At 45.1% G+C, this 244,696-nt stretch overlaps 5 protein-coding genes across 11 annotated transcripts; 2 read left to right on the top strand and 3 right to left on the bottom strand.

The window, feature by feature from the left end:
- The first annotated feature begins 1,901 nt into the window (after window positions 1-1,901).
- On the top strand, window positions 1,902-5,419 carry WNT8A (Wnt family member 8A). Its single transcript, XM_036391718.2, has 6 exons — window positions 1,902-1,972; window positions 2,061-2,094; window positions 2,308-2,446; window positions 3,350-3,475; window positions 3,577-3,719; window positions 4,859-5,419. The coding sequence occupies exons 1-6, from the start codon at window positions 1,902-1,904 to the stop codon at window positions 5,417-5,419; spliced, it is 1,074 nt and encodes a 357-aa protein (XP_036247611.1).
- A 15,922-nt stretch (window positions 5,420-21,341) lies between these two features.
- Window positions 21,342-30,363, bottom strand: NME5 (NME/NM23 family member 5). Of its 4 annotated transcripts, none has more exons than XM_054516481.1 (7): window positions 30,349-30,363; window positions 28,830-28,870; window positions 28,564-28,730; window positions 26,904-27,109; window positions 26,443-26,543; window positions 25,312-25,430; window positions 21,342-22,989 (listed from the first exon to the last, which is right to left on the bottom strand). In XM_054516481.1, the coding sequence occupies exons 3-7, from the start codon at window positions 28,690-28,692 to the stop codon at window positions 22,918-22,920; spliced, it is 627 nt and encodes a 208-aa protein (XP_054372456.1). In that variant the 5' UTR covers window positions 28,693-28,730; window positions 28,830-28,870; window positions 30,349-30,363; the 3' UTR covers window positions 21,342-22,917. The 4 variants fall into 4 exon arrangements, with proteins under 4 accessions (XP_054372456.1, XP_036247828.1, XP_036247827.1 ...); XM_036391935.2 differs by lacking the exon at window positions 30,349-30,363 and adding an exon at window positions 29,863-30,101; XM_036391934.2 differs by lacking the exon at window positions 30,349-30,363 and having other exon boundaries at window positions 28,830-29,298.
- Window positions 30,364-37,166: 6,803 nt separating this feature from the next.
- Window positions 37,167-66,085, top strand: HNRNPAB (heterogeneous nuclear ribonucleoprotein A/B). Of its 4 annotated transcripts, none has more exons than XM_036391471.2 (9): window positions 37,167-37,300; window positions 37,414-37,698; window positions 40,536-40,704; window positions 40,790-40,948; window positions 41,363-41,494; window positions 43,089-43,197; window positions 43,291-43,443; window positions 43,522-43,606; window positions 61,363-66,085. In XM_036391471.2, exons 2-8 carry the CDS (start codon window positions 37,451-37,453, stop codon window positions 43,590-43,592), a joined length of 1,041 nt encoding a protein of 346 aa, XP_036247364.1. In that variant the 5' UTR covers window positions 37,167-37,300; window positions 37,414-37,450; the 3' UTR covers window positions 43,593-43,606; window positions 61,363-66,085. The 4 variants fall into 4 exon arrangements, with proteins under 4 accessions (XP_036247364.1, XP_036247365.1, XP_036247366.1 ...); XM_036391472.2 differs by lacking the exon at window positions 61,363-66,085 and adding an exon at window positions 43,862-44,186; XM_036391473.2 differs by lacking the exon at window positions 43,291-43,443 and having other exon boundaries at window positions 37,168-37,300.
- PHYKPL (5-phosphohydroxy-L-lysine phospho-lyase) lies at window positions 46,236-54,650 on the bottom strand. The gene is made up of 13 exons (XM_036391469.2): window positions 54,570-54,650; window positions 52,928-53,046; window positions 52,001-52,160; window positions 51,318-51,392; window positions 50,403-50,490; window positions 50,192-50,308; window positions 49,909-49,991; window positions 49,393-49,618; window positions 48,979-49,133; window positions 48,357-48,446; window positions 48,018-48,148; window positions 47,550-47,606; window positions 46,236-46,415 (listed from the first exon to the last, which is right to left on the bottom strand). The coding sequence occupies exons 1-12, from the start codon at window positions 54,629-54,631 to the stop codon at window positions 47,578-47,580; spliced, it is 1,335 nt and encodes a 444-aa protein (XP_036247362.1). The 5' UTR covers window positions 54,632-54,650; the 3' UTR covers window positions 46,236-46,415; window positions 47,550-47,577.
- A 1,005-nt stretch (window positions 66,086-67,090) lies between the features above and the next one.
- On the bottom strand, window positions 67,091-241,847 carry COL23A1 (collagen type XXIII alpha 1 chain). The gene is given in 30 exon segments (XM_054516396.1): window positions 67,091-67,116; window positions 67,119-67,160; window positions 67,201-67,346; window positions 67,348-67,529; window positions 68,932-69,018; window positions 69,615-69,668; window positions 70,121-70,147; window positions 70,409-70,462; window positions 70,555-70,626; window positions 71,016-71,042; window positions 71,893-71,934; window positions 72,246-72,317; window positions 72,641-72,730; window positions 73,206-73,250; window positions 73,966-74,019; window positions 75,267-75,344; window positions 75,810-75,854; window positions 77,092-77,154; window positions 77,727-77,771; window positions 78,926-78,952; window positions 79,357-79,383; window positions 79,890-79,925; window positions 86,357-86,383; window positions 87,030-87,056; window positions 88,839-88,865; window positions 102,479-102,505; window positions 105,651-105,658; window positions 113,814-113,858; window positions 237,789-237,858; window positions 241,626-241,847. Coding segments are annotated over 30 exon segments (1,794 nt in total).
- Window positions 241,848-244,696: the final 2,849 nt, after the last annotated feature.

The raw sequence follows: 244,696 nt of genomic DNA on the forward strand, positions 1-244,696 counted from the left end.
GAAGGTATTTTGCATCCCTGCTTTTTAACCAATCTGCAATTTTAATCCTCTGGTTACAAAGGGGTTGTTTGTGGCTTTGCCCAGCTGACTCCAGGTTTCCCTTGTGCAGAGTCTGGAGGGAGAGGGCTCTCTCCTCGCTCACTGAGGGGCAGCAGGGCAGGGAGAATCCCTGTGCTTGCTGCAGCCAGGAGCAGAGAGGAGCTGTTCTGTCTAAGGCAGGAGAGAGAGGAGTGACAGGTCTCCAGCAGCAGGGGCTGAGCCCACAGACCTGCACTTCAGACACCAGCTGGGAGGTGTCAAACCCCAGGGCAGGTTGCTGGCTCTGCAGAGCTCCTGAGCATTTCATGGCAGGACAGAAAACTACTTCTCAAAGGTACTGAGGTGCATCCCCCTGCCTGGCTATTGTGCTGCTGGCTGTGGCCACTTGCCTGCATGTGAAGATGGGGTTTGTCCCTGTGTGTCCCCTTCTGCTCGTGGGACAGCTCCCCAAGGGCCATGTCCAGTGCAGTCCTGCTCCCTTGAACCTCACTTTGCTGCCCTTTCATCAGTCCCCTTGCAGCAGCAGTGATTAACTCAGCGAGGTGTGTGCACCCCAGGGTCAGTCAGGGAGCTGAGAGCAGGAGGAAAAAGGCAGCACCTCTGCCTGCCATGGGGCCAGAGAGTCATCGTGGGCAGATGCTGTGCCTGTGTGCCATGGGACAGCGACAGGCAGAGCCAGGGGGCTGTTTGTCACTGCTGGCACAGCACTGCTTTGGGGCCAAGCACCACACTGCCCCATGGAGCAGCCAGGATCCCTGCCCAGAGTGAGCCAGCCCCCAGTGGCACCATTCACCCACAGCAAAACAAGAAAACCAAGAAAGTTCCATAAACACCATCTCCCCATTCCTCCATCAGCTGCATCATAGCTCCTCACAACCCTTAACCATACTGGCTGTAACTACCAAAAGGCTTTTTTGGTTTCCTCTGATAAGGATTTTCCTTTCCCAAGCCCAGATGATGGCTCAGCTGCAGCAGAGGCCCCTCGTTCTGCTCAGGCTATGGGCAGCTCCAGCCTGGAGCAGCAGCAGCAGCTGTGCCTGTGCTGCAGCAGCCTTCACCGAAAGGAAATTGCCAGCCCCAGAAAACTGCTCCCCTAATTACAGCCTTGGATCATGGAGAAAACCACATAAATGATTCACACAGTGTTCCCAAGCTGCAGCCCTGTAAATGAGAGAGATTTCCAAATGCTACTGAGCCACGCTCGCTGGTATCAGGATGGAGATGCAGAAACTTTCATCACAAAGAGGAGAGAAGGAAAATTCCTGCCCTTAAACGCATCTCTGCAAGGAGACCTGGGAGGTCTATCCCCTATAGATCTTTACAGAAGGGTTGTTAAAACTCCTCGGGGAATTCTCATAGGAGGGAGCAGGCAGATAGCAGGGGAACTATAGAAATGCATCTGTTTGTTATTTCAGAGGGACGTGGGGATGGAGCCTCTGCTGGCAAGCAGAGGATGAAAAGGAGAAGGCAAGAGGACTTGGGGCCAGCAGAAAGGGATGGTTGGTGGCAGGGAAGAGAGTTAAAAGTGTCCCATTGTTAGGGAAGTTTGCTCTCCTTCAGACCATCCCTCTCCCAGGGACACCCGCCGCCTTTTGAAGTGCAACCTGAGGCGGTTCCTCGCCACCCATTGGAGCGGGAGCTTTTTTATCACATTAAGTCATTGGGTAGCAAATGAATGGGGGGTTTTGACTATTCACAACTTCACCTTATAAATATCAGGTTGGAGGTTCCTGCAGCTTTGCTCCATCCCCATAGCTCACCTTGGGAAGGAGTGGAGGGAGGTGGCCCTGCTTGTGCAGAGACCTGTGGTGTGGAGAGCTACGGAGCAGCAAAGGGATCCAACCCCACTCCTTGTGACAGCCATGAAGAGAAGCACCCTCTTCATCCTCTCCATCACAGGGGTCTACAGTGCCATTCTCCACTCAGCAGCATGGTAGGGTACAACTTGGTGGAAAGGGCATTTTTTTAGAGATGCTCTTCAGCCTGTGGTAAGGTGATTTATTTTATTTTCTCTTTTTCAGGTCTGTGAATAACTTTCTGATGACAGGACCTAAGGTAATTAACACATGGACCTGTCAGGAATTTAAATGGAGTGATTTTGTATTGCAAATGGGAAATAGTGCTTTCCAAGGAACCAGACTTCTCAGAGCATATCGGCTCCAAGTCCTGCCAAGTACAGAGGGAAAGGACTCACAACCTGTTTATGTCTGTTTTCACTGGTAAAGGCTAAAACAGGGCGGATTTTAACCCCGCTGTTTCCCGTGCCAGGCTTACCTGACCTTCTCCAGCAGCGTGGCGGCCGGGGCACACAGCGGCATGGAGGAGTGCAAGTTCCAGTTCGGCTGGGAGCGCTGGAACTGCCCCGAGAGCGCCCTGCAGCTCTCCACCCACAACCGGCTCCGCAGGGGTGAGTGCGCACCTGCGGCCCCGCTCCGGCCCGGGCGGGCGGGATGTGCTCCGGAGGGAGCCGCTGCTGCCGAGAGACTGGCTGGGGGAAAAGGGCCGTCCTGCCCAAAAATCACCGCTGTTTTCCTTTATGTGTATTAACTGGGGTCATAAATAGCACTGACATTATCCTAGGGATCCCAGGCTCAGTGTTTCCCTGCTCCATGGGTCTGCTCCTACCCCTTTGCGTGCAGCATCCCGGGGAGTGCAGTGCCAGAGACATCCGAGTTTCCAGTGGGGAGAAGTGCAGGAGAGGCAAAGGGAGAAAACGGAGATGTGCACTAGGAAACTGCCTTCATAAGAAAGTCGTGGGTATATTTCAATATTATCTATTTCAATGGGCAGAAGTCTGCTGTCACCTAGAGCAGCATGTCTATTTGAATGTCTTCAGAAAGCCAAAAGGACTGCACTAGGAGTGTGAGCGCAGACAGCTGTTAGCACAGGTTCAAAGGATCAATGACCATTTTCTCTGGCAGGCAAGATCAAAGCACAACATACCCCCAGGCAGGGAAGGACAGAGATGAACCGAGTGCCAGGTGAAAGGAGAATTAACTCACCTTGGCCAGAGCAGGACCATGGCATTTCCTTAAAATCCTACCCCTGGCAAGAAGTTTCAACCCCTGTATGGATACCTGAATAATATAATAGTAAATTGCTGTAGCCTGTGATGCTGAAGTCTGAAAAGATCTAGTCATGAGCATTTCATTTCTGTAGCACCTTTCCTTTTGCACAGAGTGTGTGGGTATTTTCTCCTTGCACTTTTGCAGCACAGGAGATCTTCATTCCTGATAATCCGGGATTGATGTCTATATTTGCATGTGACAGCTTTTGCATGTCACAGCTTTCTTTCCCTCCTCTCCCCCAGCTACCCGGGAAACCTCCTTTGTGCACGCCATCAGCTCGGCCGGGGTCATGTACACCCTGACCAGGAACTGCAGCCTGGGAGACTTCGACAGCTGCGGCTGTGACGACTCCAGGAACGGCCGCGTGGGTGAGTGACCATCCCAGGACAGACTGACCCGTCCCTCTGTCCCACACACAGCCCTCAGACTGCAGGGCAGGTCAGTGCATAGTCCTGTGTCTGTGCTGCAGGTGGCCGAGGCTGGGTCTGGGGAGGATGCAGTGACAACGTGGAGTTTGGGGAGAAGGTTTCCAAGCTCTTTGTGGATGCCTTGGAAACGGGACACGACACCCGCGCCCTGATTAACCTGCACAACAATGAGGTTGGGAGACTTGTAAGTAATAATAATAATAATAATAATAATAATAATAATAATATCTATATTGAAACAAGATCTAGGCTGTTCAGGTGCCCATTTTCAGGCCCCTGTGAAAATCCAGGCCTGGTAGTGGTTGCATGGGGGAAAAAACACAGCCAGAATCTGGCCTTGAACCTCAACACAGGGAGTCACAGTAAGAGTTGTTCCCCCTTCCAGCTCCTGCAGCTGTGTAATGCAGTTAACTGCTGGCACACACCACTTATTCAGAAATGCATGGGATTTGTACTTACCTCTAGGCTTGTCTGGTCTGTTAAACAAAGCCAGAACCACCTTCTTTACTTTCTTGCAATATGCATTTCCAAGCTCTTTGGCGGGGAAGCCAGGTGTGAGCTGGCCCTGCTCACAAGCCAGCCAGACTTGCCCCCACTCCTGCCTGGGCCATGGAAGCTCTCAGCATCTTGCCAAACCTCCTTGTCTGTAAAAACAAGGATGACAACACTTAACATACCTATCTCATAGGGTGTGTCAAGGCTTAATCTCACATAGATACCAGCGATTGGGACCTTATAAATACCAGAGGGAGATAGGCAGATAATATCTGTGAAGTGCTTGGCCTGGAGGAGATGCAGAGAGGTTGGGTACGATTATTCCAAAGGAGTTTCACACATTTTGAATGAAACCTCTGAAAGGGACATGGGTTGATGCTGGTGAGTGGCTGAGAAGGGCATGACCTGATAAAGGCACTTTTCTCCTGGCCTGGATTCTCCTGGAAGGGCTGGGGACAATAGTTGGTGCCCACTTAGCTCTGGGACAGATGTCTTCCTGGAACTAAGAGTGAAAGGTACAAGGGTTGATCTTTGCTGTTTATAGCTTAGTTTTCATTATTATTTCATCTTTCCCTTACGGTACGTAGTCTCTATCGCGCCAATGGTGTCTTTTCTATCGCCTATACTGGTACTAGTAAATGCTTTAGTTGGGTGTGGGGAGTAGCTTTATTATTCCAGGTCATGGAATTCCAGGTCAGCTCTTGGAAGGATCTGAAGTCATGCCAAGAACCAGACACTTTAGCTGCAGTGTGCAGCTATACAGCACATTATAAGTGCTGTAGAGCCTGATTTTGAGATTCCCTAATTTCTTCACCTCGTCCCACCAAGGCAGTGAAAGACACGATGAAGAGAGCCTGCAAGTGCCACGGGGTGTCGGGCAGCTGCAGCATCCAGACCTGCTGGCTGCAGCTGGCCGAGTTCCGCGAGGTGGGCAACCTCCTGAAGCTCAAGTACGACCAAGCGCAGAAGCTGGAGATGGACAAGAGGCGCCTGAGAGCCGGCAACAGCGCCGAGAGCCGCGGGGCCACGGCCGAGACCTTCCACCGCATCCACGCCACCGAGCTCGTCTTCCTGGAGGACTCCCCCGACTACTGCACCAGGAACGCCAGCCTGGGCCACCAGGGCACCGAGGGCCGCGAGTGCCTGCAGAGCGGCAGGAACCTGTCGCAGTGGGAGAAGCGGAGCTGCCGGCGGCTCTGCACCGAGTGCGGGCTGCGCGTGGAGGAGCGCAGGACCGAGGTGGTGGCCAGCTGCAACTGCAGGTTCCACTGGTGCTGCACCGTGCGCTGCGAGCAGTGCCGGACGCTGGTGGCCAAGCACTTCTGCACCCGCCGTGACTCCGCCGCGCCCAACCACAGCAGGCAGAGGAGCAGGGCCCACAGGAGATAGGGAAGGCTCTTTGCTGTCCTCATGTTGGGGTCCAGAGGGTTGGGCGTGCACCGTGTGAGGTGCTGGGGTCTCCTGTGGATGGAGGAAGCACAAGGCGCGGGCGCTGGGGGACCGCGGTCCATCTTGCTTCCATGGCTTTTCCTCAATGTTTACCAGTAGCTTCTTTCTTCTCGGGAGTCACTTTATCTGTGTGTTGGACAGAGGGAGGAATTTCATGGTTTATGTGGGCTGGACCCCTCGTGCCCTTGCCGGTGGCTCTGCCAATGGCAGCAGTGGGGCTCCAGCCCCCAGCCAGAGGTGGGAACGGGTGCTGTGGCAGGTCCAGCCAGGTGATCCCATCCCTGCAGCCTCAGGTCCCTGCAGCTGCTTGGCAGCATCTCTGGAGGAAAACTTATGCACTTTGTGATGTGAGAGGAGGTTTGACAGTGTCGTGGTGTGTATTACCACAGCTGCAGCCTTTTGAGGGCTTTGGAAAGTTTACAGTCAGTGTTTACATATTTCCCTCCCCACCTTTTTTTTCTCCTGCTTTTTGAATTTTGTATTCTGGCACAAGAAGCCTTGTCCCAAATAGACAATAGCTTTATGTATTTGTACTGGATAAAATTAAGCATTTTACACTTACTATTTTTTTTTAATTAGCAGATAAGAATTCAGAATTCTTTATGCCTAATGCTGTTTATTAATAAATTGTATTATTGCTTAGCACAATCTGTTTTCACTGTATATTTTGAAGGTATCCTTTAAGAGTTAGATTTTGGACTGTATTTTGCAATAAACCACAATGAAAATAATTGGCTTTTTCTTTTCTGGCTTCCTAGCAGTATGATTTTAGGTGCAAAACTGTCCCTTTCTGTGTAAAACCCAGCACTTCCAGGAATTTCCTCATCATTAATCCAAAAGCCACTGAGGGCAATGAGTTCAGTAGCTGGATCTCAGTAAGTTGGCTCCAGCCTCCAGTCCCCGGAGGGTTGGCTTTAGTACCTATCGCCGTAATCTCGCCCTTTCCAAGCGCTGAGCATGCAGACACAGCCCGGCTAAAGCCGACTCTGAAGCTCCCAAAGTCTCTTTAATTTGCCTCGCCCCGACATCCCCCAGACAATGCGAGGCTGCCCCGCTTTGATGTGGAAAGCGTCAGCACCGGCGCTCACTGCGGATTTCTTGGAGGCACGAGAGGAACCCTTTGAACTGGAGCAGGAGAGAAACCTCGGGGACACTTGTGAATGTGTCTGCTGCTTCCCTGCTGCTTCCCTGCTGCTCCGGGTGCCAGCAGCCCGGGGGGACAGGAGGGGACAGCGCTGGCTGCTCTGTCCCAGGGCAGCTCCAGCCCCTGGGATCCGAGCTGCTCCGGAGGGAGCTGGGCTGTGCCATCACCCACACCCACCACGCAGGGCAGGGATGCTCGGCCAAGTTTGCTCTCCAGCCAGGGGAGGAGGAGGAGGAGGAGGAGGAGGAGAGACAAGTGTAAAAATCCCCCCACAGCTCTGCCAGCACGTTGCACCCACGCTGCAAATGCTCCGGCGCTATTTTATCCAGGTCTCCCTATGGCTCCCTGTGCAAACACAGCCTCGGCACACACGAGAGCCAGAGCAGGGAGCTCAGCTTGCAAAACACACATTTGGGAAGCACAACTGACTTCCATGCAGTTATTTTATAGAGAGTGGGTTTTATTAAAGCCCCCGTCAGTTAGTGGGGCTATGCTGCCTACAGGGTGGCTATTTCTAGTAAATTACCCTGCCAAATCTAAATACCCCAAGATTTTTGCACAGTGTTGCCACAACAGCAGTTGCAACCCCCAAAAATTTAGGGTGAACTGGGAGTGATAAAAACAGACAAGCAAAGCTGCTTTCCTGCATCTCGAGCACTGGTTGACTTGTCTGCACAAATATTACCCCCAGGGTCTCTTTTTGTATTGATTTGGACTGTGCTCCAGAGCCCCAGCAGCTGCAGGCACAGGGTACCACCAAAATCCCACAAAATGAGGATATACAGAGCACACGACAGCCCCTGGTGATGTGCTCTCAGAGGAGGGAAACTATTTCACCAGAATAACTCCCAAGCACACCAAAACCCTCCTGCTGTATGCCAGCAGCAGGTTAATAAAGCACACAGGAAAATCCTGGGAGATGTGGGCACCCAGAGAGCAAGAATGGGCAGGACATGCTGTGTGTCACCTTACCCATTTCTCTGCAAGACCTTTTCAAACTGACATTAACACAGAAAATAAGAAGGAACAGGTTTGTAGGTGGCAACAGCACCAGACCAGACCTCTGTCCCACAAAGGCTCCATCCCAGGGAGATGGGGCTGGAGAGACAAGCAGAGATACCACTGCTGAGACCAATCCTTTCCCACTGAGCCCTCCCATTCCCACCAACTCGGCATTCATATCCACCTCATTGTACTTAAATGCTGGAGATGAACTGTCCTTCCTTAAATTTGTCATCAAAGCCATTTACATTTCTGGTTCCCAGGCTCTCTAAGGTAATGAGCAAATCACCCCAAAAGCCAGAGACCAAATGCAAACTGAAGCAAACTCAAGGGAAAGTTACACACCATCCCATGGCACAGATCTCCTCTCTTTTTGTACCTTGCAGAGACAATACCAAGACTGAACAAATACAAAAATCAACTCTATGGCTTAGAGTGGCACCTTGCCAGAGATATTACAGTCCTGGAGAAGCTGAAGCTTCCTTATCCTCCCCCTTGTTGCTTGGATACAACAGTCATCAATTCTCACTACATTCACTACAAAACAATAGAAATTCAGGATCATCTTAATCCATCACAGCACTGTCAGGGAGTCCTGACACCCCTGCCTGCTGCTGTGGTTTCTGTAATAACCCTCACAAATGCCATGGGGCACAGGGTAACAAACTGAGGATGCCACAGGACTGAGCTCATCATTTCAGCTGTGGTTTTACCTGGGCAGATTTTTCACCCCTGCAGAGCAGCTTCCAAAGCAAACAGCAGCACACACAGCAGAGCACAGTCCTGTCACTGCTGCTCTGTGAAGGCTCCTTCTCCCACCACAGCCAAAGAGCTTTTGCAGGGCCTGGTGATGCCTTCAAACCTGCACAGGTTTGCTTATGATCACACTAAGTCAGCTCCAGTCTGGGGCGCTGGTCCAAATCCCTGTAACTCACTGCACACCTGGAGGAAGGGATGGGCTGGGTCCCCAAGGGCTTGAGGAGGAACCTGACACTGTCCCCCAGTAACAGGATTGAAACAGTGTTGATCCTAATTACAATGAAAAGCCAAAAGTCTTTATCTGGGCCGGGTGCTGCATGAACTCAATGGAAGATCTTGCTGCCTGTCCCTCAGGAGTGACAGCACTGCTTCTCCCCTGGAGCAGGGACACTTTAGGCAGGGCTCTGGGGCCACTTGGATGGTTCTGGAGCAGCATCTTCATGTTTGACCAGCCACTGACATGGACAGAGCATCCTCTGTGATAAGAAATCTATGGAATCAGTTCAGCATCACCACTGCCTTTCTGGAGGTTTGACACCAGTGTCCCCCCAGTGTATTTGTGCCTTCACTGTGGGAGGGGATGCTTTAAAATCCATTTCTAGTGAGAAAGGGAAACATACTCCAAATGATCAAAAAATATATTCCAGCTATAGCATCAGCACAGACCAGGGCAGGTTTATGTCAGAGGTGCCTGCTCAACTAACACAGGGTCAGTTTTGGGGGGCTCATGCCATGATAACAGCCCAGGCTAAGCCCACAGGCATTCCCAGCCCTTCCCATCTCTCCCAGGACTATCCCTGTCCCTGTTTCACCAGCTGCCCTTGGCCACGCTGTGCTGCTGTCCAGGTGTCCATCCCAGCACCCTCACCAGGGACAGCCACCCCCAGGTTTCTTCTGGTTTCTTCTTCCCTGCAGCTGGGAATGCCTGCCCAGCCTCACTCCCCTTCAGGCAGGAGCAGGAACATGACCCAGGCGGCCCTGGCTGGGGTCACTCCAGCAGTGCCTGCAGGAAGGTGAAGGTTGGGGTGCAGGTGCCAGCCTGTACCAATGGAGACAGACAGCCCATCCCAGGGCTGCCCAGCACCCAGAGCCAGCCTGAGGCTGTGCCTGTGTGGGGGCCCAGGGTGGCACCTGGCACAGCCGCTGGATCTGCGCTGTTTCCTTTGCTCCCTCTCCCAGAAGAGAGAGCAGGGATGGCTCCGGCAGGGAATTCACACATCACTGCCCCCTGTGCCCCCACAGCCCCTCCCAGCAGGCTGGCAGGGACACTTGTGCTCAGGGATTGAGGCACCTGCCCCAGGCTCTGCCCTCAGCAGGTCACACTGCTGCACTGACATCAGCAAGCAGAGAGTCTAATTTATCAATGCACAAAGTGCAGGTTCTGCAGGTTATTTTGCCAAGCAGTGTGGAGGGGGGTGGATTTTGGCCTGGCACTGCTCCCTCCCCCAAAACCCCACCACAGCCCCCCTGCATCCCAGCAGCATCCCTCCTTTCCCCCAGCCTGCTTCCCTTCAGCTGTTAAACTCCTTGCCTGCTGGATTACCTTTAAATTATGCCCCCAGTGCCCTTTCATGGATTATAATTCTGCATGAGATGTTTGTGCTGTATCCTCCCCCAGTATTAAAGTGTCAGGAGTGTATCTCCAGGCCATCCATCTTCAACACTTCCGTGAGGGCTTGGCAATTCCTGACATGAATATTATGGCTCTCCATGCAGAGCCTCCATCACTCAAGCTGACAAGTGTTAGAATCTCCTCTCTTGAGCAGGGTAAGTGACCTTTTCATATGCAGTGTAGATTCCTGGTCACGCTGCATCTGCTGCAGGGAAACCAGCGAGTGCCAGCAATTCCCTCAAGCCTTAACAAACAAGTCACAGGTCCTTTTCCACTTGCAAAACCAACCCTTGGCAGGAAAAAGTTAAAGGGCCTGAATCAGCCCCTGGTTAGCTGCTGCTAGTGCCAGTCCCAGAGAGGAGGATGAAAAAGCATCCATTTATGGGATTAAATCCATGGGATTTATCAGCAGGAATTTTCAGGGAAAGATGGTAGGATTTGGGTGTCTGGCTTGTTGGAGTATACAGGAAAGATTTTTGTGACCAGTTAGTGACTTTAGTGACTTGGAAACCTCAACAATACATTTTTAAGTGAGATACCTAAAGTTAGATCCCTAAACCAGCCTGATTTTCAAAGCTGCTGAACTCCTGGGCTTCCCACAGTTGTGTGCAGGAGCTCCCCTCTACCTGTGCCTAGGGAGAAGCTGAGGCAGAAAACAGCCTTTAAAGCTCTTTTCCAGCTCTGACTTCCCAGCTGTGCTGCCCTGGGGACACTCCAGTCCATGTTACCGACAGAAGTGAATCCCCTGGAGCTGAGCTGTGTGGGGATCCAAGTTAAATCCCTCCTACAAAATTCACACGTTACCCCAAGTCTTTGGCTGAAGGGGTGCCTTATTCTTTTTTTTTTTTTTTTTTTCCTCTAGAGGGCAAAGGGACTTTCAGAGGAACTTTGCCACCTTCCCCTGACAGAGGGACTGGTGCTGGCTCACTGCCAGCACCGAGCAACAAAAACTTGTTAACACCTTTTCGGCTCCCTGTTAATAAAGTCAGGGCAATTAACAGCTTCACTATTTACAAAACAAATCCTCTTTGCAACACCTGAGAAAAAGAGTTACAAGTGTTTCCCAACCATTTCTCAGTCGGGGAGGACACCTACAGTAACTGTCTGCTGGGATGAGCTGCATCTGCTTTCCCTGGCTGCAGAGAATATGGAATTCTGCATATTCAATATGAATTCATGCTGTGCTTCCAGCCAGGAGTCCTGATCAAGCACAGGTCTATTGGGAAAGGTTCCAAAGGAGAGATTGGGAAAGGTTCCAAAGGTTTCTCCAAGGAGAAAGAGGTGTACAGGGAGCCAGGGTGTCAGTTTATTGCCCACTTATTGCTGGTCCATATTTCTGCTATGAAATGGTACAGGAGATGGACACAGAGCAGGTTGGTCCCCTCCAAAAACACCCCCTTTTGGGGTGGCTGGGAGTTGGTAATGTACAGTGTATTTACACCTCTGCTGGGGGATGCACAAGCTCCCCCACCTCTTTTTCTGGTTCCCTGCTCTCTCCTAGGATACAATCCACTTTGCAAATCACTGCTGGCTTACAGTGCAGTAAATTCCCCCTTTTCAAACAAGCCCCAAGGAGTTCAGCCATATAACAGAAGATTGACAGATTACAGAAAATCAGATAAATGAAACTTGCAATGTACTTTCAAAACGAATTCCTTCCTTCCTTCTCTTTTGCTGTCCCATCCCATTCCCCCTTCACCAAACACACAGAGTGGCTCATATTTTATGAACAATAAGGATGAGGTGCTCCCTAACTAATCAATTATTTATCTGTAGAGATGGCTGCTGGGACAGCTTCACACAAGAGCTCTCCCAGACAAAGTGGACTTGGTCCAAACACTCCTGGAGATAGGAAAAGACCCTTTTAAAATGTGCACCAGGACCCACACTCAGTGGACACTTGGACCCACACTCATTCCTCCCAGGGGGTCTGAAATGCAGAGAGGAAAGGAGAGGGAGTTGGTGGTAACTAGAAGTGAAGAGCAGAGATTGATGGCCAAAGCTAAGAAATGTTCACCAAATGCAGTCAGGATGCAAAGATGAGTTGCAATCACGTGGGACAGAGTGAGTTAGAGAATGAAAGAGTCAAAAAATGAAAGACTAACCCTAAATCTGTCATAAATGGGATAGCAGAGCTGTACAAGCAGTAGGACATGATGGGAAATAGACAGGGAGATCTCTAATAGTATTTTAGCTGTTCTTTCTCTTTCTCTCCCTATTCTTTCCTCAGTGTCCCATGCACATTAATTGAAGCCCCTTGTGGCACAGCCAGGAGAGAATAGCTCGTCAGGGGACATGTGAGCACAGAGCCTGGACAGTAAAGGGCCCTTCATTTCCTCCTCTGATGCTTTCAACAGCACATTTGATGCCATAAAAGATGGTAATGACGAGCTCAGTGCAAAGACTGTAAAACAGTGGGGAGAGGCACAGGGGTTACCTCACATGGGCTCAAACTCAGGCCATGCATGGGCTGAGTTTGCTGGTTGTAAGCTCTGCTGGGACCATGGCTGCACTGCCTGTCCCACCTGGCCTGGCTGCCAGCACCCAAACTGGGCTCTCATGAGGTGCCTGGTCTGAAATGTTGGGTTGTGATGTCAGTGGGACTGTCTTTATTGACTCAGATCAAGCCTGGACACATTTCTTCTCACATCTCTTCTCAATTCCACAGGCTTCTCTAACTCACAGAGCTGTGGCTCCTGGCCTGACATTTCCAGGGGATCATCCATCAAGAGCAGAGTTGGCAGTTTTAAAGGCAGTAACTTCTATTTCTCTCCCTTTTGCCCAGTGCCTTGAAGCTAAACCTACTCTGGCCCAGCTCTTCATTCCCACTCCTGCCAGGCAGATTTCTGCTGGCCAGCTGCCATCAGTTGTGATAGGGACAAGGCACCTCCTCCCTAAGTGGATTTTGAAGCCAATGAGCAGGAGAATAATTAAATTAACTCAGCCCTGAAAACCTCCCGAGGTGCCAAGCACTCCCAGCATCACAGCTGCACCACAGGTGTCTGGAGAGCAGGTAATTCCAGTCAGGGCCAGGCTGCAGATGTGGCTCCAGGGACATCTCTGCTGGCACAGGAGCACCAGCCAGTCCTGGACAGGAGCACTGGGAAGAGATTCTCAGGATGGCTTTGCTCAAGCCAGCTCGAGTCCAGGAGTAAGGCAATACATTTATGCTTTGATGTGCTTAAGTTAATAAGATTTATCCCAGGGCAAACACAGTTGTGCTTCCCAGCCTGGACTGCTTCACTCTCCTATTTCTTGTTTGTCCCATGGGTTTTCTCCCACAGGCTGTGAGTGCTGTCATCTCAGGTCTCAGCCTCTCTTTTACCAACCAACCTGCTATTGGAATTCCCTGAGAAACATCTGCATGCTTTTGGCTGCAGCACATTGATTTCTTTCTCTCATCTAGCACAGGCCATGAGAGCTGAGTGTGGAATTCAGGAATGATCAGGAATGATCAGGAATGATCAAGCCTGCACCCAGCCCCAGCTCCAAGGTGTGCATGGGGAGCTGGCCCAGCTCTGGCCAGGGTGGAGGCAGGGCAGAGGACATCCCTTTATCTCACCCATCACCAGAGAGCTCACAAATCACTGCCCAGTCCCTTTCAAGCAGCTGGGAGCACTAAATTGTACCTCTTGCATCCAGACACCATCCAATCTCCCAGGACCAGGCCAGGTACATTGATAAGGAGATTGTGTAAATGGTCAAACAGGATGGAGCCAACATTCACAATTTCCTGTGCTTTAACTCTGCAAGTGCCATATCAACAGGGAAGGCTCTTGGATTATCTCCCATTCCAAAGGGGGCTGTTGTGGCCAAGACCTGCCACTGTACAGCTTCAGTGCAGAGGGTCTCTGGCTTCACATTACACTAAGTACAGAGGGCTCTGTACAGTTTCAGCACAAATTTAATTACAACTATGATCCAATAAATATTTGAGAAGAGTAACAAACAGTGCTACAAAGAGAACAGAGTGGCAGTCAGCTCCTTCCAGCTCCACAGAGTTTTAAACCCCAGATGGTCTCAGGGGCACTTCTACCTCTCTGTCCTGTGCAGAAGATAAAATTAATTTCCACATCACCCTGATTAGTTCAGTATCATATAAACTGTCCTGCCTCCTAACCAAGCTAACCACTGACAAGCCCCTTCAACTCATTCTCTTGGCTGTAGGCAGACACTGACCTCACCCCAGGGAACTGTTTTCCTGGAGATGACTTTGAGCACTAAATATGCAGCCACATCTTGGTGGGTTATTAAATCCACATGTGAAAATAAACTCATCTATCATCTCATGCATGTGGTTTAGCTTCCTTTTAAGAAGATATAAATGTACTAGAGCACCCCATTAAAGCAATTTATATGTCTTGCTTTATTTTCCCAGACAGGACATGCCTTCCTTGGAGATTACTGGCTTTTAGGAAAACATATCAATTAAGGAGTCACGGAATAACAGAACTGACCTTCAGGTGCTGCTCCTTGAACAAACAGCACCCTGACCTGCATTTTGAAGGATGGGTGACTGATTTCTTTTCAAAGCCACACGGTGACATCAAGGCCCAGAGGTGGAGAAAGGAAAGCAGAAAGCAGCAAAGCTCTGCTGAGATGAGCTCCACAAGCACTGAGTGCCAGAGACAGGCAGAGAGCAAGGGCACATTCCCTGCCCACCCATGGCACCAGTGTGCAGCTCCCTCTGTCAGGCACCAAACACAAAACCTCATTTTCTGAGACACCAGGGCAGAAACTTCTCTGCTGCCTGAAAGATATGAACTCTTGAGACAGCTAAATAAATGAAACCAGAAAAGAGCATTAGAGAAAAAACAACCAAAATCCTTTAAAGAAAGGTTTGGATGTGCTAGTCATCCTTCTTAATTCCAGCTGTGTCCCTGTCACCATGGACATATTGGCTTTCACCCTGCTCCTCAAAGGTTTGACTGCTCATCCACCCCCAGCTCCTGAGGAATACAGCCCCTGGAGACATCACCTGGGTTAGAACAGTCCTCACTTCCCAGCAAGCACTTTATGGCCCTGGCTGCCTCTGCTGTGGCCTGTTTTCCATTGCAAGTCTCACTGTGACAAATTACAAACTACTTAAAAACACTCCTTCCACATTAATCATGGGAGAGGAACAAAATACTTTGTGCCAACATTCTGACACTTGCCCTGGAGAGCCCTTCTGTCCCTGGAGAGTGGAGCCCATTGGTTTGCCAGAGCAAGATAATCAAAGCACAATCATCACATCAGGCTTGGACATCTCAAGGAGGGATGTAAGAGAAGGTTGTAAGGAAAGAAGCAAATTTATGCTGCCTGCAGTGATGAAGACAAATGTGTTGATTGGACCTGAAGGGATGTAAGAGATTTATTTTCTGTAGAGCAAACCATTAGAACTAAGAACATCCCATTTCTTCTCTCATCCCCCAGAGCCTTACTAACTTAGCTGAATGGGTTAATTGTGACTCATCTTATTATTTCTTCCAAAGAAAAGATCCAAAAAGTTACTGCATTCCCCTTGGATATCTGCACCTCCTGCTGTGGCCTGAACTTAAGACACCAGAGAGCTGCAATGTTAGCTGCACTGGAATGTTTTGGTTTTCCCTTGCAAAACAGCCCCATCTCTCCAAGTGTGAATGTGCTTCAGTTACCTAAATATACTTGAGAGGGGCAAAAGAAAAAGGAAATTTCCATATTTTTATACTTAACTGAAGAATCCCATTGTTGTTGAAAGGAAACAGAAAAGGGCCTGCCTCAACATGTTCCCCTGGCACTATGGACCAAGGGAAGCCAAAACTTTCAGAGATAATTTTTTCTATTAAAAATAACCAAATTCTCATCAGTAATGTGTCACCTCTGGACCAGTGTGGAAATCCCACAGCCTCCATGAGCAGAAACCCTTTAATGGTACACATGTGGGCACATAAAAGACATACTGCATATTTGGAAAACTCCCCTGGCACCAAATGCAGCTATTTCACATCCAGGGGTGGGTTGGCACACACAAATGAAAATTATTCTGTATTTAGACTTTCTCAACCTTAAAAGAAAACCTGTAGCAGAATTGTAAAATAATACTAGGTGACAATGAAACTATTAATTTTCATTGGAACTGGATAGATAGATAAATAAAGATCCAATTTCTTGTCAGTTCAAGGGAATGGAAATCAAAAGCTGCCAGTTTATACTGTCAGGATGTTACAATCTCAGGTCATACCCAAATTATTATAATCTGTCAGTAGAATTATACCAGATAATACGATCCAAGGACATGACCAAACATCATCTTCTGCAGCAAATCTCTAAAAGCACACATAAAATAGTCCCACTTAAAAATATACTTTACCTTACATCTTTTCTCTCATGTCAGGTGATGAAAGTCATCAACTCTTTGTACCAAGAAAGAAACCCGCCAGCTGGAGCAGAATTAAAATGGCTACAAATTTTAATTTTCTGTCAGAAAATAGAATAAATTTTTAAAATAGAATAAATTTTTATTCTGGAGCAGAATAAAAATGGCTACAAATTTTAATTTTCTGTCAGCCTTTGCTCTCTGTGCCCAGGCCAGTCCTCCTGGAGCTGTGATCATGGCTGAGCTGAGAGGAGCTCAGCCAGAGCTCTGAAGGGTGGATGCCCTGGTTTAGGGAAACATTTCACTTGTGTGTTGTTGGAGCAGAGGAAGCCAGCAGAGGATCACACATGTCCTCATTTGGCCTTTTCTCTACCTGTTCTGTTCACAGCTCTAAACACAGTGTCAGGAAATACCCCTTGGATCATCACCTTTGGTGGCTGTAGACAGCAACACAGAACAGAAGACAAAAGAAAACAGTTGGAGGTGCAGCTGGGGCAGAGGAGCACAGATCCTCCCAGCCACAGACCCATCTCTACCCTGGGGAGGAATTACTCCCACCTAGGAGCTGTGCACAAACCTGCTCATTCCACCCACAGCTTCACAGCTGTGCCAGCTCTGCCTGATTCCACTCCCAGAGATGAAAGAAAACTGACCACTAATTTTTGATGACTGCTTTGTGGAGTCCAGACGTGATTAACAGACTTGCAACAGCATTACTGTAGTGATAGAGTTATCTTCATTAAAGCCTGATACCACAGAGAGAAACCCTCTACCCATATTCAGGTAGAAAAGATTCCAAAGAAATGATTCAAGATGTAAGATGCCAAGTGATCCAAGCACCAAAGCACTGGCAGACCTTGAGAACACAGGTGTCAAACTCCCCATCTCTTCCTCCAAGCAGGCACTTCCACAGAGCACATTCAGTAACCATCTGCTTGTGCATTTGCCCCTATTTTCCATGATTCTGTGATTCTAGATCCTCCTGCTGCTCCAAGGGAGGACACAAGGAGGCTTTTCACATCTCCATTCTTTACCTTCACACTTGTACCACCTGTGTACTGCCAGTTCCTCTGTACATCATTGCCCATCCACTGAGGAGAGATATTATAAAGAAACCAGGTATCATTATTAAAACCAGGTTTATGGATGACTTGAAGTTGTTCATTTCAGGAATCCCAAATAATCTTAAAAAGGAACATTTTGCAGAGAGACAGAATAACTGGTTAGGATATATCATGGCTGCTCTGTGCTGTGATGGGTAATGACTAATTAATACCAATAATAATGCTAAGTTTGGAGAATGCCTCAGCACTGGGTCAGCACCCTGGCAAGGCAATGCTTTATTGCAGCTCATTAAAGGAGAAAAAAAAGCAATAAAAGCCTTAAGAACCATCACAGATCCTGACTATATGAAGCTAATAAACAGTATGATGAACTATCACTTACATGAATAAGAAAAGGAATGGACATTTCATTTCCTATGCCTTTGTTGCTCCCATTCAGTTGCACTGATGGGGCTATTTGGGGAAGCCCCACAGAGCCTGTTTACAAGAGAACTTTGCAAAACAAAGACAGTCACGGTCAAAACTTTGCTGGCCAATTCAGTATATTTACATGGAAGAGCTGGGAAGAAAACAAGTATTCTGAAATAGCCTCGTGGGATAGTTCAGTTGGGAACTAGCAACAAGGATCTCATGGCTATCTAGATGTGCGTTGGCCACAGAAAAAGCATCTGGTTTTCAAACAGAGGCTTGATCAAACTTTCTTCATCCAGGCAAAAATAGCATTGCACAACTCCCTGAGCAAAATGGCAACTGCCAAAGTGTTCTGCATGCAGGGAACAGCACTGTCCAAGTCTGGCTCCTGAGAAATCAGGCACAAGCTCTTTGCTTTCCATAAATGTGGAAAATGTGCCATGCCAACACTTGACAATACATTTCAGATGCACATACACCATCTGAGCAGCTCCCAGAAACGATCCCATTTTCCCTCTCTCTTTTAACTAACAGAATTGCTCTGGATTTACAGCGAAGGCACCTAAAAGCACAGCTGAAACCACTGTTTTTAAGAAGACCTTGCTATGCCATAACTTTTCACAGTTCAGTTGCTAAATTACACATTATAAAAATAAGTAAGTGCAATTGAGAGACTGTGTTAATCTCAGAAGTTTAAACACTGCTCTGTAATGAGTGCTTTATGGTGGCCCATGGTTAAAGTGCTTTATGGGGCGTGCAGGAGATTTGTCCGCACGCGTCCGTTAAACACTGCTGGGAATTTTCTCACACAGAGACCAGGCCTGGCACAAAACTAAACATGGACAAAACACTGCCTCATTCACACAGCACCAGGAATGCCACCCAGTAAGAAAACACTTTACAACACCTAAGAGAGATAAGAACCACCAGCCAGCATAGCAGTAAGATGTTGCTTTTGACAAAGCAGAATTTCCTAACCTGACAATCTGTGCAGATTCTGGAAGGATGACAAAAACACAACTGTCCCCTAGCAAGGAAATAAGAGCTTAAGCGTTGATTATAAAGAGATGATAAAGAAGCATGGGTGGTTTTCAGAGTAGTTTACTAAAGCCAGGAGAATTTAGAGCCAAATTAGGTTCTTGCACATAAAAATTCCCCGGAACTTAGGCTGAGTTCACGCGTGATTGCTCGCTCAGGCAGTCTGCAGCCGACACACTGCACCCAGCTGCCTTTTCTCTCTGGCCACACAGGATCCATCCAGGTTGACTCCAATCCCAGGTGAAAAGACTTTTCAATAAATTAAATATGATGGTAACAAAGTTGCAGACATGATATCAGAGCTGTGTTTTGGTTTTATTTGTTTAATAATCATGCTTCAGAATAGCACCACAGCTAAGCAAGATGGGGTTCTCAGGAGATCTCAAGGGACAACTTGATGCTACACTAGACAAGTATAAGCACACTCAGCAAGGCACTGCATGAAGATCTTTGTGAGAAAGCATTGCCTCCCTCAGCCCTAAAACACTCACAAGCACTGAACTGAATTCCCAATCCTTCAGTGTTACCATTATTAGAGTATCATTCACCCACTTGTCTGCAAGCTGCCTTCTTCTCCCACCAACTGCTCCGTCTCACAATACCTCATTTCTGGCTCAGAAGACCAACAAAAACCTCTCCCCTGAGCTTTGGCAGTGTCCCCATGATCACTTGGCAGGAGGCAGCATGACAATGACGTGACAGGCATCCCCCCAAGGAGACTGCACACATCAGTCACTGCTGCTGACACACTCCACACCCAGAGGAGCTCCTCCACACCAGGGGAGGTTTCTGGGTGCAGGCAGCTGCTCTTGATGGACCATCCTAAAGCAGGAGGTTTTCCTGTTTCACTAACAGCAGAACCAGGAAGCTCTTTGCTGTGATGGTGCTGGTGACACTGCCACGCTGGCTTGTGCCAAGTCTGCTTGAGTAAAGCAAAACAGCTTTGCTTTTAGTAGAGAGGACTGAAGTTCTATTTCTAGTCCAATGACAAATCTACTAAAAGGAAATAGCACTGCAAAAACAATTGCAAGTTATCTCTTTATGATGATCTTTATATGATGTGCAAAAAGTCTTTCCAACAACAAAAAAATATTTATCCTCTGATTTTGTTTTTTTAAAGGAAACTGAAGAACCACTCTCACATTTTCAGAGGATGAGCTGTTGTTGGGTACCACCAAAAATAGCCAACATTTACTGCGCAGAACACAAATCATCTTGATCTGAATACTCTGACTGAATGACTGAACACTGACCCTCATCAACTGTTCAAAGGATGGTCAGGATTAATAGCTTAAATGAAGGAATAAACACAAATCTTCTCTTCTTTTCCTACATGACAAAAGCAGGAGTTTGCAAATCTCCATGAAACAATCTTAAATCTCCTGAATGACAGTCCCAAGCTCTGGCCAGGGACTCATTTCTGAAGCTTGGCACGTTGGAATGCTCTGATAGATGCAGGCAATGGGAAACTGCCTTTGGCTGAGGCTTCTGCCATCTTTAAAGTATGTCCAAGGTTCCTGGCAGTTTAACTCTTCCTGAAGATAATAAGTCTCTTGTGAGACAGGAAGGCTGAACAATCACATACTTCAAGACTAGCTCAATCTGTATAGTTCCAAGAACAACTTCCAGTGCAGGTGATAGCAAGCATATGATAAGCAAAGTTCCAGGAGGAGCTCTGTTGAAAAAACAGAATTATGGGAAACAGACTGAACTGCTCATTTTATGGACATAGCTCCCCATTCCAGCACTCAGGCAGTAAAACTAAAATGAACTCCCTCAAAGTTAAAAATGCCCAACAGAACTCAAAAGGCAAGGTAATTATTTTGGCTTGACAGAGGGAGAGGACAGGTCACTTGTTCCCACAGAGACTATCTCACCTTGCTGACATCAAATGGAAACACATCTTTCAGTTAATCTGGGTTTTTTTCCCAAAGCTATATTTTCTATGCAACAGATTTATAACCCTGGCCAAGCCTGTACCACTCTGGGCTAAATAAAAAGCCCGAAGTCCATAAGAAATGTAGCAGCACATGCCCCACCAGCCTCTCCTGTGGTGTCACAGCTCCCCCCACGGGATCAGGCTGCTCAGCCACCTGACATTCCCGGCACTGACCCTCTGCCCACATCCCTGATAATGCAGCTCCTCAGGATCTCAGCTGTGACATCTGCTGATCAATACTTGTCCTGTGTGCAGGGACACAGGGAGGCAGGATGGCACCCATGGGATAAAGGCAGCTTCTCTCTTTCCACCTTTTTCTTAGGAAAATGGAAGCAAACACCAGCCAGCAATTGAAGGTGTTAGCTCCCACATGAGAGAATAATTCCATGATAGATGAACACCTGAACGACAGAGTCTGTACTGTGTGGGTGACAAAGGGGACATTTGCAACACCAGCTGCCTTTGTCCTGGCTCCTACCCCCGGGTAAGGACCCACCCACTCTCATCCAACACAACACAGCTCTGGCATAAAAACAAAACTGAAAACTCCAGCAAGAACATTAAAGATGTATTTATTGTCAAACAGTAGCACATCAAAATAAGCAGGCAAATGTCATAGTAACTAACCAAATACAGGGGAATGCCTTGTGAATTTACCGGATTTTCGTTTCTGACATCTTTAGAAAATGTATTTTTTTATTTGGCTGACAGGAAACCACAAAGCACAAATGTAATTGGAGCAATCAGACACATATGGGGACAATAATTATAGGTAAAATAAACTGGTTGAAAACAGATCTGTTTACTGTATTTCTAACCACCTCATACTTTTATTCTTCATTATTTGAGGGTTTGAGCTTTCTTTTTTTTCCTTATCTTGGCAGTCCCAAGATTTTTAGGTTTTGGTACTGTAGGGAGCAGTTTCTAAATGTTTATTATCTGGGCTGGCAATAGTGGCTTATTCCACTGAGAGGATAAACAATTCACTTCAACAAAGTTTGATGTTATAGAAAAATGACTTCTGTTTCTCATAATTACTCAAACTGGGGAAGCAAGTTTTTTCATTAAACAAATTATGAAATTGCTTGTTTCTTTAGTATTAGTCAAGCATACTCTTATTTCAGAGTTATGAAAATTACAGTTTTCTTCATTATAGCCAGTCAAACCATAAGATACAAAGCTTGAAGTTAACAGCATAAGTACAGCTCTTTGAAGAAAATGAAAAAGGCCCACATCCCCAAAAAACAGTTTAGTTACTTCATAAGGGCAATAGCATGAGATTAACCCATTGCCTGTGGAAGAGCAGTCTTGTGAAATTCTTCAACAGAACACATGAAAGTTTGAGGAAAACAACAGAAATTTGTGTACATTTAGGAGCAGGAGAACACAGAAAACACTTTTAAGGTGAGCTGTTCCAATTAAGCACTTTTATTGCAAACAAATGTTGGAAGACAACCTTAGTCCTTGACAAAAATACATCTTGTTATTTATAGTCCCTGAGCCCTTTGCCACCAAGTTGGGAAAGGTGCATTGAATGTACCTTCAAATAAGTCCTTCAAATTACATTCTGACAAAATACATCAGACTAGTGAATCATCTTCAAGGACAACCTTAGCTGGGTGATGTCATCAGCAATTAAAATTCCAAAGTTGATAACATGCCTCCAGTAATTGTTTTCTACATTATGTCCAAGTACCTCCCTTCATAACTGGATTTATGCTAAAAAATTGCTGAAACACAACCCTTGGCTTCACAAAGCACAGGCCAGGTGGATTTCATTTGGGAATCCACACTGCTGTAAATGATTTTGTTCTCCCACACAGCCTAAGAAAAATGTGGACAACAGCAGTAAGTCACACCCACTGAGAACATTGTCTTTTTCTAATCACCCAATGCCATAAATTTATTGTGTAATTCTACATTCCCTTTGTCAGTAGAGAAGGTATTAGAACCACTACATCCTGGTTAAGTGTAGTGTTATTTATCCCATGAGGACACAAGCAGTTATGACAAATGCATTTACTTTAGACAGTGCTGGTTATACAGTCAAAGGACACACCAAAAATGACAATACACATCTGTAACTTGGAATGTGTGAGATGCTTTCCACCAGGCTCTCACTGCTGATGTTCTTACTGAGAGATGTGATATTGTAGCTTAGGTTTATTAGGATTGTGTTCAATCAGCCAGTCAGCAAGCCAAATCTGTGAACAAAAACCACAAAACCCAAATGCTTTCAGCTTTCTCTTGCTTTCTATTAAGTTCATAGCAGAATATTATAACAGCATTATTATACATAAAAGCATTATTTGAAAGCTCTGCTACAGATACTCTCCTACTGTGCTGCAAAATTCAGCCCTTTAAGAAGGAAATGGACATGCAGATGACCTGTTTTTAAAAAATGTTCTGTTAAATCTTCCCAGCCTATACTGCTTATGCACCATGACCTTTAGAAGACAACTTGTCCTGGCAATGTTTATCTTTGTGAGAGTATAAGACCATTTGAGCCATAGTTCAAATAATTCAGCCAGCTCTGTTTTGGAATGCTGCTGCAGAATATGTATGAAACTGCTTAATGAAATGTTACTGCTGACAACACAGAGATACTTCATCCAGTAATCATTCATTAAGAGTGCCAGCCTTCTGCACTGAACCACCTTACAGTACCTAAAACCTAAAACCCAAACATGGTTGCGTTTTGAAATTCATCTTTTAAGTTTTCCAGCATTGTACTTAAATGAGAATGTGGGAGTCAGGAATGCCTTGGGTCCTAACTCCATCTGCCAGTCTGGGGCTGGCCTTAGGTAAATTAACCTTTTGCCTCGATTTCTCCACTTGTAAAGCAAAGTTTTTAACACATCCTTATTTACTTCACCAGGCTGTTGATGAGTGGTTTCTGGAATGCTGAGAACAACAAACTTCATACCACACTGTGAAGAGCTGACAGAACGGCAGACAGGCAAGGTAAGCAACGCTCTGCTTTTACTACCACGAGTAAAAGGTTTGCAAAGGGAGAGCCAAGCAGAGCACTAGGACAGGTAAAGCAACAACAGCTCAGTACTAAGAACCCAAGACAGAAATGGAAAACAAACAAAATAGCCCAAAACACAAAACCTCCTAGGAAAACTACTTTGGAAAAAAAAATCCTCAAATCATTTGAACCAAATAAATTTATCCTGTTTTGCTTAAGGAACTGGTTGAGAAAACCTCTGCTGACAGCAAGTATTTCTGAGTGCACAGACACTTTCTGATGCCATCTGCAAAAGGAGAGGAAAGAAGAAAAGGATACTGGAAAAAAAGCATTCCAACAGTCTCCCTGTAAGCCAACTAGCAGAAAACAAACTGAAAAGCAATAGGCAATTTCTATTTCTGAAGCTGTATCAAATCAACACTATTTTCCTTCTGTTACAAGGTCACAGACATTATGGACAACAAAGAAGGTGCAAATAAAATGTTTTTAGCAAAGCTGCTGACACTGCTTCATACAGCTTCCTTACAAGCAAGGAAGGAAAGCACTGTCTCGATGAAGTTACTGTTAGATACCTCATAATTGACTAGAAAATTATGCTAAGAATGCAGATTAACTGGAAGCCAAAATAATGAGTTAGAAAGATGCGACATGCAACAAAAAAAAAAAAAAAAATCAGTATTTAATACAGTAAAGAGAAGACTGAAGGGAAAGAAAATGAGAATACTCTTCAAATATCCAATAGGTTGCTTAAAAAAAAAGATATTACATTGTCTCCAATGTCTTTTGGGGATAGTAAAAGGAAAAAAAGGTAATGGGCTTAAAATTGGAGCCAGGAGATTTAGGCTATCTTTTACTGAAAGCTTTTAACAAGTATAATTAAGCACTGAAACAGATTGCCTGGGGAGACTGTAGATTCTCCATCATTTGGAGTGCTAAACCACAGGCCAGACACACATTTGTTAGGTTAGGAATAGATAGAATTGGTTTGGCCTTTGGGCAAAGGAATGGACTTCATCTCTGTTTTCTAGATTTCTATGGTAACAGTGCCAGACATACAGATAAAGTAAACAGGTTATAAAGCTGGAACAATCAAAGTACATTAAACATGGCCTTATGTATATCACATAGTTCATAGGAACATCCCAAGTGATTTTTAAGGCTTTTTTCTGAAAATATCCTTTAGAAAATGCAGTGTTGACTATAAATGTGATAATGATGTAAAATCATTACATCGGTTGCTGTACAACTGCCAGCAACTTGCACAGATTAATTATCTGCATGCTTAAATAACTACTGGTGTTAATGACTGGAGCTTTAACAAAAATACATTAATCACGTTTTTCCAGATGTAAGAAAACTGTTTTTGTTTAGGGACTTAAAACACACTCTTGTGTCATCTCTAACAAACAAACCAACTTACTGAAACCAAATATTAGAGTATCTCATCAGCTGAGAGCTAAAACAGCACAGCTCTTCACCAGCAGAGCGGCTCTGCTATGAACAGGGAGTTACTAAGAGCAAGTGAGTGCACCCCAGGGCTGGACACTGCACGTACCATGGGGTCTGCTGGCTTCTCTCTGCACAGGGCAGTGAGCCCTGCCAGCAGCGTGGGCTTCACATACAGGTTCAGGTAATCCCGAGCCCTCTGTCCGGTGGGAAGTGGCTCCAAGATTGCTGCAGGGAGCAAGCACAGGTGTTAGAAAGCAGCCTCTGGAGTGATGAAACACAACATCCTTTCAAAGGCTGTTTATATGTCAGCTGCTCTTTTCCTTAGTAAGGTAATAATACATCATGGGTGTTATAGCTTCTCCCACAACAAACTGCAAGGAAACTCCCTAAACTTCTTTACTATGTCCCTGAGGTAACTGTACTAATTATAGTCTATTATGAAAAGGGAGGAAGTCAGATCATCTGGGGAAAACCTGAATCCTTGAAGATGCATTTGGGGCAGAAGACAAACTGTGTATCCCATGTTTAGAACTTTCTTCTTCTAGTGTGAAGCTGGTTTCTGAAGACCCTAAAAATGTCACCTTTAGTCTTGCTCTGTTTGTCAGGGTGAGAAGAGACATGGTTTACACAATGGGTAAGGTTTGTAAGGAACTGCAACATATCTTATTAAATTCACTGATACAGCTGACAAAAAGTATCAGTAGACACCTTTTTCTAGCAGTTTCACCGTGCATCTTTCTGTCAAAGAGCAAATCCCGTCACAGTACAAACCAGAGATCCTCTTGCAGCCTTTCCAGGTTCTAAAGCCCTTTTCTCTGGCACTTCACTTTGGAATTGCACTGTCATGTGAGCATGCAGCTGCTTTTGAATAGTAATTACTCAGCCTGAATCCAAGAAAAGAGTCAGTTTTCTCAAGTCAACCAAGGCTGACTGTGCCAGAAACACTTGCTGGAGTGCAATAGCTTCCCATTTCTTCTCATTTACCAGCTTTGACTGCTCCAGTTCCCAGAGCAGAGTTTGAAAAGTGGAAGCAATCTCTGTAAATACACTGGCTCTTCAGACAGATTTTTGGTAAGCCTTTCATAGCAGAAAATGTCAGTTTATACATAAAGAGACCCACAATCCTGTAAAGCAAACAAACCCAGCCTCTCCTAAATCAGTTGTATCTGGAGTCAGGGCAGGGCAGGGAAGAGCTCCATCCCCCCGGACTGGCAGTGAACCAACTGCACCATTTTACCTTCTGGAAATATGAACCGAATTTCCTTCTCTGCTGAGGAGATGCTGACACTGCCGTGGAGCCCATTCCTCAGCTCGTCAGTGCCATAGAGTGCTCTTAAGCTGAAAACAAGGGAGATAACTGCTTGGAGGGCAACTGCAATCCCTTCCAAGCCTCTGCAGCCTGAGAGCACAGAAAAGCAAGAGTTATGGACTAATTAACAAGACATTGGCTTGCTTTTGTTTTAAACATAAGAAGTAGCTACCTAAAATTTAATATTCATACACTCAGAATCCCCCATAAAATAGGTGAAATTTGCATACTGAAAAACAACAGTGAAAAGCTGTTGCAGAAAACTGAACAGATAGAAGCCTGTCTCTGTACTGTACAAACAAATACATTTTAAAAAATGAATTCTGGTCTCAATGCAAAGAATGACAAAATAATCCTACTGACTTGCCCAAGGCCAGTCAGTGAGTTACCTGTGAGGGTGAGTTATCCTAGCTCTTAGGCTGTTGGATGGTCCAAGCAATTCCTTCCAGTATGAGACTGCACAATTTCTAGCAAGAACCATAGCAACTATAGGACCAGAACTCATATAAGCTGTTAAATTAGGAAAAAACATTTTTCCAAATTGTTCTGCATAGAAGTTGCTACATTGCTCTGGGCTTAACTGGAGCCTCCGTTTCTATAAAGTGTAGAAGAAAAAAAAAAAGAATTAAAATTGCTTGCTACATTGAAACAGGTTAGAGCATTAAAGGCAGCATAGAGTCCTCTCCTGCAGTCATATCTTCAAGTGCAGAACACAGAGTAACTTCTGAAATTCCTCTGATTAACCAGATATGATCCTCTTCTAGATAGAGAGTAACAAAGAGCAGAAGTTTTCCAAGTTAATTAAGGAAAGAGCCCATTTGAGTAAGATGTGATTTTAGCCCAGGCAAACTACAGCCATTGTAGCTGCCAGATGACAGAGCACTGTACAGAAAAAGTGAAGAGCATTACAAGGGCAGGATTTTATTACTCAGCTGCTACAGCATAATGTTCTACTTTTAAAGAAGTTTCTCTCCAGCCCACACTGTTAATTATGCAATTGTTCTATTTTTCATTCAGTGCTCTGTGACTCTCCCAATAGCTGCCTAGCCTGCAGGTGGCCAGGATCAGGACAACTCTGGGAACTTATCAGAAACCACAGTCAACAAAAAAAATTTAAAGTGGGTTCTTTGAGCTCAAACTTGTACAACACAAGAGTTCCATATACTCAGAGTCCTAATAATTTTGGTGTCAAAAGTCACTGCAAACATCAGAAGACTCTACTAACATATTGCAATTAAATAAATAAATAAAAAATCTATTTTGTTTCATTTTCTGATGAGCAGGGGGCTGCAGACCAGGGAGAATCCTCATTAACTCTTCTGGAGTAGCTCCAAGAGATCCATAAATAAATAAATAAATAAATAAATAAATAAATAAATAAATAAATAAATAAATAAATAAATAAATAAATAAATCAATACAAATAATAAGTGCACATAAATAAAACAGCCAGAGAGGTTAGCGAGGAAGTGAAAGAAACAAAACCAAACCAAACCAAACCAAGACTTTGCGGGGAGGAGGAGGAGGGGCCCCTGCCGCCCACAGGTGCGAGGGAGCAGCGCCCCCCAGCGGCCGCCCGGCCAGGCATATTTAAATATTCATAAGCTCATTTCAATATTCATAAAGTCTATTTACCGTAAAAAACAATGGAAACAAAAAATTAGCTAGGCTGCAACTGGCCAGCTATCGAATCAATTAATTATCTAATATCCACTTGCACACTGCACAAAATCTTGCAAGACCTGAATTATATACTCTCCAAAGAGCTGCATTGGAAAGCTCACACATCTGTTCCATATGATTGCTAAATCTGAGTTTATTAATAAAGTCTGTGTATCCTGTGGTCAGCAATATAGATGGTCTTCTCTGTTCCATCCCATGCACCAAAAAGCATCTCCTTACAGAATCTGGCAGCAATGTTTAATGACATGAACAACATGAATCGATTTTTGGACACACAAGCTTTTAGTTACTGGCTTGATTGCTAGAAGTTAAATATTTTCCTGACTTATAAACTACAGCTATTTTCTTTGGAGCACAGACTGTTACCTGAAGGATGTGGAATCCTGATCGGAGAATGACATCCTCTATTTCTTCTTCTTTATCAATGATATCTGGTTTGATGATAGCCAGAGTTCTTTCCACATAAATCTGAGGATCAGGCATTAAGACCTCCATCCTGGCTTCTAAGTTAGAATTCACTTGCCCCTTTTGTACTGCAATGATACCAGCACATGACATTTGGAATTTGTCTACTGCAGTCACCTATGGTGACACTCACCATGTACTCCAGGAACAGAAAGGGTCACACCCACCTCACAAAATCCATGAGATGTTCTCTGGACAAGTTAGCACTCTGTAGTTCACATTCCCATTTTCAGTGCAGTGGCATTGAAGTGGAAAAGAAGGCCAAAATTTAATTTTGTTATTCACTAAGTTGGACAATGCATGAGGATTGTATATCACACACCCTGATGTGGGCTCCCTGTGCTCCCACACCCTCCATCCACCATGGGCTCCTTCAAACCCCAAATCTGTATCCTCACACATGAGGTCTGTGGGTGGGACTAATGACTTGGAGCTGGTTCACCGTAAGCCTCAGGGTAACTTCTCAATGGTTATTTAATTCCTGTATTTGTGGGCTCCAAAGTGCTGGTTTTCTGACTGAGCAGATGCACTGGCAAGCTGAGAGCACAGAATTGTGTTGTGAGTGGTGGAACCAGTGAGGGGGCTTCTGACAGACCTGTGTGTCCATTTGCAACCCTTTCATCACAGGACCCCAAAGACCATCCAGTTCCACCCTGCACCTGGCAGGGACAGACACCTTCCACCATCCCAGGCTGCTCCAAGCCCCATCCAACCTGGCCTTGAACACCTCCACGGATGCAGCAGCCACAGCTTCACTGGACAACGCTGTGTCAGGGCCTCATCACCCTTAAAGAACTGCTCCCCAGAATCCCATCTAACCCTGCCCTCTGTTAGTGGGAAGCCATTCCCCCTTTTCCTGCCTCTCCGTCTCCTGGTCCCAAGTCCCTCTCCATCTCTTTTGGAGCCCCTTTAGGCACTGGGACAGGGTCGAAGGCCTCCATAGAACCTTCTCTTCTCCAGGCTAAACACCCTCAGCTCTCTTAACCTTTTAGTGAGAATTGGGAGCGGAGGTTCTGCGGGGGATCCTGACAGAGCCTCAGAGAACTGTACACAATGGCACCTGCAGCCCTTCCCTCGCCCGCTGCCCGCCGTGTCCCCACGCTCCCGGGCTCTCTCCATCCGCCCTGCACCAGACCCAGGCACGCAGACCCTGCCTGGCTACTCCCTGCTGCAAAGTCCGCTTGTAACCCCCAAATCCACCTGCCTTAGGGCCCGGCCCGGCTTTGCTATCCCGGTTGTTATCCCGGCCTCCGGGACTCCGCCGGACCCGCCGCCGTTGCCGGGCGATGACGGGGCCGGCCTCGGGCACAAGATGGCGCCCGCGGGCCTCGGCGGGACGGGACGAAGATGGCGGCCGGGAGCGGCGCGGTGATGGCGGCGGAGGCGGAGCGCGCCTCAGGGCCCGGGATCGCCGCGGGCTCGGCGCGCACAACGGGAGACCGTGGCTGCCCTGGGATGGGCTCCGCGTGTGCTGCGGGAATAAAGGGAGGAGTGCCGTGATCTGCGGGGCTCATCTCAAAAACCTCATTCCTCCCTGACAATAACAGCTTTATGTCGGTTTCACCTCACGCTCAGAACTGCTGAGGGAGCCACGCGCTCACAGCAAACGCTCGTGAAGCGCCGTAGCGCGATTTATTGGCGGGGAAAGAATAAAGGAAAAGCCAGCAGCCGTTCCAGGTCATTTACCAGCGCTTGTGGGGAGGGCTCCTGCGGACGCGCCTCAGCAGTGGCGGCGGGCGGGAGCTCCCTCACAGCCCGAGCGCTGCCCCGAGCCACAGCTCTAATGGTGGCTCTCGGCACTGCGAGCCAATTACAGCGGCTCCCCGCGCCACTTCACGGTTAAGGGGCAAAAAAGGTGCAACGAATAGGAAACCTTTACTGTTTTGTGCATTAAACCATCGTGAGCTGGGCATTAAGCAGAGCTGGGGAGTCGCATTCTCTGGGGATTTTCCTCAAATTTTACCGCGCCGTGGTGCCAATGCGTTCGCTGCCTACACATTCCCAATTTCCCTGGCCCTCTGGGGCTGTCCACGGGCAGGAATTGCCTGTGCAGCATCCACTGTCCACCCACCATGACCCGTAGTGCCCCGGTGTCACCTCCCGTGCTTGTTTACCGGCGCTCCCGGTGGAGCCGGGCCAGCTGGCCCCGCGCTATCGGGGCGTGGGTGGGGAACGGCCCCGATAACTGCGGGCGCTGCCAGCGCCGCCCTGCTCCTCGCTCTCCCCGAGCCTCGTCCCCTCTCCTCACCGTGCGCTCACTAAACTCTGCCATCCCAGGTGCTGGAACACCCGGGGCTCGCGGCTGAGTTCAGCCAAAACTGCACTCAGACCCTTGAGGTGACACTGACAAAAGGACAGAGAGAAAACACATGTGTGCAGGCGTTAAATTTTAATGGTATCAGACTCAAAAAGGCAAAGGAGGAAAGACAAAGAATCCCCTAGGATTTGGAGCCAGAGGTGCTGACACTATGTGCCCTGGTTAGGTGAGGAAATAGAGAATTTACAGCAAAACTGGTTTTAGCGTAAGAAAAACCCATTTGCCTTGATCTTTTTCATGAGTAATGTGAATAATATAAATATAGAAGCAAGAAATAAAAATATGCAGGTATTTCCTTGAAATATATTTAAAACCCAAAGACTGACATTGTTATTATAACCTTAAAAAATAAGGGCTCCAAGTGCACAAGACAAATTCAGATACAGGCTTTCCTTCACCAACACGGCATTTATTTCTTTAACCCTATCCAATATTTCATTTGAAGACATTGTAAACACTGCAACTTCACAGAGATAACAGATAAACATGTTTTATTTTTTAACAAATCCTGATAGAAAGAGTCCACCAGTTTTTTAGTTCAGAGTTAATTCACCAACTCATTTCTTTTCAAAGTCAATGAGCACAAGTCTGACAGCCCTTGCTTAAATTTAGCAGTTCAAAGGCTTCCTCTGCCCGCATGAACACTTCAGAATTATTATTACATAAGAAATATTGAATTTAATATCTGTGTTTCACTGTGAAGGTGAATCTCTTGCAGTTTCTTTATTGTGTAATTTTTTTTCCAGGCACCCAGGACACGAATCCCAGAGCACCTCACAGGGCAGCCCGAGGCTCGGTTTGGGAGCAGGGCCCGCGCAGCTCCTGCCCACCCCGGCTCCCCAGGCTGTGTCACAATTCCTCCCCTCGCTGTTTCCAGAAGCATTTCTGGAGGGCGGGGATGGTCTAATTTTAGTTCGGGAGAATCCTCCTCTCTCCAATGAGCGAGCGGCTGCATCTGGAGCTGCAGCCAATTACCCGTGTTTCCTCCTGCTGCACTTCCCACGATGGTTTAATAATGCAGAAGCACAAATTTAAAGTGGCCCCACACGTTAAGAGAAAATGACATTATGTGCTCCCTAACAAAGCTGCTCAACAGTAGTAGAATCTCCAAGGTTTCTCTAAAGCCTTGGATTCCATAAACCTGACCTTAAAACAATGTGTTAATATAATTCTGTTTATTGTCTTTACAGAGCTTGAAATAATATTTCTGATAACTAAAAGGCTGGTCTGAAGCACCTTCCATGACCTCTGTAGGCCAGAGATATGCTTTTAGGAAAAGAAACAAAACAAAAATTATAATTACAGTGCAGTGAACCACTGTGGTTCTGAACACTTCTCAGGGCACAGCCTGGCTGCTGTATCTTATCTGTTAAGCGGTTTAACAAGCCTTAGTTGCCTCACTTATTTTTAGCTGGCATGGGATATACCACCAAAAGATTGTGGCTGCAGGTGCATTTACATACCAGCAACACCAGATAAGTAACAGTTTAAGGAAAAATATTATTTCAGAGCTTTGCCCTCTGATAGTGCAAGAAGGTGCAAAAACTAATGTCTTGCAGACTGTTCAAAAGGAAGGAAAGAAACAATGGAAATAAGAGAAGAAAAGCTAAAGGAGTAATACCAACTAGTAAAACTGATTAAAAATGAAGCTTGCTTGCATTTTGTTGTTAAGTAGAGAAAAATGTGTTTGCTCCAGCAGCAATGTTCTAACTATACACTTGCCACACATAAAACTTTCATCCACTATGGGCTCTCTTTATTTCTTTTCATGATGAACTGTCATATCTACCCACAGCACCAGCTTACCTTCACTGCTTGCTCCACCCATGCATGCTCTTGCAGTGCAGGAAATCCTGTGATCAAGGCAACTTCCTCTCCCACATGCCTGCTCTCCTCCATTTCTGCCTCCTCACAACTAAACAATTCTCCCTCTGCTGCTCATCTGCACGCTTGTAATCCCAGGGAGCTTTTCATTGCTGCTGCTTAACCCTTGTCAAGCCTTCCTGTCTGTTTTCCTCTACTTGTTATCTCGCCATTTTCTGTAAAGATAAAAGTGATAAAATATTCTCTTCATGCTTCCTCTGTCTACAAGTCTCTAAGTGGCAGTAACAAAAAGCTTATCAACATGTCTTCTGTAACTCCATCACTTGCCCTGATAACTTCACCCCATTTCATTTCCTGATCTTCCCAACACTCATTCCTTCATTTGTTCACAGCTTTAGTCATTCAGTCTGCTCTGATTCCTGGCACCCACAGAGATATGCTTGTCTCCTTTATCATTAAAAAAAAGAAGGGAAAAAATGTGCCTTTGGTGTAAGTGCCTCTTGTCACCTGACAGGTTCTTCCAATCACGTATCTGTCTCTTGTTGGGTTCTACCCTAAATCCCCATCAAACTTGGTTTTGCTTCCTCTTATCTGAAAGCTTCTCAATCCATCTTAAAACCAATCTCTTGTTTGCCCTTCAGTCACATTTAGCATCTCTAGCTCATGTCTCAGCTTAGTTTTTGCAGTTTTTCTCACTTTTCTCCAGTCACTGTTTCAGCTTGGCTTGTCAGTCCCTTCTTCCCTTGTGTTTCCTTTTTCTGCAGGAGCATTGGTGAGCACTGTCCTTGACTCCCCTCCCTTCCCTCAAGCTCAAAGCTCAACACCCCAATGTACCTTTTGTAAAGACATTTCCTGTTTCCTGCAGCCCTACAACTGAATCCCACTACTGCCCTTTCAGATAAACACCTTCCTGCTTTATCCCACCTTGTGGCTCAGGATGAGCTCCTGTTGAACACCTGTAGAGGTTGGGGATGACAACTTATTTCCTATAAAGCTCCTCCTCATCTGTATACAGACATTCTGTATAAATACTGCATCTAGGTATCAGGCTTTCACCTAAAGTTTAGAGCAGAAACACTTGTGTGTTTGCTGCTTCATTGTTCTACACAATGTTTAAAATAATGCTTGCTTGGATTGTCCCTGAGGCCACCAAGCTAAGAGACAAGTAGTCACTGTGATCCTACCACAATGAAGAAATGGATGTATTAATAAAACAATAAAAATCTTTTATCTAAGAAATTAAGAGGCAATTGGTTAAATAATGCTTTTTAAAAGATATATTGTCAATTCCTACTTAAAGACATCTTCTATTAATCTTAATTCCATGTAGCATAAGGAATCCTTTTTGCCATCCTAATTTTGACCCATTACATTCAGTCCCATCATTAAAATATATGGGAATACTTGCATAGTTGTTATTATTATTAATAAAATGCATTTACTTATGATATGCATAAAGACTAACTCAGAAGTTTCCTATAACATGGTGTTTGGTGTAGAGTAGGCAGTGTGTGACCTGAGATACAATCAACTTAGATAAGACAGGCATAGGATGTGGGAAACAGAGAAATTAAACCAAGTTTTAAGGCAGTGGATGATGTGTTGTTTCTCTTTCTTTTTTCTTTTTTTTTCTTTTTTAGAAGAGAAGCTAGAAAAATCAACAGAAGGGAAATAATGAGGAAGTGGAGAGGATGACCAAGAAAAAGGAGGTAATGAAGATAGGTATGGGACAAAACTTGTATGAACAGACAGCAAGGGCAGGGCTTGGCATAAACTGCAAGTCTGATAGAACAGCAGAATTAGACCCAAGATCAGAAGGCCCATATGCAAGTAAAATTCAGTAGAATTTCAGTTAACACCATGAGTAAACACAGCAATTACAGGATTAAAAAATGGCAAACAATGATAGTTTTTTTTTTTTCTCAGCAGTAAATGTGTCATATAGGGAGAATTACCACCCAAGAAGGTATGTGTGTACTTTTCTTTGATTAACCACAGGCTTTGAGTGGGGAGTGAAAAGCAAGACCAAAACCCAAATCACAGCCCAGAGGAATTCTTTAAAATTACCTGTGGCATGATGGGGCCTGGTGAGACAAAAAATAATCACAATGACCCATATTCTCAAATTTCTCAGTCCTTGGAGTCTAGATGCATAAAGAATGACTGTTGGTTGGGCCTGTCTCAGTTCTCAAACCACGCTGCTTAGGCAGTCTACAACCACATGGTTATCCTGCTCTTGGATATGGGACTCCAAAGGTTTAATCAAACAGCCATTAACATGGGACAACTGGGAATCACAGAGAGCCCTGCCAGCTGGGGCCTGCTGGAATTGGAATTGCCAGGGTGGGAGACTGAGAGGGACCTGACCAGGAGAAACGGGGATTTGGAAATGAGCAAGGCTTTGAAGAAAGCACTGTCAGAAACAGAAAAACACTTAACTAAGTGCCAGTGGTAGGGAAGGATGAGACAGGTTCAGCAAAGCAAAAAAGAGAACTGGAGAAATAAAAAGAGAAGAGAAAGCAAAGGGAAATGTATGTAGAAGTCCTAATGAGATGACAGTCATTCACGTTCTTAGCAAGACTGGGTGAAATACAAAGCAGATGTTATGGGCAGTGAATCTTGCAAGAAAATTACGTTATAAATCTGTAATCCAGAGCACTCAGGTTATGTCCATCAGCTGACCCTCTCAGACCCATGCCAAGTGCCACAAGTTTCATTTTACTCTCAGGTTCTGGTCTGTAAACTTGTAACTTCAGCACAGATGCATTTCTGCAGTCATCTGGCACAGCTGCATGCATAAAAGCTGCAAAAAGAAGGTGGGCAGGGAACCAGGGCAGTGGCATTCACCACTTCAGCCCTGCAGCCTCAGCGTGGCCTTGGCTCCCTGTGCCTGAAACAAAGGTGTGGTATTTCCCCGCTAGGCAGGCTATCAGCACAGGCTGAGGGAATGCACGGAGCTGACAGACAGATGGTTCTAATCACAAACCACATCTCTTTGGTACAGACCTGAGGGGTTTAAAATCTAAGCCAAAACTGCTTGAAAAATCACAAGAAGCCCCCTCACTGGATGTGGGGTAAGCTCCTCTGACATGGTACAAATTATGGTATCTTATAAAAAAATATTTGCTTCTAACATTCTATTTGAAGTTCAATAGAAGGAAACTATATAAAAATATGTTCTCATAAAGATGAGGATCTCTATCAGGCAACATCTACAACCTGTCCTGAGGACATTACAACTTTCAAGTGTACTGGCCCTGCTCTACTATCTTTACTACCCTGACTTAATAGAACATTTTTTTATGTTCAGCCTAAAGTTGTGGTTGAGAGTTTGTGTATAGCATATCCTACCCTGTCAGTAGCCTATGCTGAGACAGGCATCCCTGAAGATGATTCTGATCTACTGTTTTAGGATAAAAACTGTTCTAAAAGCAGCTCAGCTGAAGAACAGTTCGTGAGCCAGACCAGATCACTTAAAATGTTTCTCCACTGTTTCAATTCACAAGTGGCTGTGGGCACTCCGGAGTTTTAAGAGCAGATTAAATTGAGCCACAAGCCATACTTGACAGAGGGTGGAGCATTAACGTGTGCACTCATTACTGCACTAAGTTAGGTAATAATTGTTACTTTTTGCCCACAAGCAAAGGGCTTAACTTTCAGTTTTATTTAAAGATGTGTAAGCTTTACCTGTGTATCTAGAAGGCAAAATCTGCCCCTTTGGCATGGACAAACAGGACTTTATGAACTGTATACCATAAAATAATGTCTGGTTACAGGGAGCAGTTGTCTTCTGGACTCCTCACCCACAGCTCAGCCAATAAGGCTGACATATCCTTGGGCAAAAGGAATTAAGGCCCGGGCACGTGCTCAGCGCTCCAGCCCCGAGTTATGTAATATCCAAAGCTAAGTTTAAAAACAACAAACTCTGGCCCCGCTCGGTTGCAAAACCAGCGGAGCTGGAATCATTAAGCAAACCTCTGGTCCTGGAGTAACTGACTCAGTGCCCGTAACACACCTTGGGCTGGAGCAGGGCGGCACTCGGAGCACAGCACAGCCCAGCGCTCCGGCCGTAGCCGGACCCTCCATGCGGAACCGCGGGGCCGCTCCGCCGCGGCCCAACCCGCAGCGTGCTGGGAGCGCGGCCCCAACCCCGATCGCTGGGCCCGATCCCCGGCCCCGCCGGCAACTCCCGGTCGCGCCTCGCCCGCGTGGCCCCACCCACCGCGGCAGGGCAGCCAGCAGCGAGAGCAAAATCCTCTGAGTGACAGGCGGCCGTGTCCAATCAGGACGCGCCTTGTTGCGGTGTGGCGCAGGCTCCGGCGGTATAAAGGCGGCCACGCGTCGCGGGCGCGGGCCTGAGTACGTGTCTGAGGGGGAGGCGGCGGTGGCGCCGGTGCGGAGCAGCCGCGGGGAGCGGGATCGGCTCCAGCGCTAGTGCCGGGGCGGTTTTAATTAGACTTTGGTCAGCCCGGGTTTTATCGGGAGCGGATTTTAAAAGTAAGTACGAGCGGAATGGCGGCGGCGGGAAGGGGGAGGGGTGTGAGCGGACCGGATCAGACCGGCCCGGCCGGGGAGGAGCCGCCGCGCTGACCCGCGCTCGTCTCTCGCAGGCGTCTCTCGTCCCTCTGCCTCTGCGGACGGGGCACCATGTCGGAAGCGGAGCAGCAGCTGGCGGCCGGCGCCACCCAGAACGGGCACGAAGCGGCCGAGAGCGCCGGGGAGCAGCAGGCCGAGACCGGCGCGGCCGCTGCGGCGGCGGGAGCGGCAGGAGCAGCGGGAGCGGCGGCGGCGGCGGCGGGAGCCGGCCCAGCGGCGGGAACAGCGGGCACGGCCGCCAGCCAGAATGGGGCCGAGGGCGATCAGATCAACGCCAGCAAGAACGAGGAGGATGCGGGGTAAGCGCGGGCGCCATGTGCGGAGCGCCGGGCCCAGCGCGGCCCTGCGGCGGCAGCGCCCCCAGCCCCGCTCGGGCCGGCGGGAAGGGCGGCGGGAGCGGCCCCGCCGAGCCGGGGCCCTGCAGCACCAGCGCTTCCTTTGTTCTGGCGCTGCCTTTTGTTGGCGCCATGTGGCGGCTGGGGGAGGGGCGCCGAGCGGGGCTGTTGCCGTCTCACGCTGTAAAATGGAAGGGGATTTACCTCTCCCGCGTTTTCTTCATCCTTTCCCTCTTAAGCGAAAGGGGCGGATGGAAGGAGTTGCTTTCTGTTGGGGGAGGGGGGCTGGCTCAAACTTTGCGGGGATCGCGTGGTCCATCGCCGTTGGCGTCGATGTGATTGTGAATGTTTTGTGTAAAGCACATAAAAAATAATCCTGGCCTTGGAAGGCGGCGTTGATAACTTAAGTATTTTTTAAGGGAAGTAAAAGGAAAACCAGCACGATTGCGATAATGCGCGGTGTGTTTAAATCGGTAAGAGCTATTTTGGTGTGCTACTTTGCAGCATTGTCAGAAAATGCCTTAAGTCTTGGAAGGGATTTCTGGAGGGGTCAGTGTAGTTTCGCTGTGCTTTGGTGGTGGAATCCTTGTGTATACGAGAGGAATTTCTTTCCTATCATAGTTGGTCTGTTCATAAACACGCATAAATGACACGAACGTTACCTGGCTATTTCTCAAGTAGTTCTTTGTTATTCAGGCTACCCCGTGTATTTAATTGGAACTCCCTTTGTTACCGCTGAGCTCTGAACCAGAGGGTCAGATCCCTTAGGTTAAACAGAGCTCTGAAGCCAGTGTTATAGATTTTTGACTATAAAGGAACCAATAACACTTGCACAAGCTTCCCACGAGCTGGGGCCGGATGTACTCTTTGCAGACACTAGAAGGATTGCGAACCAGGCCTTTTAGCTCTGTACGAATTTTTCTTTAATGTTTCTAGTATTTCGTGCTGAAAAAAGGGTGATGTATTTTCCTTTCATGAACAGGAGGTGACAAGCTTCAGACCCAAATCGGTATGAAATGAAACTTCTTAGAAAATCACTTATTCAGAGGGATTGACGTACGTGAAAAATGTAGTGCTGCCCAAGGCACTGATTTTACAGTGTTTTGTTATGTACTAAAATAAGCTTCAGTTTAGCTGCACAAATACACTCAAGAGGGTAAAATGACTGCGTGTTAAGGGTGCAGTTGTCTAGTCTGTGACCTCTAAAGGAAAAGCCAAATACCGGGTTTTTGGTCCCAGTTTCAAAGGTTCAAAAGTTTTAACTACTGTGTTATTTAAATTAGGTATCGGTTTTTCCAGTTACAAAACAAAGCACTGCAAATTGCAAAGTGTAACACATAGTGCTGTGGTGAGAGGTGAGTTTAGCATGTGGCAATGCCATAAAGCAGCCAAAGCTGCCTCCAGACAAATTCCTGTCATCTCCTATCTTTCGATTGTTCTGTGTGGTCAGCGATGACAGGGTGTGCTGTCAGTCCGTACAGGTTAGAGCAGCCACGGGCAGCTGTTGGGGTGGGAAGGAGTCCCCCAAGCCCCTTTCTTTGCCCCAGTATTGAAAGGCTGAATAAAGTTCGCTTGGCCGTTCCTCCAGGGCTCTGCTGTAATGGCTGCAGGAAGCACACGCTGTATTTGGGCCCGGTGCTTCCTGCTGCACTCATCGAGAGTGCACAGCTTGCTCTGCTGAAAAGACTTGACTTCAGCAGATAAAGGTTTCAGCCAGCTTAAGAAAAAAGGGAAAACCCCCATAAGGTTCCCCCCTCCCCATTGCCTCTTGTGCATAAATAGATGCTGATTATTAAAGTTACACATAAACACCAAAAGCCAATTTTATTTAAGCGTAGTTTCATTTCTGAAGTGCTGCTACCTTCCAATGTCAATCTAGGTTGCCTCCAAACAAGAGTAATGACAACTTGAACTGCTTCAGTCTATAGTTAGATAAAAAGGCTCGAATGCTTTTAAAAGCTTAGTTTGTTACCTTGGAAACTATGAAAATAGAAAATGCAGCCATGTTATTAATGTTTTCATTTGAAGTGAAGCATTCGAAAAATTCCTTATTGCCTGCTATCACTGTTTTGTTTGTTAGCTTCACTTCTCTATTGTGCCCTGAATTTAGTTCTTTGAGCTAGATATCCTCCTTCAGAGGGTATTTTGTATGGGAAAGTGGGCAGGGAAGAACTGTATCCACCTACTTGGAATTAAAACTGAGGATGGAGAGACTCCTGTAGTACTGATGAAGACAGACCTAGAGTCAGTAACTAAGCAGGAAGAACTGCACAACTAACACAGTAGTTAAGGCAGGTCCAAAGTCCCATCTGTTGTATGTGACTGTTATTGGAAGTCACAGATACCTGGACTAAAATTTTTACAGCTGTTTAACCAAACCTAAGAGAGCTCAAATACTTTGTTTTGGATACCTTATTCTTTGCTGAATGCTTTCAGAGCAGTAGGGAATGATCCTAAGTTCTTTGTAAAAACTGAGTTGGCAGTACTTGATAATCAGTACTGCTTTCTTGCAAATTATAGAATACATTTGTTAAAGCAAAAGTTACTAGCAAGGAATATTTCAGGCTATTCTTATTAATTGGCAGGGTGCATTGTGGCATTCCCTCAAAAAGAGGGGGAGAAGCCCACCCTTGTGCACTCTGTAGTATCAGCAGCTTTTGACAAGGTGCAGTTGTTGCACTGGGAACAGACAGTCCTGTTCTGACAATGCTGCTGAGGTGTGTACCACTGAGCATCTTACTGCATGGCCTTTTCTCAGTGCTTCCTGAATCTGAATAGCTCTTCTCTCCTTGAAATTTCAGGAAGATGTTTGTTGGTGGCCTCAGTTGGGATACAAGCAAAAAAGACTTGAAAGATTATTTCACCAAATTTGGTGAGGTAACCGACTGTACGATAAAGATGGACCCTAACACAGGAAGATCCAGAGGCTTTGGATTTATTCTCTTCAAAGAACCTGGCAGTGTTGAAAAGGTGAATTTAAGCTAAATATTTTAGATCTTTTAACTTCTAGGGGAAACTTTTCAGCTTGAGTTAATCATACCAAACTGTCTTTTAGGTTCTGGAACAGAAAGAACACAGACTAGATGGACGACTAATTGATCCCAAGAAGGCCATGGCAATGAAAAAGGATCCAGTGAAGAAAATATTTGTTGGTGGGCTAAATCCAGAAGCTACAGAAGAGAAAATCAGGGAATACTTTGGAGAGTTTGGAGAGGTGTGTAATGATATCTTAGTAAACTCTGAAAGTATAGTCTCCAGTTGCTGTTTAGTTTTTTAATAATTGGCAAGTTTCAAAGTGAGTTAGCTTGAGATGTATCAAGCCTTCTGTAACATCCAGAAGTTTCCCAACTTGAGAGCAAAGGTGGCACTTACTGCACTAGGTGCTTCCATTGCTAGTTAGAGACCCTTGTCTTTAACTCAAAGCATTTTAGCTGATGTTAACACCAGTCTGAAGAGTTGTAAAATGGAAATCTTGGATCTGAAAGCCACTGTTAGCATAGAAAGGCCTGCAACTTTGGTGCTGCATAATATGCATAAAGAAGAAATTTACAGTTTTGCTGTCCCAGTTTCTGTGCATTTAACTGTTCATCTAAAACATGAGTCTGAAAATAGTATTTCAAATCTTCAGATTGAAGCAATTGAACTGCCAATGGATCCAAAGACCAACAAAAGGAGGGGGTTTGTGTTCATCACTTTCAAGGAAGAGGATCCAGTGAAGAAGGTTTTGGAGAAAAAATTCCATAACGTCAGTGGAAGCAAGGTAGAAACTCTGACTTGTAACTCTTTGCTCAAGGGTTATACTTCTACATCTAGAACCTGAAAAGGCTTTTGTAGACCTCTTGTGTCAAAGTGCCAAATTTGCAATAAGGACAGCTTGAAGTTTACCATAGTGGTGTTATGCCCCAAGTTCTGTCACAGAGGCTACCAAAGCTCTTTGACAATACTTGTGGCTTTCATTGCTGGATTTTAGGGCCTTTGGTATATTAAGTATCTAACTGCATTCATTAATTAGATGTGGAGAAATTGGCTTGTGTAGCAGTGGAAGCCAATCCAGCAGGTAGATGCCCATTTTCAGCATAGAGCACTTGCATAATGAAAGCCTTGCAGATGCCTAATTTTGCAAGCACCTGGCTGAAAGTGGCTCTGTCTGATGGGGGACAGCTTCTGCTTTCTTCTCTCTGGGGCTCCTTTCTGCAGCCCCCCTGCTACCAAAACCTTGTCATGGAAACCCACTACAAGGATCCAAGGAGTGAATGTGCACTTAGGGAAGCTTGTGCTGGGTCAACTGGTTATGGGAGCTGCTGTAAGGGTGGTGTGGGGTGCTCTGACCAGCTGACTGCTCATCTGAGGGAATAGCTAATGGAGAGAGGCTCATGGACCAACAAATGCAGAGAGACTGGAGGCAAATGATGTGTACTTGCTCAAGGTGTCCCTGTTCCCTTGCTCTGAGGCCAGTGCTGACCACATAATCTCAGGTTTACTACACTGGGTCCTACTGTCTGACACGGACTTGGATTTGGTTTAAAACTGGTTTTGACACAATATAAATTTTGGCAAACCTAATGCAGTGGAAAAGTCACTGGTTAGCAGTGAAGTTTGTTTTCAGGAGAGATGAATGCCTAAATGCCAAGAGAGCTGAGAAATTCCTGTATCATATCTCTGACTTGTTTTTGTGTTATAGCCATAGATAATAAAAAGCAGATTACCTTAAAGGTCCTGTGGTAAAGAACTCCAAGCCAGGCTTGCTCAGGAGCTGTTCCTTTTGCAGCACAGTAGCTTTAATCTTGGACTGTGCACAGATCCAGGAACCTGGCAATGGGCTGACAGCTTGAACTGCAGCCTGGGAACCTGTCTTGGAAAGGCCAGTCTGTTAGTATTTGATAAATGGTGATTTCAGGTGTTGGTAGGGGTGTAGTACAGTCCATCCACATACACAGGGTGTACAATAGCTGCCAGGAAAACTCCTTTTTGTGCATTTCTCAGAATCCTGTTCATTCAGTGCAGGTCAGGTGAAGCAGTCTGATAGCAAGAGCCTTGTCCTGGAGCTTGTGCCAGGTGAGAGGGCAACCTTGTGGCTCCTCAGCACCTCTTCATGGTGAAACTGATGGTAGGGAATAGGCAGGATAAAATGCCCTGACAGCAGTGGCCTCTTGGAAAGGCTGACAGGGACTTACCTTTGGCCAGGTGGCACAGTAAATCAGATGTCCCTGCATTAGTGCTGCTCACCTGACCAGGAGCACAGCACGTACACCTCCTTTGCCTCCAGAGGAACCTCTGGCTTCTCCAGGTGCTCAGGTGGGGGGCAATGCTGCTCTGAGACACTTTACAGACTCTTCCTTGTTTTCTATTTGCAGTGTGAGATTAAGGTAGCACAGCCAAAAGAAGTGTACCAGCAGCAACAGTTCAGTAGTGGAGGAGGAAGAGGTAGCTATGGAGGAAGAGGCAGAGGTGGAAGAGGCGGCGGTAAGTACCACACACACTACTTTAGTATGGACACATTCTAAATAAGTTGTGTGTACTAAAATGGGATTTTGTGGATGGTTTTCCCTTCTATAGCTCAAAGTCAAAATTGGAATCAAGGTTATGGCAATTACTGGAACCAGGGTTATGGGAATCAAGGATACGGCTATCAGCAAGGTTATGGTGGCTATGGAGGCTATGATTATTCAGGATATGGGTATTATGGATATGGACCAGGCTATGATTACAGTAAGTAAAGAGAACTGTATTGGGTATAAGCAAGCATAACTAATTAGCAGTTTAATGCATTTGTTCTCTTGTTCATAGGTCAAGGCAGTGCAAATTATGGGAAGACACCAAGACGTGGTGGTCATCAGAATAACTACAAGCCATATTGATCAAACTTATTCAGGTATGCAGTGGCATGGTCTCTTTTGGAAAATGACTGCATAGGTTTTGTATACAATGCTGTAGATGGATACTTCAGTTCTGTACCAAATTTAACTTTACAATAAATTTCTATGGCCTGTTAAATGTGCATCTTACTTGGAAGAGCTCCCTGGAAATGTTTTACATGTTTAATACTTACCAATAACTAGTTGTCTAGACAGTGTGGTGTGTCATTTTCAGCATTGCTGAAGATATTAATTAATGATTTTATTAATAGGTTAAACTGAAACTGATTTTGAGGGTCTGCTTAAAGCTGCAGCTCTGCATCTAGGGACTGCCTCTTGGAGTTAACTATGGACTCTGCATTACTCCAGTTGTACAGAATGAGATGCATCTTAGGGAACCAGTGTCACTTTCCACCTTTTTATTTTGTATTGTTTTTGTGTCATACATTTCCTGTAATGGAAGTGTTAATTTTACTGTACTTTTTGGTACCTTTTTGGAATCTAATGTATTGTAAGGTATTTTACATGTGTTCTGATTCACCATGACATGGATATTGAAGCTATCCTAGCTTTTGAAATAAAAAAGGCGTAATCTAGTGTCTTGTGCCATTCTTCAGCTCATGTGTTAGTAAAACACCAGTATCCTGTTCCCAGAACTTAGTTCATGGCAGTACCTTGATAGATTAAGAGTTGTGCTTAAATGTTTTTAATCTTAAAACTAGAAGGCTGTGTTGGTAGTTGTGCTCACTTGCAGTTTGAGTGGCAGCTAAAACCTGCTGTCACTTGTGCCTGGAGGTTGTGAAGGAGAGCTCAGGTGAGAAGCCCCAGCTTGGTGGGGCTGTGCTGGTGAGGTGGTGGCTCTGCTCTAGGCAAGCACAGAGGCTCAGAGTGACTGGAGTGGTGTCTGCTTTGGGCTCTGCTAGGAGGAGCCAGAGCTGTAGGTGTCAGGTAGGGCTTGGGAGTCTGGACAGCACTGCAGGAGGGAGCTGAGAGGTGTGCAAGAAGCTGGCTGCACTTCCTCCATGTTTCACTGTCTTGAGTCTGAGACTTGTCTGCAAGTTGTTAATAGGCTGTATATACCTGCCTTGAAAGGCAGGTTGGACAGACATTCAATTACCAAATGCAAAGTCTGAATTTTTGCAGCCTTTTTGTATAGTGGAAAAGGCTAAAAGAACTTCCACTGCAGTTGTGGGTGGAAAAAACATCTCTTTCTCTAGAGATGAGTGACCAGCTAGAAATACTCTCCTTTTTTGACTTTACTCTTAGTTTACTGCTATTTTAAGGCAATAAGTGTCATGTGATTTGCCTGTCTTGTTGCAGACTCTTAAGTAGCAAGCTCTACTGCACAAAGTAAATTTCTAATCTTTGTTGCAGTGATCAATTTGATATTAATCTCCTTTTAAAGCTAAAATCTGGCAATATTTTTTCTTGTAACAAATTCTCTTTGAACAAGTAACACCTGCAAGTGGAATCAAATCAAGTAACTAAGACAAGAAACAAACACATGTTACTAGTGACCTTTCCAGGTTTTTTTAACAAGGGATGCAGCTATTTCTGCATGAACTATAATCTGCTGCTCCCTGCTGGTTGTCCTTGAAAAGAAAAACTTGCTTGTAAGTTTAGAAGTCTGTAAGACTCTTCTGGTGTTAGGTGGAAGTCTTTTGAGTATTGGAAAAAAAAAAATCAGATTTTAAATCTTATAGTTGACAACTTTACAGCTGGACCATGGAACCTGCAGCCCAACTTAATTGCAAATAAAAAAACAGCAGATCACTGAAACAAATGAGTACAGTATTTAGAAGTCTTGCTGTCTCAAGATTTAAAATTTAAATACTTTATTACATACTTTTAATATTTTTTTTCTGTGAAATAAGGGGTAGCAGAATATTTTTCTAGCAAGCACTTGGCCCTCCAGTGGGAAAACTGCATGGTACCAGGCCCATAGTGCTGCAGTCCTTCTGGCTAGTAGTGTCCTAGCAAGAGTTTGTCAGCTGCTGTTGTGGTGGTGGTTTTTGTCAGTAGGTGCTCAGGTAATGCTTCCTTAACAGGTGATGTGGCCTTAGGCAGGAACTGAGGATACTGGTACTTAAATGCAGAGCTGGCTTTTCCCTTTCTTCTTTGCATGAAAAGTTTGTGATACAAAGAACTGCCTGGTGAAAGTAAAGGCTTGTACACAAGGTTGTTGCTTATGGCTGTAAACTCCTCTTAATTTACTAATCCTACTTGGATATTTCTTGAGGACAGACTGTTTGTAAGAAGTGGTTTGGGAGCCATAGCCCTCAGCTGTCTGTCCCTCATGTGTTTGATGTCAGGAATTTGGAACTGAAGTTTTTGACTTAACCTGGTGGCTTGAGAGTGTTTGTTGAATATAGTGCTACTTAGGGACCTTTTTCTGACACTGGCTGCTGAAACTCATCAGAGTCCTGGGAAGGACTGGGTGTACTGGCACCTGGAATGGTGTTTGCAAAGATAGCTGAAGACTTGAAAATATCAGAACCCATTGGCTCATCCTAATTTGAAAAAGTCATAACCTGAAAGTACATAAATTTAGCAAATGTATTTTGTAGTGGCCATTAGAAAAATCCTCCTTTAGAATCAGTTTTAGATATGCAGTTTTAAATAAAAGCCAATTCCACACTGCCAGAGTTGAGACAAGCTCTTGTAAAATTTATTTCTCCTAGAGCTTTTACTAAAAACAAGATAAAGGAAAACAGAAAAATCAGAGGTGACTTATCTGGCCTAAGACATACTAGGATGAAGATTAAATGTGCATTATTATAGTAGAATAATGTTTCTTAGTAGTAGATCTTGAACATTGTTTGAAACCTATGGAAAGAAAATAATGTTACGGTTTTTTTTGTAAAAGTATCATTAAAAGAAATTACTTCATTGCCTCACTTTCGCTTACATTATATGTAAGTGTCTTACTAGTACTGTACTTAGTAAGAGGCTTTTTGCATTCTTGGTTTCCTGTAGAAAATAAAGGCATTTTTCTTGCTTAGTTTAGATCACAGATAAGTACATTAAGTCATTAGGGCTCTAATTTGCACTGGCACTGTTCAGTAATCTTTCTGTTCCTAAGAATAAGTAGTATAAACAGCTGTATGTCTTTCCATTAACTTGCTAAATAAAATATTAACACATTTCTCTTGTGCCTGCTATACTAATATACACTGACCTAAAAACATATTTCTCCTTAGCTCAGGGCCATAGCACTGTGAATGTCACTGTGGTTGAGGCCACCAATGGTTACACTGCTCACAATGACCACATTAGGTGCACTCCTGCCCAGCTATCCAGAGTTCTACCAAACATTGTGGGTGTCTTTCAGTCAGAGTAGTTTGGAGAAGTACTAAGTGTACAAAGGGTGTTGTTACCAAGGTGTTAACTGTGAGTTACACTCTGCTCACGAGTGTGCAGCAAACTGAGTTGCAGCTAGATGTTCTCTTGGCAACCTACTGAGGGACCTCACAGATGAAGACATAACAAGGCTTTGAAGACTTAACAAGACCAATCTTACTCTGATTTCCACAAACTTTTGAGTCTAGGGGTAAATGGACCCTGAAGGATGAGATGCCAACTGTGAACCTGAAATGACACTTAAGGGGAGATCTGCTGAGAAGTGGTTATGCAGCTGGAGCCTGAAGGCACTGAGCAGGAAGCAGAAAAGCTCTGTTTGTGTGGATGTGCAGTCATTTGCATGCTCTAGAGACAGTCATGTCTGGGACATGTTGGCCCTTAAAACAAGTGATGCACACAGTGTTGCTGGGAGGGTCAGAGCGATAGAGGGCAGTTGTGAATGCTGGATGTACACAAGTGTGGTCCATGCCTGGAGATTCCCAGAAATTCCTGCAAAATTTGAGTAACAGCATCTCTGTGGAAGCTTTATTCTGACAGTGCTTGTGAAGTTATGTTTAGAAGTTGGATTTTAAATCCTACTGGGTGGCTATAGGTAAATACCTGCTCAGGTGGAACAAACACGTGTTTTCTATTGGTTCAGACGTTCCTTTTCCATATCTGAAGACAGAATAAGAAACAACTTAGAAAAGCCATGACTTTGTGACATTATTTACACATAACTTTCTTAATGATAAGTCTGTAGAAGTTGTATAAAAAGCTAAGTGGCAAAAGCACATAGATTACAGCTTTCAGGAACAGGACATATTTTACAAATTGTGCTTGTTTGGATAAGGTAAACACTCAAACCTCAGCCAGAGCACAGCTATTTTAAAAAGCACATGCATCTGCAGAGGAAGTAGTTTTGTTGGAAAACTTAACAGAATAACTGAGAAGGGAAGGCTATGTGCTCAGCATTTACCATCTTTGCTCCATTTTAGCATTTGTGAAAATCTGGCTCAGTAGCTCAACATTGTCTTCAAGAAAGTTCAGAAACCACCCACTATTTTTGAAGTTTTGATCATTTTTTACCTGTTAGTATTTTGTCAATTGTCTCCACAACAAATTTTGCATCCTCCATATTAAAACACATCGGGGGCTTGAATTTCAGCACATTTCTTCCTGGCCCATCTGTACTCAGTAGAATATATTTTTCCTTAAGTCTGGAAAGAGCAATAACAAAGAATTACATTTTGCTCTGTATGTAGCTCAGTGTCATGGTTTGACAGACCACAGCATCCCAGAAAACTCACTTTCTCTCAAACCATGACACTCAGGAAAACTTGCAACACCAGCCTGCAGGATGTCACACTTTCTACACTGACTGGTTTCAGTTTTGGCCAGCTGGTTGTGTTTTAGCAACTCCTGTACCTTGTTATTAGGTCCTCTGCTTCTGCTGTGGCTGGAGTCCTTTCTGCCTGGTCCTTGATTAAGTCCACTCCAATGAATAAACCACAACCTCTGAAAAAGAAATAAAAACAGTCTGTCAGAGTCAGTGTCAGAGAAAGGAACTACAAGTGAACTAAAAAAATGAGGCTTTTTTTAACACCAGACCTTTACTGCATGAGAATTACCTGATGTTTGGCTACTGTTAGAAATAAGTTTTGCTGCTCTGAAGAAATGGGGTAATACAGACTATTGTCTGCTCACCCTGGCAAAGCAAGACAGGATGTTAAGTATGTTTCCATCTAGCTCATCACTTCTGTACCCTGTGCACTTGAACTTTGACTTCAGACAGCAGTTTGAACAGTAGCAGTTGAAGCAGTTCAACAGTCTTAGCAGCTAATAAATAGATAAAACAGTAGTGGCCCAGAGTGGCAAAGTATATGAGACTTCAGATAAGCTCAAGTTTGTTTTACTTCATTGTACAGGAGGCTATTTTTGCTGAAAACAAGGTTTTATTAATTTCTCAAAACACAATCTGTTGGATTGAGTTGTTGGACTGAGTGAACCAAAGAGAAAGCAGCCAAAAATGTAAATAAGACACTGGTACCTGACATCACCAATGATGGGATGCTTGATTTGCTGCTCCTTGAGTGTCTTCATCAAGAAGTTGCCTACCTCTGTGGCATGAGCCTGAAGGTGTTCCTTCTCAATTACATCCAACACAGCTAATCCAATGGCACATGAAACAGGGTTCCCACCAAACTGAGCCCAGGTAGGGACACACACCCATGGAAAGGGAAAAAAGATGAAATCATGTCACTGAAAGTGTAGCCTCAATGATACAAGGAGCACATTATTTTATTAGATGGAGCCAATACATAGTCACAGGCTAGAAACATAGAAAAGTACAGTGAGACAGTTCCTCTTTAGTTACTGTGTGGCAAATACTCATAAAAACACACCATGAGTATCTGATTTAATCCTTAGGCTCCTTTACAGAAGTGGGCAGCTGTTTACTTACTGTATTAAAATACTCCACTCCTGTGGCCGCAAAAGCTTCTGCAATTTCTTTTGTTGTTGCTACACAAGCAAGTGGGTGCCCATTTCCTATTGGCTTCCCCATAGTGACAATATCAGGTATAAAATCTTCTCCCTGAAGCTGGAATGCCCAGAAGTGCTTGCCAACCCTGCCAAAGCCAACTTGAATTTCATCAGCAATAAATACACCTCCTGCCTCGTGCACATGCCTGTAACAAAACAGATTTGATTGTCTCTTAAAAGGAAGGAGAACATAGCATTTATTGTTTAGCAACATGCAGAAAGTGTTACTTTGCAAACTTTGAGGAAACAAACACATACAAGGCTATGTTGCATACTGTTGTGTGTTTATAAGCAGATCTTTGCCATATACAAAGTTGACATTCCAACACGAAGGCTTGGGTAATTTCCTACCTATCAAGCTCTGTGATACAGCAGGCAGAGAATTATCTATTTACCAAATATGTTAAGTTAAAAAAGATAATGAATGACCACTTACTCTGCAACCTTCTGAAAATATCCTGCTGGGGGAATGATTTGACCACCAACACTTGGTAGAGATTCAACAAAAAATGCAGCAATCTAAAACACAGCATATAATGTTTGAACACAATACAGAAAGTTGTGGAGCAAGCTCTTTGTCCTTAGATGGTTTTTGATTATTAGTGTGATCTTACTTTTCACAAGTCCATACCACTTAATTTAGTAACTCTGAATTGCACTTACAGTCAGGCACATTAATTTCTAAGACAAGACAAACAGTTATGGAAATGATATCTTACCTTTCTGCCTCTCTTCTGTGCATGCTCAATAATATTTTTTACTTCATCAGCATAGGCTGTTACTGGATCTTCATGGTCTTCTCTATAAAGTCCTCTGTATGTGTCTGGAACAGGAGCCTATGCAAAGGAATAATATCCTACATTCAATATATCATAAAAACAACTTCACTCAATTGACAAGTAATTGATAAGTATAGGCTGAAGTACATACCACGTGGACCCATTCCTTTTGTCCTTCTAGATTTCTGAATTTATATGGGCTTATGTCAATCAAAGATGTCAGATGTCCATGGTAAGCACTTAAAAAACAATTGGCAGAGCTAAACAGTAATTTCCTCAGTATCAAGAGTTCTTGAGTATTAGCATTCCAAATAGTACAAAGTAGCCAGCTGCTATCACCTGGTAGGAAATTCAGTAACTTAAGCTGAGAACAGCTCTTATCAGAACAGCAATTTCTTATTATCAATAAGCTTAGTACTTACACAACAACAAACAACAAACTTGGGTTTGTTTTTTTTTATATAAAGGATGCAGAGGGACAGGACTTACCACTGGTGACTGGAATCACAGCAGGGGACACATCAGCAGTATCACAAGATTGCAGAATGAGAAAGGCCTATTTCTGAATATCCTCCAGCAATGGAGTTTCCAGTGACTGTAGGCATCCTGTTCTAGTATCTGACTCCCTTCATGGCAAAAGATTTTTTTCTATGTCTCATCAAAATCCATCAGGTTTGAACTTACATCTGAGGTATTTTTTCCTGTCACCATCCATCTTCACACCTGGCTCCCATCCTTTTGCTCCTTCCATGAGACAGCTGTAGTTGCAGTGAGATCTATCTGGCTGTCTCTTGCAGCTGAACAAACCCAGCCCCTCTCACTGCTGTGGCTCCTTCCCCATCGTGGCAGGTTACTGATGGCCCCTCCTTCCAGTGTGTCAGCAGCTGGCAAGTACTGGAGAGCCCAACCACAGCTCTCAGGGCTGGGCTGGCAAATACTCAACAGGGGGAAAAATTACTTCCCTCAGCTTCCTGGTTACAGTCTTTCTACTACAGGAGGATTTCAGAAATGCTCTGACCATGGGCCAAAACTGAGCCTTGTACCCCCAAATTGCCCATGTACTCACTGGTCTAAAACAATCACATCCTCGTGTTTTGTGTACTGCCGTGCCAGTCTCAGGGCAAGGTCGTTGGCTTCAGACCTACAATGGTAAAATTCAGCAATTGTTTCATTGTGGATATCCTGAGTTTTGAAATCTAACCTCCCTTGCACTGCTCTTTGTGTCTGCAGAGAACAGACAAAACTTGAAGCATGTTATGCACAAATTCCTCAGTAATCAGCACTCTCTAGGTAGGGTAGGACTGTTCACCAGAACAGAATCCGTCTTGAAAAGCCAGAGCACAGGAACTACTGAGTACAGGAGCTACTTTCTGAGAAACAATTTGGCTTTTTTTTTTTTTCTTCCAGATGAAGTTTGCTTAAGAATGTGTGCCCCCCTCCCCAACAGAGGCAATGCATTGGTACATTTAATTTTGAAATGTCTGTCAAGTCAGAAGACAAATCAGACAATAAACTAACACAGCAAATATGTACATTACTGTTTTGAGGTCCAAGGTCTTACAAATAGAATAAAACCCTTCTTAAATAAAGCACAAGTTTAGTTCCAGGTCGAGAGCTTGTAGAACCAGAGCCATGTTTTTGTCAGTATCTAGTCATCCACACCAGAAATTGGTTGTTGATAAGAAAGTGTGTACTTGTCTGTATACACCTAGTAAAGCCCCTGTATCAATTCTAATGTACCCGACTTACCCAGAATTCAAAAAATAGAAGATGCATAATTTCTCAGGTAGTGTTTTTGAAAGTCTCTCTGCATAATCAACCAAGTTGTCATGAAGATAACGAGAATTTGTATTTAACAATTGATTCTGTTCATGGGCTGCCTTTACTATATCAGGGTGACAGTGTCCAACTGCAAGAGAATGTGGAGAGTGGTTTGAGAGCTCTTCATATTACCCAAGATGTTCATTCACATGCCAGATTAACACTGACATTTCTCTAATAGTACAGAGATATTATCAGTAGGGCCTTAACAATGGTAAATCTTGTAAAAACATTTTTGTGCTCCTCAGAAGGTTTGACGTTGCCTCCCACTGTATTTAAGGTTTGTAGTTAATCCTGGAAATTGATATGCTAAAACAAATAGTGTCTGATTTGATGCTTGGATTTAGGCATTGCCACAGTTCAGGAGTTTGGGAAGGTGCAGATAAGCTTTACTTTCAAAGAATTACTAGTCCTGATAGGGGTTAGGTTAGAGAGATTTCAAATCCTGTAAGAAAGCAGCAGTCACTTAATTATACACAATTAAGGCATCACACTGAGCAGTGGCTCTGTGACTTTACACTTAACAGTAACTTCCTCAAAACCAACAAAATGTCACTTGTTCATTTTACAGTAAGGTGCTTTACTTGAGTTTCCATGGGAAAAAAATCTGTATGTTTTAGACATATTTCTAGGAAGACAAGACAGGAAGCAAGTCTGGAAAGCACATTAACACACCCCAATTCAAGAACACTGTAATTCCCCAAACTACAGGCTCAAGAAAGTTTCCTTCCACTTTTCCAATTAAACACCCCCTCCCCCAGCACAGTGCAACCACAGTAAAAGTACTGGTTGTTCTTTGTTCTGCTTAAAGAAACACAGCATCAAATAACATACAGTGCCATGACTTGAGCTTACCATGAGCCACATTGTTTATGCAGTCAAGGTACTGTCTCCCATTCTCATCATACATATACTGGCCTTTGGCCTTCGTGATCTTCACTGGATCAGTAGGGAAAAACAGCTTGCAAGAAGAGCTATGACAAGCATCAGAAAGCAAAATATCTTAGTGAGTTTAGTTTATCCTACTGGTAAGAAACATTTCTTCTGTTTGCTGGCACTGTCATCCTGCTTTTGGCCCCTAAATCAAAGGCCTTGTACTCAGATTTTCTCAGATTAACAGGAAAAAGCACACTCCAAACCTGAAAATCCTCCTCTAGGGTCTGGCCAAAGCAGTAGGACTCACCTGTACAGCTTCATCCTGTCTTAACTGCAATTCCTGTCTGTGCTGTCTGCCCCTTTTGTTTCTTTTGTGTCTCTTACCTTGTGCTATGTTCTTTTTATTATTCTCATTATGTTCTTGCTGTTCCTGCCAACATCCTGATTTTCCAGATAGTTTGCTGCAGGTGACTGTTTCAGCTTCACTAACCATAGCTAGAACACGGAGTGATTTTATAAGGCTGGGTTTACTTAAGTGCATTTGTTTCACTTTTTAAATGGATTGCCAAACAAGTAAAATGGAAACACATCTGCCTAAGTAGGAATTGCAGAGATTTGAGACTGAAGGGCAATGCCAAACTTCCATACTTCACTTAGTAAAAGATGTCTTATACAGAAATGATTTGACGATAAATACAGAGCCATTGTCAAATGGATGACAAAGGACAATGGTGAACTAAGAAAGTACTTCATTATCTTATCCCTCCCAGCAGGTATCTTGATACTTTCTCTGTGAGCTGGCAAAACAGTTAGGGGTTTTTGTAAGCTTCTCCTAACTTCAAAAGATGCTAAGAAAGTGCTTGCAGAGGCTGGGTCTCTGTTGCCAGTGGAAGGGCAAATAATTTAGAAAAAGATTTGATGCCCAGTGTAATATTTTTCAGGCGCATGTAACTGGCATAATTCTAATTTCAGCGTTTACTTTCAGCCCAACTTTTGTATTTATACAGCACATAAAAGTAGCCTTGGATTTGAATATATATGGTACAAAAATATTCTCACAGTTAAATAAAGGGGTGTGTTGCCATACTTGGTGATGGTTTATAGAACTAAGATTTTCTTCAGGCTGGTTGAAACACCACCGGTAATGGGAAGTTTAGAACTGAGTCTTGTCCCTCATTCTGTCAAAGAGAGCAGACGTTTGTTGTTAATTCCGTCACGGGTTTGGTATAATTAGTTTCCTGAAAGACGGGCTATAATAGTGGCTGAGCCAGAACCTCGCCTGGCCCAGCACGGCCCCAGCCCCAGCCGTGCCTCCGCCGGGCTCGCAGAAAACGCTTTCTAAGCACTTTAGTCTCTAAACAGGCGCCCTCGGTATCATACGGGTTTACAGCGCAGTTTCATAATCCCCCTCCTTAAGAAAGGCTAATTCCTGTTAATTACAGCAGCGCACCGGGCTGTGCGGGCGCGGCGCTCCGGCGCTGCCGCCGCTTCCAGCCCGGGCGCGATGGCGCTGCCGCCGGGCGGGGCCCGCGGCTCGGCCCCGCTCCCGGCCACGTCCGGCGGCAGCGCCCCCCGGCCCCGGCCCCGGCCCCGGCCCCGGCCCCGCTCCCACAGCACTCACCCGACGAGCTGCCGCCGCAGGGCCAGGGTCTGCTGCCGGGAGCGCGGCTCTACCGCCCGCATGGCCGCCGAGCCGCCCGCGGGCCGGCAGCGGAGCGAGGGAAGGGAGGGAGGGAGGGAAGGAGCGGCCGCCTCCCGCGGGGGCCGGGCCGGAGGGGAGGGAGGGGAGGGGAGGGGAGGGGCGGCAGCGGCGGAGCAGGGACACGGGCACAGCCCGGCCGGAGCGCCCGGCGCAGCCCCGGCTGTACCCGGAGCGGGGACACGGGCACAGCCCGGCCGGAGCGCCCGGCGCAGCCCCGGCTGTACCCGGAGCGGGGACACGGGCACGGCCCGGCCGGAGCGCCCGGCGCAGCCCCGGCTGTACCCGTAGCATGGAGCGGGTTCTGCATGCGCCCAGAGCGGGGCAGGAGCTCAGCCAGGGACCCGGCGGGCAGCGCAGCGCTTCCCTGACAGGAGTGGGGAGAGAGAGGGACAGGCTGCGGCCCCTGGGGCCCTGCAGGGCTGCTGGCAGCTCACCCTTACCGCGCACCCAAGGGCTTTACACTGCTCGGGTTCGTCCAGCTCCGCACCCCACTCACCTCGGGCTCTTCAGGATCATCAGTACTGCTAGAGCACTCTTTGTTTGAAATACACATTGAGGAAGTTTGTTTTCTAGTTGAAAATATTCAAGCGGGTAGCTAAGGGGTAGAACTGAGATAATTCTTCCACATCACTGTTAAAGCAGAAGTAGACCCAGCCTTTTACATGTTGTAGCCCTGTGTTTGGTTGGTGGCAGATAGGGAAACACCTGACTGACTCCTTCAGAGCCAATCCTAAAGCAGGTAATAGTTAGGATTAAGAGAGGAAATGCTGTCAATCAGATTAGAATGATCTTTCTTCCATTCCTGTTTGACTGGAATTACCTAAAGAAAAATAGGATAAAGAACCAGAAAGGAGGTTCTTTGATGGATTGAGTTCTGCTACCGCAGGTGTATCCCATAACCAAGTTCATCAGCTTTTCCAGCTTGATTCTAGAAGATGACACTTTTTTTTCCTTTCAAATACATGTTCACATTCTTTTGGTTTAAATTGACAAATAGCTTTTAAAAACTCCAGAAAAACATAACTGATAATTTTAAAGCTACACTTGGCAGACTTTGCTCACTAGATATAGCCACCAATAATTATCTCTAGCTGCAATTACTTGATGAACACAGGAGCAGTTTAAATTTTGTGCAATATGGAGAATGCAAAACCAAATTGCTGTGTACTTAAAGTTAGATTGAACTTAGTCTAACTACATTGTTTCATAAGGGTCAGGTTTTAAGTAACAAAAGACAGTAGAGAAAAAGTTAATAATGGCTGTTAATCTTTATTTGAACTCTTGTCTGGTTAGGATATTTACTAGCTATTTATAATAACAACCTGAACATTTACAATTTGGAAAGTTTACTCTTGGTTACAAATGCAGAGTTCATTATACATATTCACACAATTGTAAAAGTAATCTGTACAGAGAGACCATTTTTTAAAATCTAGTCTTTGCTTTTATTAAAAAAAGCACAAGAAAAAAAAGTTTTTTTAGGTCTCAAGGTAATGTATTGTCCATTACAGCTTTAAACTAGAAATACATGATGCAGTACTAATTAATACCATTTTAACATGTTAAAGCAATGGATAAGAAATACTGTTATTAATGCCTTCATTTTTAAAGTAGTTGTTCCCCAAAGAAGAGTAAATAGAATACTTTTCGTGGCACATACATGATCAAAAGTCACAAAAAGTTTGCAAATGGAGATGTTAAGTACATTTTCTCTAATTTTCATATCTATATATTTCTTTTCAAAGGTCATATACAGAGATTTAGCCAGTTTTGTATAAAATACCATGTAAATACATTCAAAACTCATTTTTGGCAAGCTGCAAACACACAAACAGCCCTTTCTCCTCTGAACAGCCTCCCTGGAGTGATGCAACCACTCAAGTAAATAAGGGGCACTTGCATAACGTGGTGGAGGATTAAGCTCTATTGACATAATTTCAAAACAAATATGGACAGATAAGGCACACGTTGGATTATTTTCTAAACTGAATACAGATTTGAGATACCAGCAGGTACAGTTTCTCAAATGCTGTTGTACACATCAGTTTTGTATCATTTCTATGTCCAAAGTCATGTAATGCAGCAAAGCAGGGGACTTTCAGTTTTGACTGTGGTATTTGTGCTGAACATTCTTCATATTCAGTATTTTTTATTGTTTTTAAGATAGCAGAAAAAGAAACCCAAACTGAAACTCAAAAAGCTGTTATGGAACTCTATAAAATTGCAGTCTATGAAACAAACCAGCAAACACAACAGGCTCCAGCTCTCATTTGCACTGATGGCAGCTTAGGACCTTTCTGCTAAATTTAGAAGTTCAGTGGATATCATGGGTGCTTTTGCTTTGCAAAACCAGACCTTAATTTTTTAATGTAGTTTTCAAGAAATACAAGTTTCTTAAAAATAAGCACTCACCTACACTTAAAAAGTTCCTGTAAAATGAACTTTTTAAATACAGTGTTTAACATTATAATCAAAAGCAGCAGATGGGGTCAGTGTCATTTACAGATACTTGGGTCAACTCCTTTTAAAGTTTCTGTTCATTAATATCTAAGTTATGTAAGAAACCACACAAGTGAGCTGACACAGAAGTGAGCTAATTGTTCCATGAAATCACACTTGAAGGCAACTTGTAGAACTTAACAAAACAGGAATTCATTATTTGTCCTAAGTCATAGGAAAACCACAAATGTTACTAATGCATTTCTTACTCCACTCTCTTGTCAATAATTCAACTTCTTGTGCATGGAAAACTCGTGTTTCCCAGCCTTGCTGTGGTTTCCTCCAGGCTCTCTATGGTAGTATACAATAATATCATCTATTAAGTCCCTCCTCCATTCATATCTAAGTGACAGATTTTCAGCACTTGCTTTAGCTGCAGGTTACACAAGGCACACATCCCTTGTGTTGTGCCATCTGATGGGACACAAGCACATGGCAAAGTTGCAGTAGTTCACCTGGGCATGTGAAAGTACTAAAAGCAATTTTTAGCTTACAAATATAAATTATCACCAGGGAAAACAAAGTTTAGGATTTTTTTTTTACTCGCTGGTTTGCTTCAGTCTGTCATAGATTCGCCCAGGTGGAGCTCTGGAGTATTTCAAACTGAAATAATTATGCTCAGGTCCAGTGCAGTGCCAGAGACACGGTTAAAAGGCAGGTGACTGCAGTAAGTGACACTGAGACTGGGCTAACTAGAGTGAGCAGTTTCTCTCTGCCCTTTCCTTTTCTTTAAAAAAAAACCAAACAAACCAACCAACTATTGCAAAGGGTCAAGAAGTGTGCTTACATAAATGCTGTCCTGAAAGTTGCCAGGTTCAGTGTGTGCCACAGTGCTTGCCTGGGCAAGTTAGAGTGCCACAGGCCTTCTGAAACGATCCATATGTGTAAATTTTCACTTGAAAATCTCCTGGTTAAACCTCTGCAAGGCTGGCTGAGCTGCTCAGCATGTCAGCCTGTCCTGAACAGGTATTCAAGCAGGAATTTCAAATTAAACAAAGCAATACTGAGGTTCTTTCCACCTCTGGACACTCCTTCCTCTGCCAGAGCACATTGGAACCAAACTCACTGATCTGAATTCAGCCACACACCCGCACTATTTGTCCAGGATGAGTGGTTTGGGGACATTTAAGTTTTTATATCTTAATCATTTACAGTTATTCATATTTTGCATATCTTAGAGAGAAATCTGTTGCCTACAAAGAAAATAATTCAGAACTTCCATGCTCAAAATTTTAAAAATAGAAATGTGTCAGGAAACCTACTATATGTAGATTTTATGTGCATAATGCTGTAAATTATCTGGGCAACTGAGAATTTACAGATATGTGTCCCAACAGATATCTGGGACTGAAAAAACATGAGAATACTGTTGTATTTCCCAAGAAAGAAATAGCAGATTTGGAAAAAAAGAAATTCTATCCATGCACTCCTGGTTTTACAAGTATCTATTCAAGCTGTAGAGTTACACAAAAGCCAGGTGTGCTGTAAATTAAGAGACACTGTCACAGCACAAAATTTGCATAAAATTTGCTTCTATTTTAAAAAAGTCTCCTCTAGAGGGCAGCATTGAACCAGCATTCACCTTTATAATGCACAAATTGCATTGACAGGCCAGGGGAGTTATTCACCATTATGAGGAAGCTGGAAACTTCATGGCATCTTAATAGTTTAATTAATTTTTATTACTTGTTTTAATCAGTTGTGCATTTCAATATGTGAGTTCTTGCATTCTTGCCTAAGACCTTCTGTATTTGGCTGAGTACAAAACCAAAACTTTACCCTGGGTAGTGGTTACTATAACAATTTTAAAATCACAGGTATCACTTCCATGGATTACTTTGCATCATTGCATGGCATGTCTTAAACTGCTGAAACCTCCCACATGTTTTGCTGGTTTGCTTAAGGATTTCAAATGCTGAATTTATGAAATTACAGAAGACAAAAGCTCATCTAAATATTTTATCTATTGGTTTCCTAAAAAGAAAACACATCAGAAAGTCGCTTACTATTAAAAGAAACATTCTTATTTTTAAATACACAGGAGAAAAATCCATACAGAAATAAATTCATCACCATTATATATACAGGAAGTGTCATAAGCAGTGCATGCAGGAGAGGCGACTCCCCATGGGAATAAAACAAAGCATGTGGCAATGTCTTAATTATGATGTTTTTAAACTAAAATATTGATGAACTGACACTTGGGAACAGTTCCAGTTTGGGGTCAGTTGAGGATTTCTCTGCCACCTGTTTTGTAATCCAAAAAAATTCCTGAATTCACTGGCCAAGCCGTGACTGAGCTGCAAAACTCTTAATTAATCACATTTGTCCCCATGAGAACAGGCCAAATTATTGGGTTCATGCTCTGGCAAGGTTCCTCTCAAGCTGTGCAGTTACACACATGGGGTTTTTTTTGCCTTATTCCCTTCTTCCCCAAATCCATCCTCCCCAGAAGCTTCGGGGAACACTCCCGTACTCAGATGGGTGCAGCATCAGCACTGACACAGCCACAGCCAGCAGCAGCTCCTCAGTCACAGAATGCACATCCTGTGTGTCACAGCAAGGCAGCCCTGCCTGCAGAGCCTTGGGGCTGAAAAACCTTTTAGGGGTCTCAAGAGAGTTCTTGTGCCCTTAAGGTTCAGTTTGGGAACGTTGCTTCCAAAACCCACTGGGCTACATTGTGTTAAGAGAGAGGATTTTGGTGGTGACTGGAAAGATGTCACTAGCTACAGTTTGAAATGGAAGAGCCTTACAGAAAACTGTGTCCTCTGCTCCTGGGCAGCAGCAGACATGGTTGCCTTAACCTCATGGAAAGCACCATGCAGTTAAATTAGAGGCAGGAATTTTGTTTTGTCAACTAAAAACCAAAAATATTCTGGTTTGAGTTTCAGGTTCCCCCAATATCAGAAACTTCAGTGTGTTACCCAGAATGTCTATTGATGAATCTATGAAGTTGCACCAAATATTTTAGTCAAGAAAAATCAGTGGCTCAGTCTCAGCCTGACCCACATTTCATAAGCATTAGCAGCCTCTCTGTCACTCATATTCATTGCTGCTGACATATAGTGGTAACATTCAGCTGCTTTTTGGAATTGCTGTAAAGCAGTCTCAGATTCTTTCAAACCAGAGGGGAAAACAAAAGAAGAGCGATTTCCTGGGGGAGAAACTCCCTAAGCTTTGTGAAAGGCTGAGATCATGACTGAGTTTTAGAGCAAGGCTGCCAAGCACTACCTAGAAGTAAAATTTGTCTTCGTGAGCTATTCACAAAGTATTCAGAAAGACCCACATAAACATTTTCATATAGAAGGAGAAAATAATCAACTGATCTGGCATGAATTTGCAGAGCAAAGCACATCTTTTCAACTCACTGCAGTAAGATCATGACTGCTCTGTATTAAACAACTGCTCTTCTAAGTATGTTTGTGTGTAAGGCACATGGAAGTCTAAACAGATTTCCTCTTAGACTCTGTGTAATCAGTACAAAACCCAGCAGTTTCTCTGATAAAGTCTGTTGATCTTGAGGATATGATTGATAATCTCAGAATGGCTGGCTTGGAACGGTCTTTAAAGGTGATTGAGGTCCAGCTCTGTGCCATGGGCAGGTAACCAGGGACTCTGTTCAGAATCTAAAGGCCAAATGCACCAATCTGAGCTGAGGAGCAGGCAGGACTTCAGGTGCCCTGCTGGGGGATCCACTCCCTGCTCTCACAGGGCTCTGCTCCTTTGGTGATGAGGGGATGGCAGAGTGCATGTACCACCCCCAAGGAGTGGGGAGAGACCCAGGAGACCTGCTGGCTCCTCAGATGAGTTCCTCATAGCCCAAGTGGCAGCAGTGTGCAGCAGGATCTGTACCTGCCACCATTCCTGATGGAGTGGCAGCAACAGGAGTCCAGAGGAGCCACTGCACCTGAGCAGTGAGTCCAATGTCCTGAACATTCCTGAGTGGCTGCACGTGCACAGATGATCTTTGTACATGCAGATCTTTGCCTGGGAACTTCCAAAGAGGATCACAAAAAGGTTTGGTAGCTGGGCTGCAGCACTGGTGGGGGTGGATACAGCTGTGCTAGAGTGGTAATTGCAGCCTTCCTCCAATACAAATAAACGGCTTGGGTGCTGTGGCAGCAGAGGCTCCGTGCTGGGAGGGGGATGGTGGCCTTGCAGAGCTGTGAGAGGGTAAAGCACTATTCTGGTATTCTGTATCAATGTTTTGCAGGCCTGGCAGTGGTCACAGTTGATGCCTACAAGCACTGGATATTCCACAAGTTGAAGACGGAATACTGACTTGTTTACCTGAAGATAATAGGACTTCGGGGTATTTCCTCAGAGAAAATATAAATTTTAATATAATTTCATAAGCTTTGGAGGTTAGCTTGTCTTGTAGCTTCAGTGATATCAAACTTCTTCAAGTAGGAGCTAGATAGAAAGCTGTTTAGTTTTTGCCAGCGTATGTAAAACAAGACTTTTCTATCTGCATTGTAGATTGTTTGTGGACACTTCCAGATTCTTGTGCTTTCTGCAGTCATTCTGGGGACTGAACTCTCATTGATATTGAAAGAAGTTCCATGAACACGCTATGTGCAGGAATTTGAGTGTAGAAGCCCACAGTGTGGTTTGGAATAGTGAACTGCTTTTAGTTTGGAGACGACTGGGGGAGATGGGAAGAGCAACTGTACATTAAGGGAACAATTACAGATCTTCCTGGTAACATCAATGAGAGATTTGCCTTCAACCTTTCACAGAAAATTTTTTAGCTTTACTTTGGGATATTAAAGGGGTTTTTCAAAAGCACTAAAGGCCAGTGGAAGCTTCTTAGCTGCTCCTTATGCCTTTAAAAACCCCTACACCAAAAGTGATAGCCGAGAACATGAAATGGAAGTAAATAAAATGCATTTTCATTGCTGTTTTGAGTTACATAATTGTTGTTTCTTGATTTGTTAGTTGATCTGAATTTAACATGGATTTAATCTGTATGGTGACCAAGGAAACGGTGAGTAACTGCCAGAGATGCCAAGTACAGCCACAAAGGCAGTGATGTGTAGGTGAGCCCCTGAGCAGCCACCCAGGTACCAAAGCACTGCCCACAGCCCTGGGGCTGTGTCACCTCTGCTGAGCTTGGTGGCCATTCCAGCATTGACCAGCACAGAGCACAGGCTCACCCTGACTCCTGGGATAAACCCCAGGACACCCAGAGCCAGCTGAGAACTCAGACACCAGACATCACCCTACCTGTGTGGAGCACAGAGCACATCCCCACGTTGTTCACAATACCCAGCACTAGGTCAGCTTGGGCAGGGCAGGGAGCACCTGGACAGTCCCATCCCTCTCTCAAGCCCTCTCTGGCAGTAGCTGCAGTGAGAGTGGCAATGAAGCAACAATCTTAGCAGAGGTTTTGGGTCTACTCAGTGCACCAAAACTGCCTCCCTTCTGCATTCTCTAAGATCAAGGCCACAAAGGGCCATAATACCATGTTTGATATTACAGTCGGGCTCCCAGTTTCACCTAAAACTCCCACTCAGAACCCAGCAACTTGTATTGAGCAAAGCATTTCCTCCAGACATGATCTGTTAAATCAAAAGAGCATAAGGGTGATAGCAATTATATCACTGATCTGGTTAGGATTAGCCAGTTTTACCAATAAAAATCCACAGCTTACTGTTTTGAATTTGTGTGGCTTCAACTTCTACCCATTGGACAAGTATTTGTATATCTTTCTCTGTGCAGTTTAAAAACTCATTAATACAAAGTATCTCCTCCCTGTAAAGGAATCTGCTTGCTTCTTGATCTTCATTGTAAGCTGAACAGACTCGGCTGTAAGCCATCTTCTTCCTCTTTGAAATGTTTTTTTATGGCTCTCTGCTGCACAATTGCTGTTTTTTCAACAATCTCAAAAATGTTGAACTGTGGAATAGTTTGCAATTTTAATTGATCCCACAGTGGCATATGCAGATATCAAAATAATAATGATTTTTATCCATACCCTGCTCTGCATGGGATGTGCCTGAGAAGAGATAATTTAACAAAATATATTGAAAAGGTGAAGAAAAATAAGACACAAGAGGAGAGTGCAGAGTTAGTTTACAGTTAAAACCATGTAAACCAAGAAGAAATAAAAAGCAAATGAACCCCACAAACCAAGTCAATTAAATACTCCAAACTCCCAATTTCTGGGAGCCCCAAGAGCAACATTATGTGCTCTGTTGTTTAAGAAGGGACTTGAGCAGAGCCTTCCCTGTCCTGCAGCTCCCTGCACTGAAAGCATTGCCAGGTTTTTCTGGTTTGAAATTCTGCAGCAGAGGCTTCTGGGGAATTTGTGTTCCACAGTAACAAAATGCTGGCACATCTTCAGGCTCAGACCCCAGAACAGGACCCAGAGGTGCTTCCTCTTGAGGAAAAAGGTTTCTCTTGATTGTAGAGGAATTAACCACAGGCAGTCATGGTTGTTCAGTTTAGCCCCAGAATTGCTGTTTCCATCACACCCACAGCAGGTAGTAATGGATGGAGCTTGGCTTTGTTTCCTCTGCAGGTTGCAAATCCTTCTCCTGCTTGACCAGACAGTAAACAGCAGCTTCTTTCATTTTTAGGGCTGCATCCTTCTTTTCTTTGTTTTCAGCCAGGTTTTTTCACCCTTTTAATGTGCATGTACAATGCAAATATGAAGTGGAGAGCCAAATGAGGGCAGGGATTTTCCCTCCTTCATGCAGTAAGGCACACGAGGCTGGCTCAGTACTGTTAGTTCACACTGCAGCATGAGCAGGGAACACTTCATCCTCAGCTTTAGTACCTTTAGCAAATCCTGGTGTTACCATGCAGTGGTATGGGTTTAGGAGCTTTACATTATTTTCCAAGTCCATAAATGTCAGAATCCAGTATAAAAAAAGGTCAATATATTACTGTCAAAAGTTTTTTTTTTTCCTTTTTTTATACAAAAATTAAAAAGGTCAAAATATATCACATTATTTACATATTGTGCTTCATGCTTAGAGATCACTGAAAAAGAACACACAAACAAACATTTTAATCAGAGAAATGCTCCATTCATTACACTTATTAACTTTACTGTTACTATAAAGATTGGCATTCAGATTTCTTTATTATTAACAGTTTATCCAAACAAATTACAAACAGTTAAAACCTTTGATATACCAAGAGTGTGCTCGCATTCTAACTGAGGGTTTGCAATCAGTTAGTGACATGCTGTTAACTCCAGCTGTGTCCACACACCACATGTTACAGCTGGGTTTGTAATTCCACTCAGCTTCAGTGTCATACTCTTGCTGGAGAATGAGGATTCTCCTCCAAGTCTGGATCAAATCCTCATTTTACAGGAGGACACATCTCTCCTCATTCTCCCAGGCTGCCAGCAGCACTTCAGCCCTTGGCTGCTCTGGGTGCAGGAGATGCTGCAGATTACCTGAGCACTCACCCAGGGTGCTGATCAGAGCACTGAGGCAGTGCTTGTGAGTTACAATTACAATGGCAGAAGAGTCTTTGTTAGAAAATAAATGTTTGGAACTGTGCCACAAAGAGACTGTTAACTTCTCAGCTGGGAGGGTATGGACTGAGAAAGGCACAGGAGCACCTGGTGCAGCCTTTCCATGGGTGGTTCCTGGGCCTCCTTGGCCATGATAAAAGCCTGAGCAAGGCTGTAAAAAGGCATTCTAGTGACAGAGTTAATGATTTGTCATGCTTAGCAAGTTTTTGGTGTTCCCAGCACCAGTCTAGAGCTGGGGGGAACAAGACCTGAAGCTGCTGGAATTCTGCTCTCCCAAGGCATAATGCCATGTCTGCCAGGCCTGTGAGCACGTGCAGCAGTGCAAACAATCACCATGCAGGGAGCAAAATCACTCAGGACCTGTTCAAGAATAAACAATTATTAATGTTACTGTACCTTATGCCAACATCCTGCTACTGGCAGTCCGTCTGGTCCCTGCAAAATTCAATTTACAGATTCAGTTTTCCTGACAGTGACTCAGGTGTCAGACCCAAAAACCTGAAGCTCATTGGTGACAATGAAAGGCTCAGCAGCACTGTTAATTACCATGCAAAACCCATTTATTGAATATGCACAAAAATGAATATGCAGGCAATGTAATCCATATGTCACGCACAACACAAAATTAAATACACCTCAGGGGGAAAAAAATAAAAATTGGAAATCTACACTTTTTTTCCTTTAAACAAAGAAAACGTGTACAAATAGAAAGATTTGAAATCACAGTTCATTAACTTCATAATCTGCTTTATAAGGTAGTGTATTTTGCAATCAGACATATATATGGAAAGCATGATGTGGGAATGTATTTTTTGTTAAAATGTGCTTTTCTGTTTGGGGGAGGTGATGTAGGTATTTTTTTCCTAGATGGTATCCTAATTGTGTTAAATTTGATCCTGCAGTACTTAGTTTCTTTAAGGAATCTTGAGTTGCTGAACTGAGAATAGGATGAGTTGTGGACTATGCAAAGGAAGTGAAAATATTTGTCTTGTTCCACTGGAGATACAAGAAACATACAAAAACCAGAAAGCCAGAAGAGCTCTGACTCCAGGAGGAGAACACTGGAAAGGAAGGAGCCCTTAGAAGAGGAATGAGCTATGTGTGACCAGCTCTCTCCAGACACCTCAGAAGAAATAGCTGACTTCAGCTGCCTTTCCTGATGCTGGATTTGTTTAAGGCTCTTGGATCTCCAATTACATGAATTTCTGCATGTAGAGCCACAGAGAGCACCCAGGCACTGCCCCTTCCCTCAGAGCCACCTCCAGACTCACTGGGGCTGGGAGGATGTGGATGCAGCAGAGACCTGCTAGTGCAAATACAGGTCACAATGCAATTTTACATTTTTTACTGTAAATGTTAGTCATCACATTTTTTTGTATTCTGTATTGATTTTATATGTAAAATAGCCTATGCCCAATAAAACAGATGCAGTGAAGTAAGGTAACCCTCTCCAGCTACTCAGAGTGTAAGCAGTCATGCTTTCCTTAGTTAGGAAACACACACTTTTTCTGCAGACACAGTCAATATTTTGGTCAAAAGCTATTAAAAAAAAGGGTTAAACCTGTACATTTGCCAGAGTTGTATGGTGTGATGGGTACAGGAGACAAGGTGCAGGGTGCTTGTTTGACCTAAAACATGCTGACCTACTGTTAAGGTGCACCCTAACACTGATGGTCAGGGGGTTTATCTCTGCCCTGAGCTATTTCTCCTTCTTGTGCACTCAGAATACTTATTTTGGCCATCATAAAACTCCACAACTTTCTACCACCTTTCACTTGAGTGTCCCCAAAATGACTCTTCATGGCTGTGTGTGGGGCTCATGCTGAAGCTCCTGGGCTGAAAGCCCAGCAAGCCTCCTCTGCACCCTGGGCTGCAGAACAAAATCAACATTTCAACCAACCTGCAACTAAGCAGGAAGATGCACAAGTGCTTTACTGACTGGGCATGTTGTAGTTAATTGGAGGGATCACCTACTGCAGTTTACAATGCCTTCAGCAGAGATGGGTCCTGTGTTTTCTGTGTAGTTAAGATGGGAGATGCTTGGGAAATAGAACATCTCTGGGGAGTAAGTAAGAAGTTAGAGCAGGCCTGCTGTTAGGAATTGGTTTCTTGGACACATCTGAAAGTAATTTAACTTTTTGAAAGAGAAACAGCTTACTGCCCTTTTGTTTCTCCGAGGACAACTGCAAATCATCTAACACGCAGCATTTTCTATGGTTGAAAAAATGAAAATAAAACAATGACCTCTCTTAGCTAGTGGTGCAGAGCCCTTCTGGGGAGCAGAGCACAAACCTTCCTGCATAAGCACTGGAGCCAACCTGAGCTCTGGGCAGAGCTCTGTGCTGGCACAGCAAAACCCTTCTGGTGCCCAGAGTGCCCGTGGCCCCGCTCTGCAGGACAGGCTGCTGCTGTTTGAGCAAAGCTTTTCAAACCCAGCTGGGGATGGGACTCAGGGCTGCAGCAGCACAGGCATGAGGGAACCAAACTGGGCCACAGGTACTGAGAGAAACTTTGAGCATCTGTTACCAGAGTTTGAGCATCTAAAAAAAGCTTGAAAGCATCTAACTTTGAGCATCTGTTACCATAAAGGGACTGGCATCCCCTGTGTGATCTCCCATGATTTACACTCCTTATGTAAAGTCATTTTAACTGGGGAGAAGAAGGCACCACACATTGGCATCCTTCCCCAAATGCCAGAGTGAAACATTCCAGCTTTGGTGCCCTGTGTCCTTCCTCTCCCTGGAGGGGTTTGCTCCTGGGGACTCAGCAGGAACACACACAAACCATGCAAGACACAGCAGATACTGTACCAAAGGGCAGGGCAGGCTCAGCCCATCCAGGCCTGGCAAACCTGGGTCCCTTTTGCTGCCTGCAATGCTATGATCTCCCTGTTTGGAAAAATAACTGCTTGTTGAGAATGATAAAGGACACAGGAGTTACACAGACAGACAGCCATGTTTCAGCACAGGGGGAGGAGGATGGGTCTAGAGCTTCACAGCTCCATTTCTGATGACACAGCAAGACAGCAGAGTGGTTTCATGGTAGGGAATTCACATGACATGCAGAGTCTGTCACCTGGGAAAGATCCTCTGTACACAAACCAGAGATTCACATTTGTAAAAGTGCAGTTAAAGAGATAAAGGGTAAGTCACCCAACATGTCGAGAGAGGAAAAAATTAATTGCAGTTCACATTCCATCTCCAGGCAAAATAAAGCATATTGACTAAAGGAGCTTATTGCTGGTGTAGTGGAGCTACACAACAGCCTTGGCTGCCATGGCTGTGCTCAGAGAGTGAGGAGAAATCACACTTTCAGAGAAGAAATGAGTTTTTGAATTGTCATGGAGCAAGCAGCTATCACTCTTAATAAGGTGCTTCTGGACTAAGTTCTAAACAGCTACATTTAAGCAGTTTCAGTTCCATATTGGACACTTCTCATCCTGCAGTTTCAAAGCACTTCAGGGAGAGGACCTCTCCCTGAAATTTAGTAATTATATGAGAAACAGTAGTGAAAAGGAGGTAAATTTTACCAGGGTCAAATAACTTCTTATAAACCATTCTAGATTTTTTTTTTTTTGTGGGCTCTATCTAATGAATGAGAGGTTCTGGAAGTGGACCTGGGAGATGCAGCTTCCCCAGGCTCAAAGAGCCAGGAGGTTTCCTGGAAAGCCCAGTGGCTGCGTGCTGCAGGGTGGTGGCCCAGGGTGTGTCTGGGAAGGGACAGCTCTGAGCCACAGGCACACAAACCAGGGGATGTTTCTTCTCCCAGAGGCACCTCCTGGCAGCCCTGGGGAGCTCCAGCCCATGCATCACTTGTGCTTGGCAGAGCTGTGATGCTATCAACCCCCACGTGCTTCCCCTGGCTCATCCCTCACTGGGTTTGCAGGGATGAAGGATGGAGCTGGCCTTGTGTTCAGATCAGCTCCCATCCCCTGCACCCAGTTACTCCCTGATTTCAAACATGCTCAGAAGCCAAGCCAGCAGCATCACACTATCTCCTGAAGAGCCCTACTGAGGTCCATTGTTCCTGACTACAATAAGAAGGTCTTCACACAAAGATGCTTTATTTTTACTGCTGTGGCTTGCTCCCATCTGGCCAGTGAGGAGCCCTTACAGTGAGCAGTGAACTTCCAGCAGTGCAGATAAACCATTAAGAAAAGTGAGAAAACAATAACCATCTGCTCTGATTTACTGCAAAAGAGAGAACTCCCAAATCCTCCCTGGCTGCAAAGCTGTGTCTCCTTTTCAGCCCCTCAGCCTGTGCTTAGGATGAGTGAAATGAAAGACTTACCACAGGACAAGGCTGGTCCAGGCCAGGGGGGCCTGGCTCCCCCTTCTGTCCTTTGGCCCCTTTTCTCCCTGGTATTCCTCGTTCACCCTGTCAGCACAACAGGAAGAAATCAGGAGGAAGAAACACCTTTGGTTCATGTCTCACAGCACTCACAGAGTCCCAGTCCTCACCCAGAGTAAGGACACAGCCCTGGTGTGAGTGCAGCTGAGCAGTGAAATCACTGTGAAAATCTTCAGTTAAAGCTGGGTGGGAATATTGCAATAGATAATTTTATAACAGATTGACTAAATGAGCAGTTTCTGCTGGAGCCCAGGTTGGAATCTGACAGCAAATGGGAGCAGCAGCTTCCAGCTCAGCTGGGCTCCTGGCTCCACCTGGGTAGCCCTTTGTTTAAAGGTCCCTTTTGTAACAAAACCTTTGACTTGGATCCATTTTCAAGGTCTATAAACCAAGACCAGTGATTCTGTGCAGCCTGGAGCTGCCAGGCTGCTCCATTTCCCCACAATGGTCAGGCTGGGCTGGGGTGGGGGCAGGCTTGAAAAATCCCTTCCAAGTGGGTAGGAATTAACTGCCTGTCCTGCCCTGTGCTGGGAAATTGCAATTCTTTGGGCTGCAGTGGCTCCCAGGGCAAGAAGAGCAGCCTGTCCTGCCCCACAGCATCAGCACAGCCATAGCCCACTCACCTTCTCGCCTCTTTCACTTCTCTCTCCTTTCTCTCCTCTGAGACCAGGGAAACCCTGTCACCACAATTTTTAGGTGGGAAAAAGAAAAAAAAAATTAAGTTTAGGGTGTGAATGTGTGAATGGCTCAGTTCAACATGAGCCAACTCCAGCCAAGAGCCTGTCCTGCCATGGTGAAGAATGACATTTTCTCCCTGTTGATTTGTATGTCAGCAATTTCTCAGAAAAATGGAGTGCTTCACCACACTCCAGTAACATTACAGCTATTAGAAATTTTCATGTCACTGAATCCCATACAAATATTCTCAGTTGGAAAGGGAAGCCCTGGCAGCACCTTTAGGTGAGCAGTTCCACTGTGCAGTGGAAGCAGCCCAGCAATGGGCCAAATTCAGCCCTTTCTATAGCCATCATTCCATGGCCATTGTGTATACATATTTTCCCAACAATCTCAAGTTAGGTGTGTGTTACTTGTGTTACTACCACAAATAATTAATGGTTTTCATACTCACATCCAATCCTGGCTCCCCTGGCTTTCCCTGCAGATGTAAAAATGACAATTAGGATGTGCTGTGTTGATCTTGGTGCTGCAGACAAACTTAGATTCGGTTGGTTTAACATGGTAGTGAGGGCAGGGCTCACCCAGGAGCTCTGGGACTGGAGGCTGCTCCTTTGCCACCCACCAGGGCAGGGCTGCTCCAGCTCTGCAGCTCTGGCTGGACTCCCCACAGCAGGATTTTACACCCCTATTTCAGGATTGCAGCCCAATGTCCCTGCTCCTCTCCCACACCTGTAATTACCTTTTCTCCTTTGGTACCAGGTAAACCAATGAGCCCTGGAGCACCAGGGAGACCCTTAAATTAAAAAGAAACAAAGCATTGGGATTGTTTCCTGTGAGACAGGTTTCTGTCAACAGCCAGAAATGAGATTTGGGAGAACAACTCACAGCAGGTCCGGTGTCACCTTGGTCCCCCTTCTCCCCACTGTCACCTTTCTCTCCCTTGGCACCATCCAGACCCTGCAGGAATGAAATGGATCAGCCAAGGATGAGCCCCCATCTCCTGCCCCTTCCCTGGCGTCTCACACCCACACTGCTGCTGATGTTTTGCTCTTGAACACATCATCTAAGAAAATAGCTGAAAATACAGGTTTTAAGCCTTATGGTTTGGAAACCCTGGCTCTCACCAGCCCTCAGGACTCTGTGCTGGAGGAGGGGTTTGGATTGTAAATGCTTGGAAGGAAAAGTGGCTTGTTTTCCAAAATGCCAACTGCTGAACAGTAACCAAGGGATGTGTTGTGACAACAGGGACAAAAAAGCTCAGTCTCCAGAGCTGACAGGCCTTTGTGAGCCTGTAAATAATGCACTAGCAGCTGGGAAACTGGGTGACATTTAATTTATTGACTTACTTTAGGCCCCTGGATTCCTGGAGGACCCTGTGGGAAAGACAGTGGTGCATTTGAAAAAACCCAGAATTTAAAAACATACTCTAAACTTTCCTTCCCAAACCATTTCTTGCTCAAATTACAGGCTGACAATGGCCAAATACTTATTTCAAGACAGGTGGCAGTTTATTTTGTTCTCCAGTATCAGATCAGAGGGCAGGGGAATTGAGAAGGAGCATTTTGTGTAACATAGGACAATAAAGCTCTGCAACACAAGCTCTGGGGAGTGGGAGCCCCCAGAAGCTTTGCTGAAGGAAGTGACAGGAAGCTCTGGGGGTGTCGTGGTGCCACCACAGCCCTCCACACCTGGGCAGGGCTGGGATACCTCCCAGGCTGTGAATGCCACCTGAAATGCCACTGCTTTTGAAGCATGGTCTCTCAAGGTGAATCTTGCACCCAGCAAAGACATCCCAGCCTTCCCAATGTCCTTGACAGCTCCTCTCGGAGCACTGTAGGCACCAAACCCCTTTGATGTCTCCCTCAAAAATGCTCTGTGCGTTCATCACCACCTGTATCCTCTCCCAGTGCAGCTGATGGCAGAAAACTTCATGACTTGGGTGAATTTAGGGGAATATAGACACTGTCATGGTGGGAAACAGATTTTCCATCCCACAAGATTTTATCTTTTCTCCCAAGGAACAACTTGGATTTTTGCAAAATGAGCCATAAACTCTGATGGACTCTCCTAAATTGGGTGCTTTAGTTTCTCCAAAGACAGATCAGCACTTCCCTGATTTTTTTCCCAGATTTAAGACAGGCCACAATGATTAAACAGAACAAACCACCCTTGTCCTTTATCATATACAATAATAAACCTGCAGGAAGCACTTCAGAGTCCTACCATAGGGCCAGGTAATCCAGGGGGTCCAGGCTCAGGGATGATCTGCAGAAGGGAATTAAACAGCACATTAACAAGGCTGTCATGAGTGGAAACCTCACAAAGCCCAGAATCATCATTTAATGCCCAATTAATTGCAACAGCAGCATCCAATATCTCAGCCACCAATACAAAATCTAAATAACTTTGCAGTGCTAAGTGTGTGAACAGCTCTTCCCTAAGGAATAAACCCCATTTAGACACTTGTAGAAAACTTGGGTTTTGCTGATGGATATGGGACTGGTGGATGTGTCCTGAACCCCCAACTTTGCCTGGTCCTGTGTCATAGAAGAGACTTTATGTTGCCAAGATCTTACATGATTATTCTGCAGACATGGTGACCCAGTGTCTCCTTTTTCTCCTTTGTCTCCTTTTGGCCCTTCTGCTCCCTGAAAGATAAAAATGTGACACTGATGTGGTGCATCTTCCAGGAAAGCAGAAATGAGAGACAAATAGGTTTGTCTCCCTCTGAACACCAGCCTTGGCTCAAGCAAAGCTCATGGTCATCTCTGGGGGACGTTGAAGAAATATTTTCTCTTCCTTGATACATTCTGAATAGGCTGATTAGAAATGGGAATTCAAAGCTCCACAGTAAGGTGGTGTGGAGAGGTCATTGCTTAACTCAGCCAGCCCAGCCCCATTCTGGGCATTTGCAGAAATGAGTGCAACAAAGAACCGAGGGCAGAGGGGCAGGGACACCAAAGGGACCTACCGGGGGACCTGCCGAGCCCATTTCTCCTGTCTCTCCTTTCTGCCCCGTGGCCCCCATGCTGCCCTGGTCACCCTTTGCTCCTTTGGGACCCTGCAAGTTGAGAAAATACAACATGTTTAGGAGAAAACTCTTAAAATAACCCCTCACAGCAGCCACTTCTGCCTCTCTGCTGTTTCCCTCCGCATCGCGAGCTCACTAGAACATGTTTTAACATTCAACCTTACAGATGCCAGTTTTGAGGGTGCAGCAGAATTTGGCTGGGCTGCAGGAGGGATTCCAGCCATTTGGGGTTGGGAAGGTTTACAAAAAGATTTGAGACAGCATCTGATGAGCTGCTTGTGAAAGGAGCCCCTTTAGATCAGCAGACATGGCCACAGCAGCATCAGCACGCTCAGAGCAGAGCAGGGGCTGCAGGCACAGGGCCATCAATTCAGGGGGCCACAGCTGCCCCTCTCCAGCAGAGCTCACTCCTGGCACGCTGGATTTGCTTTTCAGACACACAGGAAACTTCCTTTTCATTTGGCTCCTGGCAAGGCCTCGCTCGGTCCAGCCGTGCCTCACTCACCTTTTCACCATCCATTCCAGGTGGACCTGGCAAGCCCAACTCTCCCTGGAGGGAGACAAAGAAAGGGGAGTCCATGGTAAATTAAATTAAGGATTCATCCTGGGAAAGCATTGTGCAAGGAAATGAGTTATTCACATATAACTGTTGTGGTTATGGGTTTGCCATTCCAGGCTTAGGACCAAGGAGGTGCCAGTGACCCAGCAGCATGATCTGGATATTGGCACAGAGATCTCAAAAGGCACCAAAATCCTGTCCCACCCTATTCTTTCAAGAGATACTTTTCTACAAATTACATTCTTCTTTTGAAGAAGCAGCTGGCTGCAGGTTACAGACTCTTGCTTGTGAAGCAGGAGGAGAGCAGGGCCTGGGACACAGCCCTGGGACAGCAAGGAGCACACGGGGAGGGTGGCTCAGCACAGCCATGGGACTGCCAGCCCCTCTCACAACTGCTTCTCCCACTTCTGCCTCCTGCCACAGACAAATGAGGCAGTCTCAGGGGAGCTGGGATTTTGTATGTCAGGTGTGGAACTGGGAGTGGACTTGTTTCTGGGACACCATCCTCTGGAAGAAGGACAGAGACAGGTCAACAAAATTTTGGCTTTTGTGTGAAAGCCACTGCTTTTTCAGCCAGAGAAAGGGATAAATAGCACACACAGCCTCAAACTCCTCTGCAGGCAGCTTCAACTGCCTGATTTTGGCTTGGGAGACTCCTCATGGAGAGCTACTAAGGACTGTGTAGCTTGGTAGAGGTCAGGCTCACCTTGGGACCTGGAGTGCCTTGGGGGCCCGGTGGCCCTGGGGGACCTGGAGGACCCTGAAACACAAACAAAAGAGGTTTGGTGATGACTGGCATGGACATGGCATGTTGTCCTCATGCTGTGGGGATGAGCACTCCCAGCCATGATCTGCCAGAGACACTCAGGTGAGTGGGATGGCCTGAGCACTGAGATGAGCTCAGCTGCCACAGAGTGCCCAAGGTTCCTCTGCCATGGGGCTGTTCATGCAGAACACAACACAGTGGGAGCCAGCCAGGTGTACAGCTGCAAAGACATGGGCTAAGAGGCAAAATGCCTTTAGCTGGAGGTGGGACCCCAATTTGATGGTCTGTTTTTGCATCCTGCCCACTCCAGTCAGCCAGCCTGGGAAGCAGCCTCATGCTGAAAACAGTGTCAGCCAGCCAGGGAGGTGCAATTAAAGAGGGGAAAAAAGGAGTTTGTGTGAGCACTAACAACAGGAAAACCTTTCACACTTAAAGAAGTTATTTTTCCTGGGCACTGCTGGATGCAAAGACCACAAACCACCTTGAGATGAACAAATATTTTCCAGCTTGCAAATTATTTCAAGCAGCAAAATTTGTGGTCTTGCTCAGATGGAAGCCAAACCAGTATCATATCCTGGAGCACCTTTCTCCATGGCTGCACACTCAAATGCTGTTACACTTAGTCACACTGGAAGCCTTTCCAGAGCCTTGTCCTTGAGACAGGTCAGTGCACAAACACTGCAAACAGCGAGTAAGCAGGAAAACAGCAAAGTTAGTGAGGTTCAGTGATGTGCCCCTCAGCAGTCTCTGCATGCAGAACAAGGGACAGGGTCTGGGTCCAGCAGATGAAGCCTCCAGACATTTGATGGAGCCTCTCCAAGCACTGCACTCCACTCCCAAAGCTGCGTGCCACGCGGACATCTGGCAAACGGAAATTACCAGCACTTTGTGTATCCCTGCAGCCTGTTATAAAACAATTAGGATGCTTCTCAAATATGCCTGTAATTAAGTATTTATTCTATTCAGCCTATTTCTTTCTAATGAAAAGGTCAGGGTACTACAGGTTAAGGCTTGGGTGTCCTCCCCCTTCCTCCCACATCCCAACTGCTGCCTTCAAGCTCCACCACCGCTTTTGCTGCTGCATCCTAAATATCCTCAGCCCCCAGAGGCAATCAGCTCTTTCTTCCCTCCCAGCCAGCTGTGTGGCAAGACAGAGACCTCAGGAGGAGACACAGGACAAGGGTGGACACATTGTCCCCATGGATGTCAGTCCTTTCCCATGAGCTTTGGCACAGGCTCACCTTGAGCGCGTCCAGGATTCGGCCGTCGTAGTCGATCACGACGGTGTCTCCCTGCTCCCCTTTCAGCCCAGGGGGACCCTGCAGGCAGGGATGAATCCTGATTAATCCCACAGCATGCAGAGGTGGCTGCTAGGAAAGCAAAGACCTGACATGCAGCGTTTGGGGGTTATCACCTTACAAACACCATGGATTTAACCAGTCCTTAGTCTGGCAGCTGGAAATGTCAAACCTCAAAAGGCCATCAGTTTGTGTAATGGAGAAGAGCATAAAAATCCTCATTTGATTAACCCCATTCCCAGCTTCCCTCTTGCAGAAAAAAGGGTCACAGAATGGTCATGAGTGTAAGAAAATTGGACTTGACTGATTTCCCATGCCAGCATTTAGTACCTGTGCAATCATTTGTTTAAATATGCACCATCTCTATTTTCTGACACTGAATAGATCCTGAAGCAATTCATCCACATTCTAAGCAGAAAGAGGTGATGGGGCACAGCTAAGGTTGAGAAAAGTATTGTTCCAAAATGAAATCCTGAACATCCATACCCGAGGTCCAATGGAGCCAATTCCTCCCTTCTCACCAGGTTCACCCTGAAAATCAAAAATCATTTTTCAATGAGACCAAGTAAAATATAAAATATTTATCCTAAAAATACTGTACCCACCCATAAAGATATGCTTTAGATTAAGAAAAATTATGACACCAACAAGGGACTGCTTCTCCTAGAAGAAAATAGATTTGACCTGAGAATGAATATATTTAGCAAAAAACAATGTTGGTGTAACAACAAGAAGAGTAAGAGGAGGTCTCGTTGCAGGGGCAGGGGAGTGGCCAGCTCGGGACTGTGCTGCTCTCCCTGCTCCCTGTGCTGAGCTCCATCTCTCTGTGCTGCTTCCACATGGCTCCCTTTGCTTCAGGCTGAATTTTGCATGTGGAAAGTTTCAGCAGAGATGTTTAAACCATTTTCAAGGGGAAGTTTAAGGAAAAGTTCTGTGCCAAATTGTTCCTTTTTTCTTCCTCTTTTTTATTTTTTCCCCTTACCCTCATTTTCATAATTTTTTGGTTTGTTTTAATTGGAGGGTTAAAAAGTTATACCACTCTTACAGTAATGACCTGAAATTCTGTTCATGATTCAAAAGATGTCCCATTTGTCACACCCATGTTGATCCCTTTGCCAACCAAGTTAAAGCTCTCCAAAAAGTAAAAAATGGTAAAAATGTATAGAAAAAAACTCAATTCAATCAGCACTGCTAGTGTGGTTCTAGAAAAAAGTTTACTAAAGTTCACCAGAGCCCACTTTCTTCCTCACACACACTGTCTTGCCCAGTAAGGGATCAGAACTCTTTAATACAGAAAATATTAGTGCATCCAGATCCTACTAAATCCAAAGCAGCTGAGGGGGTAAATAGCAGCCCACAGATGCTATCTGGGGCTTCTCAGCACCACCCCACAAACCCAGATAATTTTATCTCTCAGCAGCTTTGGAGGTCAGGAGGACAGGACAGCTCACAAGTGCTTGGGGCTCTGAAGCAATTCCACAGCCATCAATAACATGGGATCAAATTGTGATCAGAATTCTACAGTTTTTGAGGAAAAAGACAATTCAGTGGAAAATGTGCAAGTAGATGACTTACAAGCTCTTATACTGATCTGTGCTTGAACCCAGCTTTCATCAAATCACCAGGAAAAGTTCGAACACTCCTAATCTCACTTTTTTATGTCAGTTTTGGCACTTTATGAGGCTTTTAGAAGGCAAAGGTCCAAAACACCTCAGCTGGAATCCTCTGTCTGAGCAGTGCTGTGCCCAGAGTTGCAGCTTTTCCTTACCTTCAGTCCTGGGAAGCCATCTGTGCCATTCTCTCCCTTGGGACCCACGCTTCCTTTTTCTCCCTGAAAACAAAACCCTTTAGACCAATGCTATACAGGGAGGATGGAGAAAAGATTTCTTTAGGTTATCATTTCCTTGATTTATCTTCACTTTACATACACAAGGGAGCAGAGCTCTGCTTTCAGCTGTCAAACACATCACCTTGCCCAGGTGCAAATGGGGAGTTTTTGAGATAAAAGTGAAACTTTCAGATTCAGCAATTTGGCTGCAGGTGGTGTGTTCAGCCATGGCCCCAAAACCACAGCACAGAACAATAAATTCACAATGTTTTGTGTTGGAAGGGGTCATGAAGATCATTCAGTCTCACCCCTGCCATGGGCAGGGACACCTTCCACTGTCCCAGATTGTTCCAAGCCCTGTCCAGCCTGACCTTGGACACTTCCAGGGATGAGGCAGCCACAGCTGCTCTGGGCACCCTGTGCCGTGGTCTCACCACCCTCACACTTTTTTGATCTTTTTCCACACCACAGGAAAAATGTTTCTCATCCTGCCCCAGCTGTGATATGGTGCAAAAACCAGACAGCAAAAGGTGCTGCCCAGCACATGAATTAGAGGGACACAGAGCAGAACATACCTTAGGGCCCACCAGTCCTGGTTCCCCAGGGATCCCATCATCACCCTGATGGAACAAAACACAAAAAGTGAAATACACAGGCCTTGTACACACTTAGTAGGTTCCAACACATCATTTGACCTCACTGAGTGTTGCACAGACCCAAAACCCACTCAGGTTTGCAGGGGAGAGCAGCAGCAAGGAGCACAGGAGGCTCCAGGGTGCTGCCCTGCTCCCACCCAGCCCTGCCTCCCCTGCTCCTGGGAGGATGGATGGGCATCTTCCAGAATTTGCTCACGGCAGGTTCTGGCAAAGATCTTCTCCCACCTTCAACAGAAACTAAACATTAACTTCCTCAAGGCCCTTTGGGTCACAAAGACCTCCTGTAGCTGTTTCATGGACTGCATCACAAGCCACCCACACCCTCTGCCAGGAGGAGGTTTTCTGGTTTTGCTTGTGTTTGTGGTTCTCCTGGAGTTAAGCCACTTCATGGATGCTGACAAGATTAGTTTTACCAGCCAGTTATGAAATGTTAAAAACAAATTCTGGCCTGAAAAACACCCATGGCCACCCCTGGTTTGGGCCAAATCAGTAAAAGAGGAAAGGCTGGGCCCTGTCAGTGCTTTGACTTCTCTTAAAGGCAGTGATTTATCCACTTCTCCACTGGGGTGGAGAGCTTGGACATGTGAATCTCTCACAATCTTCAATGCCACACCCCAGCAGCATTCCTGGCCTCCAGGGGACATTTCCCATGGGACTGCAGTGCTGCTGGGTGATGGCCATCCCAGGAATTCCAGACCCCTTCCCTGGGCAGAGAACATCCTCCAGGCTCATTGAATTATTGGAGAGAAAGGGCTGAGACCTACTGCTTTGCTTGGCATTTGCTCTTTTATTCTTTGTCTCTTGGGCAGATGTGGCTGCAGCTCCTGGCTTCTGGTGGAAATGAAAGCCAGGCTGCAGGCACAGCCATGCCCAGCCCCAGGATGGTGTGGGAGGGAAACTGAGGGAACACAGGGAAGGGCTGGTGGGGACAGCCATGACCACAGCCTCTACACCAGTCTCTGGCAATGGTTTTCCAAGCCAAGCAGAGACAGAGCAAAGCAAAGGGGAAACAAATAAATATAAATATAAATATAAATATAAATATAAATATAAATATAAATATAAATATAAATATAAATATAAATATATAAATATAATCTTTTAAATCACCATTTTACCTTTTTCCCCTGGACACCAGGCTCACCCTTCAACAGCAACATCAACAGAAGAGAAAAAAATTTAGGGACATGACAGAAAATAAGGCAAATTATGTGGATAATCAAAATTGATTGTAAAATTAAAATACTTGGCTTGTGCTGATCATATTCATCCTCCCCAAATGCAAGAAAGCACATTCCCACAGCACAGCAGATTGCAGCCCCCTGCAGCTCCCTCCAGCCCCATTTCCAGTTTTGAGCATGGGCAGTGGATGTGATATTGAGGAAGTGACACATTCAAACATTTACACCCCAGTCAATGCCTTGGAATTTTATATCTGATATATATCAATGGGCTCAAGTCCATTGCAAAATGCTTATTTTCATCCCCACCCCTCTTATGAAGCATTATTTCAAGAATTCATGTTAAAAATAGGCAGATAATTACCCACCTTTGGTCCTGGAGGGCCTCTGGCACCCTGTTGAATAGAAGAGTGATAGATACACTTGTTTGACAACAGAATAAAAATATTTCTAAGAGCATTTTAATTCCAAGAAAAAAAATGACATAGATGTCAACTTCTCATCTTCCCTTACAAGTAGAGCTGTATTTTTTTCTTTGTTCTCCCAGTAAATAATATCCTTTTATGGCTCATGTATTTTATGTATAATAAACACCTTTTTATCCAATGTAAACATTAGCAATTTGGAGTTACAATGCCAGGTGGCTTCAGAGGGTCAGGAGTCAGCATACAGGAGCACCGCATCCCTCCAGAAGAGCCCAGGGGATACAAAAACTGGCCTCTTTTCTCCCTAGGACACAGGTAGCCCTGGAAAAACATCCATTTTAGGGCACCTATAATTCCATAAGGGGTTTTTTGTCCTCCATAAGGAACAACACAAACCCCCTTGCTGCAGTGAGCAGGAGGGTGATGTTCAGTGGGAGTGAGGGGCAAACACAGAGATGCTTCTGGGCAATACTGACCATGACCCCATCCTCTCCTGGCTCGCCTTTGAAACCCTGCAAAAAAATAAAAATACCAACATTGAAACTATTACCTCTCATTCTCTGAGATGCTCAGCAATAATTAGAATGTTCCACTGTGTTATGCTTTAGCCTATTTTTTACTGAATAAATTGCCAGTGGCCTTCAGATTTGCAACAGGAATGAGCTGGGTATGATTTGGGGAAGAGATCTCCTGGCTGTGTGAGTTACAACCAGCACCTGCAATCACACACCCCAGGCCCAGCTCTTTGCTCCAAAACTGAGACACAAGGTTCCCTCCTGCTCCCCTGCCCCACGCCCCAAGGCTTTGCTCTGTGAGCAGCCTCTGGAGCCCAGCTGTGGCTCAGGCTGGACTCAGTGGCTGTGGTGGCAAAGGGGACACCCTTCACCCTGCTGTCCCTCGTGGGGCAGAGCTGCCTGGCACCAGCTGGCTGCGCATCTCCCGTCCTTACAGGGGAGCCTGGGGGTCCTCTTGGGCCATCCTTTCCCGTGTCACCAGGAGGCCCCCGGGCACCTGGGGGTCCTGGAGGACCAGGAGGCCCCATGGCTCCATCTCGACCTTGATCACCCTGGAAGAAGTTCACACAGACATGGTGAGATGAAGCAGTGTTGCCAAGGGGGGCTCTCAGGGTGTCCACAACACATGCACTGCATCCCTGGGCCCCCAGCGCCCTGGCCTCTCCCGTCCCAGAGAAATTTAACTGCAGCTTCCAGATGTTTAACTTTCAGCTTTCCCAACTGCAGCTGGGAAAGATGAAAGTGAGCTCACCAATTTATGCCATTTGGGTCTGGTTCCTCAAGCAGGATTGTGCTCGACAGCAAGATTTAATCTGCTGAATCCCTACCCAGTGACTGTCTGCATGGAATCCACCAACCCAGCAGCACCCAGAGCAGCCCAGGCTCACACCATGCTGGCAGGGAGCATGCACACACTGCCATGGCTCAGTGCACCACTCCAGAAAACCACACAAAAAAAAGGTGGCAGTGCTTAATGTCTTCCTCCACAGGCAGCCACAGCCACACACGAACCTCCCGAGCCGCTCGCACCCTGCGGATTTTGGGTGCCCAGAACTCGCTGTGTCCCCGTGGGTCTGTGGGTGCCATTCCCAAGGGCAGCACCCCGTGGGGCTGGTTCCAGGCTGGGAATCATCTCCTGGCCCCCCAGCAGCCAGCCCAGCCCAGCCCAGCCCCGGGGCCCGGCCTGGCCCATCCATGGACTGCACAATGGGAAGGGCAGGCTTGTAAATCTTTTAGCAACATCTGGGAGAGTCACCACCGAGGGCTGGGTTTAATATGCGGTCCACCCTCAAATCAGGGACAAGTGTGGGATTTTTCAGAAGTCCTTAAGTGACTTAGCAGCACAAGTCCCATGGCCTTTCAACAAGATCTGGGCTCCTAAATCACTTGCATCCTTTTTTAAAAAACCCAATTGTAAATGCTGAACACTGCAACCAATTATGTCAAGTTGAGTCTCCCACTGAATTTTTCCTAATTACAATGTCCCATTTAGAGTTCAAGGATTTAGATTACTCTAGTTTTAATGCATTTTATTTTACAATACCAACACTGTTTATATCAAATTTACAGGATTTTGCTGCTTGATTCTCAAATCTCACAAAGAACCAAATGCTAAACCCCATTAGCTTTATGTCCCTTTACTCTGACACTGCCAGCCTCCTAATCCTAATTCTAATGGGATTTCAGTTAAACGTGCTCCCAACAAGCATCTCTAAACACAGCCATGGTTGTGGCAATTTAAAATAGCAACAGTCAGCCAGAAAGAGAAAGCAAAAGCAGCTCAATCACAGCAAAGCAGTGGCAGCAGATTTGGAGTCTACCTTGAGCACTCGCCGGCTAAAGACAAGCTGATCATTAGCCAGAAATCCATGACTGAGGTGGGGAAAAACCATCTATATCCAGGGAAAGTGGGAGGCAGAAGAAGAAAGAGCAGCAGTTAAGATGAAAGCACAGCAGAAGAGCGAGTTTTAAAGGCTGTAGCAATATATAACATTTATTTTTAATAACTAGTTGGTACATTAGAAAGTAATAGTCTAGGTAGCCAACACTGGGGTTTAAGGTTCTGGGTACACTGGATCTTTGTAACAGGACACAGACTGAGGGAAACAAGTATTTTTTCACTAGTTTACTGCACAATAGGACATTCAAAGCAGCTGGAGCAAGGATTCCCCTACTGCAGAATAAAGAGTATTATTCCAGTAAACCCCATAGGGGATGATATATCCCAGCATTTCCCTGAGACCAAATACTGTATTTGTTTTCGGAGGCTCAAATGAATACTGATGTATTCCCAGCCTGCAAATTGCAGATAAATCTCCCAGATTTATATGATGCAAAAACAATGTATTTAGGCTGTATCAGTAGTCATTGCTATTGTGTTTTAGCCTTTCCACTCATCTGTCTGGGGAGAAGCAGGAAGACATTTCCTTTCTCAGGGCACCACGTGCATCTCCCTTTCCCCCATCCACCCACCCAGAGGGGAGTCAAGAGGGTGGAGTGAAGCCACAAGAAGCCCTGTGGGAACACACAGCAAAGCCTCCATGAGGGTTTTTGGAGGTTTCTGGGGAACAAACCTGTTTTCCAAATTGCCAAAGAGCTTTTAAACCTTGCACACCAAGAACAGATAACCCCAAACCTCAGTTTTGGGAGGAATAGTGCACTGGCAAAGCCACCTCCTGCCCAGCCTCCCAGTACAGATGTTTTAACACCATCATGACAAGGAGAGAGGGAAAAAGTAAAGTCAGAAAAACCTATTAAACCCCAGAAAATAAATCAGTCCCTACCAAGAATTTTTTTCAAGATGGAGAGAGGGGCTTTAAGCTCAACACTCAGTTAAACACAGCTACTTTTGGGAAGAACAGCACTGAAATACTGAGAAATTAAAATTAATGAGGAAACAGAACACTTGCACGTGGCCAGGTCCTCCAAGTACTACAGAAACCACCAAAAAGACTCTACCGAGAGTAAAAGGTTTTGTGGTACTCAGAAGGGACAAAGTTCTGTGGCTCATTATGTGCATAAAGTACAAAAAGCATAAAGTGGGATTTTTATAAAACCCCACAGAGCAAAACAGGAACTGAATTTTTTTTCTTGTCCCTCAGACTGGTGGGCATCATCCAAATAAGCACATTACAAGCCCAGCCCTATCTGTTTGAATGGAAAATAACAATTTGCATTTGCTCTGAGGCCAAACACACCATATCCCACTAAATCCAGCCATCACACTTTTAATTTTAAACAGCTTCTGTTACAGATGGGCCCATGAGAGGTGAACACCCCTGAGGGATATTAAATAGAGAGACACCATCCCTGGTTCAGGACACATCCAGGCTCCAGGAGAGGGGTTAAGTGTGATGGAGTAACACATTCCTGCTCCACAGTTCCCAGAGCAGTGGGTTGGAAGGCACTGGGCTAACAGGCTGTTGGATCTGACCCCATCTAGCAATGGAATATTGGAGCACAGAAACCTTGAACACTGGTAATTTCCACCTTTGGAGTCCTCAATGCAGCCATTTCAACATAACACTCCAAAGTCAGCAAATAATAAAATAAAAGTATCCATAGGTGGCTGTGGACTGTCACAGAGAGCTCTGCAGGATGCTTCCTGTGCTGAGGTTTTATCTGCAGTGTGAGTTTGGCCAGCAGTTATAATTTTGCAGAAAATAAGGGAGAAAAAGCTCCTTTAGTGTCTGCACTGAGCTGCAGAGCTGCTTCAGCCACGCCAGTGCTTGGCTCCCAGCAGCTCTGGGTACAGGAGGTGCTGGAGCCACCTCCACCAGCACTGGCCAGGGGCAGGCAGCGCCCCTGGGCCATGCAGACAGAGCAGTTCTCCCACTGAGAAGCTCATTTCCCCCTCTGGAGAGCAAAGCTGGGGCTGCTGCCACAGGCACTGTGCATCCTCTGGCCCAGATGTGCAGGGATCCCTCAGCCCCACCGTTTGTCTGAACATCTCATCTGTCAGTAGGAACAAGATCACCCAGCTGAGGTCATAAATCCAGAGCAGCTGGCCCAGTGCCAGCTCAGGCAGCAAGTCAGCCTCATAAATCCAGTCTTTTCCAGGGGTGCAGCAATGTATTTGATTGGGAGAGAAGCACAGGCATGAACTCTGAGATTCTGTGATTCTGAATATCAGGGCACAGCTGTCCCAACCCCAGCAGCATCCTGCTTCAACTCTCTCTATCCTCCCAAGAGCAGAGGGGACCTCTTAGTGATTTCTCCCTGTAAATACACTTTCATGCATTCTGTCAGTACATTTGTGCACATTTATTCCCCATCCTGAGCAGGTGAGGCTGCACAGCATCCTCCCTCACGCTGCTTACAACAAGGAGCAGTCAGTGATGAAGCCAAGCCAAGGTGATCTCCTTCCTCAGCTTTCCAAAATCACCCTCCAGCATCTCCCACCAGGCACATTCCAACATGCAATAATCTCTGGTTTTGTCCATGCTGCTGGCAGGTGTTTATTACACAAAGAGAAGCAGTGCAGACATGAGCAGATTCAGTAGCTTATCCCTAATTGCCATCACCTCACTCCCACCACACTGTCCCTCCAAAGCCACCCCAAGGACTATTCTCTTTTAGTCCATCATTGCTAATGATAGTGTTCCAGTGCTCACTGACACACTCTGTCCTCATTCCACAGCCCATGGACATGATCATTTACAAGGAAGAGGGCACTGGATACAGTTCTAGGTATTTATCTTCCCGTTGATGCAGTGAGTTGCATTGACACATCTTTCAAAATCAAAATCAGCTAAACAAAGCTACCACTGAAACTTGAGGAGTAAGATAGATTAAATTCAGAAATAAGAAGTAATCTAGACCAGATGGTATTAAGAAGTGCTCCTATTCACAACCCTGAGTGTCTGGAGACATAAAGGGAGCTATTTTCAAAGTCAGGCACCTGTTTTTAGGGTGACTTGTGCATGGTTCTGCCAGGCTTTTCTCTCTCACTTTTCCCACAAATTGTTTTTGAGCCTTTTTCTCACTGTTCTGCAAAAAGTCATAAATAAATCAAAAACTGAAGCAAAATCTGGACAAATGCAGATCAGGACAAAATCTGCCCCCAAAACCCAGCACATTTTTCATGGTAGGTGAAAGCAAAGGACAAGTGTTACCTTGAGAGCTGGTACCGGCCCAGACAGAGCCTGTCCCAGAGCATCTCCTGCAGCAGGAGGTGACTTCCCCAGCACCTGGCAGCACAGAGCCTCTGGAGCCTGAGCAGCACCTCCTCCAGCATTCCCGAGCTGCCAGCCCCAGAGTCACCCACAGCCCTGGCCAAGGAGTGAAACTCAGGTCCCTGTGCTGCTCAATCACCTCTTAAAGGCTGTTCTGAGCCCGTGGGTGGGCACAAAGTGAGGCCTTAGCCGAGCCCCTCCTTCACCACACAGGCTGTAAATCCATCTGAGAAATTTTAGGGGCTCTCTGAGCCCCGGGGTGACATTTCCAAACACACCCAAGGCAGTTGGGAGCTGCTTCAGAATATGACACCAACTTCATGGAGTGATTTTACAACCTCCAGGGGAAAAAAGAAAAATGTGTCTGAAGCATCTCTACTCAACATTAACCACTGAGGTCCAGGTTATGTTTCCAGCAATGAAATCTAACCCAGGTCAGCCAACTCTTGAGTGCCAGCTCCAAATCCAGCCTCCTACAGTGACAGGCACAGCAGGATTCCAGCACATCCCCACAATGGGGTTTGCAGCAGGTGCCCATAATCCACAGTCAGCCACACCTCAGAAATACAGAAATACCTCTGTAACAGAGCCCACACCTCATGGTGAAGCCTCCCATCTCATCCCCAACATGGGCCACATCCCCTTGTGCCTCTGGAGACGTGTCCTGATTTACCTCAGTAAATCTCAATTTCATGCATCTCCATGAGAGGAAATTTCATGAAATTTCATTAATTTCTGTATGCTATAGTCCAAAGAGTTTTCCCTCATCATACAGTTACTTTAACCCCTTTATTTTCAAAGGCAGCCTGGATATCACCTGGATGCCATCCTGCTCCCAGGTGGGGAGCTCAGCAAGGGAGGAGGAACATTCCATCCTGCACAGCTCTGTGCTGGACCTCTCCTTGGGACACCAGATCCTACCCCCACACACTGGTGCTCTAATGCCAGCAAATAAGGAGCACAGCCTCAAGAGAAACTTCAAGAGAAACATGGAGTCTGTCTCTGACACTGGAAGAGGAAATCAGGGATGAGAAGGTTCAGAAGGAGCAAAACCCTCCATGAGGTACCCAAAGATCTTCCACTCCTTTTTCCTCATGGCCAAAGTTAGGAAAACCGTCTCCACAAAGAGCTCCAGAGGCAAAATTAAACATTTCCACAACTGTTACCATACTGTTTGCAGCAAGGCTTCGTTTTGTGCAGTGACTAAACCCAACCAGATTTTAGAATAAATCAGTGTGCTGTGTCACCACTTACCCTTGGGCCAATGTCTCCTGCTTCCCCCTGCAAATCAGGAAAAACAGCAAAGGGTCAGAGTTCAAATCTCAGCCCTGAAGGACTGAGCACAGGGTCAGCCTGACACGGGTACAGCACACAAGGGAAGGGGCAAGAGTCCTTCCTATTGTTTAATGTATTTAAAATGAGGGAGGAGAAGGTTTTGAGACAACACAATAGGGAAAGATTCTGCCCTGGCAGGCAGTGAAACAGATAATAAATCAGAAATAGCAGTTTGTTTCCAACTCTAAGGCTCTCCTAGCAACTGCTTATGTCCTTCACATGTGAAAATTAACTTCACTTTCAGTAATGACCTTCTTTGGCTCCTCTCATTGCATGGGTGTCATGCAAACACGATGGAGCCCAGATCCCTTGGAGGAATGAAGAGTTTTATGCTCTCATCACCCTCAGTGGCTTACTAGAGCCCTATAGCATAGATGAGCTTTAAGACCACACTTGTCCCCCCACTTTTTTTGCAAATTCTTCCTACCTTCCCCTTTGTGGGGCTTTTCCAAGAGCAATCTGAGAACCCACTCTAACAGCTCCAACAAAACCAGCTGGGTTATTGGGGCAACCTGAACTTGAAAGAATTACAGAAACAGGAGTATATACAGGAACTGCTTCCTCCAAATCCACATGTTAATGCAGCCTTTACCTTTTCCCCTTTTGGTCCTGGAGGTCCCTGGAAACACATAAGAAGAATCCAAATTAAGGAGCAGAAGAATCACCAATGCATGTGACATTAAAACCAAGGAAATCACATTCACCAATTCACAAACCTGAGCCACATTATCTATTATTTTAAGGAATACATGCTACTATTTTAAGTTGTGCAGTGCTTGACATGAGCAACACTTTACCAAAAAGCACCCACGAGGTCCTGCCTGCTCCTGCTGGAACAGAGTACAGAGGACCAGAGCAGGGCAGTGTGGCAGCAGCTCACCACCACAGGACTCTAAATAGATGCAAAAGATACCTGGAGGTATTAAATCACTTCTAGAAAAAGCACATGCTCAGTGTATCATTACAACAATTATACATCTGTTTGAAATAAACAAGGAGGATGGGCTGCTTTCCTTGGCCTGTTTGCTGAAGGCATCATTCATCTTCCCTCTGAGCAGCTGTCTGTAGGACAGGCAGGGCCACTGCAGCCCCAGAGAGAGCCCCAGAGCAGCACTTTGATGTGTCTGCTCTGCATTTGCCTTCCAGCACAGAGAGGCACCAAACCTTGGTGCCAGTGCACAGTGTGAGCTGAAGTGGGACCAGTGGGGAAGGTCAGCAGCATCTGCATTCCCATGCAGCCTCCCTCCCACTGCCAGCAAGGCTGCTGGCCCCTTTCTGTCGTGGAAGAGATCATCAGCAGTCTGGTTTGAGTCTGGCTGTGTGATAAGTTTGCTGTGTCACTGAGATTTCCCCTGCCTCTCCCTTGGGGTCTCACTCCTGCCCTGCAATGACACCCCAGCCTGAGGGGGCAGGGCTCTGGGGTCTGACTGCACTTCCAGCATGAGGTTTTGCTAATGAAAGCCAAGCCCTTCCTTCTTTTCTTGTCTAATGCTTTATTTCTAGATTTTATTCACATTTGCTATCCTCAGGGTTAGGATGAAAACCAACCACAGCAATGTATGGCTATAACAACACACTCCCTCACTGGATGGAAATAAGTGTCTGGAGCAGCTTTTCAATTGCAAAGACTGAATGGCTTTTACCCACTTTGAAATCCCACTTGGTTTAAGACCAGAATTTAAAAAGATTTCATATGGGGCCCTGTAGTGAAGGTGGTGGAAGAGAATGGGGTTTGGAAACAAAATATGGAACTGTGACCTTCTGTAGGAACCATTCAGTGGAAGGAATCAGAGCTGGCTAGGGTTCAATTAGCATAAAAATAAGAAAGTCTGCATTTCTGTAAAATAAAAAAGAAAAGAATGAAGCACCTGAATATCCAAAGGGCTTCCAAGCAAAAATGAAATCAAAAAACAGCTCATAAATTAATCCAGTCTGTTCCAAAAAGTGTTTCATGGACACTGGGCACCCTCAAGCAGTTCCCAGCTCAGGTCCTTTGGAGGAAAATGGAACCTGCTTTGGGATCAATTATTTTTATGGTATCACTCTGTAGTGCCAGAAGCACACAACCAAGATCATTGACTTTGCTCTTTGAATGTGCTACTGGAGTTTATTCCCCAAATTTGGCCTGATGCCCATCTGCAGTCTGTGCTCCCTGAGCTGGGGCAGGAGGGGAAGAGGCAGCTGAGATGAACTGACAGGTAAAGAAAAGTTCACCTCCAGCTCTGCTGGCCAGCCCTGGCTCAGAATTCAAACTTGCATGGAATAATCTTCCCAAGTACAATTGTTCCTCCTAAACAGTTATATATGTAACACTAAATGAGTAATAGTTGAGATAGTGCCTATTTATTGTGGAGCAGCACTGAACAAAGACATGTTATATTTGGCACTTAGTACTACTTACTGGTTTGCCATCCAAGCCAAGAGGCCCCTGAAAAAGTAAGTAAAATTGAGTATTATTAAAAAAAAAAAGAAAAAGTTTCATACATAGCATTATTAGGCATGTTCTGAAAGAGACTCTACTTACTTAATCTTTGGCTATGATTCTATGATTTACCTACTCCTCCATCCATGCAATCCAGCAGGAAGGTTTCACAGAGGCACAGTAAGAGGCATCAAACAATTTGCAGAGTGTGAAGGAGGGTGAAAGGAAGCGACAGGATTAGTGACAGGGGTAAGGTGACACTGCTCTGGCACTTGGCCTGGGGCTCCCTGAGGTTTTGAAAGTCAAAACCAGCAGCAGTAAAACATGCCTGATTTGGTTAAACTGAGCAGATCCATGAGTGATTCACATCAGCCTTGGATCTGAACCATTTCTCCTAAAGCACTCAGTTATCCCAGCTCTTCCTCAGGTCTCCTGTTCCTAGGGTTGCTGCATCAATATGGAAAATGGTGAATTCCCCAGCATTTCTGGCACGTAGGCCTTAATTAACACCAAACCACTGAATGTGTTGGGCCGAAGGAAATATTGCTTTTGATAAGGGATGTGAGGAGGGAGGAAGAACAGATGCCCTAAGGCCAAAGCTGCCCCTGTCATCAGCTGGAGCTGGCACTTTTGGGGACAAAGTGACGCCCACCAGTTACTGTAAATCCACTGCCTGTGGCAAATGCAAGGGTTCCCCCTGCAAAGCTGCACCTTGGATCAGCTCCAGCCCCTTCCTAGCCCTGCCCTGCACAGCCACACCTGTGGAATATGCACATCCTCCTCCCAGCCTGCTAGGATGAAACATCTCCCACGTTACAGCCCTGAGAACCGTGAGGATCCACCAAAGCAAAAGGGGTCTGGACTGTGGTACAGTGCTAAAGCACCAAAGGTCTCTCTATTTCTTAGGGAACTGATTGGGGTGGGTCTTTTTTAGTTTATCTTATTTCTGTCATAAGGAAATTGAGCAAAAGAGGCAAAGGTGGGTAAGAGGAGGCCAATGGCTGCATTGAAAAGAGCATCCTTGCAGCTCACAGCCATTGACAGGCACAGGAATAAATGGCCATCAATAAGGAAAAAATCTGTCTGCAATGGTTATGCTGATGGGGCCTGGGGAACACAGCTCTGTTAGGAAAAAGAGGTGAATCCAGATGACCTGGGCAGATCATCAGTAGCTGGGTTACAAGGGCTGGGGGACTTGTGCAAGAGAAGTTTACTTGAAAATAAATGAGGATGTCTTTACACACATGAGATTTCTGAAGTCATCAAGCACAGGTTACATTCCTTATGTGATGTGTACTTTTTCTTCCAAGGAACCATCAGTACTCAACAGCTACATAGTGGTCATTAAAAATGTACACAAAGCAGTTGTGTCTGTTAATGCAAAGGCTTGCAGGTCACAACCAAGCTGCCCTGACACCTCCTCCACACTTTATCTCACCTCAATTCCTTAGATTCTAAAAGCTGGAAATGGCATCAGGTTCATAGAACTTCTTTCCTGAAACTATGATTGTTTGAGGTCATTCAACTGAAGCTCCTGATGCAACTCCCTGACTTTCAGAGGATCAGACATGGGATATGAGCACAGAACTGGCAGCACATTCAACTTCTCAGAGGAGTAGAAGTCCCAGAATTATTATTTTTTAAATATAAAATGCCAGTTCTTCAGCTTTTAGCTATTCTTGTATCAGTCCACAAAGAGACATCCAGAAGCAAAAACAATGGCCTATTCAGAATATGTTTGAGGGAAAACATTTAATGCTTGAGAGAAACAATATCCATCAGGGTTCCAAAGGGGCTCTTGGCCAGCCACAGCACTGAATGGACAAGACTAACACAGAATTTTAAACATCTTGTTAGTCTGGGCTGGAGATTGAATTGACTCTGCTCTACCTGCCCAGCCAAATGTCTGTGTGAGCAAGGCAGGGTCCCAAGAGCAGCCAGGAGATTTCATCTGAAATCTGGGCTGCCTGACTTGACTGCTTGCAAATCTCAGGAGTGCCCATGTGTTGAGATTGTTATTGTCTTTTATTTGAATTCTCCTCCATGTCATTTTAATTAAAGATTAAGCAATCTCTAATTTATTTGATAAATAAGGAACGGGGGAAACAATGAGTAACCCTCTATTCCCCCACTTAAAAGCAATCTCTGTAGAAGTTTTCACTTTCAAAGGACAAAAAATACTTCTGCTAAACCAACCAGGAAAAGTGTATGAAAAGGGGGAGTTTCTTCTTGGACTCCTTGGCAATAGAAAGCATCACAGTGGCTTTTGGCTCTGCCTTTTGCCCAGGGAGCAATTTCACTTGTTCCTTCACTCACTCTTGATCACAGTCCTCTGCTCTAAATCACACTTAGTGATCACAATTCAGATAATTAATTATTCTCCACATCCAGAGGGGATGAACTTTCTGCCTAGGACAAACCCAATGCTTTAAAACAAGGTAGAGGGAAAATTCAACCAATTTCCTCCAAAACATAGTTCTGACCAAAACCATCACTGCATTGGCTAAGTGGGACAAAATGCTTCAAGGAAGAGCACACTGTTGGGGTCCCAGATGACCCTAGAGGCCCCTTCCAGCTGGCAACCAACTCACATCTCATTTTCTGACCACACACCAGATGTGTTCAGGGCCTGGTCAAACCAGCTCTGTGAGACACCCTCCCCATTAGAAAAGAAAAATTGTTGCTGTCAGTTTTGCAAAGAAAATGCATCTGCAACATCTGTCTGGAGCCCTCAGGTTGCTGGAGCAAGAGGAGCTGGATTAGTGGGGACAGCTGGTGACACAGAGCTGGTGACACAGAGCTCAATCAGTCACTCACAGAGGTGAGTGATAATTGCAATTACACACCCTGGTTTCACCCCTCACAAAGAGTGACATGGGCACAGGTGTTCCTGCAGGAATAATGATCCATGGTGATCCCATGGTGCATCCCTTTTGCCATCACCAGGGTGAGGACATTATTTATAAATCTAATATGGTACACATTGATGATCTATTATTTAATGATATATAATTACACCTTGATGCTGAGAATGCAGACAGGGGTCAGATAAGATGTTGAATCTTTAGGAGAGCTTGTTACTATATCACATAATCTTCATGCATGCCTTGGTTTTGACACACAACATTTCAACTTCAGAGTAAGAGGCTGCATTCAGATGCATTTTAAAACAAATTCTGATGTATTTTTCATTTTGTTTCACAGTAGAAACTCACAAGTCTTGAGATAGAACATCAAAATGCCACCTCTCATTGCAAAAATGAGATTCACCCATTGCTGAGGTCAGCTGAAGGCTTGAGAAGGTTTTGAGCTCACTCAAAAGGGAAGATGTGGAGCTTGCAAGCTCTGGTTCACATGCAAAAGCTGCTCCATAAATAACAGGCACTTCCCACGTTCATCACTCACCTCTGGCTCAGACAAGCCCAGGTGCCAGCCTGGCTCCCTGGCCCTCTGCCATCCCCCTCCATCCTCACTGCTGCTGGCAGGGATGGACTTGCTCTTAAAATGTTACAGGAATTTTAAGGGGGAAAAATATATAGTGAAAGCAAAGCCAGAGATTTTTAAGAGGACAATCCTTCTGAGTTGGGAAATCTTCTCTCATGGTTATTTTTAATGTTTCCTGCTCTGCTAAAAATTAGCACAGGGGTCGGAAGGAACCCTGCAGTCAAATTTTGACAAATTCAAAGGGCTGCCTTTCCATCCCTGGCTCTGTGGTTTCAAAAAAGGGTAGAATCTTATATTCCAAGGAATGAACAAAAGAGCATGACAACATTTTAGTATCCCTGCAAAGGGCCCTGGGTCATCTGCAGCACAGGCAGGGAGCAGGGACAATCCCTTCCTATAGGCCATGCTGTAAATCCTCACAGGCAGGACAGTGTCTGCTGGCCATGTGGTTCCTCAGCACATTTTTGTGTGAGAAGAAAGCTCTGGCAAAAGCTGCGGCCAAGCGTGCCCTGCCAGGCCTGTCACAAGGAAAGTGGAGGAAGACAGCCAGGTTGCTGTGGCTGCTCCCAGCTTCCCAGCTGAAGAGAAAGGGAAGAAAAGGGACTGAGAAACAAAAAATGAGCTGTGAGTCCTCTAAATAGCAGCTGAGAACCACTGGCACTAACTGTGAATAAACTGAGTCCAAGAGACTTGCTCTGGGATGTCACCTCATCCCCAGTTACTGCTGCTCCTCCTCCCTCCCCAAGGTCCTCAGTGCAGAAGGATCAGAAACACTTACAAAATAACAAATTCCTACTCCATACAATACCCCTGCTGCTGCACTAATCATTTGTCCTTTCAAATGCATTTAAATTATATTTTATTGTTTATTTTTTTTATCATTATCTATAATGCTAAATAAATTTATTATGACATTCAAAAACTTGTGAAGAGTATGCAATTGGTCATACAAGGGATTACCCCAAGCACACACCAATCACTGCTGTGAGTCCTGGGCAGGACATTCCTCCTTCATCAGCCCTGACCTTCTGGATCCCTGGTGTGAGATCCCAAAATCATATCAGTCTGCAGCATGACAAAACATTGGAAACATTCATACCAGGAGCTGCCATGTTAAGCATTAAGATCATTTATATCACAACAGTTTCATGTTTAGCTTTATATATAGCATGGAAAGCCTCACTGCAATGGGATGGGATTGCTACACACTTAAAAATAAATATTATTTTCTAAGCAATGAACATGATTATAGACTATTATTTTCTAAGCAATGAACATGATTATAAACTAACCTTTATTAATAATTTTAAAAATTTTCTTTTTCTTTGTTTCAAAAAAGTTATTTGTCCAACAAAATGTATTATCCAATACACATTCCCCATGTAGCCAAATTTCCTCCATGCAGTCATGGAGCAAACCATGACTACATGCAAACTGGAAATCCATTTTCCATTACTAGATGAAAACTTTTTACATAGTTTAAAAAAAATTCCCAAACCAAACAGCTTCTACGATTTTCTTACAAGCACTAAACAGCAACGTTGATGAGACATTATTTTTTAATCCTTGCAAGACTAATTGTTTCCATTTGGAAACAATTTACACATGCAGGCTGCATCCTGCGTGGCCTTGGAGCCAGGCTGTCCTTGCTCAGATAGGAAACCCCATTTCTTTTTATGAGAAAGGGCATTTAGGGGTTCCCCAAAATCTAATCTTCCTGCACGTAACACCAATCCCAGTCCTGTGGGAGATCCCAAAGGATGGGGCTGTCTCGGGTTTCTGTGGTTGAGATGACCCCGAGGTGTTAGAAAATCTTTTTTCCCAGCCCCGCGACCAAAGAAGAAGTCGAAATTCGTTGGTTCTGCTTTTCAAGGTTGTTTATTTTCTCTTATCTATTACATTCTTTCTCTGACCTGCTGAGATCTGTCCAGCAGGTTGGGTTGTGACACACTGTCCACCCTTGGGGTGGTGTTAACTTTTTATACTAAGAACTATGTGTGCTTTATTTACAATAATTTTCCAATACCTATCATCTATGTTAGACAGTCTGTCTCTACTCTAAACCAACCAAAAAGTGTCACCATCCCAGCAGAAGATGGAGGACAAGAAGGAGGAGAAGAAGGACAGGACACGCCCAGATTCCTCCATCTTGCTTCTTGAACCCGCATTCTAAAACCTCAAAATTCTACTTTTTCACCCTGTGACAAATTAACTATCATTCTACTCAAACCCTTGTGGCTTGTAAATCTTCACAGAAAGTTGGTAATTTTTTCCATCGACTAAAATGGAAAGCACAGGTGTTTTTGACTCCAAGATCTTGCCATGGTCTCAACTCATCCAGGGCAGCCAGAGGAATGTCCTGAGTCCAACAGGGCTGCAGGATGAGCTGAGCCCTCCTTACCCTCAGGTTGCTGCAGCAACCCTCATCCCTCTCCCTCATTTCTTTCCAAAAAGGCCACCTGAGCATTGCCCACAGAGTCTGGCAGGGCTCAGCATCACCAAACCCTCAAAGGCTCTGAAATATTTCCTCAGAGGGAGCCGTGTCCCTCAGCCCAGGCTGCCAGCCATAGGTGCCAGGTAAACCATGCAGAGCAGCCTGATAAGGGCCAAGCGTGCATTAACAAGGCAACAAAACCCCCCCCAGATCTGTGCTCTGCTCCAGAAAATCTGCCCACAGACTGCTGGGAGGCCTCTGCCCATTCTTTGATGGAAACAGAGCAGAAAGGAGCAGTAATTTGCTAAAAACTTCACCCTTAATGCAAACCAGATGGCTCTGCAAGGGAGCCGCCGCCTCGGAGGCCGGGCCGGGCCCGGCGGGCATCCGGGGCCTCTGCAGGGACAGCCCCTCTCCCTTCCACGGGGCACCAACGCCCCCAGCACTCCTGAAAGCCTTGGGAAAGAAACAAACAAACAGACAAAACCAGAAAAAAAAAACCCAACTCTATCCTCAGGAAGTTTCTGGGGCAGAACTGGACTCTGCCCACTGTTCAGCCCCTCCTTTGCATCGCTAGCCTGAGCTCACCAGAGTACTTCAATTCCCAGCTGTCTTCCAGACATTTCAGCCACATTCTGCAGGGTTTCAAATGAGATAAGGGACCCTTTTCCCTGCAGGAGCTGCCTTGTCCTTAACCACAAGATGTGCTGCCTTCTGTCTGTGCACAGAGCTTCCTCTTTGTTCTGGATGTCTTCTCAAAGATGCTCAAGAAAAACGCCTGGAATCAAATCTAACACTGACTGGTCCAAAGGGGTGGGAAACAAACCCTGGGCTGGAGCTGCACAGGGCACTGCTAGGGTTTTTGAGGAAGGTCACTTGGAGATGCCAGAACAGAGCCAGTTTGGTCACTTCTCCCAGCACAGCCTGCTGTGGCCCCTGGGCAGACATGCCAGATCACCATTTCAGAGGGAAGAACTCACTCTGTGCATCACATTGCACCAGTTCTCTTCCAAAACAGCAAAGTACTCTTATGGAAGAAAGAGCTCCCCAACTTCACCAAATTTCTGAGGCTTAAATGAGTCCCATGTGTTCCGCACAACTGCTTTTTTCAAGCATTTGATGCCCAGTTGGGCTTTGGATATATTTTTTTAATATCCACCTATGAGAGAGGTGATGGCCTCTGAGCTGGGAATGCAATTTTTAAGTAGGTAAGTAATTCTGGAAGAATGTTGGTGTTTCAAGCAAACACTTCAGTGCTTACTGCCTTTATAATCTTTCCAGACCATTGTCATTGACAGCTTCTGTTTGGATTACCTCTCTTTGGTGGTTAATGAGAAAACTTCTTGGTTTTCTCAGTTTTGCTCTGCCTAGACACCAAGCCTCTGCATCACAGGGCTGGACCCAAACACACTGGAAACAGAGATGCAGATCCACCAGCTGCACTCCACACTCAAAACAGGAAACCAGAGGAAAAGCTGCCTGAGAAGCCAGAAACCAAACCTCTGCCCTGCCAGTGCAATTTGGGCTGCACAGTTCTCCTTGCCATTGCTGTCAGCACCTTCACCAGGCCCTCTCCTCTCCCCATCCAGAACCATTGGAACCACACAGGATAAACAAATGCATCTGCAGTTCCTCCACCGGGTAGGATGGAAGACAACTTTTTATTATCCCTGTGGAAGAATTACCTTTAAATCAAAAGGAAAATAAACTGCTGCCATTAAGAACTGGTCTTCACAAAATCATTGTTGCTTCCACATCAGAGAGCCAGTAAATGGATGTAGCAGGAAAACATGCTGGATCTGCTTCCCCTGTTTAAAGAGGGTTTTCCCTCTAGGCAAATAATTACGTGAATTGGCCACAAAACTGATATTAAAATAAAATGAAAAAGACTGGAACTACAAAGTTTGCCTTGTAAAATGAATGTTTGTTACTTCTGTCTTTTGGGCTCTTACTGGGAGAGGTATGTGTGCAAATGACTTCACACACAGGAGACACTCCTTGAAGTCTGGATATTTACAAGTGAAACATGGGAACAAACACAGGACTGAAACCTAAATTACAGTTATGACCTTGATTAGCCTGGCTAAGAAATCTAAATACCTCACCAACAGAAGCCTTCATCAATGTTTAAAAGTACCCAAGTCTAGTAATGCACAACCAGCCAAAAGACCCATGCAATGTGTTTTGGACACCAAGGAGCTGTGTCCATGCACGAGCTGCCACCCAAGGTCTGCAATCAGCTGCCCACTGTAAAACACCAGGAAAATTTGGTGTCCACACAGCCCATGAGGTCTGGCCATATAGTATGGTCTCCCATACCTCACATGGGATTTCTGGCAGCCCTCCTGAAGAGCTAAAATGCTGCTGCTGCTCTGGTTTGCACAAAGAGCAATCCCAGAACTACACTGGGCTCCTCCAGCCGCTCTCACAGGCTGCACCTCGACAGCACTTTGAGATAATTGCATAGGTGGAGGCAACTCATGAAGACATCAGGCAGTTCAATTTTAGCCTACTCCCACAGTTCTCTTGTAAAAGGAGTTTGTTATTAATGCCACATGTGGTTTTCTGGTGCTGCCATTTCCAAAATGCCTGGTTAAGTGCATGCCTTGGAGCTTTCTGGTAAGAAAGGAACCACAATGGCACAGAGGAGCTGCCACCAGGAAGAGGCTAAGGCATGTGTTCCTCATTTCCCACACATCATCCTGTCTGCATTCATATTATATTTATGGGTCACACACGAAAAGCTTGCACAGACTTTCCCTAAGTTGTGTACTAACTGAAATTCTTAATTGCTGAGGAGAGAAAACCCCAGACTCCACTGTTTATGGTCAAGGTCTAGACCTGTAACCAAAGTGGCTGTTCCAGTGCTTCACTGTGCTGGGTTTTTATGTCAGGGAACCATCTTCCCTTCTACACATGCTTCTTCAACCCCACTCACAGACATCAGCCTAGAAAAACACATTTGGCTTCACTTTATGTCTTGAAAATTAATTAAAACCAGAGTTTTACCATCCTTACCAGTTGATTTCTGGCTTATACATTACAGCTGACTTCAGTGGATAGGCCTGGATTTACAGCACTGCAGCCAAAGGAGGATATTAGCTCACTGTCCAAGGCTCCCAAAATAAAAGTTTCTGAAGATGCTGACCTGCTTAGCTCCAATAGCTCCCTAGCCTGAGGTGGACTATAAATATGTGAGAATGGCCTGCACACGAGTATTTCAATGCTGACAGAGCAATTGTTCCCCAAAATGAAAAGCCAGCATGGAGCAATGTCTGTGTCATTATTCTTTTTTACCTAAAGTCTATTAATTGATTATATTGGTGCAGTTACCTGTCTGTTAGTCACAGAATCATGGAATGGTTTGGGTGGGAAAGAGCCTTAAAGACTATTTACACCCAGCTCCTCTGCCACGGGCAGGGACACCTTCCCCTATCCCAGGTTGCTCCAAGCTCCATCCAACCTGGCCTTGGACACTTCCAAGGATGGGGCAGACACAGCTTCTCTGGGCAACCTGTGCCAGAGCCTCAGCACCCTCCCAATAGAGAATTTCTTCCCAATATCCTGTCTAACCCCACCCTCTGTCAGTATGAAGCCATCCCCTTGTCCTGTCACTCCAGGCCCTTGTCAGTAGTCCCTCTCCAGCTCCTCTGTATCTCCTTCACGGACTGTACAGCTGCAATTAGGATATCCCAAAGCCTTCTCTTTTCAGCTGAAAAATCCCAGTTCTCTCAGCCTTTCCTCATAGCAGAGGTTCTCCATTCCCCTATTTACCCTGGTGGCCTCCTCTAGATTCATTCCAACAGATCAATATCCTTCCTGTGCTGGGGACCACAGAGCTGGTACTTAATGCTGAATTATTTTCAGTAGCCAGCTGCATTATTCTAAGCAGACAGATCATGGTGCCTTTTCTCCCTGCCTTCTCAAAAGGCTCCCACTGCTGCAAGAGATGGGCAGGATGATGTCTGAGGTCTTCCAGGCAATACACAAGTGATTTACAAAATTCAGAAGGCAAACATTATACACTGGAGGGACAAAATGGGTAACGCACCTCTCAACTAAAAATAAATCCTAGTATTCTAAAGGAAATGCATAAAATAGGACAATCCTGTTTCATATCATACTTTTCTTCTGCAAAGCCTCTTCCCTGCTCTGCTTTCTATTAATGAAGACATGCACATGAAGTAATTCCCCTCATTAATCAACTTCATTCTTTTGGTTTCTTCCCACTTGAAGTGACAGCCCTGCATTTGGGATGTCACGTAGTGGTGGAGCTGAGACTGATTTTAGGGATGAGTAGTGAAGGCAGATGAAACTCTCAAGAAGCAGAGACCTTGGCTTCAAAAGGCTTCTCCAGTAAGTGGAGAAGAGAAGGGAATGGGTTCTGGTGAACCACAAAGGCAGCATCTCACTGGGAAAGAGGAGGAATACGTAGGAGAACAACTGAGTAGGTTGAGGGCAAATAGAACCATCCCTGCATGAGGCAGAGAAAGAGATGGGGGCAGGACTGCTAAGAGCACTGCACAGCCATTGCTTAGAACCACAGAATCATTCAGGCTGGAAATGACCTCTAAGACCATCAAGTCCAACCATTAACCCAGCACTGCCAAGCACACCACTAAATCAAGAGCCACATCTTTTAAATCCTACCAGGAACACTTCCCTGGGCAGTCCAGACCAATGCTTCACAACCCTTTTGGTGAAGAAGTGTTTCCTAACATCCAATTAAACAGCTGTGCAATGCAGAGATCCTCCTGCTCTCAAAGGTCAGCCCTAAGCCTACTCACAGTTCAGCTCTCCCATCTGCTCCTCATTTTCTCCTTTTCCTCCTGCCCAGATGCAGCTGCCTGCCCTGCTCAGGAAAGCAGCACAGCCCCCCTGCCCCCTCCCAGCTCCCAGGACAAATGGCCCAACATGCTGAGAGCACCCCAGGTCAGGGGCAGTCACTCTGCAGCAGGGATGCTCCTGGCCTTGGGAAGCACAGCCTGGGACACCTCCCAGGGGATCCCAGCCCCAGGGCCTGGTCCTGCCCAGCAAGAAACACATTTCCATCGTTGTGGTGGCTGCACATCTGCTTTTCCTGCTTTTCTGCTGCCCCCATGCAAAGCTGAGCTCAAGGCAGCTCTGTGGCAGCCTGGCTCCTGCCTCACCCTGGGCACCAGTAAGGCTTTTTCCCCTAGCCTGCCCCTAGTATCAACAGTTGAACTATTCTCCACAAAGTCTTTGTCCTCCTGCAAATCTGGCTGAAATTGGCCAAGTTCAAATGTTACTGGGGAAGGAGAAGACAGACCCATACAGCCCTTACACAGAAATTCAGGCTGAGGTGTGTGCTGTGATGCATGATCACTGGGGTGTCAAAACCAAATCAAACAAGAGTAGAAGAGCAACAAATCCCAGCATCCTTCATAGCTGTTACAACAATGTCAGTAGGATATGCCATAGGGTTAAAAATGGAAACTAAAATCCTCTATGGGATTTCAAAAATAACAATAAACCTACAGAACTTCATAAAGAAAAAAACTGTTTCTGCTGTAAAGTTTTATTGCAAGGCCCAAACCTCTCCTCTTAAGATGTTAAGTATAAAAATATTGAAATCATCTTATGGAAGCTGTTTTCTCCCTCAGTCCCATTTCCAGAGCTCTGGATCACTTCATCCCTTTAAAGCTTCCTTTGCTTGCAGCTCAGTTATAAACTAGCAGCTCAAAGCACTGCTGGCTTGTGGATGCAAGTGTCACCACACACCACTTAATATCCACCTTCTACCTCTGCATTTTCACCACCCTGAAACAGCTCAGAGTTTATTTGATCACCCTGAAGGGAACTAAATAAGTAAATTCATTTGAATATGCAACTGGATTTAATAAAAGCTGTCCATATGCTTCTGCTGAATAATACTCCCAAGCCTGCTTTCTGTTTGTTTCCTCCTTCTTCAGGGATACATCTTGCTTTGGAAATACAATTATCCTCACCTCCTTATTAGATACAGTTAATCAGTGCAGCCACAGCCATGTGGATGTAGTAATTCAGTGTTTGCTGGTTCCAAAGTCAGGGTAAGACCAGCCTGGACCAGGACTGCAGGTCCTGGGGGTAAGAGAGAGGAGGAAAAGCCTTGTGGTGATGTTAACGCCATTTTCCCAGTGCAGATGTGGCAGCAGAGTTGAGGTCATTCCCAGTCCCCTGACACCATCCAGAAGTGCTGGAGCATCACCAAAATCCCTCTCCACCAGGAGCTGGGACAGGCAAGGAGCCAGGCTGCCCAGGGGACAGTGCTGGTGCTCTCTCCCAGGGAACAGTCCCTGTTTCCTCCCAGAGTTTCTGGTTCTCAGAGTTCTGCCACTAAACCACATGACTGATACAGGAGAAGGGACAAACCTGCCAAGGGCACTGCTGATCCAGCAGGGTTTGCCACACCCTACAAGGGCAAAAAGCCACCCTAAAAATGACAATCAACAGCCCATTAGAGTGAAATTTCACATCTTAACTTCTAATAAATTAAACTCCTAATTTCCAACAGACCCCTGAGGCATCTGTACAACCTCCTGGCTCCAGCATCTCGGGGCTGCTGCGGGCAGGTGCCACCTGAGGGAGACAAAGCCCTTCCCTGGACACAGAGCCCTCCCTGCTGGCCACAGCCTCCCCTCCCAGCAAAATTCTGTCCTCATCCTTTGGTGGAGTCCCCAGCGCTTTCCTGGCAGGGATGCAAGGGCCACACAGGCTGGTTCTGCAAAATTAACCCCATCTCCCACCTCTCCACTTCTGGGGAAATGCTGCTGCCTTCCCCAGGGAGGATCACAGGGGTCCAGGGGAAGTGAAAACTGCAAATATCCCTGGAATTCCCTTCCAATCCTCCTCTCTTGAGCTCCATGGAACACATAAAACTCAATAGGTGTTTCTGTAATTTCTGGGTGCTCAAGGGGAACCAGGCCAGGACATGAGGTGGCAAAGACAAGCAGGGAGTTTTCCTAACACACCCATTCAGGAAAAAAAAGAAGGGAAAAAAAAAAAAAAAGGAAAAAAGGGCATCAACCACAGGAAGGAGAAGGCTAAGGAAAGCCAATACACCCCTTCCAGAGCAACAGGCAGTGCAGGGCTCACTGCATCAATTCAAAAAGTAGGAGCAGAGCTGGAAGATCTCTCTCCATGCCATGGAGAATTTACAGTGCTTTTTAGCAACCCCTTACACCAAGTTCTTGCTTGGGAGTGGCTGCCTGATGAGCTGCTGAGCCCCTCAGAGCTGGAGCACTGTGGCCATCCATTGATGAGGGGCAGGGCAGCCAGCCAGGAGGCTGAGGTTTGGGGTCTGGCCAGAACAAGGGCTCCCTCCTCCTGCACATCCAGCAGGACAGCTCTGCACCCATGGAAACATTTTTGGATATGGGCAAATGAGGATCTATCTCAACACCTGAGGCTCTTTCACCTGTGTCCCCTCTTAGAGTTCTAAGTGGGACAAACCCCAAAGCCTTCACTCACTTTGCAGTCCAGTGAACTCTTAAATAAGAGCATGAATACAACCATGAAAGGGCTCAAGTGTTTCATCCCTATAAACATTAAGGGAGATTATTGCTCAGGCTTTTAAGTTTTAGGGCTGAATCCCTCAAAAGCTATTACTAATGAAGAAAGAGAGGAGGGAAAAAGTGAAAAAAAGCAGCTTAAAACAGGCAAGGAAAATCACAGAAAATGCTGGAGAGGACCACAGAGCACAGATTAGAAAAGAACAAAAATCAAGGAGCAGTGGAGTTACCGGGTACCCATCGCGTCCTGACTGCCCCTGTGGGGGGAACAAGGGACATGAGTCAGTCAGTGCACCTGGAGCAGCTTGACATCACAGAGCATGGCAGGACACGGGGCCATCAGCTCTCCAGCCAGCCCTAAACTAAACTCTGGGGTAACTTTCCTATCAGAGGGCTCACACCTACAGTGAATTTTCCCTGATTTCCCTGGATTGTGATCCCCTGCCCCCCTTTGGCTACTTACCAGGGTTTTGCCAACATCCCTGCTGCCAGTGCCCAGCCCCTGCTGGCCCTGGAGCCACAGACATGCATGGCACACACTGGGTCCTGGCCATAAAGCTGCCCTGGGATGGGGGTGCCAGGAGGAAAGAAAACACCCCAGTGCTGGGGGGAGGTCGTAGAGGCTGAGGCAGCAGCCAGGACAGCAATCACTGAGCTCAAGCTCCTGCTCCAGCACTTGATTCTGTGAAGATTTACCCCTCTAAATCCATTGACTTCCTTGCAGGATGCACTCTCCCAGCTCACATCTAAACTTTGCATTATTTGCAGTGAAGCAGAAAGCACAGCTGATGCTGTGGGGAATGACCCCACTGCAGGGCCTAGCAGCAGCTGCAGGATCAGCAGAACAAAACACAGCCCAGTCAGGGTATTTCACCTTCCTTGCTCTGCTCAGGGGATTCCCAGAGGTGTTTACAGCCTGAGGGGCTGCTGACCATGCCCTGAGCTACAGCAGACCCAGGGCAAGACCCAGGAAGGAGCTAGTGGGAATCAGCTGGCACACCAACAGGCAATGAGGGGACTGCCTGTGCAGCAATGTCACCTGCTGCACAAACACAGGTGATCTCAGTGTGCTGTGGGTGCAGAACTGGAGTCAGGCTTTGCTCATGGCATGGGACAGCTCCAGCAGCCCCTCCACACCACGCACAGGGGTTCTCCCTTCCCCTAAGCACCCCTGCAGCTGTAATGCCTCCTGCAGCACTCCTGGTTCATCCAGAACCAACACTGACTCCAGCAACTGCCTGTTTAACCACTTACAGCTTGGGATAAAGGGTACAGGGAGCTTTATGGAGAGGTAAGGCAGGGAGCACACACAGATAAATAGGAAACACTTGGAACACCCTGCCCTCGCTTGCTGGTGAGTTCCCCAGCCAGCACATTAGCACATAAAGTGTTTGCTAATATCTGTGACTGTAAATGCTCAATTACAGTCTATGGTAAGCCTATATTTCAATTGCAGAAATTTCCTACCCAGCATGTGATTTTAATACTCTCCAAAACAGAGGTTTTATAGTATATCTGAGCAGAATACCCCTTACTCACAGACAGGACAATCAATCATCCATGAGCCACAAATCCTGTACCACAAATTCTAATAATTTTATATGCATAACTAACTTATGACAGCCAAAAGAATAAAATACCAGAACAACTGCTACTAGGGAACAACAGAATTGGGGATACAGTTAGAGCAGTGTAATGCTGTACATGTAAGAAGTAATCAATTCCTTCTGGCCTAAATCAAGAAACAGAAGAAACTAATAAATGCAGTACTGTTAAAATAAAATAATATTGTGGTTCTGTGGGTTCTAGGACTTATTTTATATTATGCTTAAAGAAGTCTCTGGCAAAGGCCATTTATGCTAAAAAGCAGGATTAAAAAAACCAAAACCAACCGACCAACCCCACCCAACCCAAAAATTAACTAACCCAGGAGTTGTCTTTCAAAGAAGGGCAAGGGGAGAGGAAAGGAAAAAAAGGTCTTGTTTGTGTTAAATATCCCCTGTGCTCCATTTGCAATTCAATAGTGCCGTGGGAACCAGGAAATGAAACCAACTAGAGACAAAGAAAAATTAATAGTGCACCATATGTTGCCTGTGCTGGATGGCCATAATAAACGTGAGCAGACAGCACACGTGAGGCAGCACCAGCCCTGGCTGCCTGTGGGCTCAGAGGAGCCAGGCACCAAACAGCCACACAAACCCATTCCCAACTGGCCAAAGTTCTTCAGTCAATGGAGACTGTGCCTTAAAGGTGTATTTGGGGAGTTTTAAACAGGCAGTATCCCACTATCGTCTTTATTTGAAATCCCAAATAATTGTTTTGCTCAACCCCCTCTTAAGTATTTAGGTTAAAAAATTATCTTGAAATAGAAGCAGAAATTCAAAGGGCTGAAAACTCTTCACTAAACCCACAGGCAGTGCTGCCAGTCCCAGGAGAACCAAAGCCATGGTGCTGGGACAGCCCCCAGTCCTTGTCACCAAAACAGAACTGGGAATTTATTAGCCCAGGAATAGTTGCCAAATTTATTTTCCCTAAAATAAGCCCTTTCAACCCAGTGAGGCTCTACAGGAAGAGAACAACAAGAAACGCCTCTGCTAGTGCAAGGACAGACAAGGAAATGTGGCTGCAAACAGCCTGAACCCCTCCTCCTCCTCCTCCTCCTCCTCCTTTGGGGGAAGAAAGGTAGAAAATCAGGAGCACCTAATACCCATAATTTATTTTTTAAAGCAACCCTCAGCAACTGGGAGGGCACAAATAAAACATAAATTCTCACTCCAAAACCAGCAGGAGAACAACAGATTTGGATGTGGTGGCACAGCCAAAGGCACGTCTAAACATTTGAAAGGAGGAGTTGACACATTTTCAACTATTACCCCTTCAAACAACTATTTCCCCATAAATTTTCTGGTTGCATTGGTAGGAATGCTCATTATTCTACCCAAGACTTCAAAGAAAGAAGCAAGCAAGCTATGGTTTTCCCTCTAGCCCCCCTTGTGAGGAAACCAAACCCATATTAAATGCTGGAAACACAATAGATAAGAAAAGCAAGACAGAGCTTTAGAATCAATAAACCCAGTAACATGTTAAATATTAGTACAGCACTCTTTCTGTTAAATAGAGGCAGACTAAAGAGCTCTTTAAAGGGAAAACTCCTTTTTACTGAATATTTTCTGAGTTTAAAATTAGTGGAAGTCCCTTGGAGCAGCAAGTTAAACATTTAAAATTCCCCCCACAATTTGTCTACAATCAGGAAAATAAAAAAAATCCAGCAGCATCTGGTACTGATTTTGTTCCCAGACACACCTCCACCAAAAAATGCTGTGCTTTTGCAAGGACACTGAAAGGCAGGGGAAGGGGAAGCCTTAACTTTGTTGATCCAACAGTAAAGTCCACGATACTTACTGCAGGTCCTGGAAAACAAAAGAAAAACAAAGAAACAAAAAAGTCAATTACAAAGAAAAAGTGCAATCTGATAAAGCAACAGAAAGCAGGAACCAACACCAGAATGATTTAGGACTCTTCAGTCCAATTCCATGTGATGACTTTGCAGATACACTCAGCACCATCCACACCCTCCTGTTACAGCCCCATCTCACCCGTGCTGCTGGCACAGCAGTACTGACAGGGGTGTAAAACCACTTTTTTCCCCATTTTTTCACAGTATGACTCTGTTTCTTCTCCCCCCACAAGGCCCTGGGCATGTCACAGGGCAGGACCCTTATGCAGGGCATCATGGCCCTGGGCACCACCTGTGGCCAGCAGGAAGGAGACAGACGTGGCCAGAAAAATGTGCAAATTTTTATCAATAAAATCTATATTTTCACCATGGACCTTATTTATCCTTTGGGTAATGCAGGAGGAGCAAGATATAAGCTCACAAAAGCCAGAGGAGCAGTGTGGTAGGGACCTGACAAGGGCAGTGCTGCTGCTTCCACAGACCTCAAATGTTTCTATCGGATGTGCCCCCCTCTCCCTGACCTCCAAACATGTCACAAAACCCCAGAGCCCTGTGCCACCCTCATGTCCCTCTGCTCCTGTTCCCTGTGCCACCCCCATGTGCCCCTGCTCCTGTTCCCTGTGCCACCCTCATGTCCCTCTGCTCCTGTTCCCTGTGCCACCCCCGTGTGCCCCTGCTCCTGTTCCCTGTGCCACCCCCGTGTGCCCCTGCTCCTGTTCCCTGTGCCACCCTCCTGTGCCCCTGCTCCTGTTCCCTGTGCCACCCCCATGTGCCCCTGCTCCTGTTCCCTGTGCCACCCCCATGTGCCCCTGCTCCTGTTCCCTGTGCCACCCCCGTGTGCCCCTGCTCCTGTTCCCTGTGCCACCCTCATGTCCCCCTGCTCCTGTTCCCTGTGCCACCCCCGTGTGCCCCTGCTCCTGTTCCCTGTGCCACCCTCCTGTGTCCCTGCTCCTGTTCCCTGTGTCCCTGCTCAGTGCCTCAGCTCCAGGGAAATTCCCATCTCACCCATGTCAGGCTTTGGGGGCCAGGGGCACAGTCTGAGGCTGCCTCTAACAGCAGTAGGAAAAGGAACATTCCCCCAAATCCCCCAGCAGGGCAGGGTGCTCACCACAGCCACAGCAATTTCTGCAGTTTTCCCACTGCTTGCTCAAGCTGGTGCTGCGCTGATGTGAGCACTGAGCCCTAATCCAAAGCAATCCATGTTGCACTCCTGTTCATGAGGCAGCCTATAGCTCTGTCTGGGATTTATTCATGCTCTGACTCTTGCCTGATCAAAACCAGAAACTAGAAACACAATTAGAAAAGGAAAAAAAAAGTGGAAAAGCTTAAAATGGAGGCAAAAAAAAAAAAAGCTTTGTTCATCTATGTTATTCAATAATATTATTCAAGAAACATATTTCAAGTCAATGCCTTTTCAAGGATTTTAAAATTAATTTTAAAATTAAAAACATCGCTGAGTTGAATTAAATAAAAACCAAACAAGCCTAAGAATGAGGGGTAGCAAGAAGCGATGGCTGGCAGTGCACCAAGAACCATCCCACTGACCTGTGTCTGTCACCTGGAGGGGGTCAGGGCCACACAGCCACACCTGGGGCAGGGACAGCCTCCAGCACAGGGGCTCAACTTGCTCTCCTTGGTTTAATTTCTTCTGAATACAGAAGCCAGTGGCTCTATGCCAATTTATTAACTGAGAATCATAAACCTGATTTATTAACTCACTTACACCAGGCTACCCACAAGCGCCCTTTTGTGGAAAAGTCAAGACTTAAGTCTCAAAGAAGTGTGCAGGAAATTATTTTAATATGGGATTTCAATCATGTACCAATTATAATCTCTTCGGAATTTGTTGCCTACTTTCCTTTTCTCAGCTACTGGTTTTTTCTCCCCAACATGTGCAGGCAAGTGCTCTTTTAAAGTGCTTCCTCCTCCCAAATTCAGGAATCAGTCAAATGGGAGGGTCTGTAAATGCACCTCTGGATGTTCTCCAGCCTCACCAGAGGAGCTACACCAATCTTTCACTCTGCTGTTGGCCAATTGAGGCTAAATAAATCTTCATTAAGGCATAAAGTTAAACCTATTGAACTGATCTTCTCTCCTCCTAAGAACAATATAACTTTCTGGTTTGCTGAATGTGTTTTTCAACAGCCCAGCCACCATGCACTTGTTTCTTATGGAAAAAAAGTCAAATATTTTTGCAATTCAACAATAAATAAAGAAGCTGATCTTGTACCCAGGGGCTGCCCCTCATCCAGCCATCTCATCATTGTGGGCACATTGCACAAGATTTACGCCCTTTTCAAAGAAATTTGCCAGAATTTACTGCTAATAATTTTGATTGGCGATAATCAGTTTGAGAGGCTGCAAGGGAGAATGAAACAACTTGGAAATTCTTCTTACAATAAATAAAAGTTAGAAACAGCCTTTGTGTATTGAAAACTACATGACAAATTAACTTGGGGGCTGATTCCCAAAGGAAGAGGAGAAAGACAAAAATATCCTGCAAATGCAGAGACTTTGGTCTATGATTGATTCACCTGAACAGGGAGGATGCTGCTGTAACCAGGAGTGAACACCTTGTGCTCAAGCATGCAAGGGCATTCAGATATTTGGAAACACAAAAAGATTCCTTAAGAACATGCACAGCTGTGCTAGCAGGAGGTGAAAATCAAACTCATTAAAAATTAATGACCCAGATTTCCTGATTGACCAACATGGATGTTATTTTGTATATCCTAAGCCCGAGTGGGTCACAGCAGCATCATCCCCAGCAGTACACAAACATATGGGAAATGACAGGTCACAGTCATTTATTTCCAAGTATTTTTTCAGCTTGGAAATTTTGGGATAAGATGATATTTCTGTTAAATCTGCAAGTCATTTATCATGCAAGCTCTCCTGCCATGAGAGGAGAGAGCCAGGCAGGGGAAACAAAACCACACAGACATTTCCAACAGCTCAGGAAGAGTCAGAGGGAACTTTGCTGCAACCCTAAAGGGCAAATAGCCCATCCCCAAGAGAGCAAACATGCATTTGTGGCCACCTGAAGATGTAAAAAAAATATAGTAAAAAAAAAAATCTATATTGATACATGGCTATGTGTATTTAAACACAAGCACAATGTATATACATACACATAGAGCTATTAATTTGGGATGCTGTAAGGCGAGTAACTGAGCCATGGGTAACAACAGGTAACAACTGCTACAGCCATAAGAAGCCACAGAATCTGGGAAAAACTTCATTTGTCACTGTGTGCTGACCTCTAACTCCCATCTGTGCCTCAGTGCTGGGGCACACAGGGAATATGCTCTCCTAGGAAGGGCTCATTACTGAGAGCCAGATTAGATTTTTCCTGAAGCTCAGCAGAAGTCCTTGAGTATGAGGTTGTCACAGGCAGTTCATAGTGAGAAATAGGGGGAGCAATAGAAATCCCCAAATAAATACAGTTTTCTGTGTGATTTACCCACATGCAGCCCCATGTGTACTTACTGAATAACAACAACTGTATATTTGCAATTGCCTATTCAATCACAAGGCTAATGGGTTTGAAAGCATAAATCTTGATATGTAAAATATGGGATTATAAGTATATATAGGGCTGGGAGAGAAATAAGCCTTCCCTGCATAGAAATCACATTGGTTTTTTTCCTTTTAAAAAAGCTTTAGATTCCTTCTTGTTCCAAATCATGATATTTGCACAAACAGAATAGCTTTAAGAAAAAAGCTCTCCCAAACAAACAAAAAACTCCTTTGAGTTAAATCTTTGTTAGAAGTTCAAATTAAGGCAATATCTGCAGCATAATGTAAAGAAAAAGAAAAAATCATGGGTGGTGGGCAGAAGACTTCTATCTCATTGCAAAATTTCAACACATTTTCCCAAAAACTGCTTTTGAGATGAAAACATTTTGTAAACAAAACCTTTTCTGCCAGAGACAGAAATTATGCCAAGTCAGGATTTTCCAATTAAATAACACTTCAAAAAAAATGCCCTCTCAGGCTCACCTGTAAAGGGAATTTTGTGCTTAAACCAGCCAATATTTATCCCCCCAGGCTGTAGCTGTGCACAGCTGATGCAAACAGCTGCTGCACAGCACCCCAGCCATCAGCTTTGGGTGTCTGTGTCCTGGGGCAGCTCTTGCTTCATGTGAGGAGAGCAGAGCCTAACTCAGAGACTTGCCAAGCTGAACATTTCATGTGGATTGTCTCCTGGTTTATTTTGAGAGATTTTGAGCTTCAGATCAGTTTTTGGATCAATTGTGAAGCCAGGGGAAGAAAGCAGAATGATATTCCAAGAGACAGGAACATCATCTCCCACCATCTAGTCGTGCAAAGCCTTTGAACCAATACTCCAACTAAGCTCCCAAATCCTGGATCCTGCTCCTCCATCCTTCAGGAACACCCCAGCATGGCTCAGTCTTTAAAACAATAAACACAGAGCCCCGTGAGGGCTGTGCATCCCTACCCCATCCTGCTCACACAGCACCAGCTGGCAGCAAGAGGGGAAGCAAAACCTCCCAGGTCCCTGGCAAAAATCCTTGTGATTTCACAAATGCTCACTCCAGCAGTTGAACTGTGTCCTCACTGGGACATATCACATTGGAAAAATAAGCTAACATGACATTAAACCTGATTTTGCCTTTGGCAAGGAAAAGGAACTGCATCTGAGATGAGCAGGCTGGCTGTCAGGGCCAATCAGGACAGCAAGTGCTGCAAAACCTTTCTTCCAACCCCACAGTGAGAGGAGGCTGAAAATCCCACATAAAATTGTATTAAAATGTGTTTTTCTTTCTATACACCACTTCCATGGGTGGGTGCACATGACTCTTCAAGGCTGTGCTTGCTTTCCAGCTGGAAAAGAAGCTGCTGATGATCATGTGCAGGAATAAGGGTGCTGGGACCCTTGTGTCTGTCCTGGCAGGGTGGGATGGAGCTCAGGGCTTGCTGGACCAGACCAAACAGCCAAAGTGACATGGCCCAGGGAAGCTGCTGGTGTGAATTTTCTGGCCTTGTGGTAGTGGGATAAATTGGTTTTTACAAGCAGCCTCTTTTGCAGTGGTTGTGCCCAGCCCCAGGACTGCTCCTCTGCTGCAGCAGTGATCCCCACAGGGCCAGGTGATGGAGAGAGGAAATCAAATGGGTTGGATGGAGCCATTTGACTCAATTGCTCCCTGGTTTGTTCAGCTGGGCTGATGGGGGCAGAAACACTCCCCAGGCACTTGACCCTTGTGTCTGAGCTCCGGGGTGACAGGGGGACCTTTGTGCCACCACGGGGAGCTGGAGCTGCCACCAGAGAGGTGAACCCAAAGGGAGGCTGGGGTTCAGTGCAGCCCCCTCTGCCCTCCAGGGCTCCCCAGGGGGAAACTTGTTGCCTTTATGCTGCTCTACAGCAAAATAAACTACCAGCCCAGAGGCAAGGCCCAGCAGGACCCCCTGCCTGCCCTGGGCAGGTTCTGGGGGCAATGGGGGCTCACCCCATTGGTTTAACAAGTGTTTTTGAAACACGTGCAGCCAGGCTTGTCCCACATCCAAACAGTCTAAATAGGTTTTTTTTTTTGCCATAAATGGTTTAAAAATTAATCTTTTATGGTATGGTGCATATCTATGGAAGAGAGCAGTTGTCCCAATGTGTTTTTATGATGATGAATTCTTAGTTTAGAGAAACAGAGCTGTAGGATTAATTTTTTTTTTTCATCTGAATCCATCATGGCAGAAGAAAAAAGCAAAATTCAGTCTTGGTTTAGATCAACAAGAGGGTGTGATTAAAAGGGACAGGAGTATCTCTTAACAGTTTCTCTGCTTGTTTCGTAAAGATATACATTGAAAGTTTCAATATAATCTGAAAAGCTTTTTCAACATGACTATTTCAACAAAGGCCAAAGAAAAACACTTCCCTTGGCAGGGCTGAGCCTTCTGGCTCTTCAAGAGCCTTTGTCTGGAGGCTGTGAAGCCCTAACCAGGCAGGGTCCCTGGGGATGGACACCAGCATGCTACACAAACAAAGTTTTATTCACATTTATCAGCTGTAGCGAAGGAACAAGGGCCCAGTTTATGTGTGGTCAGGTTCTCAAACAGATATAGAAATATATATTCAAGTTATCTGGAGAAACAAACATCAGTCAGCTCAGCCAAAAGCAACACACAGCAGGATGCCTGCCCCTGTGTATCTGCAGCGGGGCAGTGCAGGCTCTGCACTGCATTCCTTGGATTGCATGGGAGCCCCAGTGTGTGCCTGTGTGCAGTGGGTGGCAGCTGCACTCTTCTCTGTTCTCCTCCACAATTACAGACATTTTAAAAAGTTGTTACTAAGGTTCGGAATCTTTTATCATCAATAATTGATTTCTTCTTTTTTAATTTTATTTTTTTTAATCTTTTACAATGTTTGTTTTCTTGCTGGCTCTGCATCGATTCCCTGGCAGCTTTCTGCTTCATCAGAGGGATGCTCAAGTGCATTTGCAGATGTGTCACAGTACAAGGGAAACTGCTGCTTTTCAAGAGTTTTGCATGAAGCAGGGAGAAGAGATTTAAGGGCATGTGTGAGCCCAGTGTTACCTCCCAGATTTTTGTATGGACCAGAGACACATCTTGCACAGTGTTTACACAAATGCCTGCATATAAGATCAGACCTGCTGGCTGACCTCTCCAGCTGCCCTTGCTAGAATGCTGTATTCCATTGTGCTCCTTAAAGCCCTTAGGTGTTTTTTTAAAAAACCCAAGAAAATAATCAAAGCTGTCTGGTGGCTGTTCCTACAGCCTGGCTGCTGGGAAAATGAAACAAATTAACAAAGCTGGTTGGGATCCACCACCACTCCATCAGCACCTAGCCCTTGGCCAGGAGTAAATCCCTGATGCTTCAGGAACTAAAATATCTGAGAAAACCCCTAATGCACTCAGGAATAGCAGCAGTGGAGGAGAAGGGAAATGCCTGCCTGCCTTTCTTGTCCCTCAGTCCAGGAGTGCAGGTGCTGCTGCTGATGTGCAGCACAATCCACTCAATTCCTCTTCCTCAGAGTTAAAAAATTGTTTAAAATATTGGTGATCAGAAAATTATGCTGCCCTTTTTGAAATCCCAGTTGTGAATTTTTAATAGCAAGATGCAGCAGAGGATAGAATTCAGTCTCCTCGCTAAATGAAAATCCACTGGCTCCTGTTCATTCTGTCAGTGTCCAACAGCCTAAGAGCAGGGATATGTGATTTCATGTGCTGCTTTCTGGCACAGTGAGGCAATCCCAAGAACTGCCTGGCTCTCTGGGCACATCCCAGTCAATTTTCCCGAGAAACAGCAACACCAGCTGCTTCTCCAGCAGCACTCAGACCCAAGAGCAGAATGCAAACACCACCTCCCCCCAGCTGAAACAGGGGGAGCCCTTTCCCATTTCAGAGACAGGCACAAAGCCCCAGACCTCACCAGATACACTGAAGTGACAGGGACACAGAATTACAGCTCAAATTAAACTCCCAGCAAGGCTGCTCTGAGCTTTCAGCCAGGCTGAGGGCACACTGATGCTCAGGGGATGTGCCCAGGGCTGGTGGCTGAGGTTTGGTTATCCCTGACTCCCAAATGCAGACACCCCCACCCCATGGCTGGCAGGCAACACAGAGAACAAGCCAGTGCACACCTCCCACCCAGCATGGCTGGGGAATTCCCTGTTTCCATGCTCCATTCCCTATTTCCATGCTCCATTCCCTATTTCCCTATTTCCCTATTTCACTGTCCCTCTTCTGTGTTGGGTGGGGCAGTGATGAGGCTGAATGCTACAAAGAGAAATGGAAGGATGGACAAAAGATACAACAGCTGTGGGTGTTTTGAGTGGAACTGGGTTTTTTTTGTTTTGATTGGTTGGTTTCTTCCTTTTACGTTTTTTAAATTTGTTTTTGGTTTTTAGGGCTTTGGGAGCTGGTTTTGGTTTGGTTTTTTAAAGTTTTTGATAAAACCCTTCATGCCCAGCACACAGGGGTGAGGGAAGCCCCTGTTCCACAGCCTGTTAAATGGAGGTGGCAGGTGGCATCACCCCAAGGCTCCCACCCCCATGACACCCCCATGACACCCCCATGACACCCCCATGACACCCCCATGACACCTGTGTGTCCCTGGGACAGGTGATGCTTACCAGGTTCTCCGCGCCGGCCGGGCTTCCCTCGCCTCCCCGGGGGCCCTGTGGGAGGCAGGCAGAGAGCACAGGGTTAGTGATGGCCCATGGGCAGCCAGCCCAGCACAGCATCTACCACAGGTCCTCCCCTTTGGAACCATGTCATGTCTTCCCCCCTTTCCCAAACACCAAAACAATTGCTATGCTGCACAACTTAAATCCCACTTTTCCCCCCACAACGTAATTCCAAGGCAAGCTGGGAAGCAGGTATTGCAGTTATCAGTATTGCTTACGTAGTAGAGAACCCCCGATCTAACATGATCCAAAATTCTGGGAAAAATCCTTTGCTGAGCAAGCAGCATTGCTGTGCAGGCCTTGCATGTTGCAAATGCTGTTACAGACTTGCAAATCACAATATTTAAAGTATTAAAGCAATGAACATGAACCTCTTGATACTAATAATTATCTGAGTCAGAGCTGCTTCCGTGCAACTGCTGACAGCCTAGATTTAATAATACATTTTTAATTTCATATATGAAGCTTGCTGTATTCTTACCCTACTGGGCAGCAATGGCTAAGGGTTCAATAAAATGCCATAAGTGACAAAATACCCTTAATTAAGGGAAAAAAAACCCACTCAAACAATAAACTCTGATACAGAGTACTGCTCCAGCACACACAGAGCATCCATGTCCCTGGCAAAGCCATAGCACCATGTCCTTCATGCCCTTGTGTTGCAGCCTCTCTGCTGCAGCCAGCATTCCTTGCCTGGCACATGGAAGCATCACTTCTCCCACACCATGTGCATTACCAGGCTGGGAGAAAAAGCTCCTTTTTGCAGCCTCCTGCAGCAGGTCAGCCAGCTCTGGTGGAGTATTTGCTGAGTGACAATAACATTAACAAAAGGCAAGAACTCGTTTTTTATCTGTGAAACAACGCTGCTCCCTCTCCTTTCTTCTGGAAAAGGATGATAAACAAAGACCATTAAATATTTCTGCACTCCTATCAGAATTTCCTCTGTTGCATAAACATTTCTGTGCTCAAATGTGCAACTGCATCTCCAGAATTTCAGCCACAGCCTGGAGTCCTCCTCTTTGAAGTTTGGATACACTGTCCAGCACTCCCCCTCCCCAGCCCACCACGGAGCTCCAGGGGACCCCCTGCCCTCACAGGGGCTCCAGTGGGAGCCCAAACCCCACCTGCTCCCTTGCTATGGGATTGGCAGCCTGCAGACAGAAGCCCTGGGTAGTCACAAATGATTGGTAGAAACATCTACCACTACTCCCTGAGTAACTTGCTCACAAGTTTCTACAGGGGATACAAAAAAATCTCCCAACGTATTTGCAGGCTCCTTGAAAGCACATTACAGCCAGGAGAAAGGTTTACTTCTTCCATCCCTGAGTCCAGCTGCTTTGGAGAGGAACCACAGCTCTGATGAAGCACCTTTTTCAACCCTGGAGACCATTGGTGACTGAGCAATTAAAGCCCCTCTACCTGCACCACCCTCTGGGCTAATTTTGGGGGTCTGACCTGCAGGCAGAGCCTGAGCCCAGCAGCTTCCAGCCTCCCTTGGAGTGCAGGGGGTGCTTTGAACACCAGCATTGCTTGATCCTTCCCTGCCTTTCCAAGGACTCCTCCTGGATCTGTTTAATCTAAATTCAGTTACCAGTAATCTAAATTCATTCTGCTTTCCCTCCTGCTGGCAGACAGCACAGGCTGCTCCCAGGGAGGAGGAAATGTCCTAATGGAGGTGTAGGAGAGGGAGGCCAAGTATCTAAGCAAGTGAGTAATGGCTTGGTATTGATGCTTTTAGGCAGCTTAGAGGAGAGTTGATATCAAAGGGTGGATGCACAAAGCTCCCACATAAAGCTTGGGTTGGAGCCATTCAACTGAGAATGTGAGAAACCTGTGAGAAACCAAAGATTCTGTATAAAAAAGGGACCTTAACAAGAGGTTGGGTTTTTTTTTTTTTCAAGTTTAAGGAATTTCTTAATACTTCACACCACATGGGAAAAATGGACACTTGCCTACACCAAGGGTAGAAATGGAAACATTCAAAGTCAGGTTGGATGGAGCTTTGACTGACCTGACCTAACTGAAGATGTCCCTGCTCATTGCAGGGGGATTGGACCAGATGGCCTGTAAAGGTCCCTTCCAACCCAAACCATTTTGTGATCTTATAATTCTTTCCCTACAGTCTTCCAGGAAATCTGTAAAGTGGGTGCAGCTCATGGAATTACAAATATATTCTAGAGATATTGCTTGCGGCAAGTGAGATAAACCAAAATTGGGAGAGGAAAAATTTAAAAACCATTTTCATCTGTTTTACTTGCTGTTTCTATCTGAAAGCAATTTGATTTAAAAAAAAAAAAAGCAGTGTTTTGGAAATCACATCTAGAATCCTGCTGCTATTCAGTAGCTGTGTTAGGAAATGCTTCTAAGGAGAAAAAAAAAAATTGGTGGGAATTAAAAGGAACAATATCAAACCCATCACTTACTTTGGGCAAGAGTTAAGGTCAATTCTGTGGTGCAGGTGGGCGTGAGCAGGACAGAGACCTCCCAGCTCCCACAGAGAGGGCAGCACAGAGGAGCAGCCCAGGAGTCCCTAATGCCATCCACAACCCCAAACTCTGCACATGTCTGTGCTCAGAACAATTGGAAATTATCATTGTAGTAATCTCTAGCTTGTTCTGGGCTCTCAGCTTTAGATACTGCTTAATGAACCAGGCATAAAGTGAATCCATATTACACCTCCTGTTTTCAACCCCTTTAAGAAGCTACAAAAGAAATTAAGGAGGCCTGGGAATTTGCTTGAAGATGAATGTTCCCTGTAAACTGTTCCCTTATGGCTCCATCTCCCAAGACCTCTCAGTCTGATGTTTGTTCAATACAATTAAGATTCATGTTGCACTAAAGTACATTGGGCAATGGCTGAGTCTTTTCTTCTAACTGTGCCAGCCCCACTGTATCAGTCCTGGGAGTCCTTTATTTACATTGTTATAAAGAGAGTTTTGGAGTGGAGAATGAATACAAAGCATAACAGTGTGTTTTTAAACAACTTGTCACATTCAAGCTAAACAGCCTTAATCCAGGGGATAATATGCAATTTCTGACAACACCATAAGTTTCCCAGTAAGATGATAGATTTAGTAACCCAAAGACAAAAAAAGAGAATGAAATATATTGCTTTGAAAATATTATGAGGATAATATTTGAAAATATTATGAGGAAGAGATGATGGATGTATCTAAAGAATAGCTCCTCAGAAACAAGGTAAAAAGTTCATAGTAAACACTCACAATTTCTGGGTAGCAGCCACTTATGTCATCTACTGTGGGCAAGCAAATGAAATATTAAAAATCAACATCACTTTATTATTCACATAAAATATTGTAAAAAGCCAAACACATGTACTTGTCCACAGTACAGTAAATAACCTTTGTACGAACTAATTTACCCATGGCAAATTGGGCTGCTCAATGAACACCATAATCCATCAACACCAAGGAGAACAGGCACTATGTGTGTTTAATGTCTTTTTATCCCCTGTAATTAAACCAAATCTAGTCCTTGACCCATGTTCCCATGGCTGGGAGGCTGTGTTGCTGCCTCCCAGCCCTTCAGCTGGATGGATAAATTTCTGCCTGAGCAAATTACTGTTGGGCACAAGGTAAAATCAGTGTTTGTCCAGGACAAAATGAGTTTAAAGGGAGCAAGAAAGGGAGTCCAGCAAAACCTTGCTGAATACCAATGCTCTTTTAAATGTTCTGCCAGTGAAGCACATTTTTGCCAAGAACTTGTGCCCTTCCCTTAAATTTCTCGTACAAATCACCCTTTTCTGCTGAGAGCCCTTAGACAGAGGCGTTCCACAAACCTGGGTCCATCTCTTCCTTCAAGCCATGTACTGCTGAGGCTCTCAGGATTTTTTTTTTATGTTGATCCAAAGAAGTAGTTGAGAACAGCATTCAAGTAAAAACCTTGGCCAAGTGAAATGAAGACCTATCTCAGTGGATCTGTAAACCAGAGGGTTTTTTGCCTTGCAAGCATCACAGTGAGCTGATCATGTTGTGAAATCTCAATCATAAATATTAGGTTATTTTAGGACCTCATTTTCTAGAGGAACTCATATCTAACACATTGTGCTCTAACATGGGATTAAGTATTACACCAATTTTACACCACTCATGTGGTTGCACTTAAATGCTTTTTTTTTTTCTTTTATGAGCTTCAAATGATTTAACTTGTTTCCCCTTCTTCCCTTTTGGCATTTTTCAAGTTGTTTTCAATATATCAGCATTTTTTTCACTTAAAAATGAATCAACCAGAAGAATGGCTTGAACAAATTGGTTGGTTCAGCCACTCTCAAGAATAGATTTTATTTTTTTTTTCTTCATATGGCTTCACTTAGAAGGAAGGAGAACTTTGCAGCAGAGCACCATGGGGTCTGGTACTGAGCACAAGGAAGCCACGGCCCCAGCCTAGCTGGCTGTTCCTGCACAAAGGCCAATTTACTTTCTTGTTCCCTGAGGAAAAAGTTTATGGTTCATGGGCAGGAGTCAGATGCTGTGATGCTTGCTCAGCTGATACTCATCAGGTACTCGAGTCAGGCTGTGGCTCCGAGACTGCAGATCTGAGATTAAACAGTTTTGGGTCACAACACTGCATGAACCTTCCTGGCTTTGGATTCCAACAGACCCAAACACTCAAAGCAAATACCAGGTGTAGATTAGAAACACGCAGCACCTACAGTCTGCAGAAGTTTTCCAAATAAAAGAAAAAAAAAAAGGAATATCTAGATTCATTTCAAATTTGGCCCAAGTGCCCCAAAAGCTCTCTGAAATCCTGGGCTACATTATGTGTTAGCAAAAACCACACAGAAAGCAACCTCTAGTAGTTAGATGGGGAGAGCTCCTTGCACTTCCATACCTGACCCAGTTGCTTTCAAGGTACAAAAGAAGCAAGAAATATTCTTAGACCTTCAAAGTAATCTTCCTCATGTTGCACTGGGGAGCTGTGCTCGGTGTCCGGGTGTGCCCGGGTGTGCCCAGGTGTGCCTGAGCGTGCCCGGGTGTGCATGAGTGTGTCCGGGTGTGCATGGGTGTGCCTGAGCGGGCCCGAGTGGGCCCGAGTGTGCCCAGGTGTGCCTGAGTGTGTCCGGGTGTGCATGAGTGTGTCCGTGTGTGCCCAGGTGTGCCTGAGTGAGCCTGAGAGTGCCTGGGTGTGTCTGGGTGTGCCTGAGCGTGCCCGAGTGTGTCCGGGTGTGCCCAGGTGTGCCTGAGTGTGCCCGGGTGTGTCCGGGTGTGCCTGAGCGTGCCCGAGTGTGTCTGGGTGTGCCTGAGTGTGTCCGGGTGTGTCCAGATGTGTCTGGGTGTGCAAGAGCGTGTCCGGGTGTGCCTGAATGTGCCCGGGTGTGCCCGAGTGTGCCCGGGTGTGTCCGAGTATGTCTGGGTGTGTCCGAGTGTGTCTGGGTGTGCCTGAGCGTGCCCGGGTGTGTCCGGGTGTGCCTGGGTGTGTCTGGGTGTGCCCAGGTGTGCCTGAGTGTGTCCAGGTGTGTCCGGGAGTGCCTGAGTGTGTCCGGGTGTGCCCAGGTGTGCCCGAGTGTGCCCAGGTGTGCCTGAGTGTGTCCGGGTGTGCCCAGGTGTGCCTGGGCGTGCATGAGTGTGCACAGGTGTGTCCGGGTGTGCCTGGGTGTGCCTGAGTGTGTCCGGGTGTGCCCGAGTGTGCCCGGGCGTGCATGAGTGTGCCCGGGTGTGTCCGGGTGTGCCCAGGTGTGCCTGAGTGTGCCCAGGTGTGCCTGGGCGTGCATGAGTGTGCACGGGGTGTGTCTGGGTGTGCCCAGGTGTGCATGAGTGTGTCCGGCTGTGTCCGGGTGTGCCTGATTGTGTCCAGGTGTGCCCGAGTGTGCCTGGGCATGCATGAGTGTGCCCGGGTGTGCCCAGGTGTGCCCGAGTGTGCCCGGGTGTGTCCAGGTGTGCCCGAGTGTGCCCAGGTGTGCCTGAGCGTGCCCGGGTGTGCCTGAGCGTGTCCGGGCGTGCATGAGCGTGCCCGGGTGTGTCCGGGTGGGACTGAGCGTGCCCGGGTGTACATGAGTGTGTCCGGGTGTGCCCGAGTGTGCCCGGGTGTGCATGAGTGTGCCCGAGTGTGCCTGAGTGTGCCTGAGTGTGTCCGGGTGTGCCCGAGTGTGCCTGGGCGTGCATGAGTGTGCCCGGGTGTGTCCGGGTGGGACTGAGCGTGCCCGGGTGTACATGAGTGTGTCCGGGTGTGCCCGAGTGTGCCCGGGTGTGCCCAGGTGTGCCTGAGTGTGCCCAGGTGTGCCTGGGCGTGCATGAGTGTGCACGGGTGTGTCTGGGTGTGCCCAGGTGTGCATGAGTGTGTCCGGCTGTGTCCGGGTGTGCCTGATTGTGTCCAGGTGTGCCCGAGTGTGCCTGGGCATGTATGAGTGTGCCCGGGTGTGCCCAGGTGTGCCCGAGTGTGCCCGGGTGTGTCCAGGTGTGCCCGAGTGTGCCCAGGTGTGCCTGAGCGTGCCCGGGTGTGCCCAGGTGTGCCTGGGCGTGCATGAGTGTGCACAGGTGTGTCCAGGTGTGCCCGAGTGTGCCTGGGCGTGCATGAGTGTGCCCGGGTGTGTCCGGGTGGGACTGAGCGTGCCCGGGTGTACATGAGTGTGTCCGGGTGTGCCCGAGTGTGTCCGGGTGTGACTGAGTGTGCATGAGTGTGTCCGGGTGTGCCCGGGTGTGCCCGGGTGTGCATGAGTGTGCCCAGGTGTGCCTGAGTGTGTCCAGGTGTGTCCGGGTGTGCATGAGTGTGCCCAGGTGTGCCTGAGTGTGTCCGGGTGTGCATGAGTGTATCCGGGTGTGCCCAGGTGTGCCTGAGTGTGTCCAGGTGTGCCCGAGTGTGCCCGGGTGTGCCTGAGTGTACCCGGGTGTGTCTGGGTGTGCCTGAGGGTGCCCGAGTGTGCCTGAGTGTGTCCGAGAGTGCCCGAGTGTGCATGAGTGTGCACGGGTGTGCCCGAGTGTGCCTGGGTGTGCCCGGGTGGGCCCGAGTGTGCCTGAGTGTGTCCAGGCGTGCCCGGGTGTGCCCGAGTGTGCATGAGTGTATCTGGGTGTGTCCAGGTGTGCCCGGGTGTGCCTGAGTGTGCCCGGGTGTGCCTGAGTGTGTCCGAGCGTGCCCAGGTGTGCATGAGTATGTCCGGGTGTGCCCAGGTGTGCCTGAGTGTGTCCGGGTGTGTCCGGGTGTGCATGAGTGTGCCTGAGTGTGCCTGAGAGTGCCCGGGTGTGCCCGAATGTGCCCAGGTGTGCCTGAGTGTGTCCGGGTGTGCCCGAGTGTGCCTGGGCGTGCATGAGTGTGCACGGGTGTGTCCGGGTGTGCATGAGTGTGTCCGGGTGTGCCCGGGTGTGCCTGAGTGTGCCTGAGAGTGCCCGGGTGTGCCCAGGTGTGCCCAAGTGTGCCTGAGTGTGCCCGAGTGTGTCCGGGTGTGCCCGGGTGTGCATGGGTGTGCCCGTGTTTGACTGAGTGTGACCGAGTTTGCATGAGTCTGTCCGAGTGTGCCCGCGTGTGCACGAGTGTGAGTGTGTGTGCAAAGGTGTGAGCAGGTGTGCGAGAGTGTGAGCGGGTGTGCCTGAGTGTGCAAGGGTGTGAGCGGGTGTGCATGGGTGTTCGTGGGTGTGAGCGCGTGTTTATGGGTGTGCATGGGTGTTCGTGGGTGTGCCCGGGTGTGAACGCGTGTTCATGGGTGTGCATGGGTGTTCGTGGGTCTGCCTGGGTGTGCTCAGGGCACGAGGCCGAACTGGATTTGTGCTATAAATTAAGCAGTGACTGGAGCAAAGCCTCCACTGCACTCACATCAAACATGGGATTTTTCGTCTCTTGCTAGGGCTGGTTTAGGCCATTCCCAGGTAATTCTCTGGCACAGCTGCACTGCAGGGCAGGAGCAGATGTTCTCAGCACACCCCCCTCTATCTTTCAAACAAGAGGATGCATATTTTGGCAGCTGTGGGGGCTGCTATATGCAAGGTAAAAAAGTTTTCATGGCAGATTTCAGTTTTCCACATGTGCACTGAGACAGCTGCTTCAGTCCAAGTCCTGGACAGAGATGGGAACTTTGAACATCTTTCAGAAAGTGCCTATGCACAAACACGCACACATATTTGGTTTCATGTTTCTTTATGAGAACAGTGACCAGCTCTGTTCATCGTCCCCATATGCTCCTGCACACTTAAAACAGTTAGAAAGATTTAAAAAAACATACGGGTCACAATCTTTTCAGAGACTCACTGGTTAGGCAAGTCAGACATAGCTGTACCAACGTGGATCTGGAAAACGAACACAGACTCAATTTTCTTCTATGGACACAAGCTAGAAATCCATGTAGAGATAGAGCTGGGCAACAGAAATTATGCCAAACTCACACTGCATCTGATTGAAATTCATGATCCTTGTATTATCTCCAGTAGTAGATAACGGAAAGCAGCACTGCCCAGAACAAGAGATCAGCAGACACCCCTGAGGGCTTTTTCTTGCTCAAATAATTTCTAACACAAACTCACCTCTAGGAAGAATCAAGAAGTCACCAGCAATAGATTTATTCAGCAGATGAAGATGATGATTGCTCTACTCAAATCACTAAATCTGCCTGATGAAACACCAGCCTGTTTACCAACACAAGGAGCAGATGCTCATCTCAGGAGCACCTCTACAGCAAGAGGTAGCTCTGTATTTCTTGCAGGAATAAGACAATTTTCTTTTTTTTTCTAAGAACTGCAAGACACTTCTGTAAGGTATGGAAGATAATGAAGCACTTATTTCTTCCTTCAGCTTTCAGTTGCAATCTCACATTTAAACAAGTTTGACATGTTGGATTACAAAATCTCTTGTGAAACATTCAGATCTGACACAAAGTACTTGGGTTTTGATGAATTGCATCTTCAGAGCACGGAAGTACTCAAAGCTAATGCGTCTTATCTACAATCAGAATTAGCCATTGCAGAGCCAAGATCCCACAGAGAAAAAAAAAATAAAATAATCGTTCTGATTTTCAATATGTGAAAAATGAGAAACCAGCAAATCAAGGCTTTGAGAGCAGATAAATAACACAGTTATCTAGGGAAGATCCCAGGAACTATAGAGAATTGTATGTATTGGAGACTTTAAGCAAAAAATCACATCCTTTGCATTTAAATGTTGTTCCCACACTTGCAGACACAGTCTGTGGATAATGCCCCTTCTGGCAGGATTTTCCACCCTCATTGTTTCCCAGTTTCCTGTGAAGGGGAGCCCAAGCTGCCATGTGCAAACCATAAAGCATCCAAGGGATGGGGCCAAGCACATCCTAAGAACACGCCCACAACCATCACAGTAATATCACCAAGAGAATTTGCTTCTATGTTACAAATCAGATTCAACATAAAAATCAAAGTTTTCCTGTTTCCAGACTCATCCAACACTGCACTTACAAGTGACTATTTCAGCATCTCTAAAAAACCTGTTAAGCTCTTCCTCCTGTGGTCTTCAAAAGAAACATTTTTTCTGCTGTGTAACCCTCTCTCCACCCCAAATCTCCTGCATGCAGAAGGCATTTCCTCCACCTTTGTAAGAACCATCTTGTTTTCTGCACCTTATTCCACAGGCATCATCATCTCTATAAAGAGAGAAGATCAGGAATAGCCTGTCAAGCAAATATGAAGTCAGCTTCTGGAGCTGTTTCTACTTCCATTATCTGCATTAACCCTTGACCAGGGCTGCATGATGCCATATGCTTCAAAAGACAGGGAAAAAGCACATCCTAATGAAACAGAACCAAGCAAAATGCAAACAGCCAAATCCCCTCCATGTGCACGAAGCCTTGTAAAATAGAAGTAAAAGCTGTACAAAGCAAAACTAAAAAAAAAAAAAAAATCACATCATTTTATCCCAATGACAGCAGGTCACACAAGTAAGCAGCTGTAAGTTACAAATACTAACAATGTTGTCTGTTTCAAAATAATTTTACCCAATATAAAACATCCAGTGAAACTCCCACACTGTCTTCAACAGAGTTAAGTGGTGGAAGTTAGACACGGGTGATCCTCCCAGACACTCAAAATTAAATTGATGTGTGAATTCATTCTGCCCTCAATTAGTCAACAAGCAGTTAATCTAAGAACCAGACTCATTTAGGTTGGAAAAGACATCTAGGATCATTAAATCCAACCATTAATCCAGCACTGCTAAGTCCCTAAATGCCACAAAAAGAGAGCAGACCATCTGCAAGCAGACTTGCCAACCCAAGGAAAAAGAAAAAAAAAGTCTTCCCTCTTAAGTAGAAAAAAAATCAGTGACAACAAGAATTTGTACACATGACATATACATGCCTCAAGTGTCCTCATTTTTAGTTTCTATTAAATAAGCAATTTTTAGAACAAACAAGTAAATCTCAGCTTTGCCATAAGAAGAATAAGGCTGGGGTCACCCTGTGATTTCTCTGGGCACAGCTAAGGGTGTCACCATCATGGGAGAGGACATGACATTTCTTGGCCTCTGCATTTTTCTTCTCCCTTCTGCTAATATGTTTGCAATAAATCAGACAGGAACTTAAGCTCTAGCTGTACATTTAGAGCACAACTCAAATTCTTTGGAAATTATAAGCTTTTGTGAAAGGGCAAGTGCATAACCATATATTTGAGGAATAGTCTCTGTCTAATGCTGTGGGAAATTGTCTTTTTCATAACCAGAAAAGTTCTCTTCTTCGCGGTATTTCCAGGCAGGGGAAGCCTGGAGAGCAGCTGATGAAGAGCACAGCAAAAGTAGAAGAAAAAGATTGAGAATTGGAAGATCTAAGGAGGAAAATAGTGGAGTAAATCAAAAGCCAGAAAGAGCCTTCAAGTGTAATAAATATCCCTGCACATCCTGTCAGACCAGCCTTCCAAGGAGGTACCTTCCTACTTGGGTCACCTCCTGGAGGTGAGACATCAACTCTCAGTCTTGTGGAAGCTTCTCATGTCAGGCCTGAAATTGTAGTGGGAAAAAAGGCAAATGAAGTGATTCCAGTCCCAGAGCAGCAGAAACAATATACTTTGTTCTCACAAATTGGGACCAGGTAGGTTGGCACAAGGTCTTTGGCAAAGAAACAATTTCGCCTCAAATTTGAGACCAGAGCAATAGTATTAGATCACTTACTCAGACTTAAGTTGTGAGCAGCTGTCTGGCTTTTATTTCACACAAAAGCTTATACTGTAAAAGGAATTCCTGGCCCACATTCAGATGCTATATTTGCTCATAAGCAGTGTTTCTCATTTGAGTCCTGATAATGCAATGAAATCAGTGATGAAAAATTTTTACAGAAGAGATGCAGAGAAAAAAAAATGTCTTTAGAAGTACTTGGGTCTTGTTCTTTGCTAAAATTAACTTCTTATTTCAACTGAGAATATAATTAAAAGTACAAGTGTCTTCTCTCCCTGCTGACCTTGGGCAAACACCAGATTGACTGTGTGTAAACAATTTGCTTTCCCACCCATCTGAGATCCTTCCAACAAAGGAATACATGAACTCTATGAAAAATTCAGTTTCCATTCTATAGGCAGAACCAGCACGTGCTACAGCCATGTTCACTCCCCAGAAAGAATATGGAGTTTCCTGTAGCAAGTGTGAATGATCAAAACAATATAATCCCTTTTACTGCTGTGTACCTGACCTACATTGCACAGCTTCCAGCAGAAATAAGCTGAGGCAGTCACAGATGAGGCCTAAATGGCCACACTCATAAGCTCTAACAAATAAAAGTAATTAATGACTAACTTAAGAGCAGCATTTGTATATCCATTTAAAGAATTAGGCTTCCATCCATAATGCTAATCCATACCAAGTCTGAATTTAATTAACAAGCAGGAGCATGATAGCTAATACAAAGGAACTGATTAGCAAAAAAAAAAGAAAAAAAACCATAATAAAATCAAAGTGCACTTTCAGGCTGGGTAGAGGCAATAATTGCACAAGCCTCTGGGCAACCCATGAGGGTTGAAATGAAATGAAATATAAAAGTGCTCCAGAATTTAATCACAGTTTCCATGGGAAGGCAAGACAGCTCCAACCTGAGATACCTGGCCACAGAGACAAGAAAGCTCCCTTTGGCCATGCCCAACCCTGCAGGACCAGGCTGCAGAGACCAGCTCAGGGTGAAGGTGCTCACTCCTGGGAGTGTGGATGGTGGAGGACATGGCTGGCAATGGGCTGAGTACAGAACAGCTGCAGGAAAAGCAGAATTTAAAAAAGAGGTGTATTAGCATGTATAAAAGCAGAGCTAAGATACCAAAGGGCCTGCTGACACTTCTCTGGCACAGGCCATGCCTCAGAGGTGGGGAACAGGTGCAATTAGTGAAATGGGATGAGCCAACACATGAATTTGTAAAGGCAAACTCTGTTACAGCCCCTTCCTGCCGTGTTCCTGGCCTGCTCTGGCCCAGAATTCAGTGGCAGTGGCTGTTTCTATTGAAGTGCAAAGAGGGGATGATTTATTGCCCACACATCTGGGAAATGTTTCAGTAACAAGTTCATTTTAGACCAAAGTCTTCTGGGCCAATGTGATGTGCCACAAGGTGCTTCCAAGCACAGCCCTGAGCCTTTCTGAGACACAGGCACAGTGTGGAGCTCTGCAAGGGCACATTAAACCCACAGATTACCAAAAGGAACACTGTAATTTGCTTAATCAGGTAATTTGCCTACTCAGTGCATTTTGTTTGATGACCAGTCTGGTTTATCTGAGCTCCCCAGTCTGGCAAACAGCTCAAAAAGCCATAATTAGGTAAATGATTTTGCTCAGCTACTTCTTCCAGATGCTTAGTTCATTACCAATTATCCAAATGCATCTTTCAGAAGTACCTAGACCATTTTCAGCTCCAGAGTTTCAGTTGTCTGTAAAGCAGTAGGTCTTTGAATATTTTTACATGGCAGCTAAACCTATTCCTTCCCATTTTAAAGTTAAAAAAGCAGGATCAATAGGACAGAAAGTCAGCAGCATGGGAGGTGTACAGCATTTTTCTTTTTTAATAGTGAAAACCCTCTTGAAGATCAAATGGAAAATTTAAATTATTTCTCACAACCTCAAGGTGCAAATTTTTACCTCTGGATGCTTGAATTGTGTCATTTGTGCTTTTTAGAGCTCAGCTAAATGAATGCTGGATCTCTAATTTAATTTACCAAATGATATCCAGGAAAGGTTCAAAGGTTTAGCAGAGATGAGGTATTGTTGCTCTTTAAACACTGAGATGAGATGGAAAGAAAGAGGCAATTATTCTGAGCAAAGCTATCCAATATGTTACTAAGTTTGGATAAGACCATCAGTTTCCACTTGTATTTTAAAGAGTCCAAGTTTGGGAAAAACAGCACAAAACATGGTGAGAGAAGGAAACCAAGCCAGAAAAATATGAAAGGGAAAGAGAAGAAGCATCTGACTTTTCTGGTTTGGTGTTAAGGACAAGGGCAGTGGTGGGATCATGTGGACCCAGGAGAGACAGAGCAACCTTTTGGCACAGTAAGGGACCAAAGAGAATCAATGAGTGAGATTTAACTTCCCAAATACATATATTTGAGACTTGATTGAAGCATTTTATCATTTTATGACCATTTTTTCCCCATAGACCACTATTTTCTTAGTCATGTGCTCTAGGTACTATGCAAAGACTTTTGCCAACCCTCCAAGTTTACCTTGTTTTTGAAAGACAATGAAAAATGGCAGGTTCCTCCTCAAAGTGAATCAGCAGGGTTGGCCTTCATCTTACATTGATTAATATACAATGCCTATTGCTGGAACTTTCCAAGATTTTAACTGAAATCAGACCTGGATTTTAAGTGCAACACACTAAGTCAAATCCTGCTTTCAATTTTGCTTTCTGGTTCCAGGATACATTTTTATACTATTGATATCCTGGATGTAATTTCACCTGAGGATCGAAAGGTATTTCAAGAGGAAACCTTGAGGGTCTTGCACGAATACAGATATATTGCCACTGAATTCTGAAATAGAGTTAAATGAAGACTTTGAAAGGGCAGTTAACCATATAGTGAAGTGTAGCAGATGGAAATTAACACTGAAAGCAGAAAAAAAAAAGAAAATGCTGGTAGGGGTCACAGGATTACAGTGCTTTCCAAACCACTGCTTCAGATGGTGTTTTTTCTCCCAATAGATGAAAATTTTCTAAGACATCTGGCAGATTCCTCCAAGAATTTTGTTGGTATAATTTGAATATTCTTCAATATTCATAATCTGCCTTTCAGCATTTACTGCATCCATAGATGAATAATGCAGAGCCCATTTGTGTTGCAGGCCAGGACTTTGAGGGATTTAGGGAGTACTGGGCAATGAAGCTCAGTCTGAAGATGAAACCAAATCCCAACGTTTCCACACACTGTAGGCTTCAGAAAACATTCCAAAAATCCCCACCCTGAGAACAGAAATACCCATAGATCCCAAAGGCTTTTATAGAAACTGAATATGGTTCTGTAGAACTAAGGTAAGAATTTCCCATTTCCTCCTCCCAAATTGTTCAGCAGTCTCAGAATCCATCCTGGGTTTGGATTCTCCAGATAATTAGAAAGACCACAAAGCCAGAGTGAATTCCCAAAGTGTATTTTGCTTTGCAAGCAGATGTCCACGTTGTCTTAGTGCTGCTCCCAGTCAGTCCCACCCTCACCAGCAGCCTGTGGAGCAATGCTGCCATGCAGCAGGAACAGGTAACTCACACCACATAGTCCTCAGCCTTTGGAAAAAAAAGACCCTAAATTAATCTGGAGCAGAGCAATGATTTCTACTGAAGTGGTGAGCAAGAAATCCTGTCCCAGCAGGGAACCCCTGGAGATCCCTGTGTCCCCAGGCAGCATCTCCTGCCACAAAGGAACCTGGTGGGAGTCTCAGGTTGTGTTGCACATCACTGCCATACACACATGAGTGATTGCACAAACCCATAACCACGAATCCCACTGAAACCACGGCTAAAACCTGTCCTAAACCAGGCTTTTTTCTGGGAGGGAGATGTTCCCTCACCCCGAGGCAGAAGTGCAATAACCCAAGTTTCCGGGGCGAAAGCAAGCTCTGAAGAATGACATCTGGTTTCTGCACAGCTTGGCTGTCAAACCTCTCTTGCTGATGTTTCTGTTTCTTATCTTCTCCCTTGTGTTTGGAGCCCAAACAAGCTCCAGCTGAGTGAAGGAGCTGGCTGCTGCAGGGGTCAGCCCCACAGCCCCTGTGCCCAGGGTCCCAGGCCGGGAGCTCACCAGGAGCCCTCCCCATGGCCAGTGCTGGGCACCATCCAACATGGCACAAGTCTCCCCTAACCCCTCTATTATCTCTGTTTTCCTCTAAAGTGACCCACAGTCTTCCTCTTGAAGATTAAAAAAAAAAAACAAAACCCAATTTATTCTCAGTCACAACTCAGCCACTTCTCTCCTTTTCCCAGCTCTCTCTAAACCCCTCCTGCTGCTGGCAAAGATTATTTCCCATCTTCATTTCTTCTGGCACTGTTGAATTATATGTGTTTACATTTGCTGCAGTACCATAAAGCAGAGTAAATTTTGCAAACACTCTGCCTGAATCCATATAATAATAAATCAGATCCTCCAAGAAACTACGTGTCACTTGTATAAAATAGGAATGTTTAAATGCCCCCCCACCCCCACAGCTGCTTCTCCCCTCCCTCCAGCAGCTCCTCGGCCACCTCTGAAACTGTTACTGCTCTGACTGACAGGGGGACATCAACAACCCAACACAAGCTGAATGATTGACAAGCCCCTTTCCTTTTAAAACTGATTTTCCTTGGTAAACCATTTAAAACATGTCAAACAGTTCAACAGTTCCCTGTGAAACTACTGCCAACTCCATTCCCTCTGGAGAAGGTAATTATCTTATTTATAGAGGTTGGGGAACAAATGCTGAATTTCTTTTCCATAATCATTTATTAATTGTTCTCATATTGAAAAATTTACTTTGGTAAAATAAATAAGATCCAGCCTTTCCTCATGTTGCTGCAAGAAAAATTAATTTTGCAGAAGCAGGGCAGCCCAGGACAGCTCTCACTTGCCCACAAACTGAATGGGAAACTCTAGAAATCAGTTAGGAAAGAGCACCTTTACAATGGGAGGATGAAAAAAAGAAGAAAAAAAGAAAAATATAGTCCCAGATTACAGATATTCAGCACAGTTCACTCTCAGCATTTATTGTGCTATTACTGTTACAGCAGCCAGGAGACTTTTATCAGTTTTGCAGGCATGCAAGGCTCCTGTTTTAAAGACACTGCTGTTGGATATACCCACATGACAACAAGAATGAGTTTCAATAGGAAATGGGCAGTAAGAACAAAAGGATAAACAACAACTCAAGTATGATCATAAATTTCCCATGGTCACTTAACTCTGGCTGTAGTGACTCACTGAGATTTTACTGAACCATTTTACAACCACGAAGGAGAATTCACTCGGTCATATAGATGTCACCTCTTTTTTCAGTTCAAAAGGTGCCTTTGAAATTTCAAGGGTCTGGGTTTTGCCTGAAATAGCAGAGTTTGATGCTTATGGGAAGGGTAATTTTATGCTTTTACAAAAAAATATTTTAAGCTACAGCAGGAAATTGCAAGCAACAAATGTAAACTGGACACTTGACAATCACTAGAAAATATTTACACTAATATAACTATAACTGCCCAAAGGAAACAAACAAATGCCAGAAACACAACTTAAGTTGATGGAACGAGAAATAAACACAAGAATAATGGATGGGTTCAGCCCAAAACCTTAATGCACATGTGTGGAGCAGTCCCTTCTCCTCCAGTGCTGCTCCTGCATCCCCATCTCCCTGGTCCTGCCTGACAGACTCCACTGCAGATGTGCTCTGGGATGCGTGAGTGCCTTCATTTTAGCCATTTTAAACCTCAAAGTTTGGCCCCAAGTTGCTTCACGGGAAGTTTAGATTATATAGCAAGAAAAACTTGTTCACTGAAAGGGTGGTCAGGCATTGAAACAGCTGCCCAGGGAAGCAGTGGAATTGCCATTCCCAGGAGTGTTGAAAAGGTGTGTGCATGGGGCACCTGGGAACATGGTTTGGTGCTGGGTTAATGGTTGGACTCCATCTCAGAGGTCTTTTCTGACCATAACAATTCCATGATTCTAAAGCATTGTCTCATTTGAAGAGGTGATGATGAAGTCCAGGACAGAGAAGCATGGGGACACTGTAGGAGCTTGGCTCCCCTTAGCATTGTGGAAATTATAAAATTCTCAGTTTGGAGTGACTGAAAACCCAGTGCTGCTTTGTTGTTTCCACGTGGCTGCACTGGTGGTGCTGGAGAATCACAGAATGGGTCAGGTCAGAAGGGACCTCAGTGTCTGACCCAAACCCCTGCCCAAGCAGGGCCATCCAGAGCACATGGCACAGGATTATGTTTGGGCAGTTCTTAAATATCCCCAGGGAGGGAGACTCCCCCCATTCTCTCTGGACAATCTGTCCCAGGGCTCATCACTGCCCACTGAAGATGTTCCTCATGTTCAGGTGGACCTTCCTGTGCATCAGTTTCTGTTCATTGCCTCATTCTATCACTTGGTACCACCAAGAAGAGCCCGGCTCCATCTTCCTGACACTCTGCTTTCAGATACTTACATATATTTATGCTTATATGCACTGAAATCACACAAATACCTGCAGGTCACACTGTCCCTAATCAACTGCACAAACCTTGAACCTGAACCTCTTTTAATTGATGTTTAAGCAGAATCACTGTGACAACCTGAGAAATGGCTGAGAGGCACTTTATTCCTGAAGTGAGTAACTCCTGCCTAGAGCTGAGGAGGTGATAAAACTCATGCTGAGTGTGGCAGGACCAGCATTGTCTCTGGTTTTAGCTCTTGTTGACAGTGGATCAGCTCCAGATTTGGGGCTGTGCATCCAGAAATTCCAATCTGCATTTGGGGCCTGGTTGATTACCCTGCCAGTGAATGTATGGCAGCCTGGCAATGGGGACACAGCCCTGAGCCACCACTCTGGGCTCATCCCACATCCCAGCCCTGAGCCTCCAGCACAGCCCAGCCAGCAATCCAGGAATACCCAAACATCAGGCCAAGGCTGGCTCTGTTTTGCTTGGGGGAGCTTCATACCATAAACTGCTTCATTTTACTCCGTGTTTTTGGTCTGCTGTCTTGCTCTGGAAGCTTTGCAGAAGCTGTTGTGTCTCAGATATGCACTTTGCAAAACAGAGGGACTTCCACCTTGTCCAGTGAAAGGCAGAGCCCTTTCAGCAAGTCCCTCGGACATCGTGGCATGTGCACAGAGCAAAAGCCAGCAGAAGAAATTAATTCAGCACATAAGGAACAAAGGATGTCAGGACTGCCAAGAGAAATATTAACTTTTCTCATATGTAAGTGTGTTTGACATTGGTTTAACCATATTAATTTGCATACAATGCAAGTCTTGCACAAAACTGGGTGAACTAATGACAAAGTTCACAAAGCAAACAATGTCAGGGCACAAAAGTCAGTTTTTCATCATAATACTTCAGGTATTTGAGCACCCACAAAGCAAACAAAACAGGATCAAACAAGCCTAGAGCACCATCACTTCCCAGCTAATCCCTGGTAAAAACCTGTGCTGAGCACAGGTAGCAGCTCTGTCATCCTTCCCTCCCCATTGCACTGGCTCAAAATTCCTGCAAATACCACAGCCCATTTGAAAATGCCCTGTATGAACGATGCTTGACATATTTTCCTCTGCATCCTCATTCACAGCAGCCCCAGACTCGCAGTGGTGCTGCACTAATCCCCAGCTCAGCCATCTCCAACCTCTGCCTTCGCTGATTACCCCAACCCTGACCCGCCGAGCAGCGAGATTTAATCCTCCCCTGAAATGCTTCCAAGCCAGATTCAAACTGCCAAGAAAAGGTCCACATTCCTCAATTTCTATCACCCTTGGCTATGTGCTTTGTTGGCTGAATTATCTTAATAGAAATATGTAAGTACTCGAGTGTGAGTGTATGTTTATCCCCACCTCTGGAGAGAAACCCTGCCTTGACCTACAGCCACCACACCCAGGGGAGCCCCTTTTCCTTACAGTGCTCTGGAGATTTGCAGATTATTCTCACCAAACCAGCTCTTTTGAACTCAGCAGCACAGACCATTCAAAACAGCTTTCCTGCATAAAAACAAAGACCTGTTTCCAAACATTATCCACCACTTCCATAGGGATGACTTGAAGTTTGCTCTACATTTTTCTAGAAAGGAGGGAAGATTTTTTTCTCTGCTCCTTTGGACACACTGAATATCCCAGTGCATGCCCAGAAAAGCTTTTTGTAGCCCAAGTCCAAATGGGTCCTCACTTTGACCAAACATTGGTAACAGTCCTCTGTCTCTCTCTCTCATCCTTCAAATTCCTTGGACAAAGATGCTGAAGGAAGAGAGCCCAACTCTCTTTGCCAAGGGATGCATAGAATCCCTCCGTGCTTCCTAACACAGATGGTTTCCAAGAGAAAGTCACGTACAAACAACATCTGCAAAACTGCTATAAGACTTAGACCTCCACAGCATCCTAAACAGCTGTCTGCCACAGAATAAACAAATGCTTTTCTTGTTTTATGTCTAGCAGCACATTTTATCCAAGAGATCTACGGTGGCGACTTCTGGGAGGAAGAAGTCATGTTGGGGGAGATAGGGAGAGAGCTGGGACAATGTCCTACTGAGAAAAGCAGTAGCTCCTATTTATCTCAAATTGTGTTTTTGACTCTAAATAAAACCTTTTTAAAGTTGGAGAAGACTAGTCATTAATTAAAAACCAAATCCTGATATCATCACACAGATTTAAAATACCAGGGGGCCACTTGCGCTGCCTAGTAAAGAAAGATGTACTTTCCAAATCCTGTCTTTAAAATTTCATTCCCTCCACAATAAAATGACTGGTTTTAATTCAAACATCCCAGCCTTTCATATAAAGATCCCATCTTCACTAACTTGAGGGGCACAGGTCACTGTAGCTGTGGAGTGCTCATCACAACAGGAATTTCTTCATGCACTGGACAAAGGGTTCATACCAAAAGAACTGGCAGCATCTCCATTAAAATGAAATGTTCTCTTTCCCTTTTTTGTGCCACACGCAAGCTCCCCCACTAAGTTTCAAACTGGTTTTTAATCTAGTTATTAAATTAAGTGTCTTTTTTATCTTAGAAAAAAGTTTTATTTATTTGTTTATGATTTCTTTTAGAACAAATGTAAGAGGTCAAATAAATTCCAGATGACATCCAGACTCTTCTGTATTTGATTTCTTTTGTCATTTCTTTTGAAATTCATGCAAAGGAACATGTAAAGATCACAGTAAAATGCAGTTGTCTTTAAATCCCTGGATTTTCATCTGCTGCTTGCAAGAGCAGCACTCATGGCAAGATCTGTGCTATGTAATGCCAACTTCTGTTATATGAGATTTAATTATCTTTATTTTTCAATATGGCTCACAATACTCACTAGTTCTTCCTATGCAATGGGCTGAAAATCATATGGTAATAGGAATTGTATCAATATATATCAATAAAGCCAAAGGTTTTTCCAGTTTAGCAGTTGTGGCCATGAAGTTAAGGACTGGGAACATGAAGAAGCTACAACACACCAATGGCAATCCCAACAAGCACATATTATATTGAATATAGTCTTAAGGCTCACAATTCCTAATTTTAGACCTCTAAGTCAGTCCATGGAAACGCTGCACACATTTCAAGCAAGGCTTGATTTCCTGACAATAACCACAGTTCAAATTAACCAGCACAACTCCTGGCAGAGACAATACACTGCATTTTAAAGCCAGTCAAGACTTAATCCATGACTTAACCTAAATCATTTGGCAGTTCAGGAGCATGGAGGACTCTCCCTGCCAGGTCTCTTTGACCAGGAAGGTCTTTGCCCCTTAGCAAACTGACTTTCAAGATTGCACCACGCATTTTAGTGCAACAAGAATGAAGCTCAGGATCAAATGCTGGAGGCTTGGAAATAAAATATTAATTTAAAAAAATATTTTCCTACTCTGTTGCCCTGCCTGTGAACAGACTACAAAGGTTCTTCCTTGCTCTGAACTTCTGGTTTCCCAGCATTTACAAATTCTGGCCTCAGCTGTAGCTACTTCAAAGGCAACAGATATGGCTCAGAGAGAAAACAAAATTGGAAAGAAAAACGACGCTGGCATTTCAGCAAAATACTGGTCACTTAGTGAGAAATCCTTGGGATCTCAGAACTAATTTTGGATTGCTTGAAATTTATCTCCCCCCATCTTTTTGATGCATCCCATTTTCTGCTGAGAATTTCTCCACATGATAGCTCTGTCTCCACAATCCCTGAAAATTAAAAAAACAAATCAAACCGCCTTCCACAGTCATGCAAAGTATAAGCCAAATCTTGAATTCCAAACTTTCATTTTAAGCAAAGAGCTGTCATAAAATGATCACTAGCTCAAACCATGTATCAGTTCCAGGGCAAGGGCACAGGTAGATATTGGGAATACTGAAGTGAGAGTCCCAGGGAGGCTTTGGCAGAGCAGCACCTCCGAACACTGTAGGGCTACATACAAGGCTCAGCTCCACCTTCCCTCTGCAAATGGGGGTTTAACTTAGAGAGGCCTTGGGTACAGAGCTGGTTTTGTGCCAGTCTTACTGCACTCTTTGTTAAGGAAAATTTGAACTGAGTTTCCATCCCAATTCCTTCTCAATTTGTTTTTTCATCTCTTAAGAGCAACAATTGCAGCAGCACACTACAATCAACACAGGAGCTTCAGATCCATCTTTTTGTAAAGCATTCATATGAACAGGCAGGTAAAAGTACACATTTTGGATAATTTGCAATTTTTCTCTTTGCTCTGATGAAGTTTGAGCCTAATTGCATCCGTGCCCATGTCTTAAACCAGGGACATAACCAAGGGGCTAAGCTGGTACCTTCCAAGTCTTTCTTTATGTTTAATAGCCCCAAGCTAAAAAATCAGCAGCAGAAGATTGAAGATGAGTCTTCAGATCACACAGGCATGGATTTGCTGTCTCCTCAATCTCAGCAGCCTCAGATGCTCCCTGCTGGGTTGTGCAAAGGACAGCCAAACCCTCTCCCCTGGGTGTTGGGTGTTCTGGTTCCACCCAGCTGGGTGGGAGAGCAGAGGGTGCCTCAGGGCATGGTCCAGGAAAGGGAAGGGAGGAATACTGGCAGCTATCATGGACACAGTTTGAGGATGTAGCTCTGAAAGTTTGCCAGATTCCTCCACAATTGCATGCAGCAGGTACAGCTGATGGAGTCAAATAACTGCAAAGATTAATTTCCTGCTCTGTGGTGGAGAAGGTGCTGACTGGCCAGGTTTAGGGAAACAATGAGCACGTCAGCTAGACCATAAATTGGGTTAAATGCTAGAAAAATTATCTGTTGGCTGGCAGGGCTTAATGCACAACAAGCTGTCTGGTGTGGACACAAATTAATCACACTCCAAAATGGACAGCTCAAAGCCTTGCAGAGTGTCTGCATACACGCAGGCATAACGAAAAATTGAGATTTCATCAAACTGGATGAATAGCCTGGAGCACAAGGCATCATTCTTGAGTATTTCCCTGCTGAGCATTTTTAATAGGTAAATGGTATTTTCATTGCAGTTATGATGAAAGCCATTAACTTCAGCTTGCAGTTCCTAAAGAGGAGATTGATGGCAGGGAATCAAGGAACACATGAGTTCAAATGAGACAAGATGAGGTGCCAAAGCCTGAATTGCAGTATCCTTCTTGACTTACATTTTATGATGGTTAAACCAGCAATAACCAATCAATTCTTTGTTTGACTTGGAGAATTACCATTTCAATTCCCTTCTCATGTTGGGACAGCTCTCTCTTCCGGTGCTATACAGTCACAGCCACAAGTCCTGCCTCAGAGTTACCCCAGTGCAGTCACCAAGACCATATTACTGCATTATTCCTTGGATCATGGCATTTTTAATCTCCTCTGAACATACTGTAGGAATGCAGAGATTAAATTTGTGTTTAATCACTGCTTCTTATAGAACTTGCTTTATTTTCACCACTCATATTTGACCACAGTAGAAAGAACTAACTGTGCCAAATAAATATTTTACTTCAAACAACAAAGATACATATAAATAAGTTAGGCTCAATTTGCAAAGGTTAAATCTAGCATTTAATATCAAATTCTTGGAATTTCCATAGAGCTTTTCATGGGAAGAGATCAAAGAACATTTATACAATATTGTTATTCATATTTTACATATAGGCAATGCAACTCCTAAACACGTGAGATGTTTACCCAGTATTAGCAGTTATGGTCAGGAATAATGTCAGGTTTTTTGATTTTCATTTCAGAAGACAACTCTCTTACCCTGGGGACCAGCTGGAATGCTTGCACTGCTCTGTTCACTCATTTACATGTTCTATTGCTGGATACCTTTAATAATCACTTATTTAACTAATATATCCCCTACTAATTAAATTCTATACACAAAAATCTTGAAAGCAAGCAAGTTAGTAATTTGCAGTCAATCTTCTGCAACTGCCTTTGTTTTATATACTCTGATCTGATTGCTGAAAACTAAGGGCAAAGAGTTATGAAAAACCAAAACTACACAGTATTTTTATTTTTAATCCTGTATGTGAAATAATTCTGTATCATTCTGCTGATTTGTCAGTGTCATGACACTGCTTCTGACATTCAAAGCATCCATAAAAGGCCAGCATTATTTTAGGTGGCACTTCTGTCACAGGAAACTGAGAACACAACCATTGCCTTGCCCAAAGCACAGAGGCCCAGGTACCAGAGAGAAAGCAGGGGTATTTCCCTGAAAAAAATTTTGGCCTAAAAATAAAATAGTCAAGAATTCAACACCAGCATTTGCACTTTCCAATCAAAACCAGTATTAAAGTTGGAAGTGTTCTCAATTTTGTGGAAGATGTTTTCTCTCTTTTCTTTTAAAATAAAAAGTGTCCAAGGCAGACAACATATTTATGAAGACATCCTGCTCTTCACTATGTGGATGTGCAAGATCTCAGTAAATATCAACAATATTCCAGGAGAGGGATGAGCTACAAGTGATGGTTGAACATCCTACCAGCAGAGATCCAGCCAAGCCTTTGTGATGGATGATTTGGATTTGCTGGAGGAGGAAAGACCAGGGAAGATGTGATGCATATCACATTTACCAATCACTATGGGTCTTCCCTCTCCTGCAAATCTAAGATACTTCACTGAGCTCTTTCCCAGATCCACTGAACACCCCTAGAAAAAGCCATCTTTAGAGAGAAAACTGAATTTTCCCTCCCATCTTACAGTCTGATTCTGAAGGAAATGTATCCATTTTGACTAAAAAATCCAAGAAGCACATGGGCTGTTGAGAGCATTTTCATAAGATGACCACATTGAACTGATTTCTGGCATTAGGGCCCCAAAAGTTTGAGCAGCAGCATTCTCCCACATTCCTTCCTCCCTAGTAACAAAGATGGACAGTGACAAACATCCATTCTGCATGAGGTACACATTAAAAAAAAAAAAAGAATTTATCTGGACTTAATCGAAACTTGTCTTCATACCAACATGAAGTGAGCCTTGAGAACAGGGCTCTTTACTAGGAACATTTTTCTTTTTACCTTCAACTGATTATGGTTTCCTTGCTTTTCAAACACTAGCTTCAAGCCATATGTGTCTCCACGTCAGTTTATCTGCTGCTTTCAACTTCTATCAGCCCCTGTTTTTACTCAAACAGGAAAGAATACAGAATGTTCTAGTTAAAGTCTATTTTTGAATATAATAAAGCCATGCAAGCCCACTTCCATTTTCTGGTGTCTCCAACAAACAGACTACCCAAGTTCATTAGGACGACAGTTTCTTGGCAATCAAGTCATTTTTCATTGTGTCTATAAGAGCTTATTTCATTAATCCTTTGGCTCACTCACAAAACCCCAAGCTCAGCAGCAAACAAGAGGACCCACATTCTGTCATCAAGTCCACACCTTGGGCATTTTTTTCCTCAGGTGTTGTTGGGGATGGTGGGGTGAGGGAAGAAGTCAAGCAAGGGAAGAGCTAAAAGTCAACCTAAGTGGTCTTTATCCTCTCCTTCCTTTGTGCTCTGCCTCATTAATAACCTAATGAGGGATGGGATTTTATTTATTTGGTTTGGAGGTTTTATGGGAGCCTTTTTGGCTTGCTTTTTGAGTGGGTTTGGGGTTGGGGAGAGGGGGCAGGGGAGTAAAACATATGCTTTTAAATTCACCCTATTCTTTAACCATCCCTCTCAGAATCTATTTCAGAAAACAAAGCTGCAATCTGTTACTAAAAGATAAGGGAACATTTCTGGAGCCCTCTCAAACAGTTTATCCCATGATCTGCACTCCATAATTGCGGAACTGCACGTTTCCACGCTATCAGCAGCCCTGCCTCTGCTCTGGGTTTATTTGGGGTATTTTGGCAAGGGCTCAGTGAAGGGCACCCAGATGGCAGCTTGGATGGGCTCCTTGGCAGCTCCTTCTGCTGAACTGGTACAAAACAGGGCACAGTTTGTGGCTGAGGCTCAGAGGCATGAGAGCCATGCAAATGGCAACTGCTTAATATTAAATAGTGATAAATATGCTCATAATACCCTCAGTAAGAGACATTAATGTGGACATGTGCTCACCACACAGCTGAGCCTTACAAAAGGGAGCACTCCCTGTCCCAGTGCCCACACTGGGCAGGAGATGGAGCACTGGCTCCTGGCACTGGGAAGGCTCTGGGGCTCACCCCACCTCAGATATCCTTGTTTGGGGATTTTCCACTCAACTGGATTTTTTAAACAGCAACCTTCTGCTGTTCTGGAAGCTTTATATTTAAGTTAACTTAAAACTTGCAAATCAAACAAATTGGACCACTCATCCTTGGGGAACACACCCTGTCCTTGTCTTTCTCTCCTGGACAGCAGCACAGCTATCCCTCCCTGCCAAATTCACCAGCCCAGCCCATCCTCATCATCTTGATGGAGACCTGCATGGAGGAGTCACCTCTTTATTATTGCTTTAAGATAATTAATTCATTTCCAGCCACAAAATTTAATAAATGTATTTAACTTCTGGTTTATTTTGGTAGCTCTCAAGCCCCAAGGACAGCTCTGCAGAGCTGGGCTGGGCTGCAGGCTGGGCAGCTCCAAAGCTGTTCTGCTGTGGCTGCTGGCTCAACCCTCTTACTCCTCACCACCAAGCAAGTATTAAACCAGAAGGATGTGTTGCCTTTGGAAGGAAATTTAAGCAGAACATCCAGCTTTAGCACAGGATTGAAGAAAGTTCTCAACGTAACCACCAGGGTACATGCTCTCCTCACATCCATGGGAACTCCTCCTTTCAGATGAAAGGACAAAAATAGTGGATAAACCACTGAAAACTGAAAGTGAAAAACTTGCTTTCACCTCAGTGCCCATTCCCATTAAACAGGGAATGCTGCACACAAGAAAACCTGGTCTTAATGTCAGCCATCAACCACCACTCTGACACAGAAAGCCAGGAATAAACTAATCCAACACAGAAAGACAGCAACAAAACAAGGTCCTGCTACAAGTTTGCTCAACAGAACATAAGCCAGGAGGGACTTCAAAGCAAAACCCTCCTTGCACAACACCCACAGAGTCCCGCCAACATTGTGATGACTCAGAAAATCCCCAGTGACACCATCCCAGTGCTCTGAGGCTGCCCAGGCCGAGAGCAGGGAGGCTGGAAACAAGGCTGGCAGCACCACACGGTGACAAGGAAAACCAAAGCAGAGGATTTTGTGCATATCCTCACGATCAATAGGAAGCAGAGAAGCTCAGTCCTTCTTTTTTTTTTTTTTTTTTTCATCTGCTGGTACAAATTCATCTCTAATTTATAATTTCAGAAGCGAGAGGATGACTAGGAAAAAACTGCTCCTAAGCAGTTGTGTTGTGTAGTATAAATACAATACCTGTTGCTGCTTCCTGCTAGAGCAGATATTAGCACAGAGCCAGGAAATCCCAGCAAGATTTCTGGGAAAAAAGCCTTTATATTCACAAGAATCATCTCACATTGAGCAAAGTAGACCCATAAAACTGGCCTTTGCAAAGGATATCTGCTGAGACATACATGTCCTACCCTTTACAGAGTCACCAGGCTCAGGCAATGAACACTTTTCAGATGAGGTCTGAGCACATCAGTTTTAATCCCATAGCCATGAGGCAACTGAAAGGGGATTAAATTTTCTTCCCTCAAGCTGGGAGGGAAACATCCCTTTCAAAATGTTATTGAAATAATAAAACATTTCAATAACCACACAGCTGTGGAGCAGCAGTGCTACGAGTACACACCACGTTAAAGACCCTGCTAGAATTTTACGAGTCTGCTAAAAAACAGAACCCAAAATCCTCTGCAATTCCACAACATGCAGACACGCACACAGAGCCCCCCCAGCAGCAGCTGGCTTTAAAAAAAAGGAAAATCACAGTGGTGGAAAACCTCCAGTCAATACCACCAGCACAGCCACACACCCCTTTGTGCTGACGTGCAACTGAAGTGTGGCAACAGTGAACAGGGATGTCCACAGCCACCTCCAATGTCTGAAAGAGGCGCAAAAGGACAAAATCTCTCAGCTTCACACTCAGAAGGATGGCCCTTTTCTGGGTTTTTTTGGTAGTTGTATCCCAAGAGCAACAGCCACACCTCTGAGCATTGGGACACCTGGTGCTACAGGAACCCAAAACTCAGTCTTCACCCCAAAGTCCTACAGCTCCTTGTTCACAGGTCCATGTAAAAAGAGAGGAAAACAGCCCTTACTCTGCTGTTTTAAAACACATGCAAACCCAAATTCTCATTGGAACCAAGTGAGAGCAGATTGTTATGCAGGGAACTGGCAGTGCCTTGGGATTCCAACATGGGGAAGAGCTTTTCCAGCAGCTCCACTGTGATTTCTGAAGCAGTTCTTGCCACAGGTCCTGACTTCTTATGTGACTCCCCGGGGGAGCATGGCCAGGCAGCCAGGAGCTGAAGATGCCACTGCATCCATCTCCCAGCTCCAATATTTTAAACAAAAGAGAAAGGGTGGTCTCATGCCCAGGATTAGCTGCAGCAGGGAGGTCCCTCTTCCAGCAGATAACAGACCCGGGTTGCTGTGATTTCTCACGTCCTTACAGCCAAGCACTTGCAAAATCAGAGCTCAGCCAGCCTGGGGTAGAGCAGAAAGGCAAGCAGGGCCAAGCACTTCGTTTCTGCACAGTGCCCATGCAGAGGAATCCCTCCCCAGACACAGAGCCATTCAGCAGCCAAACTGCCTGGAACTCCATCCTGTCAGGGAGCAGGGAGAAACCGAGCAGAATGGACAAGAGGGGCAAGACCAGGAGCTCATTAAGTTGTTTTCATTGCTTCCAGCCTCAAGAATTGTCCTTCTTGCAAGTTGAGTGGAGATGCCTCAAAATAAAAGAGGTCTGGGGGCAGGCAGGGGAACTGCTGGTACCTCCTGAGCAAGGACACCCACCCTCTGCTGGATCTGCAAACCCTCTGGCTTTGCAGTTGCCAAATGTATTTTAGAAAAGCAAGGGGAGCCTGTGTCTCCAGTTGCATTACAATTATGTTCTTCAGTGGTGATTTCATAGGAAAAAAGTCTGATACCTCCCTCAGAGTCTCCTGTGTGGATCCAGCACAGCTGAGGTGCAGGCAGAAGTGCTGCAGAGACCTGGCGTGCTGGGGAGGAAATGAAGGAAAACCAGAAAAAACAGATTGTGCTTTTATTCAAGTGAAACAAAAAAAGGAAAAACAGAAAAGAGAAGAAGTTGCATACATAAACACACAACACACATGCAGGTCTTTTGTTATAGAAGTTACTTGTGCTTTACTCCAGGCCGAGTTTGTGGCTGGAGTAGTTTAATCTGCAGGGCAAAGACATCCATATAACCATTTAAAATAGGATTTTCAACCTATTAGGCGCAGAAATTACTGTGGAGGCACAGCACTGCCTAGGTGATGAGCAGAAACTCATCACACACTAAAATCCTCACAGGTTTGGGCAGTGCAGATCTGCTGCCCAAGCATTTGCTCACCTGCATACAGAGAGCCTTACACATCACACCCGAAAAAATAATGTCTGGACTATGCAAATATGCCGGTCTCTGCCTCTTTCTGTGCTCATCCATCTCATAACACCCCCTGAGAAATAAATGACCCCAGTAGTGCCTTTAGGCAGAGCAGCAAAGCACAGAGTGACACGAGGTAGAAACAGTGCTCAGGACAGCGGCACATGTTTGAACCTGGAGTCCAAGCTCCAGAAAAACTCCAGAGATAAAACAGAATCACAGCAAATTCATTTCCTGCCACAATTTTGAGAAAAAAATAATAGCATTTCCTTTCCAGTTTTATTGAAAAGTAAGTTCAAATTCAATAGTAACTAATAAACTAAAAACATTCATGGCTCTGGAACAACATGCATCCCCTCTGCCTTTACTAACCCTGAAGCTGTTTGTCTTCTTTGCAAGTGATACATATTTATAAAAACAAAAAGAAGAAACACAATGAAACTATGATTTATGGTTCGATAAAGGTTCCAGTTGAAAAAATCTGTAAAAGATTTGCAGAAACATTAAAAAGACAACTGAAGCAGGAAAAGTTTTCTAACGTCCCATTTTCTTCTTAACTAAGCAAACATTTCAACTGGAAGAATTTACTGAAACACTGGATATCCTCTTGGCAAAAAAATACAAATTCCCCCAAAGCCCATAATTTTTAAGGGTTTGTGTCTCCCCCATTCAGCAGCTGGGTCCTGGAAACCTCAACAAATCCCAGTGAATTGAAAAGCCTGGGACAGCCTTTGCTTTCAGTTCCTGTATCTCATGTGAAGCAGAGAACAGAATGGCAAAACAGACTTTCCACCAAATTTTGTGGAGATTGCCCCATCTTGACAAAGAAATAGGTAATATCTCCACAATCCAGACCTCTTTGGTGCAGACTATAACCTGTATCATACAAAATAAACTTACAGTGCCTCTCTGAAGCTGCAGAAAGTCTCCTCATTTAGTTTCAATTTATCAGAACAGCAGCATACTCCCTGGATTTCAGTATCTGCAGCACTTCAGAGAACACTTGAAACATTTGAAAAATTTTGAGATGAATCCTGTTAGAAAATGAGGTACCTTATTTTATATCCCATTTATGAGTCAATTTATCTTTCCTGAAATTCTTTCAAGTTCCTGTTCTTTCTCCATTATTAAAAACCCAGTAATGATTCACAGTTTATGAGAAATTATTATTTCAGGTGCTTTTCTTAGCAATCCATTAAAAAAAATTAAATGCAATTTTAGAATTAGTTCTTTTTGAAGTCAAAATTATTTTCTTTTTCATCCCAATCTTCTCCCATTTTGCATGTCAATCATCTATGCATAATTTCTTTCAGATGGAATATGAAAAGTTCATCTATTTTAGTGTAATGAGTGTGAGCAAACAGAGCACAGTTGTTTCCTATTAGCCAACACAATATATAATAGAGAGATAGAGTCCACCTCCTGCACAGACATACAAATCACTGCCTGGATTAGAAGAGGTGCCACCTTTTACACTGTGCAGGACTGAACAAGCAGAGCCACAGGCTCTTTTGTCACCCATGGGTACCTCCACTTTTGAGGCTTTGACAAAAAGTTTCAAAGAATTTTGAGCCTGGACCAACATCAAGCATCTGTGTCCATATTAAAAAAAAAAAAAGCCCTAATTAAAAAAAAAACCCTAAACAAACCCCAAACAAAACAAAACCCCAACAGCCTCCCACCAACACACACAAGCTGCCATTTTTTAAGTCTTTATCTGGCTCTTGGGCCATGCCCCAGAAGGATTTCACTGCATGTGAGCCCTGCACCTCTCATGAACTTTTCCAGAAGGGTTGGGGAAGCCATCAGTGGAATAAAAGCTCACAGTCACTAAAGTACCAAAATAACTCACTAATTTATTAGTGGCATGGAATAACTTTAAGGGGTTTTTGTTTTCTTTTTTTTTTTCCTCCTTTTAAACTCTTTTTTTCATCACTGGCTACCTTCAGGTGAAGGTATTTCTCGTTTCTTCCACTTCAGAAGATATTATTTCTGATTTCCTACATTAACCTTCATGCCAGCAGCTTTGAAAATATAAAACACAGACCCTGTGTATAAATATAGCATCCAGGGAGAAACATCTTGGACAAAGATATACAACAATAACAAGTCTCCCTTTTTACAGTCTTTGAAGATGTTTAGGCATTAAAAACAATCCAGCTGCCAAGAAGAAAAATATTTCTTATCTGGAAGAGATGATGCTTTGCCCAGGAAACCACTCTCATGGTATCCAACTCACTTTGCAGAACCTTGCAGAGAAAGCATTAAAAAAAACCCTGGAAAACTTTATTTTTAAGCTTCAAAAGGAGCTTATCACAGGAAAAATTCACATTGTCCTTAAGCTGCAGGATTCTCCACTGCAATGATTGCCTTTTACCTCTCACTGAGTGTCACCCTGGCTGCAGAGCAGACCCACGGCACTGCCACCCCTGCTCTGCCCCTGCAGACAGGAAAAGCCTTCAAAGCAGAGACATCACCTGGCAGGAGTGAGGGCAAGGAGCAAAGCCACTGCTAGGGATGGAATCCTGCCCTGCTGCCTTGGCCAGTGCCTTTCAAAGCAAATTCTGTGCTTTTTATTGGAACATTCCAGTGGGGAAGGAGCCTGCTGCAAGCTGGGGCTGGCTCCCTGCCAGCCACATCAGCTGTAATCAGATTATACAGTAGTGGCTTCAGAAAGCAGAAGCATGTTTATTATCAAGCCACTAACCAGACTGACATTAATTTGGTCAAAGCTAAGCTAAAACAGTCTCAGAATAATTTTCTGATTCAGATCACATTTACTTAGTTGATGTAAGTATTTTTTGCAAATTATGCTTAGGGAATGATAGTGGTTACAGGCTATTATTTCATTTGTTTTTGTAAAAGTCAGTGCCTTTCTGAAAAAAGATTCCACTTAATTAAAGTCTACTAATTAAAAAAAATAAATTAGAAATCAGAGTGCAGATTGTCCCTCTATGGGGGACAAAGCATGCAGAGTGTCAATTTAAATACAGGCTTGGCATCTATCTTCATAAAAGAGTAGTTTGGGGTTTTTTTTGACAAGAGTTAACATGTCCATTCCTTACCTGAACAACATGTGAATATATTTGCCTCCAATCTCCTTAGAATACACCCACTGAGAAAAAGCTTCTAAGATGCCTAATGATCACTAAAATAAATAGGGGAAAGGTGCAGGTGTAATGATGCACAAGTGATGGGATCACTGTGGGATCACAGATCACTATTGATGGGAGGGTATCAGCCTAGCCCCAGACAATTTCTTTTTGTTTGGCTGCAGGTGTAGCACCCAGAGCAGTGAGTGCCAGGCAGAGGCAGAGGGGTCCTGCAAAGCTGCAGGGATGAGAGCTCAGCACGGGCCAGGCCACTCAGCTGCTCTGCTGAAGGAGGAGAAGCACATCCTGAGCCTCCTCCAGAGCAGGCAGCACACAGATCCCATCCTTGGACTCAAGCCTGGAGGCTCACTGCCCTCCTCACTTCAGGCTGGTTATGAAAAGTTAGTGAAAGGGAAGGAAGAAGCCAAAATTACAACAGGAGCAGTCCAAACCCTCCACTAGGATCCTTCCAAGTGATCACAACCTGCCCCTGTTCTGCTCTGCTCTTCTCCAGCCTTAGCAAGCCATGCCATAGGGCTCAGTCCCACTTTCCTGCCATAGTAATTTGATTTTCTTACTTTCTAAAAAGTTTTTTAGTGGCTATCTTGAGCAGAATAATAAATGTGCAAGCTAGATATGGGATGATGCATCTTCTGCAAGTGGCAGGTGGGAAAACTCACATGTGTGGTTGGGAAGGGCTGTGCTAGATTCTGGCCAGAGGAATTTCCTCCAGCCCATTTGAAGAGTCCCCTGCAGCCTCAGCTGGACGCCCTTTAAACATTTATTTCCTATTCTAAGTCAACACCAATTTAAATAGTCCCAAGGTGCATTTCAGTAGCAACCCAGTGAGTTCCATGCTGCTCACTCACAGCCTGCACAGCACATTAGGGTGGGGAGCAGTGCTGCACATCAGAGACTGACCCCACAGAGCAAGTCCCTTTCTCAAGTTCCTACATCAGCTGAGGTTTAAAGCCAGCACATGTTGAACTAGAACATCTACAACTCACATTAGACCCACTCCAACCCTCACACCCCTGTGGTTTCCAAGCTGTAGCTGCAAAAACCCCTGAGCTGGCATTTGCCCAGCCTGGAGCCAGGGTTTCCCAACCAAAGATTCTGCTTTTGAGATCTGGCATGCAAACTGAGTGGCTGATGCTTGCACAGAGTTGTGAATATAATGCTTTTGTCTACCTTCTAAAAGAATTTCTGTGCTTCATTTCAGAGCATTAACCTGATATTAATATGTTTCTATACCTCAGAAAGACTGTGCATTCCTTAGGGCACTGCATATAGGAAGGTGCTGTTTGGGTAGGTATTACCCACTTAGGATATAGTTCTGTGAATCCACACTGTTATAAGGCTATCAGGGTCCAGCTCCTGCAGGATTTGTAATTCAAAATTTAATAGAAATTGAGAACAAACCACATAGTCCACAGGGCTTATTATTAACACAGCTCTGATGGCATCCCTGAATAGAAAATGGAATTCAAAATTGCAATGGAAAACTACAAAAGCCACAAAACCAAAGCTTATTAGCATGTATCAGGTATCAAATAAGGAAAAATCTGAGCTGGAATTATAAGGATATCCCACAGCCAGTGAGGGAGGAGGCTGCTCCCAGCACTTCTTCCAACTCTGAAGATTACACATGGACTTAAATCCACACTGGTCCATATAAAAAACCAAAACAAAACCAAAAACTAACCAATCAACCAAAGAAAACCAAAACCCCACCAAAGGACATGAGAAAATCACCTGCTAGGGGCTAGACCTGCCTCCAGAGCAATTCCTCAGGAGCATCAGTCACAGACCACAGCTGGAGTGGTCAACCAAGATCATTTGGTCCATTCTGGAAGAGCAGCTCCAGTTCTGGAGAACACTTTTAGATGGACACTTTTTCTGGGCCCATTAAGATGGAACTGAAGTGCAATAAATCTTTACTGACAAGAGTTTATTACAAGCTTAGAAACACCCACAGGATTCCTCAAGCTGCAGAATGAAAGCCCTTAGAAAACAGGAAAGCAAAATCTTCCTGCTTATCTTGGTCTAGAGAAAGTCACACTGATTTCCTGCAAATTATTCCAGCAGATTGAAAAACAGATTACAGTACAGCTAATAACAAAACAGAAACTAAATCAAACACCCAGGTTCAGAGAGCTGCATCTGCAAGGTCTGCAGTACCATTCCCAGGTTCCTTATGGAAAATGGGAATGACACCCCAGAGATTTGGGTGGTCAGGTGCTGGGCTCGCCTGCCATGCCCTGCTTGCTGCACGTGACATCTGGTCATCTGGTGAGGAAATTCCAGGGATCATAATTTAGTTTTAATTCTGACCAAGGTGACAGCAAGGGCTCAGCTCTGCTGCAAAGGAGAGTGAAGGTCCCCTGTGGAGTTCCATGCCGGGAAACTTCAAACTGCAAAGATCTTTTTCCTAAGGAAAAGTGAATAATCTGGTATGGCAAAGGGGGCTGGGGGTGGGGGAAGAATAACAAATCAGGAGGGAAAAATGAACCCAAGTATTTACACAGCTGGGTTTTCAAGACAGTGCTCTTAAGATGGGCTGTTTTTCAGCCATGTAGCTAAAAAAGTAGCCTTAATCCATAAGAAACATTTCAACTGCTGTGACAGAAATCAGCTCAGTGAAACCTCTGCATGGGCCATCTGTGACTTTGCTAGCCCTGTTTCAAACCCAGGTGTCTTCAGGAAAACATGACACTATCATCAGCCTAATGTTTGCAGACATTTTCTGGAAAGGATATGTTTACAAATTGCTTCAAATTATTTTTTGCACATCCTCCTCAAGAAACCAACCAAATTAAAAAAAAAATCCTTTTTAAAAATCATCAGCATGATTAGGTAACTGTGAAGGTATTAAAGTAAAATAATTCTGAATTACTGAGTTATTCAAATGTGAGTTAACACTGAAAACACAAAGAGCTGAAGAAATAAACTCACATCTGACTTTGCCTTTGTTCTCTACAAATTAACATCAGTACAATCTCTGCCTGAGGGGCATGGAAACACCACAGCATCCTCACCAGTGCCTGGACACAGCACACACAGAGCAGCTTCGTTTCCAGGACAGCCCTTTGGATCCACAACTGCTTTCTCACATTTCTCACATGTGCCTTTTAAAATTGTTATCAAGAAACAATAAAACTAAGCCAATTAGGGTCCAGAGAGAAGCCTGGCCTGGTGTTCCCTTCTGAAGGCTTTCAGCTGAAACTTGTATTCCTACTTTTATTCCTTAGCCAGTGGGACCCAGAGAGGAGCAGGACACTGGAGGTTCAGCCTTGGCCAGGGGACCAGAAGAGGCTTAGCCTTGACAAACCAAGACAGATGGGACAGATTGCCATCTACAAACACAGCATAAGGGAGGTACGCCCAGTTTGTTTCCAAAAACTTGTTTAAACTATAGAGCAGTGTTGGCATGAGAATATTAAACTGACCAGGAGTTAGATGATGTTAAAAATTAGGAGTTTTGCAAGCAACAGAAGATCTGGAGTAGTTTTTGGACAGCTGAGTCCAGACTAAAAAAAAAAAAAAAAGATTTAAAACAGGGCTTCACTGATTTAAACCAAGGATTAAACAAATGTGATTGCTGGGAAGTGTTCTCAGGAGTTCAATCACCCCTGCACAGTTCCCACCTTCCTAGAGCATCTCTGAATGACACAGAGGGAGCTAAATCACCCAGCTCCCTGCAGGGAATCTCTTGGGACAAACCTGACAATGCACAGTCTCCAGCTGTGAGCTGTGTGAGAGCCCCTGCTCCCAAGGCAGCTCCCCTCCACACGTGCTCCTGTTCCAGCACAGAAACTGGCTGGCTCTTGCTGGATATCTCATTGAAGTGCTGGCTGACATCAGCTGTGGGAGTGGGCTCCAAACCTGCTCCCACCAGACCACTGAAGGCCACCAGAACACATCAGCACACAGCTACTGCAGCAGGGGCATCAGAGAGCAAACCCAGGCAGCCCAGGTGCAGCAGGAGCTCTGTGGCACAGACAATCCCACAGAGAAATCCCACCCAAAGTGCATTTCCCACCACAGAGATCTCTCTGTAGGAGCTTCTTGTTCTCTCCTTTCCAAACCAAGCCAAAAGGGTTTTTTGTACCTAAAGCCCTTTCCATTCAGTGCCTGTGCCCATGAAGAGTTTCTTAAAGGTCAGTGCTCTTTCTGCACTGCAGTTTAATGTCAGAGATGCCTGTCAAACAGAGGATTTGCCTCCATTGGAAGGACATGCTTACAACAACACACGGCTGATTTTTCCAAGAGATTGCAACTACACGTCTCAAAAACAAACCACAAGGGGAAGCAAATGAGGTGCAATACAGAAGGATTACTCAGGCATCCCATGTTCTAGGTCTCATCACTAAATTGATTGTCATTTTATAAAATATTGTCTTTCAAATAAACTTGTTAAAGATAAAACCAGCAATCTGTTCCAATTTCTTTATGGTATTTCATTACTTCACTGGTTTAGGGTAAGAGTATGCAAAATACTCTGATTTTAAAGCAACTTTTCTTTTCTCTCCCCAGGCCTCTTAGCATACTTTCATGCTTGAATCACAAACACAATATAAATCACTTGAAAAAAGTCAGAGACGTTTTAAAATAACATGAAACAGTAATGTATTTGTTTTTTTAAGCACGTGTTATCATTTGGAGCTGAAGTACATGACAGTAGCAATTTAAACAAAGCAAAAGGAACAGATATTTTTATTTTATGCATGTCCACTAACTCATTAGTATAAGATGAATAGATTTTTAACGTATGGTGTAATGGGATCGTTTGTTAGTTTTTTGAACCCTGTTGAAAAGTTTATCGAAGCAGCTATGGAAAGTTCAAGTTCTTGTAAATGAAAGGAACAGTACTCAAAAGTTTAAGATAATGTATCAGTGCTTTAATAAGCCTTCCCCTGAAAATGCTGATTAGAGCAGGCGATTATTTCTTTCACAGTTTAAAACTTTTACATTGCTACATAAATGTTGATACAGTGCCAAGAATAGAATGTAATTTTTGCTTTATCCATTTCAAAAGAGTGATTTTAGCTTCCACAGACCAAACACAGAAAGTTTCCAACAGAATTCTAAGTTGTCCTAATTTCAGCCTAAAGTCAGTACACAACCTAAGAGACAAAGAAAACTCTGGCTTTAAGTTCAGGTTACATTTGCCTGTATTTTCTTGTCATACAGAAGGGGAAAGCCACAAACATCACCATCTCAGAGCCATAGGCTTCACTCCAGCAAATATTTCACTAAGCCAGCAAGGGCAGACATATACTGGGGGAACAGGACTTTACTGAAAAAATGGCAGAACTGGATTTATCTCTAGATGGAAGGTTTTGGTGTGGAAAGACAGCATTTGCAGGCAAGGATTACTGATTAAGTAAATTCATGGTCTTGGAAAGACCATTAGAGTTAAGTCCAGAATGAAATATTTCTCTTCTGGACACACACACAATTTTAAACACATTAAATACACAGCTGAAAGTAAAGAAACTGTCCTCAGGCAGAGTTCAGTGGTAAAGCAAACTCTTACAGAGGGCAGCTGTGTCACTATACAGACTTCAACTCTGCCCCAAGCTGTGGACAGAGGATAAGAACTTTTGGATATTCTTTTGTTGTTTCCACAACATTAAATAAGCATCAGGGATTTTGTTGCTTCTAAAACAGATAAAGCCAATTTTAACCAAACCTGAGTAACATCTTCATGTGCTGCTCAGCTGAGGGCTGGAGGGAAGAGGAGCTGTTGGTCCAGCCACCACCACATCCACCCACAACCCCTCTCTACAACACACATGGCCAAAAACCAGTGAGGAGATGGACTTGGCCATCTTGTAGAAGTCAGGGCTCGGCTGATTTACACCAGCACAGGATCTGGACTAATCATCACAACCTGCCCATGCTTATTTTTACATCATGCAAAATGAAGATGAAAGAATGGAAAACAAAATCTCCTAAGGACAAAACGCAGCTGAAAGAACATGCATGATGGCCATGTTAATACACAGAAACATCTGGACAAGCTGGGAAGGAGTCCGAGGTTTTCTCCCTCCACATTAGCAGGAGCACATTGAAACCTGACAATGGCTGTGTCCTGTGGAAATACCACAGCTCTCGTCATCCAGGCAGTCAGGCTTGAAACCCTGACATCAGCACTGGGGGGGTGGGGGGAAATGACTCCACTCTTTCTGCTTTCCATTGAAATGAAGCTGTGTGCAACAAAAGGCAAGCGCATGCAGCGCTCCCCTCGGTGTGTTTCCAATCACAGCAGTGTGTTTAAGTAGTCAGGCTGCATCCAAGCCCTAAAGCTCAACAGTGCAGAGAGGGCAGATGACATCCTGATGGCAAACACGGCTGTGTAAATCATCTCCAAATGACAGTGTCATACACGGAGAGCTGCTTAATTTGGAATGTGCCAAACGGTGCTTTTCCCTCATCTGGCATCATCTATACATCAGCCAACAATTCCTTCAGGGATTGTAATTCTTGCCATAGACAAATGCACAACAGATGTTGAGAAAATAATAAAAAATACCATCGAGGTAGCACAGCAGCCACTCCTGAAGTCAGCAGCAAACTTGCAAACAGCCACAAGCCCCTCTCAGGCATCTGGCTCCCAACCTGCAGCACTGCCTGGCACTCCCTGTGCAAGAGGGTGAGGAGGGACAAGAAAACAACTGAAAATTCAGACCCTGTGCAGCTCAAAGCTCCTGTTTCTGACTGAGGGTTTCCAGAATGACACATTTTAGAAGTGTACAAATGCTAGTCAATTTTCCTGCTCATTTTTTCCCCCAAATGACACAGGACCATTTTCTTCCTGTCCATTTCCTTCCACGTCCTCTCTTAGGATGTGCTTTGCCAAGTTTAAAGTTACAGGCATTACCAACAGTGTTAAATAAAGTATGCTTTATGCTGCTGTGTTATTAATATGCTTTTAAAGAGGGGTAAACCAGATCTCTTTTTTTGAGTGAGCATCATCTATCCCAAAGCATCTATATGATTTCAGCATGAGCAGACTCAGTACTTCAGCATCTTAGGCCAAGTTTGTGCATTTTGTCAGAGCCCTGTGCTTTGCAGCCTCTGCACCTTGTAATAAGGAAATCAGCACTGTGAAACCAGTCTGCTAATTTCTCTATTTACACACATCCATGTGCCCAGTCTTTGAGGACATGCATACCTTCATTTAAACCATCTCAATATTCCATATCTGTGGAGGAGACAGTCCCCATATGCAAAAAAACCCAAAACACCAGAGGGAGCAATAATTTTGAAGGATGGTGGTTCCATATCGATACTTTTTCTGGGTTTCTTCAGAAAAAATATGCAATAATTTTGTCAACCATTAACGGACTTTTCCTGTCTCTTACATATAGAATTTTCTGTATTGGATAGAAACACGAGAAGCTGAGCAAGGTACAGGTACATACAATACAAGGGAAAACAGTGCCCAAAGCCCCAGCCCCACACAGCAGCCACAGCCCAGGGCCAAGTGTGTGCCTTACCCAGGCACAGCTGAGCTGGCAGAGGGACAGTGATGGCAGAAGGCTGCACAGGAAGAAGGGACACTGGTACAGTCCCTGAATCCTGCACAGAACATTCAGCCCGGAAACTTCAGGTGCCAGACTGAGCTCCTGATCCCAAAGGGAGCCAGAAGGGCTCAGTGACAGCCTCAGGGGCCACCTCTAGGGCAAGATGCATTTCAGGCAGGTATCTTCTGTGAATGGTACTTAAGGCAGAAACTCATGTCATTAGACCTGTGATTCAGAGCAATTATCTAATCCAGCATGCTCTGTGTCAACAGACAGGTGTGAGAAGCTGTAAAAGCCTTGCAGGTACATGGCACAGGCTCACAAGGCACACTCAGGAGCCACCTGCTGAATTTCAGAGGGAATTTCTCCACAGCTCTTTCTGTGACAGTGCCCTACAGGATGTCTTGCTGCTCAACCACAACATACCACATGCTTTAGGTCTTCCAAAAAGCCAAGACTTGCTGTTGCAGTTGATATTTTTCATCACTTCAAAGCTTGGACTGAGATTTGGTGGCCTCTCAGAAGCCTGCTATTTTTGGCATCCCCAAAAATTGGGGAAACATCAGAGTTTGGCTATTTTTGCCACTGGCTTTCCAATCTAACATTGACAGCCAGGGTCCACAAACTGAATCCTGCAGCTCTTACTCAATCCCATGGAAAGTTTGCTGGAATAAGGGATGAGTAAAGGTTACAACATAGTTGTCTTATTAATACTAAGGACACACAACAGCTGTACATCCAGGCTTGGTGTTTTTACAAGCCAAAGAGCAATCATGCTTTTCTAAACCTTGGCATGTCTTTAGCTCTCTGTGCAAAAGTTCCAGGGGGCATGAGTCATCTTACAAACCCATAAAAATCTAATTATGGCTAATGATCATCCTTTTGTTTACACTGTATGTAAAATGCTAACTGCTTCTGATACTCCCTGCAGGGGCAAGATTTACCATCAATCTTGAAATTATTTCTGTCACACCAATAGACTTAAAATGGCCCATTTAAGATAGAACAGAATCCACACCACACACAAAAGGTTTTGACTTATTTGCCAAAAAGCTGATTTCTCTCTCATGAAGCTACTGAAACATTGTGCACTCTAGAGCTCATTTTAAATTTAGAAAGAGGGTCAGAAAACCACATAATTCAACTAAGTTCCAGTTTAAAGCAAGCACCGTGGGCAGATCTTCTCCCAGGCTGCATGGCAGCCCACCAGCTTCAGGCAGGGAACTGTTTTCTGCTCTGCCACGGACCTGAGCAGGGCTGAAAGAGTCTCTGGACAGACTCAGCTGAAGCACAGAGAGCAAACACGTCAGTGATGAGGGCTGCAGCCATCCCACCACCCTGGGAGGAAAGGCTGGAGAGCTGATGCCACGGGAGCACTGCTGATGGGATGCAGGGCACACAGAGCCACTGCAGTGGGGAGAGGAGAAGGCACCAAACCTCCCCTCCCAGGAGCTCCTTGCAGCTCTCGGATGTGCTTCAGCGGCTGCAGCACACTTCACCCAAATTACATCAGGAGATGCTTGCCCTAGAAAGAAAGCATTTGCTGGTCCAGATTGGACCGCAGGGAAGTGCAAAACACCAAACAAGGAGGCTACTGGCAAAGGGGTTTGCGTTTCTCGCTTTTCCAGGGACAGGTGGATTTCTTTAACTTTAAAAAAAAAAACCTTAAACTCATTTCAAATCTGCTTGCACAGTTCTTGTAGAAAATAACATCCTCCTGCAAGCTTGGTCTAGCTTAAATCTGAACAACTCTCAGAGAATCTGCCAACATGACAGTTCTTGGAAAGCTGCACAAGTGCAGATGAATGTGAGATTTCTCAAAAGAATTCCATCAGATCTACGTACTGCTCATAAAACAAGCTCAGTAGCTGGCAAATGCAGCAAACTTTCAAGGTTAGAATGGGATGGGAGGCACTGGGCTTTCTCCTCAGTGACAGTTTATTTCCAAATTCCTTTTTCACACTGCAGAATTACAGGTACCATGGGAACAGCAGGTGTGGGTGCTCTCCAGAGAGTTGCCCAAAGCAGTGCAAGATAAGCTCATGCCCTTGCTCGTGCTCACAAGCCATGCTGTGGCACCCCAGCTACTAAAATCACATCATCAGCAAGCATCTAAGTGGGGGCAGAAGGGACAAAGACAATTTATCCCCACAAAAATGTTAGTCTAAAATAAGCACCCTCAACAAGGGATCCTGTTGTCTGCAGTCATGAATGCCAGCGGGGCTAAGCCAAGCCCTTAAACAACAGGCCTGGTTTTATTGCTCCCAACTCCCACTTATTGAGAAATAAAAACTGGTTCTGTTCTCCTCACTGCTAGGCTGGGAATTCAAGTAGCTGCTGCTGTTCAAATGATAGTAAAACTGGAAATATCTTCTACAGTGACACTGCACTGTCCCTGACACAGAAAGCACAAGGCAAAGTTGGTGGAAAATCTGGTCTTGGACACAAATATCTGTGACATTGGCACATCCAAGGCAAGGCTCCTCCCAGACCCCATTCCCAGCTGCCCTCCAGGACCATGGCAGAGGCCAATAGAGAAAATCACACTCTCTCTGTCCTTCCTTCCCTCCTCCCACTCCGCTGTTCCCAAATACACACACTTATGCACAGACTCCAGGGTCAGCAATGAGCTAAGAAACAAATGCAAGATTTAATTACAAATCAGGAATAAAACATTCCAATGAGATGTGATTTTAAAACAAACAAATCTAACACTATCTCTGCATGAAGGAATAAAGACTTGCAAGGTATTACCAGGGGCTGCAAAAACTCAAGTAAAAATAAGGTCCTGAAAAGCAGTGTTTCTCTTCCCAAAATATTTTTATAAGGAGCAAAAAAAAAAAACCCAAACCAAACAACAAAGATGACCCTATGAGTATTAAACTTCTGGCACTGTACCATGAATTTCTCCAAAGAGTTTCTTAATGCATCTTAGCAATTCATAGAGGAAGTGACCCTCTGGCACAAGCACCCAGTTGTCTGGACTTTGAAGTTGTGGAGGCTTCTCAAGAATGTCTGTATGACACTTGCCCTGATGCCCTGCCTCTGAGCACCAGCTTTTGACCTTTCATCTCTAGAAAGGCTTTCCAACTCCCAGCACTGTCTTACAAGACACTACATTCTGTGCTTTTACTGCAATATTCCAGTCTCTCTAAGGCTTCCAGAGGGGAAGGGAAGCACTAATCCATCATTCTTTTACCACTGTTTCAGCCTCACGGATCAGTTGTGGTTGGTAACCTGTTGTCTGTAAAATAAAAATAGAGTGCACAGGTCAGACATGAAATATCTCAGTGCCCTGATGGGAATAAAGCACTGTAGAATTATGATTTCCTTTAGGTTTCCAACTATCAGTTTTGAAGAATCTTTTGGTCCCTTGCAAGTTTCAAATGCATCAAAAAACCAAGTTTTCTTCACAAGACATTGTAGTTAACCTAGGTACTAACCACGTACTGGGACCAGTGAAGTTTAACAGATTCCATTGTTTCTACACAAAAATAAATGAGGAATTTCATCCTGTAACTACACTAACATCCAGTTACAACCCAAGGAACCCAAAACATTCATTTTTATCCAAGGTAACAGCCCTAATGAGAGCAGTCTCATGAGCAAACTGGTGCTGCTTGCGAAATACCAGGAGTCACACAGGAAAAAAATGTTTCCATAATTTTGGTAGTGTTTGAACCTCTGCTAAGCACCCAGTAAAGAAAAATAGCACTTCCCTTCCCAGAAGTGACTAAAGTAGCAGATGATTCAGTAAGTAGAACGGTAGGTTGTGTAATGTGAGACTTAACATGCTCTCCGACTTTTGCCAAGCTGCGAAGAAAGATTACTTGAAGACCCATTTCCAGCAGAGATTCCTGTGCCCTGGGTTAGGATTAAGAACAGATTGTGAATGATGCCTGCCTTGGCATATTCTGGTTTGGGCTTTATGGCAGAGAAAGGTCACTTGCAACATTAGTAGGTAATTGTGACTCCAGGTGCGTGGTGAATTTCAGCACTAATTACCACTTGTAACACTAATGAGGATCTTCACATGCCCTTGTGAAGTGCAGCTCTCTCAATGCAGTATTTATGTGATTTGGTTGGGGTTTTTTTACCCTCAGACAGCAATGGATTCACAGAGATATTACAACCTGCCTGATCCCACAATGAGATGTGAACCCAACTTTCCAAAGCCCCAGCTCCATGTCCCAGCCATGGGACCCTGCCCCAGCCCACCAAGCTGCCATGTGCTCCCCAAATCCAAAGGAATAGGAAGTTTTCTATTTGTTGTTCACAGGAAATACAGAAAATTCCCCCATTGGTCATATCAATGACAGACATGCCTGAAAAGTGTACAGAGTGCACTCATGTGTGGGAATGACCTGCCTGATTTCCCAGCCAGACCAGAAATGAACTCCTGTCCCAAGCCAAAGGAGTTCAGAAGCAGCAAGTTACTGGCAGCAAGTCCTTATTATCAGAGGATCCACCACAGTCCTTTTTTCCCAGAAATCCTTATTGCCTGCTACTGCTGAGTTTAAAGAAGAAAAACTTTCCAAGCCCAAGGAGGTGGCACATTAGAGTGAAGAGTGAAGAATCTTATAAAGGAACAATAATTTGGAGTTTGTAACTGCTCAGTTTAAAAGAGCACTGCAGTGATTGAAAGAGTCAGCTAGAAAGTAATCTGAAGAGATAATTCTATCTGCTGTCAACACAGAACTTCCCATCTACACAGCATTTATCTCAATGTGGAAGTTGCTCCCTTTCTCGTAGTGACTAACACTTTAAAAGTCAATATGAGCATCCCTGGAGTATTTTCCCTTCAGAGGCTGCTGTGATGTTCAGCAGCGAGCCAAGAGGCTGCACAGGCAGTGCTGCCCAGCCCCCTGCAGCCCCAGTGTGACACTGCCAGGGGTCCAGTTTCGCCCATCTGATTTTTCAAGCCTCCAGATGCTTCTCAGATCTGGGCTCTCATTTCACAGGCGGTGCCGCTCAGCTGCCTGCGCACATCACCCCCATCACCCCCCACAACTCGGGCTGAGGGAATGCCTGTGTGTAACTCAGTAGCCCTGATGATTTGCACCATCAGGAACTGTTTGGAAAGATCAAAGTTTCACCCTTTTCTTTTTAACCAGTAACACCTTCCCTTTCCCCCTGTAGCACAAGATTTGGTCGTTCTTCATGTAGTATTATCTTCCTCTTCAGTATTTAACACTAAATAATTTGTGTGCATGGGTTTTAACCTCGTTACAAAGCAAAAATCATTCCACATTCCTCCCTGAGACACCATTAAAGCTTTTAAGTGGGACTAGACACACCATGGTGGAGCACACAGATATTTGAAACACGGGAACACAACAGCCCATGGGTTTGTGCTGAGACCTAAATATGGAACTTATTACTGTGTTTGTGCAGCAGATGCAATACTCCAGTGTCATTTTCAAAGGAGGCAGATTTTTGTTCTTGTAAAGGGTATGTTAAGAGCAGTATAAAAAAAAATTAAATAAGCTATTTTTTCATTTGAGAGTTCAAGCCACAGCTTGAAGGAAAGCTGTTAAGCTTTATTTCCCTCATTAGCAAAGCCAGTGGCTCAAAACAGAGTGAAAATCCTCCCTGCAGTACTCATAAGTAGCAGGGCTATGGATTTACTGCTTCAGAGAGCTAATTCCTACAGCTGCTTCCCAATGCTGCAGCTCCTCATTTCCTCTACACCAAAAACACCTGGCTGGGAAAGGACAGCCCTGGAGACCTGCTTGTAGATGTCAGTCTGGATTTACTCTGCTGAGCCCAGGAGGAAGGAGCTCAGCACATGAGACGTATCAGAGATGTACAGCTGAAGCTCTGATTCTGCTACGACCTAAACCCAAACCAAAATTTTTTGGTTTAATCTGCAGTTGGGGAAAATAATTTTTAGTTTTTCCTTTTGGCACATGCCTACAAAATCCTTGTATCTAGCCAGGAATTGGTGTTAAAACCCCCACAAAAGGTCTGACCAGACCAATACAAAAAGCCACTAACTCTCTTGGGTGCACCCACCACAAGCAGCTGCAGCAGGGAGCACGTTGCTCACATCAAGCCCTTTCCTCTCTCATCCTCTCCAAGACTTATAGGTCTGAGACAGGGCTTCCATGCTTTGAACAGCAAACTTTTTACACTACCATCCCCAACAGCAGAGCAAGCACCCCAAGCTCACAAAAAGCAAGAAACATTCCCAGCCTGGAGTCCCCGTGCTGTCACACCCCATCCCTCCCCCAGCACCACCTTCTCTCACGGGATAAACCACTCTGTTTGTATTAGGCAAGATTAATTTATGTAGATTTAGCTGTGCAGCTGCCATAAATCAAAATGAAAGAAAAATATCTAAAGCATAATCCCTGTTTATTTAACGGTTTCTGCCCATGTCTCTCATTTCTTCTTCACTCCACGCTGGAGCCCTTGTAGGGTTTCCCATCGGCTGTGGCCAGTCCATCTGCCAGCCGTGGCCCCAGCCCACTGCAGCGCCCACAGAGGGAATACCACCACCCACCAGTGACTTTATTGGAGGGCTCTGAGTGAGCACACTTGTCATCAGGTCCTGGGGCATCTGAAGAGTCACTGCAGCTGCCTTCATTGCCCATTAGCACATCAGTGTTTCTGTGCACCCATAGCACATAATGGCCCTTGTATGTGCTTTATCAAACAACCCAGCCTAATCCTCATGAAAACATTGGCTGCTGAAGCGTTCTGGCGTCTCCAAGGTCCGTGTGGGCTGTTGAGCTGCTTTGTTCTGCATGGCTGTGCTTCCCCTCGCACGCGAGCGGTGCCAGCGCCAGCTCTCCCCGGCAGAGTGGGCACACACAGCTGTCCTTCTGTGCTTTGCAAGGGCTCCTGTCCAGCCTTGGAGCTCACAGCCTGCTGGGGGAGCCTCCCAATACAAAAACTGGATGTAGAGGTGCTTCCCTGTCTTCTGAAAGTGTGCCACAGCAATCTTTAATTTAGCTGGGGAAACCACTTTAGATGGGCTTAATGTTTTATCTGAATGTTGCAAGTCCCATGGTGAGACTCTCCCGACAGTTTGGTGCCAACCACAAATCTAGAACCAGTAATAAACCCCTCACTAAAGCCCATTGTAAAAGATCCCTATGAATCCCACAAATACCTGGTGTGGTTCATGATCTCACAAGTACAACAGTGAATCTCAGATAGATATGGGTTTCTTGCACCTACAAACAATTTTAGCACTATCTGGAGCAGAGTTTCTGGACAACAAATTCCTTGAAAGTGAATATTGCACTGTTGTGATATTTTTCACGGACACGATTGTATTCTTATGTCAGCTGCTCTAATTAAAACTTAAAGCTTTTTCAGAGGGGAAAAATACTCAGATCCTGCTCATTCCCTCATCCCAGTTATTTACAGCACATTTTGACTCTTCAGTGTCAGAACATCTTGGATTCAAAGGTAGATAAAAGCCCCACCAAGTTGTCCAGTCCATCATAGACCTGTTCTGCATCTCCTGAGTCACAAAACTGTCATCCAGAAGTGCATGAGAGAAAAAGAATTACTCTTTTTTAAACAGGGAATTTACTTTAGGTGATTTCTGGTAAACTGTGCCAAGCAATCCCACAGCTGGGACGTTTTCCACACACATCTATCTTCTTTGCCTTTGAGGAGGCAATGTGCTGTCACAACTTGGCCAGTGCTTTCAGGCTGAACCCAAGCCAATCTAGAGCTGTTATTGCTGGGCTTCTGAGCCTGGAGAAAACACTAACTACCTCTAACAGTTTCCAACTTGTTAGAGGTAAAATGCCTAAATTCTCTGCCTTGGCTTTGCCACTGATGTAGAACCAGCAGGGCTGAGGGTGAAGCAACTTTTTCTGTGAAGACACTTCATCCAAAGGTCCTTCCCCTGCTTTTTGCCAGAGTGAGACCACAGCCATGAACTAGCACCACACATTGCAGTAATTACCCTGAGGCTGCCAAAGCACTTCTGCGCTTTATAGATAGGAGACAAAGAGATAACAATTTGTCAAGCTTTGTTCACACTGGGCTTGGAGTAGAAAGCAAACATAAGTGCTCGAGTCCACAGCTGGATTCTTCACTGAAGGAGGAAGGAGTTCATTGTCTCTTTTTCCATCCAAAGCTGCATGAACCCAGCTTGATGGAAACTACATCCAACCTGCAGGGTCCTATTCTAAGGCAATAGGTGAATAATTGCCAATTAACTATGCTTTGAAATCTTTGTTTTTCAGCAAAGGAGTCTGTTTTTCCACGCTGTGTGTGCAAGTACACACAATAAGAACCAGACCCATCCTGGGTGGTATGGAGACAGTAAACTCATCAGGAACAGTGTACTCTACCATATGAGACATCGTTTTATTTGATGCCAAAGAGGAAAAGGGGGTGGGAGGAAGGAGGATATGTAGTGAGTTTTCTCCCTCCTCTCTCTGCCCAGGCACGACCAATTTTTGTAAACTCACAGTGGAGCCTGTTTCCACCCAAAGGGCACTCATGCAGCTCTTGGACATGTGTTCTATGTCTCAACAAAACATCATCAGAAACAACAGACAACAAACACAACAGTCCATTCTCCTGAAATTTCTATTAGGAGCATTACTGAAAGGGTTAAAAGCGACCAGTAAGGATCCTATAAGATGCTCCACGGCACTTACAACGAAAAAAATCTATAAAAATATGTACAATTCCAATATTATGAAGTTATGTTCACAATGAAGAGCTAAATCACCAGAGCCAAGAAGTAGTGAGCAATTTTGTTCTCAGAACACTTCTATTATAACGTGTTTTACAACCACTTGACTGACGTCAAATTCAATAACACATCATTAATAGGATTTTTGTTCAGCTTACACTCAGATGTTTTTCCTGTTTTAAATCTCTCCTTATAAATCTCAAATTAGATTTTATACAAGGAGATTTATCAAGGTTTAAAAGAAAATATGAACATAGCTGATGCTTGAATTGATACGCCATAAAAGCGCAGCAGGATGAGTTTTTATCACAGACAGAATGCAAGTGAACACATCACAGCCCTGTGCTGTGGTTATTGCCAGGTAGGACCAGCACCATCACTCCCAGCAACTTCTTCAAAGGGAGAAGGAAATCAGAGAAGCAATAACTCCACAAGGAAAATGTGAATAAAAACTTTTATATATTAGACAAAGCACCAGTGTGGCAACAGGTCACTCCTCAGTTCATCTGCAATCATAGTATCTTCATGCAGGGAAAAAAAAAATAAAAATTAAGAAGTAGCTAAATGAAACCTTAAAAAGGACTGGTAATAAATTGACCAAGAAGAGGCACAAAGAGGACAGCCATGTTCCAGTGCATGCTGCTACCTGAGCCCTAGGAAAATGGAGAAGATAAAAGTTCAGCCTGGCAGCCAGGAGAAACATCCCATCAGGACAATATATGAGATCACCATGGAAGCTCCCATGGGGAGAGACAGTAAAGCAGCTTCTTACCACTTCTAAAATCACCCAAAGAGCTTTGTGGGAGGGCATAATCCTGCACAGGAGAAACCAGAATTGAGGCAAGATTCGGGTGATCAAGGAGATTTATCACTATGCACCACCAGCAGGTTTGCTTAGGCCATGGCAGGACCAAGCCCCAACAATCTCTCAAGCAAAGATATCGTCCCAGCAGGAAACATGGGCAGAGTGCCCTGTGCCTCCTCTGACCAGCCCAGAACAGCCCTGGGATTCTGGATGGAGCCCATCCTCACACAGACACTGTGAGAGGGATGGTGGGGGAAGCACAGAATTGAAGAACAGCAATAGGCACCATGCATTCTACCTCCAGGTGATTGGTAGGGGGCCAGAACATGTTGGAAACAACTATATTTTTTACTGTTCAATAGAGAGTGAAGTACTTGTTAATGAGTGCCTGGCCCCGAGCCCGCTGCTGGGGAGATGTCAATCAGTCTGGCCAACATGCCCAGCAGTAGGAGAGATGTAGGAGCCAGGCTCTGGGGGAAAGCCAGATTTAGAATTGCACAAAAAACTTTGTGAGAAGGTTAAAAAAAAACCCAAAATATTGGTTTTGAGTCAGGATGAGGGTTTGTGGCATGCTGGCAGGAAAGGGTGCCTGGGCGTGGGAAGCCCATCAAAGAGAGGGCTGCAGCTCAAGCTGGAGCACACAGCAGCCACCCTGGCACACACCAAGCCATGGCTGTCTCACCCAAGACCAGCAGCATTCCCAGTCAGTCCCAGGAGGCTGCAGAGCGTGTGGCTGCTGCGTGCCAGCAGGACAACAGTGACAGACGTGCCGTGGGCTGAAGAGCAGAAATACCCACCAAGACACACCAGCACCAGGAAGGCAATGGGGGATCACAGCTGGGTCACATCTGATTTGTTCTAATTTGTTTTGGAGCCTGTCCCACCAGTCACTCCAGCATGAAGCAATGATGGAGCAGCAGGAGAAGATCAGCAAGCCCAGCACCATGGTCCTTGTGAGTGCTGAGGAGGGTGGCTTGGCCATAGCTCATCTCTGCCATGTAAACACCACAGGAGAGATGAACCAGTGGAGGAAGGTGCTAATAAAACATCAAGACCCTGGTGTTACATGAGTGTGTGACTGCAGAAGGACTATGTTAACATTGAGGGAAAAAGGCAGCACTGCCTCAGCACCACAACTCATCTTTGCAGTCCCCTCCCCTCAGCAAATCTTCTCCCAGCTCAAACTCATCCTATCTGCAAATAAATGAAAACCAAACTTGGACTCTCAAATGACTAATTTTAGTTTTGGATTTCTTCCTCTATTTTTCCCTCCCCTAAAAAAAAAAAAAAAAGGAATAAGGCTGTAAGGTATAATGAAAGCAGCATGTGAAAGCAATAAACCAACTGCAGAGCAACCTAAACACCCATGTGTGGCTGATGTGAATTCTGTGAGTTGGGGGAGATGCACAGCACAGCTCAGCTCTGGCTTGCCCACACAGCAGCACCCACAGCCTGCATCAGAGACAGGCACATCCCTGCACCCAGACCCAAACTGCCCCGTGCTGCAGAATGCCACAACACACCACTGCCCAGGTAGATTCTCCCGATACTGCTCACTCCATTTCTGGACATGACTTGAGATGTGTTTCCCCATCCCCTTTGGTCAGCTGAGAGGTGGATACACAACTTGCCTTGGCAAACCTCCTTGTCCCTGTAAGATCTGACAGAGCCCAGACACCTCTGCTCGTCTTGCCACACTGAAACAAAGTGTGGAGCTCTGCATCCAGAGCTGGGGCCACCAACATAAACAGGACATGGACCTGTTGGAGGGACCAGAGCAGGGCACAAAGATGCTCAGAGGGCTGGAGCAGCTCTGCTGTGGGAAAGGCTGAGAGACCTGGGGCTGCTGAGTCTGGAGAAGAGAACACTGCAGAGAGACTTTAGAGCCCCTTCCAGTGCCTAAAGGGACACCAAGAGAGATGGAGAGGGACTCTGGACAGGAGCCTGGAGTGACAGGACAAGAGGAAAGGGCTTCAAACACAGAGGCAGGGTTAGGTGGGACACAAGAAAGAAATTCCTCCCTGTGAGGGTGGTGAGACCCTGGCACAGGTTGCCCAGAGAGGCTGTGGCTGTCCCACCCCTGCAAGTGTTCAAGGTCAGGTTGGCTTCTGGTCTAGCAGAAGATGTCCCTGCCCATGGTAGGGGCAGATAAAACTGGATGATCTTTATGGTCCCTTCCAACCCAAACCATTCTGGGATTCTATTTGTGTATCTGGGGTTTCAGATCCTTCTCCCAGAGCTGCAGCACCATGGCACAGCCTCCTGCTCCATGAGCTTGAAAGGCCCAAATACAGAGCAGCATGTCTGTGCTTTCAGTCAACATGGGAACATTTCCAAAAGGAAAACCACAAAAAGCGTGCCTCTTAACACAGGAGACCCCAGCAGCAACAATAAGCTTTTATCAATTAAAAAAACCCAACAAAACAGCTCCCAAGTCCCCCATGCAAGAGTCAGCTTTGTATTCAGATGGTGTTCCTGAGATAAACTTGCCTTAGGTACAGCAGGTAAGGAAAAGTTCATCCCTTGGGTCATTGGGTTTCACAGTCCAGGCAATATTTCCCACACTACATGAAACATGAACACATTGTGCTTTACAGAGATCAAACTGAGTAATTATAAATGTGATACTCCAACAACATTGACATTCAGCTAGATTCTTCTCTCTGCATTTCCAAACAATATGGGAAGTATTGACTTCTTAAGGTGAAGGACATCTGTGTATTTCAACAAAGTTAATACAGCTCTAGCAGTGACTACTATCCTAGAAGGGCCTGTGATCACAAAAACAAGCCATTTATTCACCACATGGCTCAGGGCAGACTGTGGTGAGCTTCCCTGTGCCTTTGTCAGCTTGAAAACCCAAGTAAAGTTCAGCTGAAAACCAGATGCGACTGCTACTGAACTGACCGCTCCTGGAAAAATCAAGTGCAAGAACCTCAGTCCCATTGGCACAGCTGAACCTCAGCCCAGCACCAAACACTTGCATCTGTGAGCAGAACTGGACCAAGAGCCCAGCCCAGCAAGCCCTCTGTGTTAGAAAGGGTATAGCCTCGCCCTTTTTTCACAGCAGCAGGCTTGAGGTTCTGGTTTTTGTCTAGAAAACAAACAGTTGGCCACATACAGCCTTGGTTACTCTGAGTGGTAAAACGGCTCCTACAATTACTGCAGTGTGCAAGACAAGAAGCATCTCCTTGGGTGACAGCTCCAGTGGTACCCGACCAGGGCCTGGCCCAGGCTCAGAAGAGCCATTTCCATCTGCTATTTTCAGTAACCAAGCCAGTTCCCAGCCCATTTCACCACGCAGAGCTGCAGACACTACTTGTGCTGGTATTGCTGCTGTGAGAGGCTTTGGTTGGATGACAGCTTGAAATAACTCCCTGCTCCAGCAGGGTAACCAAGAGCAGACCTTGGCTCCTGCTTCTCGCTGCTCCTTTGTAGTGCTGCATCCCAAAATAGAGCTAGGGATGTGTTTCGAAGTTCTGAGGTTTTTGTTGTTGTTGCCTTTCAAACCCTGGCCTCTGAGCCCATTTGCAAAACCACAGACCAAACACAAGTCGTGATATTTTGTGGCAAGATTAAAAAAAAAAAAACCTGGAAGGATCTCTTGGTAAACTACGCAAACAGCATTTCAAAGCCACGTATAACTTGGCTATGTAGTAAATCAAAATGACTTCAGCATTCAAGCAGCACAGTGCTCCATGGAGAGGCTGTTGCAGTGCAGAATTTACAGTCAGCCCAAACATGAAACGTGGGCTGGGATCACGCGAGGGGATCTGCAGCCCCAGGAGGGGCACGGAGCAGCCCCAGCTGCAGCAGGGTCACGGGGACAGCGGGGCTTCCTCGCATGACAGAGCACGTGTGGCCAGCACTCCCCTACACGCCACCTTTCTCACTAAATAACCAGCAGAACAGCAGGGAAATAATGCTTTTAGTCCCTGGAAAGGTGTTCATATTTTAACACAAGGAAGTGCCTCATCTGCGCGCACATACACAGGTAAATTCCATCCACTCTATCTATTAAAAAATAGACGTGTGCAACAGAAACATTTTGCATTATAATGCAGATCTATTCAGGGTGGAGGATGGTAGTGAATTGAAAACACGGTAACTTAATTCTTCAGCCATGAATTCAAAGCTACAACCTGTGTTATCCCCTCCTTCCTCTTCATGGAAAGTGAGGGGGAAAAAATGACCTCCATGGACCCCCAGTGATGGAGAACTCAAAGCTTGTGTGGCTTCCCAGCAGAAGCTCTTCCTGGTGAGCCCCAAAATCCCTCTCCAGGGTTCCTTCCTTTCCACAGCTTCCTGCTCTCTGTTTGCCACTGGCGTTTGCAGTATTAGACCCTGGGCAAACAGAGGGGAAAAGAGAAGGTGCTGGATCTCCAGGCACCCAGCACTGTCCCTCAGGATGCCCTGCTGCTGTTGAGCTGCCAAGGCTGCTGGTCCAGCTCCCCTTCTCTTGCTGGACAGTTGGGAGCAGAGCATTTCTGGAGTGGTTTTCTGCCCTTGGGTTACATGGCCGAAGAAGAAATAAACGCTGTTTACACCAACCAACATTTGCTGTTGATTAATTCTTCAACCAGACCTTTTCTTCTTCAAATCAGGATATTATATCCAAGACAAAAAAAATCTAGTGTTCGCCAACAATCTTTTAACAAATCTGCACAAACTATCCCTTTTTCCTTAAAAGTAGTAGTGCCAAGGGCTTGTGCTGCATCCTTTTCCACCAGCCCACACAAGCACTATCTTGCTCACACAGGTGCCTGGGCACAGCCAGCACAGCTCCACACAAAGTAAGATTAAAATGCTAAAACAGGCATAGTTTCAGATACAAAATGTCCTTTCAATCCTGCCTTACTGGGTTGTTTCAACCCTGACCTTGGTCTGCTGGACTTCTTAGAAACAGGGCCTTCAAACTTAATTCAGAATTTTTCCCTGGTGAGCTGCCAAAGATAACACCACCACCAAGGTCCATTAATTGGCACAGTTCCTAGAAAGACCCTTGTAATTCCCCCAAATTGTACATTCTCTATGGATGAAAAGGAAAACAAATAGTACACCCAGGCTTTTTTTCCTGAAAATGTCCTCGTTGGAAAACTATTGTGCTTGGAGCTATGCCACTCAAATTCATCAGAGGGGAGAATCTGTTTATTTGCACATCAAGTACATTTTATTGTTTCTGGACATCAGTATGTAAATTGTCAAGTATAAATTTATTTTTCCACTAGCTTAAGTTTTTCTCTGCTCTATAATTGCCATAATCCAAGAAACAGCCTGTGTTCCAAAGAATGCCATTTTAGCGTGCTAAAATCACATATGATCAGAAAATCTGATTAGAAAAATCTCCTACTGGTATTTAGGATCTTATTTTTCAGCTGACTCAGAACAAACCTCTCCTTGGCTCCAAGAGATATTTGACATGTCTTAAAATAAAATCTTTATTGAAAAAAAAAACCAATGACTAATGACTATTTTTTCTGTGCTGATGAAAACAGACATGCATACATATTCTTCTGTCAATGGCACCATTCCAGTGCTCAGATTAATCAATTCCTGCACAGTCAGAAATGTTTCAACACAGCACAGTTACCAGTTTAAAGCAACACACATGAAGAGAAAGTGAGTAAAATCAGAACTGCAAAGAGACAGAAGAAAGCCATCGGGAGGGATCTGAAACAAAGAGCAATAACTTGACAGAATTCAAGAAGCTTTTGGACAACACTGGCAAGCACATGGTGTGATTTTTGGGGTCATCCTGTGGTGAGCCACGGGTTGGACATGATGATCCTTATGGGTCCTTTCCAACTCAGGATATTCTAAGATTCCATGAGCCTCTTCCATGGGGCAGAAGACCTGACCATGTCCCAGGAGGTTTGGGTTTACCCATTGCTGCCCTTCAGTAGCAATTTGCTCAAGGTTACAGTGCTGTAGCCTTCAGCAAGACATTCATTTTTGAGCCTACACTTCTTAGAAGGGTTTTTAAATTGGTAAATGCTAATTTGTTTAGGACAAGGCATATCTTCCTGTAGTTTAGGTTACTATCAGGCTCTGCAGTTCTTAATTAAATGCTGCTGCTACTAATGAAAGGATACAGGCATAAGGAATGGGATCAATTTACTCCTCAGTTGCCAATAGCTGCTTTTAGTAATTGCAGACAATTCAAGGCTATGCATGTAACTGAGAAAGACCCAGCTATCCTTGGACAGGGCACAAGTTTCTTTCAAGCTGCAAAACCAGCAAATAATTAATTTTGAAAATAATCACTACAAATGACTTCATGTCCTTCCAATACTCTAAAGGTGTGCATCTTGCCTTGTCACAGATAGAAAACTAGAGAGTTCTGACAATACCAGATTTTGATACAGAAAATTATAAAACTGGTAAAAGCACACAGCTGGGATTGAGAGCAGTTTATCCTTCATATTCCACACAATATTCTGCTTTCCTGTCCTTCAGTGACAAGTTCTACAGCAGGTCTTGGCAATGGACACTTCAGTATGATTCTGATGGGATTTCTACTGGCCCCTATGGGACAGGACAATGGGGTGTCTATTTTGGAATTAAAGCCTGCTTTTCAACAACAAAAACCCCACATTAATGTTGTTACATTTCATGGAAGGCTTTAGAATTGTGCAGTGATCCATCACATCAAAATGCACAGTGCTTTTTTGTGATCTCCATAACTGTGATGCTTTGTGGAGGATTTCCCTCACACTTACATCCTAAACCCAGGTTTCTGCATACAAAAATATTTTCAGATAATTCCCTTTTGGTAACAAGGAACAACACTGCCATTTCACAGGATAGACATGAAAATACATTTAGGAAAGGATTTTCTTTCTTCATATAAGTTTAAAACTGAGTGACAAATCATTGCCTGTTTTGGAATAACCAATATCCCCGAGGCTCAGGAACAGCAGCACTTGCAGGCTGAAGTGTTCCTTTTATGAGCAAAGTACTTATGCCAAGTCAATTTTGAATATTATAAAGTTGTTATAAAGTGTAACTACTATGCAATATAAGCAAGACCTAAACCTATAAGAAAAGAGGGTGGGTTTTTGTAATCAAAACCAAGGTGCAGATAATTTCTTTACCAGAGTTTTTCCAGATATAGCCCCAGTGACTGTAGGCAAGGCTTAATAGGCTGAACACATAACCAAAGCCAATTTCAGACCCAAGTTTAAAAAGCTTTCACTTTAAGAGTAATTTTGTCACCATCAGAAGCAGGAGGAGGACAATTGCATGACTATTTTAGAGTGCTCTTTGAAATCTCTGCTGCAGAGGTAGAATTTGCAGTAAAACCCTAAGCCTGAGTGTGAGGACTCAGACTACATGTACAAGTTTGTGATGTTCTCTGGAACTTATGTCATACATTAGGGTTTGGCAGTAGCCTTACTTCCTTCTCATTTTCTGTTCTTCATTAAAACATGTTGGGAACAGGGCTTAGGTTGTTCATGTCTCTATTGCATAATTCTTGCTTTAAATACTTCTCAGAAGGTGGGAAGTCAAAGGGAATTAAAACAAAGGGAAACTCCAGTGATGAGAGCAAAACTGTGTTTGGGGACAACCATCCCACAAGGAACAAGCCAGCAGATGTGTCAGGTGTGCTGGAGACAGACAGAAGGACAGACTGCTCCTTTTGGCCCTGGGTCTGCTCCTTAGGGGAATGGAGGCACAGTGAGGAGGCAAAGCAGCAGATCTGGTGCCAATTCTTAGGGAGTTTCTGTCGACAACATCTGTGCTCATGTCGAGCACTCAGATGATATCAAGATAAACTGGGCTTTCCCACAAACAGCAGTTTGTAAAATCTAGCAAGGAAATCTGGAACAGGGCTGAGAATTAGCATTAGAGCTCCTTTAATCATCTGAGCTACAGAGCAAATCCTGCTCTATTTTCACCCATTCCTGTGCTGCCATGGTATGACAGCTCAGCACCAGCATGGAGATGGAGCTGTGTTTTACTCCTGTCCTCAGCTTCCCAGTGATGACAGCTCCTCACTGACTGATGTGGGACTTGTCTCTTCCTCAAAGCCATCATGCCACGGTTATTGCTTGGTTTTGGTTTTTTTTACAACCCCTCAAGGCTGAGACCACCTCTCCAGCCCCTGCAATGCTCATCTCCAAGCCTTTTCCATAAGGCCAACGTGTCAAGGCAATTCTCAGGCAGAGTTTCATTCAAAAGGATCAGATCACCCCCAGCCAGCCCAACAGCACCGTTCCCATGTAGAACAGTTAGGTAAGAATGCAGCTCTGTTTATTTGCAGACTTTGTACCAATGTGGTATGAATCACAGCAAGGGGAAGGGGCACACATCCCTAATTGCTCTGGGAATAGACTGGTTTGCTTACTCTAAAGGAAAGCAGAGAATTTATTTAATGCAATAGGTCAGTTGTGCTGTACTACATCCCTGGGGAAAAATTCTTCTCTATCAACCAGCAACAAAAATAAATAGATCATTCTGCCCAACAGTCACTTAAAAGTGCTGCAGCCCATCTGTACATGAAAGTAGATTTTAGGAGAGTTACTCATAATAAATTAAACTCCAGCTCCTCATTTAATAAGTTATTGTCCTTCTACCAAAACAAGATAATGGGAAATGAGACTATAAGGATGCACTATAAACCTGGAGGGACTTTCATCAAATCCTAAAATTATAAGGAATATCAGCAAACTGCATCTCACTGCATCATTAAAGTAAGCATTTGATACTTTAATCTCTTCCTATGAAAGCATGCCATCCATCAAAACTATGTTTTTGCTTAGGAAATGCAAGGAGTTATCAATTTGATTCTTTAAATTAGAGGTACTAAAAAAATATCCACACTGAACGAAAAAATAGCCCCAAAGTACTTACTCAAAATGCTTGTTACATTTTACAGTGCTGGACAGAGATTGAAATATTCAAGCCAACCCTGAGCAACAAAGAGCCTACTTAAAATTTATGGATAGATTTCAACTTATTCAGAAGAGAATGCATTATTTAATGTCACTAGAAAAATATTATTAGAATATGTTTCTTTTATTGATGAAATATGAGTAGAAACACACTAAGGGAATTGATACATAAACACACAAAGACCAACATTGTTCCTTCTGGAAGTAACTTCTGAAAGCATAAATGAAAACTCTTCACTGCTCTGAGCTTCAGAAGTAACCCACATATAAAAAATATCCTGATGCTTGTATCTTTCCCATCAAAACCCAAATACAGCTCCTGTGCTTTGTCATCAATGCCTCACAGCTTTCAAAAGCCTGCTGGATTTCAGGGAAAGCAGATGAAGCCCAAGAGACAGGGCTCGGGAGCACACAAACAAGCTCCTGATAATCCACAGGAAAGGAGATAAGTGGGTTCAACCTGGACCCCTTGAGAAGAAAACAAGAGGAAAGCCTCCTTCAACACCAGTGCCTGAATCACACGCTGCTCCATTTACCATCATGGTGGCCTGCAACAAGAGGCTTCAGCAAAACAAATAACATCTGAAATGCAGCAGGGTTTAGGGCAGTTTCTTCCTGGAGCTGAGAGGGAGGAAGGGGAGAAGCAGGCAGGCCATGCTGGAAGGAGCATCTCCCAGATCCTGGAGATCTCATGCCTGGAGTCCCATCAGGTGTCTCTGGGTTGGACCACGGTGACTTTGCACCATGGAGAGCTTTACCTGAACCAGATGAAAAGAGCAGAGAACTCACCCTTGACTTGTCATCACCACTGGCTGCAAGAATCACAAGCACAGTGGGAAGCCTGGTGGGCTCAGACACTGACAAACTTCTCTGCTTAGTGAGAAGCAGGGAAAAGAGATCCTATTTCCACTTAACTTCATCTTGACTTAAAAACAATAAAACAAAACGAACCCAGGCCTCCCATCATGCCTTTTTTATTTTAGCTCCCTCCAAGGTTCACCTAGCAAAGTGCTCTAAGACAGCTCTTGCTTTCCCAAGGCTGGCACATCCCCATACCTCAAAGTGTCACTGCTCAGGAAGCCATGAGCAACCTCCTCAGCTATATTTGGCAGGTGAGAAAAAAAAAAACATTTTTGTAGGAAACATCCCCCAAAAGAGGCTTGTATTTGGTACAAAAGAGTTGGTGGTTTTCCCTTCCTGCAGGGAACCTCAGTGGAGAGGAGATGATCCTGGGAGGTAGCCAGGGTCAGTGCTTCAGACCTCAATTAGTCATATTAAAAATCAGCATATCATTAGTCATATTAAAAACCAAGGTGCAGTAGCAGCATTTAAAACCAGGGCAATTCACAAAGCTGAAGAACAGGATTTTATTCCTCTGATGGCATTCAGACAGTGCCAGTGCTTTCAAACTCATTCCTTTTTACATGCCTGCACTGAAATTATGCCTCCTGTTCTCAGAGCTGCAGGTGCCCAGAGGAATCTACAGCTCAGGGAAACAAATCCAGGCAGAAGACAAAATAGGTACTGCATGGGGAACAGCTCCTCACAGAGACCCCAAACCTTGCAGAGATCTCCCAAAATCTCCATCCTGGTGGTAACAGCCACTTCTCAATCAACACCACTTCAGCAGGAGTCAGACAAGCCCATGGAGTGACACAGGGTGGAAGGCTAACAGGAGCAATGGTTATGTCATTTTTTAGTTCCATGATATGAAGGCTGGGGATGACACTGCAACCTAATGGGAAAACTAAGGCACAGAAATTTATCCAGCTAAAGCATAAACTCATAAATCCATGGGCAGGAACCCAGGAATTCTCAGTGATGTTTATTATTCTCTGAATACTTTCTAATAAATTCCCTCTTTAGTACAAAGCCTGCCTGATCCAACTGTACATATTTACTTAGTATTCTCTCAAGTGGCTTACAGACTGGCTCAAAAAAATTCCCATAGTGCTTTTTCAAGCAAAGCTGGATACACTGGTTGAATGCAATAGCAGATTTCTTTTCATTGCACTCCAGATGGTCCTGATCCTGAAACCAGCACCTACCAGACTCACAGGTTTGCAAAGGGTCCATCCACCCAGCCAAACCACAATCCAGCTGAGCATTGAAAATCCTGGTGAGCATTGAAATTCCCAGCTGAGCATTGAAAATCTCTACCTTGGGGCAGAGATTGCCAAACAGAAGAAAAAAAAAAAAAAAACATCTTTGCATAGTGTCAAAAGGAAAAGGCAACAGCAGAACCTGTCCCCTCAGACCTCTCAGTCCTAGAGCATCTTGTTTCATATGTCAGCAGCAATTCTTCCCCTCCAGGATGTATTTTGTATAAACATGAAAACAGAATTTTAAATGGCCTTTTTCTCCCTTTATAATACCATTTTGGGTTTTTTTTTTTTTCTCTAGATAACACACCCCAGCAATTATGCCAAGAGTGATTAAAATCACTTATCTCCTCCTTGAGAACTTCAGAAAGGGTCAGCCACCCACTGCACAGAACTGCTGACAGATGCTTGAAAAAACCCAAACCAAAAGCCCCAACATTTCAGTTCAACAACTCTCCTGGAAAAGCCAGACCATGTGTTCTTCACCTCAGGGTGAAGAAGAGAGGAAGCCTCAGCTATTTAACAGACCCAGAAATTTGGATGACAATCCTTAGTGCCACATGTGGCAGCAAGGGTTACTTCATTCAAGCTAAAACAACATGTTAGGAGCTTCCCCCCCCCCAGTTCCAACATTACTTAATGGATGAATCAAGGAGAGCAACCCTGAAGGGCAAACTTCTCTTAACCATGGAAAAGGCATGTTAAATAAGTAGTACAACACTTCTGGGACGCATTCAGCATGTCCTGGCTGCAGGCCCAGGAACATAAATCCATTCCTTACACTGGATTGAGTTTGCTTCAGTCTTTCCACTGGATGCATTCCAAAGCCCTGTCCATCCCAACAGCAGCATCTCCACATCCCTCCATCCATCCTCATGTTTTTCAAGAGTCCAGTGGACTAAATCTTCTTGATTGTCCCAAAGTAAGTCCAGGCCTCAGAGACTGTCATGCCCAGTTAGTAACTCCTGAGGTGTTGCCAGCATCAATCCAGGGATGCTCCCACACATGGGGACTGTTCAGAACATTCTTAGCAAGGAGGAAACCTCTTCAACCCATGACACCATCAATTACACTCAACAGCAGTGGCAGAGGGGGGAAAAAAAAGATTTCTCAAGGGAAGAGGAGTCTGAACTCACATTCGTGCAGACAGGCTCATCATCCCCTTTCCTTGGGTTTCTTATTATAAGAGAAAAATATAAGCAAGATCCCAGACGATCAAAAGACAAAGTGTCAGTGTCAGATGATTCATGACCGCCCAGTTCCTCTTCATTTCAAGAGTGACAAAGTAAAATAAATTAAACCCAGCTGACTAAAACAAGCCATCCTAATTCATGGATGAACCAGGAGAATCAAAAGCGTATGACAGTGTTAGCAGGAAGGCCTCCTTTTACATGCAAACAGCCCTCACTGTGTAAATGGCCAATTAATTTATGGGAGCCAGATGTCCCTGTTTAGGGCTGTTGTTTACCTTACTGCTCTGCCCTTTGATGGATTGATAGATGTCATCATTTTTCAGCAGCGAGCGAGCAGCAGGGCCACTGCCTCCCAAGCAGAAAGCCCTTGCTATCCCAAACCTGATAATTTTCTTTCTCCACAAACTACATTCTCCTATTTCCATACTTGGCTTGCAGTGAAACATGCTTCCCTCAGTAGATGAGATGAAAGATGATCCTCCCGCTTTTAACAAATTTTTGTGTGGAAACCAAAGCCAGACTCTCCCCATATCAAAATGGGCAGAGGTGCTGGTTCCAGACCTGCACCACAGAGTGTCAGCACTGCTGAGGCAAACATTCAACACAGGAAAAAACTTCCCCCAAACATATTGCCTATCAATATTTAAAAGCAACAAAAACAGTAAAAGGAAAAAGAACATAACAAAGACATAAGAGATATAGCTGAATCACAGCATCAAGACAAGCAGAGGACATTTTTCTTTAAAGAAGATCTGCCAAAAGTTTCCAGAATCAGAACCCAGTTTTATATTGGCACTAGGCTATAAAGTAAAATCTAAGTCTAAGGACAACTGGTATAGTACAGGAGGCTGGCAGAGATCAAACTCTTCCAACCTCCTTGGTTCACCATTTAAATCCATAGATAAACATAATTCATATGACAACAAAGGAAGAATAAAAGCAGCTAGAAGTAGAAGCTAATTAGGAGATATATTGTACAATGAGAATGTCCATATCCTGTGCTAATCATTTTTAGCAGCTGCTAAGCAATTTAATATGCAAACTGAACTTGAAAAAAGAAAATTGAGTTGCCATAAAATATCAAGGCCCTTGTGCTCTATCATGGTTAAAGATCAATGCACACATCCAGCTGCTCTGTTCATGCTCTCACACAGCAGTGCAGAAAACAAGAGTTCAAGATGGGCAGAATTTATTATCTGGCATATCCTACCAATGGTAGTGTGCATTTGCCCCCTAAACACTCATCTGCAGTAGATTTCCAACCAATATGTTGCTCCAGCCTGCACTGCAGTCACAGTGCTCCCAGCGTGGGGACACACAGAGCCAGCTGTGCCAGCCCCATCCCTTTGGTTACCCTGCCTCCCTGATAGGGAGCAAGGTGGAATCCCACAGTCCTGAGCCAGGGAACTACAGGAAGTTCTCCCTCCGAGTGGTTTTCCACCTTTCTCTCCTCATTGCCTCATTTCAGTTTGGTTGGTTTTTGGTTTTGGTGGGGTTTTTTGTCTGTTTGGGGTTTTGGGTTTTTTGTTTGTTTGTTTGTTTTTTCTTTTTTGTTTTTGTTGGTTTTTTTGTTGTTGTTGTTTTTGTTTTGTTTGTTTGGTTGGTTGTTTTTGTTTTGGTTTGGGGGTTTTTTTCTTTTTTTTTTTTTTTTTTTTTTGAGAATAAAGAGAAAGAAGGGAGCCTGGAACACTGAAGTTCACACATTCTCTAGTTTTAAAGTTTGGTTTGATTCATCTTTGTTTAGTTTTGTTGTTGTTGTTTGGAGGTTTTATTTTTATTTTTTAGTCTTGTTTTTCTGTTTGCTTGCTGACCTTATCAATAGTTGTGTTTCAACAGATTTTGATCTCAGATTCCTTTGCAATTGTCAAAGCACCCACTTTGAAACAGGCAGCAAGGGAGGCTGTTTGGCACCTTCACGTCATGCTTGGAATCTTAACAAATACCTCAGGACACTGAAGCCCTGGATCTGAAGCCAGCCCACATCCCCAAAGCACTACAGAGCAATTTACCACAACACATCTCACTGAATAGCAAAGGTAATCTCTCTTCAAAAGCCCAAACTTCTAAATGTCCATGCAATTTATTTCCTTGATTAGTTCATTTTTTCCCCTGTGGTCTGTGTAACAAAACAGTATAATTCATGGCTGAATCTTGAGGCTTTCAGGTCAGATAAAGCCTCTATTGCTTCTAATCTGTTTGTAGTAAAAGCTGATAAATTAAACAGAAACAAGAATTGAGCCTAACACTAATAAAGGAGCACTTGATAACACAAGCTCCATCAATCTGAGCGATGTTTCCACTTAAGATGATGCAGCTGAGATAGGAGAGAGACCTAAGCCTCAGTATAATTTTATATACTTGCTCACTTAAGTGGCATTCATGGGGATTAACATAAACAGCCTAATTTCTTTGTGTGGCCAGAGTATTATATGATATAGACCTATTTTCCCATTTTTTCCTCTTGCTACTGCTGTACATGGATTTCTGCAACTGCCCAGTCACTGCAAAGCACCAACTGCTAAGAGAGGGAAAGCTGTGCTTGTTATTTCCCATAGACTCCCAAGTTTAAAGATCAATTTTATATTATATTTTCCTCTACGGATTTTCATCTGTTCTGTCTTCAGTTTGAAATGTTCTCAGCAGTGAACATCTGTTAGAAAATCTCTTACAAAACCCCACTTAGTCTATGGCCCTTTAATCAAAGAAGGGTGAGGGTATTAAGAATTTAAAATAATATATCCAAGTTTAAAAACAAATACATGTGTTTTCTATTTGAGAATGTGTGTTATTACTTTCACATTCTGACCTGTTAAGTACACATGCTCTACCACAAGTCTCTCTGGAATTTTGGCAAGAACCAGCATTTATTTAATAAAAGGCCTTATTAATCGTAGGACTCTATCCTTGATACTCTGCATTTACACAGCACATTACATTTTCAAAGCACTCCAACATTAAATAATTCCAGCAGCCTGTTTATTTGCATAGATGAATGCACACAATTGTAGAGGAAATTATGAAATGTGTTCACATGTTTCTGTCTAAAAGGAGTTATAAAAACTGAATTCTTGAGTAAATTGAAGATAGTTCACTATTTTTGGCACTGCATTATGAGAGAAAGCCTCAAAGCACAGCAGAATCATTCCAGCATGTCTGATAAGGGTTTGAGAGGGGGATTTCTCTCACCTGCCTCGATTTGCCTCCGAAGGAGAGTTTTCCATTAGAGCTGTTCATCCCCATCCCTTTATAGTCCAAAGAAGAGACTGATGACAGCCTCTAGAGAGGTCCCTGTCCCCAGGAGAGCTGCTTCTCCCCAGGCACTTCTAACAGCTCTGTCCTGTGGACTCAGACCCAGGCAAGAGGGACATTTAAGGCAGATTAATCAACTCAGTGTCTGCCCATCTCTGGCCCATTTAATTGGACAGCATGAACTAGAAAAATGAATGTAGCACATAAAAGGACCAAAGGCATTTTGGTTTTACTGAGCAGCACCAGTAAAACATGCATTGCAAATTATTCTGAGCCAATCATTGACACAGACTACTTAAAAACAAGGGGTGTTTTGATCCCAAGATACAAACAAGATTTTAGAAGCCCAGAAACCTTAAGTGTCTTATATGCATCCAGGTATCTTACATCAGTAGTTCTAATATTTGGAAATTCTTCCCTTATTTTGATATGTAAAGTCTTCCCTTCACAAGCAGACAAGCAAGACCAGATCCTGGATCAACATAAGAGACAACCTTTTGTGCTGCTACATTGTTTTTAATTAAGACCAGGAAATCACACCTGCAGCTGACTGAATTTGAGATGGTATCTTTTTTATTCTATAGGAGAAAACCAAGATTTTAAAAAATCACCCAACCTAAAAAGCCCTCATGTAACTTTAGACCCCATCAGAGTTCCAATGAAATCAATTGGAAAACTATAATATTTACTTGGTTTGGGCAGCACAGCCACACAAAAATAGCTTAAACATAATTCAGGTTATGGACTTATTTCAGAGAAAGGAAAAAAAAAAAGCTTAAGTCTAATCAGAAAATCACTACTGGATTATTTTAGTGAAAATAAAATCCAGAGAATATCCAAAAAAAATCACCTCAAAATTTGCTGACAGAGGTTTTTGCTAGAGGACAGCGACTGTTTGAGGGCTGCCTACCTGCCTGGGCTACCTGTGGGAGCAAGGTGCTGCTGGAAGCTGCTGCCCAGCTGTGCAAGGATTTGCCTGGGCAAATGCTCACATGCCATCACAAGGGATGGCTGCCAAAGCCACAGATCCAGCTTTCTCCACGGTGGTTAATGCCACATGCCATGGCTATGAGCAGGATTCTGTGCTGCACCAGGGAGTGCAGGGCTGGGGGAAGAGGGTGTTACAGAGCTCTGCTGTTGGCAGCTCTGCTGACGCACATGACAGCATTAGCAAGAAGTTGAAACATGAACATGTGTGGGATGACTCTCCTCTTTATTATTAACCCGTGTCCAACAGTGGGGAATAGGGAGAATGCTTTTCCCAGGTTGAGGAGATCATCTCTTGAGCACTTGCACCAATTCTTGTGCTTGATTACCCCGCGGGCAGAAAACAACTCTAGGAACTGCGCTGGGGGAACAGCATTTGCACTCTTTCCTGGCTAAAACCCAAATCAGGCCAACCAAAATAGCAGGGAACTCTTCCTGCTCTTGGGCAGGTACTTGAAAACATGAAAGAACTGTCTATTCAATGGTTCTTTGCTGTCCCTTACATTTCATCACCCTTTTCATCCCCTTCTGCACATTTCAAAGGTCCTCTGTCTCCTTTTGGAGAAAGGAGGAGACACACATACTGTCTCAATATGTAGGTGAGCCCGAGATGTCTCTCGTCTTTCCTAACCATTACTCACCCATCTCCCACACACAAGACTATTTTATTTATCTGCACCACATTTTGTCTGTCGCTTTGTCGCCTGGCACTCAGCAGCTGTTGGGTAATTACAACATGGACACACCACATGTATCTTGTCATTAGAAAACAACCCCCAAAACCCCCACATAGTGCAGTGAAACCCCGACCCAACCACACCCAAGCTCTTCACAACACATGTTCAGCTCTAACTTCAACAAAAGCTCCCTGGAGAGCTCTGAACAGATGTGTCCTGCAGGCTTGTCCTGCTTTTATAGGAACTGCTTAGTCAAACATCCCACCACACCTTTCAGGTTACTTTGACAGCTGTATCTTAAGGAGTTGGAGGAAGGAAGCTGGTTAGGAAGAGACACAGGAAGGGCCAGGATTGACCAGACCCATGCATTTTGGAGAGGTACTTTACAAAAACCACATGAGATTATTATTTGAGATGTTAGAAGTTGTCTACGCAGAAGTTAACTCCTGGATGCACAATCATCATGAGGATTCAGCAAGTTGATGGCACATTTCACTTTCTTCAAAGTCCACAACTGGATTACATCCAACCAATTCATTCTCTAAGAAGTTTGATTCTCTTTCCCTTTTTTATTTCCAAGAAAAGCACACTCATCTTTCACTCATACCACACCACTTCTCCCCTTCACACTGCAGGATTACAGTGGTTTATAGCATAGAGAGTTTTCTAACCTCCATTTTTCAGTTTATCATCACAAGATCTAAAAGCAGCTTGATTTCTATATAAGTCCACAGGCCACCTCATTTCTCAGTGTGGACATGAAAGTGCACTTCAGAGCAACAACATTCCTGCTCCAAAACCCAGCACAGGAATATTAGCAGAAGAGTTAAAACCACACAGTTGGATCATGTTCTCAATAGGAAACAAAGTCCTGAGTAAATAAACACACGTCTCAAAGTGTTTCTACTTTTTTCTTTAAAAACCCCAAAACTAAACACGTCCCCAAAACCCCCATAAAACAATTTTCCAGACTCCCAAATCTTGAAATAATTAACACAACCCTGATGTCCTGGTGATATTCATCATGGAGAGAAGTCTGAGATCTTCCCCACTCCCAGGGTGTGACTGCGGTGCTGCTATGAAGAGCACAGCACCAAGGGAAGCTCTGTCAAATGGAGGTTTACAATTATTTGACCCCAAATCAAATCATCATCATATCAAAACCTTCCTAATAACTGTGGTTTCCTTTTGGATAATAATCAGGAAAATATATGAGTCCATGAAATCTAAATGGTAAACAACAGGCAAAGGGGGGGAAAATTATAATGGGAAAAGCACTCATATACTTGCTCTTATTTGTGTATGTAAGAGCCTCCTCCTGGGACTAGAGCCTGCTAAAATTCCATGTTTACACTGCTTATGAAATTCAAGGATAGAGAGAACATATGATTGGACAGATTCCTTTAAAGTTTTTATTACTTTGAGTCCAGGTCTGGTAGAATTATGAAGATCTTCCCAAGCAGAATCAATAAAGGCTTTACAGCATCCTGGATAGTTGGAAAGTTTGTTTTTATCTCCTTCCTAGCTTTGTTCTGCTTCTCCCCCTTTGAAGTTTGCTGCAGAATAGAAACATTTTGGTGTTTGATGGTACTAGTCAAAAAGTTTCTGCTGCACACTGGTAATCCACTAACCCTTTTAGAAAAGAGGACTGTACATAAACTATTAGAGCAGTCATTGATCCCTCTGTCTTGTCTGCAGGGGAAAATAGCTGCTACTGACAAGCTGCAGAAAATAAAATTGGTTTGGACTGTGGAGAGGAAAACTGCCACAATTCTTGTGCCACAATCCTTGTGCCTTCACAGCACCAGCAGGGCCATCAAAGGCAGCCAGCAGCTGAACATTAAACTTCACCCCACACAGAACATAGAGCACAGGAGATGTGGAGCCCCCAGATAATTCGTGACCACCTGTTCCTGGGGCAGACTGATCGCGCATCCCGCTCATTCCAGCGCGCTCACGGGGGATATTGTTTCACTGCCATATGTACCAGCCATAAATCACAGCCAGAGCCTTTTAGTTAGTGTTGTTAGCATTTAGTCTGCATTTACATCTGCAAACCACAGAAACTGTTGTGGTGCTAGCAGCACACAGTTCCCTCACATGCTTCCAAAAAGAAAGAAAAAAGTGGGTTTAAACAAGTAACATAACCTAATGGGCAGAGTCGAGCCCAGAGCCTGAATTCCTCCTCTTGCTTTTGATCCTCTGCTTGTATTTAAAGACCTCCCAGGTTATGAAGCTGTCCCCATGAAGAGGCTGGAGAATGACAGCTGCAAACCTCATGCTGCCCATCAAACCCAGCACAGAGTTCAAGAGCCCATGAGAAGAACTTTGCTTATTTTTATTGCAACACACAATATTTTTCTCCTGTGTTTATTCTCCCAACTCCTCCTCTCCATGCATGTGTAATTGACTCTTTGCCTCTCTGGAAAACTGCTGCTAAGACCATGAACCATGGATTATATTACAAACACTTAAAATATCTTCTAAAGCAAAGAACAGTCGTGACCGCTCATTTCATTCTTAAAAACTCATTCTGATGTTCAGCACCAGGAGATCCATTAATGAAAAGGAAGTATCACTGGACTCAGAGAAGACAAATTGTTTCCTCTCCAACCCTTAAGGAATGACAGCTATGAGTGTCCCCAGCTATGAGTGTCCTCAGGAGAGAGTGGCTTCAGCAGCAGGGGGGTCAGCAAGTTCTGCTGTGGCATCACAGAGCAGCAACAGCAGCCACAGCAGCTGTGCCAGTGGCTTTCTCTCCAGCTCAACCCCTGGCTCCGTGTTAGGCATCCTCAAAACCCAGCAGCAAGTAGGGAGGAGGGAAGTGTTGGTCTCCTGTAGTGGTTTTTCCAGAACAAAACAATGTTTTCAAAGAAGAAAAGAAATGCAGCACCTTTGGAAGTGAGCATACCAGTACCATCCATAAGGGAAATCCATTACTCTCTTTGGAAAGCTGGGAGCTTATAGCCCTGAGAGGCAAATTCTATCCTTTTTATAAGCATTTGTGTTTTTCAGAACTCCAGTGTTACCCTGCCCCAGTCACACACAAAAACTATGGCAAGTACTGCACAAACACAGTGCCAAAGGTAACCCCTTGCCCAAAGAGCTCTCAATTCATCAAGCAACAGCCCAACCAAACCAAGACAGAAGTACAAAACCTCCTAATGATCAGTGTAGTAAAAGTGTCCTACCAGCCGAGCCTTTTCCTTTATTTTTTAAAAACCTTGAGAGATTTATGAGTGGGACTCAGGATAGGAATGATGAGATGGTTCTGCAGATGCCTGCATGCAGCTGCTCCCAAGCATGAAGGTGCTTGTTTGAAATAAATGTGAGAATTGAGCAATAGAAGCACTGGCACCAGCTCTGTGTTATTTTTGATGAAGATAATTTGTTTTCATATGGAGTTGCAACACAAACTGAGGTAATGCTAAATGTATGTTTGCCCTGAGATTATTTTAGAACTCTGTATGTGAAAGTTTAACATAAATTTCTTTCTAAATACAAGCAGAAATAAGCTTTTACAAATGCTGACAATCAGTTGAAAACTCATGTGGGATTCTATGTTAAGAAACCAACAGAACAAAAAAACTTTTAAGACTGCAGAGTACTTTACACAATCTTCTTTAAAAAACATTCAGTACAAGGCCACAGGAGAGCTCACCTTCAGGGATATTGGAGGAATACCAGTGATTACTAACCACATCATAATTAAACAATAAAAATCCCATACAATTATAATTGTAGCTACATAAACACAGAGGGTCAAGAAGGTGCATCTCATTAAGAGGATGCTGTGTTAGGCAGAAATGCATCTTTCTCCTCCAAAAAGTCAATGGCAGTTTGGCAGCTGATCTGCTTATGACTTGGAAAGTCTTCTGCTAAGATAAAGCAAATGTTTAATTTGACAGAATTGCCAAAACTGTTCTTATCTGTTCTTACTAATTCTTAAGCTAATGGTTTACAAATGTTTGCTCATTAGCAGGGCCCAAAAAAGCACACTACATGCAGCTTTCTTTTTTTTTAAGTCATACAATACGAAAATCATAACAGAAGGAAAAAGAAAGGAAAAAAAACTTCTTGTAAAATAAAGAAGCCTGAGATATTTCAGGCAAAAAGGATATGTGGAACTAAGTAATTCAATCAGGAGGAAACCTGCACAACAGATACAGAATTTATTACTCATGGAGGAGAACTAACCAAAATTCTATTTGAAAACCCCACTTTTCTATTATTTCAAACCATGACAAGGCAATAAAAAAAAAAAAAAGGAAATATTAATTTCCATTTTTTTTTCCTGGTAGTTCACTGGAATTTTCACAAGATCACTAACTATATGGCAAAAAACTTAATTAGCACTTGGGAAAACTTCCTTGTAAGGTAAAACTCTCCAAGCTTCCACGAGTCAGCACCCACAGGGTGGGTGCACCCACCACAGCTTGGGAGCAGGGGTGCAAAATAAACAAACAGTGACTATTTACTATTTGCAAACACTACACTTAAAACAACAACAACAACCTTGAGGACCGTCCTTCAGAGCATTTTGTTAAACTTGCACCCCCACAAGGTGGGGATGGCTGGGCAGCCTCAGCTCCTTCCTGGGGCAAAACAGCGGCAGCTCATCAGCAGGGCCACCTCTGGCCATGCCAGGAGCTCATCACTTCTCAGTCCCCCCCCAAACTGAACTTGCACAGATGTCAAATACCCAAATAACAGCCAGTCCTCCAAAGAGGCAGAGGTGTGTAAGCTGGGAAGGCTCTCTCGCCAGCCCCAAAGGGGTTGGGCATGCGTGGAGAGGACAAACACCTGGAAGCTGTGGCTGCAGATCCTGTGGGCAGCACAGGAGGATGCAAATGGGCCCTTGGATGGGGCCAGCCGGGAGCAGGGTGCTAGAGGAAAAGAGCCTTTCCTCTTTTCCAACCCCCTCTTCCCAGCCATGCACCCTGGTCCCTGGCACTGCACATCCTTCCCCTGTGCCCTGTCCTCCACCTCATTCAGCTGATTTTAGCTTGGACAGGATATCACACACTGGCACATCACAGTGTCTGAGTAAGGCTTAGCTTAAACCAAGGCTCAAACTGGCTAAGGCCTCTTCCATTTCCAGTCATGCCCTGAAAACCAGGAATCCTTTGAGAAGCTGCTAAGAAACCCTCCCTACTGATGCTGTGAGCTCTGTTGCTCAACTCCAAATTATTTATATAGAGAATGTTTTAAAATATCCTCTCATACACTGAATATCACCAGGAAACTACAAGAGGACACTTGTAGTTTGAGATTCAAGTTCTCAGCAGTACCTTGCAGTTTTTGATGACAGCTGATGGGCAAATTAAAGACAGCAACAAGGACCCAGCTCCAAAGGTAACCCCTACAGACTTTTAATGGCATAGCATGGAATTTCCTGCAGTAGCCACACTGCTCCTACCCAAAACACAGCTCTGCACTCCAAATACAGCACCCAGCTCAGCACAAAGTTATATTCCCCTTTTGGAAGGGCTGCACATTAATGTTTTTGGCTTGGCTATTAATGAATCAAGCTAGAAATGCTTCTAAGTAGATTCAGCCTCCTGCTTTTGTGTCCAAGCCTGGAGAGTCACGGCAGGCTTTCAGCAGGCAGGTCCTTAGCACTCCCCAGGCACCCCTGACCTCTCAGCCCTTTCATTTCCTGCCCTGACTTCAGAGATAGCTGCCTTGAGAAAGCAGCAGGACAGGGGAAAAATAAATAAAATAAGATTCCCAAAGCTGGGCCTCCCTCCTCATGCTCCTGGGAACCCCCAGCACATGGCTCAGGCTCCCTGGGAAGCAGCTTCATAGAGGAAAAAAAAAATCAAATAAAAACCTGAGGGTCTTTGAGCTGCTGTCTGTCAATTCTTGTGCAGAACTGAGCAGGGAAAGGACAGAACCCCCAGAGGCAGCATCAGCCATGCACCAACAAAGGACACACAGCAATGTGTAAAACCCTTGTCCCACTCTCCCTCCCCATCCAAAGGGCTATGGGATGGCTGGGCACATTTTTCCCCCTCTCCTGCTCATTAGGAGAGCAGGCAAAGACCCTCCCTTCCAGCTGACATGTGGCACTGCAGGTGGGAACCCCACAGGCCCACGAGGCAGCTCTACAGGGACTCCTGCTCTCCTGGGAAGGCACAAACACAGTGAAGGAAGGCAAACACACGTCCCCATTATCTCTGGTATTTGCAGTGCTACAAAGCACCCCAGTCCTTTAAACACTGTAAAAGCAAGCTGTAAAAGGGTTTAATGGATTTTTCCATGAGCACAAAGCACGGGGAAAGTCATCCCTTGTGCTTGTCCCATCTGGTGCCACACCACCACCACTGATGTCTTGTCTGCTCAGCACTGGCAGCACCAGGGGACCAACCCAAAGACACCACCACTAACAAGAAGATGAGCAGTCCCAGTCAAACACCAACAGTGGTTTAGTTTTATCAATGTTAGCAATCGCTGCAGCTTTTCAAAATCTTCTTCTAGAACAGGCATTTTCCCTGCAGACAGCAGTTCCTGGAAGTAGGCATTGCATAGAAATCTTACTTTCCACCAAAGATTCCCATCCTCATGGCCCAGGCTGGGAAAAAGAGGACCTGAGTGCAACAGGGGCTGAACAACTTGAAAACTCTTCAAAGATACACTTGAACTACGGTGAAAGCCCAGGAATTTAAGACTTTGTGATTACCAATTCTATGGCTGAAAATCAAAGTCCTTCTTTGACCAGTTAATATTCAAACAAAAGTATACAAATCCTCATTTAATACATAATAAATATGAATTCTGCCCTACAACCCTGTGCATCGTGTCTCTGTGTGGTGGATTGACCCTGGCTGGGCTTTGGGTGCCCACCAAAGCTGCTCCATTACTCCCCTCCTCAGCTGGACAAGACACAGATAAAGGCTCTGGATTGAGATAAGGACAGGGAGAGATCACCCACCAATTACTGCCATGAGAAGCCCAGACTGAGCTTGGGAAAGCAGTCACAGCCCTGACTGTCACTCTCCAGGCACTGGTGTAAAGGGGAAAGGAGGGAAAGTGTCACAGGATAGCAGAAAAGACCATGCTGATCAATGTTCTCCAGTGAAATAGGAGTCACTAGGAATGTACCACCCATTCCATCATTTCATTACCTTCTATTCAGTAGAAAAAAATAGATTTTTTTTTTCCTATTCCTTTAAACATTATCTCCAAGAAAAGGCATATAAAGCACATTTCCTTAGCACTGGAGCACTGTGAAATGCAAGACATGATCAGAACACCATCCAGAGCTGTTACTGAACTGTGGAACTGGGGCAGCATCCTTAAGTTTGACAATTCCCTTTGAGAGATGGAGCCTGAACATCCAATTTCATATTTGTGCCCTAAACCAACAGCCTCCCCCAGATGAGGAAGGGCAGTCAACACAAAAGGCTATGAAGAGCTTCCTTTGCAGCAGAACACTCACACCCCCAGCACAGACCAGACCATTCTTCTCCAGGTCACATCAAAATCATAACAGTTTCCATCCTTTAACCCAAAACACAGGCAAGAACAGGAAATGCCACAACCAAACTCGCCCTAGCTGAGGAAGGGACAGGAATCTTTACTTGAAGGCAAAGGAAAGACAATTTTCCCATCCTTGGTGTGGAGATGAAAACTAGGGCAAGAATTGCTGGTTGCTGTTTCTCTGCCCTGCAGCACCCGACCTGCCCAAATTCCCACATGGAATCTGACTTGTCCCACACTGGGGAGCCTTCAAAGCAAGGCTGAGCCCAAGGGAGAGAGGGGCTGGTGACCACAGCCTGGGGGCAGAGGGGGCTGGGGAGCAGAGAGCTGTGACATGGAGAGGGACCATGGTGGAGAAGGACAGCAAAGAGTCCCAGGGAGCAGCTGCAGGATGGACAGGGCCATCCCTGGGGACACAGAGCCTCTTCCAGCAGCAGAGACAGACCCTGACAACTCCCAGCCCACTGCAAACACAGATGCATGAAACACCACACAAACTTCCTGGTCCTTGAATTATCCTGGATAAGACATTTCATCCATTTAAAGCTTAAACTTCATCCTCACCACAGATTGGAGCTGCAGAGTTTCAGAAGAAAATGCCAATAAGTCATATGCAAAACAAAGGTAAAGCTCCAACCTGATTAAGTTTCTAGCATGTAAACCTTAAAAAAAAAAACCAACTAAAAAAGAGAAAATCCTTAAAATTCCTGCCATTATGGTTTAGGGTTTTGTTTGTTTGTTTTGCAATAAAATGTTAATTATTTGAATTGCTAGAAAGAATTCTGGGGTGTCATGCAAGCCCCAGGCTGCCAACCAGCCACTGCCTGGGCTGCAGTCAGATTTAATAACCAGCAACAAGAAACAGTGGCCAAGAAACAGCGCCTGGCTGGTGCTGCTGACACCAAACAAGGCACTTCCAGCTCTGACACCCTGTGGGACTTTGATGAGACTCTTGTCTCATCCTTTCCAAGCTAACTGCTTGTTTTCACTCTGCAGCTGATTTTGTGATTAGCCCCTTAAGAGATCAGGGTCAGGCAGGACAAGCCTGTCAATGCCCAGAGCTGATAACAGAGTGAGATCTTTACCTGGTGTGTGGCTTCTCCAAGTTTTACTGGGACACAACCAGAGAAATCCATGCCATCCACACTGAGTTTTCAAGAAAGCTCTCTGCTGTGCAGAATCCTTACTTGCTGTGTTTTGGGAGCAGCACAAATCTCCCCTCCCTGTGTAACCCTGAGCCCAGGCTCTGCACAAGCTCAGACCACCAGGACTGAACCAAACACTCCTTGCTTCTCCCAAAGCTCCTTCTCACACCAGAGCCGAGCAGTGATGGAGAGAAAACAACTGTGGCTGGCACTCCTGCTGCAGGAATGTCTGTGGGCAGCCAGCACAGCCCTTCCCAAGTGCATCTGAAAGCAAACACAGCCACGAGTCCATCAGTCCATCCCAGGCAGGCCCTGCAGTCTGGGAGGCTCAGGCAGGGCCCCAGAGGCTCTTTCCCAATGAAGTGCCCAGGCTCAGGCCACCCCTGCCCCATCTGAGCTGCCCTCTCCAAAGGCCAGCACTGCATCCCAGGACATCCTTTCTGGAGCCAAATCTCTTTATTTATTCCCAGGGTGGCAAGGGAATGGAGCAGCCACTCGTGACTTCAATGCTTCTCTTGCCACAACACTAGATAGTCAGGATTTTGGTATTTTTGAAAATTTGACCATTTTCTGTGCCAGCATTCCAATGCCTGGAACAAAGTAAGCAGAAACCTAAACAAGAGAATGAGACACGGGTCTGCTGTCAGCCAGAGAGACCAGAAAAGGCTCTAAAGGCCACTGCAGCCAAGATTTATTTGAAACAAAAGCAAAGCCAAAATAAAAAGAAGAAATCATTAGTAGTCATTTAAAAAAGGTTCAGAGAACTTTATACAAAAGGGAAATTCAACCCAAAGTCAGGTCATAATGACAGAAATTCCTATGAAGAAAAGTTCTTTGTGCAAAGAGCAGAGAAGAAGGATTCCTGTGTCACTAAACCTCTTTCTGCAGCTTTTCACCAGTTAGAAAACACCTCATTAACAGTTAATGTCTACATAATCATTGTATTTTACCAGCACCTGATTTTTCTAATCTTGTCCAGCCTTTTCAGTAGACATTGCAACTTCCATCCCAGCACTGACCATATGACCTGTCAATTCCCACCTTTCAAACACAGCTCTGGACTATCTAAGCCCTCCTTGTCCTTAAAAGACAGCTGCTCATATCCCACTTAAGGCTGAAGTTTACCATACCAATCAGGTTTCTTTCAAATCCCTATAAAATACCCAATATTTTAAAAATAGCAGACAGCACAGATGCAGTTTATCTCCCAATGAACAATGCAGCCTTTCCCCTTTGAACTGCTCTATTTCTCCATGGGCTCATTGAATTTATGCTCTGTCTTCTCATTTTAGATCTCTTTCCCTCCCTTACTAAACTGCTCTCCCATGGGCACCGTGACATTCTCTGGTGGTGACAGGTTGTTCTGTCACTGCAGCTTCTCACTTCTCACTCAGGAAATTCAAAAGCAGCTGCTGACAAGAGCTGGGACACTGGAACACTCACTCACTTCAGTACAGGCTGCTTCTTCATCACAGCTCCTCAGGAGTAACAAAGGGATCCATGGAAAAAGTGGGAAAATTTAAACCTACACACCTCAGGCATAGATTAAATCCAAAAGAAAGGACACAGAGATGGTTCCAGGCACATTGTGTCCCTGGTCCTGTTTCAGCATTATTTGGGATGTGTACATGGAGGAGTGATGGATCAGAGATTTGACATGCAGTGTAAAACATCAGCACCTGCACTGCATCCTTCCCAAAATCTGGGTATATTGCTCTGTTCTGTACTCAAATACAGAGAAAATGCCAAAGCAGCTTCTGTGCAGCCCTGCAAGGAGGAAGGTTGTTCACTTCAGCTCCCACACTGAACCCACAGGCTCCAGAGGTCTGGGTTTGTCAGATAAGCTCTGAGCAAGAATGTGAAGCCTGGGTGATGCTCCAAACCCAAATCTGAAGTCCCTGCTGCTGGCCCATCACTATTTCAGTCTCTGATGGATGACTTGCCACTGCTTGGAGTCTCACAGAGGAGATTAGATACGTCTCCAAAATGAGAGGTTTTAATCTGGTTTCTGGAAGAAATCCTGCACTGGGAGGTATCAAACACAGATTTAACAACCCTAATAACTCTTTCTGGCCTTAAAAAAGAAATCTAATCTGTAATCTGGGAGTGTTCAGCATCTGTTATCCAGAGCTGAGATTACAACCATGCTGCTTCTTCGCAGCCACATAAACCTACATAAAAATCTCACAAAGGAAAAGAGGTGATAAATATGAGATGCTTAATAACTACTGGCTAGCTGGCCAACAGATGGCCACTCCAAACTGCAGTGCATCTGGAGCTCCTTTTTTTCCAGAAATCCAGACAAACCTTGACTAAGCAGCCACCAGACATCTGCATCATGTGCCCAGTGCCTCGGGTGGCCCCACAGCTCCACCCCTGAGCACCCACTGGTGCTCACTTACAACTTCCTTTATACAATTTGGGGCAATGCACACCCCTACCCAACATCCCAAGGACACACCTTTGACCTTCATTTGAAGATGACACCATTTTTTCAGAGATCAGATATTCCCTGTTGCCTTCCCTCCAAGAGGAGCTGTGCAAGCCTGCAGCTCACAGGAGCTTTATCTAGTGAGAAATTACTAACCCCAGCTAAAGACAAATTTAAAAAATCAAGGGTACAGATGACTGCCTGGACTTGGATTTCCCTGAAGTCAGCTTTGCACCAACATAATGGAACAAGAGAGCTGGAGAGAGACTTTTGACAAGAGCATGGAGTGACAGGACAAGGGGAAATGGTTTCCACTGACAGAGGGCAGGGTTAGATTAGATGTGAGAAGTTCTTTACTCTGAGGGTGCTGAGGCCCTGGCACAGGGTGCCCAGAGAAGCTGTGGCTGCCCCATCCCTGGAAGTGTTCAAGACCAGATTGGATGGGGCTTGGAGCACCCTGGGACAGTGGAAGCTGTCCCTGGCCATGGAGGGCGTGGAACAAGATGATCTTTGAGGTTCCACCCAGCCCAAAATATTCTGGATCAAAAAGTTCCTCTTGGAGCCAGCCAAACTCAGTAAGGCCTGCATGATCATGCAGAACCTCCTCCCTTATCTGGTTAGAGATCTTCCAATGTGTGAGCTGAATCTGATCATCCAACATGGGATGACATTAGGTGCCTCAATATCAACAAACACAAAATCTCATTTCTTTCCTCCAACCATTTCATCACACAATTGCACCCATTGCCAGCCCAGGTGCAACAGCTTGAACCCACTACCAGAAATGTAATTTTGCACTGCAGGGAGGCTCTGGGCAGCAGATGAGCCACATCATGCCTTCCCTGACCCTTACTGAACAGAGAGGAGGCTCAGAGATGCTGAAGTTTATTTGTTATTTCCCAGATCTGATTTTGAGCTAACAGAGTGTAGCCCTATTACTGAAGGTTTAATTATGTTGGTGCTTTTACAGCATAGATAGTGCATTTATCCATCTAGATTTAAAAGGCTTAACATTACATGGAGGAGGAAGAAAGGCAGAAGACCACATCAAAGGGACTGCAAGGGCTTTGTTTCACATTAATTAGCAGGAGGACTAATGCCAAACGTGCAAACAACACCAGAGATATTCACTGTGGAGATAGAGAGCCACACAAGGTGTTACAGCACAAACACTGAGAACATTTCCCTCCTTTGGGGTGAAATCCCTCTTTCACAGCAGGCAGTGGGAGCTTTGGGGCTCAGCTGTGCAACCAGAGGAGACAAATCTGCTGGGAGCACCCAGCAGGGCAGGAGACAGACACCAGCAACCACATCCCTCTATTCACCAAGGGCTGAAGCAGCTTCAAAACACTCCTCATGGCTTCCTACTTAGCTCAATAATCATGGATCAGTGTGGCTTCCAAATGTGCTAAAAGCCTGAAAACCCCATTGAGTTCAGCCAAGCTCTGAGGTTCAGCACCTTTGGGAAGAGAAAGAAAGCCACTAAAACATTCTGTATTTTAAAGCAGGCCTTACATGTATCATTTTGTTCAGACCAAACCCTGTCCTCCAACGTGCACAATCATCTCTTCTAGAGAACACGAGCGTTTGTAAACAGTCTTAAAGATGGGCCTTTGATCTGGTTCCCAGTTATTTATTGAGATTCACCCCAGAGAGCAGTAAAATGCAAGAACTAGTGGGAGAAGGCAGATTTTACATTTTACCATGTTTAACAGAGCAGAGAGAGCCATATGCATTTCAAACATCCTTAATGCCAGTTCTGTTAAAATACAATCATACGTTTTAGATCAGAAAAGGTCCAAAGTACTTCTAGACAGTTGGGATGTCTCTGCATATTTCAGAGCCCCTCTGCTCTCCACCATTCCCCTCCAACCCTCAGCAATACAAAATGCCTAAGGAAAGCAGAAAGATGTATTATACACAAGCCCAGGCTGCTTAACAAAATCTGCTTCACTAAGAAAATTAGACACACACTGCTTTTGCAGGACCAGAGACCCAAGAAGGGTATTAGCTCTTCATTTACATTCAGCCCTAATCTAACATGTCATGCAAATGGCACAGGAGGGAAAATGAAACCAAAAAGCCTCCCAGCCCCTCTCTTACCCCTGAACTACCAGACCATCTGTAGTTTCAAAGAAATTCTAGCAAGCACAGCTCAACATCTGCACCTCATTAGGACCTAATTTGAAACAATTGCTATTCCCTATCTCTCTTGTTTTTTTCTGGGTAGAACAGCTTTGATGTCTCCCAGTTGACAAAAATGCATACGAAATAGGCATTAAAAAATATCAACTAGAAGGTAGGAATTCATTCACATGAACAACAGGTATCAGTGTTCAGCAAAAAGGAGCCAGAGCTCAGAGCTCTCACGCCTCCCCCAGCCACAGCTCCTGCACAGGGCAGGCAGATGCTGCCTCACTTCTTCCCAACTCTCCTGTTAGGAGCAATCACCACGCACTCAAAGGGCACAGCCCCATCCAGGCTGGGATTGGGAATCGTGGATTCCCTCTCATCCCTGGGACAACATTGTCATAACTTGTTTTGCAAATATTCGTGACAATTGAGAGTTTGATTTGATATAAGCAAGAAATGGCAAAACAAAGTGTGAACCCAGGTGACTCATCTCTTGCAGATATAAACTTCATCTTTTCTTTTTTCTCATACCTCAGGTATGATTTTGGATGTCTTCAGAACACACACACACACATTTTTCTCATGACATATTAAAGGCAAGGCAATTTAATCAAAATGAATTAGTTTCAAGTTCAATACAGTAGATGCCTGCTATTTTAATCAATGGGGCAATGGCTTTCCACTTTTTTACCTACAAAAGAATATAAGCATGTTATGAAAAATCATCCATCAGCTTCCAAATAATCCATGTAGCTGAAAAGCTGACATTCTCCCCATGTGTTTAATTCTATGTGACTCATACCCTTATTGTTACAGTGAAATTATTATTACTGGAAAACTTCACTTTGCTAAGTCAGGCTCTGTAGGTGCCACACATGAGTTGAAAGCTTATGAAGTCAAAGGAGGCCTTTGGTTTGCAAGCTAAGCCAGCTGGTGACCAAATGGCACATGTAGCCTTTAAATGCAGATTTCATAAAACAAAGAGTTGCTTGCCTCTGCAAAACTTTGCCCAAGCTCAGGCTTCCTTAGCTGAGCCAGGTGGCTGAAAGTGTATTTAGCATATGAGAATTTTCTGTTTTGTTTTCCTCAGAATATGAATAAGAAAGACCAATCCTTGTGTAAGTGTGAAAGAAAAATCCAGAACTAAACAGAAAAGCCTCAAGGCTCAGATGATCTAGAGCAGAGCTGCAAGGAAGGACAAGCTCCCCTCCAGCCAGAAGCAAAGGGTGGCAGCACAGCAGCAGCAGCACAAGATGCAACCCAGTTTGTGTTTGGCTCTGGTGCTATCCACACCTAAGTGCTGCCTGCCCACCAGCACAGCCTCCACTCTGCATTTCACCTTGGAAAACCTCCTGGTGAGGGGCTGGATGGGGAGGCACCCACACTCCCCTGTGCCCAGCAGTGCTGCTGCTCTCCAGGGGCTGCAGAAGGAGCCTCCTCCCCTATGCCAGCACCAGGGGGAGGGAACAGGGTGCACCAAGCCCAGAGTTCAGAGCTCAGATTTGTTAGCATTTGAGGGAACACCCAGTTCACCCCTGCTGCTCCCCACTGCAGGAGCCCCTGTTCTACCCTGACTCTCCAGCACCAAGCAAGGAATGACTCTCCTGCTCTGCAGGCAAATCAACAAAGACAGGAGAAGGCTCTTCCCTCACAAAATAGAAGGGGGGAAAAGGGGGCACCCAGCACAGGGTCCTCCAGAAAGGGCTGAGGTCTCTGACTCTGCAGCTTCTGTAACCTCAACCCACACATCATCCTTCAGTGCAAAGGAGATGGGGGAAGTGGGATGTGTCCTGTGCTTGCCCTGCCTGGTTTGGCAGAGACCCAAAAGTTTAAAGACCAGAAGAAAAGCAACTTAAGGAGATAAGATTTACAAGTAATTGGAATATCTTCCACCAATTTGACAGGCAGGGGACCAGGTCAAAGCCAGATGTGAGTTGCCAGTAAATTTATAGCAGCCTCTCACCCTCGTTGTGCAGAGAGGCTTTTCCCAGAATTTCACACTAATGTACACAGACTTGAAGAGAAAAAGCCCCGGCAATAGTGCTTTGGATTAAACCCATCCCAGTCAGTTTAATGCAGTTTTAAATTGCACGTTGTGCCAGAAAACATGATTTCCCAAGTTGTAGGTTGTAAATATTTAGAATTTCAGCAGTAACAAAATGAGAACAAAAAAAAACCCTGCATACAGTTCATCAGGAACAATGTTAATGCCAGGCACAAGTCCTTGGACACTCAGTAGTTTCAGTTTCTTCCCCTGTGGATGTTTCAACACGTTATTGAACCTACTGCCACCATGGGGAGAGGAGTTTGATCCTTGAGGATCCTCTCCATGATGAGAGTTCCTGTCCTTGGAAGAGGCTCTGGTCCCAGCTCCAGCCCCATCCACACAGAGCCATAAGAGAGACTCCTGTGGACAAACTGAGAGGATAAAGTGGGGCTGAATCCCCACTGGTTCGTGCCAATAAAAGGGAAGGGATGGTAGAGGGACAAGAGGCAGCATAGGGTCAAAAACACTTCACAATTTGAGTAGATCTGGTTCTTGTTGCCTAGGGAAATGTGTTACAGAGGTTTCATGTTGTGTCTAAATAGATCCAGGAGCAGGATTTGTCCAAGAACAGCTCTTTCTCCTTGTCATGGGAGCTGGGCAGAGATCACTGCACACACCCCCAACACCAAGCACACCACCATGGACAGAGGGAGCCTTTTGGTAGCAGCTTATTGTTTATGACTTGGTGCATGTGAACCCAGACTGGAGGCTCTCCCCTGCACTCAGGCTGAGGTGCCTTCATGCATGACCCCATACATCTGTACACATGCATCTGCATGTGTAAACACATCTGCAGAAAAATAAACAGATGAAACTTGGATCTGGCAGAAGCCTCCATGATGGTCTCCTTGGAAGGCTTCTTACGCACCAAATCTGAGCAGGATGCTCCTCCTTGTCCTTCCTCCCCACAAAGACCTGGAACACACAAGGCTCTAAGAGATCAGGTATGCTTTAAAATAGGGCATTTTTTACCTGTAGCCAAGATCAGAACAGAGACCCCACAATCCAACCACCACCACACATCTGGAAACAGCTGGGGCTGTGCCTGGCCAAAGCTGGGGAGCAACATTTGCTGAGGCATCTGCTTTGTCCCCAGCATTTGCTGAGGCATCTGCTTTGTCCCCAGCTTGAACAAGCACTGAGTAAAGGCTGACACCAGAGGCTCCTACTACCTCAATGTCCCACACAAAATTTATCAATGAGAGCTGCAAACTTCCAGGAAAGCCACAGTGTTTCATGAGAGCAAGGACATCTTGAGTTTACATAACTGGATGGACTTCTGAAATCCCCTGTAAACTAAATGAGGCAACTCAGCTCAGAAGTATCCCCTAATTAAAAGCACTAGTAAAGCAAGTCTCACGCATGGATATAAAACAGCTTGAAGAACCAGCAGCTGCTGAAGGAAATACAATAAACACCAAACACCCACACACACACTGATCCTCCTTGCTCACTGCTCAGCATCTGCTCTCATCTTTTTTCCACTACTTTTAGGAAAGGGTAAGAATGGATCATTTTAGGACTCCTGTTACTTGGAGGTATTTTTCCAATCGCTCCAAGTGCACAAGGGAAGATTTTCTGACCACGTTTTCTCCTCCCATGGCATGGGGACAGCAAATATTCCCCCCATGTATTGCTCAGGGTGCCAAGCTCTCCAAAGGACAAGAGCACCTGCAAAAGGGTCTGAAAATGTCTTGGGCTGACCCAGCTATGCACCACAGCCAGGCATAAAGAAAGAGGGGAGTCATGCCCTCCTTGTGAGCTGCACTCAGCCATCACATTACCAACAGTGATATTTACTCTTTTATTAAAATACCTCTTTGGATATTTAATAACACTTCTCATTCCCCTGTGGAATAAGAAGTGGAAAAGTGACACTGGGAATCGCTTCCCCATAAGACTGGCAGTCTCACACTTGTCCCAGCCCACTGACAGTGAATTTGGAAATGAGACACTTCAATGGTGCCAACTGTCATATTTTAAACAACAGCAAAGCCACCATGAAGGATGCCATCATTAGGAATCTATCAAATACAAGAGGAACTTCCATAAAGATACCAGGCAGCACAAAGCCAGGTTTTTATCAGGAGCATATTTCCATGGTCCTGGAAATCCAGAGGTTTTCCTGATTTTTATGAGCCCTCCATATTCCAAGACAGCTCTTGTAGTCCAAGAGGAAGAGCTTCTCTTTTCAGAAATGTTTTAAGTTATACCCTTTGAGAACACTCTGTGCCATTGCATTTACCTTTTAAATTTTTGGATGGTTTCCTGTAAATCACAAAGTCTGCTGGTAGCTGTCCTGAGTGCCATGAGGGGCAGAGATACCAGGGACACCAATTGCCTCCTGTCACCCACCTACACTGAGCTAAAAATAATAATAATAAGAGTCCAAATATCTCATCAGCCCTCTGACTTGTCCTCAGGCTTGAGGAGGTATGTCAACAACCAGCATCATCCTCAGAGAAAGCTGATCTTTCAGCTTGAGAGCTCAGATGTGAGCTGTAAACAACTGCCATTAATTCTCCCCCGAGGAGATTTGCTCTCCTCTCTCCATCTCACTCCACAGAGCTCAGCCCCTCTCCTGGTCAGCTTGCACTAAAGCCCACCTTGTGTGTGCCAGAGGAATCCTTTTGCTTGAAATTACATCTACTATTGCAGCATAAAGCTTTATCATAGCTCAAAATATTGTACTGCACAGATGTAATATCTATGAAACCCACATGTTATTTTTGTTTTGCTTTATCTTCTTCAAAAACACAAAAAAACCCACAAAATTTTGGGGAATCACCCTTTCCCTTCCTTCTCTTCAAGAATTTCTTGTTATCCCCACACATCACCTTGGAAACTTGCTCATCCTGATACTATTTTCAGCAATTCCATGATGTTCCAGAAGAATTTCCTGCCGCAAAAAATCATCAGCTCTACTGGCTCGCCAGTTATTTGCTAACCTGGATCCAAATGCACTCCAGCTTTTCATGCAGCTTTACAGCTGGCAGAGCTGCATTTCTCACACCTTCCTTCCATGCTTTACAGGATGTGTTATTGCACTGCTCTGACAGAACAGGAACAGCACTTTATGGCCACCCAGAGCACCCATCATTCAACATTCAAGTGTTCTACACCAAAAGCATTGGGGCTGCAAAGAAAAACCACTGTGGACTCAGGATATTCAGCCCCTTGAGTGAAGAGCTGGTGGCAGCAGCAGCAGCATGGAGTGACTGACTGGGGAGGGGAGGATGGAAACTGCATGTCCAAAAGCAGGTCTGCCTTTCATAAGCACCCCTACTGAAGCAATGGAAAGATAATTAATTGCCTGTGCCTGTACCATGAGCATCACTTGTGTCCCGTGAGTCACACAGAGACTACATTTGTCCCCATGACCACAGGACAAGAAATTGTCCACTCAAACTCTGTGAAAGCACATTGCTCATTGCCTCTGTGGAAGTCTTTTGTTATCAAAATCCCTGATCAGTGCTGCCAAGGCACAAGCTGGAGAGGGAATCACAGAATGGTTTGGGTTGGGACGGACCATTAAAGGTCATCCAGTCCAACCCCCTGCCATGGGCATCTTCCACTAGATTAAGTTGTTCAGAGTCCAGTCCAACCTGGCTTTGAGTATTTCCAGGGATGGGCCATTCCCTGCCTCAGATGTGGTCTCTACACACAGACCTGCAGGGTTTTATCTTGGTTTTATCCTTTCTGGCCAAGCCACTTTGCTCAGTTCAGCAGCTCAGGCTGGGTTTGGCATCTGCTGTTTCTTTCAGCAGACTTTGGCTGTCACCAAAGCAGTAATTAGGCTGTCCTGGTAATGACAAGCACAAAATGCAGTGTATTTAAGCTGACTGAGTTGGCCAGGAAGAACCCCCTCAGGGACCCTCTTGAGAACTTGAGCTCTTCTGGTTGCCCAAAATGATTTTACAACACCCAATCTGAATAAAGAGCTGTAAATGCAGCCACTGCTTGTGGCTCCAGAGTCTCTGTGACTGATGGCACCAATGCCAGTGCCCACATGTCAGAATTGAGCACATTTTACACCAAAATGTTTTTAATGGCAAGCATCCAGCTAAGTGAGTGGGGAAGTGTTTCATGGTCCTGATTACAGCCCAAGTCTTTGCCACCAGCAATGAGCTGGACATTTGCCCTCCTTTTAAGTTCTGCCATGGCAATCTAATTCAGTCCCAATCACCACCAGAGAGACTGGGGTGCAATGCCATTTTCGGTTGGTTTGGATAGTGCTAACAATCAAATAAAACCCCCTATTTCTTAACATTGAAAGAGCTACTGCAGAGACAACAGCAACAGCAGCTGAGCACCTACATCAAACCACACACCACAATTGTGATCAACAGAATGAGTGGTACAAGTCTCAGTTTTTCTTTAATTTTCTTTTTTTACCAATTAGGTTGATTAGAAACAGAAGGATGTAATGACTAATTCCCAAAATAGAAAAAAAAAGGTTGGGTCAGAGTGACTTTGGCAGAAAAAAAGCTGTTGGGGACACAAAGACTTCTGCAGCACTTGTGCTCATCAAGTTGTAAACTGTCATTTCAGAGTTGGACAAAACCAAAACTGTCTAGTTCAAAAATTTTTACTTGTCCAAACTATTAAATTTTAAGTTCCTCAACAAGAGATATTTCTTTGGGAAAGCACAGCAGCAATAGCACCATGTGAACCCATATACTTTAAAATCACCTTTTAAATCAACAGGGCAAGAGACATGAATCCAAATAGATCTTAAGGTACTAAACTCAATCCTATGCTTATTCATCAACTAGAACACAAAAAGCTTTTCTATATTCCCTTTTTTCAAGTTGCAGATGTGGTTCCTCTCTTTCTTGGTGTCTAAAATGAGAGCCCAGCCACAGGTTTTTATTGCAACCCTCCCTCTGCCTCAGGAGACATCACAGAAACTTCAGTGACGGTCCCAGTTCAGAGAACGGTGTCCACTCTTCCATGTTCACTCTGAGCTATCAGTAGTGCAGTTTTGGTCCTTATACTGACCAAAACAAACCCAAAAAAAGAGTACAACACTGAGAGAACCAGCTTTTCTCATGGCTTTGTCCTCAATCATCAACTATTCTTGTGTAAGAAGAGAATTTTTTCTAGTCCCCTGCTTGTTTACAGACAACTCTCACAACTCTGGATTAAATTAAAAGACCTTTTACAAAGTCCAGTGTGGGCAGTCCATTCAGAGTGCAAGTACCTTAAATGCCATAATTTTATATTCTTACCGATCATGGTAATTTTGCAAGACTCTTCACTATTTTCACTAAAAGAGTTTCCTTGAACATTTCCCTGTGTTTATATAGTTACATGTGTCACTCCCAGCTTCAGCATCAAAAAATGAACAAATACTGGTCAGTCAAACACACATCTTGAGGCCAGACATGAGGGACTTTGTACTTAATCAAGTATTACTACATTTTCTGTGTTAACAGAAAGTACTGGTGCAACCAGTTCCTCCTTTCTGATGCCTCCATTTCCAACAGAGTACAGAAATAGCAACTTTTTAAAATACGTGAGTCCAAGCAATGCATGTGAATGTAATTGCTGGGGCATTTTATGTGCTGCAAGGCTGTATTGCAAGATGATTGATTTCTTATGGCTGGAACTGTCATGTTCAGGCAACATTAAGCTCTGAGTTATGGTATTTAATCTGCAATGTGTCACAAGATCTTGATTAGAGAGGACAACTGAATATTCATTTCCAATCCTCCAAAAACTCAACAAAAATACACGAAAGGCAACAAATTAGGGAAACTCTGTGTCTCCTTCCCTTTCCTGGCTACAAAATACCACTAAACATGTAACTCATTCTGTTTGAGGAGTCAGAGGAGATGAAATACATAAGTCACAATGGGAATTTATTACTCAAAAGCAACAGGGGGAGGGATAACATTTTCCTCTCAGACCCCCACAGAAGTTTGGGGCTGTGACACAGCTCTGGCTCCATGTGCCAAACTCCCAGGGAGAGTGAAATATCAACCAAATTCAGGTTTGAAATACCAAATTATCTTAGCCATCAGATAATCTCCCCAGTGCAAGCACTGCCCAGTACACCACAGGAAACCAGTTTCCACCCCATCCCAAACCAGGGATTAGAGCCACCAGGGCTGTGTTTTATGGTCTGTTTCCAAGGCCAGCTTTGGTTCACAGCACTTGGTAACATAATATGAGGGTTTTCTTTAGGGAACAGCCACTTTCCTCAGACTTCTAGGCTGCATATGAACCCAAAAGACCAGAGTAACACATCAAGTGGTTTGTACAAACCAAAAACACTGAAAAATTCACTGAAACAAAACCCAGAAACAGGCCAGAATCTGGGGATACACTACCAGCATCAACACTGGGCTGATGTACAGTGCAGGGAGAGGTGGGCAAAGGAAAGATCTGAATAATTGGCTTTACCAATGGCTGGCTGTGCTCTGCATCTCTGTCAGTCCCCATCACAGCCCGAGAAATGGCTTAATTAAAATGCTCTGATTTCACTTAAATGAAGTATACACCAGCTTTCTTCTCAGGTTACCAATTTAAAGCATGAGGCTAAAACGCCTCATAAAAACACTGAAAAGTCTAGAAGTGCCAAAAGCTGTAAGGAATGAGGAAAAGCAATTACCCATCGTTTATTTAAACTTGTTCCCTGAAAATATTTAAGCAGGAATTTCACACAGAGATAAGCAACTCGGTAAGGCAGGAGGTTACGATAAAGATACGAGGTATTACATGTGTGCAGGCACAGGTTACAGCAGAGAGCATCAGGACTAGATGGCATTTCCAATTTAATCCCCTTTTCCAGTTGCAAATAGCTTTGTTAAACAAATTTTGCAAAGGACTAAAGTTTTCCACACACTGTCAAAGCCCAAAGGCAGTTTTCCTTCTAAAACTTTAAGTCAGAGTTATGAGCACCAGAAAGTAAGAAAACACCAACCGGGTTTTAGAAAACCCATTGACTGAAGGAGGGGAAACAAACTCATGGCAAAATTTATTCACAATTATTTTTATTTAAAAAGCAGAATACTTCTGAACATATGGGCATCTGCAATTCCAACTGGGAGAAGGGAAACCCCTGGGCTTGATGGTCCACACATAATGAAATACGATCCCTTCCTCAAAGCCCTGACAATCAGGGCTAAATCCAGAGAGCCAGGCAGGCCAGAAAAACTCAAAATAATTCACTCCCAGCCAAGGCTTTGAAATATGGAGAAAGAACAGAAAGTATTAAGATAATTAACACATATTATATTAAGTAAGACAAAATTAAAGATTCCTATTAAAGAAAAGCAGTATCACAGCAATGTCATCAAAGCATTTAGGCAAGAAACTAATGTCTCAAAATAACATTTCTTAATTCCCCCTCAAATTTTATCTTTGTAATTAATATTTTGCAATTTCCTTCCAAAATAGCAAGGAGGAACCTGCCATTCCCCACAGCTCCCCTTCCCTCCCTCATTTTTCTTCTTCTGGGAGAAAAATGTGGTGGGAAAAAACTGTTTCTAAGGAAGGCAGAGCAGTGCTTTCACATGCATTTCTCTCCAGTTATTCCTCTTCTCCTCTTACAATGTAATTTCCTCTCCAAGGTATTCTTTATCACTGCAGATTAAAGGCACATTTTGTGGCTGTTTGATTTGGCCTCTGCTCAGATAAACAAGTAAACTTCAGGAACGCAGAAGTCGACAATCAAGATCAGTTGAGTTGACAGCAACCAGATAAAAAGAAGCAGGTCAGGGTCTGGTTTGCCTCATTTTCCTGCACATCCTCTTATCCTGCTACAGACAGGTCTCTGGGAGGAATTATTGCTCACTTACACAAAACTACCATTTTTAAAAAATAAAATAATTGCCTTCTGGAAGAAATGTACAGCTGAAGTCAGAATTCAACAGCACCCATTTTATACCTTACATTTGCTGGAAATTTAAAAAGAAGGAGGGAAGGAGCAAAGAAGGAGCGAAGAAGGAGCGAAGAAGGAGAGAGGAGAGAAGAGGAGCGAAGAAGGAGCGAAGAAGGAGCGAAGAAGGAGAGAAGGAGGAGAGAAGGAGGAGAGAAGAAGGAGAGAAGAGGAGAGAAGAAGGAGAGAGAAGGAGAGAAGAAGGAGAGAGAGAAGAGGGAGAGAAAGGGAAGCTCTTCTACCGAGAAGTTCATACCACAGGTAATGATGATCATCCTGCCCCCTTCTGCCTTTCTCTCGTGCTCTAAAGAAAAGACAGAACAGAGCATGTGCTGCCTTCCCTGCTCTGAAATAACAGAAGGTGCAGAGGGAAAGATTTTAGAGAGGCAGCACTGGGAATAGGTGGTCTGCTGTACAAATAAAAATATGAGCAACATGTTGAGTTGCTCAGGCATTTTTATGTAGATGAAAGCCACCACTCGTGCACACAGAAGCAAATCCAGAGTGCAGCCCCAGGACACTGCACTGAGCCAAACCTCAATGCCTCATCCCAGCCCTCACCTCCCCAAAGCAGCCAGCTCTGAGTCAACCTGCACAGGGCAGGGTTTGGGGAAAAAAACCAAACCCATCCACCACCCCCTTCCCAGACCTCAAGCTCCTCACACAAGGGCTGATCCTGGTGCAGGGTGCACCTGCGTCCTGTGCCTTGATTTTTCTGTCACTCCCAGAGTCACCAGCTCAACCTCCACTACCTGCTGTATCATACACTAAACCAGACACCCTCACATGAGACAAGTCGGAATTTCAAGAAACAGCTGTAAAACCACCCCAGAGCAACCCTACAGCACAGAGCTGGGGCAGCCAAGATCAGCAGCATTCACTCTGTGCTGGATAAATCTGCTTCTTTTTAGCCCAAAAAAGGGCCAAGGAGACACACAGTTTGTTTCAACCCAGTTATTTACCACAAAGAAAACCAAGCTGCTAAAAGCTCAAAGTTCTGCAAATTTGATCAGCTCTAGAGGATTAAACTTCCTGCATCTCTAAAGACAAGTATGGCAAGATGCCCATTCAGGAAGTTTGCCAAAAGGTATTTTAGGGCCATTTCCTAAATTTGCTCATTCATAGTTTTGTTATTTCTTTTGGCTTTTGGAGTTGTTTTGTTTTGGTTTTTTAATTAACCATTCAAAAAATGAGGCCAGCAAAAAAACCTTAATTTTAGGCTAAAAAAACTCCCAAACAATAACTGAAGTTCCTATAGTTCAAGAAATTCAAAAGAGGCATTCATTGTGTTCTGCACTGGGAGTTTTACTGATGGTTAAAGATGATGTTCAGTTCAGCAGAGCTGAGGAAACAATATTCATAAAAGAAAACAGACTCAAGCTAAGAAAACAAAGCCCATGAATTTGCACCTACTGTCATAAATAGTTTAACTGAGATAGTTTAAGCATAGAAAGTGGAGAAGAGTTTTTTAAAAGGAAACAAGAAATCTTGATTCCTTGTGGATTTACAGAATCTCTTGCCTGGTTGGACCATACTGGAAGGGGAAGATGAGAAATTCAGGAAAGCAGAAAGAAACAGAGCTCTAAGAAATAAAGATCTTGTTTTTAGTATGGGATTATTTCTCTGAAAGAGTGGGCCAAGACTAACAGAAGAGCAGTTTAGAAGCAAGTCTTTATCAGACCAGAAGGAGTTTATAGTTTTCCCTTCTGGACCACAAAGGATTTATGTGAAGTGTAGGGTTGAGCTCTCAGCTCGTGGCAGATCTTAACAACTCCAAAAGGGAGGTTTTGCAGGAAGCTGCCCACCAACCTTTTAGAGACCCAGCACACAGGGCAGCTCCTGCTCCCTGCAGACAGTAGAGATTGATAGATTTGCTGGTAGAGTCAGCAAACTGGGGGATTTGGTGTTAAAGTTCACTCAAGAACAATGTGACTCCTTCACCCTGACCACAACAATTAATGCCCAGTAATTGTACCTTCAAGGCACTTCAAGCACACCAGTGCTGCCCATATTGGTGCAGGATGCCATAATAAACCCAAATCCCACAGGTCTTCCCACTATCCACCCACAAGGGTGTGCTAGGAGGAAACACAAGGGACCAAAATAAACCCCTGTGGTCTGCCCTGCTCCAGCTCACCTTGGGGAACTAGAGAAGGGTGAATGGGCCATGACAAGTCAGGGGAGAACCAAAGAGCTTCTCTAATTCATGCAGCTGCTGCTGGGGTTACAGGTTGAGAAAGAAACTCTCTGCTTGAAGGAGCAGAATCCAGCCAGAAAGAAAATATAATTATGGGACCATTTGGATGGATCTTAATTTACTCTCCAAACTAGCTTCCATGGATGGTACCTTGAGCTGAAGTCAGGGAAGGATCAGTCATTGTGTTTTAAGACCTCCATTAGCCTGCCCAAATGGAAACCCAGAGCTGAGTTTTGCTCTTCAGTAAATTTGAACATGCATTAGTTTGGCAAAAGAGCACATTTCATTTCACTTCACAAGTTTTAAAAAAAAATCACTTCTTTTGAAACCAGAAAATAACAAAGTGAACAAGAAATACACAAGCAGCATGATGCTCATTTATTCTTTTATTTAGCCCAGAAGGAATGTAATTTGAAATGTGAACTTTGGCAATTCATCAGAAAGTCTTTCAGACCAAGGAATTTTCAAAGAAGAAACTAAAATAAGCAAGAGGTTTAACACTGAAAAGTGCCTATCACAAGCACCAGAACTATCAAACATCAGGAAATTTGCCTTAAACGCACCAAGCTCAACTCATCTCTGACACAACTCTCCCAACTTTGAGACAGGCAAATCTGGCCTGCTGTTCTGAACACATCCATGGAATAGTATTTATATCATCACGTCCTAAAATCAACAGATTTATACAGAGGAAGACTTTTAATGAAAATACTTAAAGATTGCAGATGACAGAGCAATTTAAACTTGTTGGATAGGTCACCCAAGGCTACCCAAAACTTGCACAAGAGGCAATGTGACTGCTGTGTTGAACACTCCTCTGTTGGATAACACTGAGGGTTGATAGTAAATATCTACACATGGGACCTATTTCTGAGCCTGCTTTTGCTTGCACAGCAATTTGTTGTACAGAAATAGAGAATTCAGATCAGTGATTTTCACCTGGGACAATTGGGGTCATCCTGGACATGTGTCCCCAGGACCAGGAGAGCACCAGGAGCACCCAAGACAGAGCTCTTCCAGACAGGATAAAATGTGGCAAAGCATTGCATAAATCTCTTTTATGCTACCACTGCTGAGGGAACAGAGGTTTTTCCATAGGATACATTGAAATAACCAGCAAGCCCATTCACTGCTTCCACTTAAAATTAATAGGCAACCCTGCCCTCCCTTATCTAGGCTGCAATTATTCCCTAATATGGGCAGGGAAGTCATGCCAATTTTGCCCTCTGGGCCTCACAAAGCACACAGCCTAATTCACATTATCCAGGAGCAGCCAAGCCAAAAATTTTTTAGAGGCAGAGATATTCTTATATCTGCTCTCATTAAGCAATTTCCTGTGGTATTTACTGAGTGGCCACAGTCTGCCAGCATGCCTGGCAGCCAGACCCCTCCCAGCCCTGAGTTTTTAAAGGTGTATTATTATTATTATTATTATTATTATTATTATTATTATTATTATTATTATTATTATTATTATTATTATTATTATTATTATCAGTGATGCCCAAACAGCTGAGAAGTCTGGACAAGAAAGCACAACCTGACTGTTGCCAGACTTACTCCTGTTGCTGGCCCTGCAGAAGTCTGATGGAATGCTACGCTCATCTGCCCCACTAGGAGAAAAAAATAGTAAGCAAAAAAAAATTTTAGAGATCCCCAATAAAAGTAATCTGCTAGAAAATACTGAGAATGAGTGTCAGACTTAAGTCAAGCAAACAAGCTCCTATTTTTCCTGTTACTTGCCAAGTGTACCAAGCCCAGCTAAGCTTTCTGGACTCCTGTAATCACCAACCCAACTTATTTCACACCTTATCCATAATTTCTCTGCAAATTTGGATACAGCCATACCCTTGCTTGTTAGATGGAGTGGTAATATTTCACTGCAATATCATCTGCTGGAAAAAATAAGAAAAAAGGCAGAAGTGACTTGAAACTTTTATATTTTACACATTTCTGACATTTTAGGTTCTTATTGCTGTTAAAAATCAGAAGTTTTTTGCTTTGCTACTGTAAGGACATCTAGTGAGGACTAAATTTCTCCTGCAATAAACAAAGCAACTGAGAGGGTTAATTAAACATTACAGCACTCAAACTGCCAAGCATGCATTGATTGTAAGGGAGGAGACAAACAGATATCCCAAGATAAGCACAAGTTGGATTGAATTAAATTTAAGTCAGGCTGGACTTGGTGACAGGCTCTGCAAGGGGACTGAATTCATAAATGACTCATGAAAATGGGAAAATTTGAGCTGAGCTTGCAAGATAGCTCCAGTGGACTGTTTTTCACCACTACAGATTATCATAATTTTCTCCAATTTCTCTACAAAACATCTATTTTCTGTCTCTTTTACAGACTAACATCACCACTGTAGCTGCCAGAACATACACTCAAGTTTGCTGCCAGAAGTGGTACAGAGGACACCCTTCAGATAAGGGCTTATTTTTTATATCCTAACAGAAAAAAAGCAAAAGCATTTTCTCCACATTAAGTGGTCTTAAAGATGGGGTTTGAACTGCTCTGGAAGCATTTATATAATTGAATTATAATTTGCTTCATTTAGGCTTGTGGTCTCTTGTGCGCTGTGTCCAGTGCACAAATCAGGCATTTTGTACAATTCAATTACAGATATACTCAGGAACCTTTTAATCTCATATTAGGTTTCATAATTGATTCCTGCTGTCAGCATTCAGTCTCTGGATTTGGTGAGTCCCTTCAAATTGTATTCAAAGTCTAATGGTGAGTTATTTCAGATGTTTATAAGTTAAAATATATATATACACATATATATATAATTAAGTGTAATATATAGATGAAGGCAGATTCTAAGGACCAGATCATAATTACAAAAGTGGGCATAGTCTCTCCATGTGTGCAGAGTGGGAATATTCAACAGAGCAGCAGCAATTTGTACTCATGATAATTGGTACTTGTGCTTCTTTCCTTGATATTTTGGCTCTGAGTTTTCCTTGGAAAAAGAATGTATACACACTATTGAGCTACAAGGCAAAATAGTAGAGTGTAATTGGTCCTCTCCTACTAGAAAACAGAATATTTGTATTTTTAGAAACTGGAAAAAACTCACAGTAGTACATCTGCTAAAAAAAACATGTTCAAACTCTTGCCTAAAGTAATGGAAAATGTAATGCTCTGCTGATAGAGCAGCACAGGCAATGAACTCCTTTAAAAACTAAAACCAGGTGTTACCACTCTGGATTTTAGGAAGACTAAGCCCTTCCCATATTAGTTTTCAGAGTCTCAGTGAATCATAAGAGTATTTTTCCAGAGAATCCCCATTTTCCCTGTTCTTTGGTCTGCTTAGGCAGCACGGAAGAGCTCACTTCCCACAGAAGCTTGCTCCTTTCCAAAACCATCTGAAAATCAGAGATTGTGTTAATCAAAATGTTTTTATACAATTAGAATAGCTTCAACAACCAAAAGCAAGGCCAGGGTTTTGAATTATCTACCAATTCTTCCAAGGACTTTGCTGATGTGTAGGGTTTTTTGCAAAAACCTTACCTTCTTATAAAAAAGACTATTTTTAAGTGATTAAAATATCCTAAATATATACCAAAACACGTGACTAGCTTTGCACTACCAAAGCTTCCCAGGACTATTCTCCTAGTCTTCAGGTTAAAGATGCAGCAGAGCAGAACCAACTTTGCTCAGATTTCTACCTAAAATCATTATTATTGACCTTGGAAAAGTCCTCTAAGACCACAGAACCCAACCATTACGCAGTGCTGCCACACTCACCACTAAACCACATCCCATGTGCCACATCTGTGTCTTTTGAACACCTCCCAGGGCATGACAGCCCTTTCTGTGAAGAAATGTTTCTTGGTATCCAGCCTGAACCTCCCCTGGAACAACTTGAGGCCATTTCCTCCCGTATCCCTCCACACCCCGATGTGTTTTTGCAGCGAGGGGCCCAAAAATGAACACAGGATTTAAGGTACAGCCCAATCTGCAAAAAACTTCACAGATCTTGAAGGACTCATGTTAACTTCTGTAAATCTCACCAATATTGGATTAGACCAAACCCCAGCAGCCTCCAGGATCCATGTCCTGACCCACCTGGATCAGTTGCCATCTTTCCACAAGCTGAACACCTGGAGGCATTTCTCCCTCTCTGCTTATTCCCTCATCCTAATCTCCTGCAAAAATGCTAATTTCTGAATAATAAAGTTCATAATTTGTAGCAAGTGGTGACCATCACACACTGCCCTACCCCAGTGACACAAGGCAGTAACCTCCTCTTGCAAACAGACCAGAAACCGAGATGGGGCTGTGGGGAAAACAGGCAGAAACCCAGAAAATGGGGTTTGACAGAAGCAGAGACTTCTGTACAGCAAGTATCCACTTCAAAGCCCAAATTTAGTAGAATGGCTGGTACTCCTTTTCCCATTTGTTCTGTTTTAATGGTTCATGCGTGCAGTCTCAGGAAGCAGCATCCAGTTTTTCCCTGAAGGCTCTTTTAAAAACAAGCCAGGGAGAAGGAAACTTCTGAACAGCTACCTAAAGTGAACCTCCAGAGTCATCACAAGCACCAGACTAAGTTTTTCCCCTGTGTACTGGGGTGGGACCATAGAAGACAAAAGCTTTCCACCTTCCACACCATGTGTTGTGTGTTTAAAAGAAAAAAAAACCTAGTCTATGTTTTCAACACATGAAATTCATAATCAGACCACATGAAACAATTATAAATGCTCCTTCAGCCTAAACACACTTAAACAATGCTTTTCACAAGAGAATTAAACTGCTGTGGCTTATCACAATATAAAACCCAGTAGCTCTGGTGGGGGTCCCCAGACCTGCAACAGTTTGTGATACACAAAAAAAGGGGGGAAAAAGCCCCTCCAGCATGGGGGCTGAACAGCTGGACATGTGCAAGCACAACTGTGAACTTAATGGCTGACCCTGTGTTCTCCCACAGGCATTTGAGGATGTCCAAACACAAATGATGGATTTTACAAGGCAGACTGCTAAATGTCACATCCTTGGACAGCCAGGCTTAGCCTGACAAACCAATATCCCAGCCCAGGGAGGCACAGGGTGGGGCTGGCTGGAGGAGCCACATCCACTGTGGATTTATTGGTTTGCATTGCTCAATAGCACTGAGAGGGCAGTGGATTGAGAGCAGCACTGTGCCCCCTCTGCCCAGGCCAGCACAGATGGGGGCAGGACCCAGCTTTGGGCCCCCAAATCAAGGGGGATGTTGATCAAACCCTTCTGCACAGGAGCCTGGACAAGAGCCCTTCACCAACCCCTTCCCACCAGTGCTGCTACAATCCAATGTTCTCTTAGGAAGAAACAACAGCAGGGCAGAGAGTAAAGCAAGATTTTTCCTGGGCTGACAAACCATTCTGCAGGTTTCTCACCAGCCTCATTTCAGGCTCTCCAAGGCGCCTCCCTGCAGCCAGCATGCAGCCTCTGCCCTTGAGGGGATGAGGGTCTGCCCCAGGATTTTATTGCCATAAAGTTATTGTTCACTTTTGAAGTGTTTTTTGTCACTCTAATTACAACTACCAGGGCTTTAACCAAACCAATAAAAGAACGTTTTACAGCACTTTGGGGATGCTCATGGCTCTGCCCGTGACAATCCGGATGGTGCAGCTGTTTCCACAGCAGTTCACACTGCTGCACTCTCATCCAGGATGGCCTCGTGCGGCTCATTTGGGAGAACTTATTCTAAATGTTGACTTTGCCAAGCCAGAATGGGATTATTTATACCCCAGTACGTCTTGATTATGAAAAAACCTACTGAGTTGTTCATATCAGCAAGGCTTTAGAAGTGCATGAACAGGAGATACTTAAAGCTTATCTGGAGGTTTTGACTCAATTTCAGAGTTACAGATATCAAGAAAAAAGTGGTTCAGGTCCCAGTCCCCCAGGATCACACCAAGACTAAGAAGCCAAGTTAGGTCCTTGCTACAGGGTGGGAAAACCCTGCTAACAATACATACAATAAGACCCCAAGAAAAATAAAAATGAAATGTTAAAAAATCCATCTTCCACTTAACTCAGTTCACCTGTTGTACTCAAGGAGATCATTCTATCAACCTATTCTTAAAAAATATTTATTTAAAAAATTCATATTACTCAAATACACCTGCTTTCACTTCAAATTATGTGAGGTAGGGCAGGGTTCAGCAAGGCACCCCAAGTACATGAAAAAATCATATTGCTATGTTTTCTCAAAGAAAAATGTGAGGCAAAATTTTTTTTTTTTCAAAATGCATATAAAATAGGATATAAAAGTGTAAGAGACAGAGCCAAAAGCATGTATTTTGTGAATCTCATTGATTTCTATATCATGCAATCACATCAGCACAACTTCCTCCATGGTTCACAACTAGAGCAGAGAGGGACTGAGGCTGAAACAACCAGAATTCACTGCGCTTTAAAAATCAATTTTTCACTTAGTCCAACTTGTAGCATCATTATTTCTTTCTAGACATTGGGCAAAAAGTGATCTTTTGGAAATGGATTTTAACATTACAAATGTGATGGACATAGTGAGAAACGAAGGAGAAGGAGCCAGGAGAAGGGCCAGGGCAGCAGGAGGTGCAGCCCAGCCCTGCAGCACACACCTTCCAAACGAGACCCAGATGGATTTCCTTCCCTGCCCTCCACCTAGGCCCAGAGGATGGCCAGACTGTCAGAGAACAAGTACAGTGAAACATCTTGTTCTTCCACACAAGGAGACTGAACTAAAACGTGCATGCTCAGGACAGACAGGAGGGAAACACCCCCGCATGTGTCTGACAGATCTCATTATCCTCTTCCACCCTTTCTGCCAGAAATGAATTTGTCAAGTGCTTTCTGTTTTGCTGTGTCACACAACCAAAAATGTCAGGAAGTGTTAGTCGCGCTTTTTTATTTTTTACCTGCCTCAGTAACAGCCAGGTGAGTTACAAGCCCTCAGGGCACTTCATTTCCAGGCTGTGGATAATAATGGTCCTTACTTGAGGTTTCTGGGTGCTGTATACATATCACTACATGTGCAAGAAGTGCTAGCAAAGAAATAATGCATACCTTGCCTCTCCCAAAACATACACCCACACTCTACAGAGAAATGCCAGGGCTCCAAGATAATTCACTTTAATTACTGATCTCACAGAAAGCTTCAGCAACAGTTAAAATTACTCCATTTCTTTTTCTTCAGGTTCAGAAGCATCCAGTGAGCTCTGAGTGCTTCTGCATTTCTGCATTCAGGCACAGCAGCCAGGCCAACAAACCAAGGCCAGGAAATCTGCAGAGAAATCATTCTATGGGACTTATTTGTATTTTCCCTTTATTCCTTCCCACCACCCCTCCACAGCTGAGGTTTAAGTGCCTCATGAGTGATCTTGGGATATCCCCTGAGCTCTCTAACCTCAAATACCACGGACAGGTTTTGCTGAGCACTCCCCTGTTAATGTATCCCACAGCCAATGAAAAAATGTGTCTGGAAAATTTCTCACTGGAAGTGAACCAGGCACAGGTATGGATGTGCTCTGCAAATGGGAGCCAGTTGGTACCACACTGCAAATATGTTCTGTGCTCATCAGAAAAGAGGGTCATGCCAGAGGAAATGGACCTGTGATCTCATCCATGTTTTACAGATGACCTGGATATTTTCCCACCAAGAAAAAGATACTGGTCAGGAAACATCTTCCCCTGCTAAAGAGTATTAATGTTTTTTGTTCAACATTAGAGACAGGAGGGAAAAAAGCCATAAACAAAGATACAACCAAAATTTTTATATTGCTCAAAAGAAGATATTGTTACCTGAAACTGGAAGTAAATCTTGCAATCAAGTCAAAACAAAAAGTACGTAAAAATATGCAGAAAAATCACTATCTATTTGAAAATGTAATTTCTTCTCTGGTTTGAGACAGAACTCCAGGGGAGATGGAGGTGAGACACACAGATAAAAGTCACTGCAGCCTGCCAGAAACTCAGGTAACTGCTGATTGAGTGCAGCATTCCGAGAGGTCTCGCCCCTAAATGAAGATTTCAGTGCGGTATCTGCTGCTTGCAAGCAAAACAAAGATTCCCAAAGTGCTTTGTCTTACCCCAGTCCCCAAGGCTCAAGGTGTTCCCACACGAGTGGGAGAATTTCGAGATGTGTATTCACTGATTATCCACCTTCAAACCTGTATTTGCAAGGCAGGCTAACCCAAATCGAGCATCACATTTCTGGTGTAAATAATGATGATGATGATGATGATGATGATGATGATGCCGGGTTTCAGAGCAGCCAAATCGGCATCACTTGTCAAGACCATAAAAAAAAACTTGCAGAATAACCACACAAATCAAAGTCAAATACTTTTGACTGAGAACAGATTTTTAGGTGTTAATCTATATAAAGATCTGATCTTTCCATTCACATGGATGCCTGCTAATTGCACTGCTAAAAAAGCTATAAACCTGTTAATGAGCAGCCAGACTACACATATTAGAAATAAAGTCTTCCTATTTTCTAAATTAACAGCTTCTAAAAGGTAACCTTATGTATCTTATGTTATCTTATGTGTTAGCTCATGTATCTTTTCATGCACAGAGATAACTGCATGAAAAACTAATACCAAAACCCAAACCTGGCCAGAGTTTAAAAACAATAAAAAGCTGATTTTTTATCATGTTGGTTTTTCCATATATAACTCAATTAGCATGGAAACCTGTAAGAAAATCACATCCTGATGTTTGTTGGCTGCAAGAGCATAAAATCACTTATGCAGATTCCAAGGTGCTCTGGCAGAGCTGTCTGTCATTTATTTCCTAAGTGCATGGCATTCTGGCACAGCACAGGGTAGGGGTTTTTAAGACATCTGATTTACTTCAAGGGTACCTTGAAGAGTCAACTTAGCATGAAAACACATCCACATTTCACAAAGGTCATTCTAAAGTAACATCTGCTATTGATTCAGTCTGAAAACTCACAACTAATCACCATAAACAGTTGCTTAAACAATCTGCTCTTCAGTAAAAATTATTCAAAAGGAGTAGTCCCTTTTCATGCATAAAATAATTGTGTTATTCATCTTTTAATTACAGAAATATAGGGAGAAAAAGGACTCTGGTTGGAGAATTATGCTGGTGCCATCAATACAATCAGAGCATGCAGAGCCATCACTTCACACTCGGAAAATTTCAGTTCAGGTGGACAAGCCCAAGGCAAATGTGTGATGGTGACACTTCCCCAGCTCCTTTTCCAATCCTCCCAGGGAGGAGGAGAAGGAGGATTTTGAAGTCCAGATAAGACCCTTGCTTTCCAAATTTGCAGTAACCACTGCGGGATGAGGAACATTCACGGCAGTGAAACCTTCCCAGTGATCAAAGGCGCTTTCGTGCATTTAAAACATCTCCTCCTGCTCTGCAGCTGGATGTGTGAGAGCTCCTCAAGGGGCTCCAGGAGCGAGGTGTTAACCCCTGGCAGGAGCTGAGCTGAGCTGCTTCCAGCCCAGCCTGGAGTCCCCAGCAGCCCCGGGCTCTGCCACAGCTCCACGTGTGCTGCTGGGACGTGGAGATGCTCCTCTGACGCTGGGGTAAAACCCCACACCATCACCCCTTCCAGCAAGAAATTCAGGGTTGTCTTTTGTCCTAATAGGTAAAAGTCTGAATTTTAATTTCCATTTAATTTCCAAAGTGCCTCTCTAGTTCTGCACCTCCTAAGGAAAAGGAGCAGGGGGCTGGGGAAAGAGCTGTGATAATGTGAACAGGGATGTTTTCAGGCTGAAACTATTCAGGCCATTTAGAGCTTTCCAAACAACCCCAAACCTTTTTCGGCCTGATTTTCCTCATGGCTAAGCAACAGACACACACATTAATTAAAGCACTCATTTAACCCAGGTCAGAATTAGTTGAAGGCCTTGTGGTGCTCAGAGGAAAGAGAAAACTGGAAACCATCCTAAGCAGAGGAATTATTCAGTCACTGGATTTCCCACTGCCTGTTGCTTCCTGGGGATAACTGCTCATAAACAGTCTGAGGCTTACACATCTTGGCTCAGTTCTGCACTCCCCATAACAGGCCAGGTCACTGCTTTTTCCTTCAGCCTGGGTGCTTCAGGAGATTGCCACATGCCCAGAGAGCCCAACTCAGCAAACTCCTCCTGCCCACAGACCTTGCAGTGTCCTCCCAAAGCCCAGCATGCACACAGCTCACCCTGGGCTTGGGTCTTGATAATTACACAGATATTTGAGACCATTTGGTCTCTTCTCCCCAGTTACAAATACCAACATATGCCAGCTCCAAAAGCAGTCTGAAATATTTGAGACTGCTTCACAGTAAGACACAGCACACCTGGATGCCTACTGTTTCCAAAATTTGCCCTGAACCAGGACAAATACCCAGTGCATTTCCAAGGTAATACATGAAAGAGAAAAGAGGGCAGTATAGGAGCAGGACCTTCTTGCTGAGTTTATCTCACTACTGAAAGACACTTCTCATGCACCTACCCAGGTGTGGGCTCTCTCCCATTTAAATAGCTTGACTCAAGCAGCACCCTCTCAAGAGGGAAAAGCACATATTTCTTATTTTTTTAATATGCCTACACACACATATATGCTCTCACATGTGCATTACACACCCCATTCAAAGGCAATTCTATGCAAAGAGTCGTGAGAGGAAGTCACTGCATTTTAAAGGCAGAGAAATCAGCCCAGGCTAAGAAGCACTGTAACAGAGAAGGTATTTACAGCAGAAATGCTCATGGTGTCTACAAACATCAGTGAGAAACTCAGTCTGGTACAACTGTTTATGCTCAAGAGCACAATAAACAATTGGTTTTACAAATTTTAGGTATGTGAAAGCACATTAATATGTCTGCCAGAAAGATCCCAGGGACAGCCATAAACACTGTTGGCATGATAAACTCAATTAGTTCAGTAAACAAATCACTGATATATTCACTTAGAAGACCTTCAGTGGCACGTTATCAGGTTTTGAGTCACATATCCTACATTAACAAACAAAGATGTTTTTGCATGTAAAGATTCACACCCTCCTCTTTAACCCCACAGCTATCCAGAATTCCTCTGCAGCAAATCCCATGCTCTTGGGACAACTTAATTATTAAGCCTGTGGAGCAGAGAGAGCCCAGAGCCAGCTCAGTAAGCTGAACTTCACAGGAACATTCATTTAAATGGTTATTTCCAATCCCTGCTCCCAGCAGGAGCCCTGCCTTTGGCTCTCGTGGCAGCTGCCCCTGGGGGCTCCTGGCTGAGTGTGAGCAGCCCCACCAGCCAGGCCTTTGGGGCTTTATTCAACTTCATTCAACTCCACTGAGCTTGCTGAAGTGGGCAAAGACCCCATTGTGCCCAGCTCTGCTCTCTGGTCTGGCTTTTTCCAAGAGTTACACCCCAGGCACTGCTGCCACATGGAAGGTTCACCACAGTTTGCTATTGATGCTTTCAATAATCAAAATAAAACTGTGGGAGCACAAAACTTAGATAAACACACCCTAATTCTGTCAAGTTCTCATTGACCCCAGTGATTTTTATTTTATTTTAAATACCAACACTGCTGATGAATTTCTCAGCAGAGCATCCTCTCTGCAGACCAGAGCAGGAGCTGCACAAGAGGCTGTGAGAGGTTTCTTGTGCTGGTGGTGTAGGAGGTTGGGCATCCCTGCTCCAGTGAAACAGAACCCACATGATCAGAGCCAAAGTACACACTCCCCAAGCCACAGCTCGGTGCCAACACAAAAATCTCCTTTTTATAAAAACCAGAATGGAATTTTATTAGGCCTAAACTACCTGTGTGAAATCCAGCCATCAGGAAGCAGAATTTAATCCTCTCCTCCCAGCAAGTGTAATAGCTGATGTTTTCCTTGGCAGTCAGGTCTATTTCAGAAACACATTAGGAAAACCACAGTGGGATAGAGGTGAAAAGGTGATTTTCAGTGCAGATCCTCTGCAGTAAGGATGAAGTTTGTTTTATTAAAACAGAAAAACTTGTGCCATCTCCCACTTTTCAAGAAATTAAAAGCTTGATACAGCAACAATTTTAGATTTAGTCATCCAGGAACCGTTATATGGATTGAAAAGTAGCCTTGGAAATCCAGACCTGGGAAGGCAAATGTTCTCCTGCTCCCAAGTGTCCCCTCCTGCAGGAATCACCACACACTGACCCTCAGAGCATCTCAGATTCCCAACCCCTGGCTTACCAGAGATGACTCACCACGTTAATGAATTAATTCTAACTAAAGCAAGCCTGCACCTTCACAGCTGAAGTCAACACTAAACTCATCTCAAGGTGTCCCAGCACATCCCACTCAAGGTGCTGCTCCCTGAGGACATTTGTGCCCCTTCCCACAGCTGCTCACCTCAGCCCAGGGAAAAAAGGGAAATTGTGCCCTCTGGGGAAAATGAATCCAAACTGGTAAAGAAATCATCCCTTCCCTGAGAAAATAAACCCAGACAATCCAGCACAGGCAGACATGAAGCTGTGTGTGTTTCACAGCAAGGGGATGGGTTTGTGCACACACAGCCAGGGCCTGAAGTCACCCAGGGCAGTTTCAGAACTGCTTTTTTTTTTTTTTTGGCCTTTCTCAAGGCATACAATGAATATAATAACAAGTAAAAAAAAAAAAAAAGAACAGAAATATTTTTACTCCCTGGCTTAGACACTGGCTGCTAAAATGAATACTTGTCTCAGTTCAGGGCATGGAAAGTTTGATTTTAACAGGAATTAATCTGTTTACCACAGACTGTATTAATTAGAGTTTATTGCAGAACTGTATTCTGTGCTAGAAAAACACCACCACACATTTATCAAATTTTAACCATGATTATTGTGTTTTATTGTTTCATAAACTTTCAAAATGTCATGTCATGATCTATTTCATCTCAGACTTTCCTTTCCATCTAGAAACCATTACATATGCTCCAAGGAGAAGCCAACCCAGCTGCACATGTATGTACTGCAGGGTCTTGTTTGTAATGAAAATTATCTGCAATTGATTCTCATGGAGACCAATCTTCAGAGGCATTCTGTGAAGCCAGAGCTAAATAACAAACAGTGTTTGTAAAAGCCATACATTTTCCTGCAGGCAAAAAGAAAAATAATAAAGGCTGGGGGGAAATACAATTAGTGCACTAACAGCAATTCCAAGCTAATGAAATTCTGAGACATCAGCAAAGTTCCAGAGACGCCTTGCTGTAATTTCACATGTTGGACCTTTGTGGAAGAGCCCAGCAGCCACAAAAAACCCACCAAATTTTAGAAAAATACTTTACTGGCATCAAAGGCAAACCACATGGTATAGAGCAGAGACAGACAAGCCAAAGGGCACTGCTGGTGCTTCTGCCTCCATAAATAGTGCTGCTGGCCCAAGGGACATGATGAGCTCCAGAATGACAGTGGAGAGCCATCAGGAGGGGGCTGGCCATGGAGATCTGACAACTCCAGCTCATCCCTGCTCTGTCTCCCTGCTGCAGCAGCACTGAACTCCCAGCAATGTTTCTCTGCTTCAGCAAATGAGCCCTCACAAGCTCCAGACCCCCTCACCTACAGCAGTGGCCATGTGTGCACCAATCCTCCCTGCCAGCTTATTCCAGCACTCACATTCCCACATGGGAGTTTAATTTACAGCCCCTCTGTGCTCACCCATCCCTCTTCTGCAGGCTCAATTAATTCATCAGTTCAAGATCTGTGTGATAAGGGTGAGGCTGGGATCCTCTCTGAGCCCAGCTGCAAGGGTTCCATGCTCTCTGTCTCTCTGTAATGGTTTCCACTGGGACAGGGGAGACACTTGGGCAGCAGAGGCTCAGCCTGTGGACGCCCAGGATTCCCCCAGGAGCTGCTGAACTGATCTGACCCAGCACTCCAGGCAGAGCCTTGCTTGGCTCAGCCCAGCACAAGGCCCCCCTCCAGAGACAGGGAAGGCCATCCTCACCCTCCTGGAACCACAGCTGAGCTGGAATTAATTAATGAGCCCTTTGGGGATGGAGGCAGGCTCTGGAGCAGGGGCTGCTCTTCCCCAGCACCCAGGGATGGCTGCAGGAGCTGCCAAGGGAAAGGGCTGAGCCCCAGGAGCAGAGGAAGGTGGCAGATGCAGGTTATGGATGCTGGGCTGAGCCCCAGGAGCAGAGGAAGGGTGGCAGATGCAGGTTATGGATGCTGGGCTGAGCCCCAGGAGCAGAGGAGGGTGGCAGATGCAGGTTATGGATGCTGGGCTGACAGAGCCACCTTCCCCAGCACCACAGCCCTGCCCTGCCCACCCAGGACTGCCCATTGTCCCCAAGGGTGGCACAGATCAGCCACTGCTCGCTGTCAGATGGGAACCTCTGTCCCTCTGCCCCTCCATCCCTCCAGGGACAGCAGCCACTGCCTCAAAGCCTTCAGTGCCAAAAGCATCCAGCACAGAAACTGGCAAAAGCCAATCCATGAATTGCATTAAAACTCCATTTTCATCTCCCAAAGCAGAGGCCTCTGGCAAGGGAAGGCCTCCCCATGCACACCAGGGTCAGGACTCTGCTTTAAGGGAAGAAGTAGCTGCAGGAGCTCCCTCCAGCTCCCCAGACATGCTCCAGACACAAGAAGGAGAGCTCTGGGGCTGTCCTGGCCCCTCTCAAGGAGCTCATTCATTTCAACAGACAGACTCAAAAGAATCCCCAAACCCTACATAATTGATTTTATGCATATTCTGTAGATTTTATGCATATTTCCTATCTTTCCTGGCAGCAGAGTGCATACAAAAGGAATCAGGTCCAGGATTACTTGCTAAACAGATGGGAAAAGTCTGTCCCCTGCAAGAAAGTACCACTGAATAAAATTCAAAGCAGCAGTGTTAAACCCATAACATCTAGGCCAGTATTGAGCACCAACGACTGGATCTCTGCCTCCCTCTGATCTCACAAAAACCAAACAAATGTCAAAAGCTTCCTAGCTCCTCAGCACCAAAGACACCACTCCATGCTCACAAAGTGCCTCCATCACATCTCCTTCACACCATCACTTGCAATATTTTTATCCTGATTTTTATAAAGCCTGGAGAGGTCAATATTACCTCATAAATTCTGAAACAATAGGGTTTACAAGTGCAAGAAACAATTTTTTCCCCCTTTTTAACTTTTCTGGTTGAAAAAGTTTGCTGGGATTTCTGCCAGGACCTGGTGGAAAGTTTTCACATCTGTGCTTTACAATTAAAATGTCAAAGCTGGAGATTATTTAGGGTATTAAGAGTAAATCTAAAGAAAAGCCACACATTTTTAAGAGTCATTTTTTTGCTGAATTTTGCCAAGACTATCTCTTCATTCAGCATGAGCTGATATTTCATGTACTGTTACAACTCTTACCAGGATCCTGCCAGTTTTTAAACTCTTTTAGCCACTTTGCCCCCTTCCCACCCCAGATTTCTTCCTCTACCCTGATAATCCCCCAGCAGGACACGCAATGCCACCCACCCTGCCACCAGCACACACCTTTGGCTTTGCTGGGTGAGATATTGGGGTTCAGGAGGTGAATCCCTGCAGGAAGTCTGGTGGGTGAGGTCTGACACCAGCTGGAGAAATGCTCTGTGTCACTCACACTCGGGTCACAGGGACTGTGTTTCTTGAACTCTCAGGAGCAATTTTAGATCCCAGATATTTCCACACAAAACCAAGTTCAGCTGTGCAGTGCAGCAGCTTCCCACCCTCATTTTGCAGCTCTGCACTGCAGACTTGCAGCAGGATGCTGACAGCATCAGGATAATGCATTCAGAGCCAAAGAAAGTGAATGCTTAAGGGTGGGACTGGGGGAGAGGGTTGTTTTGTGCATAGTATAATTGGGATTTTTAAAATAAATCAGTCAGTCAGCCACAGGGACACCTTAGATCCCAGCAGGCTCATGGTTCCCCAGGCTCTTCCATGGGCTCCAGAGGAGGTGCAGTGTTGGGTCACAGCAGCAGCACCTCTGCTCCAGTGCTGGGACTCAGTGACCTGCAGGGCCAGAAGAGCCCACAGGAGCAGGCTGGGTTCCTGCAGGAGCACTGGTTCATTTTGGCTGTGTTTGTAGGAAGCAAGAGTAGGGCAGTGATGAACTCGAGCTCAAGAAAATTTCCTTTTGTCGATGTTTGAAATAAAACTTTCAAGTAGAGTTTTTATCCAGTAACTCTGGGGGGAAAAACCCAAAAGAAACATCTCTTTCACACACCTCAATTTCTACCAAATGCAATCAATTTGCTTCCTCCTGAAAAGCAGATCATTGCTGTCCCCACACTGGACAGGGACAGAGGAGATGCTCTCCAACCCCCCAGAAGGACAACCTGTGACAGCCAGCACCACTGCAGCTCCTTAGAGAGGATTCACAGGCTGCCTTGTCTTTGTCTCCATGGGCATTATATCCCAAGCTCTTCAGCACACGTTGCTGTAGTTCAAATAAAATCAAAATAATTTAAAAAATACACTAATTTCTAACTGATGGGGCTTGTTCAATCCCATCCTGTATCTCATTTTCCCAGTACTTTGCCTCAGGCTGAGTAAATAATCACGAGTTTCACTCAGCCTTAGTGAAGGCCAGATTTGGACAGCAGCATCCTTACCAAGAACTAGAACTAATGGCTTTGCAATTCGATAATGTGAACCAGAGTAAGGAGGAAATCATTTTGGCAGAATTGAGCAGAACTGAAACTGAAAGGTCAATCTATTTCAGGACTGGTACCACAACACGACAGAATCTACAGTTAAACCACCTGCAGGAAATATGATCATCTTCTGGATGATATGTTTGGAACATTGGGCAAATCAATGCCTACATGAGCCTAATAAAAATCTCTGTGTCCTAATAAAAACCTTTCGATCATAATAAAGAGAAAAGAAATCTGTTAACATTAACCAAAATAATACTGACCAACAAAAACTAGAACTGGGACTGACTGCAACCCAAGGATTTAAAGTTATATTCCCTTTAAGAGCTAATTTAAAATTACAACTGTCTTGTTGCATACAGCAGAGAGACCAGGGATTCTCTCAGCAGTGTGGGGTAAAGGCTCAGCAGGCAGGGGCTGCACTGAAGGCTGTGGGAGGAGGATGGGCTTGATGACTAAATTGATGTCCTCAATAACCTGCTGCAAAAATATGTATTCCTGCCTAATTTAATCATTATGGTTCCCTCCTACTCTTTTGAGAGAGGATTCAAGGAAGGGCAGCAGAGCATTGAGCAAGAGAGGATGAGATGGAAGCAAGGCAGGAGCTGAGAGGAGCAGGTTCCCTTTCATGCACAGGTATGTCATTTGTGACGTTTCAATTACAGCCTACAGCAGTCATCTTTCCCCAAAAATCGTGTCTAACCCAATGTGAAAGACATTTATGATGGGAATTTGCCTCCTTTTGTTTTTAGTTATTCATATGCAAATCATTTTGGGAGGGGGGGGGAGGACCACGAAGGAAATGACATGTCAAGATACATAACCTGGTAAGGAAGACAAGTAAACCAAGGAGGGCTCCTCCAAGAATATCTGCAAACAAATAAAGTCATTTTGCCATTCTGAATTTCAGATGAATTATTCACAGATGAGAGCTGAAGAGTTGCATGTGAACAGAAATTAGAGACTTAAATGATAACACATTAGTGATGTTGATATTCTAGGCAGGTCCCTAAGAAAGATGCAGATGGGGATCATGTTAATCACTGATGTGTTTTTACCTGGCTGAGCTGAGAGGAGCAAGTTGTGGCTGCAGCTGTCCAGCTGATCAGAGCTGTGTGTGATGCTTGGCACTGGAAAAGTTCAGCTCAGTCCCTTTTTATACCACTTAGACTCTAAACAGCAATTCAGTGTTGCTTAAAAAGAAAAAACTTTTTAAGAAGTAAAACAAAGCCAAACCAAAGAACAACAACAACTTCCTCAAGCATCAAGTGAAGTTTAGCTCTTCAAACTGCCAGGCAGGACCCTTCCCCTGCTACAGTCCCACAGAGGTGTTCCAAACACAGAGCTCCCATTTCCCCTCCCTGGAAATGACAGCCTCGATTAGGGCTTGGCTGCACAAACCCGATGAAGTGAAACAAAAACATTTCACAGCCCACAGCATTCCTGGCTCCCCATCAAAATGCTGGCAGTTGGGAGAGGGAAATCAAACCCTGTGGTCCTGGGCTGAGCCTCTGTCCCTTCATCTTCCTCCTTCCAGCTTTCCCAACTCAGGCCATCAGATAAGGACAAATTGCCTGTAACAGGCATTATTATTCAGCATCCCAGGTGCTATCAGGGATGTCCTAAGAGAGAAAACAGCCTCAGTCAGTGGCCTTGATGAGAGGGACTCTCCTCCACCCCCCAGCTGAAGGCTGTAACTCAGCTGCCCCCGCTCCTCAGGCTGTTGGTGGCTCCTTGGCAAGGGCACAGCCCCAGGCAGGGGAGATGAATGGCTCCAACCCAGGGCCCCACTCCACACTGAGCCCGGCTATTGCTAAATTCTACCAAGCACTGAGATCTAAAAGCAGAACTTGGCACCAACCCCACAAAAGCTGGGGCCCATCAGCAGCGACCTCAGCCTCCTCCAGCTCCACCAAGAGCCACCAGCTCAGCTTCTGAGTGTGGCTGAGCAGCAGAACCATCAGCAGTCACTGCCCAGAGCAGAGGGAGATCCCTCTTCAAATCGGGGCTTGCTTGGAGGAATCTTGGGGTTCCTCTCATTTTGCATTCTGTAACACCTACCCAAGAAAATGTTTCCTTCGTCTCTAAAGGTCTGCCTCCACCCTCCTCCAACAGAGACATTCCACAAAAATAAAAAAACAAACAAACACCAGAGGGAAAAAAGCACTAAGGACAATAGTGCAGTCACAGAACTGAGCTGGAAAGACTCCTACAGACAATTAGTGTCATTACTAACCTTGCCCCCACTGCCTGATGAATCTGTTCATCTCTAGGAGTCACCTTTTTGGGGTTACAGCCCAGAATGTCACCTGCCAGTCTCACACAACCCCACACTGGTGTCTCACCAGGGCCAGCAACCACGCTCAGCCCCTGCTCCTCACCATGCTTCAATTGCACCAGGATAGCTGCACAGTCTGAGTGTAAAAGCAGTACTTTATGCAAGAAAAGCACTAAAAATAACAGCCAGAAAGGTGAGTATTCCTTGGAAGCATCCTGTGATTTAACATTTTGAAGCTGAGCCACTTCACCCTTCTGCACAGGATTTCTCCTTAAGGTGCACATTTCCCACCTTCAGCAGCCACAGCATGGCCAAGCAGACATCCAGTTCCAGGGCAGGTGAGTTAAAACCAACTGCAAAATTACTCACTTGTGCCCCTGGTCAGAGCAAAAGCTCCTCTGGATCATTATATCACCTCCTGCAACAAAGACTGCACAGGGAGTTCTGCTACAGCCCCACATCTCCAACAACAAAATCATAAAGGATTTCTCAACAGGGCACCCACTCCCAGGCAGGGCTGGCACAAGCTCTCCCACACACACGAGTGCATAAATACAGACACACACCCCTCTGCTTGTCTGCTTCACTCCAGTGCCCCTCAATCCCTGCCCTGCAGTTCAAGAGACAAGGGGATTCTGGTGTTTTCAAGTCACCTGCACATAGCTCTCATCACCAGGCTGGCCAGCAATCCCAGCTCACAGCAGAATAAACATGCTTCCAAATTGTCTCTTTGCTGTACCCTGCAGAGAACTGAGAAAGAGGGAAGGGCACAAGACTCACCTCAGCCACAGAGAGAGCACAGAGCTGCATCCCCCAGCCTGGAGCCCCATGCCTGCTGCCAAGACACCCCACAGGACTCAGTGAAACCTCAGAGCAGCCCCTGAGCAGGCTGCATGGGAGGGGAGGAGCCCCCACAGCCACAGCTGTGCTGAGTGGGGCAGCAGGAGCAGAGCTGTGCCCACTCACCTGCAAGGGCACCTGGCAGCTCTGGCTCCTCCCAGGCTGTGTCTGTACAGACAGGGAGCCTGAGCAAGCAATGCTCCCCTCGGCAGAAAGAGGGAACAGCCCCACTGCCTTTTCTGTTCCCCTCCCTAGGATATTCAGAACAGGGGAGAGATGTTCCTGATATCCTTCCTGGCTCCTCCTTCCAGTTTTGGGGTCATTCCTGGAGGCACAGGGGATGTGGCTGAGGGTAGAATGTGCCTCTCCAGGTTCATTGTTATGGTTTCAGCCTCTCAGGGCTGCAGTGCCATGAGCAACCTCCCAAGGGAACCAGCAGAGAAGAGTTTCTGTAGAATCACAGAATGGTTTGGGTTGGAAGGGAGCCTAAAACTGATCTCACTCCAAACCTCAGCCATGGGCAGGGACATTTCCCACTGTTCCAGGTTGCTCCAAGGCCCTGTCCAGCCTGGCCTTGGCCACTCCCAGGGATGGGGCAGCTTCTCTGGGTACCCCGTGCCAGGGTCTCTCAGATGAGCTGTCACATCTTAAGTGACACAACCTCAGTGTGTGTGTGTTCCCTCTACCTTCACTGCACAGTTTTATACCCAGGAGAAAGGAGACATTTCCAGCATTTGGTGGCAAAGGCCAATCTCCTCAGGGCATCAGTGCAAGGTTTCACACCACCAGTTCTGCACAGGGAAATTCCTGCCAGCAGTGAATTCACTCTGTGGAGGGGCTGGAATCCAGGGTAGTAATGGAATATAGACACACAGCAGTGGAACAGCTGTAGGGAACCCCCAACTACAGCAAGAAAAACTTCCAAAATTAGGTATTAAATAAATTTAAAAGCAAAACAGTTCAGCAAATGGTTGGATTCAAGCAACACATAATTACCATTTTAAGCCAAACCAGGATGAAGCCACCTAATTTCACCATTCCCACCAGTAGAAGCCACTGGGGTTGAGCTCTCAGCACTGAGCTGGCAGTCAGGGCCAGTCTGGAGCAAAGAGGAGCTAAAACCTGCAATCAGCAAAGCCCAGAATAAACCCCAGTAAGAGAGGGTGGGCATTTTGTTAGCAAGGAGAAGGAATGTGTTTGTCACTTGCTGGTTTTCACTGCATTTTGCTTTGCCACTTAACAAGAACTAAATATAAATATTTAGGGGATTCTATATGAGAAGGGATATATATATATGTATGTATATATATAGAGGGGAGGGAGATGTATTTCTATAAAACTCTTTCTTTCTTATAAACACCACCATGGGGCTGAAGAGGAAGAAATGTTCCCAGGGAGGGGTCTGGAAATGTCCACTGACCTGACAGGGTGGGAGAGATGGAGAAGGGTGCAACTTCAGACCCCCAGAAAGAAGTGGAGGTTTGGGTTTTCTTTTCTTGCTAAATCCCAAGTCCCCACTTTAACAAAACCCAGCCCCCTCTCCTCTGCTGTTTTTCTGTTTTGTTTTGTTTGTGTTTGTAAAAAGCAGCCAAGCCTGGCTTTTATCAAAGGGCCTGAATGTGTCTTTGTGCCACCACAAGCAAAGGGAAGCAGACCAGGGGGTGGCTGTGCTGCTGCTGCTGCTGCTCCACACAGAGCAGAGCTCGTGTGTCTGATCATCCCCAGCACAGCCCCCCTGTCCAGGGATGCTGCCAGGCATCGATGCACTTTGACCTCACCTCTCTGTGAAGAAATGGTTTGAAGACTGGGAACCTTGTTACTCTGAAAATGAAGCAGAGCTCCTTGAAGTCTGGCTTAATTGACATTAAAGCAACCCTTGAGGAGCTCAAATACACAGCTTTTATCCTTAAAGTCAACTGGTCTGTATAAGCTCCCAAGTGGAGTTGAACAGAACTTCTTGGGGAATTTAACCGTATCTTTGGAATTTATAAAAACCACTTTTATACAGTCCTGATCTACAAAATGGATAGATTCAAAAAATAAAACAAAAAAAAAAAGAGAAAATTCAGCAGAAAAGAAAAGTATGTGCAACTTCTGGCCAGGTTCAGGGCATCCCTGCCTTGCCCAGGGTGAGGGATGGGGCAGACACACACATGCAGTGATCATCCCAGAAATGAGGTGGACAAGCTGTGGTTTAGGATGCAAAGTTTAGGAGAAAAATTGAAAGAATCAAATGAACAAAGGAGTTCCTGCCCCCCTGGCACAGATGAGCAGCACTGCCCACACCAGCAGCAGCACCCCATCCTCCAGCAGCAGCGTGCTTCCCACCTCATCCACCTCCATAAACAACCAGCAGCCTTCAGCCAAGCCACCAGCAGCTGTCAGCAGCCAAAAAGCCAGGATTTCTTTTAAGAAATGGGAACATACATTCCCAATTCCCTATCAAGGCCCATTTTTGCCATCAGCCATGCCCTTGAGTCCCTCTGGGAATGGCGTGTTAGTCTCTTGACAGGGCTTCTGCGCAACACGGTTGAACATATTTAAATGTTTGCACAATAGGGCCCCAGAAGCATCATTATTTGGTAGTAGTTACTGCCAAGACTTCCCAAAATATGAAGCAGATCGTATCAATACCAACTGTTCTCATCCTCCAGACAGATCTGCTGGGGGAAAAGAAAAAGAAAAAGAAAAGGAAAAATCTGTTCGACATCTCCTCCAAGTTCTCCAATGTCTCTGAGCAGTGAAGCAGCACAAACCTGCTGGAGCCTCCTGCACCAAGTGGGCTGGAATAGCACAAATGGGGACAGCCCAGAGACAGCACAAAATGGGGAGAAAACCCAGACAAACTCGAGCAGAAAGAAACATTTCCAGATGTACTGCAATGACAGATCTCATCTCTACCAGTATTTTTTAGAAGTCTGACAACAAACACACAGATGGTTGGGAACATCATCGAACCTATTTAATGTTTTTTTCTTTGTGAATACTTCTCTCTCCACCATGTCACCCTTGCTGGGAAGCCACCCAAGAGCCTGGGACATGAAGGTTAAAATTTTTATGTGGTGCACAGGATTTAATAGGTCCACCCAGGGGCACATGGCCCCTCTCTGCTGCTTGTAGAGCCAACATCCACGGTTGTGCCACTGAGAGCCAGAAACAAAAAGAGAAATGTGGGACTTCTTGCAATGTACAGGACACATCACACGTGGGCTGGAGCCAAGTCCCTCATTGGAACTGTCCTGACATAAATGTCCCAGCAAACTCTCATTGAAGGGAACCTTCAGGTGAGCAAAGCCCCAAAGTCAGTGGCTCTTACCATAGGGCTGCTCAAGTGGGTTAAAAAGTAACTTGTGTCACACAACCAGCCTCAGGTAAAGACTGGCTTTTCTTGGCCTTCATGTCGTGCCATGATTGCAATCATTGGGAAAAAATAAACCATCAAGGGCAGCCCCCATTCAGCAGAAGCCAAGTTCTTTTAATGCCTTCAATATGTAATTACATAAATGGCCCCAATTTGAAAGTGAGCCAGAAACATGAACAACAGCTTCAACTGCAACCAGCACTGCCCCACATCCCTACCCCAACCAAGACTCTGTATGGTGTACAAGATGAATGGGAGGTCCTTCACAAACACATCCCCAGCTCAAATTTGTAGAAAAAAAAGTGAATTCCTGCCACCAAATCAGCATTCAAGGCAGTGATGGGCTCTCCATAGCCATTTTCTGTCAGTCCTCTGGCTACACTCAATTCCTCCAGCACGTGCAGCTTTTTCTCCTTCTTGCCCCACATGGTCACATTTTAAAAAACAAACAAGCACAAGCTGGGGGGCATTGGGGATCTGCCATTCCTGCATTTCCAGCAGCTCTGTGCCTCACTCCTACACAAGGCCACGAGCTCTCTCCATCTGCTGCAGGGATGAAACCCAAGAAGCACATTGTGCTGCACAGGCTGCCAAAGCCACGTGTTTGGGGCATCCTGGCACCAGTGCCTCTTCTGCCACATGATAAAACTGACTGATGGTGACAACAAAGAGCAGGTGGAGGCTTAATTAGATCATTAACCACGTGAGTGTGTCCTGTAAAGCTGCATTAACCCAAGTGGCCATACCCACCAGTCCATGCTGGCTGGGCAGGCTCAGCCTGCAGGGACCATTGCTCCCCCAGGCTGGATGCTGGGTGGGATTACCCTGGGCTCATGCTGGGAAGTGACGACAATTGCTGCCTCCTGGGTCTGATTTAGAAAAGCAGAAAGAAATCCAGCCTTTTCACAGTCTAGTTTATCATGGTAGGGCAGGTGCAACGCAAAAAAAATCAGCAACTGGATCTGTCTCCTCAAGCTGCTTCTCCTTGCAGTGTGTCACCACGAGGACCTGTCATTCACACTGGGGTACCCTGAGTGCATCCCATGGTTCCAGCACCACCTCCAGCCAGGTACAGCCACCAGGTGCATCCCTGCCACCCCACCCAGCACCCCTAGGCCAAGGGGTGAGCCAGGCACACCCTGTGCAGCAATGCTGTTTCCAGACTCGTCACAACCATGGACAAACCTGTGGCCGAATTCTTCACTCTGCCTGCTTTTAAAGTAGCTGTTCAGTGATTTTCTACAGCCAGCTTGGCTTCATGAAAAATGAGGTGCAGGACTATGTCATCACAGTGTCAGAACTGCCTCTCCCTTAGCACATGTGGGGACAAACCTGCTGGTGTCACAGCACCTTCCCCTGGAGCAAAGTCCAGGTGCTCTGTGTATCAGACTTGATAAGTAATTTTACTGCTGATCTGGACAGCTACTGCAATAGAGATAAAAACAATAACAGACAAAAGTTTCCTGATCTCTCTCTGTTTTCTGTCTGAAATAACACCTGGAGTCTTAAGTGTGCTCACAGCTGGTGTGATCAGTGCTTGGCTTGTGTTGTTTGGGTGGCAGTGGAAGGGTAAGTGATCCACGCTTGTGGCTGGTGTTTGGATTCACACCCTGGCCTCTGTAATCCAGGCAAGCCACACTCCTCAGCGAGCAACTGTTGCAACATAATTGCTTAAAATCCTGTTAGGACTCCCAGCTGCAGCCAGCTATGGGTATCACTCTCCAGTTCACCTTCCTCCCTCCCATGACAGTGTGGTGGTCAAAGCATGAGCACATTTGCAATGCAAAGACAGCACTGCTCAGGGGCTGGAGCTCACAACACTCTCCTTTAAGAAAACTCTATTTAACAAGTGCTGAAAGGGACTGTCTAACCCAGAAGTCTGTAAAATAACCCCAAAAAAAGCTACCGATAGATTTGTTCATGTTTTGACCCCAGCTGGCAGCTGAGCACCACTCAGCCCTTTGCTGTTCCAGCCTTTATTGGAGTGTCAGGAGTAATGGAGTTATATTTGGATCCTTTAAAGGGCACCACACCTACTGCCCCAGCAGCCCACAAAGCCACACAAATGTCTGGGAGCAACAAAACAGGAGCAAACCAACAGCATCAGGGAAGAGAGGTGTTTCTGGTCATGGAAATCAGGAGACACCAGTTTTATAGAAAGTCTAGGACTTCTCAAGTGGGAAGCCAAGGAAGAAGCTGGTGAGGCAGATGGGGCTATTTGTCCAGCCTTTGTCTGGGCTGGCCAGAGGGAAGGGTAATTAATGGTACCTGTTGGTGAATGATGTGGCACTCACCCAGTGCAGCAAGAGCAGAATAAAAACTTTCATAGAGCCCCTCTGCTGGAGTTTGGTTTTGGTTGCTGTCACCTACTTACCCACAGGCACAGGTGATGGTGATTTCTGTGCAGAGTATTTGTCATGGAATGACAATACAAGTCATGAAATGTCAGTCTGGAGCTTCTTCTACCAGAGAAATAAATTGGCTCTTGCTTCAGGAGTACACCACTGGTAGCTCACTGTCCCAAAAGATTTCTGTGCTAAAACCTGCCTCTATCAACACCACATGACTGAAAAATTCACCCTAAAGCTGGGGTGAGACACATTCCCACCCTGTCACACCCAGGGTGGGCAGGAGATGACAGCACTTCTGATTGATGAGAGGGATGGAGGTACAGCAGGTACCCTGCCAGCACAGACTATTTTCAATAATCATCTCTGCACAGCCCAGTCACTGCTCACTTGCATGACATTGATCCATCATTTGAACAAGAAAGAGGAGGAAAACAACTTGAAACTAACAGGAACTTCCCAGGTGAGTCAGTCCATGAGCAATGAACCAACCTGCTCCAGAGTCTCTCTCTGGAAAGGCAGCACTGAAGGGGTTGGCAGCAAAAAATATCTGTGCCTGGGTAAATGACTTCATATGTCGAGACAAAGATAAAGTTACACAGAGTCTCTTGTGGAGGACATGGTCATCAGGTTTATTTTTGTAGTTTTCATTACACTCAAAATAACTTTGGCAGACTTAGAAAAAATAAATTTTCAAAGCCTTCTCCTATTGATGTCACCAGTTTTAATTATTTTTTGCTGAAGTGGTCTAAAGGCAAATGTTGCTGGGGGCTGCTGCTGCAGGCCTTGGTGTTCAAATGCTGGGGCTGCAGCAAACACCACCAGGAGAAATCCTGCCTCAGCCTCCCTGAAGATGCCTCCAGCCCCTTTCCCTGCCACAGTGGTTTTGAGGCCAGACTGCCTCTAGCTCGTGCTCTGCCTGTGTGTCAGAGGCGCCGGCAGCTCTGGGAATAACCCTGGTCCTGTGCTATTTCCTGCCTCAGAGAGCCCTGGCCACATGCAGCATTTACAGTCACCTCAGCAGGACGTTAAATGTCACTGCTGGCTGCCACAGCAGCTGATGTGGGCTGGTGCTGTTTGGGTGGCTGTGGGACAGAGGACGTGCCCTCCCTCACACACCAGCACATGGGGGGAACTCAGTTTGAGAGCAGTCCCCGAATTCCCAGAGTCAAACCTCCCCTTTGCTGGGTCAGTTTGAGAGCAGTCCCCAAATTCCCAGAGTCAAACCTCCCCTTTGCTGGGTCAGTTTGAGAGCAGTCCCCGAATTCCCAGAGTCAAACCTCCCCTTTGCTGGGTCAGTTTGAGAGCAGTCCCCGAATTCCCAGAGTCAAACCTCCCCTTTGCTGGGTCAGTTTGAGAGCAGTCCCCGAATTCCCAGAGTCAAACCTCCCCTTTGCTGCACACCTGGCTGTCACCTCCTGCTCCCACCACCATGAGCTCCTCATCAGGGCTGTGGAGCAGTGCCAAAATTGAGAGAGAGCCCCCCTGACTCTCCCATGACACACCTGGCTGCTGTCACCACTCCAGCAACCCCCTCAGAGCACACAGCCACCCACAGGACCACCAGAGAGTCATTTCTCTTGCCAGGGGGACTTTGGGCTCCTTTCCCTGTTGCTGGCTGGCACCCACATGGCTGGGAGGAGATGCCAAACCAAGCAGAACTCTCTCTCCTCAATTTATTTCCATCTATTGCAACCACTCAAGAAAACAACCCCTGACCCAAAGGTTTCATCAGCCCTGAAGCCAAAGCTTGGAGGTCCCAAGGACGAGGTGGGGACCCATCACTCTGTGGCAGCTGCTCTCCAGCAGTGAGATGATGGAAGGGGCCAGTGCCCATCCCCAGGTAGCTCCTGGGAGAAGGAGCTGGCAGCTCCTGCACATGTGGTGTGCAGACACAGCTCCAGATGTCCCTGGGGCCTTCCACAAATACCCAAAAGGGACTGGGGAATGGTCGCCAGGAAGGAGCTGATGGAAGGTAGCCAGCAGTCATTTCTATGCTCAAAGAGCATTTTCCCAAAAGTTGCTAAGGTCTGCAGATTGGATTTTTGAAGGAGTAAGATTTGAAAACACGTGAAACAGAAATTGCCTGCATTTAAATGACACCATTTGCCAGCAGTCCTTCCCAGCCAGTTGTTCTTTGTTATTTAGATGCTTTAACACTTGGCTTCTGGCTCATTTTTTAAAATCCTGGCACAGCCTTTTCTGTGCAGGAGAGAATTCTGATTGCATTTTTAAGTTTAGTACAAAAAAGTCCTGTTTACACTAATCCATAATTCCAACGTCCCAGCCTCCTGTGGGCAAAGGCAGATGGAGAAAGCAAACCCTGCTGAAGTGAAGAGACTGGTAGGGTACAGAAAACCGAGGCAAAGGGGGATTCAGAAGACATTTCAAAACTTGAATATTTTGTAAAGCTCTTTGTCTCACTCTGTATCATAGAAATTACAGAAAAATACTGAGTTTTCATGGCTTCAGTAAACAGAAAAGGGTATCTTGAGGTAAGTGTAAGGAATACCTCAAAGGTTTAAGGTCAGTAGAAGCAAAGCAACTCAGAAAAGCAGAGACCACTGCTAATTTAAGAAAAAAAAAATTGATACTTGCTTATATTTGATATTTTTCAGTGTCTGTTAAACTACCCTGAAGGACTCAGAAATGTGGCACAACAGGCCCAGATCCTGAAGATGCAATAACAGAGCTGCTATCATGGAGAGAACAAAACAAAGAGCCAGAATTAGCAGAGCTGGGTGCATCCCATTTGGCCTCCTGGAAAACATCTGCCATTTGTCAGGACTACAAAGCCAGAAGAGCCCTCTCCCCCTTGATCTGCAGCAATTAGGGAAATTCTGTTGTGCTAATTACCTGGGGAGACAACACGGGGAGAAGGCTGATAGTGAGTGACACTTCAAGGTAACATTTACAAAAATCAGGCAGATATTTCAAGTTACTGGAAATCACAAAAAGTGCCACACAAGCCTCCCAGGACAAGCTGGAGAACGCTGATCCCTGGGTATAAATTTAGAATAAATATTTAAAAATTAATAATAATAAAAAAAATAAATTCTATAAACAATCTAAGCAAGAGAGCCTGTGGAGCTGCTGAGTCTGCAGAGGTGGAGAGGGCTTGAAATGCTCGGCTCCCCCAGTACAGATGGTTTGAATTGCAGAGAAATGGAGCAATCCGCCGTCCTGCCGGCTGCAGCACCACTGCACTCCTGCTGCTGCCAAGCCATTATTGGGAAATATTTGTCACATATTAGCTGGAACATCAGATTACTACACTAGACATTTAACGCTGCTTTGTAATAAATCCATACGTTCAAATGCATGCGACACTGTCCCAGCGGGAACTCGAGATGAAAACAGGGATATGCATCATCCAACAGCCAGGAGATTGGGAGTTCAGGCTCCAGAGGTACTGTTAAATAAAAAGGCACATGGAAACACAATGCATACCTAGAAATACACAGTGCAAGAACAGCCAGCAGAGCTGGAGCTCTTCACACTCTCAATCCACAATTCAGCAAGGACCAGCTGCTGGGCAAGGCATGCTCTGTGGGCTGGGGCTGGTTTAAGGTTTTTTTACTGAATTTAAGGAGACATTTGCTCTCAGGCTTTAGCATGGTTCATCCAGCACCCTGAGCTCTCGAGGGACCTGTTCTCACAGAGCTTGAAGACTTTTGGCACAGCAAATACCACCTTTAACAAGAGTCTTTGGCACCTGATGTTTTAAAGGACTGTTAAAATTACAAGGTGGGAAAAATAAAAATAATCCTTAAAAAACATATATGTGAGAAAGCAGCCAGAGCCCACACAACTGATAAACAAATTGTTTACCAGTGTGAGGTTTCAGTCTTGCCTTCAACCCACCTCCCAGTGCTCATCAGCAGGCTGTCCCAAATGCCATCTACACCAGTGCTCCTGCACCTGCTGTGTTTCATCCTGCAGCAAAGGCTTTGTGAGGATCCCACCAGAGAAAGAGGCTGAACACAAGGGGATGAGGGGCCTCTCTGCAAAGCATTACAGGCCTGGCTTAGGGAATGACAATAACACAAGTATTAAGCTGCTCTTTCCCTGCAGGACAACATATGGGGACAGCCTGTCCTGGCCCTGCCCGGTGCCTGCAGCTTCCAACCGCTGCCACCCCGTCCCGAATAGCTGAGGGGACTCAAAGGCCATGTCTGGCCCCAGAGTGGGGTCACCAGCCTGTCACAGCGTTCCCGAGCCTGACCCACACTCAGTCCAGCTGCCTCAACGCCCTCAAGGCTGCTCTCCTCTCCCTCAGCCACAAAAATGCCCAGACCACAAAGGGCTCAAAGTGACACAAAGTTGTTGTCATCCTCCCCCGCATCGCCTTGCTTGAATGAATAATGCAAAACAAGTCAACTCAAAGCAGTGCCCAGATGCTCAGAGCAACTGCAGAGGCAACCTTTTACAGCATGCTCAGCATTGGAGACAGAAATTTTTTTTAAACCTTTAAAAAATATATTCTTTTAATTATCTTTTTTTTTCCCCAAATTGTTATTACTTCCAAGGTCAGGCTGGATAGGGCTCCAAGAAACCTGATCTAGCTGGAGATGTCCCTGTTCACTGCAGGGCAGTTGGACTGGATGATTTTTAAAGAGTCTTTCTATGATTTCTTTTGACGATCGCGATCTCTCCGTGGCCCTGGTGAAACAGCCCCGGGCCCCCTCTGCCGGCCAGCGGCCCCCGCAGCCGCGGAAAGCCCCAGGGTCCCATCCTAAAAGCCAAACCAGCTGTGCCCTACAGCCAAATAGGGGATCTTCAATAGGAGCACAAAGCACAAAACGGGTCCCTTTGGGTCGGGGGTTCTTCTAGGAGGGAACGCTGTTTGTCTTTTGTCTTGGTTTTACAAGCAGTGATTTAGGATTTCGCTGTAGTTAGAATAACTTGACCCCCATTTAACTTTTAAGTGGGTCGTTGTCATCTTGTTCCAAAACTGCTTTGAATGTGTAGCGAGTCAATTATATCAAAGCAGCGCCCTAAAAACAACCGCCACCCCCTCAAGTCCAAACAAACCCCAAATTGACTCATTTCTAGGAAAAATCAGGGCTTGTTTAAAGCAAGCCCAGCTAGCACGGCCAGCTCTGAGTCTGTGTTTGCTGCCTGCGCTGCCCACGGTGGCTCTGTGGTGCCTGCATGGCAATCAGAGCATCCTCCCGCCGCTCCCTCTCCCCGGCTGGCTTTAAATCCAGCCGTAATGAGGAATTCTTAAGCCTAGCAGGGTTATTGGCAGAGGAAAGCCACCCAGCCCAGGTGTTCAAGATACCCACCAGCTGCCCATGGGAAGCAGGAATGGGGCTGGCAGCATCTCCCCATCCCCTCCACAAGGAAATTTTCCTTTCACCCGGGGGTGCTTTTTCAGTGCAGAGGCAAACTGAAGCTTAGCTGTTGGTTTGCAGCCTGGTGTAGCTCAGCAGTGAATGCCAGTGAGAGCCACAAGCTCTCAGGTGTTTCCAGACCGAGCTCTTTAACTACAGAGCAGAAGGCAATTCAGCCTTTTTCAGGAGAAAGAGGAAAATAATGAAACACAGCTAAAGATGTCTTTGATTTGCTCAAAACCAGCCAAACGGCTTCAGGACAGTCCAGCAGCACATCCCCAGTCAGCTCCCCGCAGTGGTGGCCAGGAGCAGCCACCGATGGGACATTTCCTACCCACCAGGAAATCACCTCTCCATCCCTCGGCTCACAAATTGCTTTGTTTCGTTCCTAATGACTGTAACGAGCATTTCAGCAGCACGTGGGAAAACCTTCCCCTTCCTCTCTTCCCCCATCTCCCAAACACAGCAACCAGCAGCTCAGTGACCCGGAACAGAACTGGGACTTTCCTGGACAAAAGGAGCCTCTTCAATCCCAATTGCTTTCCGAAGAGCAAAGGAAAAGCCTCTTGACCACTTAAGCACACCAGCAGTGCCCTGTTTGTCCAGACCACAGAAAGACGCAGCCACAGAGTCCCATGAGGTTGGTGGACTTGTTGGGTCTGTGCACCACAAGAGAGAAACCTGATTTGACCACTTTGCAAAGAGCTGAAAATAAGCAGGATTTGTTTCTCAGCTGGTGGGTTTTGTTACCAGGCAGTGAGGCACACAGGGAGCCTTCCACCAGAAAAGCAGCGAGTACATTTAAGAGCATCATTAGTGAAATGTTTCTGAGATTAAACATAATCTTACAAGGGAAAAAAACCCTTTTTTTTTTGTCCTGCGAATATGGACTAACACTGTGTCTGTTGGTAGGACTTGTATCCAGGGTGGCAGGGAAAATCGACCCTGCCCCTTTGCCTATTCTGCCATCTCCATGTAGCATTTAGTGTTTATTTATTTTCTTTAAAACTAGAATGGAACTCTGCTGCTTGCGAGTCCTTGCAACATGCCTGTGAATTCTCCCGCATCAAAGCATTGCACATCTTTCACCCATCTTTCACTGCTTTTGTGAAAAAAGAAAATAAAGGCTCGAAGTGCCCCAACCCAAAGCCACTCGCACCCTTCAGTGTGACAGCAGAGCACTTCAGAGAACATTTCTGTAAATGAGGTTCCTTTACAAACTAATCTAAGCTGTTTATTGTTTCCAAGGAGCATGCACTTCCACAGCAGAACAGGAAGTTTTGACGGTTTTAGAAGTTCATTAAACTCTGGGAGGAAATTTAAACAATCGGTGACAGCTTTCCTACAGCAAAAGAAATCCTGCCCTCCGAAAAGGCAGAGAGGCTGCAGCTTTTAATTATCACACTTGCATTAAGCCCCAGTGATTTTGTTACTACTTCTAAATTGTTTTGGCCCAACACCCAGGGCTCACAACCCAGTCAAGTTCTTCCCTCTTTTATTCTTATAGCCAAACGTCGCTTTTGTCCAAACCTCAAACTCCTTGATGTGTAAGCAGGCCAAAGCAAGGCACTGGGAGACGCTGGAGCGCTTCAGCTGGGGAAAAACCCTTCCTAACACATTTCCCTCCATGGGAAGGAGCGTGTAAAACAGGAGAGAGGAGCTCAGAGGGTGGGTGGCCCGGGCTGGGCTGTACCTGGCACCTACCTGGGGGGCACACGCAGTCTGGGGGCGCCTCCCGCGCCGTCCGCAGCTTCGCCAGTCCCTCGCCCAGCTTCTGTTTGGAGGGGATGAAAAGAGCACTTTAGAGAGGACATTACAGCCAAACACTGTGCATGCATGCCAACAGCCCAAACCATCCCGGGAGGGGGAATGCTTTAATGTCCCATGCCACAATAGCACGGAAATATCAAATGTTCCTGAGCAAGGGGCGGCCTACAGCCCCCACAGGGAGCAGGCAGACACTCCTCCTGCACATCCCAAAGTCCCTTGAGCAAAGCTCCATTGGGAGGATTCATCCTGAGCTCCCTACCAGTCCTATGTTCACGTGTGACCTGATTTGGTTGATTTTGGACTTAAAATTCGTGCTCTGTGGAGTTTTTGAGGTTTCTTTAGCAGAGGGATGAGGTAAAGGACAATCAAGACTGGAGTGCTCACCCACCTTCAGGCCTACCCAAAGCCCAGTGTTTCCATCCCCAAAGTGAAAAACTCATCAATGGGGTAACTCAAACACATAAAAATTCATGAAACTGGAGCAGTGTCTACGTGGCATATTGCAGGCAGATGTGTGCACACTCTGGCTGCTTCCTAAGCCAGCCAGACTGTTCGTGCCTGCATTTAGCCCACTGCCAAGCCCAAGTTAATGAGCCTGATGACAGGTACATTACATTAGCTCAGGCACACTCCCTGCCTGGGACAGCCCAGCAAGGGTGGGAACAGCTCATCTTCACCCACAATCTTCACTCTCTCAGTCCTCCAGGAATGCCCTGTCCTACCTAAAGTACTTGCCAAAAGATAAATCAATAATCTGATAACTGGAGTCCCTACATTTCAAAGACAGAAAATTCAAAGTACTTATTCAGTTTATGGTGTTAAGACTTGATATTGTACAACTGATGGCCCAGTCCTTTTTCAAATATTTGAACACTGTGGACTATTCAGGAATTAAGCTACCTGTGAATTAGGTTATTTTCTTTTTATTCTGAGGATTAAATAGTTTTATCTGTTGTTGAAATCCTATGCTTCCTCTATCTGCTTGGATGTGACACTAAGAGGTCCTGAAAGCATTAACACGGTTTCATAGCACCTGACAGAGAAGTTGTCCTAAGGGAAGTATAAATACCAGAACGATCCAGCTGCCTTCTGCAAAGCACTTTTCTTCAGAAAATGTGGCAAAAAAAACCCATCTAAGGAGATTTTTCTGACAGCCACCTGCAGTCTAAATGTTACAGAGTTGCTCAAGTTCTATCTGTTTAATTTTAAAGCAATTTGGATGATGAAGATGCTCGAGGAAATGAAAACAAGCTCTCCCACATTTTTGGTTCCGCAGGCATCACTGGCAGCAGCAGAGGAGATCTGAATCCTGGAGCGAGTCCTCTGTTCTCCCATTGAATTGTTGTTGTCATGAAACTGATTAATCTGGACACTGCGGACAATAAATCCTTTGTGAACAAAATAGTCCGGCTTTGTTTACAACGACTGGATGTTTCCATAATCCTCCTGTTAATATTTTCCCTCCAGTGTGAAAACTACACACTTGGAGCTGGGGCTTTTGACACAGAGCAAGTGGAGATGCTGCCACGTCTGGACTATGCTGTTGGCAATGTTTCAGAGGGCATCAAAGAAGGAGCCTGCAGCACATCCCACTAACGGGACAAGCCAAGGGGAGGGCAAGGTCCTGCCACAGCCAAATCAGCAATTTCTCCAGAGTTACATGGATGTCTGTCACAGAGCCAGAAACTAAATCCTTGTTGTCCAAATTGGCTTTCATTACCTTAACTACACACTTACCCTTCCTATATTATTTCCTATCTTCTTTTACTTGCCAAACATTTAAATAGCACTAAAAGAAACAGAGCCAGTGTGTTGGTGTTGTATTTGCTGCTCTCTATACACAGCTCTGCCATAAATTATGCCAGCAAACCCCTCCATTGGTACATGGAGTAAAGCTTTTTGGGTCGTGGCAGAGAACAAAGGATGCTGGGTCATGCACAGAGAGCGTATGGAGCTTTGGTTTCACTTCTGAAGTACTGTGGTAAACTTCAAAGGAGGACCAACACAGAATTTAACAAAAAACCTGACCCCAGGCATCAGTTGATGTTCATAACGATGGAAATACTCTCTCACTCTCCAGAAACTCTCAAGCACAGAAAGGGCAGCAGTTGCTTGACAAGTGAGCGGTCTTATGTAACAGAGTTTGGGCAAGAAACACTTTCTGAAACTTTACCATAAATTAAGAGGTCCATTTAAAATGACCATTAATAGATAGTGCAATTACTACTATGGATGCATCAAATTTGTTGCTTGATTCAAAACTTGCTTTAGCATTGACAAGAGTTCAGTCATACTTAATGTTTCAACAAGCTCACTCTTCCATTAGAAACCCAATTATGTGGTTTTGCTTTATTTTCCCCTGTACAAACTCCATCTGAGCATTCCCAGTACAAAACAAGCTTTCCACACTTAACTAAATCTCAGCAAGAGGTTGCACATGATCTTAGGCAGTGCCACAGAAACCATTCCCATTGCTAAGCACATTTATTGGGGTAATTGGAACAGAACCACTGCCACAACCGGCAGGCTAATTCCTGCCTGGAGAACAGACATTAACTAAAGGCTGTGACTACGCCTCACAGGCACCCCCCCTGCTCTGGTATTCAGGGTTTTCACAAAAATATTTTAACATTTCACTTTTATCGAGGCACATCAACGCAACCAAGTTTCCAGGCAAAAGGACACACCGTGGTGGTGCCAGCAATACCCTCACCCTAGCTCCAACAGCAACACACAGCATGAGGAACTGTCTCCCCATGCCCCCAGCACTGCCTCCATCCCTGCTCACTGCCCCAGAGCTTTCACAGAGCTCCACATACAAACACATTTTTGCATGATTGAGGCTTCATGGCTGTCATGATTTTAACTCTTGTTTTGCACCGCAGTCAGGCCATTAATAAAATCCCAGTGTAAAACCTTCCCCAGATGTCAGAACGGATCACTCAGGGGTGCCCTTCAGCAGCCCCACAAGCCGTGTTGAATCTTGCTGAACTTTATGAACTACTGTTTATACAAATCCAGCAAACCAACGGCGGAATCTTCAAGCATTTCCTATGAGTGATGGAGCCCTTCACGTCTCCCTTGCCCGTAAAAAGCCCCAAACCTAAACACCAGAATCGGGAAAAAGATAACCCTGGGATAAAGTGTAACTTCTCCCAGAGATTTGGTTCAGTTAGGCACCGAGAAGGGCATCAGTGTGGATAATAGTTCTCCAAGTGGGCGGAATTGTTCAGCACAGAAATATTTATTGAATAATTTCAGAAAACCCCAGGACTGAAAGTGAAGTAACAAGTGGCGGGTCTCCTCTGCCTACCATAAATCAGTTCTGCACTGCCAGACCACAATAGTCTGTGACAGAGAGTCCAGATAGCGGGGATCATGTTCATCATTTCTAACAAGGAAATTATGGTCCATTAAATCCCAAGACAAATAGTTAAAGTACTCGGGTTACCTGTGTCAGTGAATATAATAAGGGGGAAAGTCTCATGTCCTATAACCTTCGATAGCCAGCCCTTCACCTGGGGCTAATCAAGGTGGGATCTGCCACGCCTCGCCCTACGCCTGATTCATGGGAACGGCAGCAAAAAGTGGAAAGTTTGGTAGAAGGGAGTAAGTTTTCTCACAGAGGATGAGAAGCCGGTGACACACGGAGCGAACCCCGCGGCGGAGCGGGGCCGGAGCGCCTTCCCCGACCCTGTCGCCCCGGCGCGGAGCGGCCGGTCCTGCGCGCCCGCCCGCGGAGCCGCCTCTCGCTCCCCGCCTCTCACTCACCTCGCGGAACAGCTGCTCCACGCGGGGCTGCAGCGCGTCCAGCAGCGGCCCGTGGCCGGCGGCGCCCCGCTCCTCCAGCGCGGCCAGCCGGCCCTGCAGCTCGGCCGTCTTGGCGCCCAGCAGCAGGCACACGGCCACGGCGGTGAGCGAGAGCAGCAGGCACAGCGCGGAGGTGGCGGTGCCCGCCGCGCCGGCGGCGCCGCTGCCGCTGCCCGCGCTCATCGCGCCGCGCTCCGCGCCGCTGCGCGGGGTCCCGCTCGGCTGCCGCCCGCCTCCCGCCGCCGGCGCATCCAGCGCCGCCCCGTGCGCGCCGCGGGCGTGGGGCCGGAGCTGCGGAGCGGCCGCTCTCCTGCGCTCGCCCCGCCAGCCCGGGTCTTAAACGGAGGAAGCGGGGGGTGGCGGCTCCCCCGCCGCCTCCCCCCGCGCTGGGGAAGGGGGGATGCTCCGAGCGCGGCCCGCCGCCCCCCATGGGGGATTACGCGGAGCAGATCCCACCCCCGCTGCCCGGCCCCCCGCGGGGACCGCTCCCCCCGGCCCCATCCCCGCGCCCCTCGGGGTCCCGGCCGCGCTGCACGGGCGGGGCGCTGCGAGAGCCGCTCCGGAGCGCAGGCTGCCGGCGGGGCGGCCCCGCTCCGCTCCCCGCTCCCCGCTCCGGTGCCGGTAGCGGCGCTGCCCGCGGCGGGGGCGGCGGGTGCGGGCCGGGCGCCCTCCAGCGGGCTCCCCCCGCCGGGAGAGCGGACGGGCGGCGGCTGCGCCCGGCCCCGGCTCCCCTGGAGCGTGCGACCCTGCGAGAGGCGTCACCCGGCCGGGAGCTTTGCACCTCCTGCCCTATAGCCCGTCTGCACCGCGATCTGTTCTAGACATGCACTGTAACTCACTGTTATCTCAGTGGAGTGCTCCATTCACTTTCGTGAGCTTTTGAACGAGAGAAAACTGCTCACACATAAGTTCCGAGCATCCACATTGTCATCCCTCCTCCTTGCTCTTACACAGAGCATCACAACCCACCTATAAAACATCCTCCTGCAGCTTAATGCTTGTCTAGATTCTAAGTACATGGTATTCTAATTCCAGCGTACCATTTGCCCTATGGACAGAGACACATGCCCTTCAAGGAGTAATTCTTAATTCTAGAATAGATGATTGAAGCCTAGGACAGAGTTAGGAAATGCTACAATGTCAGTAGCATTACCAATGTCAGATTCTAATTAAGTTTGTTAATAAAACACACACAGAGGGATAGACACAGGCTTCTTGTAGCTATTTCCAAAGCAGTTAAACCAGGTAAATTCATAGCATGTGCTGACAACCAGTTCCTGCTTTCTTACAGGTCCTGAAGATAAAGAAACTCCAGGTTTCTGTGAGACCCTCTTTCTTACCTCCTTCCCCCCCCCCCCCCCCCCCTTTGTATGGGCATGACAAGACTTTCCTCACAAGCTCCATGAGAGCTGTAGAACACACACAGTGCCATCATTTTGGGGAGATGCTCGGCTGTGAAGCATCTTGTCCTGTGTGAACTGAGCCCTCCAGGCAGCCCTGATATCCACTGAAGGAACAGGCAGGACTGATCACTCCTGCAGCAGATGAGTTCCTGCCCCAGGAATCCACTCCTTTCCCAAGCAGTTTAGCCCTGAGCTCAACTCTTCCCTCAGGTTCCAGAGCCCCAGATCTCACACTCTGCACTTCAATGATAAGCCTGGGCTGTCCACTTAAAAGACAGTTTTATTCTGGCTTGTCCTCTTTGTTTTTTAGTAAAAAGTGTGACTGGTGCACTATGGAAATGCACACTGTTAGTCTGGTCTGCCTGGCTGACTCAGTCACAGACCATATTTTGAAGGTACAATAGCTGGAAATCTGAAGTGCAGAAATAAATGGGAATGCTCTTCTATTTATTTAACAGCTATAGCTTGATCCAAACATGCAAAGATTACCACCTTCAATGAAGGTATGAAGATGACAATGGGGGGTGGTGGTGCATATAAAATCCATCCCACTAAAGGCAGAAGCACCGAGGGCAGCCCTACAGCACCAGACCCTGCCCCAGGGTGCTGCCCAGAGCCCCACACAGCTGCCCTGGGGAACTCAGGGGCCTCGAGCTCATGTGCCTGCAAACCAACACTTGTGTACGTGCTGCAAGGTCTGCAAAAGCCCTTGGCACCTTGCTGCAGGTGCCACATTAATCCTGACAGTGCTTTTAAATTTACTGGAAGAAGAAAAGTCAATTTAAAGATGGCTTTATAATAGGGCTAAGCTCTATCTCCTTTACCCAGCACAACAAATCTCAGTACCTACATCAACAGCTAGAAGCACTCTGTAAGCAAGAGCACACCATCTTTCCCTAATTTCCATAGAACTGTTTTACGGTTACAGTTTTATTGTTATAGCAGCATATAAACTTTTCTCCCCCCATCTGCCTTTGATTTGCATTGCTCAGCTGATACACTCAGCCAAGTCCTTGCTTTGCCTCTGTAGCTGTGGGATGAAAGTACTGTGGGGAGAAGAGAAGGAATTTACTCTTGTCCTGCTCAGCCCTACTGAGCTGACCTGCATGGCACAGACTGTTACATTTTCTGTCATGCCAAGCAGAAACAATGTCCTCAACACCAACATCCAAGGAAAGGAGGTGGCTGTGATGAGCTGTAATCAAGCCCAGGAGGTGGCACTAGTAACAGAAGATAAGCTTTCAAAGCCTGGCCCAGCTCTATTCTGCCCCCAGCTCAGAGATATGCATGTCTGGAGCCTCTTGCAAATGAAGCCTCCTCGACACCAGTTGAAAATCTTACTGTGTATTAGGGCTAACTCAGCAAGCACAAAACCTGGAGTCGGGCTCCTGTGGAGCCAAAACAATTTCGTTTCCTTCCTTTGAAGAAATTCTTGACTTTACTGCACAAGCCTAAAATAAATAGCCAAAAAACTTACTTATTACAGTCAGAATGAACTTTTCCATGGAAGGCTCCCTTCCTACTGCTCAGCAAGCCACCCATAGAGGGTCACATGGATTAAGGGAGTTGGAGTAAAAACCATCAACTTATAGATGTGGCAACCCCAAAACTACCAAAGTACATTAATGG

Source organism: Molothrus ater, chromosome 15 (assembly GCF_012460135.2).
Source record: "Molothrus ater isolate BHLD 08-10-18 breed brown headed cowbird chromosome 15, BPBGC_Mater_1.1, whole genome shotgun sequence".
NCBI lineage: Eukaryota > Metazoa > Chordata > Aves > Passeriformes > Icteridae > Molothrus > Molothrus ater.

Bases quoted from the DNA above. Each gene is read 5' to 3' on its own strand.
- WNT8A (XM_036391718.2), top strand. From the start codon at position 1,902: ATGAAGAGAAGCACCCTCTTCATCCTCTCCATCACAGGGGTCTACAGT. The intron at 1,973-2,060 runs GTAGGGTACAAC...TCTCTTTTTCAG, and splicing joins ATTCTCCACTCAGCAGCATG to GTCTGTGAATAACTTTCTGA. The intron at 2,095-2,307 runs GTAATTAACACA...TTCCCGTGCCAG, and splicing joins TTCTGATGACAGGACCTAAG to GCTTACCTGACCTTCTCCAG.
- NME5 (XM_054516481.1), bottom strand. From the start codon at position 28,692: ATGGAGGTCTTAATGCCTGATCCTCAGATTTATGTGGAAAGAACTCTG. The intron at 26,544-26,903 runs GTAACTCACTGA...CCTTGTTTTCAG, and splicing joins AGGATAACTCACCCTCACAG to CTTAAGAGCACTCTATGGCA. The intron at 22,990-25,311 runs GTACGTGCAGTG...TTTTGTTCACAG, and splicing joins AGAAGCCAGCAGACCCCATG to ATTTGGCTTGCTGACTGGCT.
- HNRNPAB (XM_036391471.2), top strand. From the start codon at position 37,451: ATGTCGGAAGCGGAGCAGCAGCTGGCGGCCGGCGCCACCCAGAACGGG. The intron at 41,495-43,088 runs GTAGAAACTCTG...TTCTATTTGCAG, and splicing joins ATAACGTCAGTGGAAGCAAG to TGTGAGATTAAGGTAGCACA. The intron at 43,444-43,521 runs GTAAGTAAAGAG...TCTTGTTCATAG, and splicing joins TGGACCAGGCTATGATTACA to GTCAAGGCAGTGCAAATTAT.
- PHYKPL (XM_036391469.2), bottom strand. From the start codon at position 54,631: ATGCGGGCGGTAGAGCCGCGCTCCCGGCAGCAGACCCTGGCCCTGCGG. The intron at 49,134-49,392 runs GTAAGTAAACAG...ACCTGGGCTCAG, and splicing joins GAGTGGAGTATTTTAATACA to TTTGGTGGGAACCCTGTTTC. The intron at 48,447-48,978 runs GTACCAGTGTCT...TTTCTTTTTCAG, and splicing joins CCCATCATTGGTGATGTCAG to AGGTTGTGGTTTATTCATTG.